The sequence below is a fragment of the Stegostoma tigrinum genome, chromosome 45, assembly GCF_030684315.1.
Source record: "Stegostoma tigrinum isolate sSteTig4 chromosome 45, sSteTig4.hap1, whole genome shotgun sequence".
In the NCBI taxonomy this organism is placed as follows: domain Eukaryota; kingdom Metazoa; phylum Chordata; class Chondrichthyes; order Orectolobiformes; family Stegostomatidae; genus Stegostoma; species Stegostoma tigrinum.
The window spans coordinates 14,239,056-14,527,413 of NC_081398.1; the positions used below are offsets into that span (position 1 = coordinate 14,239,056).

At 45.7% G+C, this 288,358-nt stretch overlaps 7 protein-coding genes across 17 annotated transcripts in view; 4 read left to right on the top strand and 3 right to left on the bottom strand.

Moving 5' to 3' along the window:
- Positions 1-2,124: 2,124 nt before the first annotated feature.
- On the top strand, positions 2,125-12,239 carry LOC125448728 (transmembrane protein 88-like). The gene is made up of 2 exons (XM_048524211.1): positions 2,125-2,568; positions 11,937-12,239. The coding sequence occupies exons 1-2, from the start codon at positions 2,302-2,304 to the stop codon at positions 12,201-12,203; spliced, it is 534 nt and encodes a 177-aa protein (XP_048380168.1). The 5' UTR covers positions 2,125-2,301; the 3' UTR covers positions 12,204-12,239.
- A 7,542-nt stretch (positions 12,240-19,781) lies between these two features.
- On the top strand, positions 19,782-54,837 carry LOC125448726 (pentraxin-related protein PTX3-like). The gene is made up of 3 exons (XM_048524207.2): positions 19,782-20,081; positions 28,610-29,116; positions 51,122-54,837. The coding sequence occupies exons 1-3, from the start codon at positions 19,958-19,960 to the stop codon at positions 51,721-51,723; spliced, it is 1,233 nt and encodes a 410-aa protein (XP_048380164.1). The 5' UTR covers positions 19,782-19,957; the 3' UTR covers positions 51,724-54,837.
- On the bottom strand, positions 53,359-60,620 carry naa38 (N-alpha-acetyltransferase 38, NatC auxiliary subunit). Its single transcript, XM_059642705.1, has 3 exons — positions 60,607-60,620; positions 55,807-55,985; positions 53,359-54,774 (listed from the first exon to the last, which is right to left on the bottom strand). Exons 2-3 carry the CDS (start codon positions 55,976-55,978, stop codon positions 54,662-54,664), a joined length of 285 nt encoding a protein of 94 aa, XP_059498688.1. The 5' UTR covers positions 55,979-55,985; positions 60,607-60,620; the 3' UTR covers positions 53,359-54,661.
- Positions 60,621-60,690: 70 nt separating this feature from the next.
- LOC125448727 (cytochrome b5 domain-containing protein 1) lies at positions 60,691-68,928 on the top strand. 2 transcript variants are annotated; one of them, XM_048524209.2, is made up of 4 exons: positions 60,691-61,124; positions 62,440-62,516; positions 64,579-64,797; positions 67,470-68,928. In XM_048524209.2, exons 1-4 carry the CDS (start codon positions 60,695-60,697, stop codon positions 67,698-67,700), a joined length of 957 nt encoding a protein of 318 aa, XP_048380166.2. In that variant the 5' UTR covers positions 60,691-60,694; the 3' UTR covers positions 67,701-68,928. The 2 variants fall into 2 exon arrangements, with proteins under 2 accessions (XP_048380166.2, XP_048380167.2); XM_048524210.2 differs by having other exon boundaries at positions 67,467-67,581.
- Positions 68,929-74,241: 5,313 nt separating this feature from the next.
- On the top strand, positions 74,242-192,350 carry chd3 (chromodomain helicase DNA binding protein 3). 10 transcript variants are annotated; one of them, XM_048524050.2, is made up of 42 exons: positions 74,243-74,778; positions 76,325-76,449; positions 86,002-86,139; positions 89,499-89,666; positions 94,281-94,402; positions 104,826-105,073; positions 110,776-110,903; positions 111,509-111,647; positions 111,986-112,161; positions 114,447-114,689; positions 119,620-119,823; positions 120,439-120,650; positions 122,161-122,292; positions 122,693-122,798; positions 124,955-125,146; positions 127,442-127,642; positions 127,968-128,105; positions 130,239-130,360; positions 132,507-132,680; positions 133,986-134,127; positions 138,846-138,977; positions 140,321-140,438; positions 140,578-140,702; positions 141,629-141,860; positions 145,541-145,707; positions 159,147-159,324; positions 164,314-164,400; positions 164,810-164,895; positions 167,388-167,521; positions 167,647-167,791; positions 168,987-169,152; positions 169,748-169,857; positions 171,829-171,973; positions 172,477-172,572; positions 172,986-173,117; positions 174,245-174,353; positions 176,138-176,270; positions 177,359-177,554; positions 177,864-178,027; positions 178,894-179,020; positions 180,923-181,087; positions 189,906-192,350. In XM_048524050.2, exons 1-42 carry the CDS (start codon positions 74,682-74,684, stop codon positions 190,007-190,009), a joined length of 6,258 nt encoding a protein of 2,085 aa, XP_048380007.2. In that variant the 5' UTR covers positions 74,243-74,681; the 3' UTR covers positions 190,010-192,350. The 10 variants fall into 10 exon arrangements, with proteins under 10 accessions (XP_048380010.2, XP_048380007.2, XP_048380008.2 ...); XM_048524051.2 differs by having other exon boundaries at positions 89,502-89,666; XM_048524052.2 differs by having other exon boundaries at positions 76,328-76,449.
- A 37,426-nt stretch (positions 192,351-229,776) lies between these two features.
- On the bottom strand, positions 229,777-249,046 carry LOC125448754 (protein mono-ADP-ribosyltransferase TIPARP-like). Its single transcript, XM_048524263.2, has 6 exons — positions 248,850-249,046; positions 245,508-246,222; positions 239,712-239,874; positions 236,213-236,403; positions 235,151-235,417; positions 229,777-230,610 (listed from the first exon to the last, which is right to left on the bottom strand). The coding sequence occupies exons 2-6, from the start codon at positions 246,203-246,205 to the stop codon at positions 230,160-230,162; spliced, it is 1,770 nt and encodes a 589-aa protein (XP_048380220.1). The 5' UTR covers positions 246,206-246,222; positions 248,850-249,046; the 3' UTR covers positions 229,777-230,159.
- A 30,962-nt stretch (positions 249,047-280,008) lies between these two features.
- LOC125448685 (voltage-gated potassium channel subunit beta-2-like) overlaps positions 280,009-288,358 on the bottom strand; it is a 61,653-nt gene continuing 53,303 nt past the window's right edge. The window contains exons 13-14 of the mRNA XM_059642689.1: positions 286,483-286,571; positions 280,009-280,336 (exon numbers count right to left, since the gene is read on the bottom strand). Of these exons, the coding sequence (XP_059498672.1) occupies positions 280,232-280,336; positions 286,483-286,571 (194 nt within the window). The 3' untranslated portion in view covers positions 280,009-280,231. The remainder of the gene's footprint in view (positions 280,337-286,482; positions 286,572-288,358) is intronic.

Sequence of the window (288,358 nt, forward strand, 5' to 3'; positions counted from 1 at the left end):
GAGACATGAAGTTATGCTCCAGCTATACAAAAGCTGGTTTGGCCACATCTGGAGTATTGTGCCCAGTTCTGGTTGCCTCATTACAGGAAAGATGTGGAAGCGTTGGAAAAAATGCAGAGGAGATTTGCCAGGATGTTGCCTGGAATGGAGGGAAGGTCTTATGAGGAAAGGCTGAGAGAGCTAGGGCTTTTCTCTTTAGAACGACAAAGGATGAGAGGCGAGAGAGATAATGGGAACTGCAAATGCAGGATGAACACAGCAGGCCAAGCAGCATCTCAGGAGCAGGAAAGCCGACGCTTCGGGCCTTTTTCTGATGAAGGGTCTAGGCCCAAAGCACGGCATTTGTGCTCCTGAGATGCTGCTTGGCCTGCTGTGTTCGTCCAGCAGTACACTTTGTTTTCAAGGATGAGAGGTGACTTGATAGACGTGTACAGAATGATCAGAAGTCTAGATAGAGTGGATAGCCAGAAACATTTTCCTAGGGTGGAGGTAGCTATTACGAGGGGGGCATAGTTTTAAAGTGAGTGGAGGTAGTTACGGGGAGACATCAGAGGTAGATTCTTTACTCAGAGAGCAGTCGGGGCATGGAATGCATTGCCGGAGAGGGTAGTGGAGTCGGCCTCATTGGGAACGTTTAAATGGCTATTAGATAGGCATGTGGATGATAGTATAAGGTAGGGGTGGAGGTCAGATAGACCTTAGGATTAGGGTAAAAGTTTGGCACAACTTTGTTGGCTGAAGGGCCTGTACTGTTCTATGTTCTAAATGGTGAGGTGCTATATTTTGGAAAGGCAAATCGGGGCAGGACCTATACACGTAATGGAAAGTATGTGGGGAGTGTTGCTGAACAAAGAGACCTTGGGGTGCAGGTTCACAGTTCCTTGAAAGTGGTGTTGCAGGTAGATAGGATGGTGAGGAAGGTGTTTGGTGCGCTTGCCTTTATTGGTCAGAGCATTGAGTATGGGAGTTGGGAGATCATGTTGTGGCTGTACAGGACATTGGTTAGGCAACTATTGGAATACTGTGTTCAGTTCCGGTCTCTCTGCTATAGGAAGGATGTTGTGAAACTTGAAAGGGTTCAGCAAAGATTTACAAAAATGTTGCTGGGGTTGGAGGGTTTGAGCTGTAGGAAGAGGCTGGATAGTCTGGGGCTATTTTCCCTGGAGTGTCAGAGGCTGAGGAGTGACTTTATAGAGGTTTATAAAATCATCAGGGACATGGATAGGGTGAATGGCCACAGGGAAAACACTGAGGTGGGGGGAGTCCAAAACTAGAGGGCCGTGGGTTTAAGGTGAGAGGGGAAAGATTGAAAAGGGACCCAAGGGGCAACATTTTCATGCAGAGGGTGGTGCGTGTATGGAATGAGCTGCCAGAGAAAGTGGTGGAGGCTGGTGCAGTAACAACATTTCGAAGGCATCTAGATGGGTGTATGAATAGGAAGGGTTTAGAAGGATTATGGGCCAAATGCCGGCAAACAGGACAAGATTGATTTAGAATATCTGGGCAGCATGGACGAGTTGGATCGAAGCATCTGTTTCCATGCTGTGCATCTCTTTAACTCTAGAGGACGTTGCTGAGATTTGGTGGATTCCTGGAGAGTTGGAGTATGTTACAGGGAAGTGCAAGGTCAAGGAGGAATTAAAAACAGGAATGGGAATCTAAATTTTTTGGAGAAGAGGTGCAGGTTCTCCCTCAGTGAGCGAAAGGAATGTGCATTTTGTGGGTTGGCGAGGTGTGCGTTGGTATCTGTAGGGGGGGTATGTATCTATCAGTGCCTGTAAGTGGTATTTTTGTCTATTGGTATCTGTAGGTGGGGTATGTGTCTGTGTTTGTGTCACTAGTTGAGCTGTGAGTCTGTAGATGGGGGTTGTGTGTCAGTGTTAGTCGGTGGGTCTGTGTGTCTGCCTCTGTCTGAGGGTATGTGTGTAGGCATGGGCGTGTGTGTGTGTGTATTTGGGAGCCTGAGGCTCCATTGTGTGACACCTTTCTGACAGCGCTGCTTCTCCCACCCCACCCCACCCCCTGACCCTCTCAGTCTCTCGTCATATCACTGAAGGGGCTTAGTTATCTCACATTCCAGGATTAAGTGCTGGGGGCCCTGCTCCTGGTTCCTGCTGGGAGAGAGAGGCCTGGACTCACTCTTCAGCATCTGGTGAGAGAGACAGTGAGAGACTGATCCTCGGAAGGAGCTGTTCTATTGCCGGACTTCACAAACATTTACAGAGCGAATCTGGGATCTGACTCTGCCAGGCACAGGGAGGGGTATTGGTGCTGCTGCCTGGTTTCGGGATTGGCTCCACCATGTCCGATCTTGTGGACGCGTTCGATGCCCTGGCACTGGGCCAACAGAGCGTGGAAGTGCCACCCCAGTACCCGGGTGACCCAGCCTGTCGAGGGGAGGGTCTGGAGCTGCGTAGTGGTCTGGACTGTTGGGCCTGTGCTGTTCTGCTCACTGCCCACAACATCCTGGTCACTCTCCTCAACATCCTGCTCATCACCACCGTCTTTGGAACCATCCTGCTGCCAGCCTCCATCATGGTCACCTTCGGGCTACTCTGCCACTCACAGGTGATGGATGACAGAAACACCCCCTCACCATCACCCCTTCACCTCACCCTCATTCTCACCCACCCCTCACTCTCACCCACCCCTCAGCTATCCCTCACCCTCCCTCATAATCCCCTCACTCTCGCCCACCCCTCACCCTCACTCATAATCCCCTCACTCTCGCCCAGCCCTTACCCTCACTCATAATCCCCTCACTCTCGCCCATCCTTCACCCTCACTCATAATCCCCTCATTCTCGCCCATCCTTCACCCTCACTCATAATCCCCACAGTCTCATCCACCCCTCACCCTCATTCAAAATCCCCTCAGTCTCACCTACTCCTCAACGTCATTGAAAACCCTCTCAGTCTCATCGAACCCTCACCCTACTACTCTCCCGTAACTAAAACCCACAAACCCCACCTTGTTCCCACTCGCCCCTAACCGAAATCCATAAATCAAACCTCGCTCCCATTCGCCTTGCTCTGAAACTCCTCCCTTATCTCTAACGTTCTTTGGCACCAAAGCCCTTCCCTATCACTGTAATCTCTTCCAGCCCCTAAACGCCTCCCTATCTCTGTAACCTCCCCCAGCCCCTACACCCCCTCCCTATCTCTGCAACCACCTCCAGCCCCCTACACCCCCTCCATATCTCTGTAACCCCCTCCATCCCCTACACCCCCTCCCTATCTCTGTAACCTCCTCCAGCCCCTACACCCCCTCCCTATCTCTGTAACTGCCCCCACCCCGTACATCCCCTCCTGACTCTTTAAACTACATGAGTCCCTCTGGGTAGGTTTTCTTCTTTGATAAAGATCTTGTGAAGTGCCTTTGGTGCTATATAAATGCAATTTGTAGTTGCTTCTGATTGAAACATCCCAAGAATGTGAGTGGGAGAGGATTTAGGGATAGGAGCAGATTTGGGGAATGGGAGAGGGGCTGGTAGTTGCTAGCAACAGTCTCTATGTCTTTGTCAGAGTGAATGGTGAGGTTGTGTGTGTTCAATCTCAGCGATTTACCATCCTCACCGACATGTTTGTAAGGGACGCACTGCAGTGTCCCTACTGGTCAAACTGCTGTCCACTTCCAGGTGGGTGTTTGCCTGGGTAAGGTACCTGAGGGGCACCCGAGGTCTGCAGGTGGCCTCTCCACCTCATACGCGGCTGGCATCATCCATAGGTAAGTATGTAGCGTGGGATCTTGTTGTGCATAGACCTGCGCGTCTGCTGCATTACGACAGCAGCTGCTGGCTAAATGCAGATTGTGTGGGAACAGTTCCGGTCTCCACGTTGGGAGAAGGCGGGAGGGGGAGGGGCTGCATGGATGGAGAGAATCCGAATGTTGGGGAAGACTGAATCGGATGGAGCTGTTTCTCTGGTGGTTGGGGGGGTGAGGGATCATTGAGGTCTTTAAAGAGATGTTTTCCACTTGTGGGGAGACCAGAACTCAGGGACACCAACCTCAGGCAGTCCCTAAATAAATCCCATTGGGACTTCAGGAGGACCACTGGAGAGGGAAGGGAATTTGGGCAAGGGGAATAATATCAATCCATTGAAGGGGATCCAGATAAACCACACGAAAGAGAATGAAATAGGAGGATAGACTGAGAGGAGGAGATGAAAAGGGATTGGGGTGCAACTTGTGTGGAGCAGAAATGCCAGCACAGAGCAGACAGGCCGAGTGGTCTCACAGAGGAAACTCCTCCCGCCGGCACTCCTAGGGCAGAGGAGACTCTGAGATGCCAGGGAATTAACACATCCTCCCACCTTGGTTCTTGTGGATTCCAGTCAAGGGAGGAGTGGATAGTGATCAGAGACAGAGCGGGGAGGTCTGGTCTTCATCCAGCCTGTGCTTGAGATAGAATTCCTCACCCTTAAACAGCCAGCCTCTCCCTGCTCTCAGAGAACTGAAGCTGCTCAGGGTTTAGAAAAGACAGGGAAGTGCTCAGATTGGTGTGTTGTTTTCCCGGAGATTTAAGACCCTGGCACCCTATCCACTTCCCTAACAAACAAACTGTTCGCTCCATCCCCGCCCTGGAAGGAAAGGGGGAACCACTCATGACAGAGGGAGAGACCAAACTTCAGCAAGGGAAAGTCTTCGCTTTCCACTTGACTTCGCCTGACAAAACATTGCGCTCCGAAAGCGTGTGTTTTCAAATAAAACTGTTGGACTGTAACCTGGTGTCGTGTGATTTCTGACTTTGGCCACCCCCAGACCAACACCAGCACCTCCATATCATAGCCATGATGACAGTTTGTGACAAACCGCCAGTAATCCTGACATTCTGATCCACCAGGTGAATGGACAATAGAAGCTTCCTCTCTTCAGTCAGCCTTCCTTTATATCTCCCTTCTCTCCTTTTCTCTCTCTCTCTCTCTGTTTTTCCATAAAGTTCCTGTGAAAATTTTCTCAAACAAGTGAGGATTTGGAAACAATCTGAAAACTCCAGGCAGTTTTTGATAGCTGGTGTATAATTACTCTCCCAACCCTCAAAGTCAAAAAATCTTATGTCAGGGAAGCCATTCAAACCACTGTGCTCTTTGCACAGCTATTTCTGTTCTGATTTTGTCATAACTGTGCTGTAATTTCACTATAACTCTAACTCCATTGTACAAGCTTACAAAATTATGAGTGGGGAGTGTGGCCCCTTGAGCTGAATAAATAAGATCATGGCTGATCTAGTTGGGGGTGGGGGCTCATCTCCGCATTCCCTGAGAATATTTGACTCCCTTGTTAGTCAAGAATCTATCTACCTCAGTCCCAAAATATTCAATGAAGCCACCTCTCTGGGAAAGAAATTTCCAGAGATTTATTACCTTTTGTGGGTAAAGATCCTCCTCATCTCCATCCTGAGTGGGAAAACCACTTATTTTTAAAGTTCATCCCCGAGCATTCGTCCTGTTCAGTCCCCTCAGAGATATTTCAATAAGATCATGTCTCACTCTTCCAAACTGCAATGTGTTCTGGACCTGATACGTTAATTCTGAATTTTTCTTCACAGATGCTGCCAGACCTGCTGAGCTTTTCCAGCAACTTTGTTTTTTGCAACGGATACAGCTCAGATTGTCCACATTTCCCCATAAGAACACCACTTCTGCTCCCAGGAATGACCTGAGTGAAATACTCAAATGGTCTTAAATCAGAGCAAAGGAAACTGTGAGCTGATGAGGGTCAAGTTGGATTGAGACAAAAACACTCAAAGTTGATGTTTTATGAGCTATAGCTAATATTTAAAGTGATGTCACAAGGTTCATAACAGATTCTTTTAAGGAACAAACATTCATAGGAAAGGTGAATCAACCCTGGTTAATGAAATATGTGAAAGTTTAATGTGTTAAATCAAACAAGGTGACTCCTATAGCTTCTAAAAAATAATGATAAACCTTGGCATTAGGAACCAGCAAAGGAGGGCAAAGAAACTGATAGGGAAAAGCAAAAAAAAACATGTTCGCAAGCTCATGAGCAACAAAGGCAGATTGTAAGAACTTCTATTGATATGTGAAAGGTAAAGGATTGGCAAGTATAAACACAGCTGCATTACAGGTGGGGACAGGAGAATTTCTTGTGAGAAACAGGGAAGTGGCAGAGAAACTAATCAGTTACTTTGCAGCTGTCTTAATGAAGAAGATACAGATAATCTCTCAGAAATATGAGGTGACCAAGGGATTTGTGATGTGGAGGTGCCAGTGTTCGACTGGGGTGGACAAGGTCAGAAATCACACAACACCAAGTTGTAGTCCAATGGGTTTATTTGAAAACACAAACTTTCGGATCCTCATTCCTCCTTCAGGTGTTAGTGAGAGAGGTGGTATCAGACACAGAATTTATGATCAAAAGTTTACAGGGTCACACCACTGATGAAGATGTATTAAACAAACCGAAGATGCTGCTAATTTTTTAATCAGTTAGAACCTTTTAATTGATTAATATGTATATGTAAATTCCTGAATTCCTTTCAAGTCACTGCTCTGAGAGAACTAAAGGTTTAATTAGCGTAAAGAAGAGGTGACATTTTAGGTCAGATAATGCATGTTAGGTGTGAGACCTTGTTTAGAATTTGTTAGTGTTTTAGTTTGGAGTCTCACTGGTTTTATGCCACTTTGACTGATTGTCCATAAATTGTGTGCTTTTTGAGCAAAATAGAATGTGTCTGCAAATACAAATTCACCCCATAGATTCATGTGTGTCCGTATTTGTGAGAGAGATTGAGTGAGAGTGTATGTGTGGGGGAGGGAAGAAAAAGAGTGGTGTGTACGTGTATGTATGTGTGTGTGTGTGTCTGTGTATGTGTTGGGGTGGGGAAGAGAAAGAGCGGCGGGTATGTGTGAGAGGGAGAGAGTGTGTATGTGTAGAGGGGAGGGGAGAGAGAGAATGGTGTGTGCGTATGTGTGTGTGTATAGATGTGCATGTGTGTGTGAGAGAGACAGACAGAGAGGGAGAGAGAGAGAGAGAAAGAGAGTATGTGTGGGGGTTGAAGAGAGAGAGTGGTGTATATGTGTATGTGTGGGGAGGAGGGAAGAGAGAATGGTGTGTGTGTGTATGTATGTATGTGTGTGTATGAGTGTGTCTGTGTGAGAGAGAGAGTGGTGTGTGTGTGGGGAGGAGGGAAGAGAGGAGATTTATGTAACTAGAAAGTTAAATGCAGTTAACAGTAGTGGAGAGGCAGTGCATGGCAAATGGGCCTGACTGAGGGTTGATAAATCTCTTAACCAAGATGAGCTTCATCCCAGAGTGTTGAAGCAAGTTGTAATGGAGACAGTGGATGCATTGGTAGATATCTTTCAGAATTCTGCAGATTCTGAACAGTTCCTGCTGACTGAAGTCCCACAATTTACAAAGGGAGGATGCTAGAGATTTGCAGACCAGCTAGCTTGATATAGGAGGGAAAATATTACAATCTATTACAAAGGACATGATAACTGGAGAAAAAATGACAGTCAGCATGGATTTATAAAAGAGAAATCACGTTTGACAATCTTGGAATTTTGAGGATGTTACTTGTGGCGTAGACACTGGAGAATCAGTGGATGTGGTGTAACTGGATTTTCAGAAGAGGACATTAGAAAACAAAATTACAGCACGTAGGATTGGGGGAATTTACTAGAATGGATTGAGAGAGATAAAGCAGATTAATCTCAGGATGATGGAAGCAATGGGCCAAAGGATTTTTTTCTGTGCTGTAGATCTCTCTGACTCCATGAAAGCCTGTGACCAGTGGGTTATCATAAGCATCAGCGCTGGGTCTACAACTGTTTGCCATCTGTGTAAATGGTTGGAATGTGGGGACCAACTGTAACATTTTCAACAAAAGCAGAAAATTGCTGGTAAATCTCAGCAGAAGACCCGAAACATTAACTCTGATTTCTCTCCACAGTTGATACTGGACCTGCTGAGAATTTTCCAGCAATTTCTGTCTTTGTTTCAGTTTTCCAGCATCTGCGGTTCTTTTGATTTATTTTTGGAACATTCTGAAAGTTGCTGAAGATACCAAACTGGTAGGAGACCAAAGCTGTGAGTAGGAAGCTCAGGAGGGTTTGGACAGGAAAAGTGAATGGGCTCGAACACGGCAGATGGAACATAACGGGAATAAATGTGAAGTTGCGTGCTTTGTAAGAAAGAAAACAGAAAAGCAGCAGATTTCTTAAGCAATGAGAGGTTTGGAAGCACGGGTGTGCAAAAGTCACTCAAAGTGAACATGCCGGGGCAGCAAGTGAATGGGAGGACAGCTGGTGTGTTGGCTTTCATCACAAGAGGACTTAGGTCTGGGGTAAAGGTGCAAATGTACAGACAGAGCCTTGGTGAGAACGCTCCTGAAATATTGTGTACAATTTGATCTCCTTATCTAAGGAAGTGCAATGGGGATTTGCTAGATTCGTCATGGGGCGATGGGATTGTTTTGTGAGGAAACTGGGGTCAGTATTCACTAGCGTTTCAAAGCAAGTACAGAACCAGAGAACTATTATGATGCAGAGGGAGGCTCAGCTGCCAATCAAACCTCAAAACCTGGAGCTTGAATACCTGCAGCCAATGGCACTTGCTCAAATAGTCATCCAGGCCACCAGGGGCGCTGAGGATTTCCCATAGAGTGCACGATGTGATAATCACAGGCTTTAGCTTCCCAGACATCCCTGAATTAATTAGAATATGAAGCCTTGCACATGGATAGACCAAAAAAACCTATACTTTCTTACAAACTAACTCTTGGAACCCCATAACTCTATGAAGTGAAGGAATGGACTTTAGAAGTTCCAAATTCTCATAGAATCTCCACAGTGTGGAAGGAGGCCTTTTGGCCCTTCAAATCCACACTGAGAATCAAAGAGCATCTCACCCAGACCTACATCCTACCCTATCCTTGTAACCCTGCATTACCCATGGCTAATTCACCCTTACCTGCACATCTTTGGACTGTGGGAGGAAACCCACGCAGACACGGGGAGAATGTGCAAACTCCACACAGTCACCCGAGGGTGGAACTGAACTTAATAGAGGTGTACAAAATGATCAGAGGTATAGATAGTGGACAGCCAGAGATTTTTTCTAGGGCGAAGGAAGTTATTACAAGGGTACATAGTTTTAAAGTGAGTGGAGATAGATAGAGGGGAGACATCAGAGGTAGGCTCTTTACTCAGAGAGTGGTAGGGCGTGGAATGCATTGCTGGAGAGGGTAGTGGAGTTGGCCTCACATTTAAGCAGCAGTTAGATAAGCACATGGATGATAGTATAAGGTAGGGGTAGAGGTTAGATAGACCTTAGGAATAGGGTAAAAGTTTGGCACAACATTGTGGGCCAAAGGGCCTGTACTGTTCCACGTTCTGTGTTCTAACCCAGTTCCCTGATGCTGTGAGGCAGCAATGCTAACCACTGTTACCACCCCTGTACTTAGGATCTTAACTTCAATCCGTGTCTAGTCAAAAGAGACCAGTGAGAGAGACCCACCAATTATCCACCTGCTCTCCTGAGACATCACACGTCAATTTTGTAGAAACAGCTGTGCTCCAAGTCTGCCTGTTATGGGATCTCTCTGCTCTCCCTGCAGCCTTTAATCTCACTGCCCCTGCTGCTGTGTCCCACTCAGGTTTGTTGCTGGTCTGCCTGCTTCCTATCCATCCCATCGATATCTCTTGTAATTTTATTATAAATCTACATGAACTCCTTTATAACAGCTGTAACCTGTCAGTCTTGCACTAATGATGTACCACTTGTGATTCCATTGTAACCCTGTCTCAATTCTATTGTGACTCTGTTTTAATTCTATTGTCACTTTGTTTTAAATTCATTGTAGCTCTGCTACAGTCCTGTTGTTCCTCTGCCCTAGTCCTGCTGTAACTCATAGAAACACACACAAGATTGGAGCTGGTCTGGTCATTCAACCCCTTGAATCTGCTCTGCTATTCTCAAACTCAATACCATAATTCCATATCCCCTTTTCCCTTTAGCCATGTCTGTCTCATAAACGCATCATATTTTGGCTTCAACCATTATCAGTGGTAGCGAATTCCACAGACTCACCACTCTTTATGTGAAGAAATTTCTCCTCATCTCAGTCCTAAAAGTTTTTTCCCTAATTCTTAAAGCTTCCCAAAGTCTGTCTGTCATATACAAGGCACAAGTCAGGAGTGTGATGGAATATCCTTGGGTTGCCTGGCTGGGTGCAGCCCCAACAACACTCCAGAAGCTTTACCCCATCCAAGACAAAGCAGCCGCTTGATTGGCACCACATCCACAAACATCCACTCCCTCCACCCCCAATGCTCAGTAGCAGTAGTGTATACTTAAGGATGTGCTGCAATATTTCACCAATGCTTCTTAGATAGCAGCTTAGAAATCTATCACTATTCCTTCACTGTTGTTGGAACTTCCTCCCAAAGGACATTGTGGGTCAACATACAGTGGTTCACAAAGGCAGCTCACTACCACCTCAAGGGCAACCATGGATGGACAATAAATGCTGGACCAGCCAGACACGACTATGTCCTTATGAGTCAATTTTTAAAAAAGGATTCCTGGTTCTAGACACTCTCACTACTGGGAACATCCTCTATCTAACCTGTCTGGTCCTGTTACAATTTTGTAGGTTTCTATGAATTTCCCCTCATTGTTCTAAACTCCGATGTATACAATCCTAACTGACTTAATCTCTCCTCATACATCAGTCCTACCAGGAATCAATTCAGTAAACCTTCGCTACACTCCCTCTATAGCAAGAGCATCCTCCTTCAGTTAAGGATACAAAAACTGCACAAAATATTCCAATGTAGGAGCAAATTACTGCAGATGCTGAAATCTGTACTGAAAACAGCTCTGATGAAGAGTCATCTAGACTTGAAGGGTTAGCCTGCTCTCTCTCCACATATGCTGCCTGACCCACTGTGATCTCCAGCATCAGAGATAATGGGAACTGCAGGTGCTGGAGAATCCGAGAATACAAAGTGTGGAGCTGGATGAACACAGCAGGCCAAGCAGCATCTTAAGAGCAGGAAAGCTGATGTTTCGCCGAAATGTCAGCTTTTGTGCTCCTAAGATGCTGCTTGGCCTGCTGTGTTCATCCAGCTCCACACTTTGTTATCTTGTGACCTCCAGCATGTTTTGTTTTCAGTACACAATATTCCAAGTGTGGCCTTACTATTGTAACTCTGCTGCAGATTTATTATAATTCAGCTGTAACATTTCTGTAACTATGTGGTGGCTCTGATATATCTCTCCTGTGACACTCTTTTAACCTTGCTGCAAGTCTTTTCTAATTTCATTCTTTCTCTGCCATAAATCTGTTGTGACTCTGCCATTAAGCCATTTTGACTCTGCTCTAACTCCATTGTAACACAGCTATAAGCTCATTTTAACACTGTTATGATTTCCTTATTACTCAGGTTTATATCCATAATAACTTCAATGTACCTCTACTATACCTCTACTGTAACTGTGCGCTAACATCTGTTATAACTCCATTTGAACGCTGTTCTAACTCTATTGTAATTTCATTGTAACTCAGCTGTACCTCTGCTGTAATTCCACAGTAACCCCATTCTAAGCCTAGTACTTCAACTGCAACTCAGCTGTAGCTCTACTGTGACTCTGTTTCTTTTGTGACTTCTGTAACTCTATTGTCACACCACTATACTTCTCTGTACATTATTGTTCCTCCACAGTAACTCTACTGCATCTTTACCATCTCTCTCTAGTACGTCTGCTGTGCCTCAACTGCAATTCTATAACAAGTCTTCTACAACTCCCTTGTAACTCTGCTGTAATTCCACTGTAACTCTATTGTAACTCCACTGGAACCCGAATGTAATTCCACTGTAACACTAACATAACTCTCTTGTAACTCCCTTGTAACTCTGCTGTAACTCCACTGTAACTCTGCTCTCTCTCTCTCTCTCTCATAGGTTCTGAATTCCCAGGCTAGTCACTGCACGGAGATTCTGAGCGATAACAGTTCTACAGCACTGATGGTGGTAGGCTTTGTGTTGGTGACACCATTAGCAGTCCTGGCTCTGGCTGCTTATTGTCGGCTCGCACGGCACCTGCAGCTCGGCCTCTGCTTTATCCCGTACAGCAAGGCTGTGTACCGGAACCTTCCAGCCTCCCGCTACCGCTGGACAGGGATCTGCTGCCTCAGGAAAGGCGAGGCTTCAGCAAAAGTCTGGGTCTAGTGCTGTCTGCGGCCAGTGTGACGGGCCAGAGCAAGTGTGGGGGTTGGGGGGTGGGGGGAGTTGCTGGGGTTAGACCCCTGGGGTTTGTACCATTACTGTTGGGAGGTGGGGGGTTAATGGAGGTCTGGGGTCTGTACCGTTATTGTCAGGGGGAGGATGTAGAAAGGTGGGGCGGGGGGGAGTCCGGCATTACATTGGGTGGGAGGGAATTGGGGTCTGTGGTCTTTACTATTACTGTTGGGGCAGGAAGGGGCCTGGGGTCTGTGCCACTGCTGCTGTGTGTGTGGGGGAAAATGAATCTCTGCGGTCCGTACCATCCCTTCTGCCCCTTTGATTCCGCCCATGAGACATGACTGCCATCTCAGGGGTCCGCCTGCTGTATATTTATCATACCAGAAGCTGACAGCATCCAGGACAAGCTGACTCATTCGATGGTCACCAGGCAGAAGGGAGCCATCTGGCCTTTAGGGGCCAACCTGAGTTACCTGCAAGAGACACCCTACAAGGAGCCCATCAGCAGGTGAACACAGAGTATCTGCATATAAACTTGATGGGCTGAATGGCCTACTCTTGCTCCTATTTAAAAGTATGTGGGTCTGGCTGGAGATCAACAGTGTGGGAGGAGCTGCTTTCTGACTAGTTTTGGGAGTTGGGGAGCATTAAAAATGGCAGCTGAGTGGGTGGGATGGAGAAATGCGGATGTTATGTGTAACCCTTTGCCCCAGTGGGAGGTAGTTCCACAGCAGAGGGGTTGGTTAAAGTGCCTCTTGGTTGAGTGGGTTCTCATTGCTATGGCAACCAATGGTTATCAAAATATGGTGGAAATAAAATGAACTGATTGATAAAAGTTGACAAGTCACGTGTATCGTTGCTCTGCGTGGATGTCAAGGTCAAGGGCACGAAAGGTCAGATCATAGCGGAGTACGGGAGAAGTTGCAGAGGTTATTACATTGCAGGGGAACTTATTTGATGGGATAAAGATGATAGAAAGGTGTGAAAGCATAGATCAAGACGAGCCGTTCCCTGTTGCAGGAGATGGCTTCGGGTGGGGACTACTCTAGAACAATTGGGGAAAAACCTGAGCCAGGGACATCAGGAGGAAAACAGGAAGCATCTCCTCAACCTTAATGGCTTAATGGGAAGTTTCAAAATTTGATTGGCAGGTTTTTGTCAGGTAGGGAAATCTGGATATGGGAGCAAGGCAGTAGATAGACATAAAACATTTTTCAGCCCTGATCGAATTCAATGTCAGAATAGGCTGAAGGAGCAGAATTACCTCTAGGATCTGATATAAATCTCCAAAGGGAACCATTTGTATATTTTAATTCAGTTCAGCAGAAGACTCCTTCAATATTCAGTCAGAAAGATTTCGCGTCCCACTCCACAGACTGTAGAAAATATTTCAGGATTACAATCCCAATGCAGTTCACAGGGACCGCCACACTGTGGGAGGGTCAGTGCTGAGGGAGCGCCGCACCGTTGGAGGGTCAGTGCTGAGGGAGCGCCGCACTGTCGGAGGGTCAGTGCTGAGGGAGCGCCGCACCGTTGGAGGGTCAGTGCTGAGGGAGCGCCGCACTGTCGGAGGGTCAGTGCTGAGGGAGTGCTGCACTGTCGGAGGATCAGTGCTGAGGGAGGGCCACACTGTCAGAGGGACACTGCTGAGGGAGTGCTGCACTGTCAGAAGGTCAGTGCTGAGGGAGTGCCGCACTGTCAGAAGGTCAGTGCTGAGGGAGCGCCGCACTGTCGGAGGGTCAGTGCTGAGGGAGGGCCGCACTGTCGGAGGGTCAGTGCCGAGGGAGTGCTGCACTGTCGGAGGGTCAGTGCTGAGGGGGAGCACCACACTGTCGGAGAGTCAGTGCTAAGGGAGAGACACACTGTCAGAGGGTCAGTGCTGGGGGATTGGGCACTGTTGGAGGGTGAGTACTGTGGGATCATCTGTACACACGTTCGCTTTAACGTTGATTATACTTACAAAACTAATCCGTTTGCTCTGTATTTATATCTCTGTCAATTCTTTGTCTCCCTTTCACCCTTTCCCTCTGTCTCTGTTTCTCTGTACTCTTCTCTCTATCTGTCTCTTTCTTTCTCTGTTCCATCTCTTTGTCTCACTAGCTGTCCCTCTCTCCCTATCACTCCCTCTTTCTCTCTGTTTGCCTCTTTCCCTCGCTGTCTGTCTCTCTCTCTCTGGTGGTGGTGATTTCTTTCTGCCATTACCTGGTGGGTCTATGTTCAGTTTATCTTTCTTAGCCCCCCCATTGCTTTATAAGTGATGCATTTTTCTCTGCCGATATCACTGTGCTAGCTCATGTCACACACACAGTAACTCACTGCACATTCACAGAACCATTTAAAGCCCAAACCTCACCTCAGTTTCTTCCCCCAGTTTTATTCCTGACTTTAAAATTATCATTCTTACTTTTAAATCTTTTCACAGAATTGACCCTCCCTCTGTCACTTCCCCCAGCCTGTACACATTCCAATCTCTATCACCTCCTCATCCATAAAATAGGTGACAACACCAGTACCCCACAAGGCTGTGTACTCAGACCCCTAATGTCCTCGTGATACACTCACAACTGTGCGGCCAAATTTCACTCCAACTCCATTTACAAGTTTGCTGACAACACCACTCTCTGTAGGTTGGATCTCAAACAATGATGAGACAGAGTACAGGAAAGAGATAGAGTGCTGAGCAGTATGGTGTAAAGACAATGATCTCTGTATCAACATCAGCAAGATGAAGGAGCTGGTCATTGACTTCAGGAATCAGAGTAGAATTCATGCCCCTGTCTGCGTCAATGGTGCTGAGGTGGAGATGGCTGAGAGTGATGTTCCTAGCAAGTTTTGAGAAGATTTGGAGCTCAGGTTGAGGTTCTGGATGTGAGTTTGCTCGCTGAGCTAGAAGGTTCGTTTTCAGACGTTTCGTCACCATTCTAGGTAACGTCATCAGTGAGCCTCCGACGAAGCGCTGGTGTTCTGTCCTGCTTTCTATTTATCTGGTTAGGTTTCCTTGGGTTGGTGATGTCATTTCCTGCGTTGGTGATGTCATTTCCTGTTCTTTTTCTCAGGGGATGGTAGATTGGCTCCAAATCAATGTGTTTGTTGATGGAGTTCCGGTTGGAATGCCATGCTTCTAGAAATTCTCGTGCCTGTCTCTGTTTGGCTTGTCCTAGGATGGATGTGTTGTCCCAATCAAAATGGTGTCCTTCCTTATCTGTATGTAAGGGTACGAGTGATAGTGGGTCATGTCGTTTTGTGGCTAGTTGATGTTCATGTATCCTGGTGGCTAGCTTTCTACCAGTTTGTCCAATGTAGTGTTTGTCACAGTTCTTGCAAGGTATTTTGTAGATGACGTTCGTTTTATTTGTTGTCTGTATAGGGTCTTTTAAGTTCATTAGTTGCTGTTTTAGTGTGTTGGTGGGTTTGTGGGCTACCCTGATGCCAAGAGGTCCGAGTAGTCTGGCAGTCATTTCGGAAATGTCTTTGATGTAGGGGAGAGTGGTTATGGTTTCGGAGCCTGTTTTGTCTGTTTGTTTGGGTTTATTGCTGAGGAATCGGCGGACTGTGTTCATAGGGTACCCATTCTTTTTGAATACGCTGTATAGGTGATTTTCCTCTGCTCTGCGTAGTTCGTCTGTGCTGCAGTGTGTGGTGGCTCGTTGGAATAATGTTCTAATGCAGCTTCGTTTGTGGGTGTTGGGATGGTTGCTCACTGATGATGTTACCTAGAATGGTGATGAAACGTCTGAAAATGAACCTTCCAGCTCAACGAGCAAACTCACATCCAGTGATGTTCCTGGCAGTGACGCTCACCAACAATCTGTCCTGGTCCAGCCACATTGACGTGATGGTCAAGAAAGTGCAGCAACATCTCTGTTTCCTTATGAGGCTAAGAAAACACAGCGTGTCCACAAACAGTTTACCATGTTTTATAGATCCAACATAGGAAGCGTTCTATTTGGGATGTATCACAGTGTGGTATGGCAATTGCTCTCCCCAAGGCCAAAAGAAACCTCAGTAAGTTGTGAACCCAGCCCGGTCCACCACCCAAACCAGCCTTCCTTCCACTGACTTCATCTATACTTCCCACTGCCACGGGAAAGCAGCCAACATAATCACAGCTGCGCCTCCCACCCTGGTTATACTCTCTTCTACCTTCTTCTGTTGGACAGAAAATACAAAAGTTTGAAAACATGGAAGAACAGATTCAAGAACAGCTGCTTCCCCACTGTTATCAGACTCTTGAACATTAGGGGCATTTAAACAGTCCTTGGATAAACATATGGATGATGATGGGATAGTGTAGGGGGATGGGCTTAGATTAGTTCACAGGTCAGCGCAACATCGAGGGCCGAAGGGCCTGTTCTGCGCTGTATTGTTCTATGTTCTAACAGACCTCTCAAATGTTAATGTTGATTTTGCTCTCTCTCTGCATCTTTTCTGTGGCTAGAACACTGTATTCGGCACTTGTCTGTTACCCTGATATACTTGTATTGTACGATCTGCCTTTAGAGCACACAAAACAGCACCTTTCACTGTATCTTGTACGTGTGACAACAATAAATCAAACTCCTGAAGACCCTGTAATGCTTCCTCTCTCTAACCATCTATGGGCACTACACCCCTGCAAACATGATGCTGCTCCCTATAACACTCAGATATACCCCACACCTCTCATTCTAACACTTTGATGTACCTCACCCCTCTGTAACTCTATGATATACCCTCACACCCCCTCAGTGCAGCACTCTGATATACACCACACCCCTCACCATAACGCTGATATACTCCACTCTCTTCACTATAGCTCTGATGAAAATCCACACCCCTCGCTGCACCACTCTGATATTTTGCACAGCCCTTACTGTGACTCATTGTTACACTGCACACCCTTCATTGTAACACTCAAATATATTCCACACCACTCATTGTAACATTCTGATATGCCCCATGCTCCTCATTGTAACTCTCTGATAAACATGGCACCCCCGCTCCAATACTCTGATACATCCCACACCTCTCACTGTAACAAACTCTGATATCCTCACACCTGTCACTGTAACACTTTCTGATGTAACCTATATCCTCACTGTAACATTCTGGCATGGCCAAGTTGGATCAAAGGGCCTGTTTCTGTATTGTATACCTCTGTGAGTCTATGACACCCCTCACTGTAACACTTTCTGTTATGAACCAAAGCCCCATATTAACATTCCCTGATATACAACACATTGTTCACTGTAACACTCAGATTAACCCTAAACCCCTCACTGTAACACTTTGATAGACCTCACTGATGCCTAGTTTGGGTTCTGCCAGGGCCACTCAGCTTGTGACCTCCTTACAGCCTTGGTTCAAATATGGATAGAAGAGCTGAATTCCAGAGGTGTGGTGAGAGTGACAGCCCTTGCTATCAAGGTTGCATTCGACCTAGTGTGGCATCAAGAAGCCTGAGCAAAACTAGAATCAGTGGGTATCGGGGGAAAACTCTCTGCTGATTGGAGTCATATCTGACGCATAGGAAGATGGTCATGGTTGTTGGAGGTCAATCATCTCAGCACCTGGACATCCCTGTAGGAGTTCCTCAGCTGTTTCCTCAATGGTCTTCCCTCCATCATGTGGCCAGGAGTGGGGATGTTCGTCCATGATTGTATAATTTTAAGTATCATTCGTGAGTCCTCAGTTTCTGAATCTTGTCAGTGTTCAAATTCAACAAATATCTGGACAATATCCAGGCTTGGGCTGACAAGTGACAAGTAACATTCGCGCTACACATAATGGCAGGCTATGACCATCACCAATAAGAAACAATCTAACCACTGCCCCTTGACGTTCAGTGGTGTTATTATCATCAATTTCCCCACTGTTAACATCCTTGGGATTACCATTGGGCAGGAACCTAACTGGACTCGCCACATAAAACACAGCAGCTATAAGAGCAGATTGCAGGCTAGGAATATTGTGACAAGTAACTTACTTCCTGACTCCCCGTCTACAAGGTACAAGTCAGGAGCGTGATGGAATACTCCCCATTTGCCTGGATGAGCGCAGCTCCAACAACGCTCAAGAAGCTTGACACCATCCAGGACAAAGCAGCCGCTTGATTGGCACCAGTTTCACAAATATTCACTCCCTCCACCATAAACGCTCAGTAGCAGCAGTGTGTACTATCTACAAGATGCACTGCTGAAATTCACCAAAGATCCTCAGATAGCACCTTCCAAACCTACGACCACTTGCACCTAGAATGATAGAGTAGCTGATATTTGGGAATGCAATCTCCTGCAAGTTCCCCTCCGAGCATTTACCACTCGGTGATGGCCTAGTGGTATTATCACTAGACTGTTAATCCAGAGTCCCAGATAATGTTCTGGGGGTAAGTGGTGGAATTTGAATTCAATATAATATCTGGAATTAAGAATCTAATGATAATTATGGGGGGAACCCATCTAATGCCCTTTAGGGAAAGAAATCTGCTGACCTTACCTGGTCTGGCCTACATGTGACTCTAAACCTACAGCAATGTGGTTGATTCTGAACTGCCGTCTAGGCAATTAGTAATGGGCAATAAATGCTGCCTGGTCAGCAACACCCTTATCCCATTAATGAATAAAGGATAAAAAAAATTCCTTCATTGTCGTTGGGTCAGAATCCTGGAATTCCCTCCCTATGGGCATTTTGGGCTAACCTGCAATGTGTGGACTGCAGCAGTTCAAGAAGGTAGCTCACCACCACCTTCCCAAGGATAACAAGGGGCGGCCTATAAATGCTTGCCCAGCCAGCAATCCCCGTCTCTCACAAGTGAATTTAAAAAACCCACACACTTCACCATTGCAACACTGTTTGATTATCCTGCACCTGTCCCTGTAACACACTGATGTAAACTACGCACCCTTATTCTTACACTCTAATATACCCACAACCATCACTGTAACATGTTGACATACCCCACACACCTCATTATAACACACTAATATACTTCACACCCTATCCTGTGACACACTGATACATCCTACACCCCTAATTGATGGAAGCCTTATTGTCAGTATGGGATATATCACTATGCAGACAGTGCTCAATGTCAGTGTGGACAAAAGAATTTTTTGTCACAACGGCAAATAAGTACAGGATGCTTAGTCTGAAAATGTGGAATGAATTATATCATGACCCTTGACTCCAACCTGCACTGACTGTAAGGTCAGTTGAGAACCAGTGTTGGCTTTAGCTCCTGCAATACTGCGAGCAAAGGGTTTTTGTGTGTGTGTGTGTGAGAATGTGTTTGTGTTTGTGTGTGTGTGAGAGAGAGTGTTTGTGTGTATGAGAGTGTGTGTTTGTGTGTGTGTGTTTGAATTATGTCCACTTGAAACTGCTGCAAAGGCAGTAAGAGTACAGTTCAGTGCCATTGTGTGTGAGTAAGTGGTTTTGGTTCAGTGGAGTTGCTCTGATGGGAGAGTTTGAGTCCAGCTCAGTGGTTGGATATCATCCAGGACTGTTTGTCTTTGTTTTCTCATTAAACTCAGAAGCTGGGCTTTTCTGGAAGGGGGCGCCCACTGTCTCCCCTGAGGGGTATGAGAGAAAGTGAGAGCTTGACTTACGTCTTACAATGAGTGTGACTGTGAGGCGGGCTTTTGGTGTCACAGGAAGACTTTATAATGAGATCGGGGAGCGTACACAGCCTGCAGTGAGCTCTGCAGTCACAAAGACAAGGAGCTACTGATAACCCAGCAACTGGAGGGGCACGGCACGCGTTGAATATGTCCCGCTTTTGCCTCCTGCTCCTTGCTGCCACCTTGTGCTGTCTGGCCGGTTATGAATACCAGGGTGATGACAATTTCCTCTTCTACACGGACTCACTTGAGGACAGCCATCAAGCAGAAGGTCAGACCGTGTTGCTCGTCCTCTCCATGATTGTCAATGGTCCTTGGTCAGTAGGGCCAGGGGCACCTGGATGAGGGTTGCAGGGGTCGATTGACACTGAGCAGGGTTCATTAGTGGTGAGGGAGTGGTGACGGGGGTACAGAAAGGCAGCACCAGGCTCATGGTGTCAAAGGCTTTTGCAGACGAAGGAGTGGTGAGTGGGATGGGGGGAATGGCAGTGTTGGTAGGGAGTTCAGGGGCACAAGAGGAGTGGGGATACAGAGTGACACCACAGTGATAATGTGGGAGGAAGTGTTGAGGGGAGCAATGAGTCTGAGGGGGGAATAGGAAAAGGGGAGAGAAAGCAAAAATGAAGTGAGGGTAAGAAGGGTCATAGATAGAGACAGAACAGAGGAACTAGACCCTGTTTCAAACTCAGTCACTCTTTATTCTTTTGTTTGCTTTCATTTTATTTATTTTTCAGAAGGATTAAAGTCATCCACTGTGTAACTGTACAGAGTCAGTGTTTATTGAGCAGGGTAAGGCTCACTCGCTGTGTAACTGTACAGCGTCAGTGTTTATTGAACAGGGTAAGGCTCACTCGCTGTGTAACTGTACAGGGTCAGAGTTTATTCAACAGGGTAAGGGTCACACACTGTGTAACCGTACAGGGTCAGTGTTTAATCAGCAGGGTAAGGGTCACTCGCTGTGTAACCGTGCAGAGTCAGTGTTTAATCAGGTGGGTAAGGGTCACTCGCTGTGTAACTGTACAGAGTCTGTGTTTATTCAGCAGGGTGACTTGGACAGTAGCACCTGTATGCCAGGTCACAAAATGAAAGCTAGTTGCATGGCAAGTGCAGTCTATTGCATCCGCTGGGAAGCTGTCCTGTAATCCATGTCCATATAAGGCATGCAGTACAAAAGAACAATGGATCTTCCAGTGCACAAAATCTGTTTCTTAGCTTGCAGTTAGAAGCCATAACAAGGTACAGCCAAACAGAAGACAGGCACCATAGAAAGGCAGGAAATTCACCCGAGACCTGTGTAAACATAAGCTGACACACAGAGTTATAGTAATACAGACATGAGGCACGACCCAGAGCACAACCCAAAAACCAAGACTGACACACAAGCGAGTGCAAATTTCAGACCAGTCTCAGTTCTGAGGGATGTACCATAATCACTGGAACTCAATGGTCCAGTTGATAACCACTGGATTCAATGCACACCAATTTGGCTAAACCATTGCACTAACAATGCAATGTGGCTAAGGCAGTTTAGCTTGGAAACCACAAGTATTTTACCTGGTGAACATGACCAGGCCAGCAGTGGCAGGGCTGCCCAACTCAACATTGTGACTATTCTCAGATCACCAAGGGACCACTGGCGGCAGAAGAGTCTGAGAGTACTTTTATTGAATCAGTCCACAATTTGTAACAAATGCAATCAGAGAGGGTCAACTTTGCAGGAGGTTCCAAAGGTGATGCGGTATTCCACCTCAGAAGATGCAATACTCTGCACCCAGCCTCCCAGAAGATGCAAGGGTTCACATCTGAGGAAAGCCGAAGGTCGAGTTTATTAAACATGGACCACAATGGCAACGTCCACTTTGTGGTTCATCACACAGTTGCATGGCATTCAGTTCCACATGTGCTAAAGAATGACAGTATAATCAGGGACTGTCTAGGTAAGAGATGTCTAAACCTCCACGAAGAGACTTCCATACGAGATTCCAAATGGAATCCAATGATCAGTTCACACCTTCCCTGAGCTAGATACTAAACATCGATACTGGTTAGTGAACAGAGCAAGGGAGCCTTAGGGAGTCACTAACCTCAGAACACTGTTTGTTGGTTTACCAGTCAGTCCAAATAATGGAGAATGTGTGTGCATTGCTGATGTTATTATGGTAGTGAGCAAAACCAAAGAAGAACATAATCAGATCCTTCACTCACTGATGGCAGCAGCTCACCACAACCGGCTTGTTTTCCACAGTAAGAAGTGAATAGAAGTCAGATGAGTTTTTTGTTTTGATTCCAGTTGCGGAATCTGTCCTGAGCCAGGGAAAGTTGGAAATGTAAGATAACTGGCAGTTACAAAACATGGAATACTAACAGAGATGCCTCGGATTCTTCAACTTCTGGCACCATACTTTTCAAATGTTTCTGACAAAGCATCATCAAGAGAGCTTCTCAAGAGAGACATAACATGCTTGGCAGAAGGACTGTTGACACGTGTTCAAGTATCTCAAGCTGAAATCTGTCCCCTGCAGGATCTGAGGAAAAGACTCGGGTTCAGGGGTGTGTAATAATATGTGTGAACAGGTTGATGACAAAATCTCTTGAAGGCTGTCCTGCCTTGATAAGGGATATTTTCAGATGGCCTTAACGAGGATCTTGATATCTCGAGAGGTAAATCTTTGAAGGAGAGCAAGTTCTTGTTCACCAGGTCATGTTGTCACAGCTACACCAAGGGCCTGGAGCAGACAAAGCAACTGGTGTGTAATTGGCCAGGGGCTAATGATGACATGGAGGATGCATGGGGCATGCCAGAGCCATTAACAGAGAGAACCTTCACACTTGCACAGTTGCCTCGTTGAAAATCATTGCTGATCTATTAACTGTAAATGGAGATGACTTTTACATTAGTGACTGATTATTTTTCCAAATTTCCACCTGTCAACGAGCTCAGGAACACCTCAAGGACATCTCAGCAGACAAAGTGAGTGCCACATTCAGTCAGAGATAGTAAGAACTGCCAATGCTGGTGTCAGAGATAACACAGTGTGGAGCTGGAGGAACACAGCAGGCCACATAGCATCAGAGGAGCAGGAAATGCTTTAAGAAGTGTCCTGACCGGAAACGTCAACTTTCCTACGCCAAATTCAGTCTGCTCAGTGCACCTGGAGAAATCATTTCTCACAATGGGCCACAGATTCCAGGAAGACCCTTCAGCATGACATGTTTCAAATGGAGTGTGAAGCATGTGACATCCTCTCCACATTACCCTAGATCAAAGGGTCCCTCCAAGTGATAGTTCACATTGTTCGGTCACCTGTCCTGAAGTGTAGGACAATGAAACAAGACCCGTATAGACCCTTGTAACATCTTAGAGTTACCCTTCTGGATATGGGGTTACCATCACCAGCAGATATCATCTTTATGAAGCAAGATTTTGCCTAAGTCTATCCAAATTCTGACACACACCCAGATGCCAACAGTGTGACAGAACACCGGAAAAGCAATCAATAAGCTGACAACTTGACTACAGGCCAGGTATAGCAATGGGTGAAATCCATGCTTCCAGAAAATTAGACCATAATGAAACCTAGAAAAGTTGTCAAAATGCTACATATGTTTTTGAGAAAGCATGTTGTGATTTTATTGGGGTATAATCTGGGTCTGTACGTTGTTTAAGTGCAGAGATGGCTTTTTTTCCCGTTGTTCATTCATGGGATGAGGGTGTTGCTGGCTCGGCAGCACTTGTTGCCCATCCCTAATTGCCCCGAGAGCAGTTATGAGTCAGCCACAGTGCTGTGGGTCTGAAGTCAAATGTAGACCAGACTAGGCGAGGATGGCAGTTTCCTTCCCTAAAGGGCATTAGTGAACCCGATGGGTTTTCTGACAATGGATTCAGGGTCATCGTTAGATTCTCAATTCCAGATATTTTATTGAATTCAAATTCCACCATCTGCTGTGACAGGATTCGAACCCAGGTCCCTGGAACGTTATCTGGGTCTCTGGATTAACAGTCCAGCGACAATGCCACGAGGCCATCACTTTCCCTAGAGTGATGTGCTCTTCTTGTTGGATGTGGAAGATTAGGGAGAGTTTCCATGTTCCTGGAAATTATGTCTGCAGGAAGTGTGGTTGGATGAGAATCCTATTGGATCACAAGGATCAGTTAAAACAGCAGTTAGAGGCAATGAGGAATTTACAGGAGCCTGGGAGTGTGACATGTCAGTTTCAGGATGGTAGAATAAATGCAGATACATTCAGGTAGATGAATTCATAGAATCATTAGAATCCCTACAGTGTGGAAGTAGGCCATTCAGGCCATCAAGTCCACACTGACCTCATGAAGAAAATACCACCCAGACCCACACCCTACCCTATCCTTACACCCTAGACACAATAGGCAATTTAGAATAGCCAATCCACCTAACCTGCACATCATTGGACCACTAGGGAAAGTAAGAGAGGTAGGCAGGTAGAGCAGGAGTCTCCTGTGACTATCTCCATTTCAAACAAGTATGCTATTTTGTATATTGTAGGGGGTGATGGCATGTCAGAGCAATATAGCACTGACAGCCAGCTTTCTGGTACAAAAACTGGCTCTACTGTTATGAGGAGTGTGTCAGGTTCACATTTTTGGATCATTGAGCTCTTTTCTGGCGGGACCCAAAGTGAGGAAGGAGATAAATCTGAGGCTGGGACATAAAGAAGGGGAGCAAGTTAAATAGTCAAGGCAGGCAAGATCACGGCAGAGAATGAGGTGAGACTGATAAATTAAACTGCATTTATTTCAATGCAAGAGGCCTGACAGGTAAAACAGACAAACTCAGGGCATGATTGGGAACTTGGGACGGGGAGAGCATAGCTTTTGCAGAAACTTGGCTTAGGGATGGGCAGCAGTGGCAGCCTAATGTTCCAGGGTATAGATACTATAGGAAGGATAGAAAACAGAACAAGAGAGGAAGGGGAGTGGTTTTCTTGTTTTTGAACAACATTATGGCTGGACTTAGAAATAGGAAAAGGATGATCACCTTATTGGGATTGTACTGTAGGCCCACAAGAGTCAGCAGGAAATTGAGAAGCAAATATGTAAGGAAATCTCAGCCAACTGTATTAATAGGGTAGGGGATTTTAACCTTCCAAACATTGATTGGATTAGATTCCGTACAGTGTGGAAACAGGCCCTTTGGCCCAACAAGTCCACACCTCCCTTGAAGCATCCCACCCAGACCCAGATCCATCCCCCTATAACGCACACATCCCTGAACACTATGGGCAATTTAGCATGGCCGATCCACCTAGCCTGCACATCTTTGGACTATGGGAGGAAACCGGAGCACCCGATGGAAACCCATGCAGACTCGGGGAGAATGTGCAAACTCCACACAGACAGTCGCCTGAGGCTGTAATCGAACCCGGGTCCCTGGCACTGTGAGGCTGCAGTGCTAACCACTGAGTCACCATGCCGCCCCCAATAGACTCAGATTGCCATAGGGTTAAGGGCATGAATGGAGAAAAATTTATTAAGTGTGTACAAGAAAATTTTCTTAATCAGTGTGTGATGTACTAACTAGAGAAGGAGCAAAACTTGACCTGCTTGTGGGAAATAAGGTAGTGCAGGTGACTGAGGTGTCAGTTGGGGAGCACTTTAGGGCCAGAGATCATAATTCTATTAGGTTTAAAATAGTTGTGGAAAAGGATAGATCTGACTCAGATATTAAAGTTTTAAATTAGATTAAGGCCAATTTTGACGGTATTAGCCAGAACTTTCAAAAGTTGATTGGGAGAGATTATTTGCAGGTAAAGGGATGGCTGGAAAGTGGGAGGCCTTTAAAAATGAGCTAGTTAGAGTTCAGAGACCGTATGTTCCTAATCGTGCAAAAGGCAAGGTTGGTAGGTGTAGGGAATGCTGAAAGACTAGGGAAATTGAGGCTAAGGTCAAGGAAAGGGAGAAGGCATATGTCAGGTATAGACAGTTGGATTAAAGAATCCCTCAGGGAGTATAAGGGCAGGAGGAGAGTATACTTAAGAGGGAAATCAGGAGGTCAAAAACAGGATATGAGATGTCTTTGGCAAATAGGGTTAAGGAGAATCTAAAGAGATTCTTCAAATATGTTAAGGGACAATGAGTAACCAGAGAGAGAATAAGGCCCCTTAAAGATCAACAAGGGTGCCTGTGTGTGGAACCACAGGAAATGGGTTTTATAATAATTGAGTATATCCTGTCAGTATTCATTGTGGAGAAGGATATGGAAGCTAGAGAACTTGGGGAAATAATTAGTGATATATTGAGAAGTGTCCACATTACGGAAGAGGTGCTAGACATCTGAAAACAAATGAAGATGGATAAATTCCTGGAACTTGATCAGAACTTTGATGGAGGTCAGGGAAGTGATTGCTGGGCTCCTTGCTGAGATATTTGTATCATCAGTAGCCAGGTGCAGGAAGACTGAAAATTGGCTAATGTGGTGCCACCATTTAAGAAAGGTGGTTAGGAAAAGACAGGGAACTGTGGACTGGTGGGCCTGACATCAGTGGTGGGCAAGTTGTTAGAGGGGATTCTGAGGGACAGGATTTAAATGCATTTAGTGAGCTAAGGATGATTAGGGAGAGTCAACATGGCTTTGTGTGTGGGAATCATGTCTCACTAACTTGATTGAGTTTTTTGAAGAAGTGACAACAAAGACAGCTGAATGCAGAGTGGTAAACATCGTCTATATTGATTTCAGCAAGGCATTCTACAATGTTCTACACGGTAAATTTGGTTCACAAAGTTGGATCATTTAGAATGCAGGGAGAGCTAGCTAATTGGATGTGAATATAGACGGTATGGTTAGTAGGTTTGCAGATGACACCAAAATTGCTGATGTAGTAGCCAGTGAAGAAGGATACCTCAGACTACAATAGGACTTTGACCAGTTGGGCCAATGGGCTGAGAAGTAGCAAATGGAGTTTAATTTAGATAAATGTGAAGTGTTGCATTTTAGTAAAGTAAATCATGGCAGGACTTATACACTTAATGGTAGGACCCTGGGGAGTGTTGCTGAACAGAGAGACCTAGGAGTGCAGGTTAATAGTTCGTTGAAAGTAGATAGGATGGTGAAGAATGCATTTGGCACACTTGCCTTTCTTGGCCAGTGCACTGAGTATAGGAGTTGGAAGGCCATGTTGCAGCTGTATAGGACATTAGTTACGCCGCTTTTAGAATGCTGGGTTCAATTCTGGTCTCCCTGCTATATGAAAAGATTCAAAAGAGATTTACAAGGATAGATTTGTAGATTTTATATATATAGATAGATGTCAGAGGCAGGTTCTTTACTCAGAGAGTGGTATGGGCATGGAACGCTCTGCCTGCCAATGTAGTTAACTCAGCCACATTAGGGGCATTTAAACAGTCCTGGGATAAGCATATGGATGATGATGGGATAGTGTAGGAGGATGGGCTTAGATTAGTTCACAGGTGGGCGCAACATCGAGGGCCGAAGGGCCTGTTCTGCGCTGTATTCTTCAATGTTCTATGTGTCCGGGTTGGAGAATTTGAGCTATAGGGAGAAGCTGAATAAGCTGGGGCTAATTTCCCTGGATGGTAAGAGGCTAAGGGGTGATCTTATAGAGGTTTATAAAATCATGAGGGGCATGGATAGGAAAATAGCCTTTGGGAGTTCAAAATTAGAAAGGCATAGGTTTAAGTTGGGAGAGGAAAGATTTAAAAGGGACCTAAGGGGCAAATTTTTCATGTAGAGGGTGGTGCTTGTATGGAACAAGCTACCAGAGGAAGTGATGGAGGCTGGTACAATTACAGCAGATAAAATGCATCTGGATGGTTACGTGAATAGCAAGGGTTTCGAGGGATATGGACCAAATGCTGGCAAATGAGACTGGATCAGTTTAGGGTATCTGGTCAATGTGGAGGAGTTGGATTGAAGGGTCTGTTTCCATGCTGTATGACTACTAGACTTCAGTACTTGGAAAATTTTATGACCCCTTAATTTTTCGGCCGTAACAAGATTATCTAGTTTTCCTTGTAGCATATGATAACTATGTTTGGAAAAAACAGGATGTTGTGATATCAACCTTGGAATGATGTCCCTTTGAGACCATGACGTGAAAATGAGCCACAAAGCTACATGTTATGATATGAGCAGAGGCTTTCTGCACTGTTGTGCTCTAACACACGATGTGCCTGCAGATTACTTTGTACTGGATACCTCAGTTTGGTGGTAAATAAACCCATCATAGAGTCATGGAGCTGCAAAACATGGAAACGGACACCGAGATCCAACTCGCCCATGCCGAGCAGATATCCTATATAAATCTAACCCCCATCTGCCAGCATTTGGCCCATATCCCTCTAAATCCTTCCTATTCGTATACCCACCCAGATGCCATTTACCTGTTATAATTGTACCAGCCTCCACCAATTCCTCTGGCAGCAGAGACATTCAGGTACACAAAATTCACACAGCTGATTTCCATTCTAGTTAGAGGGGACGAGATAATACAGAAAGAGAAAATAAAAGTAAGAGAGTTGAGCAGAGGGAAGAAGGTCAGAGGAGTGGCTAGAGCAGGTGAGAGAAAAATAAAGAGAAAGAAAATAGAGAAACAGCATCAGAAAAAAATGAGGAAAAATTAAAGAGTGATCAATGATGCAAGAACAAATCGAAAGGAGGACATAGGGAGAGGGAAAGAAAGAGAGGGAGTGAGGGATGGGGAACCAGAGCTGTGTTGAGCCTGGGGCCTTTTGGGATGAAATGTTAGTGACACCTTACATGCTCCAGCTCTTGTTTAACCTGCTGTGCCTTCCCAATCCCACAGCTGAGGCTTGTCTGTGTCATAAGGACCTTTCGCGTTTGGACAAGGTATTTGTGATGCTGGAAGACTCCCAAATGCGTCAGAACATGCTCCTGCACTCTGTCGATGAGGTCCTGGCTGCTGAACTGCGTGCGATGCGCTCTGAGGTGCAGCAGGCACTGGCTGAGGGCACTGAGGCCTGTAGGCATGCCCACCATCACCAGAAGGATACAGGGAGTGCCCGGTTTGCCAAGCTGTTGGAACTGGCGCGTGAGGGTGCAGTCAAATGGCAGCTGGAGCACACCAGAAAGCTGCAGGAGGTCTTCCTCTTGGTGATGGGCCTATATGACAGGCTTGGGATGCTAGACAAACACCTGGCGAAGTCAGAAGCCAGCAAGGCAATGTCAGGGGAGCAGAGCATGTGCACATCACTAATCAAGGAGCTGCAGCAAACCAGAGACGGGCTGCTGACCCTGAGAGCTCAGGGGCCTACTCCACACTCAGAGACTCACAGCCAGGAAACTCCAGGAGGTAAGAGGCCATACTGAATGATCTCTGGAATCATAGAATATTACACTGACTCTCACTTTACTATGTTTCAAGTTTACACAGTATTCACCACACAGGAACAGGCTGTTTGGCCCATCTGTTCTGTTCTTACATTTCTACTCCTTATTGAACTCATCCCAACCCCGCTTCCTTTCCCCCTATCAGTCTATCCATAATTCCTGTCTCTCTTGTGTGTTATCCAGTTTCCCCTTCAATGTATCAATTCTATTCCCCTTGCCCACTCCCAATGGGAGCGAGTTCCACATTCTCCCATTCTAGAACATAGAACATTACAGCACAGTACAGGCCCTTCGGCCCTCGATGTTGTGCCGACCTGTCATACCAATCTCAAGCCCATCTAACCTACACTATTCCACGTATGTCCATATGCTTATCCAATGACGACTTAAATGTACCTAAAGTTGCGAATCTACTACCGTTGCAGGCAAAGCGTTCCATTCCCTTACTACTCTCTGAGTAAAGAAACTACCTCTGACATCTGTCCTATATCTTTCACCCCTCAATTTAAAGCTATGCTTCCTCGTGCTCGCCGTCACCATCCTAGGAAAAAGGCTCTCCCTATCCACCCTGTCTAACCCTCTGATTATTTTACATGTTTCAATTAAGTCACCTCTCAACCTTCTTCTCTCTAATGAAAACAGCCTCAAGTCCCTCAGCCTTTCCTCGTAAGACCTTCCCTCCATACCAGGCAACATCCTAGTAAATCTCCCCTGCACCCTTTCCAAAGCTTCCACATCCTTTTTATAATGCGGCGACCAGAACTGTACACAATATTCCAAGTGTGGCCGCACCAGAGTTTTGTACAGCTTCACCACAACCTCTTGGTTCCGGAACTCGATCCCTCTATTAATAAAAGCTAAAACACTGTATGCCTTCTTAACAGCCCTGTCAACCTGGGTGGCAACTTTCAAGGATCTGTGTACATGGACACCGAGATCTCTCTGCTCATCTACACTGCTAAGAATCTTACCATTAGCCCTGTACTTTGCCTTCCGGTTACTCCTACCAAAGTGTATCACCTCACATTTGTCTGCATTAAACTCTATTTGCCACCTCTCAGCCCAGCTCTGCAGCTTATCTATGTCTCTCTGCAACCTACAGCATCCTTCGTCACTATCCACAACTCCACCGACCTTAGTGTCATCTGCAAATTTACTAACCCATCCTTCTACGCCCTCATCCAGGTCATTTAAAAAAATGACAAACAGCAGTGAACCCATCACCAACCCTTGCGGTACACCACTAGTAACTGGTCTCCAGGATGAACGTTTCCCATCAACTACCACCCTCTGTCTTCTTTCAGCAAGCCAATTTCCGATCCAAACTGCTACATCTCCCACGATTCCATTCCTCTGCATTTTGTACAATAGCCTATTGTGGGGAACCTTATCGAACACCTTGCTGAAATCCACATACACCACATCAACCGGTTTACTCTCATCTACCTGTTTGGTCACCTTCTCAAAGAACTCAATAAGGTTTGTGAGGCACGACCTTCCCTTCACAAAACCGTGCTGACTATCCCTAATCAATTTATTCTTTTCTAGATGATTATAAATCCTATCCCTTATAACATTTTCCAACACTTTACCAACAACTGAGGTAAGGCTTACTGGTCTATAATTACCAGGGTTGTCTCTACTCCCCTTCTTGAACAGGGGAACCACATTTGCTATTCTCTGGGTGAAGACATTTCTTCTGATTTCCTGATGGGATTTCTTACAGACTGTCTGAGATTGATGGCCCCAAATTCTTGTTCCCCCCAGATAGAAACATCTTCTCTACGTCCACTCTATCAAAGCCCCTCGATCAGGGCACTCCAATCCTCAGCCTCCTCTTCTCCAGAGGAAGGTTCCTCAAGCTGTTCAGACTCTCCTGATTGTTAACATCCTCTCAGTTCTGCGAATCTGTTTTACCAACAATTTTGGTTAAATTATCAAGTCAATTCATAATGCTAACACAGCATTACTGTGCTCTGATAACACACGTGTGGAGCTGGAGGAACACAGCTGGCCAGGCAGCATCAGAGGAGCAGGAAAGCTGATGATTTGGGTCAGGACCCTTCTTCAGAAATCTGAATTCTGAAGAAGGGTCTTGACCCGAAACATCAACTTTCCTGCTCCTCTGATGCTGCCTGGTCTGCTGTGTTCATCTAGCTCCAAATTGTGTTATCTCTGACTCCAGCATCTGCAGTTCTTACTATCTCTATTACTGCACTGGGTCCTTCTTTTCTGAGGTTGGATATTTCCCGAGTGCAATTATCAATGATGAGGTTTTCACACTTTCAGATTTCCGTCCCTCTAAAGAATGTTGTTCAGCTCTCTATTTAGGTCCCTCCCAATTAGGAACCTCTTTAAGAGAGAAATAATGGCAGCTCAGTAATTCCTCTGTATATACTGATTAATATAGAACAATCCCTCAGCAAGTAACTCACCTTCTGACTCCTCAAAGCCTGTCCAACTTCTACAAGGCACAAGTCAGGAGTGTGATGGAATACTCACCCATCAACACACAAGAAGCTCCATACCATCCAGAGCAAAGTAGCCCGCTTGATTGGCACCACATCCACAAATATCCCTGCAAATTCCCTTCCAAGCCACTCACCATCCTGACTTGGAAATGAATGGCCACTGTCACTGGGCAACATCTTGGAATTTCCTCCCTATCAGTATTGTGAGGGGTCGCTACACCACACATTTGCAGCAGTTCAGGAAGGAAGTCCACGACCATCTTCTCAAGGCAAATAGGGATGGCCAATAAATTCCGGCCCAAGCCAGTGATGCTCCAAAAAACCAATGAATAATGTGGAAAGATTCATGGACAGTTACAGCCATTCAGCCCATTATTCAGAGATAGCTCTATGGAGGGACAACTCAGCTGACACCACTGTGCTGCAGCACTCACAGTGATTTGCACATAATACATTTATTTTTACAATGAGGCCACAGTTGTTAATGTAGAAGGGGTGGGCAATTTATACACAGAAGGATGCCAAAAATAACAAAGTGTAATGACTGGGTAATGTCATCTTCATGGAGGGATAAATATTGCACCCTGAAAACATGCTGAGAAACAGGTCCACTGATAATGCCGCGCACACTCCATACTGCCCCTCCCAGAGGGCAATGTTCACTCCCCACTGGTTTATATGCATTCATAGAATGTGAGCATCATTGGTCAAGCCAGCATTTATTGCCCATCCCTAGCTGCCCAGAGGGAAGTTAAGTGTCAGTCACATTACTGTGGGTCTGGAGTCACATGAAGCCCAGATCAGGGAAGGACTTCAGTTTCCTTCCCCAATGGCATTAGTGCACCAGATGGGTTTTTCTGACAATTGACAATGGATTCATGGTGATCATTAGACTCGTAATTTCAGGTATTTATTGAATTCAAATTCCACCACCTGCTGTGGTAGAATTTGAATCTGGGTCAAACATTGTCAGGGTTTCTGGATTAATAGCCTTAATACCACAAGGCCACTGCTCCCCTGCCTAGATTACAGCAATAATATCACTACACCACTGCCTACCCCTCTGTGTGTGTCTGTCTGGGATATGCCTCCATGTATATCTGTGTATGTAACTGTATTTTCTCCATCTGTCTTTGTTGCTCTGTGTGTAACTTTGTGTGTTTGTAACTGTCTTTGTTGCTGTGTGTACAACTTTGTTGTCCTGTATGTGTATACTGGCAGACCTGTTGAATTTCTCCAGCAATTTCTGTTTTTGTTTCAGATCTCTAGCATCCACAGTTCTGGCATATATGGATGTACATCTGTGAGATAGTCCACGTGTAACAGTGTCTGTTCTTATTGCTTTGTGTGAGTAACCATGTTTGTAACTGTGTATTTGTACCTCTGTGTATTTCATAGAATCCTTACTGTGTGGGAGCAGGCCAATTGGCCCATTGAGTCCATTCTGACCCTCCGAACAGCATTTCACCCAGACCCATTCCCCTACCCTATTCCTGTAACCCTGCATATCCTGTGGCTAGCCTGCATCTCCCTGAACAATATGGGGCAATTTAGCAAGGTCAATCCATCTAGCACATCTTTGGACTGTGGGAGGAAACCAGAGCACCTGGTGGAAACCCACACAGAAATGTGGAGAATGTACAAACTCCACACAGACAGTCGCCCGAGGCTGGAATTGAACCCAGGTTCCTGGCGCTATGAGGCAGCAGTGCTAACCACTGAGCCACCGTGCCAATTCTATTTCTGTATCTGTGTGTGTTTGTGGCTCTGTGTGTAATTGTGTCTGTGTTTGTTGGCCTGTGTATAACTGTGTGTTTATTTGTTTGTGTCTGGGTGTGTATAACTATGTGTTTTTGCTGGTCTGAATGTACAATTATATGTGTGTTTGTTTGGTGCTGTGTGCTTGTTTCTGAGTGTTTGTTGCTTTGTGTGCCTGTGTTTGTGTGTGTGTACATTTGTATGTTGGTTGCTCTGTGTATGTAGCTCTAATACTGAGTCTTTCTCTATCTCTGTCTCTCTTTGATCTCATTGTCTCATTCATCAATTGATGATCGGGGCATATCTATGATATTGCTCTTCCTGAAAGTTCAGGCCTGTTGAGAGAGAGTTAGATAGATGAAGCTACTGCAGGAAACCATCAACATCAGAATGTTGACAAAAGCAGTGATTAAAATATACTGGTTTGATTGTTTCATAAATGTGGCTTGATTCTAATCACAGTATGAGGCCTTAGAAGGCTTTGGTTTGGCACATTCCCATTTGACACAGGAATTCTGTGGGAAGCATGCAGGACCCAGGAATACATTGCAACATTCTATTTATTTCATGGATCGTTCTTTCTTCCATGTCCCCCTGGTTGCTTTTGATATCATCAGTTTTTAAAAGAGCTTATATTTTCCCACACCCAGGCTGTCTCTCACTCCTTCCCTACTGTAACAGATTAATGAAAGAAATCAGTGGCTCTGATTACCAGGAAAAATAAAGCAGATTCCACAAAAGCCTAACAGTCAGACCCTCATTGAAAATACACACACGTAACACACACACACTCACACATAACACACACACACAGACACACACATGCACGCACATACACAAGGGCATACACATGCACACTCAGACACACACATTCGCACACACAAACTCAAACACAACACTCACTCGCATGCACACACACTCACTCACGCACACAAATGCACACATGCATTCACACAACACCCTCACTCGCGCACACACACATACTCACACAGCACACTCATTCGCACACACAAACTCAAACACAACACACTCATTCTGACATGCACACACTCACACGCACACACACACTTGCATGCACACACACTCACACACCTTCCTATAGAAACATACACAGAAATACACTTCAGCTTTAACATGGACTCACATGTAACCAACAATTTATGCAAAAAATAATTTCTGCCATCTCCTTTTGATTTAAAAAAAACTGTCAAAATGGCCATTGGCTAACAGTCGTGGCCAGTAAGTGGAGGAATTTCTGCTCCATGGGATGTATGGGAACCTCCTGACTGGTCACTGAACACTTGCAAACTTTGGCTCATCCTTTATGTTTCCTATGACTATACTGGTGACCCACATGGGTGCTTAGCCTGGTTGCATGTGTGTATAGAAACCTATTGGTTCACTAGTGTCCTACAGGCAAGGAAATCTGATGTCCTTATCTGGTCATGGCCTACATGTGACTCCAGAATCACAACAAAGTGACTGATTCTTAATTACCCTTAGAAATGGCCAAGTGGGCCACAGTTCAGCAGGAACAAATGCTGATCTCACTGACAATGTCCGCATCCGTTACAGGAATAAAAGTTCTGACCGATCTGCTGATCTAGTTATTTGTGGATTTGAATCCCATACAAGTGAATTTGGAATGCAAAGCAGCGACGAACTGGAGTATGATAGGGAGAAACTGATTTGTTAAGTCAGCAGATGAGAACACACTTTTTATTAGCAGGGACTTTGAATAGGGGATTTGGAAAAGGACTCAAAAAGGGAACTTTACTGGAACTAATTGGATAGCTCACTCGCAGAGCTAGCACAGGCACACTGGGCTGAAAGGCCTGTGCCTGGGTTGCAAACTCTAAGACCTCCCTATCTATTTCTGTCTTCTCCCTTACGACACTTTGTAAAAGTGACCAAACTTCTTCTCGACCATCTTTAATCTCTCTTCCTGTTGCTGTGGTCAAATTTCATTCGATAATCTCTCCTGCAAAGGGCCTTGCGATGGCTTTTCATGATAAAGGTGGCTACATAAATATAAGTTGCAGTCAATGCGGTAAGCCACTGTGAAGGGCAGATCATATGGGCATGAGGGAGTGATGTGTTGAGGGGTACGTGTAGATATAGGTGTATGTCCAAGGGTAGGGAGAGGGTAGGGGTAGGGGTGAGGAGGGGCTAGGGTAGAGGTAGATGTAGGGGGAGGGGTAGGTGTAGGGCGAAGGGTAGGGTGAGGGGTGGGGGGGTTGGGGTAAGGGTAGGGGTAGGGCCAAGCGTATGGGGAGGGGTAGGGATAGGATGAAGGGTAGGAGGAGGAGTATGGGTAGGAGTAGGGCTAGGGGAAGGGAGAGGGGTAGTGCGAAGGGTAGGGGGAGGGATGGTGTAGGGGTAGTGCGAAGGGGGGGTAGAGGAGGGGTGGGGTAGGGATAGGGAGAGGGGTAGGGGTAGGACGAGCGTGGGGGAGGGGGAGGTGGTGGGGGGGAGGGGTAGAGGTAAAGGTAGGGGTAGGACTGGAAGAGAGGGAGGGAGAGAGATTGTGAGGGCGGGGTAGATGTACAGGTAGGGCAGGGGGATGGGGAGGGGTAGGGGTAGGGAGCTTCATTCTGAATCTTTATCCAGGGAATCCTCTCTCTGTGGGAAAGTGCACATGAGTAGTTGTAAATTGTAAATTTGGATGTGATGTCCAATAGCCCACATCATGAGTCCAAAGAAAGGCACCTGTTAGGCAGGGCAGTGGAATCTGAGAGAGGTAACAGAAAAGTCCAATGAGGGCAATGCTGTTGATGTGGTGTATTTTGACATCCAGAAGATGTTAGAAACAGTGCCAGATAACAGACTTGAGGCAAGTTATATGCCATGGACCAACAAGGACAGTAGCAGCATGGATGAAAAATTGGCTGATGATGAGAAACAGAGAGTAATGGTCAATGAATATTTTTCAGGCTGGAAGATGGTTTGTAGTGGAGTTCCTCGGGGTCCTGGGAACCCCTTCTTTTCCTGAAATATACCAGTGATCTGGATCTTGGTGTGCAGGAGACAAATTCAAAGTTTCCAGATAACCAAAAAGCTTTGAAGAATTGTAAACTGTGAGGAGGATTGTGTGGAGCTCCAAAGAGACATTGACAAGTTGGTAGAGTGGGCAGATAGGTGGCAGATGAGATTCAATGCAGAGAAGTGAGGTGTTGCACTTTGGTACAGAGAACTTGGAGAGGCAGTAAAAAAAGGGACTAAAATTCCAAATGTGTGCAGGTGCAGCGAGATCTGGATGCTTGTGTGCAGAGATCACTGAAGGTGGCAGGTCAGGTAACAGGGGAATACAGTACAAGAGCAAGGAGGTAATGTTAAACTTGTACAATGACACTTGTAGACCTCTACGTACAGCTGTGGTGCCACATTATTAAAAAGAAGTGAGTTTATTGAAGAGAATGCAGAAGCAATTTACGAGAATGGTTCCAGGAATGAGAAACTTCTGTGATAAGAATAGATTGAAGAAATTGGGACTGTTTTCCTTATAGAGAAGAAGGCTGCGAGGAGATCTGTTGGAGGTTTCTCCCTCAAAGTTGCCACCCAAGTGGATAAGGTTGTTAAGAAAGCATATGGTGTTTTGGCTTTCATTAACAGGGGGATCGAGTTTAAGAGCCGCGAGGTTATGCTGCAGCTGTACAAAACCCTGGTGAGACCACACTTGGAATATTGTGTCCAGTTCTGGTCGCCGTCTTATAGGAAAGATGTGGAGGCTTTGGAGAGGGTGCAAAGGAGGTTTACTAGGATGCTGCCTGGACTGGAGGGCTTGTCTTACGAGGAGAGGTTGACAGAGCTCGGACTTTTCTCTCTGGAGAGAAGGAGGAAGACAGGTGACCTGATTAAGGTGTACAAGGTAATGAGAGGCATGGATAGAGTTGATAGCCAGAGATTTTTCCCCAGGGCAGGATTGACTGCCACGAGGGGTCATAGTTTTAAGGTGTTAGGAGGAAGGTATAGAGGAGACGTCGGAGGAAGTTTCTTCAACCAGAGAGTTGTGAGCGCATGGAATAGTTTGCCAGTGGTAGTCGTGGAAGCAGAGTCATTAGTGACATTTAAGCGACTGCTGGACATGCACATGGACGGCAGTGAATTGAGGGGAATGTGGGTTAGGTTATTTTATTCTTGGATTCGGGTTATTCCACAGCACAACATTGTGGGCCGAAGGGCCTGTACTGTGCTGTACTTTTCTATATTCTATGCTCCATGTTTAAAAGCATGAGTGGATTGGATAATGAAAAGCTGTTACTGCTCAGAAAAGGAACAAGAGCAAAAGGACTGAGATATGAAATTATTTTCAAAAGGAAGCAAGGGTGATATGAGAGAAAACTTTTTAACTCAGTGAGTAGTTAGGGTCTGGATCACACTTCCTTGGAAATATGACAGCAGGTTCAATTGAGGCATTCAAGAGGGTGTTGGATGATTACTTAGATGAAATTAAGGTCAGAAATATGGGGAAAATGGTGGGAGTGTGATGGAATACTCTCCACTTACCTGGATGGGTAACTGCTCCACCAAAACTCAAGAAGCTTGACATCATCCAGGATAAAGCAGCCTTCTGACTGGCACCCTGTCCACAAACATTCACTCCGACCACCATTAACACTCAGTAGCAGCAGTGTGTACCATCCCCAAGATGCACTGCAGAAACTCACCAAAGATTCTCAGACAGCACGTTCCAAACCCACATCCACTTCCATCGAGATGGACAAGGGCAGTAGATACCCATCATCTGCAAGTTCCCCTCTGAGCCACATATCACCTGATTTGGAAATATATCACTGTTTGCTCAGTGTCGCTGGGTCAAATTCCTGGAATTCCCCCCTTAACAGCGTTGTGAGGTTTACTATAGCACATGGGCTGCAGCAGTTCAAAAAGGCCGCTCACCACCACCATCTCTAAGGCATTACAAAGAAACAAAGAAACCTACAGCACAGGAACAGGCCCTTTGGCCCCCCAAGCCTGCAGTGATCAAGATCCACTGTCTAACCTGTCATCTATTTTCTAAGGGTCCGTGTCCACTTGCTCCCTGCCCATCCATGTACCTGTCCAAATATATCTTAAAAGATGCTAACGTGTCTGCGTCTACCACCTCCGCTGGCAACGCGTTCCAGGCACCCACCACCCTCTGTGTAAAGAACTTTCCACGCATATCTCCCTTAAACTTTCCTCCTCTCACTTTGAACTCATGACCCCTAGTAATTGAGTCCCCCACTCTGGGAAAAAGCTTTTTGCTATCCACCCTGTCTATACCCCTCATGATTTTGTAGACCTCAATCAGGTCCCCTCTCAATCTCCATCTTTCTAATGAAAATAATCCTAATCTATTCAACCTCTCTTCATAGCTAGGGAAAATTAATTTTGTCTGGACTGCTCCTGATTCAAAATACCTTGATCCAATCTCCACTCAATGTTCTCACCTCCAAGGAAAACAATCCCAGCTTCACCAATCTATCCAGGTGACTGAAATTCCTGATCCCTCAAGAGTGGGGTCTGGGGGAGTTCTCTCATGGTCTGACACCTTTGTTTATCCAATAAGCAACTCTGCAGGAACAGATGATCAGATCTTGCCATGAGTGGGATCTTGCTGTGCACAGACTGTCTGGCCATGTTTCCTACCTTTCAGCAGTGAATAGAGTGCAGTGGTACTTCATGTCCACTGGTCGGACGTGTGCCAACACTTTCTGGCTTGCCCTCCAGACCTTTTCGCAGTTAATTTTTTGTTTAGTTTTGTTCCCAGTTCCACACAGAAAATATTTTGGACAACAATTGCTTTCTTTATTAATATTGGTCTCTCCCCAGGGAGAGGGACAGTGGTGGGATGGGGGGGCTGTGGGGGCGGGGGCGTTGATGTGCAGGCGATTCTTGTGAAACTGAGAGTTGAATTTAGCTCACAGAGCCCAGGAGATGCGTTAGCGTCAGCTCTCCCATCAACTGAAACCAGATGTGTTTAAACCACTAGATAAGGGCAAAATAAATATCTAAAGTGCTGCCTCAAACATCTCCAGTTTGAACTGGTAAAGTGACCTGTCTAAATATAAAGCTGCTGGATATAAACCAGAGATTGCACTTTCTGATAAATTACAGTGTTGACCTGGTAATAACGTTCTCATTACGATGCAATGTGAGCTCCACAAATGTTGAATGGATCTCTCAGTAGTGCAGCTATTTTATTGTTCATCATTTAGAGTTAATGTGAGCAGAAATTAAAGAATCAGAAACTATAGAAAGACAAAGATGTCCAGATCAACCCCACCACTGCCGTGAGTCTCGAGCTGGGCATACCGATACACAGCTGTCCCTGACCCACCAACACTGTGTTGCTGCCACTGCTGTAACCGCTGCTGCCTGGACCCACCAAGCTCTGTCTCCCTGCCCTTATTCTAACTTGCACCGAGCCATGTTTCTTGAATCATCTCTGCTGTGTTCACTGATCTGCATTGGTTCTTGGTCCCACAGAACCACAATTTAAAAATTCTCAAGCTGCCACTCAATTTCATCCGTGGTTTGTCTGTCTCTATCACCTCGTCCAGCCCTACACCCAGTCCCTATCTCTGTAACCTTCTCATTCCCCGACACCGCATCCCTACCTCCGTATCCTCCTCCAGCCCCTACACCCCCTCCCTATCTCTGTAACCTACCCCAGACTCTACAACCCCTCCCTACCTCTGCAACCTCCTCAATCACCTACACCCCCTCCCTATCTCTGTAACCTCCTCCTGCCCCTACACCCCCTCCCTATCTCTGTAACCTCCTCCAGCCCCTACACCCCCTCCCTATCTCTGTAACATCCTCCAGCCCCTACACCCCCTCCCTATCTCTTTAACCCCCTCTAGCCCCTACACCCCCTCCCTCTCTCTGTAACCTCCTCCTGCCCCTACACCCCCTCCCTATCTCTGTAACCCCCTACACCCCCTCCCTATCTCTGTAACCTCCTCCTGCCCCTACAACCCCTCCCTACCTCTGCAACCTCCTCAATCACCTACACCCCCTCCCTATCTCTGTAACCCCCTCCAGCCCCTACACCCCCTCCGAATCTCTGTAACCCCCTCCAGCCCCTATACTCCTTCCCTATCTCTGTTACCTCCTCCAGCCCCTACATCCCCTCCCTATCTCTATAACCCTCCCCAGCCCCTACCCCCCACACAATCTCTATAATCTTGTCCAGCTCCTACACCCCTCTCCATCTCTGTAACCTCCTCCAGGCCCTACACCCCTCCCGACCTCTGTAACCTCCTCAATCCCCTACACCCCCTCCTGATCTCTGCAACCTCCTCCAGCCTCAGCATACCTCCTCCAGCCCCTGCACCCCTCTCCAGGCCCTCCACACCTCATGAGCTCTGCAACCTCTTCCACTCCCTACTCCCCCCACTATCTCTGTAACCTCCTCCAATCCCTACACCCCTCCCTACCTCTGTAACCTTCTCGAGCCCATACACCCCTCCCATCTTAGTAACCTCCTCCAGCCTCGGCATACATCCTGCAGCCCCTACACCCATCTCCATCTCTGTAACCTTTTCCAGCCCTACACCCCTCCCTAACCCTGTAATCTCCTTCAGCCCCTACAGACTCACTATCTCTGTACCCTCCTTCAGCCTCCAACACCCCTCCCTCGTTCTGCAACCTCCTCAATCCCCTAAACCCCTCCCTATTTCTGCAACCTCCTCCAGCCTCTGCATAACTCCTCCAGCCCCTACACCCCTCCCTATCTCTGTAACCTCCTTCAGCTTCTACAGACTCCCTATCTCTGTACCCTCTTCCAGTGTCCAACACCCTTCCCTATTTCTGCAACCTCATCAATCCCCTATACCCCTCTATCTCTGACACCACCTCCAGCCCCTACACCGTCCCTATCTCTGCAACCTCTTCCAGCCTCTGCAAACCTCCTCCAACCCCTATACACTTCCCAGTCTCTGTAACCAACTCCAGCCCCTACACCCCTCCCTATCTCTGTAACCTCCTCAATCCCCTACACCCCTTCCTATCTGTGTAACCTCCCCCAGGCCCCTACACCCCTCCCTATCCCTACAACCTCCTCAATCTGCTATAGCCCTCCTTATCTCTGTAACCTCCTCCAGTCCCTACACCCCTCCCTATCACTGTACCCTCCTCTGGCCCCTACACCCCCTCCCTATCTCTGTAACCTCCTCCAGTCCCTACACCCCTCCCTATCACTGTACCCTCCTCTGGCCCCTACACCCCCTCCCTATCTCTGTAACCCCCTCCAGCCCCTACACCTCCTTCCTATCTCTGTAACCTCCTCCAGCCCCTACACCTCTCCCTATCTCTGTCACCTCCTCCAGCCCATTCATACCTGCCCATCTCTGCAATCTCATCCAGCCCCTACACCCCTCCCCATTTCTGTCAGTTCCACCAGCCCCTACACCCCTCCCTATAGATGTAACCTTCTCAGCCCCTACTCCTCTCCCTATCTCTGTCCAGTCCCAACACACCCCCATCTCTGTAACCTTCTCCAGCCACTACACTCCTCCCTATCTCTGTAACCTCCTTCAGCCCCTACAGACTGCCTATTTCTGTACCCTCCTCCAGTGTCCAACACTCCTCCCTCTTTCTGCAACCTCGTCAATCCCCTATACCCCTCTCTATCTCTATAACTTCCTCCAGCCCCTACACCCCTCCCTAACTCTGCAACCTCCTCCAGCCTCTGCTTACCTCCTCTAGCTTCTACACCCCTCTCCATTGCTGTAGTCTCCTCCAGCCTCTATACCCCTCCCTATCTCTGTATGCTCCTCGAGCCCCTATCTGCCCCCCTATCTCTGCAACCTCATGCAGCATCTACAAATTCCCTATCTCTGTAACCTCCTCAATCCCCTACACCCCTCCCTATCTCTATAACCTCCTCAATCCGCTATACCCCTCCCTATCTCTGCAACGTCCTCCAGCCCCTACATCCCTCCCTATCGTTGCATACTCGTCCAGCCATAAGACATAGGAGTGTAAATAAGGCCATTCAGCCCATTGAGTCCACTCCGCCATTTAATCAAGGCTGATGGGCATTTCAACTCCACTTCCCTGCACTCTCCCCATAGCCTTAAATTCTTGCGCTCACAAGGAATCTATCAATCTCTGCCTTGAAGACATTTAATGTCCCGGCCTCCACTGAGCTCCGTGGCAATGAATTTTACAGGCCCACCACTCTCTGCCTGAAGAAATGTCTCCTCATTTCCATTTTAAATTTACCCCCTCTAATTCTAAGGCTGTGCCCACGGGTCCTAGTCTCCCTGCCTAATGGAAACAACTTCCCAACGTCCACCCTTTCTAAGCCATACATTATCTTGTAAGTCAGATCTCCCCTCAACCTTCTAAACTCTAATGAATACAATCCCAGGATCCTCAGCCGTTTATCGTATGTTAAACCTACCATTCCAGGGATCATCCGTGTGAATCTCCGCTGGACACGCTCCAGTGCCAGTATGTCCTTCCTGAGGTGTGGCGCAACCTTCTCCAGCCCCCACATTCCTCCCTATCTCTGCAACCTCTCAAACCCCTACACCCCTCCCTATCTCTGTAACCTCCTCCAGCCCCTACACCTCCTCCCTATCTCTGCAACCTCCTACAATCCCTACACCCCTCCCTACCTCTGTAATCACTTCCAGCCCTATACTCTCCCTCATCTCTTTGACTTCCTCCAGCCCCTACTCCCCTCCCTATCTCTGTAACCTCCTCCAGCCCCTATACTCCTCCCTATCTCTGCAACCTCCTGCAGCCCCTACACCCCTCTCTATCCCTGTAACCTCCTCCAGCCCGTACACCCCACCTCATCACTGCAACCTCCTTCAGCCCCTACACTCCTCCCTATCTCTGAAAACTCCTCCAGCCCCCAAAACCCTCCCTATCTCTGTAATGTTGTCTGGCACCTACAACCCTCTCTATCTCTGTAACCTCCTCCAGCTCTCACACACCTCCCTGTCTCTATAACTACTTCCAGCCCCTTTTGTTGGGTTATGATGGTCTTTTGAACAGCTGGTTCAGGCATGATGGGTTGAATGACCTTCTGGTTTAGGGGAGGCAATGGCCTAGTAGCATTATCGCTGGGCTGTTAAATCCAGAGACCGTCTGGGGATCCAGGTTCAAATCCTGCCATGGCAGATGATGGAATTTGAATTCAATAAATATCAAGAATTAAAAATCTAATGAGGACCGCTTATTGATTGTTGGGAAAATCCCATCTGGTTCATTAATGTCCTTTAGGGAAGGAAACTGCCATCCTTACCTGGGCAGGCCTACATATGAGTCCAGACCCACAGCAATGTGGTTGACTCTTAACTGCTCTCTGGGCATTTAGGGGTGTGCAATAAATGCTGTTTAGCCAACAACACCCTCATTCCGTGAATGAATAAAGAAAGAAAGAATAACCCCTGTGATCACACCCCTTCTGCCCACTTTCCCTTTTAATAATGGGTGTAAGGTTTTGTTACATGCAGCTATGAGAGCGAGACTGGATTCTCAGTATAACATCTCATTCCAAATAGGTTACCTGCAACACATTGCTACACTCCTTCAGCACTTACACCCAGAGCAAGAGCTCGGATGACCAGGCTCGAGTCTCTAGAGTGAGCCTTGAGCCGATGGTCGACTGACTCAGAACCTGGGGGAGAGGCAATGGGCTCTGGTTCAAGAAAACACTAACAAGTCCAGAGCTCCTGGAGGAACAAGGCTGGCATTTGAATGGAGATAAAATGCAAACGTGGTCATTTGGTTGGCCTTTGAAGTTGAGAGGAACAGCAGAATAATGAACAAGCATATCTCTGTCTCGTTCTGCTCACGCAGCTGTTTAACATCAAATCCAGCCTCCGATTCATGACCAAGTAACTTTTGTGATTAAAGGTCAGGCAGTTGTGAGCTTTCATTCTCTCTTCAATCTTTTTAACCTTTGTCCTTACTGTGTCTAACAGAACATGTCTGTTGTATTAAATCATGCTACAGTTCTTTCAGTCAGATTAAAGAATGTGTTCAGAGGAATTCTAGTACTTATGTCAGTAATCAACATATCCTCCTAGTCCTGTCTCCCTTGTTTGTTTATCCGACTTTCCCTCTTCAATGTATGAATACTATTCCTCTCACTTACTCCTTGTGGGACCAAGTTCCACATTTTCCCCACTGTCTTGGTGAAGACCTAAATTCCCTGATGAGATTTATTAGGGACTGTCTGAGATCAATGCCCAGGGTTCTGGTCTCCATCACAGCTAATCTGGACATTATCACCTTGCTGTTTGTGAGATCTCACTGTGTACAAATCAGTAACCCCATTGCTTGCATAACAGTAGTGGCTATGCTTCAGACAGAGTTTTACAGAAGGAGGAGCAAATTACTGCAGATGCTGGAATCTGTGGTGAAAACAAAAAGTACTGGAGATCACAGTGGGTCAGACAGCATCCACAGAGAGAGAGGAAGCTAATATTTCAAGTCTAGATGATGCTTCATCAGAGCTGACATCAAGTGTGGAGGGGGCAGCATTTATGCAATATTGGGGGTGTGGAGTGCTGGGGGAGAAAGGGTTTGGATAGTGTAGATTAAGTGATCGGAATGTGAGATTTAAACTACACTATCAACACTCTTTCTCCTTCAGCAGTCTACCCCATCTCCTACTGTTGCATTAATGCTGCCCCCTCCACATTTTATGTCACCTCATGAAGAGTCTTCTAGACTCGCAATATTAATTTGCTCTCTCTCCACGGATGCTGCCTGATTCGCTGTGATTTCCAGCACTTTTTGTTTTTGTTCCGGAAGGAGGCAGTTTGGGCCATCATGTCTACCCTGGCTGAACAATTTGACTTAGCACCAATTTCCTGCACACTTATCCAACAGATAAACATCCAATGCTTCCTTGAATGCCTCAGTAGAACCTGACTCCATCACATTTCCAGGCAATGCTTTCCAAACTCTTTCCAGTTTCTTCCTTTGCAAATTACCTTACATCTACACCCGCTTGTTCACAATTCTTTTACCATCACAGTCTCTCCCTGTTTACTCTGTCCTGACCACTCGTGATTTTGGAAACTTCTATCAAATCTGCCCTCACTCTTCTCCTCTCCACGCAAAACCATAGGGCTGCACGGTGGCTCCGTGGTTAACACTGCTGCCTCACAGTGCCAGGGGCCTGGGTTCGATTCCAACCTTGGGTGACTGTGCAGAGTTTGCACATTCTCCCTATGTCTGCATGGGTTTCCTCTGGGTGCTCCAGTTTCCTCCCACATTCCAAAGATTTGCAGGCTAGGTGGGTTGGCCGTGCCTAAGTTGCCCATAGTGTCCAGAGATGTGTAGATTGGGTGGGATTCTCTAAAGGCTCTCTTTACTCAGAGAGTAGTAAGGGAATGGAACGTTTTGCCTGCAACGGTAGCAGATTCACCAACTTTAGGTACATTTAAGTCGTCATTGGACAAGCTTATGGACGTACATGGAATAGTGTAGGTTAGATGGGCTTGAGATCAGTATGACAGGTCGGCACAACATCGAGGGCCGAAGGGCCTGTACTGTGCTGTAATGTTCTATGTTCTAAGGTAAGTGTGGACTTGTTGGGCCGAAGTCCCTGTTTCCATATTGTAGAGATTCTATGATTCTATGAATCCCAGCATCTCCAATCCATCTCATAACTGGTATCTCATTGCTGGAACCCTTCTTGTAAACTTCTGCACTCTGTCCAATGCATTCATGTCCTTCCCCTACAATGATGCCTGGAAACTGTACACAGTACTCCATCTGAAGGCGAACATGTCATGTACAACTTCAGCATCATTTCCTGGCTTACATACTCTATGTTAATGAAGGGCAAGATGCTGTAAACTTTATTAACAGTTCACTCTATTTGTCCTGCCACCTTTAGTGATTTATGCACATACGCACCAGATCTCTCTGCTCCAATACACCCTTTAGAAAAGTGCCTTTCTCCATGTTCTTTCCACCAAAGTGCATTGTCTGCATTAAACTTCTTTTGACATCCACCTGCCCACTCTAACTTGTCCTTTTGGATATCTACACCATCCTCCTCACACTTTACAATTCTTCCAAGTTTCAGATCGTCTGCAAACTTTGAAATTGTCCCTGTATATTAAGATCTTGATCATTAATATATATCAGAAAAAGCAATGGAACCAATACTGAATCCTGGAGAACTTACTAAAAACCATCTTTCAGCCTGAAAAGTATCCATTGAAAAATGTCCATTCACCATTACTCACTGCTTCCTATTGCTCAGCCAATTTTGTAAGAATGTGCTACTGTCCCTTTTATTCAATGACCTATAACTTTCCTCACAAATCTGTTGTATGGCACTGGATCAATCATATTTAGAAATCCATCAACGGAATTACTTCCATCAGCCTTCCTTGTTATCCCTTCCAAAAACTCCAGCAACTTAATTAAATGCTACTCTCCCTTTTGAAATCCATGCTGGTTCTTCCAAATTAATCCACATCTATCCTTGTGACTATTAACTCATTGCTGAACAATTTTCTGGAAAACTCCCCACCAGTGAAGTGAAACTGGCTGATCTGTAATTGCTGGACCTCTTTCAACATTTTCTGAAGGGCATAATGTTTGCAATTCTCCAGTTTTCTGTCACTCCCCTTGAATCCTGGGAAGACCGAGAGATTGTGGTTGGTGTCTCTGCTTTTTCCCTCTCTCAAATCGTTCAAAATTCTTGAATGCATCTCATCAAGACCTGGATCTTTGTCAACTTTATGTACTGACAGCCTATCCAATATTCTTCCCAATTTTAAACCATTCTAAATGACAGAGTTTTCTTCTCCATCAGCAGAGCCTGGGCAGCATCTCCTTTCTCAGGAAAGGCAGATGCAAATTATTCATTTGACACTTCAGCCATGCCTCTTGCCTCCATGTGTAAACCTACATTTTGGTCCCCAATCAGCTCCTTTTTATTTAACCAACTTTCTGACTAGTTATGTGCCTCTAGAAAATATTGGGACTTCCCTTCAAGTTAACTTCTAATGTCTTTTCATAATCCCTCTTTGCTTCAATTCATTGCTTTTACACCTCCCTTCTGAACTGTCTGTACTCCTCTTGGTTCTCAATGGCATTTTCTACCCCCAACATTGGACATTGTAATCTCTATTTCCTTTCTTATCTGGGAAGGAGAGTCATAGAGATGTACAGCATGGAAACAGACCCTTCGGTCCATCTTGTCCATGACCAGATATCCTAAATTAATCAAGTTCCATTTGCCAGCATTTGGCCCACATCTCTCTAAACCCTTCCTGTTCATGTACCCAGATGCTTTTTAAATGTTACAATTATACCAGCCTCTACCACTTCCTCTTGCAGCACATTCCATACGCACAACACCCTCTGCACAAAAGTTGCCCCTAAGGTCTCTTTTAAATCTTTCCCTTCTCACCATAAACCTATGTTCTCCAGCTCTGGATTTCCCTACCCTGGGGAAAAGACCTTGATTATTCACCCTATCCATGCCCCTCATGACTCCATAAGGTTACCCCTCTGACGTTCTCTAGGTTTGTTTGCCCCATCCTTCCCTTTCGAAGTATTATACTTCACTTATGCCTGAACCATCTCTTAAATGAAAGTAGCCCATTGTTCAGTTACATTTTTTCCAGACATCCCTCAGTTCCAGTCTATCCAGCCTAGGTTTGTTCTTACCCCGTTGACTTTGGCTCTCCACCAGTTGGTTATTCATACCCCGGGTATTTGTTTCCACTATCCTATATATTATAATACAATGATTACTGTCCCCAAATGCTCCCTCACTGACACGTACTCCACCTGGCCCTATTTGTTCCCAAGTTTGCATCCTATTTTGTTGAACTGGGCATATATTGCTATAGGAAATTCTCCTGAACACAATCTAAGAATGCTTGCCCCTTGCTTTTCTTTACAAGACCACTATTCCAGTCTTTATTCAAGGAATTTTTAAAATTCCCCCCTATAATTACTCTGTGATGTTTGTATCTCTCTGTAATTTCCTTGTAGACTCAATATCTTTTCCATTAGTTTGCTGGTTTATAGAGTACACCAAGCAAGTAATTAACTGCATCCTTTATGTTCCTTTGTTCTAACCAAAGCAACACTGATCTTGATCTCTCTGGAACATCCTCTTTCTGGAGTAACTACAGCACTCTTTTTAACCAATGCTTCAGCCCTCCGTTCTTCCATTTCCTGAATACTCTGTAATCAGGAATACATCACACCCATTCCTGCCACATGTCAATAGCTGTGTCTTTTATCATCACATCGTAATCCACATGGCAATCTGTGCCTGAAGTCACTGATCTTATCGACTATACTCTGGTGCATTCACATATGTGCAGTGTATCCTTGATTGAGACTGCAATTCTATCTTCCTTTCTGGAACTTCACCTATTAACATACCATTCTCTATTCCAACACTATCTGATGTATATGTATCTTGTTGGCTACGAGACTTTTCGGGATAACCTGCGATGGTGAAAGGAACTAGAAAAATTCAAATTCTCTTTTCTCTTTTACCCATGTTGGATGGTACGAGAAGAAAATGTTCATCTTTCTATCACTTGCTTTTTGGTTAGTATTATGACCATGCCTGGCCTGCCCACAGAATTGCCCAGGAACTACAAAGTTGTATGTTGCTCCATTTTTAGTTTTATAAGTTTTTAAAAAGTTTTTCTAGAGTTTCAATGTCAAATAATCAGCAGCAAGCTTCCATATAAAACAAGATAAGAGTTAGGATATTGCAAAATACTGAAGTTATTCAAGGGATGAGGATTAGCTAAAAATACATTTACAAAGATTAAAAGTAGGTAAAGATAAAGGATACCTATAAAAGCGAAAGGAATATCAGTCTTTAAGAATTTTGCGAGCATGTTACTTTTTGAAATTTCTTTTTCTGAAATGAAGGCTGAATTTGGATTAAACAGCTCTGTTGGTTTACATTGTTGAATAGTCAGTGGATTTAGCAGGTTAGCAAGATATGAGAGAGAGAGATCCGTTTTCACTGTTCACTAGTTCCGTCGCTATGTCAGGTACAACGTGCCTGGACTGTTTCAACAGTGCAGGTTGCTTCCTGAATGCTGACCATCTTGTGCTCCCTTTGGCTCGATGCCCTCTCCGATAGTGTCTCCCAGAGTTCTTCCTGTGAATTCTGCTTTCGCAACTCTTTATCACAGCACAAATCAAATGGCGGTTATGTTATCTTCAAATGAGCCATTATTTCACTAAGCATTCTCCCAGAAGCTTTGAATTCTCTCATGTTTAGAAAACCCTTTATATGTTGTTTGAGGAATAATCAAATTCTAAAGGGCTTCCTATTGTGACCAATGTTGATCTATCACAGCTGAAAGGCCGTGTAACAGGTATTGTCTGCTATGACTTGCATTTTGAAAGAACTTTTAAAACTTAACAGAGGGTTGTTTATCAAGTTACAGATTATAAAGTGGAAATGTTATTTTAACAAGAGTATTTCCTAACAATCTGCAAAATCATGAATTCACAGTTGTGCTAGCTAACCTAAGACGTTGACACTGGGGCAGTGAACAGAGAGTTCATGTAAACCCAGGGTCTGACATATTCAGGGAAATAAGAATTATTTCTGCATTTGGTTTCTCCAGTGTAGAGTAGGCCAGATCAGGTGCAGCGAATACAATACACAAGATCCTCCTCCAATCTTGTGTATTGTATTTGATGACCCCATCCTTCCCACAGCCAGTCATTTCCACACAGTGTCTTACTTGCATGCCCATATGTCTGTCCTCAGCATGCTGCAGTGTACCAGTGAATCACAACACAAACTGGAGGAACAACATCTCATCTCCACACCAGGCACTTTATAGCTTTCTGGACTTAATATTGAGTTCAACACCTTCAAATTGTGAACCAACTCCCATTTCTTCCTTTTAAGCTTTACTTGTTACATTTTCTGTTATCATGTCCTCTCTCCCATTCTTCCATTCCCCCACCCCAGTGAGACTATCTTCCCTTTCAAGCGTGACAGTTAGACACACCATTGTTCCGCCACTCCCACATTCCCATCACTTAATCTGAACTATCAGCATCTTTCCTCCACCAGCCCCCACCCCCTCGCAACTCTTCCATAATGTGGTCCCCCTCCACACCACCTCAGCCCTTAAAAAGTCATTGAAAGACGTTGGCTTGCTCTCCCTCCATGGATGCTATCTGCATTGCTGTGATCTCCAGCATTTGTTGTTTTCAAATCACTTGTCATAGTTTGTAGGCTCCCTAACAACCACCACATTCTAGGGCAGGTTATATGGGAAGAATAGGGACTTGTGAGGAAGGTACTTCAATAATGACGGGTGATCTTATTCCCAATTTTGGACAAAGATTGGCAAAGCAGTTTGAAAGCAGAGCTCTGGAGTATTTTTGGGATAACTTCTGAACACAGCATTTTCTAGATCCAACCAGACAGCAGATATACTGGATCAAGTGATGGAACAATTAATTATTCATTAATCATTGATTAGTTCGAGTGCCCCCCAGATCAAATTTCATGCTGAGGGAGAAAGACGAGAGTTTTTAAAACGTGAATAAAGACAACTCTAAGGGGAAAGAAAACAGAGCTGACTAAAACAAATCTGCAGAAGTATGGGATAGATCAGTAGAGATAGAGACATATATTTAAGGAGGTATTTCATTACACTGTTTGTCTTGAATGGGTTTAAATGGGCTGAGTGGCCTCCCAGTTACAAGAGGACAGGAACAGATTTTCCCTACATATAACTACTGTATTGTTTTTACAGGGTGCCAAAGGGCATTGACATTTCCTGTTCACATGAAGGGAACACAGGCCAACATTCTCCCTGTGGATAACTGCAACTTCCGGGCCTTCACTGCCTGCATCTGGGCAAATCCAACCAGGGCAATGGAGGAAGCAGTGCTCTTCTCCTACTGCACTGAAGAAAATGGCACCGGATTCCAGCTCTACCTCAGCCGAGGCTCAGTGTGGTTCTCAGTGGACTCTGTGGAAGTGCACACTCAGACAGGCTTTTGGGGAAAGTGGACACACTACTGCGGGATCTGGGATGGTGGCTCTGGGAATATCACACTGGTAGCCAATGGTCAGGTGATGGCTTCCCGCAACCTGACCGCCCAGCTGCGCACAATCCCTGGTGGAGGAGCTGTACAGCTGGGCCATATGAGTGCCAAATGTCAGGTGGGTGAAAACACCAAGGTACCCACTGCATTTAGTGGAAAACTGACCGGCTTTAACCTGTGGGACACAGCCATCACAGAGATGAAGGCCAGCCTTCTGCTGCAAAACAATGGGTGTGACTTTAAAGGGAACATGGTGGGGTGGGATGTTTCTCCAATAACTGTAGGGGCTGGTGTGCTGATCCAGTAGAGAAACATTCCGTTCCACTCCTTAACAGAATTTCATGTCACAGGTTCAGAAAAGGAAATCCCTCCCTTCAAAAGAAAACTGAACGATGTTAATTCCATACAGCAGACATTTTATTAAATGAAAAATGGTCTTGCATCTGGTCAAGCAGCCATTTTGAAAATTCCATTTCATTTGGTGCCTGGCCTATCCTATATTGCAAAACCAGTCATACACCATGCAACAAAAAAAAAGTTTAAACATTAAACAAAGAGGTTTTGAGTCCAGCAGCTGACATGTAGCTAGAAAGGATCACAGATTGCACTTGCTCGGGGTACCATTTTAAATATGACTCCTTCAATGCACCATGTTCCGTCTGGCTACCCAGGGTCTGCAGTGAAATCTATTCATGGACACACTACCCTGTTTGTGAAGATAGAAATTGGAAACGAATGTTTATTGTCCCCCGTCCCAAATGATTTGGTGCCCCCTTCAGGTGAGTAATTTTGATGCAATGGGGATATATATACACACACACCAAATATTCTTACAAACTAGCATAACAAATAAAACATTTTGCTTTTCAATATAACAGGATACAAACAATTCCCACTTTAAAGCTTTGTGTAGTTGAAGTTATGCATGTTTAAGCCTATCTAGATAAATGCATTGTGGATTTTCTGTCAGAAGTGAGATATTACTGCAAGAAGCTGATTTACAAAAACTAGGACCCAATCGATTCATGCCCCTAAATCAATCGATACTACCCCAACTACTTGGAAGAACTTCCATAAGAACTTTAGGGTGGCACGGTGGCTCAGTGGTTAGCACTGCAGCCTCACAGCGCCATGGACCTGGGTTTGATTCCAGCCTCAGGTAACTGTCTGTGCGGAGTTTGCACATTCTCCCTGTGTCTGCGTGGGTTTCCTCTGGGTCCTCCAGTGTCCTCCCACAGTCCAAAGATGTGCAGGCTAGGTGGATTGGCCATGCTAAATTGCCCGTAGTGTTCAGGGGTGTGAAGGTTATAGGGGAATGGGATGCTCCAAGGGGTGGTGTGGACTTGTTGGGCCGAAGGGCCTGTTTCCACACTGTAGGGAATCTAATCTAATCTAATCTCACAGCGAGATGAATTCCTGATGGAATTTCTTAGTGACAATTTTTATCGATTGTCTGAAGCTCTGGTCGCCCCCTTGAGGAAACATCTTCTCTATGTTCATCCTTTGTCACTTTGCTGTCATAATATTTGTCATCTCCAACAGGTCACCCCCTCAGCTACAGAAATAAGCCCCACCATGTCACTTGATCACTCAGTGGTAATGCCAACAGACTAGCAACCCAAAGACAGGCTAATGCTCTAGGGACATGTGTTCAAATCCTACCATGGCATCTGATGGAAGTAAAATTTGATTAAAGAATCTGGAATTAAAAGTTAGTCTCAATAAAGGGACTATGAAAAGATCACCAGTTGCTGCGAGAAACTACCTGGTTCGCCGATGGCCTATAGGGATTGAAACCTACCTTACCAGGTCTGGACCTACATGTGACTTCAAATTGGTGGATTCTGAACTGCCCTCTGAAGTGGCTGATTAAAGCCACTCTGTTCAAAGGGCAATTAGGGCAACAAATGCTAACCGTGCCAGCGATGCCCAAATCCTGTGAAAGAGGAACAAAAACAAAAGGTGATAGCTCAGTCCAGAAAATATTAAGGAGCACAGGTAACCTTTTTGAAGGTTGAACACATTGAGGAACAACACCTCTGGGGTTAAAAAACACGGACAAAATCAAGTGGTAAAACAGAAAAACCTCAGTCCCCAACAACTCGGACGCTCAAGTTTTAAGTTCAGCTGCACATGTTTTATTAAACATTTCAAATAGGCAAAAATAATCAAACTTAAATATATTTGCCAAATGCACATTATTTGAATAAAAAAGGACTGCTCTCACGTTGTGTATATTAATAATGATAGGCACTTTCTGTCTCCGAAGCATCACATCATGCAGTGATCACTGTTCACATTTACTCCCAGGAACAAAACACTGTGCAGGCTTGAAATCTGAAGACAGAAATATCACTTAGGCTCAATGGTGGGGTGGGTGAGAAAGATAGAGAAATCAAAAGAATGAGGGGCGTTAAAGAGCAGGGGTGAAGGAACAGGACAGAACGTGGTGGGGGTGGGCCAGGAGAGAAGCTCGGTATTAGTAAGCCTGCAAAGCATGAGTGAGCTGTTTGAGGCACATGATCGTGACGGGCTATCATAGGGGAGTGAGAGTGAGAGAGACAGAATGCACAGCTATTATGCAGGGAAGACACCTCACTGTGCATGAGAGCAAGGTAAACTTGGCTGCAATGCCTCAGTGGCTGAACAGCTCCCCATTATGTGCTACCCGGGCTGAGGTGAAGAACAAACCAGTTTGTTCTCCAGCGGGAGGGGCTATACATTCATGCACATAAGCCATTGATGATGAACCACGAAGAACAAATCGGACAAATGGTTTCCAAGTTCCCTAAATCAATCTACTTCAAAATAATTCAAAGATGCACTGGGAAAGCAAATCCTCGGAGGCTCAGTTCATGTGCTCGTCTGTTAGCAGTTGCTATTGATAAGTCATTAAATTTATCGATCTTCGCTGGTTTTTGCGGGGTGAGTGCAGGGGAGGTGATGTATTGACCCGAGCATCGTGGGAGGCCTCGTGCATTCTGCTGGAAGAGGGTGGGACCAGAAGAGACATGGAACAGCCAATGGCCTGACTCAGAAGGCACTGTCCAGCTTGTTCCAACATCTCAGTTAACTTCACAAATAATCAAAGAAACAAGCCCCTGCCATCAATGCAAAATGATAAACAAGGCATTGGATGAGTGGAAGCCTGGGCAGGGGGCAGGTAGGCTTACAGTCCTCACGGTGCAATACACATTGACCACGCACTCAGGACCAGGCACAGCTTCAAACAGCCATGCTCTGTCTCACATATATTGTGGGCTTGACACGCTGTCCATTTCAACCTCGATGGAAACGATGTGGTGCCCAGGGATCATGGCCAGACCCAGTACTCGTGGCTCACCATGTGCCAAGGAATCTGCAGTCAAATAAAATACACATCATTCCTCTTGGCCTCACTTTCTGCAGAAACAGATTGCAAGCTTGGAGGAGTCATGTTCAATCTTTGCAATGTCCTTGAAATATGGCTGTGGCCACCACGTACAACATGGAGATATACCATTGGCAGTGTAGGAAAGAGCCGGAAGGCTGGTGATGATTCTCAACAACTTTTGTTGGTCAATATGCCTAGACCCCACATTGTGCTCCTGCAAGATGAGAGTCCAAGAAAGGGTGCGGAAATCAGAGAATCTCTACAGTGTGAAAGCAGGCCAATTCCCCCATTGATTCTGCACCAATCCTCTGAAGAGCCTCATCTCACCCAGATCCATTCTTCCTTGCCCTATCCCCATAACCCTGCATTTACCCTGGCTAACCCACCTAGCCCACACCTTTCTGGACACTTTGGGCAATTTTGCACGGCCAATCCACCTAGCCTGCACATCTTTGGACTGTGCATGTGCTGAGGCAGCTCAGCTAACCACTGAGCCACCGTGCCAAGATTTCTCCCGAATGATTCCAGGGATAAGGAGACTTTAGTGATGAGATTGGGATGGAAAAGCTGGGCTCGTTCTCCTTAGAGCGAAAGAGATGGAGGGGAAATTTGATTGAGATATTTGAGAAAATAGGTGGTTTGAATAAGACAGGCAAAGCAAAGCTACACCCATTCGCTGATTGTCAATGTTCATCGATGTGAGGTTTTGGGACAGAAAAACACCTGAACCAGATGCCTGTTACTGACTCACCCTCACAGGTTCCTGCCATTTACCACCCTCATCTGGCAGGTTCCTGTTCTTTATGCTCCTCCCAACCCGAGGCAGGTTTCTGTCCCTCCCCCCCACCACATACTGCCTGCGTCTGCAGATTGTTATTCTTTACCCTCTACCTGCACTCCTCTTCCACCCACAGGTGCCTGTTATTTATCCTCTTTCCACCCTCCTCATTGGTCTTGTCACTCACTCTGGAACACTTCCCCAAGTCTCTCATCCTCCAGTCACAAGCTACTGTTTACCTGTCGGTTTCAGGTACTCCTGGGCTGAGCCCAAAATGACGTTGCAGTCCCGGTCGGTGCACAGGAAGAGACCAATCAATGTCCTGCCATCAGTCATTTGGATCCTCATGCTTTTGTTCAGTAAGCTCTCTAACATCCGTCTGGAGTTTGAGGCCACGTTGCTGTCTGCCATATCCTGCCTGAAGAAACAGCAGATAAGGTCATCGGGACCTGCAGCGTGCTGACTCTCTGCTCATCACACAAGCTCACAGTAACTCACTGGGTTACCTGAATACATTCACAATACAATAACCCAACAGTCAGCATCTCAGGAAGCCTTGCCTTCCACTCCCTTTGGCCCTTCACAGCCAAAGCTGCTAATGTGAATGCCGATGTGCACATAGTATCATCCCACACCAACCCAAAATCTGTTTCAATGTTACTGACACACGGATAAAGGCAATGACAGGTTGAACGGACATTTCTTGCAGCATTCTCCAGTACAATTGGAATGAACCAATTCACTGTTCAAGACTTGTACACGTACTCAGAAGCACAATAACATGCGTACAGTCATAAGCACATGTACACAATCATAATAATACGCACATACTACCACATCCATGCACACGCTGGTCACAAATGGGGGCACATGGATTCCCTACTCACCTTATGCCCGCAACCTCCACTGATCGCGATCAACACCCCCATCATTTTTCACCTCAATTGCCTCAGCCCTGCACATCTTCACTCTAACAGCCAGTCCTTCACGATAACCCCCTCCCATTTTCCCCACTCAGCAGTTCCCCCAACTCCTGATTCTACCGCACCAGCATTCATTCTCTTTCACCCCACTCCAAGCTGCTTCCTGATATGCAGGTTCTGCTGCTTCCTATGCCCCAGTTTCCCCCACTCCCCTGGCTTCCCCTCTATCCCCAGTTCATTCTCCCAACACATCCACCCCCAGGTTTCTCCCAACCCTCCTTCCAGGTTCTATGCTTGGCGAACACCTCCCCAAACACCAGATTCCACTGCATATCTCCCCACTCAATCCCTCCAACCTCAGTTCCTTCAGCTTTCTCAGCTATCCTCTGGATGCCCCCCCTTCCCACTATAATCCAAATCCATGTTCTCCACCCACCTATCCCATTCCTTCCTACTTTCTCGCCAGTTCACCCTCTTCAACCTCCCCACATTGCCTGGTTTGATACCCCTCCCACTTATGCCCCAATTCCCATCCCCTCTCTATTCCACTAGTTATCTCCTCCAAGCACTGTACATTCCAACCCCAATTTCCCTGTTCATCCCTCCCCTTCATTCCCCAGTTCTAACTCTCCCCACCCTACCACCCATCTCTCTTCCTTTCTCTCCCCAGGCTCCCCCAACCCTACGTCCTTGCCCCATCTCCCAGTTCCCTTTCCTCTCCGCATCCTACCCTTGTCCCCAAATCCTAAATCCCTCCTCCCACTATCCCACAGATCCCCTCCAATCCCAGGTCTCTTCCTTCCTCACCCTGTTCTCCTTCATCTCCCATGCACTCCCTCCCCTCCACTCACACCATTCTGCCAACCCACTCCCATGGTTCCTCCCACACCCCAATTCCTTCCCCCCCTCCTCCTACTCCCAGTGTCGGCTCATCCAGCCCCCTACCTTCTCCCTTGTGCCCTCTTCCTCTTCCTCTTCTTCCCCACGCCTATTCTCACCATCCCTCCTTTCACTCCATTTCCTTTTTACTTCCCACCCCTCCCTCCCTGCCTTCTCCACCATCTTCCAAGGTCCTGCCAACCCGTTCCCACCACCATCTCTCCCAGTTCCCTCCCTCTTCCTGCCCTCTCCAACTCACCCAATCCCTTGGTTTCATCCTGTCCTATTTCCTTCACCTTCTCTCACTCCTTTGCATGTCCAATCATTGCCAGGTCTGCCTCATCATACTCTGGTCCAATTTCCACCTTACCCCGTCCCATCTTCATGATCACACCCCATTACGTCCTTCTGCCCAACTCCCCCATCACATGCCAATGTGATCAATCCCCCTGCCGATCTCCCCAACACAAACCAGAAAGCCCTCCAGCCCATCTCCCCCATTCACACTCCACTACCACTCACCCCCATGCCCCAGTAATTCCATCACACCTCAGTTCCTGCCATCTTTCCATCATCTCTCTCTCCCCTCAGCTTACTGATTTGAATGAGGTCAGCCAGGTGGACCTGATAAAATAGTTCCCTGACTGGGGCTGTTAATGTTGTAGTTGGTTGGCTCGCCGAGCTGGCTCGTTGTTGTTCCGCAGACGTTTCATTACCCTGCTAGGTAATATCGTCGGTGCAGCCTCTAACGAAGCGCCATTGTGATTTCCCGCCTATTATCTAAACTCTGGAGTCTGTTGAGCTGGATTGCCTCACTTCTGGATTTTCTTCACAGTGGTGTGTCTATGGGGTCAAGCTCTATGTGTTTTTTGATGGCTTTCTTCATGGAGTACCAGGCTTCTAGGAATTTCCGTGTTTGTCCCTGCTTTGCTTGTCTCAGGATCTTGATGCTGTCCCAGTCAAATTGGTGGTTCTCCTTATTCATGCGGAGAGAGATAAGTGAGTATTGGTCATGTCCTTTTGTAGCCAATTGGTGTTCATGCACCCAAATTAATTTCCTTCCTGTTTGTCCGACGTAGTGTTTGTCACAGTCTCTGCAGGGAATCTTGTATATGACACTGGTCCTGTCCATTGTGGGTAATGGGTCTTTCGCTCGATTGAGCAATTGTCGTAGAGTTGATGTGGGTTTGTGTGCTACTCTGATGCCCAGTGGTCATTCAGTCTTGTGGTTAGTTCCGATGCGTAAGGTACCGTGACAAGTGTGTCGGAGAGTGTGGGACAAGCAGAGCAGAGACAAGCACGGGAATTCCTAGAAGCCTGGAACTCCACCAAGAAAGTCATCAACAGACACATAGAACTAGATCTCTTCTATACTCCATAGCGAAGGAAAACTCAGAAGTGAGGTAATCCACCTCAGTGGACCCGACAGTTTAAACAACAGGTGGGAAAACACAACTGTGCTTCATTGGATAATAAAATGTGAGGCTGGATGAACACAGCAGGCCAAGCAGCATCTCAGGAGCACAAAAGCTGACGTTTCGGGCCTAGACCCTTCATCAGAGATGCTGCTTGGCCTGCTGTGTTCATCCAGCCTCACATTTTATTATCTTGGAATCTCCAGCATCTGCAGTTCCCATTATCTCTGTGCTTCATTGGAAGCTGCATTTATAATATTACCCAGTAGGGTAATGAAATGTCTGTGGAAAAACAACAAACCAGCTCAGCAAGCCAACCAACCACAGCATCCACAACCCAACCTACAAATCTAATGTAAAACCTTGGCACTGTTAACCTGATCCAATCAAGAGCCTGGATGACAGACATATACAGGAGTGTGAGAGATGCCAGGCAGCAGAAAAGCAGGAAAGTTGATGTTTTGGGTCGGGACCTGGTCATTCTTGGAGCTGGCTTTGAGCACGCTGGGTCAGCGTACAGTGCTGTACACATACATATAAAAAGGGTGACTTGGTGACGGGATATCAGCCTTTATGGAGTTATTTCATTTATCACCTTTGCTGTCTCTCTCCTCTCCCCAAGACGACTCCCCCCACCCCCGCCACCCCATCTCCTTCCTGTCTCCCTGACCACCCCACCACCGTCTCCACGACACCCAACTCCCTCCGCATTTCCCTTACCCCCCCGCAAGAGTCTCTCTGCCCCCTCACCATCTCCATTCCTCCCCCACCGTCTCTCTGTACAACCCCCACCATACTCCCCACCCCATGTCCCCACTGTCTCTGTCGCCACCCACCCTCCCACCCCATCTCTGTCCCCCCCCATTCCCCCCCGCCGTCTGGCCGCCACTCGCCATTCCCGCTTCTCTGCCAAACCCCTCCTCGCCATTCCCCCTTCTATGTCTCTGTACCCCCAACCTCAGCAAACTCCCTCCAGTCTCTCTGTCACCCCCCTCACCATTCCCCCTTCTGCCATCTCTCTGGAACCGCCCCCCGCCTCGCCATTCACCCCCCTCAGTATGTCCCTGTCCCCCCCCTCATCATTTCTCTGTACCCCCCCCTCACCACTGCCCATCACCATCTCTCTGTACACCCCCCCCTCACTATTCCCCCCAATTGTCTCTCTCTGTCCCGCCCTACCCCTACTATCTCTCTAGCCCCCAACCACTCCCCCACACCGTGTCTCTGTGCCCCCTCACGGCTCCACCTCCTTGCCATTCCCCACCACCATCTCTGTCACGCCCTCACCATTCACCCCCCCCAACTGTGTCCACGTTCCCCTCTCACCATTTCTCTATTACCCCCTCACCACCGTCTCCCTGTACACCTCCTCACCATTCCCCCTCCATTGTCTCTCTGTCCCCACCCACCGGGACCATCTTTCTGCACCCGCCCAACAATTCCCCACCCCAACCATCTCTCTGCCCACCCCTCCACCTCCCTCACCATTCCCCCCACCACCCCCTCTCTATTCCCCCCCTCACCATCCCACCCTGTATCTCTGCCCCTGCCAACCATGCCCCTCCCATATCTCTGCCCCCCCCCCCAACCAGGTCCCCCCGGTATCTCTGCCCCCTCAACCATGTCCTTCCCCTCCCCCCCTCATATCCCAGCCCCCTGCAACCATGCCCCCCACCCCGGTACCCCTGCCCCCGGCAACCCATCCCCCGGTCTCTGGGCACCCCAATCACCCCCCCAGGCTCTGGGCACCACAATCACCCCCCCCCCCCCCCCCCCCCCGGCTCTGGGCACCATCCCCCAACCAACACCTCACCTCCCTCACCATTCCCGCGTCCTGTCCCTGTCCCTGTCCCTGTCCCTCCACCCCCTCAAGGCGAGGCCACGCTCAGCTCCGGCCGCCATTTTAAGGCATGTTAAAAGAAAACGATAGAAGTGCACAGATTGCCGCTTTCTCCTGCCTCAAACCGAGCCTCATGCACCGCGCAGTCCCCGCGCTGCAAAATTACTCACGAAAAGCAGCTGTGAAGGAAAAGCTGCAGCGGCGGCGTCGCATTAAAAATCCAGCGGTTTTTTTGGTGAAAAAAAACCCAGCTTTTCCGCTTCCCCCTGGGAGATGTAGTTCCGAGGACCGGAAGTTGTACCCCGAGCCACTTCCTGTTACTATCACCATGGCGACGGAGGAGGCAGCAGTAGCAGGAGGAGCGAAGCACCCCACGACCATGCTGCACTCCCGCTACTACAGCAGTCGGGAAGTGGCTGTCCATAACACCATGAATGATTTGTGGGTCTCCTATTTGGGAAAAGTCTATGACCTGACCCCTTTAGCCGAACAGTTTAAAGGTGAAGAGCTCAGAATCTCTACAGTGTGGAAGCAGGCTATTCGGCCCAACAAGTCCATACCGACCCTCCAAAAAGCATCCCACCCTGTCACTGTAATCCTGCAATACCTGTGGCTAATTCACCCAAATCTGTCCATCTCTGGACACTCTGGGAAATTTAGCACAGCCAATCCACCCTAACCATTGCATCTTTGGACAGTAGGAGGAATCCGGAGCACCCAGAGGGGACCCACAAAGACACAGAGAGAATGTGCAACCTCCACATAGACAGTCACCCGAGGGTGGAATCAAACCTGCATCCCTGGCACTGTGAAGCACCACCTTCATCACTCAGCCCGGCATCAACCTCCACAACGACAACTTGAGCCCTTCTTGTGGTCAAAGGAACAACTTTCAGGCGAGCAATTACTGAACCTATGTGGTTCTATGCCTAAACCACAAGGAAAGATTACAGCCGGTGACCAAAGCCCCGAGAGGATTAAGGAGGGAATGCCACAGTTTGGGGTCCAGTAGCTGAGGGCACAGCCTCCAGTTGTGGAGTACTGGGATTCGGGGGATGCACGAAAGGGTTGTATTGGTTGTTGGAGTGTAGAAATTTTGGACTCGAGGGGGTCACAGAGTTTGGGAGGGAGGTAGGGGCTGGAGGACTTTACAGAGATGGGAAGGGGTGAAGAGAGTGGCAAAGTTACAGAGAAGGCACGAAACCATAAAGGGATTTGAAAACAATGAGTGAGAATTTTAAAATCTGGACCAGCAGGCAGTTTAGGTTAGTGGGTGGTGGGGAAATGGGAGTTGGCCCCATCTGCCCTTGAAAAAGATCCTGTGGCTGCTATTTCAAAGCAGAGCTGTGAGGAGGGGAGGGACGGGACTCTCCCTAGAGACCTGTGGCAAACATTCATTCTCCAGCCAACATAGTTTAAAAAATAATTATCTGGCCATTATCACATTCCTGTCTGTGGAACGTTCTTGTGCACAAATGAGATGACGTGATTCTGGCATAACAACAACAATGTACTGTAAAATATTTTATTGATTGAAAATTACTTTGATCTGCCGGGGGGCTGTACGACCCTGTGACTCCAATGGTCATGAACGGCGCTATGTCAATACAAATCTTCTTTTAGTGATGACCTCGAAATTTTGCATCTTTCCTCCCTGTTGGCCCTGGTTTAATTGGCCATTCGGGGTTCAAAATTGATGGCATGGAAAGCACTTCATTTACATCTGTAGATACCTTTCAGAAGATATAGCTGGCAGACAGTATCTTTTGTGCTATATCCAGGCTGTGCTGATTCTGTATTCTCCCTCTTATCCAGGTGACATTCTACTGAAACCCATTTTAGAAGCAGCTGGACATGATATCAGCCACTGGTTTGATGAGAAGCGTAAAGATGTAAGTATGGAATCTCAGCTGCCAGGGGAAATGAAACTGAAGACAATGAGCATCAACCAAAGCATTTTAGCAACAATTTTAATAATTCACCATCTGACCAGGGACTACAGTACCCAGCATCGCCCTATCCATATTTAACCTGGCGTTTAGCATACTTGGGAAAGTACATTGATTCTCAAAATCCACTACTGCGTTGTTACAGAACTTAATGATTTAATCAAAGCATGCAAATTCCCTGGTTTATCTCTCTGATGGAATCAATCTAACACAAAATGTTGACCAGGTTCCTGTGCTTTAAAAAGAACTGTATAAAACATTGGTAAAGCTAGAGTACTGTGCGAAGCTCTGGAATTTGCTTTACAGAAGAAATATAATAGCACTGGAGAAGGTGAAGAGGAGATTTACCAGGTTGTTGCCTGCGCTGGAGAGTCTCAGTTATGAAGAGAGATTGGACACACTGGGACTATTCTGTTTTGAGCAGAGGAGATTGAGAGGGGACATGATTGAGGTGTATAAAATTATGAGGGGCGTAGATAAGGTAGACAGGAAGAAACTTTTCCCCTTGATGGAGGGATCAATGCCCAGGGAGGATTTAAGGTAAGGGCTTTGATGACATGTAAGGAGAAAGATTTTCACCCACAGAGTGGTGGGAATCTAGAACTCAGTGCTTCTAAAGGTGGTAGAGACAGAAACCATCATTACGTTGAAGAAGTATTTAGATGTGCACCTATTGGGTTGAACATTTTGGGTTGTTGTGAAGTTTGTGCATGGCATCTGACATTCCCAATGAACCCTCTCAGCGTATTAGCGCCTTCCCAACTGAATCTGCCCCATTTCGGTTGGTCGCACGCCAGGTGAAGAAAGGCTATGGTGGAGGGAATGTATAACCACTTTGGGGAGGCTTTGAGGACCACCCTAAAGCATTTCTGCTGCTCCGAATAGTGTAGTGATTTCCAGAGTCAGCTGCCAAAGATATAAATGGCATGTCCTACCTACGGGAGCTGGTTTGGACTAATTAATGCCTCAGTGTGCTGCTGGATTCCCAGTGTCACCACAGGTTTTGGAGACTCTTATGAAGGCCATGCTGGTGGTGCTTCTCCAGTCTTGTGAGGTGCTGGCTGTATGCTGTGCAAGTCGCCAAAGCATATGGGAGCCTGGAGATCATTGCTGCCCAATAAAATTTGACCTTAGTCTGGTTTGAAATTTTAGTCTTTGGATCCTCTTCTCCTCAGTCAGCTGAGGGCCGAGTTTTGGTGTTTTGGAGGCAATGAGGAATTTTCTCATATTCCTTCAATGCAAGGAAATTGTGATAATAACCTGTATGGAACACAACATCAGTCTCAACCAGATTTCAATTCAGGGAGCTGCACTTAAGAAGGATTTAAAGGCTTTAGTGAGAAAGGGCAAAAATGGTTCTAGGAATGAGGAATCTCTGTGACGAAGGGAGATTGGAAAAATATAGAGAAGAAAGGGCTAATAGAAGATTTAATCAAGAGGATAGAGAGAAACTTTTCTCATTGGAGGAGGTATCAATAACAAGAGGGTACAAGTTTCAAGTGGTTGGTGAAAGAAGCAATTGTGACAAGAGGAATACCTTTTCCACACAGTGAGTGGATAGGATTTGAATGTGCTGCCTGACAGTGGTAGAGACAATTTCAGGTGAGGTTTTCGAAAGAAATTTGAAACATTTTCTGAAAAGGAAAGATTTGGACATCTTAGGGTAAAGATAGGGGAGGGGGTCTAGCAGGATTGCTTGTGTAGAAGACCAGCACAGTACAATAAGCTGAATGGCCTTCTGCTGTCACTGTTCTGTAATCCTATAAGTCTCTGTGACCCGATCCTCCTGACAGAAATGAACCCCCCCCCCCCAACCACTACCACCACCCACCACTAAGCCACAGAGCTGGACTAGGAGCATTGAAGGACTCTGGGCACAGATATAACTTAGTCTTGTGTAAAATTGTCAGCTGGAGAGGAGGGGGAACAGGCCACAAAATAGCAAGCAGCACTATGTACCATAATAATGGAGCAATGAACAGGAATCTCTTCATTCCCAACGTAGATTCGCATCAAGATTGACCAGCTCGCCAATTGCCAGAAGTACCATACTCCTCGTGGACGCTTTGCTCACATTCCACCCCTCATGCCAATGAGTGATTGGTCTAATGCCTTTGGGACGCCATGGTGGAAGGATCCAAAGTATGAGGTTGGATATTTAACTGAAAAAACAAGAGATATCCGTATTATCAACACGCTAACAGGTCAAGAACAGGTGATTGAGGTATGCAGCTTCAATTAATCAGAAATTGCTGGAAAAACTCAGCAGGTCTAACAACATTAACTCTGCTTTCTCTCCACAGATGTTGCCAGACCAGCTGAGTTTTTTCAGCAATTTTGTCTTGTTTCTGATTTGCTACATATGCACTTCTTCATTTTTAAAAAATTAACTGGCGTTTGTTTTGAGTTAGGAAGGAATTTGATTGAGATGGAGGGGGGTTGTCACATGACAGGGTTTGCTTTCAGGAAAGCTGAAGTCACTAATGTGTTCTGACAATTGATCAATATTTCAAACCATCTGTTTTCAGGTGACACATAAAATGGTGCAGAGTCTTACATCCAAACATTCAGCAGTTAAACAAAACCCTCCAGAAACATGACTGATTGCAGAGTGAATGACTGAGAGACACCAATCATTGTACGTATAGCTCCCTGAGGGAGAAGCTCTCAGAGACACCGGTCTAGTGTACAGATTTATCCCTGCAAGAAAAAGATTGAGACTGCTAAGTAACTCAGCGAAGGAGGACTTGCTGACCCCAACAGTGTAAGAATACCAAATGGTAGAGGTAAACATAGTTAGAGACAAGAAAAACTGCAGATGCTGGAATCCAGGTAGACCAACAGGAGGCTAGAAGAATGCAGCAGGCCAGGCAGCATCTGGAGGAAAGGAGCAGTCAACGTTTCAGGTAGTACACTTCTTCAGGACTGGATGTGGGGGTGGGGGAGCTGCAGTGTTGACTCTGCTTTCCACCAGATAGAGGTAAACAGTTTTGTTGAAAACTGGCGCTGAACAGCGAGCAGATGGGTTCTGGTGATGTTGGGAGGTAGGGGGAGAGAGAGGGGAAACCTTAAGAGTAGTAGTGGGCTGCGGAAGGGGACAAAGGAGAATACTCTGAGAACAAACACATCAAACTTGGCCAAATAGAAAAGGCAGGAAAATAGGTTGAAGGGGACAACTCATTATTGAAACAGGTCATGGACTGAATGGATTGTAATATACAAAGGTTCAGAGGACCATGAGGAAATTAAAAAGACATTCCTTCCTTGACAGCAATAACCTAGGACCTGGATCTACCTCAATATCCTTTTTCTAAATTAATGATTCTTTCATAGTATCAGCTCTTGCCTCTGAGTTAGGCAGTACAGTGGTATACAGTAAGGAGAGAGTTATCCTGAGAGTCCTTAATATTGACTTCAGACTCCAGGAAGTCCCATGTTTTCAGGTCAAATATGGGTAAGAAAACCTGCAGCTGATTACCACGTATCGTCCTCCCTCAGCTGATGAGTCAGTGCCTCTGTATGTTAAACACCACTTGGAAGAACCATTGAGAGTGGCGAGGGTACAGAATGTACTCTGGGTGGGGGATTTCAATGCCCACCACAGGAGTGGCTTGGCAGCATAATTACTGGTTGAATTGGTTCGGTCCTAAGGGATATTACTGCTGGACTGTGTCCGTGGCAGGCAATGATAGAACCAACAAGAGGGAAAAACATACTTGATTTCATCACCCCCAATCTACTGTTGCATTTATGTATGCATTGATATATTTGTCAGTGACAGCACCAGTAAGAGTCACTACGGTACAGCCATGTCTTCACATTGAGAATACCTTCTAATGCATTATATGTCACTATTACTGTGCTAAATGAGTCAGACTTCAGACAGATCTAACAACTCAAACTGGGCATCTATGAGGCACTGTGATCCAGTATAAGAATTGTACGCTAATACAAGCTGCAACTTCATAGCCCAGGATATTCCCCACTCTACCATCATTGTCAAGCCAGGGGATCCACCCTGGTTCATTGAGAGGGCAGAAGGGCACATACCACAAGACATACCTAAAAATGGTGTCAATCTAGTGAAGCTATAGAACAGGACTACTTGCGTGCCAAGTGGCATTGGCAGAAAGTGATAAACAAGGATTCCTACTGAACAGCTTCCAAACCTAAAATCATTTCCATCTAGAAGGATAAGGGCAGCATATACATGGGAACACCATCACCTGCAAGTTCCCCTCCAAGCCACTCACCATCCTGACTTGAAACTATATTACCGTTCCTCCCGTGTTGCTGAGTCAAAATCCTGAATTGCCCTCCCTAACAGCATTGTGAGTCAACCTACAACACACGAACTGCAGTGACTCAAGAAGGCAGTTCACCACTGCTTCTCAACTGGACTGGTCAATAAATGCTGGTCCAACCAACAACACCCATATCCTGTGAATGAATAAAGCAAAAGATTGTAGATTCAAGACTCACTCCTGCACTTCAATACAAAAAACAATTTTGACACTCCAGTGCAACACTGAGGTAGTTCAGCACCATTGTGGTGTTGTCACTGAAGTGAGGCATTAAACCAAGCTCAATGATATGTTTGGGTAGATGTGAAAAATCTCACAGCCACTGAAAGGAAGAAGAGCAAGGTGGATGGGTGTCTTTTACCTGATGTCTGGGGTCTGACGTTGACCTGTCAGTAAACATTGCAAAAATACACTGTCTGCTCTTTAGTGCATTACTGTTTGCAGGATACTGATGTGTACAAATTGGCTGCTGTGTTTCTTATATAACAACAGCGATCTCACTTTACAAAATAAAACACCTTCAACTAAAGCTGAGCAATGAAAACATTTCATATTTTTGTTTTGTTCAATGTGTGTTTTCCTCTCTAAGTAGGTGTGCAGTGAGGAGACAGTGAATGACATTCTTGAGAGGTACCTGGAGTATAATGCACATGCAGCCAGCTACACATGGAAATACGATGGGGTACCTCTGAAGATGGACAAGACGCTAGAGGAGAATGGGATTGTGGATGAGGATGAAATATTCTATGATCTGCAGATGGAGCCGGATGACTATCGCCAGTCCATTTTGCTCTACTTCAATGATGACCTAACAGTGCTGTAGAGAGTTCTGACTTCACCAGAGGGAAAGTCTGCAGTATCTCCAACAAATGCTGACACTCACCCATGACCCTGCTGCCTGTAATCAGAACATATTCAAGTTCACAATAAAATCAGCTTTTATTAAATGACTATTTGATTGAATTAGCAGGTGAGGTCCGTCCATCAGTTTCCTGCTGATAACGCGATCCCCTCATCCTTCTGAGTTCTTGTTTTCTCAATAGATTTATTGGATGTGGTGTCACTGGCTAGGCCAAGATTTATTGCCCAAATTTCAAAGAACAAAGAAAATTACAGCACGGGAACAGGCACTTTGGGCCTCCAAGCCTGCGCCAATCGGGATCCACTGTCTAAACCTGTCACCTATTTTCTAAGGGTCTGTATCCCTTGGCTCCATGCCCATACATGTATCTGTCCAGATATAATCTTAAAAGACACTAACGTGTCTGCGTCTACCACCTCTGCTGGCAATGCACTCACCACCCTCTGCGTAAAGAACTTTCTACACATATCCCTCCTAAACTTCCCTCCTCTCACTTTGAACTCATGACCCTTAGTAAATGAGTCCCTCACTCTGGGAGAAAGCTTCTTGCTATCCACCTTGTCTATACCCATCATAATTTTATAGACCTTAATCAGGTCCCCCCTCAATCTCCGTCTTTCTAATGAAAATAATCCTAATCTACTCAACCTTTCTTCATAGCTAGCGCCCTCCATATCAGGCAACATCCTGGTGAACCTCCTCTGCATCCTCTCCAAAGCGTCCACATCCTTTTGTGAATGTGGTGACCAGAACTGTGCACAGTACTCTAAATGTGGCCGAACCAAAGTCTTATACAACTGTAATATGACCTGCCAATTCTTGTACTCAATACCCTGTCCGATGAAGGAAAGCATGCTGTATGCCTTCTTGACCCCTCTACTGACCTGTGTTGCCACCTTCAGGGAACAATGAACCTGAACACCCAGATCTCTTTGAACATCAATTTTCCCCAGGACTTTTCCATTTACTGTACAATTTGCTTGTGAATTAGATCTTCCAAAATGCATCACCCCACATTTGCCTGGATTGAACTCCATCTGTCATTTATCTGCCCAACTCTCCAATCTATCTATATTCTGCTGTAATCTCTGACAGTCCCCTTCAATATCTGCTACTCCACCAATCTTCAGTTATTGAACATTGAATATCCTTTATTGTCACATACATTCAAAATAAAATGCAGTGCAAAATATGCACCATCGCTCATATGTAAGCGCCATTCACAGAATAAAATAAAGAAAGATAACTTAAAGAGAGTCCAGGTTTCTTTCTTCACTGCTATACCACCACCAGAGACCTCCTCCAGGCTTTCCGGCCCCTGCTATGCTGCCGAGAGTGTCCTGCTCTGCGCTACAACAGTCCACGCCATGCCACTGTCAGAGGACTACTCCACATGGAGAAGAAGATGCATGCTCCAGGCCTCACCAGCCAACCAATCGACTCAGCTGCCGCCGCTCTGTGGCCCAGCGAAGCTGCCTCCTGCCAAAGAGATCTCCCTTCTCTTGGCCACTGTTGCTCTGGGACTTGGCCCCAGCTATGCAGCTTCACCTCTGGGGACTTGGCCCCTCCAGGACTCGCTCCAACCCGTGTCCGCTCTGCTGACTTCGTTCTGACCCATGCTCACTCCACTACGGTGTGCTCAGCTCCCGCCCAGTCACCGGAGGGATTCCTTTCTTCAGGTTAGAGTTAAATAGTTGAAGTTAAAAATAGTTAAATTTTGGGGGGGGTTGAGGGGGTGGGGAATACTGCAAAGGGGAGAGGGAGATAAAAAGAAAAGAAAAAAGAAAAGGAACTGGTGAGGAGAGGAACTCCAGCAGAGGAGTGTCTTAGCCTGCCACCATCTTGACCTGGTAAAGAGTCAACCACATGGTTGGAATCACATGTAGGCCAGGCAAGGTAAGGATACCAGATGTTCTTCAGGGTATTAGTGAATTATGGTGATTTTAATGACAATTGATAGTTGTTATACACAGCAAGCCTTTTATTCCGGACCATACTTCGCTATCTGCCATGTCCCAGAACATTTTCCCAGAGTTCTGCATTAGCCAAGTGAAATTATCAATATGCCATCACAACCCGCCCAAAAAAAGTGGATACCTGCAGACGGCAGAGATGTCTTTACTTGGGGAATCTCAAAGAACTTGTGAAGGAGAAAACATAAGGATGCACTGTTAGGACGAGATAAGGAAGGGGTGCGAGGAGTCTTGTGTAAGCAGAAAAACATGCACATGTCTAGTTGTCTAGTTTGGGGCTGAGAAGCCTGTTTCTTGTGCTGGAAATTCCATGTAATTCTGCTTTCTCCTTTTTAACTTGCTGAGGGTACTGGCTCCAGATGGAATCCAAACTCGCCATGGAATCAGTGACCTGACTGGGTTGCACACCTGTCACTGAGCCAGTTGTAGGTTGGTGGGTTCAAATCCAGCTCCCCAAGTTATGAGCACAAACAGTTGAGGCCAAATCCTTAGAGAGCACCAGTCGTGTCAGTAAGTGTTAGCGTGCTAGGTCTTTTGGTCTAGGCCTGTCAGAATAATCACACACTCTCTCTCTGTCGGCACTGATAGAATTAAAGGCCAGTAAACGCAAAAGTAGTCCTTGTAGCTCATCAGATCTGTTCATGTTGCACATTTGGTTTAAAAACAAAAGCAAATGTGTTGCTTGATCCTGACTTTTGCTATTGTTGGGAAGAGATGTATTTACTCGCAAGTTTCTAACTGTTAACTGTCTCAGCTGAACTCAAGATATTTTTAAGTGCACAGGCCACTTTAACAGCAATACCTCACATTCATGTTTAACGTTCCAAGGCGCTTCACAGGACTGTTATGAGATGGAATTTTGACATTATAACTTGTAAAGAGATGTTGTGGTGGGTCGAACAAGAACTTAGTCAGTGTTTTAAGAAGCATCTTAAAGAAGCAAAATGAGAGGCAGAAAGGTTTAGGAAGGGATTTCCAGAGCCTGGGGCACAGAGAGGAAGGCTTGATTGTCACTGGCTGAACTATGGGAATTGATCATCTTCAAGAGACTGCAATTAGAGAAGTGCAGAGATCTTGAAGGGTTGGAGGACGTTGTAGAGGCAGGGAGAAATAAGGCCTTAGAAGCATTTGAAGACATGGATGCAAGTTTTAAAATCAAGGTGTAGCTGGACCTGGGAACAAGTTAGCTCAGCAAGCACAGAGGATGATGGGAAAGCCTTAAAAGAAGCTTATTGGTTTTTGAAGCTTGGAGGTTAATGCCCAATTGTGAGCACGTAACCCAGACTAACATTCCCAATGCAGTCCTGACAGAGTGCTCTGCTGTCAGGTGTTCCTTTATTTGAATAAGATGCCTTCTTCTTATGATGATGCAAATCATCTCATGATGTAATTAGGAAAGGGCAGCATGTTCTCTTCTTTCTCTAGGCTGACATTATCTCCATACCTAATGCCACCCAACAGATTATTTAGTTATTTATTAATATGTTTTTGGAGTCTTGTTGTGTGCTATTTTAGTTTTACATGATGCATTGTCAGTATTTGGAACACGCTGCCTGACAGTATGGTGGATAAAACTTGTAGCCTCCGCAATGAAAATGGATAAGTCAAAGGAGGAAAATAGCAGAGGTGTAGGAGGAAAGGGGTGTAGCAGGAGGGTGAAGGACCATTGAGATCGCTCATGAAGCATCCAGCAGAGACCTAATAGGGTGAGTGCCTTCTTCCATGCTGCATCATTCCATGATTCATCCTGTTGATTTTGCCACATCATTAAACCATCATGTTAATACTGTTAAACTGCATATTACAAAATGAATGTAGAAGCGTTGAAGAATGTACATTAAAAATTCATGGAGCTGATGGAAGACCTGAAAGGTTGAGGCTATCACTCAAAGCTAAATAGGCTGAATTTATTTTCTCTGATAACAGTACTGAGGATTTTAAAATTAGACAGGAATTTGGTAGAGTAGATGTAGAAAAGATGCTTGTGGGTGAGGCCAGAAATTAGGGCCATCTATATCAGACAACGAAAATAAATCAGGAATTTAGAAGAAACATCTTTACCCAGAGAGTGAGGAGGATGTGGAACTCACTCCCACAGGGAGCAGTCAAGGGGAATAGTATTAATAAATTGAAGAGGGGAATATGCTGATAGGGAGAGATGAAGAGGGGTTGGGAGGAGGCTTGTATGGAGCAGATATACAGATAGGCCAAGTAGATTGCTTCTGTCTTGCAAAGATGGGTTAATAGGGAAGAATATAAAAACAGTAAAAATATGTTGAAGAATCAAGAGGGGTGGGACTCAGTGATATTTTGACACGAATTAAAAATTAGAAAAGTCATTTACTTGTTGCCAAAGAATATATGTAGCTTTATGACTTGCTAAACACAGACTTAATTTCATTTCCGAATGAGATTTTCACAAAATTGGTTAGTTTCTAAATGATATTTTCACAGAATTGGATGTCATCCTGAATTCTCTAGTGACATCTCCAGATACTCCAGATAGCACTTATTTACAGAGTCCTTGTTGTTGTCAATTTGCTATAACAACACACAAATGCACTACCTAAAATCTGGATGTCAAAATCCAAGATTATGCATTTCAATCCCGAAATGGCGAAAAGAAAAAAAAGTACACATTTTCTTGGCACAAGCATTTTATTAATAAAGTATTCATAGATTATGGTACCTTAGTACCTGTTGGAATTAGTGTCACTTCTAAGTGAACAGGAGCCATGTTGCACTTGAAATGTTAACTCTCTTCCTGTCTTCACAAATGCTACCAGATTAGTTGAATTTCTCCAGCATTTGTAGTCTTTATTTTATATTAGTATCATTTGGTCGCATTCTCAGCTCCAAGTCAGTACGCCATGAGTTCAAATCTCACTTCAGGATTTGAACACGTAATCCATGTCAATACTAGAGCAAGGCATCAGGTGAGTGTTGAACTAATGGAGGGGTCATCTCTTGGATGATGCATTGCGATGTTAACTAATTATTTAAGTCAATGCAAATTATTCCCTCGCCATGATTTGAAGATGTGGGGGCTTTTCCTCAATGTCCATGCCAATACATTGTCCTCAACTAAAAGTACAAAAACCTGAGAAGTGGTTAATAAAGGAATTTCAGACATTTCTTTCTGGAACCTTTTGAATATGATCAAATTATACAAAAAAAGAAACTTTCTGGCTAAGAGTTGTATAATCCTGCAATTACATAACAAAGGTCAAAATTGTTTTGACAAAAACAAATTCGAAGTAATCTCTTCATGCAAAGCCTTAAACACTGAAACCATCTGCAAGGTAAAGAGAAATTGCTAGAAGTATGCAAACTTTGCTAATATTTTTGCTGTATGTCTTATCTTTTAGGATTGTCTTTTGAATGTCTGGGATTTTTTTAAATGTTGGGTATCTCTCCAGAGATGCACATACACAGGCAGACATTCCCACCTTCCATGTCGATGAAGATTCAGGCAAGTGCCAAAGCTTCTGGGTGCAGCCGAGTTAATGGAGCACTTTCACCAAAAAAGTGCATTTATATCATGCCCTTCACAACTTCAGAAGGGTACAAAGCTTTAGATAAATTTGAAGTGCAGTCACTGCTGCAACATAGGAAACACCACAGTAAATTGATGTAAGATAAGGTCCTGCAAACAGCAACGTGCTATTGACCAGATAATCTGGGGATAATTTTTGTTTGAGGGATAAATATTAGCTGGAGCTAATGAAGAGAACTCCCCTGCCCTTCTTTGAAACAGAGGTCATGGGATATTTTACGTCCCACTGAAGAGGTAGACGGTGTCATATTTTAATATAACATCTGAAAGATGGTACTTCTGACGAGGCAGTGCTTCCTCTGAAGCGCTGAGAAAGTCGGCTAGAATGTAGCGCTCAAATCTCTGCCAAGGGAATATAAAGTCACAGCCTGAGTGCTACTCACTGAGCCACCAGACATGAATCCCTTGGGAGCAATGTTGCACCAAATATATTGTTTCTGCTGCTTTAATACAGTGTCCAACAAATTGGGGCCATCAGTTTTTTTAGGTTTGAAGTGGAAAATAACATTGCCAGTGGGACTTTTTAAAAAAAAATGCTGTTTCTTTTGGTTCGCGGGAAAATTTTGGAGATGAGATAGGGGACAATTTTTTTTAACAAGTTGCTGTGAGGACCCAGGGACATTGAGGAGAGGAAAGAAGCGGGCATCTTTCTTCGAACTGGGTAGGAAATGTTTGAGCATGAAAAGAAGAAGGAAGATGCTCATGTTTGACCGAGCAGAGAGGACCAAAATATAAGTTGAAAGTTGACCTTGAAGGTGTTTATCATGATGTTAATGAATCAGGAGCAATAGGGCCAAAAGGAGGCTGACCACCCTCACCAACTTGACTGAAAAATGGCAATTGCTGGACATCCCCTGGTTACTTGGTTAAAGACCCACGTGAGTCAGTCCTAACTAGTTAAACTGGTGCTATTATGGGATGCAGGGTGCCCATAGCAACGGGAGGGGGTGACGTCAATCTGAGCATGAGCACTGATTAATTTTCCACCTTTTTTCTCTTCAAATTCCCCCCCCACCAAATTTCATAATGGGGGGGTGGAAAATATTTTGGACGCCATCTTTTCTTCCCCTTGTATATTAAAACATTTTTGAGGGGGTTTGGTTAAGTAGCTTGGAACTTTTTCCTTAAGAAAGGGAAGGGGGGGTCTTTAAATTGAAAACTAGCGAAGGAGAGAGATCTGATCTTTACAGGAAACCCTCACACAAAAACAAAAGTCTGTAGGATAACTTTTGTTTGTGTGTATAGGGGAAAAAATAGAAACCGTTGGGGGGGGGGGGTGTTCCCGAAGAAAGACTGGCGTAGCTTTCGTTATTTTGTGTACATATATGAAAAGGGAAGGGGGGAGAGGAAAGAGAGTGAGGAAATATATTTTTATTGAGTGAGTAGGGAGGGGTGGGCGAAATTCCTGAGGCCATGGCATCTCCAGTGAGGCACCCAGAAGAGGAGGAGGATGAGGAGGACATGGACGAACGCAGCGGCGCCGGTTTGCAGCTTTTCCCGCCAGCGGCAGGTTAGCGCGCGCGCCGCTTTCCCCGGGGCCGCTTCTAAAAGCTATTTTTCTCCCAACCCCAAAATTGCAAAAACCTTTCGACATTAAGTGCTCGGGTAGAATGCACGAGGGGCGGAGGGCTGCAATGGCAATATGGCATCTCTTCCCTTCACCCCCACGAATTATTTTTTTCCACACCCACAGCCCCCCTCCCCGTGCAGTCGTTTGTGTTTTTTTTCTCATCTCTCAATATTTGGTTGGTGTCCTCTCCGACGCCGGCGTTTTATTTTTCTTTCGGTTTGGCCGGCTGCACGCGTTAAAGCTATTTTTCTTTTGGGAATGTTCCCCCCCCCCCCGGATTGTTGGCTTGCAGCGGCCGTAAAGTTCATTCTCTTTCTCGCGCCGTTTAAACCCTCACTCCTCCTCCCGCTCCCTGTGCCCTCAGACGCGGCTCCTGCTGCAAGTGGAAGCCCGAGCCCCGGGGGCCGCGCGCTCCTTGTGCTAACGGCCGCGCCTGTCAATCAAACGCTGCTGCTACAACAACAACCCGCCGAGGGGGCGAGTGACAGACAAGACACAGAGAGAGAGAAGCACGATCTCCCGGCGAAACAAACCTTCCTTTTTCCGACCCCCACCCTCGACAATATCTGTGTAAATACCCCCCCACCCGGGGCGGACTTTAAATTTTCTCTTTGTGTGCTCCTCTTGTGAGCTCCACGGATGTTTTCATCTGAGGTAATAAACCCCCCCCCTTCACCATAGGTGCGATTTATATCTTTGTGATATCCTCAATTGCTCGTTGTTTGCCCTGTCTTCCTCTTCCTCCTCCCCCCACAATAAGATCGGCTGCCAGTTTGTTTAGTTGCCCATTTATCCTTCTTTTCTCCTCCTTTCGCGCCCCCCCCAAAAAAAAACAAAGCCGGCGGCCGCCATTTTCTCGCTCGGCGGCGGCTCCCTTTAACTCTTTCACTGCCCCGACACCAGCCTTCCTCCACGTACAGCATCTGCTCTCCCCAACTGATCCGCCTCAGAGGCATGTGGAGCTGAGACACACCTTCTCCCCCGCCAAACGGTAACTTTTTGAACAGTGGAATATCTTGGAATGTCCCGATGGCCAGCTCCTGTTCCAAGACCCTGAACTCACCATCCTCACCCTCTCTTCCTTAACCCAGTACATCCTTCTCCACGCTTTTCCGTTATTCCTGATTTTTTTTAAAATTTCTGTGTGCCCCTATTCTACCGCTGCAGCAGCTGCGTTGGTTTTCTAATGGTCCCCAGTGCTGGCTGATCCCTGGATGCTTTCTATCGAAGCATAATTCATATATTAAAAGAACACTTAAGTAGAGAACAGGGTGCCGAGCTGGATGAACACAGCAGGCCGGGCAGCATCACAGAAGCAGGAAAGCTGACATTTCGGGTCTGGACCCTTCTTCAGAAAATTGCATTAATTGGCTGTGATCTGGTTGAAGGGCAGAGCAGGCTCTAAGCCGAATGGCAACCTCTAAGTACTTAAGGCCTTGGTGTTTAATGCTGCCGAATTGAAACAGTTGCACATTTCTTGTTTCAGCAGAAGATGTGGAAGAGGAGGACGAAGAGATTTCAGACAGTGAAAGTACCAAAAAGAAGAAGAAGAAATTCCTGAAAAAACAAAAGGAAAATAAACCAACTAAGCTGAAGAAGCGGAAGAAATTGGTGAGTAGCAGCAAGTTCTCTGGTTATTCACCCTGCAGCTAGATATTTTCCAGTTGACCTGTTCAGTCATATTATGATGTACCTCTGGAGCAGTTGGTATTTGCTCCAAATGGTATTTGTTCCTTCTGACCCAGAGATACCAGTGAACCCCAATGGCCCTTCCCATTAGAAAACGTATGCTGCAGGACTAAAAAATGGATCTTCCATGTAGCCTATTCTGCCACCTTGCCACCGCACCACCTCCTTTTGAGGACGAAGCTGGATGGAAAAAAGAATCGCCGTGTGCTCCATTAGCCATGCAGGGGATGATGGAGTAGACAAACTGAAACCCTAACCCATTAAAAATCCATTGACTTTCCATATTAGCAGATGTTCACCTGCACATCTGCCAATGTGGTATACTGTATCCACTGCACCCGGTGTGGCTACCTCTACATTGGGGAAACCAAGCGGAGGCTTGGGGACCACTTTGCTGAACACCTCTGCTCAGTTTGCAATAAACAACTGCACCTCCCAGTCACGAACCATTTTAACTCTCTCTTCTCCCCCCCCCCCCCTTCCTCAGACGACATGTCCATCGTGGGCCTCCTGCAGTGCCACAATGATGCCACCTGAAGGTTGCAGGAACAGCAACTCATATTCCGCTTGGGAACCCTGCAGCCCAATGGTATCAATGTGGACTTCATAAGCTTCAAAATCTCCCCTCCACCCACTGCATCCCAAAACCAGCCCAGCTCGTCCCCGCCTCCCTAACCTGTTCTTCCTGTCACCTATCCCTTCCTCCCTCCTCAAGCCACACCTCCATTTCCTACCTACTAACCTCATCCCGCCTCCTTGATCTGTCTGTCTTCCCTGGACTGACCTATCCCCTCGCTACCTCCCCACCTATACTCTCCTCTCCACCTATCTTGTTTTCTCTCCATCTTCGGTCCGCCTCCCCCTCTCTCCCTATTTATTCCAGAACCCTCTCCCCATCCACTCTCTGATGAAGGGTTTAGGCCCGAAACATCAGCTTTTGTGCTCCTGAGATGGCAGCTGGGCCTGCTGTGTTCATCCAGCTCCACACTTTATTATCTCCCATTAAAAATCCATTGATTTGATTTGAAATTTCCAACTGGACCCAACATCCAGTGCTAACTAGGGTGGCTAGATTCTTACTCACTTTTGTGTGAGAAGTGCTTCCTGATGCCATCTCTGAATGGCTGGGCTCAAATTTGAAGTTTCTGTTACCTGGTTGAGAACTTCCAGTCTCCTAACATCGGGAGTGGTGCTTACCTGTTGTGGTGTTGAAGATACCTCTGAAATATGGCTGAAAATAATCATTGGGAAGTTATTTGAAATGTTTTATACCTCTGGGCAATGGCTATAAATCTAGCATGCCTGGAGTTTCATTTAGCCCATCTTTTCTGTTTTGCTGTTTCTGCTCTGCGCAAGCTGTGTCCACACCTTTTCTCATCCCATCAGCCAATATCGGCCAGTCCTTCTATTCCTTTCACTGGCTTGTTTATCCAGCTTCCTCCTTCAATGTATTCGTATGATTGGTTTTGACTGTTAGTTGTGGGAGCGGGTTCCACATTTACCCACTGTCTGGGTGGTGGCATTTTTCCTGAACTCCCAGTTGGATTCATTACTGACTGTATTGTCTTGATGGCTGGAAGTTCTGTTCTCTGCCACAAGTGGAAATCCCAATTTTTTTTCTTTTTTGAACCCTGACTGATCTGGTTACCCTGTCTTCTGTGTTCAATTTTTCACCTGTTCAGGGTGTAATTCAACAAAAGTTGAATTATCTTACGAGACAGAATATGAAGGAAAGAAAAAGCATGAGTAGTCTGGCAACTAGTTAACGAGATTGGTGGCTATTTGATATCTTGGGTAACATGTATTTTAAAAAAAAAGTTCTGTACCTGTCCAGGGAGGTATGGGTTTTCCAAATCTTTTGCTATTGCTGTCAGTGATGCTTATGTTGAGAGTGCGAGGACTATGTGTTGCTGGTAGCAAATATGTGGAAGAGTGCTGACATTTTAATTGTCTTTATGTTGGTGACTGTGATAGTTCAAGATAAAGAAATAATGAAATAATAATCATTAAGAGGGCTAAAAGGGGTTATGGAATATCTCAGACAGGGTTAAGGAAAATCCCAAAGCCGCCTATTCATACGTAAGGAGCAAGAGGGTAACTAGAGAAAGGGTTGGCCCACACAGGGACAAAGGAGGGAAGTTTTGTGAGGAGTCAGAGAATGAGTGAGATTCTTAATGAGTACTTTGCGTCAGTTTTAACTGAGGAGCGGGACATGACGGATGTTGAGGTTAGGGATAGATGTTTGTTTACTCTAGGTCAAGACAGCGTAAGGGGTTGGGGGGGGTGGGGGGAGTGAAGTGTTAGGTATTCTAAATGGTATTAGGGTGGTCAAGTCGCTAGGTCCAAATGGGATCTATCCCAGGTTACTGAGGGAAATGAGACAGGAAATAGCTGGGGCCTTAACAACAGATATCTTGCAGCATTCTTGAGCACGGGTGAGGTCCCGGAGGACTGGAGAATTGCTAATGTTGTCCCCTTCAAGTAGGGTAGCAAGGATAATCCAGGAAATTATAGATTGGTGAGCCTGACGTCAGCAGTGGGGAAGCTGCTGGAGAAGATACTGAGAGATAGAATCTATTTACGTTTGGAAGAAAATGGGCTTATTAGTGATAGGCAGCATGGTTTTGTGCAGGGAAGGTCATGTCTTACTAACTTGATAGAATTGTTTGAGGAAGTGACAAAGTTGATAGATGAGGGAAGAGCTGTAGATGTCATATACATGGACTTCAGTAAGACTTTTGATAAGGTTCCCTATGCTAGGCTGCTGGAGAAAGTGAAGTTGCATGGGGTCCAGGGTGTACTAGCTAGATGGATAGAGAATTGGCTGGGCAGCAGGAGACAGAGTTGTAGTGGAAGGGAGTTTCTCAAATTGGAGACCTGTGACCAGTGGTGTTCCGCAGGGATCCATGTTGGGACCACTTGTTTTGTGATATACATAAATGATCTGGAGGAAAGTATAGATGGTCTGATTTAGCAAGTTTGCAGATGACACTAAGATTGGTGGAGTAGCAGATAGTGATGGAGATGGTCAGAGAACGCAGCAGAATATAGATAGATAGATTGGAGAGTTGGGCGGAAAATGATAGCTGGAGTTCAATCCAAGCAAATGCGAGGTGATACATTTTGGAAGATCCAGTTCAAGAGCGAACTATATATGGTAAATGGAAAAGCCCTGGGGAAATTTGCACAAAGAGATCTGGGTGTTCGGGTCCATTGCACCCTGAAGACAGCAAAGCAGGTGGATAGAGTGGTCAAGAACGCATACAGCATGCTTTCGTTCATCGGACAGAGTGTTGAGTACAAGAGTTGGCAGGTCATGTTACAGTTGTATAAGACTTTGGCTCGGCCACATTTAGAGTACTGCGTACAGTTCTGGTCACCACAATACCAAAAGGATGTGGTTGCTTTGGAGAGGATGCAGAGGAGGTTCACCAGGATGTTACCTGGTATGGCGGGCATTAGGTATGAAGAGAGGTTGAGTAGATTAGGACTATTTACATTAGAAAGATGGAGGTTCAGGGGGGATCTGATTGAGGTTTACAAAATCACGACATATCGACAGAGTAGATAGCAAAAACTTTTTCCAGGAGTGGGGCTCAGTTACTAAGAGTCACGATTTCAAGGTGAGAGGGGAAAAGTTTTTAAGGGAGAAATGCATAGAAAGCTCTTTACGCAGAGGGTTATGGGTGTCTGTAACGTCTAGCCAGCGGAGGTAGTAGAGACAGGCACAATAGCATCATTTAAGATGTACCTAGACAGATACTTGAATGCGCAGGAAGCAGAGGGATACAGATCCTTGGAAAATAGGCGACAGGTTTAGATAGAGAGAATCTGGATCGGCACAGACTTGAAGGGCCTGTTCCTGTGCTGTAATTTTCTTTGTACTCAGCCCTTCAGTTTGACTAAACAGATTGGAGTGTTGCTTGTTTTTCGTCACAAATATTTGGATGTTTGATTACATACTGTCAGCCATCATTGTATTCTCATGTTGCGTGCTTTCTCTTATGTTCCCATGGCTCTGCCATGGATAATCTTTGTTTATTACTTTAAAACTACTGGTGGTTATATTGCAATTGTTAATCCTAACAGCTGGTAGAAAGCTGCAAGTTTAAACAATATCAAGAATGAAACAGGCTAAGCAGCATCAGAGGAGCAGGAAAGCTGGTGTTTCAGGTCTCGGAGTTGTAGTGGAAGGGAGTTTCTCAATGGAGAACTGGACCAGTGGTGTTCTACAGGGATCTGTGTCGGGACCACTGTTTGTGATATACATAAGTGATATGGAAAAAGGTATAGGAAAATACCTACACCTTGTTATCTTAGATTCTCCAGCATCGGCAGTTCCTACTGTCTCAAGAATAAAACCCTTGTCCTCCTTATCTGTAGAGAGTATGTCTGAGGAAGCCAGGTGTTGGTTACAGACTGGAATCTCGCAAGGCGGTAGAGAACCATCAGTATCCAGCTTAATCTAATCTTCAATGGACACTTTGAGGTGCGAGTTACAGACTGGAATCTAGATATCTATTGTTGTTCAGCACATACACCTGAAGCCCCGCAATTAGATTCCAGTATTTCACTTGCTGCTGACAACCATATCCTTAAGCTAAGCATGGAGGACAGATGAGTCTGAATTCCAAGGCTCATGGCTGATTTGCGTGACCACTGTTATGACTAATTCTCATTCTTGAGAATTTCATACTTGTGATGCTGTAATAGTTGTAGACACACGATATGCAAACCTACAAACAAATAACAATAGGCCATTTGGTCGTTTGAGCCTGCTTCACCGTTCAGTAAGATGGGTGTACTTATTTTTACCATCCGGTCTACATGCCTGCGTATCCCTGATTTTAATCTTTCATCCCCACGCTAATCAAGAACCTCCCTACGCTGCCTTAAAATATGTAAACGTTCTAAATTTACACCTGCCTGAGTAAGGAAATTCCAAACACATTCAAGCCTCTTAAAAAGAAAGCAAAAGTATTCCTTGGTAGTGGGGTTAAAATTGTTACAGAGGAAGTAGGAACTGCCGATGATGGAGAATCTGAGATAACAAGGTGTGGAGCTGGATGAACACCGCAGGCCAAGCAGCATCAGAGAAGCAGGAAAGCTGACGTTTTGGGTATAGACCCTTCTTCAGAAATGGGGGAGGGGAAGGGCATTCTGAAATAAATAGGGTGAAAGGGGGAGGCAGATAGAAGAATGATAAAGGAGAAGGTTGGAGACTGGCTGTAGGCCTCATGAGATGATGAGGTTATTGGTGGTCTGGGAGATGATGGCTTGGTGTTCAGGGTTGGGGTCATAATTGAGGGGATGGTAGGAGGGGGTGTTGGAGAGTTGATGTCTGGACTCATGATTGTAGAAGTCAGTATGCCATACTACCAATGCACCCCCTTATCAGCATGTTTAATGGTGAGGTTGGGTTTGGAGTGGAGGGCTCTGTGTTCCAATGGGGAGAGGTTGGAGTAGGTGAGGGGATGCAGAGATTGAGGCGATCGATGCTCTGATGACAGTTGGAGATGCAAAGGTCAGGGGAGGGTGGTGTCCAGGAGGATGAGGTTTGTCAGAGATAGGAGTCTGCAGAGGGTGTGCTGGAACCCCGTTTGAAGAAATAGGCGCGGAAGCAACGTTTTTTTAAAAGTTCAATCTCAAGGAGTGCATGGAATTCATTGATGCGTGGGTGTACGGAAATGAAGGTACGTTCTCCTGCAAAGGGCTGATGGTTCATCTTCAGTGTGGGAGTAGGGTTCAGGGCTGGGGCTTAGTGTTAGACTGGAGCTGGGGGTGGAGGCTCCCTCTGGAGAAGGTGCATGTATGACAACCGTCACATGGGCAGAAGTGCCTCCCAGGCGACTGTGGTTAATGGCACTGGTCAGATTTAGAGATGGGGTTGGGGGTCCATGGTAATTGAGGGGAGTCTGTTTGGAGGTAATATGAGTGAGTTTGGTGTACTTGCAGTCATCGTTGCCTGATAGGGTAGGGATAAACACTTGAGTGTGTGAATCCTGCACAGAAAGAAAAACATTCGAGGTGCTTTGCAGATCTGGGAAAGGGAAGCTAAGCTTGGGATCAGGCTGACTGCTGAGAGAAGATGGGCACGCAGCTGCGAGTGTGGAGCTGAGGATCCGTAGGCAGAAGAGTTTCTGGAGGTACTGTAGATAAATTGTTAGGGTTTGGTCCAAACTGGGATGGTCGGAACGTTTGGAGGTCATGGGTGATAAATCAGTTGAGTAGGCAGTTACTAAGACAGGAGACATGGCTTTAGTAACATGTTTTGTTTCAGGATGTGGTCAACGAGCTTGCGGGCAGAGGAAATCATTGAAGATTGCAGTGGGAGAGAGACCCTCAGATCTTTTCAGAGGGAGGAAGACCATTTTTCCAAAGTATGCATCATTAAAAACTGGTTTGCAAAGTCTCTTCCAGTGACTAGGAGATAGCTAGAACTACAGATGCTGAAAGTCAGTCGATGCAGTGTGTAGCTGGAGGAACACAGCAGGTCAGTCTGCTTCAGAGGAGCAGGAAAGTCAACGTTTTGGGTTGGAACCCTTCATGAGGACCATGCACCCTGACCACTTGTGTTCCTCCAGCTCTATGCTGTATTGACTCTGAATCTGCAGTTCTTGCAATCTCCTAAGTGTTCTTGTTACCCTTGTATTCCAGGGATGAGTGCAATGCTAGGGAAATGACATTTGCTATGGACCTGTTATGCCGGTACGCAAATTGCCCGGGATCAAGGCAGGCTGGGATGCTTAAATTAGCGTGGGCCGTAATCAGCCTTTCGAAGCACTTCACGATTATGGATGTCCAAACCATTGGGTAATGGTCATTCTGGCATGTTACACATGTTTTCTTTTGGTACTGGGATGACAGTGGACTTCTTGAAGCAGGTGGGATCTTTGGCTTGTAGCAAGGAGAGGCTGAAGATATCAACGAATACCTCTGCCACATGGTCCACACAGGATTTAAGTGCATGGCTGGGGACGCTATCTGGGCTTGTCATTTTCATTGGGTTGACTCTCGGGAAGACAGATCTGATGTCTGGAGTGATGGAGGGAACAGGTGCATCCAAGGCAAATGGTGCAGGTGACGCCATGCCACTGGCATTCTGTTGAACCGTGCACAGAAAGCATTGAGTGCATCAGGAATGGTTTTTGTTTTTGTTTTTGTCTGCTGTCCTGCTTCATTTTGAATCCTGTTATGTTGTGTAGACATTGGTTGGACCTGTAACTGGTCTGGTACTGCCCTCTTGGCATCTCTGGCTTTGCGGAAATCGTATGTGGATTTTCTGTACAAGTGTGTGTCATCTAAATTGAATGCCGCATGCCTGGTCTTCAGTTGGCAGTGTATTTCCCGGTTCACCCCAGGTTTCTGCCTGGGGAATACACAGATTGCCTTCTTTGGCACGCAGACCTCCATGCACTTGCTAATGAAGTCCATGACGGTGATGACGTACTTGTCTAGGTTGTCAGCTGAGTTCTTGGAATCAACATAACTGGACCATATTCGAGGAGTCCTGAAGAATCACTTCAGCCTCAGACCAACATTGTACCACTTTATGAAGATGGCTCCTGCTTCAGCTTCTGCTTGTAAGCTGAGAGGAGGAACACAGCGTTGTGATTTGATTTCCCAAAGTGTGGGCAGGCTCTAGGGTCATATGTGTTTTTGATTGTGTAACAGAGATCAAGGATGTGCAGGCCTCTAGCGGGGCAGGAGACATGTTGGTGGCATTTTTGGTTGCACCCTCTTGACGTTGGTCTAGTTGAAGCCGTCAGCCATGATGAATAAGGCCTTGGGGAATTTTGTCTCCAGAGCATTTGTAGCCGTGTAAAATTCATCCAGAGCACTTTTCACTTCCACTTGGGGTGGTACGTAGACTGCTGTCAGGATGGCGGATGTGAACTTGCATGGCAGCATTTCATCATTTAGGTATTCTAGGTCTGAAGACTACTGGTTTCCTAGGGTTGCCATGTACGAGCACCAGGAGATGTTGATTAGAATGAAAACACCTCTGTCTGTTGCCTTACCCAAGGATGGCATGCAGTCCGTGTGATGTATGGCGAGCCCCACAGTTGGGTATATTGCAAGAGTGGGCCGCCTTTCCATAGAGCAGAACATGATAGTATCTCTTGTACATTTTGTATGTCAATTGGCAGCAAATGAAGTTTTTTTTTTCCCTTCTCTCCACTTTGCCCTATGGACCCCTTCAGCCTCCTTCTGGTGTATTTTGATCTGCAGAAGAGTGCTGCATGAGGATGGTGGGAAAGGCTGAAAGTGACCAGAGCTGTCGCAGGGCTCCGAGGAAGGAGGAGTGGCTGATCTGGGAACTGAGAGGTGGATATGGTACGACAGTGGAATTTATCTGCCAGACCCAAGGATACAACAGCATATGATGAAAGTATCAGATTGAAGAAAAATTTTCCAGGTCTGAAGTGTTCCTGAACTTGTAGCAACCTGTTCCAGACACCTATGGAGGCCATGTAGTTCCATCCTGATAACCTCCTCCAGCCATATATGTGAAGTCATAAGAGTCTGAGAATCTGTACATTGTGGAAGCAGACCATTTGGCCCATTGAGTCACACTGATCCTCTAAACAGTATTCCACCCAGATTCACCCCTGTAACCCTGCATTTTCCATGGCTAATCCACTTAGCTTGCACATCTTATTCTCGACTGAGGGAGGAAACTGGAGCACCCAGAAGATACCCACACAGACACAGGGAGAATGTGTGTGTGTGTAGTTTGCACAGTCACCTAAAACTGGAATCAAACCTGGATCCCTGGTGCTGTGAGGCAGCGGAGCTAACCACTGAGTCCGATGTGTCTCTTCTTTTTATTTAAAACGTGCTTTGGTATCTCCCTGTATCTCCTCCTCCACTTCGCCATTGAACTTTGAGCTTTCAACTCAGTTCTACACTGTGGATTCCTGAAGTGGAGCCTCTGCTCCTTACATTTCACTGATTTTAACTTACCTATGATTTGCGTAGCTTGGTGTCAGGTATCATTTGAGCCCGTGCAATGCATTGAGGCAGTCTATGTTTCTCCCTTTCCCTAGCAGGGAAATTGAGCTGTCATTTAATGCAGTATTTCAGAAGTCTGCACTGCTGCACTCCCTCAGTACTGCAGTGAACCTGTCCAGGCTTGATAAAGTGCAGGACTATCGTAAGACGTGGCTAGGACTTTCAGGCTTTAAGGTTGGTGTTTGCGGACGAGACATGGCATCAGTTTTTAAAGATACTGTGTACCCCAGGTGATTTGCTGACTGGTGCTTTCCCTGGTAGGGAGCCTGTCCGAGACTGATTTTAAATAAGTGTGTTGTGAAAAATAACTTTTTCTTGTAAAGAATAAACTTAATTTCAACATCTGGCATGGTTTTAATTTTGGCTGGTTGCCTTTTGTTTTGTATTTATTTGAAACGGGTTTGCTAATGCTCTCATCCCCAATTTGTGCCCCCCTTTTTGTTATTTGTCTCCTCACAGGAACAGCTCACCTCCACACAACCCTCAGCAACCGTGAGGGCGGGATGGTCTGAGCCCCAGACTTTGCGACGTTCGCGGTCAGCCCCACTCCATGACCAGCCTTTTGGAGGAACCCACGCACTGGCACGGACCCAAGCAGTCAGTATTTCACTAACATCCCCCATTCAGGTGTAGAGCTAGTTCTTGTGGCTGTCCGTTTCCTCCCCCCTTGAGCTGCCTGGTCAAGGTTTCCTCTTGGCCTTGTCCCAGCTATGCAAGTTGTTTTTCTCTCTTTTTCAGTTCTTTATCTAATTCGTTTTGTCTAGTGAATAAGTTTGTCTCCAGCATACTACTTAAGCAAGAAATGCCTCCATGCCTTGCAGCTCTCCGACTCTTTGATACCAGACTATTCTTCTGGCTGGCTTCCCATTTTCCACCGTCTGTAAATTTTGAGTTTTGCTATCTGTGGCCTCACTTGCATCCTTTGCAATCACTTCATTCCAACGCTATGCTCACTGACCTAACTCCTGATGCACATGAGTCTTTTAAAATCCTCCTAGCCCTGTCTAATTTATTTCCACAGGCTTGATGTAAACTCCTCCAATCCAACTACCATGAGGCTCTCTCTCTGACCCTGTTCAATTGTGACCTCTTGCTTACCTCAGCCCTTCATCACATTGTATTAATTCTTGAGCTGTCTAAAACCCAAGGTTTAAAATTTCATTTGTAAAACACTCTGGCTTCTGACTGCATCTAAATTGACCTTTTCTTAACAATTTTTTGGATCACCCGTCCTGATGTCATCTCATGTGAGATGGCAGATTGTGTTGGACTGTTGCTTCTGTGAAGTGCCTGGAGCCATTAGGATTAGAAATAGAATTTGCTGTTTTTTCTTAAAACAGCTGATTGTGGTTTACCGTCCAGTGTGTTGCCAATTTCTGTGCCCCCCCCGCCGCATTAGATGTGCAGATTTCCGAATCCTTGTTAAGCTTTGGTCGCAACTTCCATTGTGTTAGAAACTGCCACTCCTTCAAATGCAATAGGAAAGTATATTGTAAATGACTGGGCCTTTAGAAGCATTGATGGAGGGATCTTGGGGTTCATGTATGTAGCTTCCTGAAATACTAAGCAAATGGATAAGGTGGTAAAGAAGGCACAGGGCGTGCTTGCATTCATTGGTTAGGGCATTGAGTATACAGGTTGGCAAGTCATGCTGCAACTGTATAAGACTTTGATTTGGCCACACTTGGAGTACTTTGTGCACTTCGTTCATTGTGCTATAGAAGGACGTGGATAATTTGGAGGGGGTGCAGGAAAAGTTTACCAGGATGTTGCCTGGATAGAAGTGTATTAGTTATGAGGGCAAGTTAGACAAACTTGGATTGTTTTTGCTACAGTGTGGGATGCTGAGGGATGATCTGATAAGTATACAAACTTAAGAAAAGCATGGATAAGGTGAATAGCCAGGAGTTTCATTTCTCAGCATGGAAATGTCAAGTATAATGGGGTGTGTTTAAAGGAGATGTGTGAGCAATTTTATTTTGAAGAGGGTAGCATTTGTCTGGAATTTGCTGGGGAGATGGTAGAAGCAGATGTGGAAGCAGATATGAAAACAAATTTTAGGGGCATTTAAGCAGATATATTAATAGGCAAAGAATGGAGGGATGTGATATGTATCATATGCAGGTAGATAGGTTAGTTTTAGAATAGTATGGACAGCACAGACATGACGAGCTGACTGGACTGCAGTTGTGCTGTGCTGTGCTGTTTTGTAACTTTGGATAGCTATACTGCCTTTGCATCTACTGACCTCTGTAGGTTCTCTCTGTCTCACCTGTTCTAATCCTGGGGTACTAGCCCTTTACTGGGTTTCAGGCATGTGGAAAAAGACTGACATTCTTTCTCTCTCTGCTATTTTAAATAGTTTAAATCTCCTTTAAATCTCATCGTGGATGCTGAAAGGATATTTCCCCTTCTGGGAACTAGGGAGTTGGGTATAAATGTCTCCTGTTTTAAGACTGAGATAACAACAAGATGTAGAGCTGGATGAACACAGCAGGCCAAGCAGCATCAGAGGAGCAGGAAAGCTGACGTCGTGGTCCTAGATCCTCCTCAAGACTGACATTTTGACTCTTCTGTCTTGGTATCATTGGTCTGTGGATGTCTTTTCCACAGTAAATGGTGCATGAGTGGTGGTAAATTGTTGTCTTACCAGGGAATTGATAAAAATTGTGGATAGTCAGGAAAATAGAGTTCAGATCAGGTCAGCAGTGGTTTAGATTGAATAGTGAAAACATGTTCAAGGGGCCGAACAAACTTGCCAGTTTCCAGTTTTTGAGTTTAGAGTGATTTTTTTTTTGTGCCATACTACTAATGGAGGCATTGGATAAGTGTGATTACTGATGCATTTGAAAGAAGGGACTTCTGTTTCTATTGTAGCTTTCATAAATTCAAGGATTTCCCACAGGTCTTTAGCACCAGTGGAGTAGGTTTAAACTGTGGTTACGTTGAAAGCACTGTGTGCTTTGATATCCAGCAAATGTTCTGTGGTATATTTTATTGTGGGGTACTGTTGTAGGGAATATATTTCCCAGAAGTAGGTGTGACTTACAAGCTTGTTCCAGGCTTTTTGAACTGGGAATTCATCAGCCTGTTTGATGTTGCTTCTTGAAAAGAGAAGGTTGATGTCCTGATTGACCTTTTTAAATTTTATTGAAGAGCAGCTTGGTGGCTCAGAGATTAGCACTACTGCTTCAGCACCAGCAACCCCAGGTTCAATTCCACCATCTGGTGGTTGTGCAAACTCCTCAAAGACATTCACACAAAGGAGGTGACGGTGAGCTGCCTACTTGAACTGAGTTGGTTAATGTTGTGGAGGCTGACCTGTTTGGGTCAAAATTCATGGAATTCCTTCCCCATGCTGATGAAGGAAATCCAAGTTGGGTTGGTCGTTTTTTCAGTGGACTGGTTGTCCAGTTTCTTTTAGGTGGTGCAGGTCATGTGTTTTGGAAGGTGCTATCTGAGGAGTCTTGTCAATGATGCGCACTGCTGGCACTGCATCAGTGAAAGGAGTAAACGTCAAAGGTGGTGGTTGGCGAGTCGCTGGAGTGGATGACCTATCCTGGATTCTGTCAAGCTGCTTGAATGTTGTTGAAGCTGCACCCATCAAGGAAGATTTCTGGGGAGATACAAGAACCATGCCCATCAACATCATAAATTCAATTGGGAACTTGGGGGAAAAGCTGCTTTCCCCAGAGAGTTGGGAGAATGTGGAACCTGGTCCCTATGCAAGTGGGTGCGATGAATTGAATAGAGAATGGAGAAACTAGATAAGTGCAGAAGGATTTAAAGTTGAGTGATTAGATAATGGGTAGAATCAAGTTATGGTGGGAGATGCACAAACACTTGGACCATCCAGTCCAACTGATCAGTATGTTTCTAGGCTACATTTTACTTTTCAAGCAATTCCTGCAGGGGAGAAATGTTAATATCCACTTTGACCTCTGCTTTGTTCAAAGCAGGAAAGTGAAGATGAAATCGCCTCTGATCTGGAGGAGCTCAAGGAGAAATCAGACAGTGGTGGCAGTGATTTTGGGAAGAAAAAGAGAAAGAAACGAAAGGAGAAGAAAGAGAAGAAAATTAAGCGAAGGAAAAAGGAGCAGGGTGAGGAGGAGGAAGGTCGTAAGGTAACTGTTCCACTCTTGTACTTTTTAAGATGGCCCAATCAGCAAGGGCACCTCCTTGTTCCAGGTCAGTTATCTTGATGTCTCTGTCCCCCTTTTTAAAAAAAAATCTCTCTTTCCCCCCCACCCGGCCATTCAGCACTGCAGCTTTCTTTGATCCTTCTGGACTGTTCTTAACTCTTGCTGTGTTTTCCCTGACATAATGAAAATCAGTGGATCCAAATTTTGAGAGCTCCAGTTGTTCTGACAGTGTCAACAGCTACTGCTGGGGAGTAGAGGTGAGGGGGTTCTGTTCCTGCCATGTGACAGAATGGTTCACCTTTTATCACCTGTGAACTTCCTGACTTGAACGTTAACATTCTACTTCCTTGTTTTAGCCTCTGCCAACAAACCAGAGGAAATATATGCAATCTTCATCCTCTTTGAGCTGATCGGAATAATTAAGACTCGAACAGGTCACTGTCTCCCACATGCAAAAATATTATACACTAATTTTCTGCAATCTGTTGTAAAAATAAACCCATTTAAATTTTTGCCCTTTTTTGTACAAGGACTTGAAATGCAGAGCCACCTGGCATCACTTGTGGCTAAAGTTTTCTTCCCTGACAGCCATGAATAATGGATGCAAGCTGTGGGTCAATGCATAGTGAGTGCTAATTTGGCTGAGGGTGTTTGCCTATCCCTGTTTACTTGAATTGGGAGAAACAAAATCTAAAGGATAGGTCGGATATATGATACTTTACTTCTGAAAATGAGAGGGAGCATGGTGTTCAATTCATGGTGTTTTAAACTTTAGTTGAGTTGAGAATTCAAATACCAGGCAGCCCCTGGTCTTCTAAATCTGGGATGTTGGAGAGAGGCCTGTGCGGGACTTCATGAGCTTGATCGGCTGCAGAACATTCTGAAGGGGGAGGGCGAACAGCCAGTTGTCGTGGTGCGTATCGGCACCAACGATATAGGCAGAAAACAGGATGAGGTCCTGCAAGCAGAATTTAGGGAGTTAGGAGCCAAGTTTAAAAAGTAGGACCTCAAAGGTAGTAATCTCAGGATTGCTACCAGTGCCACGTGCTAGTCGGTGCAGAATGTAAGAATAGCTGGATGAATGCGTGGCTTGAGAGATGGTGTAGGAGGGAGGGGTTCAGATTTTGGGGACATGGAACTGGTTCTGGGGAAGGTGGGACTATCTCAAATTGGGTGGTCTACACCTGAACCGGACTGGAACCAATGTCCTTGGGGGTGCTTTTGCTAATGCTTTGGGGGAGGGTTTAAACTAATGTGGCAGGGGGATGGAAACCAAATATTGGACAGAAAAGAGGTAGAAATGAAAGCCTGTAGGGAACTAGATAATGGAGTCAGTGTGACTGAAGGGAATAGTAGTCGGGGAGCAGATGATGAACACAAAGGGACAGGTAGTCTGAGGCACATTTGTTTTAAGCGAGAAGTGTAGTAGACAAGGCAGATGAGCTTGGGGCTTGGATCGGGAACCTGGAGGTATGATGTTATTGCTATTACTGAGACTTGGTTGAGGGAAGGGCGTGATTGGCAGCTAGTTGTCCCAGGATATTGATGCTTCACGCGGGATAGAGAGGGAGGTAAAAGGGTGGAGGAGTTGCAGTAATGGTCAAAGAAGATATCACAGCCGCACTGAAGGAGAGTCCCATATAGGACTCAAACAGTGAGGCAATATGGGTAGAGCTCAGAAATAGGAAGGATGCAGTAACAATGCTGGGGCTGTACTACAGGCCTCCCAACAGCGAGCGTGAGATAGAGGTACAAATATGTAAACAGATAATGGAAAGGTGTAGGAGAAACAGAGTGGTGGTGATGGGAGATTTTAATTTTCCCAACATTGACTGGGATTCACTTAGTGTTAGGGGTCAAGATGGAGCAGAATTTGTAAGGTGTGCCCAGGAGGGTTTTCTAGAGCAGTATGTATGTCGTCCAACTCGGGAAAGGGCCATACTGGACCTGGTGCTGGGGAATGAACCCTGCCAGGTGGTTGATATTACAGTAGGGAACTAATTTGGAAATAGCGACCACAATTCCGTAAATTTTACAATACTCACGGACAAGGATAGGAGTGGTCCTAAAGGAAGAGTACTAAACTGGAGAAAGGCTGACTAAACCAAGATTCGGCAGGATCTGAAGAATGTAGATTGGGAGGAACTGTTTGAAAGTAAATCCACATTTGATATGTGGGAGGTTTTTAAGGAGAGGTTGATTAGCGTGCAGGAGAGACAAGTTCCTGTGAAAATGAGGAACAGAAATGGCAAGATTAGGGAGCCATGGATGACAGGCGAAATTGTGAGACTAGCCAAGAGAAAAAAGGAAGCATACATGAGGTCTAGGCGACTGAAGACAGGCGAAGCTTTGCAAGAATATCGGGAATGTAGACCGAATCTGGAAGAAAGGGATTAAGAGGGCTAAGAGCGGACATGAGATATTGCTGGCAAACAAGGTTAAGGAAAATCCCAAAGCCTTTTATTCATATAAGAGCAAGAGGGTAACGAGAGAAAGGATTGGCCCACTTAAGGACAAAGAAGGAAAGTTATGCACTGAGTCAGAGAAAATGGGTGACATTCTTAACGAGTACTTTGCATCAGTATTCACCGAGGAGAGGGACATGATGGATGTTGAGGTTAAGGATAGATGTTTGCTTAGTCTAGGTCAAGTTGACATAAGAAAGGAGGAAGTGTTAGGGATCCTAAAAGACATTAAGGTGGACAAGTCCCCAGGTCTGGATGGGATCAATCCCAGGTTACTGAGGGAAGCGAGAGAGGAAATAGCCGGGGCCCTAACCGATATCTTTGTAGTGTCCTTAGACACGGGTGAGGTCCCAGAGGACTGGAGACTTGCTAATGTTGTCCCCTTGTTTAAGAAGGGCAGCGAGGATAATCCAGGTAATTATCGACCGGTGAGCCTGACATCAGTGGTAGGGAGGTTACTGGAGAAGATACTGAGGGATAGGATCTAGTCCCATTTGGAAGAAAATGGGCTTATCAGTGATAGGCAACATGGTTTTGTACAGGGAAGGTCATGTCTTACCAACATAATAGAATTCTTTGAGGACATGACAAAGTTGATTGAGGGAAAGGCTGTAGATGTCATATACATGGACTTCAGTAAGGTGTTTGATAAGGTTCCTCATGGCAGGCTGATGGAGAAAGTGAAGTCATACGGGGTCCAGAGTGTGCTAGCTAGATGGATAAAAAACTGGCTGGGCAACAGGAGACAGAGGGTGGTGGTAGTAGTAGAAGGGAGTTTCTCTAATTGGAGACCTGTAACCAGTGGTGTTCCACAGGGATCTGTGCTGGGACCACTGTTGTTTGTGATATATGTAAATGATCTGGAGGAAGGTTTAGGTGGTCTGATCAGCAAGTTTGCTGATGACACTAAGATTGGTGGAGGAGCATATAGTGAAGGGGACTGTCAGAGATTACAGCAGAATATAGATAGACTGGAGAGTTGGGCAGATAAATGGCAGATGGAGTTCAATCCGGGCAAATGCGAGGTGATGCATTTTGGAAGATCAAATTCAAGGGCGAGCTATACAGTGAATGGCAAAGTCCTTGGGAAAATTGATGAACAGAGATCTGGGTGTTCAGGTCCATTGTTCCCTGAAGGTGACAACGCAGATCAATAGGGTGGTCAAGAAGGCATATGGCATGCTTTCCTTCATTGTGCGGGGTATTGAGTACAAGAGTTGGCAGGTCATGTTACAGTTGTATAGGACTTTGGTTCGGCCACATTTGAAGTACTGTGTACAGTTCTGGTTGCCACATTACCAAAAGGATGTGGATGCTTTGTAGAGGGTGCAGAGGAGGTTCACCAGGATGTTGCCTGGTATGGAGGGTGCTAGCTATGAAGAGAGGTTGAATAGGCTAGAATTATTTTCATTAGAAAGACGGAGATTGAGGGGGGGACCTGATTGAGGTCTACAAAGTCGTGAGGGGTATAGAGAGGGTGGATAGCAAAAAGCTTTTTCCCAGAGTGGGGGACTCAATTACTAGGGGTCATGAGTTCAAAGCGAGAGGAGGAAAGTTAAAGGGAGATATGCGTGGAAAGTTCTTTACACAAGAGGGTGGTGGGCGTCTGGAACGCGTTGCCAGCGGAGGTGGTAGACGCAGACACGTTAGCGTCTTTTAAGATATATTTGGACAGGTACATGGATGGGCAGGGAGCAAATGGACACGGACCCTTAGAAAATAGATGACAGGTTAGACAGAGGATCTTGATCGGCGCAGGCTTGGAGGGCCTGTTCCTGTGCTGTAGGTTTCTTTGTTTCTTCTGGGTATTGATGGATCTGCGAGATGGTTTCAGTAGAGTGGCCATAGGGCATAGATTGGTAAAGGAGCCAGAGGTAGAGATAACAAGTCACTATGTAAGACAAAAGGATTCTTTGTCTTCGATATACTATCTGAAAGGGCAGTGAAAGCAGTTTGAATAATAACATTTAAAGGTGAAATGTTTTGCAGGAATATGGGGAATGGTCTAACTGCTGTTTCAAAGCTGGGCGTGGTCTCTGCAATAGTATCAGCTGATGTTGTGTATATTTTTAAAATCTTTTTCCCCCTCCTCTCCTCCCAAACATCCCTTCCTGTCTGAACCCACTGCCAGGCTGAACCGAAGAGCTCTGCTCGCCTACTGGAGGACTGGGGCCTGGAAGATGTCGATCATGTCTTCACTGAAGATGACTATCGCACTTTAACTAACTATAAGGCCTTCAGCCAGTTTATGAGGTAAGCTTGGAGAGAGCCGTCCTAGACTACCTTTATCAAAAGGCCAGTGAAGGAAATGTACACTTTTATATCTCAAACGCCATTGAATGATTAACAATGTGGCCTGAGATTTTGGAACACTTATTTTGCAGCTTGTTCTCTTTCTTGTACATAGTCTCATTTTCATCATCATTTCAGCCATCTTTGCCCTCGTCTTCTTTACTATCACTTCTCCTGTTCCTAATTTAAAACAAAAATTCAAAATCTCCGAATTAGCTACTTTCTGGATGAAGTAATATGCTGAAGTCTGTAGGTTTATCCTGCCCTTTTAATGGTATAATTTTATTTATAGCAGTCACACTCTGTATTGATTGCTCTTTTGAAAATTATTTGGACACTTGTCCAAGTTTTACCTCTGATTTAGTTTTAGTATGTGGTCAGTTTTTCACACAATAACCAATGTTTCTGTTTTTAAAACCATGAATTATCCAAAAGGGTTTTATATGAGCAGTGTTAAGTAAAATTTGCTTTCAGCCCAATGTGCTTGTACCAGATCATTGAAAGGAATAAGGGACTACTCATTTGAGACTAAGACGAGGAGAATTTCTCCTGAGGGTATAGTGAATCTGTGGAATTCTTCACTTAAGAAGGCTGTAGAGTCTAGTGGTTAAATATATTTAAGGCTGAGGTTGGTTGAATTTTTTTTTTCTCCATCAGGAAGTGTACCAAGGGATAAAGTAGTGAAGCAAAGTTGAGATTTCAGTTCTTGTTGCATGGCTAAATGGCTAATTTCTGCTCTAGCACCTTTTTATGGTCTTCTCCTTCCTACAACTTGATATGTGAGACTGAATTTTTCGAGCAGATGCAGATAGTTGCTGGCTGAGTTGAAGTGATCCAGATTCTAAGTACTCTCCTAAACCTCGCCCCTCCTCGGAGGCGGAAATAGGAATAGGGTGCACTTTACGCTTGCTATTTTACTGGATTTTTTGATTTGATTTATTGTCACCATGTACCCAAGTACAATGAAAAACTTTGTTTCCAAGCAGTACAGACAGATCGTCGTAAGCAAGGACATACAGATCATAGTGTGAGAAAAGACTTGGACAGGGGCATACAGGTTACATCACACTGTGTGTGCGCTAGTTGTGATCAAGATTAGCATTATTTGAAGTTACACAGTCTGTTCATCAGTCTAATACAGTGTTGTAAGCCTGAGGTGGTGGTTGTAGAGTTAGAGCTACACATCTTATTTCATAACTTCCTAATTTTATAGCGGGACGCCTGTCAGTTCAGATTGATGACTCCAATAGCTAGCAATCAAAGTCCTTTGACGTGGGATTGTAATTACAAATGCCTGTTGTTGATAAAGATTATTTCTTTTGGATATCTATTGATGAGTTGGTTCTGATAACCTCAGCATAGCTCCCATGATGGATACTAGAGGAATTGCCAGGTGTAAGGGCAATGGATGAGGGACAGGGGTAGGCACAAGATGGCACTAAAGTGTCATGGGACTAGTTAGAAAGGAATTGGGTGGCATGGATAGGAATGTTGAGGGTTGAAAAACTTGTTCTTTTTCATTTTCATAGTTGCAGCAAAGTGCCAGAGCGCCAAGGCCAGCCTTCTCTACAGCCTATATCTGCACCTGAATGTGCTTATAACTTGGTGGCGCTGGGCAAAAGAACAATGTTGTTGAGGAGAATACTGAGGTACAGGCTATTAGACTAGACGGATTGAGGTTCATAAGGAGGAGGTGTTAGCAATTCTAGAAAGTGTGAAAATGGATAAGTCCCCTGGACTGAATGGGGATTTATCCTAGGATTCTCTGGGAAGCTAGGGAGGAGATTGCAGAGCCTTTGGCTTTGATCTTTATGCCGTTATTGTCTACAGGAATAGTGCCAGAAGAGGGAGGATAGCAAATGTCCTCCTCTTCAAGAAGGGGAGTAGAGATAACCCTGGTAATTATAGACCGGTCAGCCTTACTTCGATTGTGGGTAAAGTGTTGGAAAGGATTATAAGAGATAGGAGTTGTAATCATCTGGAAAGGAATAATTTGATCAGGCATAGTCAGCACGGTTTTGTGAAGGATAGGTTGTGCCTCAAAACCCTTATTGAGTTCTTTGAGAAGGTGACCAAACAGGTGGATGAGGGTAAAGCATATGATGTGGTGTATATGGATTTCAGTAAAGCATTTGATAAGTTCTTCACGCTAGGCTATTGCAGAAAATACGGATGCATGGGATCACGGGTGATTTAGTGGCTTGGATCAGAAATTGGCTAGCTGTAAGAAGACAGAGGGTGGTGGTTGATGGGAAATGTTCATCCTGTATTTCAGTTGCTAGTGGTGTACCGCAAGGATCTGTTTTGGGGCCACTGCTGTTTGTTATTTTTTAACGATGACCTGGATGAGGGCATAGAAGGATGGGCTAGTAAATTTGCTGATGACACTAAAGTTGGTGGAGTTTGGATTGTGTGGAAGGATGTTGCAGGTTACAGAGACGTAGATAAGCTGCAGAGATGGGTGACTAGGTGGCACAAGGAGTTTAATGCGGAAAAGTGAGGTGATTCACTTTGGAAGGAGTAACAGGAATACAGACTACTGGGCTAATGGTAAGATTCTTGGCAGTGTGGATGAGCAGAGAGATTTCTGGTGTCCTTGTGCATAGATTGCTGAAAGTTGCCACCCAGGTTGATAGGCTTGTTAAGAAGGCGTACGGTGTGTTAGGTTTTATTGGTAGAGGGATTGAGTTTCAGAGCCATGAAGTAATGTTGCAGCTGTATAAAATTGGTGCAGCCGCACTTGGAGTATTGCGTACAGTTCTGGTTGCCGCATTATAGGAAGGATGTGGAAGCATTGGAAAGGGTGCAGAGGAGATTTACCAGGATGTTGCGTGGTAAGGTCTTATGAGGAAAGGCTGAGGGACTTGAGGCTGTTTTTGTTAGAGAGAAGGAGGTTAAGAGGTACTTGAAAGAGACAAACGATGATCAGAGAATTAGATGGGGTGGACATTGAGAGCCTTTTTCCTCAAATGGTGATGGCTAGCACAAGGGGACATAGCTTTAAATTGAGGCGTAATAGATATAGGACAGATGTCAGAGGTAGGTTCTTCGCTGACAGTAGTAAGGGCGTGGAATGCCCTGCCTGCAACAGTAGTAGACTCGCCAAGTTTAAGGGCTTTTAAATGGTCATTGGCTAAACATATGGATGATAATGGAATTGTGTAGATTAGATGGGCTTCAGATCGGTGTCACAGGTCGGCGCAACATCGAGGGTCAAAGGGCCTGTACTACACTGTTATGTTCCGCATAAAATTTGAAAGTGGTTTGAACATATTTTCTTCCTTGAGTTATTTGTCCAATTGCTTTGAGTGTTCATATTGAAGTTAGTCAGGCAGTGCCATCCACACTACTTTTAACAAAAAAAAAATTAAGAAAATTCTACTCCTTTCCCTCCTGGCTATTTTTGCAGATTCTTTTAAATTTTGTTTTAACATGTTAGTGTAGTCTCCTTGTGGATGCATTTGACAGGTAGGCTGGATAAACACATGAAATATGAAAGAATAGACAGGTCTACTTTCTTGATTTTATTGTCATGTGCTGGAGTACAAGGAAAAGCTTTGTTTACAAATGGTACAGGCAGATCACTGTAAGCAAGGATGTACAGATCAAAGGTTCTAAAAAAAATCTTAGAGGCATACAAGTTACATTGCTCTAGGTGTACACTAGGTGAGATCAATGTTAGCAAGGTCAGCATTATTTGAAGTTAGGGAGTCCACTCGTCAGTCTAATAACAGCTGGGAAGAAGTTGTTCCTGAACCTGCTGGTGTGTGTTCAAGCTTCTGCCTCACCTGGGTGATGGAAGAGGTTGTAGGAGATCATTACAGGGGTGTGATGGGTCTTTGGCAGCCTTTCTGTGGCAACAAGCCATGCAACAGAGATAAGACACATGAGTTGAGGGAATGGATTGACAAATGGAGCTTTGATGTTGTTACTATTATGGATGTGATTGAGCAATGTGTAAGACTGACAACTTAATATTCCAAAGTATAGAGATAGTAAGAACTGCGGATGCTAGAGTTGGAGACAACACTGTGGAGCTGGAGGAATACTGAAGGCCAGGCAGCATCAGAGGACCAGGAAAGTTGATGTTTCGGTTTAGGACCCTTAAGAAATGTCAACTTTCCTGCTCCTCTGATACTGCCTGACTTTGTGTTCCTCCAGCTCCATTCCGAGATATAGGATTTTCAGGTAGAACGAGGGAGGCTACAAAAGTCAACTTGAGAAGCCAGTCAGTGCGATATCTTGGCAGCTTTCCCAAATGAGGGTTTGTGGGTAGAACTTGAGAATAAAAATGGGGCAGTCACTCTGTGGGCCTAAAAGATTCCTCTTACAGTCGGTGGCAATGAGGAGCAGATCTGTAATAAATTCACTAAGGTGTGTTTAAAAACAATAATGGAGTAACTTGGGGAATTTGACTGCTTTTCATGGTAAAGTGGAATAATCCACTGTGTCGGGGGTTTACAGGGGAAAATTTCTTAATGTAGACAGAAGAACTGTGTGTCAATCTGTAGATGGCCTTACAAGGGATGATGCGGTGCTGAGCCTAATGAAATTGTGCGGGTGTTTGAGGTGATAGTGGGGAAACATTTTGATTGCAACCACAACCCCATTTGAGATTATTGTGGCTCCTTGGCAAAGGCCTTCCATAGAGGCTAAATAAAATAAGAGCCCATGGCATCACGGTCAAGATACTGACATAGACTCAACTACAACCACTGAGACACCAACAAAGCAGAATTCTTAGCCACACTGAAGACCAATAGCATCAATGAAGAAACACAACAAGCTATAAGACAGAGTGATCCCGACACAGACCAGAAAGAACGAACTCGGCATTCTCAACGCATCTGAAAGGAAGGTCCTCGAAGGACTGGAAAAGGACAAGAACATCACAATACTATCAGCAATCAAAAGGTGCATGATGCTAATACTAAATAAATGGAACTACGTCTCTAACGCACAAACATTACTAGCTGATGAGAACACATACCGGCGAGTGCAGACAAACCTGATGCCACCATTGGGCAACAAGATTCTCAACACTAAAGAGACTCAAACAGACTGCTTAAGAATGAAACCTGAGGTAACAAACACCTCCCACCGAAGATACACAAACCGGAAGTACTCCTCAGACTCAAAGTATCCCTGCCAGGCATGCCATCACACAGATTGGCCAGGGAGCTGCAAGGAGTCTAAGGTGCCTTGTCAGCTAATCACCCCACTCGATCCACTCAGCCCAGAAGTTCTTCAATTCCATCGAGGACATAAATGACGAAGAGACCATGGTATCATTTGACATTACTGCCCTATTCGCATCGATAGACATACCACTAACAAGAGAAGCACTGACAGCAGTATTAAAGCAAGAACAAGACCCCAGTGACACCATGTCCACAGACAGTATGCTGAAGCTACTGGACCTATGCCTCACCACCCACTTCACCTTTAACAGCCAAAAATATGAACAGATTTAGCAGACACTCGTGGGACCACCTATCTCCATACTAATAACTGAAGCAGTGATGAGAGACTTGAAAGCGTGGCCTTTCTGCTAATCCAACCAAAACTATGGATACGCTACGTGGATGACACCTTTGTCATTATTAAACGGAGAAAGCTAGAGGAGACACGTGAACTAATAAACCACACCCTCACTAGGATCAGATTCCCTAGATAGGAGAAGAACAAGCAGCTCCCATTCCTGGATGTAGTGATGGAACGCAAGATCAATGGGGACTTCCTAACAAAGGTACACAGGAAAGCCACAAGCACTGACCAAGTACTGAATTTCAACACCAACCACCGTAACGTGTGTACAAAGTTGCGTGAGAACATTTAAATAAATGGGCAACAACACATTGCAGCGGCACAGAACTATGCCAAGTAGTCAAAGACAGTGGATACCCAACAATCTGGGTCAGAAGATGCCTATTACACGAGCTACACCAGGAGGATACTACACTCCCTGACACATTTATCTTGCTACCTTACATTAGGAACACATCTGAACTGATCACTACTCCTGTGACTACCTGGGCATCAGAGTAACACACAAACCCAATGGTATCAATGTGGACTTCACCAGCTTCAAAATCTCCCCTTCCTCCACCGCATCCCAAAACCAGCCCAGTTCGTCCCCCTTCTCCCCCCCCCCCCCCCCACCACCACCACCACACAACCAGCCCAGCTCTTCCCCTCCACCCACTGCATCCCAAAAACAGTCCAACCTGTCTCTGCCTCCTTAACCTGTTCTTCCTCTCACCCATCCCTTCCTCCCACCCCAAGCCGCACCTCCATCTCCTACCTACCAACCTCATCCCACCTCCTTGACCTGTCCATCTTCCCTGGACTGACCTATCCCCTCCCTACCTCCCCTCCTATACTCTCCTCTCCACCTATCTTCTTTTCTCTCCATCTTTGGTCTGCCTCTCACCCCCCGCCCTCCCTATTTATTCCAGAACCCACACCCCATCCCCCTCTCTGATGAAGGGTCTAGGCCCGAAACGTCAGCTTTTGTGCTCCTGAGATGCTGCTGTGCCTGCTGTGTTCATCCAGCCTTACATTTCATTATCTTCAACCCTATGCCAACTGCTCACCCGGACCAAAAACCCACTACCCATTATGGACAGGACCAACGTCGTGTACAAGATTTCCCGTAGAAACTGCAACAAACATTACATTGGACAACAGATGTTATACCCTAGTTGTTAATTTCCTAACATCAATTGGCAACAAAAAGACACCGGCCAATACTCACTCATCTCCATCCACGTGGATGAGGGAATCCACCAATTTGATTGGGACAACACCAGGATCCTGGGACAGGCAAAGCAGAGACCAGCACGGGAGTTCCTCGAAGCCTGATGCTCCACTAAGAAAGCCATTAACAAACACAGAGCTCGAACCTACATACACCTCAGTATGCAGGAAAACCAGAAGTGAGGTAATCCATTTCAGTGGACTCGAGTTTAGATGACAGGTGGGGAAAACACAATGGTGCTTCACCAGAGGCTACACTGATGTTACCCAGCAGGATAGTGAAACATCTGTGGAACAACGAACCAGTTGATCGAGCCAACCAACCACATCCAAAAAAATCCATCTTGTTCATTCATGCCCCTTTAGGGGAGGAAACTGCCATTCTTACCTGGTCTGGCCTACACTGACCGCAGACCTCCTTGGTTGAATTGTTCAGCTGCCCTTTAGGCAATTAGTGATGGTTAATAAATGTTGGCCTAGCCAGTGTCATCCTCATCCTCTGAATCAATTTTCTTTTTAAAGCCAGACTATTTTCTGCATGGGGAAGGGTTTTGGAGCACACAAAGGTTTGGCTGGCAGTAAGGAAGGCACATGCACTGTTGGCATTTACTTCAAGAGGACTGCAATGCAAGAGTAGACATATGCAGTCTCAGGTGTGTAAGACTCTCATCAGACCTCATTTGAAATATTGTGTGCAGTTTTTAAAGCCCCCATTCCAAGGATGTGCTGTGGTTGGCAAGGTCCACAGAAGGTTTACAAGAATGAACCTGAGAATGAAGGGCTTGTCATATGACGAGTGGTTGAGGTCTCTGCTTGATGCAATTCAGAAAGTTGAGAAATGGATCTGACTGAAAGTTACATAATACTGAGAGACCTGGATAGAGTAGATGTGGAGATGTTTCCACTAGTAGGAGAGGCTGGGAGCCAAGGGCACATCCTTCAGAGTGAAGGGGTGACCCTTTAGAACTGAAATGAGGAATCTCTTCAGCCAGGGGATGGTTATTTTGATGGAACTCATTGCAGAACACGAAGTCAAATCAGTGTATTTAAGGCAGCAATATGATTTTGGTTAAAGGAATCGAGGGTTATGGAGGAATGCAGAAGAATGGGAATTGAGAAACATATTAGCTATGTTCAAATGGTGGTAGACTCACTGGGCTGAATAGCATAATTCTGCTCTTGTATGTTATGGCCTTATTTGGAGATCAGCTTTCTCTTTCCATGAGATTAGATTCAGGTAAGGTGGATTTTACTAAAATAAGGCAAGTGGTCAAAGTAGACTGGGAACAGGTACTTGAGAGTGAAACTACAACAGAACCGTGTAAGAGATTCAGAAAGGTATTGGGGAAATACAAGTGCAACATGTTTTTAGAGTGAAATGTAGTAGCAACAAGCCCTGGGAACCACTGATGTCTAGAATATTCCGGACTGGATTAAAAAAAGGATGAGTATGAAGGAGGCCTTCAAAACAACAGAGGCCCTAGAAGAGTATAATAAATGCTCGGGAAAGCAAAGTTGGAGTGTGAAGAAATAATGTCATTATAAGATTAGTGAGAATTCCTAGTTATTCTACAAGTCTGTCAAGGGGAAAAATATAAACCAGAAAAGGCCAAGCTTTATTGGGGACAAAGGGGCCAACCTCTGCATGATGCTGGAGCACATTTAGTAGTGTGTTAAGGGAGTATGCCACACCTGCTTTTACTCTGCAAGTATAAACTTCAAAATGATTGGTCATGAGTTTCTTGAACAGGTTAATACAAGACGTAAGGAGGTATTGGAGATTTTGGATTTAAATTTGAAGGACAAATCCCCAGGTCCAGATTAGGTGTATCCTGGGCTGCTGGGGGACATGAGGGAGGAAATTATAGGGCCCCTGCCCCAAATTTTCAAATCAGTCTTTGGCTCCAAGAGAGGTACTGGAGGACAGAAGGTTGTAGAGACTAGAAAGCTATGGCCCAGTGACTCTAACATTTAGTGATAGGGAAACTATTGGAGAAAGTAGTAAAGTAGGAAATTAATCTCCATTTGGAGAGATAAGGTTTGTTCAGGGATAGTCAGCATAACTTTATCAGAGGGTGGTTATGCCTAATAAATACACCTAATAAATCTAGTGGAATTCCTCAAAGACAGTTTTTAGATTGAGGGTAGGGCTGTTGGTGTAATTTTGTACAGATTTGAAAGGCCTTTGACAAGGTCACACATGGGAAAGAAACAGGGTTTAAAAAGTCACAGGATCCAGGGTAACTTGGCAAGCTGAATCCAAATTGGCTGTGACAGAAAAAACCTGGTGGTAGTAGCAGGCTGTTTGTATGTAGTGGCGTATGCAAGTCAGTGTTGGGTCCTTGCTTGTGATATTCACAAATGATGTAGATGAGAATGTGGGGGAAGGTATGTTTGCGATTGCCACAAAGATTGGCCTAATGATTGGTGAGGAGGAAAGTGTTAGGTTACAGGAGGATGTACACAATTAGTCAGATTGAGAGATCAGTGGCAGATGGAGTTTAACTCTGTTAATTGTGATGTCTTGTTCCTTCTAAAGTACAAGGGGGTTTGCGATGAATGCCAGGACATTGGGAAACTTGGACAGCAGGATTTTGGCACACCTGCCCTCAGATCCTTGAAGGTGATAAGAAAGGTTAGGGTAGTTAAGGCAGATGGGATGGTTTCCTTTTCAGTTGTGGCATGTATTATAAAAGTTGGGGGGGGGTCAGAACTTTCGTTAGGCCACAGCTGGAGTACTGTGCACTGCTGCCCACCACACTGTAGGAAGGACATGACTGCACTAGAGGGGATACAAGATGGTGGTGCATGGACAGGGCAAATGAAAGCCGCTGTTCTCCTGAGTTGAAGGGTCAGTAACAAAGGAGCATAGCGTTAAGGTGAAAGCCATGTGGTATTTGAGGAAAGATGTTTTCACCCACAGGGTGATGACCGTGTGGAATGTGCTGCTTGGGAGGGTGGTTGAGGTGGGAAACCTCTCCAACCTTTTTCAAAAAAATACTTGAACAAATACTTGATGTTGTAACATTCAAGGCTATGGGCCTCGTGTTGGAAAGTGGGTCTGGTGTAGGTACTAGTATATTTTTGGCAGTACAGACTCTGGACTTCAGGGCTGCTTCTTTACTATGTTACTATGTTTCTATGTTGATTGAGTGAAATGAGGTGAGAGGAGTGAAGAATTGACAATGCCTGAATGGCCTGATTCTGTGTCATTTATGTGCCAGCTGAAACTTTTGAACTGTCAGAATGCTTCACTCTGGAGATGTGAGCACCTGCTGACTGTGTCCATCTGCTGCTTGCTATGAAGATGCTAGCTTTTGAATGAAGCGTTAAACAGGTCCTGTTTGCCTTCAGGTGGACCCAAAAGATCTTTCTGCAATGCATGGGACAAGACCCTATGTCCAACCTTTGACCAACATCCGAGAAAATATGTAGCAAGTATTACATTTACTATCTGTGGGAGCTTGCTGTGTGTAAACTTGCAACCACATTTCCACCGTTGACTACTGATTCATGAGTAGTGATAGACTGTTGAATACTTTTGAGATATCCTGAATTGTGATTTTGTGTATTGTAATTTTTTTAACAGACTGTGCATTCATGCAAATGTGTTTTGAAACTCTAGGCCACTCATTGCCAAGAAGAACCCGAAGATTCCAATGTCCAAGATGATGACAATCCTTGGTGCCAAGTGGCGAGAGTTCAGCGCCAACAGTCCGTTCAAGGGGTCGGCAGCTGCGGTGGCAGCAGCTGCTGCAGCAGCAGCAGTTGCAGCTGTGGTGGAACAGGTGTCCACTGCTGGTGCCTCATCAGGGAGCCTTCCTGTGGCACCAGTGCTCCCCATCCGCAAAGCCAAGACCAAAGAGGGCAAAGGTTAGTAAAATTGCATGGGCCAGTAAATAGTAAGACATCCCAAGGGAGGCTAAAACCTTGTATGCTGCAAAGCCTCACTGGGGTAGCATATTAGAAGTCTTTCCCTATTCCCTGAGATGTCACTTAAGTCCACTGTACAGAATCATCGGATAGAACCAGGTTAATAGAAAACACAGCCTAGGTTCTTCTACTTAACGAGAATTGCTGTATTTGTTATAAATGAATAAATTCTACTCACAAGTAAACAGCAGTGAACTATTGATGCATGCCTCTACTATTTAAAACTGTAACTAGTTCTAAAAATCTCTGACAAAACACAGCAGTGTTTATAGGAGGGGTGGGAAGTGTTCGATTGCTGAGGGGGAAGTGTTCAATTTTAGCAACGGTCCTCTGAATTTAATGGAGTGTTTCTTTTTGTATCCTGAATCATTCAGTTCCCTGATCTTTGCACTAGCCAGACCACAGTTGGAATACGGTGAACTGTTTTGGGCCCCTTCTCAAAGGAGAGATACACTAGCATTTGAGGCAGTCTAGAGAAGGTTCACTAAGCTGGTCCTGAGTATGGATGAACAGTCTTGTTTAGGGAAGGTGAGCCTGTTCTTCACTTGAATTTAGGAGAATGAAAAATGCACACTTCTTAAGAAATTTTATATTAGAAGTGGAGAAGTTGTTTCTCCTTGTGGTCTATGAACAGTGGGTGTGGTCTCACGATAAGGGGCTGCTCATTTAAAACAGATGAACTGTTTATTTCGAGGGGTAATAATCTGTGGATTTCTTTCCCGCACAAGGCTGTCGAGACAGAGAGGTGTTCTAGTCAGTAAGGGAATCAAGGGTTTTTGGGGGATAAAGTAAGAAACTGAGGTTAAGGTTTATCAGATCAGCCAGAATCTAATCAAATTACGGAGCACACTCAGTAGGGTAAATGGCTTACTATTGCTTCTACATCATTTGGTTTCACAGACTTCAAATTCCTCACTGCTTCACAGTCACAAAGACTGGTTCATAAATTATAAAGTCTGAGTTGGTTTAAAATAAACCCATTTACAGCAACTGGTAGGAGAAAATAAGCTGGCTTTCTTCACATCATGACTGACAGTTATGGAGTAATACAGCATTGGAAATACGCCTTTTGACCCAAACTGTGTTTGGTCTGCATCCTTCTAAACCCTTCTCATCCGTTTACCTAATTAAGTGACTTTTTTTTTAAAAAAAGAGTTGGTATTGTACCTGCCTCAACCACTTTTTTTTCCCCTCTGGCAGCCTATTCCATATACATACCAATCTTCGCATGAAGAAGTTGCCCCTCAGGCCCTTCTTAAATCTATGCCCTCATGTCTTCAATTCTCCAACCCTGGGGGAAAGACTATATGCATTCATCCTATCTATGCTCCTCATGCTTTTCTACACCTCAAAGTCACCCCTCATTCTCCTGCGTTCCAAGGAATAAAGCCCTATCCTGGCCAACCTCTATAACTCGGGCTGACTAGTCCTGCAGCGTCCTTGTAAATCTTTGCGTGCTTTCCGGTTTAACTAGTCTTTCTGATAACACTGTGCCCAGTACTGTACACAGTACTCCAAGTGCGGCTTCACCAATTACTTTTACACAACTATAACATAACATCCCCACTCTGTACTCACCGTCTCGACTGATTGAAGGCCAGCATGCTAAATGCCTTCACCACCCTGTCCATCTGTGACGCCACTTTCAACAAACTACGTATTTGTATTCCTAGGTTCCTCTATTCCACAACACAGCTTACCATTAACTGTGCAAATTCTACCTTGGTTTAACTTTCCAAAGTACAACACCTCACACTTGTCTATTGAATTGCATTTTCCAGTCCTCAGCCCTCTTTCTCATTGATCAAGATCCCTCTGCAATTTTTGATAGCCTTCTTTGCTAAAAACAATGCCTCCTAATTGTGTATAATCTGCAAGCTTATTAATTGTGCCTTGTATATTCACATCCAGATTGTTTATAGAAAAAAAGCAAAGAACAAAGGTCCCAGCACTGACCCCTGTGGCACAACACTAGTCACAGGCCTCCAGTCTGAGAAACAACCCCCAACCATCACCCTGTGCTTCCTACTATTGAGCCAATTTTGAATTCAATTAGTTTGCTCTCCCTGGATTCCATGCAACTTAACTTTGACTAATCTGCTGTGCAGGACTTGTCAGTGGCCTTACTAAAGTTGATATAGACAACATCCAATGCCCTACCCTCACCCATTGTCTTGGTTACCTGTTTGGAAAACTCGGGGAAAAATTTGTCCGACATGAATTTCCATACACAAATCCATGCTGACTATCCCTATTCAGACCGTGACTATCCAAATGTTGGTTGATCCTGTCTCTCAGTACCCTGTCCAATAACTTGCCTACCACTGATGTCAGGCTCACTGGGTTGAAGTTCTTTGACTTGTATTTGCTACCTTTCTTAAACAATAGAAGAACATTAGCCATCTTCTAGTCTTCCGGAACTTCTCCAGTAGCTAAAGATGAACCAATGTATCTACAAGGACCTCTGCAGCTTCTTCCCTAGCCTCCCTCAACATCTGACAATGGACATAGAACATAGAACATTACAGCACAGTACAGGCCCTTCGGCCCTCAATGTTGTACCGACCTTTCATACCAATCTCAAGCCCATCTAACCTACACTATTCCATGTTCGTCCATATGCTTATCCAATGACGCCTTAAATGTACCCAAAGTTGGTGAATCTACCACCGTTGCAGGCAAAGCGTTCCATTCCCTTACTACTGAGTAAAGAAACTACCTCTGACATCTGTCCTATATCTTTCGCCCCTCAATTTAAAGCTATGCCCCCTCGTGCTCGCCGTCACCATCCTAGGAAAAAGGCTCTCCCTATCTAACCCTCTGATTATTTTATATGTTTCTATTAAGTCACCTCTCCAACCTTCTTCTCTCTAATGAAAACAGTGTCAAGTCCCTCAGCCTTTCCTCGTAAGACCTTCCCTCCATACCAGGCAACATCCTGGTAAATCTCCTCTGCACCCTTTCCAAAGCTTCCACATCCTTCTTATAATGCGGTGACCAGAACCGTACACAATACTCCAAGTGTGGCCACACCAGAATTTTGTACAGCTTCACCATAACCTCTTGGTTCCGGAACTCGATCCTTCTATTAATAAAAGCTAAAACACTGTATGCCTTCTTAACAGCCCTGTCAACTTGATCAGGCCCAGGGAATTTATCTGGCTTAATGCACTTTACGGCTGCAAACGCCTCTCTGGTAATGCATTTGCAGTCCAAAACGTCCTCTCTTGTTTCCTTACTTTCTTAGCATCCATGATTCCTTCCTCAGTAAACGGACGAGAAATATTCATTAAGAAATCTTCCCCCCCATCTCCTGTGGCTCCAGATGTAGATCACCATGCTTATCTTTAAGGGGACCTACTCTCTCCCTAGCCACCCTTTTACTGTTTTACAAAGCTATATATGTATAGGAACAGGCAGGGAATAGAAGAATGCAGACAGCACAGATGTGAAAATTTTTTTTTTGTTTGGAAAGGCATCATGTGTCTGTGGCCTTTGATGGACTGAAGGATCCGTTCCTGTATTGTTCTTTGTTCAGACTTTTAGGTATTTTCCTGCAGAGATGCTCATTATTTGCCTTTTCAGCATTCTGAAGGCTTCTGCCAGTGCTCGCCCACAAGCTGTTCAGCTGCCGACAGCCATTCAGATAGGGTTATTGTGAGGGTGGTTCCCTTCCGCATCACAACTCAACAATCCCTCTTAATACGCACCTTGATGCCACACCCCCAACCACATTCCCAAACTAGCAGTGTAAACATGACCCACAATGAACCTCAGTAACCATATTTCAAAACTTCAACAATTCCTCCTGCAATCTTAACACAGTCCTGTTTTTCCATTTCCATCTGCAGTCAAAAGTATAGAATGATATCTTCTTTACAACAGAAGACCACCCTGTGTGGGCTGCTCTGACTAGAAGTGTTACAATGAGCCTGCTTCCCTGTCCCAAGAGCACCCTACCTCACCAAACAATTAAAAGGTTTGCATACTAAGCTTGTGTTAAACTTCTTATTTTTGACCATGCAGTTTTGTTTCCCATATGGTAAACAGGATTTAGAGACACTGGCGAGGGTGCAGAGAAGAATTGTAAAGATAATGCCAAATTTGTGTGGGTTTACTTTCTGGGAAAGGATCAGTAGGCTATTTCTGTCTATCCTGGGTGGGTGCAGATATTGGATATCCTGGCAGTAATTTTCAAATCCTCTCTGGTCATTGGGGGACGGGCGGGGTGGTGTTGCCACACAGCTGAACGGTTGCTAAGATAGCCCTGATTAAAAATGGGAGGCACGGCTGGACCAGTCATTTCAAACTGTGGTAGCGAAGTTAATAGAATTCCGAAGAACAGAATACGTCTACTCTTGGAAAGACATTGGTTAATCTGTTATAGTTGGCATGGATTTGTTAAAGGAAGATTATACCTGACAAATTTAGATGAGTATTTTGTTGAGGTGGTAACCAGGAATGTTATGAGGCTATGCACTTGGTACAGCCCATACAGATGACCTAGAGGTAATTTTTGATTAGGTCCTTCTTGGCAGAGTGGTCCAGAAACTGAGCCTGAGGGATACAAATCAGGGGCACAATGGATCCAAAACTGGGGCAGGAAGTAGTAGATGATGGTAAACAGATGATTCTGTGACTGGAAGTCTTGTTTTCAGTGGAAGTTTGCAGCACTCTGAACTGGGGGGGCCTTGCTGTTTTGGCGTATGTACTGATTTGAACTTTATTACAGTGGCCTGTGATGAAGTTTGCAGATGACCTGAAAATCTCTTGGATTGTCGCAAACTGGTCAGTGTGGCAAAGTTTTATAGGCAAATGGCGTTCAACCCAGAAAAATGTTAGGTAACGCACTTGGGGAGGGCTGACAAGGCAAAGGTTACACACTGAATGGTAGGGCCCTGAGAGGGACCTTCATGTTCATATCTGTGCATCCCTGGTAGATAAAGTGGTTAAGACGTTATGTGGAAAACTTGCCTTTATTAGCTGAGGCATAGAATAACTGAGTAGGGGCGTTTATGCTGGAACTGTGCAAAACAGCAGTTAGGTCACGACTGGAGCACTGCTTGCTTTATCTGGTCACTATAGGAAAAAATGTGATTGCAGTGTAGGGAGTGCAGAAGAGGTGCCAGGATGTTTCCTGAGGGATTAATCTAGAATGCCTGAGCTATTAGTAATGATTGATGACTGATGACTGGATAGGCTGTAGTTATTTTCCTTTTAGGAGCAAAGTAGGTGGAGGATTGAGCCAACAGAGGTGTATAAGATTGAGGGGCATAGATCGGATGGATAGGCATGTTTCCATTAATAGATGGATGAATGACCAGGAGGCGCAGATTTTTAAGGTAGAAGGCTGAGGAGCGAGAGGTTAGGAAATTCTATAAGAGTGAAGGGAGTAGAGTTAGGAAATCCGATAAGGACAGGTGGATGTAAGCTCAAACGTAGTATAAGCATTGGCATAGCCTGATTCTGAGCTCTGTATTGTGTGTATTGCCTTTCACCAGGACCTCATCCTGTTCTCATAAGGTAGGAAATGCAGGAATTTGTGCCGTGCAAATTCCCACAAACAATGATAGCCCAAACTGCCAGTTTGTTGAAGGAGAAGCAGCCACCCCGGTTTAAATAGGTTTTTTTTGTGGTTGCAGGTCCTGGTGCGAAGAAACGGAGCAAGAGCCCGAGGGTTCCAGATGAAAAGAAGAAAAAGAGGAAGAAGATGATTCCCTTGAAAATTAAACTGGGTATAATGGGGTCAAAGAGGAAGAAAAGCTCCTCGGTAAGTGACCCTGTCTACTCGCCACCTCCAAGGCAGTGAAATAATTGGCCTTTTGCACAAATTATCCCGCGTTGCAGTCAAGAATGTGCAACTGGGAGGGTCTAGAGAGGATAGTAGGATGGTAGTTATACACATAGTTATGGACTGGTGGGGTCTGTTTTTGTCACTATAACACCAGAGAGCAGTCCTGGTTTGGAAGGCTTCTCGCTGTATGATATTGCATTATAAGTTTAAGCCTATATGGTATTGGTGGGTGTTTTCATTTTTAAGACACTTTCGTATTTTGTGTTGCTAAGGATGTGCACGAACCATGTGGGATTGTAATTTGGTTATACAAGGGTTCTGCAGAATCCTTTGAACTGGAATCTGTTGACTTGTGATTTCCTGTTGCAGCGTAGTTAATATGTGAGGTCTTAGAGCCCTCCTGATGACGGGCTTTGCTTGGGTTTCAAATGTTGTGTTGCAGTTAAACTGATTCTAAAACAAAGGGGACCTTTTGTATGCAATTGTGGCTATCTTCTCATACACCGAGTCTTGATGTAAGGCTTAATTTTGTCACGACTGCATAGCCGTCATTTTCATGCAGTGCTTTTGTGCTTTTTCAGAGTGATGAGGCAGACTTGGATGCAGAGTCAGATTTTGATGATGCCAGTGTGCACAGCTCATCAATTCGATCTGACAGCTCTGTTGCACCCCTGAAAAAAGCAAAGCTGAAAGCTAAGGTTGGCCGTAAGAAGAGGAAGGGTAAGTGTTGGATTGTGGTTGAGAGTGACATAAGGGCAGTAGTTATACTGTCCTTTCTCTGGTGACTAAAAATATTCCATTTCGCTGTTGTGAAGACAAGCAGTTAGTTCTCTGTGGTATCTTGGGGAAAATATTTATCTCTATTAATTGGAAATATTGTAACAGATATCTGGTGGTGGGATTTGCTATACGTAAATCCAGAGCTGTGTTTCCTAAATAGTAAAGTGGCTATATATTAAGTTATTCAAGTGGTTCTAAACCACAGTGTGAGGTTCTGAAAGACTGTACATAAATGCAAGTATATTTTAATTGTCATCCTTTGACCTGCTGGTTTATAGTTGCTGGTGAAGAGGAGGCTGATGGGTATGAGACTGATCACCAAGATTACTGCGAGGTATGTCAGCAGGGAGGAGAGATCATCTTGTGTGACACCTGTCCTAGAGCCTACCACTTGGTTTGCCTGGATCCAGAGCTAGACAAAGCACCAGAAGGGAAGTGGAGTTGCCCCCACTGTGTGAGTACAGCTTTCTCATTTAGCAAGTCTCGGCCTTGCTGAACAAGCCAGTTTGGCAGCCACCACGAAGTGAAGAAATTTAGTTTGAATTAATCAGTGCCATTTGAAAGGATAATTTAACATTTGTACAATGTGTGAAGGCGCCATTCAAGTTGAGAAGGTTTTTTTTAAGGAAAAGATACTTGGGACTCTTTGGTTTTACACACATGGTTCGAGTATAAAAGTGGGGAGGTTATTGCTAACCCTTTCTAAAACACTGCTTTAGTGTATCAATTTCTGGGCATTTACATTTTCCTAGACATACTTGTTTGTGATGGGAATAGCGACAGGAGACTCCTGCACTACCTGTCTACCCCGCGTACCTTTTCCTAGAGGTCACCCATCTGCCTGACTGTATCTGCAGTTTATCTCCCTCCTTGCAACTGCCACCCATCAAAGCCCTAACTCCTGTAAATTCCTCATTGCCTCTAACTGCTGCTCCAATAGGATTCTCAAACACACTTCCTGTAGCCATATCTCCAAGGCTCTGTAGATATGAAAGCACAAGCCCCATTACGTCTTTTTAACTATCTTATACATGTGCTGACAACAACTTGTGAATAATTAAGTAAGATCCTTCTGTTCCACTGAACTATCCAGTGTCCTGCCATGCACTAAATACTCCATAATTTTGTTTCTTCTTCTGAAGTGTGAGGTGATGCTCTTGGCAGGCTTGGGAACTTTGGCTCATGATGTTGTGCTGAACTTGATGCTAAATTAAACTAATCCCTTCTGCCTGCTGTTGGTCCCTATCCCACCATTCCTTGAATATTCATGTGCTTTTCAAAAAGCCCCAATTGTATCTGCCTCCAGCACATTCCAGATTCTTACCATATCATCTCTCTTGGAGGCGGGGGGGGGGAAACTTGCCCCTAACATCTCCTTTGAATGTGCCCTCTCTCACTTTAAATGCGTGCCCCGTAGTATTAGACATTTCAACTTTTTTGGGGTCGGGGGTAGGTGGCGGTCAGAGTCTATCCAGACATCTCATAATTTTATCGACTTCTGTCGTGTTGCTCCAAAGAAAACAACCTAAGTTTTTCAGCCTCCCCTTTTTTTTAATAGCTCTTACCCTCTCATCCAGACAGCGTCCCGGTAAACCTCTTCTGCACCCTCTCCAAAGCCTCCATATCCTTCCTGTAATGTGGTGACAAAAATTGAATGCGGTACTCTTAAGTGCAGCCTAACCAAAGTCTTATAAAGCTGCAACGTGACATCCTGACTCTTGAACTCAGTTCCCTGACCAGTAAAGGCAAGTATGCCAAAAAAATGCCTTTATCACCTTATTCACTTGCATGGCTACTTTCAGGGAGCTGTGGACTTGAACCCCAAGATCGCTCTGTACATCAGTGCTGTTCAGGGTCTTGCCATTAACTGTACACTTTTCCTAAACATTTGATTTCCCAAAGTGCAGTATTTCATACCTAGCCAGATTAAACTCCATCTGCCATTTCTCAGCCCAGAACTTCAATAATCTATATCCCACTGTATCCTTTTGACAACCTTCTACACTATCTACAGCTCTACTGATGTTTGCGTTGTCTGCAAACTTACTAACCCACCTATCTACACTCATCGAAGTAATTTATATATTTTAGAAACAAGACGTCTCAATGTGGATCACTCTCAGCCTAGGACCTCTAGCCAGAAAAAGCAACCTTCCACCACTACCCTCTGACTTCTATAGGCAAATCAGTCTAAATCCACATAGCCACATCACCGTAAATCCCAAGCATCTTAATCATATGGATGAGCCTACTATGAGGGACCTTGTCAAAAGCCTTACTAAAGTCCATGTAGACGACATCGACTAATCTCTTGTCATTGATCACCTTTTGTCCTCAAAATTCAATCAAGTTATCATTTCCCATTGCTAATTGTGATGCTGTCAGGATAGCCCTGCCCTCCCAAATAAACTCAAATGTAAAAATTGAGAACATTGGCACAACCTGCCAGTGAATTAAAAGTCTTTGACTTTTGGAGTTTTTTAATCTTGACTCCTGATTGGAAATCAGGCTCACTGTTTCAACGGTGCAGTGACATCAGGCTAACGTGTGTGTGCAAAATTCCTTTCAGCCACTTGCTACATTTTGGTGGAAATTCTTCAGTCCTAGTTGACTTTTAGCAGTCAGTGTGCAGTTGTTTAATAGTGGACCTCAGCTCCTGTTTTCTGTAGGTTACATAAGGTGTACATCCAAAAATGTGGAAGCTCTAACTCGCTGTCACTTCCTGTTGTCTTTCCTTAGGAAAAAGAAGGTATTCAATGGGAGGCAAAGGACGAGGAGGAAGAAGAGGAGGATGAAGACGAGGAGGTGGAGTTAGGAGGCGAGCGGGAGGAAGAGGATGATCACATGGAATACTGTAGAGTCTGTAAAGACGGTGGGGAGCTACTGTGCTGCGATGCTTGTCCGTCCTCCTACCATATTCACTGTCTCAATCCGCCACTTCCAGAAATTCCCAATGGCGAGTGGTTGTGCCCCCGCTGTACAGTGAGTGCCTTCCTCATTCAGTGCAATGTTTACTTAAGGGTAAGGGGGAGCTTGTATAGGGTATAGTTACAGCTATTTCTACTAAACATTTTTGGGATATGAGCATTGTTGACAGGCCTATGAGGTGATAAAGAACACAATTAAACTGTTGCAATCTTATTTTGGGGAAACTGTCCCTGGAAATGCTGGATGGGTGGGAGCTTCTAGAGTCTGATGTATTGGTGCTGACTTGGAGCTGGCTTCAGTGATGGTTCCCTACTGCCCTGTGCAAAGCCTTCTGTATTCAGCTTCTGGTGGCACTAGTAATTTCCAGACCAGTTTTGGAATAGCTCTAAAGATAGGTGAAATCCAGCCCCTGACCCTGGCCAAAAGCTGACCTTTTCAGGGAGTTCAGTGATCAACTTGTCAACCTGGCAGCTGCTGCTGCTACAGTGACATCTTATATTGTGTGCTCATCTGTTTTTGGCCAGGGCTTTCCAAGATCTTATCAGAATCAGGATTCCTGACACTACCCAGTGCCCATCCCAGCCAGTAATGTGAATGGTGGTCAAGTGTGGAAAATATCTATCTTGGCTGTTGTTCTGTCTTCAATCTGTTTGAGTGCATGGAGTAATTAGAATGCGGTGACACTCCTTGACCGTACTAATCCAGCAAGGTACTTATCTCTGCTGAAGAGGAGGCCAGAAAGTGGGAAGTGCTAATGTCTCTTGAATCATAGAAATTCAGTTCTGAAGGAGGCTACCTGACGCACCGTGTCTGTACCACCACCTGAAAGAAGTACCCAGCTAGTTCCAGCCATATCTCCGTAGTCCTCTAAATTCATTACTTTCAATATATATCCAGTGCTCTTTTGAAACCTCCTATAAAATCTGTCTTTCCCACTCTCCCAGGCAGCATATTCTAAATCCTAGCAACTCTGAAAAGAAGTTTCTGTAGCTGCTTTTTGATCCCAAGAAACATATCTACCTTCTTGAAGATGTTCAATATTTTGGCCTTGACCACTTTCTTTGGAAGAGAATTCAAAAAAGCTCAGCAGTCTCTGGGTGAAGAAATTTCTCAATTCATTCTTAAATGGCTGCTCTTCGTCAGACTGTGATCCCTAGTTTTAGATTCTCTGATCATCCAAAATAGTTCCTAGTCCCACTCCCACTCTTCTCAATTGCACTGAATCGATTTAGGACTATATTCAATCTCCCTTCATTTTTTTTTCTTCTTTATTTGATAACGGGATGAGGACGTTGCTGGCTAGGCAGCATTTATTGTCCATCCCTAAGTGCCCAGAGGGCATTTAAGAGTCAACCACATTGCTGTGGGCCTGGAGTTACATGTAGGCCAGACCAGGTAAGGATGGAAGTTTCCTTCCCTAAAGGACATTAGTGAACCAGATGGGTTTTCCTGACCATGGATTCATGGTCATCATTAGACTCTTTAATTCCAAGAGATTTATTGAATTTAAATTCCACCATCTGATGTGGCGGGATTTGAACCCGGGTCCCCAAAATGTTACCTGGGTTTCTGGATTAACAGTCCAGTGATAATACCACTAGGCCATTGCCTCCCCTATAATGCCATTATGCAGTCCTGCCATCCCAGGAATCAGTTTGGTATCTTCCTTAATCTCCAAGTTAAAACATTCATGTTTTACAATAGCCTGATTTTCTGAGGTTGTTGACTTGCGAATCAACAACCTCCGTCACAATCCAAGCTACGGACCTTTGCTAAAACTTTAACCCTGATTCTTTGTGTTAGTAGTGTGGTCATCCAGCTTAGAGGTGGGAATGTAACCTCTCAAGTGCATGTTTGAGTGAAAAGTTCTGACTTTTTTTGTTCAAGAATTGGGGTAAAGCTAGTAAGGCTGTTGAAGGGTCTAGGCTCGAAACATCAGCTTTTGTGCTCCTGAGATGCTGCTGGGCCTGCTGTGTTCATCCAGCCTCACATTTTATTATCAAGGCTGTTTTTAATATCAGTTTCAGGGCAAGACATATATAGTTAATGGTATGCCCTTCTGGAAGCGTTGCCAAACTAAGGGATGCAGGTACGTAGTTTGTTGAAAGTGCAGTCACAGTGTGGTGAAGGTGCTCGACAGACTTGCCTTCATTGGTCAGAACATTGAGTATAGGGTTTGGGATGTTATGTCGCTGTTGGCTGAGGGATTTATAAAATCATGAAGGGCACAGATAGGGTGGGGGAGTCCAAAACTAGAAGACATAGGATTAAGGTAAGAAGGGAAGGATTTAAGAAGGACCTGAGAGATAACTTGTTGATGCAGGCAATGGTATGTGTATGGAACGAGCTGCCAGAGGAAGTGGTGGAGGTGGATACAATTGAAACATTTTAAAAGGCAACTGGATGGGTATATGAATAGATAGGATTTGGAGAGATTTGGGCCAAACGTTTGCAAATTGGGACTAGGTCAGATTGGGATTGTCTGGTTGATGTGGACAAATTGGACTGAAGGGTCTGTTTCCATGCTCTGACTTTTGCTGAACACAGTCTTGAAATTGTGAACCCCCTAGTTATGGATATGTCAAACTATTAGAACAGACTATCCTTCTTTACGTTGTCAACATTGTCCACAATTTTGAACTCATTAAGGTCACCTCTTACTCTTTTTTTGCTCCAAGGAGAATGAACCCAAATTTCTTTCGTCTTTCACAAACAAAAACAGAAGTTGCTGGAAAAGCTCAGCAGGTCTGGTAGTATTTGTGCAGAACAAAATAAGTTAACGTTTTGGGTTTGTTGAACTTCTCTAATCTTTCCTTGTATCTAAAATCTCCCATTCCTGTTCTCATTGTTTTGACCTCAGTCTCCACAACGTTGACATCCTCCCTTAAGTAAGGAGCCCAGGACTGAAAACCGTATTCCACATGTGGTCTAGCCAATGATTTGTGGGGGTGTACGTCCTTTGTTTTATACCCTATGCTTCTATTTATAAAAGCTTTATAATCAGCCTTTAACAACTGTTTCAGCGTGCCTGGCCCCCTTCGGAGAATCACACGTGAACCCTGCGGTTCCTGTGCTCCTATACTGCTCTCAAACTGCATCATTTGAGCTCCTATTTTGTCAGAATATTTCTTATATCAAAATACATTGCCTCAAATATCTCTACATTTGAATTTCATCTGGCAGGTGTCTGCCTATTTGGCCAACTTCTCAATGTTCCTCTGAAATAACAAGGTGTAGAGCTGGATGAACACAGCAGGATCAGAGGAGCAGGAGGGCTGTCGTTTTCGGGCCTAGACCTCAGCATCATGCTAACAATTTACTAAACTCGCAATATATTTAGAGATTTCGACCTTGACATCCATTTCTAAATCATCTATATAAACCAGAAAAAGCAAGCATCTCAACACCGATCCCCGGGGAACACCACTTTCAACTTGTCTCCAATCTGAGAAATGCCCGTGTATACCTACCCTCTTGTTCTTATCTTTTAGTCAACTTCTAATCTATGCTGCCCAGGGCCCATCAATCCCAAACACTTCTAATTTGCTAACCAACCTGTTGTGTGGCACCATATCAAATGATTTTTGAAAAACCCTCCTCTGCCTAAGTCACCTTGATAAATAACAAATTCGACAGCCATGACCTGCTCCTGACGAAGCCACATTGAGTGCCTAGCATTAATCCTATATATCTTTGTGTATGTTTACTTTATCACGTATTATGGTCTCCAACTTTCCAACTGATGTAAAGCTGACAAGTTTGTAGTTTCCTGAGTTATCTTTTGCCCCTCCCTTAAACAGTAGTATGACATTTGCAATCCTCCAGTCCTCTGAGACGAAGTCTGTGTTTGAAGTGTGCTTGTTTTAACACATCCTTTCCTCATGCTTCCTCTTATTCCTCCATTGCAGGCATTGCCTCTCTCCTGTATTTGAGATGCTTTGCCTGACTTCTGGTGTGCATCATATGCCTCCTTTTTTTTTCAATATCCTTATTCAAGCAGGGTATTCTAGCTTTGGATACCCCACATTTATTTCTCAAGGATATGTACTTAGTTTGTGTTCTATTCATGTCTCGTTTGAATTTCTTCCATTTCTCACTCAGTTTTCTCCACAAAATGCATTTTCAATGAACTTTTTAGACACCTAAAATCTGCCTTTTTCCAGTTTGGAATCTTAATTATTGAAGTTTTGAAAATTTTAATCCTTTTTTTCCAGTTTAATATTGAACCTTTTTATATTATGTTCAGTATTTTCCAAATGCTTTCCCGTTGTGATGTTCTACTTTTTGGCCTGCCTCGTTTCCTAGATCCAGTGCTACTCCTTCCCTAGTAGCCCTGTTCTTTGCCACTGTGTCATATCCCCTAGAGCAAATTCTGCTTCCAGTTTTGTTCATGATTCTCTGCATTTATGCAGACAATTTAACCCTGTCCTTATCCCAATGGAAGGCAACCATTTAATTGTTCACTATCAGCCCTCATACCTTTTTATCCCTTCCATGATGATCATCTATCTTTGCCCTCGTCGTTACTTTCAAAGCTAGGTCAATTAGTCTGCCGACTCCCACTGCTTTACAAGTATTTAACTCCACCCCCACTACATTTCAGATTAATTCCGTATCTGTTCCGATGAAGCCCTTCTCATCTGAACAGCCTTTTCTCTTTCCCAGAAGTAATTCGTGTCCCAAACATCTAAACCCTCCTTTCCAACCTATCCCTCAAAAGACAGAAAATCTAAATCTCGATCTGCATATGTAACCCACCCAGTGCCTGGACCTATATTCGTAAAACAGATAACTTGGTTTTTGCTGTGTCTGTGATTGCTCTGCAAATTGCCTCATTGCATATATTGTAACTGTGACACCACTTCAAAAGTATTTAATTTGCTGTAATCTAGTTGTGAAAGTTGCAAAGCAATGCAAGTCTTCCAGCCTTTCTGCCGTGTAACAGTAAGGATTCACCCTCTTCCTTAATATTTTCTCTCTTCAGTGTCCTCTGTTGAAAGGCAGAGTCCAGAAGATTCTTCATTGGAGGTGGGGTGAACCACCAATACCAGTCCCTGTGCCCAGACCACCTGATGCCAATCCTGAGGATTCTCCACCGAAACCACTGCATGGGCGCCCTGAACGGGAGTTTTTTGTTAAGTGGGCTGGCTTATCATATTGGCACTGCTCCTGGGTCACTGAGCTGCAGGTGAGAATTGCTAATTTTTCCTGTTCTATCAGAGCCAGAAATGTGAGGGAGAAACAGAATAAGGTTAGGTACAGAGTAAAACTTTCTCTTTATCCCCGTCAAACACTCCCAAGAGGGTCTAGCACAGATTGGGATCCCAGAAGTGGCTCAGTGGCTAGTTCTGTTGTCTTGTGGCCAGGGACCAGGTTTAGTCCCATCCTCGGGTGACTATGTGGAGTCTGCACAAACTCCCCATTTGTGAGTTTCCTCCAAGTGTTAATTTCCTCCCACAGTCAAGAGATGTGCACGTTAAATGGATTGGTCATGCTAAATTGGCTATAGTGACCAGGATGTGCAGACGAGGTGGATTAGCTGTAGGAAATGCGATGTTACGGGGATGGGATGGGGTGGGGGGGTTGGATCTGGGTGAGATGCTGTTTAGAGAGTTGATGGGCTGAACGGCCTGCATCCACGCTGCAAGGATTCCGAGAAGTGATCCAGTGTGAATGCGTGCTGGGAATTATTTTCAAGTTCCTGGGTTAATATGTGCACGGTGAAGATTTAGGTTACTCAATACCTCTGCTCTGCAAATTATTCACAATTGGTGCAACTCATGGCTTTGCTGGCTTCCCACAGCTGGAGATTTATCACTCGGTGATGTTCCGGAATTACCAGCGAAAGACTGACATGGACGAGCCACCTCCATTTGATTACTGCTCTGGGGATGATGACACCAAGAGTGAAAAGAGGAAAGCCCAGGACCCGCAGTATGCTGCAATGGAAGAGAAGTTTTACCGCTATGGGATAAAGTCTGAGTGGATGACCATCCATCGTATCCTGCAGCACAGGTTGGACAGCTGCCAGTGAAGAATCATCAGTTTGTCTGTAGTATCAGGGATAGGGTGCCCATCAGACCCTCCAGCCTGATCCACCATTCGTTGTGACCTGTGACGAATGTCCACTTATCATCTTGATTCTGAATTCTGAACATAATTTCTGAGCATAGACTGTATCACTAGTAGACATGAAAAGTTTGAAGTGACTCCCAAAACCCAAAGTGTTTTTAGGGGGCATGAAGGTCCACTGATTCCAACTATAGAAGTAGAATTCATGACACAAACAGTCCATTCTGCCCAACTGTTTCATGCTGGTGTTCTTGCTCTCCTAATCTTTTTACGTAAGTCTCCAACTGCATTTGTAATCTTCCTGATCAAGCTGTTCAGAAGTGTTGTGATTCACATCTGGAACAGGTGGGATTTGAACCTGGATCTCATATCTCAGAGGTGGGGTTATCAGCATCACACCACAAGAGGTCTCATTTGACAGCATTTATATTCCTTTGAGTATAGACGATCTAATCATGGTGTTTAAATCAGTATAGTTATTAAGATTTAACAAGTAAGATATATGCAGTTAAGATACAGCTCAGCTCTGACCTACCTTTATTGTAAAGTTTTGGCTTGCCCCTGTGTCTTCCTTTTTATCCTTATGTGCTTCCTTATCTCCCATTTCTTTAAATATAAACTGATGGTTGTCTCAGCTACTGCCAATGGTAATGTGGTATGCATTCTCGTCCCTTCCTGAATGCAGAATTTCCTTGTGGCATTTTAGGCATTGTCTGGTATTCTAACCCTAGTTTTGAACTCTTCCATAGGCAGAAGATTCCCACCCTAACCTGACTGAGTGCAATCATAATCATGCTTTCTGCTGACCAGATCAGAGTAGTCTGCTTAAACGCGTTAAAGCACAAACTTTTTTACTTAATAAGCTGCCTTTTAATCTTGGCAGGGAAGTAATTAGATTAGATTCCCTACAGTGTGGAAACAGGCCCTTTGGCCCAGCAAGCCCACACCACTCCTTGGAGCATCCCACCTAGACCCATCCCCGTGTAACCCATGCACCCCTGAACACTATGGACAACCTCGCATGGCCAATCCACCTACCCTGCACATCTTTGGACTGTGGGAGGAAACCGAACCCCCCGGAGGAAACCCACACAGACACGGGAAGAATGTGCAAACTCTGCACAGAAAGTTACCCGAGGCTGGAATCGAACCCGGGTCCCTGGCGCTGTGAGGCTGCAGTGCTAACCACTGAGCCACCTTGCCTGCCCCAAATAGAGTTTCTAATTTAATTTTAATTTTTTTTCTTGTTATCCTGCCCATTATCCATTTTGGGTGTTGGCCAAGAACTGCCATCTGATCCAATGGCCTCTGCTTGCTTTGTTTTTTTTGTGCTTGCCCTGTTGAGTTGTGAATGAGTCAGTTGTGGGGTCGAGTGATCGGCAATGTCCTGCTTGTGCCAGTGTGCTCTTCCCAAGTGTCTCCACTCAAACTTCCATCACATTCCTTTCTGCAGTATTGACAGGAAGGGAAACTACCACTACTTGGTGAAGTGGAGAGATCTGCCATACGACCAGGCCACTTGGGAGAAGGATGAGCTGGAAATACCGGATTATGATTCGCTCAAAGTTGCATACTGGAATCACAGGTCAGTGAGGCCAGGAGTTTGTCATTGTCATTGTCATTTTCATATGGCGAAGTGTTAGCTGTGGGAAATCTCCAGGAGTCAGTGTGGCTTCAGTTATTACCATACTCAGAAATTTCTTCTCAGACAGAGAGATGAGGGCATTCGGTCATTTGAATAGGTTTAAGGCTGGATTTTAGATATTGAGAGAATGGGAGTGATATGAAAAGTTGAGAAAGTGAGACAGATCAGCCTTGTTATTGTCAAATGGAAGAGCAGGCATGAGGACATATGTTCAGCTTCTGTTTTCGTGAACTTAAATGTTGCCACTTCTTTACCAGCTAAGAAGGCTCAATGTACTCGCCCAATGAGTGTGAGATGCCTGCTGACATTCAGTTTTAACCTCGTGCTGTTTATGGTGCAGGGAGATGATCATGGGGGAGGATCCCACCAGGCCAAAGAAAACAAAGAAGTTCAAGAAAATCAAGGAGTTCTTGGCTGACAAGCCTCCTGGCTCGCCTGCTATAGAGGTGAGTGGGGAATGGAAGCATGGAACTGTCCAGTGCCTGTAGCCTGGACTGGGCTTGTGATTTTAAATCTCTTAAGAACAGAGAGTAGAAAAGGGTAATCATTCTACCTCTGTTTAATTATGTTAGAATTTGCAGTGACATGGAGCAGTATATTGGGATGTGAAAGGTTGAGGGGTGATCAGTGAATTGTTACAGTTTTAAGCAATAAAGAAACTTGACCCCAGTAATCATCCTTCAATGTGTGGGATACACATTCAAAGTTCAAAGGTGACTAGCCAACCAATGACCGCACAGTGTGAGTGGAGAGAAGAGTATAACAACAGTACATTAAATGAAGAAACTAAAGCAATCCTTGTTTGCATGTGGTATATAAGAGACTGATCAGATAAACTGGCTGGTCTCTGCCAGCTATTGTGATTTGACTTGTAAAAGATTTTGCAGCTCGCTTTATTTCAGTGTGATAGATGAGGTCACGTATAATGAATATAGGAATTGTAGAAGAATCTTAACTCCCTTCTAAAGGTGGGGGGCGGGGGTGAAGCAAAGTGTTTTTGCCACTTGATGCCAATGTTGGGGATTATCCTGCACTCTTTGGAGTTGTGTGGCACTATAATGTAACACCTGAATATCTTAAGCCTGGTACCAGTACTACACTGTCAGACTTGAGGTTTGTGTTTGTAGCTTCTGATTTCAAGGCAACATGCCAGCAGATGAACTGAGCCTTCTACATTTACCATATTGTATTCCACTGTTATTTCCAGAACTACACGCAAGTGTCTTTTCAGTCCATCTTGCTACTGAATTTAACAGCCTTCCCTGATAATTGATGCCCACCATAGCTGTGACTTTTACCATTCACTTGTTATTTTGTGATTTGCTATTTGAAGTAGGACTCCCCAAAGTTGTTCTTAAAACTTCTCTGGCAACTTCTGTCATTCTTGTTCATATGCTGAAATGCCACTATGATCATATTCTCAGCAAGCTGCAACAATCCAATTTTCCTAAATTTTTTTTTTTCTTATTTCCTGACCACTTGGGCTGGTATGTTCCTCAGTTTGTTGATTCAAGTTTCACTCCAAAGACTTAAGCACAAAAACAAACTACACTGCTTCTAATGTTGTACTGAGGAAGTTGTACTCTGTTAAATTGAGACTGCAATCATCCTCTTGGAACATAAATTTTGTTTTAGAGAGTATGAAGTTTCCCCAGTGTCCTGCCAAAATGGATCTTTTCAGCAACACCAGCAAAATATGAACCTGTTTGAGATCTTACTTGCAAAAATTGACTGCACTGCATTTCTCTTGTATTTTCACTTATTGGATAAGTACATCTCTAGCTGGACCAGCTTTTTGTTTGGCCATCTCTAATTACCCTTGAAGGCGGTGGCGCTTCCACCAGCTCTTCTGGTAGTGCTTTCAGGTTGCTAAACAAGACTTTTTTTTTGTTTTGCTCCCTAAAAGGACATTAGTGAAAGATCACGTTTTCTTCTCTCTACAGCCTTGCAGTTACTGACCTTTTGATTCTTAATGATATTAGTACAAGTCTCCCTCTCTCCCTCCCTCTCTTTCTCTCTCCAGGGTGCTACCACTCTCTGCATGGAAAATCTTACCTTACATATCTCCCTTATACTTGCCCCCTCTGACTTTGAACCTGTGCCACCTTGTAATTGAAACTTCAGCTTGTAAGATTAACAGCTTTTTGGTGTAGGTATACCCTCATTATTGTTAGGAACAGAATTCTAGGATTTTGACTCAGTCGCTGAAGGAATGGTGATATAGTTTCAAATTAGGATGGTGAGTAGTTTGGAGAGGAACTTGCAGGGCCTGGTGTTCCCAATTATCTGTTGCCCTTCTCTTTCTAAATAGAAGTGTTCGTGGGTTGGAAGAAGCTGTCTAACTCGCCTTAGAGTAGTAGCAGTGGCCATGCTTCAAAAGTAATTCATTGACTGTAAAGCATTTTGGGATTTCTGAGGTTATGACAGGTTAAAATTAATTATTTCTAAAAGGCAAATTTCCAACATTCTTATTTTGTTAGCTCGACCTTCCAACAAAAGCCATTTATCATTCTAGCTCTGTGATTTTTGTTTTTATCTGAAGGTTGCGTCATTCGTTTCTCTCTCTCTCTCTTTTTGTTTTTTTTTGTCTTTTTCTCTGCAGCCAACAATTAAATACGAAGTACAGCCAGACTTCATTACTGTCACTGGTGGAACTTTGCACATGTACCAGTTGGAGGGGCTAAACTGGCTGCGCTTCTCCTGGGCGCAGGGCACTGATACCATCCTCGCTGATGAGATGGGGCTAGGAAAGACCATCCAGACCATTGTCTTCTTGTACTCTCTGTACAAAGAGGTAAAGTGCAACTTAAACTCAGTAAGTCTAGCTATGTTGTGGCAGGAGTAATGTGTGGTAATGTATTTTGAGAAGCGTGAACGTGCTGTACAGAGACTTGTACTAATCATTTGGAGAAGTATCTTAAAAGAATCATCATAGACCAGTAACTGCAAAACTGTAGAGGGAAGAACATGTGATCTTTCACTCACGTCCTTTTTAGGGAGCAAAACAAAAATATTAGTCATCCGGACCTGTACAAGTCCAGCCTCATTCTGACGTGGTTGACTTTTCAACCTCTTACAGATGTGGCCCTGTGAGCTACTCCATTGCCACCGCTTTCCTGTTGGGAACTAAGGATGCCAGCATCCCCAGAATTGTATTTGTGCTTAAGAGTTAGTGTTTTGAGCTAGCAAGGCATTAGAGAGCGACCTGCATTGCAATTGTGAGATTAACAGCTTTTTACAATTTATGTTCTCATTCAATATGGACATTACTGGGTAAGGTGTTCTGTTCATTTTGTCTAAATGTCATCAATAATGACCAGATGGATTTGTTGTCCATCCACAGTTTCCTTTGAACACTTGGGTTGCTGGGTGATTTTGGAGGGCAGGTGAGAGTAGTCAAGTTGCGGAGGGGGGAGGGGGTCAAGTAGACAGATTAGAGATTACAGCACAGGGGGACAGGCCCTTCAACCCTCCAGGCCTGTGCTGATCATCATGCCCTGATTAATCCAGAAATGAACCTGCCATTTTTCGATCCATATCCCTGTATTTCCTCCCTATTCATGTACCCATCTAGGTGGTTATTAAATGTCTTCACTGTGCCTGCTTTCACCACCTCTTCTTCTGGTAGTGCATTCCAGGCTGTGTGGGAAAACTTCCCTTGCACATCTCCCTTAAACTTTCCCCCTCTGACCTTTTAACCTGTGCCCTTTTGTAATTGAAACTTCAACCCTGGGGAGAAACCTCTGACTATCCACCCTATCTATGCCTCTCAGAATTTTGTAGAGTTCTATCAGGTCTCCTCTCGGCTACCATCTTTCCAGTGAAACCAGATGGAGAGGAAATCCGTTTTGTCTAAATGTCATTAATAATGACCAGATGGATTTTTAAGACAGTTGATAATTTTATGGTCAATGTTTGAGACTGCCTTTTACATTCCAGATTTGTTAATTGAATCCCATGGTGGGTTTTGACTTGTGTCCCCAAATCATTAGCTTGGTCCTGTGGAATGCTAGCCTAGTGAATTACCACTATGCTGTGTTTCTGTCTCTCTTTAGATTCACACTTGACCTCTTCATTTTGAAACTCGCAGTTCAGCTGGTCCTGAGAACCCTCAGTCTGAGCATCAAACTTTGTCTGATGGTGCCTTTAAGGAGTTTTTCATACTGAAGGGCTATGTAATTTTGAGTTTAGTTGCTTGTTACTGCAGGGATTTTTCAGATTGCTGGACACTTGGAAATTCCAGTTCTGTGTTGGGAAATGGTGAATTTTCCTACTGTGTCTCCATTGAGCATTCTGGGTTTTGCCAAAACGTGCCAACTTGATTGATTTAGTCTTATATTTGAGTATGATTGGATTGTTCCCTTGCTTCTCAGGATTGTGGGGATTTGGCTTTGAAATGATCTCCTATGGGATCATTGCATCTCCATGGCAGCAAACTGAATATCTACTTCATGTAAAATAGGGATAGCAAGGCAGCAGCCCAGAATTACACATGCCCACAATTCTACATCTGTTCATAAAATCTAACTTTTAAATTGTAAGTGACAAGTCAGTCTAGTGTGAATTCCAGAAGTGATGGTGTGAATGCAGTAGGATACTTGTCAGACAGCTTCTTTGTGCTTCTGCTGGAAGAGTATGGGTTTGAAATCATTTAGCCTGTCTTCAGGCATCCTGTCATCTACCGTCTGTAAAATTTTCAGCTTATCCAAAATTCTGCCCTGTATCCTATTTCACACCCAGTTCCTTTTGCCAGTCACTTGGCTCCTGATCTGTTAACGCCCTAATTAGAGAACCAAATCCTTCCTAGGCCTTGTCATCCCCTCCCCCTATAATCTCTTCCAGTTCTGTGCCACAGTCCTTGTCCCCCTCATACTACTCTGCTCCTTAAATTTTGGCCTGTTCCTGTTTCTGTCATTCCACCGTTGATTACCATGCTTGGGCTCTGAGCTTAGAATTCCTCCCAGTTGATTTGTGTCTCTCTTTTTTTCAGCGTGCAGCCCTGGCAATTGGCCACTGTTACTCATATATAATTGTGCTGTATGAATACAAGCTGTTTATTTGTACAATTGATCATCTTTTGTCGCCTCAGGGACATTCAAGTGGCCCCTTCCTGGTCAGTGCACCTTTGTCTACCATCATAAACTGGGAGCGTGAGTTTGAGATGTGGGCACCAGATTTCTATGTGGTGACATACACTGGAGACAAAGACAGCCGCGCTGTCATCCGGGAAAACGAGTTTTGTTTTGATGACAATGCAGTCAAAGTCAGCAAGCGAGCTGTCAAAATCAGGGTAAGCCTTCAACATTTAGAAATTTTGAGGGCTGGATGGCCCAGGGATAGGTACTGATATTGAATTTGTGTGTCCAGTGACAGTGAATTCTTCCTGCATTTTAATGTGATCCCTAAATGAAGAAGCTTTCATTTTAATTGAGCCTTTTAATTCTGGCAGTCACCACCCTGGCTCAACACTGGAGATTTAATTGGGATCACTTGACATTGTGTTGTATGCTGTCACTGGAGTGTAACCAGAAAAGAATCTTAAACTGGAAAAGGGGGAGAAGAGAAAGTTATTCTGTCAATCCTAAGCTGTTCTAACTAATGTTTTCTTTTTGTAGAGTCAGGCACAAGTGAAGTTCCATGTTTTGTTGACCTCCTATGAGTTGGTTACCATTGACCAGGCAGCACTGAGCTCCATTAAATGGGCCTGTCTAGTAGTAGATGAAGCACACAGACTGAAGAACAACCAATCCAAGGTGAGGTCTAGTGGGCATCCTCTATCCTATTCTGTCAACTTCTGATGTCTTCACATCATTCACATTTCCTAGCAGCTCTTGTGTACCTTATTTCATATTGATTACTGACTGTGTCTTAAAAATTCTTTCTGCATTTTAATGTGATCCCTAAATGAAGAAGCTTTCATTTTAATTGAGCCCTTTAATTCTGGCAGTCACCACCCTGGCTCAACACCTCATTCTGTGGTTGTGGGCATTGCTGACAAGGCTGACATTTATTCCTCTTGAGTTATGCTGGTGAGTTGGGAACTGAGTGTCCTGCTTCACCACCATTTCAGACTGTTGTTAAGTCATCTGTGTCAGTGTGAATCTCGTGTCATGTACAGGTCCAGATGTATTGTGACCTCCCACGAAGACTGCTAACCTCTTAAGACTGAGATCCCAGTCACCAGTGCAAAAGAGTGCAGTGGAGGATCATAGAAATCATAGAATCCCTTCAGTGTGGAAAAAGACGAAGTGGCTCATTGACACCCCCCCCCCCCCCCCCCCCCCATGTCCTAATAATTGTGTATGTCTCATGGTTAATCCACCTAGCTTGGATAATATGGGCAATTTAGTATGGCCAATCCACCTAACCTGCACATGCTTGGACTGTGGGAGGAAAATGCACCCAGAGGCAACCCACATAGACATTGGGAGAATGTACAGACTCCACACAGACAGTCGCCCAAAGATGGAATTGAACTCACGTCCCTGGTGCTGTGAGGCAGCAGTGCTGCTTGTCAAGGTTACATATTTTGAGATTTGTACTCTCTTTAACAAAATTTGATTTTGTAAAATCTAACTTATGAGCACGATCTCATACTGGAATACAATTTTAAAGCCCTGACACATGAATCTTTCCTGTACTTACTAACAGTTCCTTTATGTTGCCCTGCATTGTGTTCTGACTAGTGTACATGCCGATTTGCAGATGCTGTCCAGAACAGAACCTGTTTGCAGTCTGGGGGCTACCTGTAACTCCTAAGCCTTCATCAGGATCCCTTCTTGTTTCACTTAAGTTGGAAAGCTTAGTGCCTGTTGAAAGCTGTTTCCCTCAGACTTATGAGCGTAACCAACTTCTAGTAGCTAGACCCACTCTCTTAATGATTCTTCTCAGCGTCCTCCAATTCTCTTTCACAGATGTCTTTGTTTGTTTTTTGTCTCCAGTGACAATGAGCACCTGCCACATCCTGCATGGTGACTAGTAGAGGGCAATCTTGCTCTGCTATTCATATATCTGTCTATTCCCTCCTCCCTACTCTCTCCCAACATTAAAAATTGGGAATGAACAATATGCTGATGGCTGCATCCCTTGAAAGAATAAAAGGAGATGGTTTAAAAAACTAACCACTGTACGAACCTGTCACTCTTCTGACAAATGTTAGTGAACCAGTTCAGATTTTTGCAGTAATCCAGTAGTTTCGTGGTTTCTTTTTTTCAGTTGATTATTTTCAAATGTTTAGAAAAGCATGGAATATGAATTCTCAGGCTGTTACAGAGGACCTTGAACTTGAATTCTCAGTTTTACCTCCAAACCTCTGGATTGTGTTAGACTGCTAATGTAACCTACATAACTCTGTGGGGATGTGAGTGATGCTTCGAGGGTATATTTATTGTTCATCCATAGTTTCTAACAGCAGCTTGGTGAGTCACCTGAAAATCTGTAAGGGTCAGAAGGTGACTGATCACTAGAGTTTGTGTACTACCTGTCACAGTCAGTGACCCCGGGTTGGTGTGTAGGTTTGTACAGAAGTCAGTCTTAGAACTGTATTCACTGTGGAGGTTGTGAACACCAGACTCCCAGAAAAAGTTGTATTCTGATGACTAGACAGTCCAGTCCAATCCAGTGATGTCAGCTGAGTGATCTGTATTGGCCAGATGGCTGGGGTGATACCTCCTGGGAGAATGGACTTGGATTGTTTGCTAGCCTCTGGAGTTAGAATTGAATCCACAACCTTTTTGATTCAGGGGACCCTGATCAAGTCAACTTTGGGGCTTGCCCGTTATAAGTTGCTTTCTGTGCCCCTTAGGGACATGTACTGAGCTCTGAGAACATGCGAATGGAGGAAATATGGAAATCCTGATGGCCATACTGACCTGATAATGATTCAGTTTTTCAGAGTGTTGAATGCTTACAAGATTGACTGGAAGCTGTTGCTGACAGGAACACCACTGCAAAACAACCTAGAAGAACTCTTCCATTTGCTTAACTTTCTCACGCCTGACCGTTTCAAGTAAGTACCATTTTCACGACCTTGAGACCTTTCAAAGGGAAACTTCATTGGCTATAAAGTGTAGTCCTGTTGTGATCCTAGGAAAAGCTGCTACAAACAGCTATGTGATATTAACCAAATTCTATGCTAGTGATTTTTGTTTTGCAAAAATCCTGACATTGGTGTGTGTTCTGTTCCTTTCCACTTAGGTTTGTGTGGTGATGTCTGTTGAGGCTCCATTCTTTTTAATTCATTTAAAAGAGAAAGGCATTGTAATATTTCTGGCCTATAAAGCTGTGTTTAAAATAAAATTGGTTGAGGTTAAACCTTCAAAAACCTGTTGATATTCAGAAGCATTGGAAACATGATATTGGCTGTGTTTCTCTACTTGAGAGGGCAGATGGGACATTGTCTTGACTGTAATTCCAAATTAGCCTCTTGAGTCGGTATTAGTGAGGTTTCACACAGGATACTGCTAAGTAAGATCAGGGCAAGATACTGGCATGAATAGATTGGCTGCCTGGCTCCAGGCAGAGAATGGGGATGCAGGAGTCTTTCAGGATGGCAGCCAGTGACAAATAGAGTTCCACAGGCACTACAGCTGTTCACATTATACAATAATGATCTGGACAGAAGAACTGAAGGCATTGTTTCTAAGTTTACAGGTGATGCAAGATAGGTGGCTGGACAGGTAGTTTGAGGAAGTCGGGAGGCTGTAGAAGAACTTTGACTGGCTAGGGAAGTTTGCAGAATAAATGACAGATGGCATACAATGTGGGAGAGATTACTTTATGTACTTGAGGAAGAATAAATAGGGAAAGGCTTTGGAAATTTGAAGCACAAAAGAACTTGGAAGGCCAAATTCAGGATTCTCGGATGGTTGATGTGCTGATTTAGTTGGCAGTTAGGAAGACAAATGCAGTGCTGGCATTCGTTTTAAGGGGGCCAGAATGCAAGAGCAGATATGTACTCCTAAGGCTCTCATCAGACTGCATTTGGAATATCGTGTGCAGTTTTGACCCCTGTTTCTAAGGAAGGATCTGTTGTTGAGTGGTTCAGGACTCTGGATCTGTAATGGGTGGAGTTTTAGAAGGATGAGAGGGGATCTCATTGAAATTAGCAGAACACTGAGAGGCTTGGATAGAGCGGACTTGGAGATGTTTTTTTTTGGTAGTAGAATAAACTAGGACCTGAGAGCATGGCCTCAGAGTGAAGGGAGAACCTGTTTAGAACTGAGATGAGGAACTTCTTCAGTCAGAGATTGCAGCAATAAGGTGCATAGATTCAGAAGGCTTTACCTCCATTCTCTGCCTTCAGTCGGACAACCATTCTATCCATGTTAGTACCTTGCCCCGATCTTATTTAGCAGCCTGCTGTGTGGCACCTTGTCATTGTATTTAAGAACAAGATAGAAAAATTCTTGATTTGGTAAGAGTTGTGAGGAGAAGGCAGGCGAATGGCATTGAGAAACAAACTATTTGTTGCGGTTTCTAAAATAAAACCCCTGTTGACTGTGAATGTTACTGCATACAATGGGACCCCAATGCGAGCTTCAAATAGCCTCTTTCATTATATCAATTTATGGGGAAAATGTCACTCAGCTAAAAGATGTGCAAAGTTTTTCTTCGTAGTTTCCTTTAAATAGCTGACTGCAGCACTCCCTCAGCACTGTGCTGGGGCTGCATCAGTCTAAATCTGCATCTCATACTTTTTGGATTTTTTGCCTACAGTTGAGTGCTAGTCATTTGAAGTACATCGTTTCAGGAGATTCTGGTTTAAATGAAGGTCTGTGCTTGTTCTCGCTCACGCTCCCTCTCTCTTCTCTCCTCTCCCCACCCCCAACCATTAGCAACTCTGGTCTCTAGCCCAAAATGAGCATTCACCACCACTGTCAGTTAAATGGGCCCTAAACACTGCAATTCCCTCCATAAACCCATCTCCAATAAGCTACACCTTGACTGCCACCACTTTGATCATGCTTTAAGTCACCTATCTTCATTTCACTAAATGAAACTTAGAAACTCAAAAAATAAGTTTGAAACTGTGAAGTCCTTTTTTGGGAAGCCTTGTGACTTAATATTGTCATTGGTGCAACAGCCAGAGAGGATTCAATGTTTGAGTGACCACCCAGAGCCTGACTCTCTCTCTCTCTCTCTCTCTTTTTCAGTAACTTAGAGGGCTTCCTTGAAGAGTTTGCTGACATCTCAAAAGAGGATCAGATCAAGAAGCTCCATGATCTTCTTGGTCCCCACATGCTTCGACGCCTTAAGACTGATGTTTTCAAGAACATGCCCTCCAAGACGGAACTGATTGTGCGTGTGGAGTTGAGTGCAATGCAGAAGTACGTAATCATTAGCTAGGTCTATTTCCACCCCACACGCACCTCACCATTCTGGAGTGTGAAACTCATTCAACTCATCCAGTCACTCCCTATGCAGGGACTGCATTTAGTCCATCATGGACGCTCTTACCACACATTGTGGTGTTTCTATTAGCAATGTGCAGTAGCATGCCTTTGCATTGATGCTAAACTTGTGCTGTAAGTGCATCCTGAATCTGGAAGTCTGCCCCTCCTGAAGCTGGATTGGAGGCTTCCTTGAGGAGGTGAATTCACTCCACTTGGCTTTCCAATCAGGTTTGGGCCTTCATGTTCAGTTTTTAGTGCATCATCAGACATTGCGGTTTCAACTTCACTTCAAAGCTAGCCTTGTGAAGTGTGAATGCATATTGAAGGAGATAATTTGGCCCATTGGGTCTGTTGAGATGCCGTCTTGAAAATAACTCGTCACTTATTTTCTGCTTTCAGCCTGGGAAATGTTGCTCTTTCAAGTATTTGAAAGTTACTTTTAAATCTGTTTCCACTGCCCTTTGTAGCAGCTGGTTCAATTTTTTTTTTGTTTTGTTTTTTTCTTTTTGTTGTTTTGTAAGTGTTGCCGTATTTTTAATTGATATCCTCCCAGGTATCAGCCTTCCTGCCTGTGGAAATCATTTCTACTTTACATTATCAGAAATCATCATCATTTTGAACATCTTTTTAGATATTCCTTTACTGCTGTGTGGAAGATAGCACTATCTTCTCCATTCTGTCCACATTTAAGTGAAGTCTGTCTTTCCAGACACACTCACTTGTTCTAAACAAGCAATGACTTTGATGTCAATGAAGTCTTGGATGTGGCCGAATATTGTTTTTTGTTTTTTTTGATAGCATTAACTGAGGGGTTCCTGTGCTGAAGGTTGGGTTCAAGCACCACCACCACCACCCCCCGCCCCCCACACCGCACACCAGTGATATGTAATAAAATCTCTGAACAAGTTGATTAGTGATCACTCAATCAGTTAGATATTTCCTAGTGAGTTCTGTTTCACTAGTTTGTGATGGAGAGTGAGGAGCAGTTTTTTAATTCTTAGCTTTGGTGAGGCACTGTGGCTTTCGCACTTGTCCTCTCACTCCTGTACTGCACCACTCCGAAATAATTGTATCCTGGATCCTTGTTTGGTGCAACCTCTACTCAACATCTTGAAAAGCAATGTACTCCAATTCCTTTTAGCTGTTGGCTGTTTTAAAATCTCCTGGGGAGGGGATGGCGAGGTAATGGGGAGTAGGAAGAAGTGATGTCTTATCTGTAACCTGTTTACTATTTTTCAGAAAGTACTATAAATTTATTCTGACAAGAAACTTCGATGCACTGAACTCCAAAGGTGGTGGAAATCAGGTGTCATTGCTGAATATTATGATGGATCTGAAGAAATGTTGTAATCATCCTTATCTCTTCCCAGTGGCTGCCATGGTAGGTGATCATTCTGGTATGTTTCTGTCTAAGTCTTGTCTTGGTGGCCCTCATTCCACTGCTTAGGATCTTGAGGATTACAGCCAGTAATGAGAGGCTTATAATTTTGGGTGTAAACCATCCTGTGGTTCAAAGCAATTGTCACAATTTTAACTGAGGCTCTTTTAAAAGCATTGAGTGGGATGAATATTAATGGAATGCTGTCTTTTAATACCAGAGACATTGACCGTAGCTGAAGTATAACAGCATCCCTACTTTTATATAGGGCCTTGGTACCAGATGATTGGAGGGTGGCAAATGTCATTCCCTTAAGAAAGAGAGTAGGGATAATAGGAATTAGTCTTACTGCTATGGTGGGCAAATTATTGGAGAGGATTCTGAGATATTAGTTACGATTATTTGGAAAAGCACAGTTTGAATAGAAATAGTCAGCTTGACTTTGTGAGGGACAGGTCATGCCTCACAAGCCTAATTGAATTCTTGAGGATTTGACAAAACACATTGAAGGCAGAGCAGTAAATGTGGTGTATGTGAATTTTAACAAGACATTTGATAAGGTTCCCCATGATAGGCTCATTAAGAAAGTAAGGAGGCATGGGATTCAGTGATATTTGACTATCTGCATACAGAATTGGCTGCCCAATAGACGACACGGTTGTAGATCGAAAGTATTCAGCCTGGAACTCGGTAACCAGTGGTGTTTTGCAGGGATCTGTTCTGGGACTTCTGTTTGTGCTCTTTATAAATGACTTGGATGAGGAAGTGGAATGGTGGGTTAGTAAGTTTGCTGATGACACGAAGGTCGGTGGAGTAGATAATGTGGTGGGCCGTTGTATGTTGCAACGGGACATTGACAAGATGCAGAGCTAGGCAAAGACATGTCAGATGGAAGTCCGCCGATTCCTCAGCAATAAACCCAAACAGACAAAACGGGCTCCCAAACCATAACCACTCTCCCCTACATCAAAGACATTTCCGAAATGACTGCCAGACTACTCGGACCTCTTGGCATCAGGGTAGCCCACAAACCCACCAACACACTAAAACAGCAACTAATGAACTTAAAAGACCCTATACAGACAACAAATAAAACGAACGTCATCTACAAAATACCTTGCAAGAACTGTGACAAACACTACATTGGACAAACTGGCAGAAAGCTAGCCACCAGGATACATGAACATCAACTAGCCACAAAACGACATGACCCACTATCACTAGTATCCTTACATACAGATAAGGAAGGACGCCACTTTGATTGGGACAACACATCCATCCTAGGACAAGCCAAACAGATACATGCACGAGAATTCCTAGAAGCATGGCATTCCAACCAGAACTCCATCGACAAACACATTGATTTGGAGCCAATCTACCATCCCCTGAGAAAAAGAACAGGAAACGACATCACCAACACAGGAAATGACATCACCAACCCAAGGAAACCTAACCAGATAAATAGAAAGCGGGACAGAACACCAGTGCTTCGTCGGAGGCTCACTGATGATGTTACCTAGAATGGTGACGAAACGTCTGAAAACGAACCTTCCAGCTCAGCGAGCAAACTCACGTCCAGAACCTCAACCTGAGCTACAAATCTTCTCAAAACTCGCTAGATGGAAATCAACCCACAAAAGCGTGAAGTCATTCATTTTAGAAGGTCGATTTTAAATGCAGTATACAGGGTTAATGGCAGGAGTCTTGGCAGTGTGGAGGACCAGAGGGATCTTGGGGTCCACGTCCATAGATCCCTCAAAGTTGTTACCCAAGTCCATTGGGTGGTTAGGAAGGCTTATGGTGTGTTGGCTTTCATTGGCAGTGGAATTGAGATTAAGAGCTGTGAGGTTATGCTCACAGGTTAGACCACACTTGGAATATTGTGTTCAGTTCTGGTCGCCTCATTATAGGAAGGAGATGGAAGCTTGAGAGTGGGTGCAGAGAAGATTTACTAGGATGCTGCCTGGACTGGAGGACAGGCCTTATGAGGAAAGGTTGAGGGAGCTAGGGCTTTTTTCATTGGAGTAAGAAGGATAAGAGCTGACTTGATAGAGGTATATAAGATGGAGAGGCATAGATAGTGGATAGCAAGAGACTTTGCCAGGATGGAAATGACTTATGAGGGGGGCATAATTTTAAGGTGATCGGAGGAAGGCATAGGGGAGATATTGGAGGTAGATTCTTTACACAGTGGGCATATGGAATGCGCTGCTGGCAGTGATAGTGATACCTTAGACTTTTAAGTGACTCTTGGATAGGTACATGGATGATAGTGTAATGTAGGGTATGGAGGGTAGTTTGATCTTAGTAGAATAATGGGTCGACGCAACATTGTGGGCCGAAGGGCCTGTACTGTTCTATGTTCTTGGTTAAATGGCACCTTGAATACTTTGTGCAGTTTTGATCTCCTTATTTAAGGAACAACAAATTTCCCCCATGTAATTACAGAGGAGGATTACTGATTGATACTGGAATAAGCAGGCTATTTTGAGGAAAGGTTGGTGCAAAAGGAGGCTATTTGGACTATAGTTCCTGCACCAATTCTCTTATCTAGTGCTAGTCTCTTGTTTGTTCTTTGAATTCCTTGCACCATTTAATATCTGAAAAGACCATGCAATGCTATCTCTTGAATGCCTCCATTGAACTTCCCACCCAACTTTTCCAGGTTGTGCATTTCATACCTTAAGTCACTGTATGGGAAGGGGGCTTAGCGGGGAGAATGTTTCCTCACACTAATCTTGCTTTTGTTTGCGCATCACTTTAAATCTGTTCCCTCTCATTCCTTTTACAAGAGGAAATAGCTTCTTCATATCCACTCTGTCTAGCTCACGTGATTTTGGAAATCTCAGTAAGATTGCCTCTGCCTCTGCCTCTGAATCATCTTTTTTCAGGAAGAACAGCTCCAACTTCTTCAATCTAGCTCCATAGCTGAAGTTTCTCCTTACCTGGAGTGATTTTCCAGTAAATCAGTTCTGCGTAAACTCTCCAAAGTATTCACATCTTTCTATGTTGTGGTGCCCACAACTGTACACAGCATGCTAGCTGAGGCCTGACAGGTGTCTTTGTACAAGTTCAACATTGCATCGTTGCGCTTTTAGAGTGGTACCATTTTACTTTGTGTTGTCTTTGTCTTTTTTGACTAAAATTTATCACCCCTCACTTCCCCAAATTAATCTCATCTACCTGTTCACCTATTCCTGCAACATGTTAATGTCTCACGCTGGGTTTATTTCCACTTGACCCTGAGTAAGAAATGCCTTTATTGAAGTGTATAAGATCCTGAATTGTGGCATTGAGTTAATGTGGTCAAGGATGTTTCCATATATGGATGAGTTCAAAACTCATGGGCACGGTTTCAAAATTAAGGGTCATCCTTTCAAGACAGTGATGAAGGTAACTTTTTGTTTGAAGGCTGTGGGACTTTGAAATTCTGTGCCTCCAGGAGATGGTGGATGTCGTTGTCTTAGAAGTGCTTGAGGTTAGTACAAAGGCAATGTTACTATAGTTCTAGAGAGCCACAGGGCTGCGCTTTCATTGGAGAAAATTGATTGGTAGTGGCATAACCCTGGGGGTCACCACACCTTGGGTGAAGGGAGAGTTTGAGGAGGGACCTTTGTGGTCACCTCAGCTAATATGGGAGTTGAACCCATGCTGTTGGCAGAGGTAGTTAGATTCAGCCTAGATAAGGGGATCAAAGTTGTTGAAGGTAAACGGGAATGTAGAATTCAAAACACAAATAGATTAGCAATGATTTTATTCAAAGGGCTCAGTGGCCTACCTATGCTATTATTTCCTATCATCCCATTGTATCAACAGTGTTTTGGGTCAAGGAGTTCTAGAGTTCTGCTTTGCTTTGTGACATCACCCCTCAACAGCTTGGCTTAAAGTCTAAAGTTCTGCCCCTTGTTCTAGATGCTGTCACCTTCCCCCACCTCAGTTGTTCATAGAGAAAAGCTATTAAATGTATGGAGTCATTTTTATTCTCTCAAATATTTTGAGTAGATCACCCCTTTAATTTTCTATTCTCAGTGGAGCATAGTCCAGGTTGTATCACTGTGTTGAATCTTTGCCTCGTCTACTCCTCGCCATTGTCTTTCCTGAGCTGTGTTTTCTATAGAAATGAACACTTGACACATCTGGAGTACTGTGAACAATCCTGAATTGTCACTAATGAGTAGAGCAGATGGACCGGAACACTGATGAACGTGAGCTGACAGAGGGAGAATGTATAGGCCTGGGATTGGGTCAGGAGTGTAGGTGGTTGGTATCCACAGCTGGTGCATTGTCATTGGGAAGTTGATACAATTTAGCCACAACAGAAGTTTGGTGCAGTGTTACGTGAGGAGTAGAAATTCAAATAGCAGTGTGGAGTGCCTCAATAGCAAGCTTATAATGACCAGATGATTATGATATTAATGGTGGTAGGTAGAGGGGAACACTGTCGGTTGCGGTACCCTCTCCACTCTCCCATGCTGACCATCCAGCCCATTTGTGTTGCCCAGGCCCTCGGGCGAGATATCAGAATACATGCTGTTTGGGAGCAGGGTGGTGGGAGAAAGAGGAAGAAGAAAATATATGGTGCCTGGGAGCCTTTTTACTAAAAGGATAAAGAAAGATGATAAGGTGTGGTGAGCATTCACAATTCTGCTAATTTTGTTGCTGCTGTTGTATTCCGGTATTGATAAGATTACAGGCCTGTTTTGTCTCTCTCTTGGCTGCAGGAATCTGCCAAGTTACCAAATGGTGCATATGAAGGCAGTGGGCTAATCAAGTCATCGGGGAAGTTAACACTGCTGCAGAAGATGCTGAAGAAGCTGAAAGCTCAGAGCCACAGGGTGTTGATATTTTCTCAGGTACAGCAACCTTCAAGCTTGGGATGCTCAGATTTTTTTGTTTTGAGACGACTTGTACTATCGGTGCTAACTTTTCATACTAATAGTCAAACCTTCCCAGTTGTTCCTCCAATTCTACTGGCATGTGGGTAATGGTTAATTTCTGTGTTCCTGCTAAGCTATTCACTTTCCAACTTTGCGGTGCAACACCACATCAATGAAAGATGGGGTGGGATAATCTTGTTCAGAATATGACTTGTTGGACATGCTTGAAGTCTGTCTTAACTTTATCTGACTTTGGTGTATGTCACTGCTCTCTGTCTTGGAACTTAGCACACCACATTGCAGTGCTGGACTGTTCAGTGTCTGAATTAAATTGGCAAATTGGGATGGATGAGGGAGGTAGTGGATGAGTGAAAAATCTTGATTGCAGAATTGATCTGGTCAACATTTCTATTGGGACAATAACCTCATAAAAATTATGACTTGGCTGGAAATGATTGAAAAAAGATCTTCCTAGAGTTTGATAATTAAGCTAATAACATGTCAGAAGAAAATCCTGCTTAACATGTAAGGCCTCACTGGAGTAGTGTGCTGGAAGTCAAGGCCCACTGTTTCTAGAGCTGCCACAACAGTTAATTTTATAGAAGTAGTCAAAGTCTCTAATTTACCTGACTGAGACACTCTGAGCAGACAACACAGACCTGCACTTGACGAGTTTCTGTACTAAATGAGAAGTATATATTGCAAATAAATAGGTGCTAACCATAATTAAACACTGTGGACTGCTGACATAAAGCTCTAATTGTGAAAACTTTAGTTCGCCCCTTTTTTAAAAAAAAACCCCTTATGCATGTAGCAGACAAAAAGAACTAGCATTTTAATGGAGGAGCAACAGTTGAATTGTCAGTCTTCAGGGTTCAGAGGAGTTCCTTTTTTGTTTCAGAACACTGGCTTTGTTCTTCTGTCCTTTAAAATAAAAAATACAGGAGATACAAAGATTGTGAATGGTTATATCACTGACCTTGCATAGAATGGATGGGCTGAATGGCCTTGATCAGAATCAGAATGACTGACACACTGAAGGGACACATCTTGCACCTGCCAACATCATTAGCTATGTGCGGTGTGAACACGCCACAATGTGTCGTGGTGTGCATATAAATGCCACATGTCTTTGCCACGCAAACATTATGCACGCAACATGGAATGTATTATGTTAATACCAAATTAAACTGTGAATTAACTGATAGCATCCTGATATTTACAGTGATCATGGTCTTTCAAGCTTTTTTAAACTGGACTTTGTTCGGGAAGTTTTCACATTACCTGTACCACCAGCCTTACATGCTGACTTTCCTTAGATGACTAAAATGTTGGACCTATTGGAAGACTTCATGGACTATGAAGGCTACAAGTATGAAAGGATTGATGGGAGTGTCACTGGTGCAATGAGGCAGGAAGCTATTGACCGATTCAATGGTGAGTCTAGCAGAGACAGCGTTTGAAGATTTTCAAGGCTTCTTTTTCCAAATTCAGTAAACTTTTTTTTTCTCTTTCCCCCCCTCCCTATATTCCTTCTCTTGATTAATGCTAATCACTTGTGTTTTTTTTCTGTCAGCTCCAGGAGCTCTACAGTTTTGCTTTCTGTTGTCGACTAGGGCTGGGGGGCTTGGAATTAACTTGGCCACAGCCGACACAGTTATAATCTTTGATTCGGACTGGAACCCCCACAATGACATCCAGGTGAGGGGCAAGAATAGTATCAATGGTGGGATGTGTGGTTGAGGGCAGGTGGAGGGTGGCTGTTGCAAGCAAATCACTCTAGGCATGTAGGGATAACAACATGTAGAGCTGGATGAACACAGCAGGCCGAGCAGGAAAGCTGACATTTAGGCCCAAAACGTCAGCTTTCCTGCTAATATGCTGCTTGGCCTGTTGCGTTCATCCAGCTCTACACGTTGTTATCTCGGATTCTCCAGCAGCTGCAGTTCCTATTATCTCTGATACAATCTAGGCATGTAGTCTAGTTTCATTTTTTTCTATTGTGCCATGGGACAGTAGGAGAGATCTGGGCAGATCAATCCTGTGCTGAGATTGTGGGCACTCAAAAGTAGCCTCTATGGACACTGAACCTGTCATTTGAACACAAGGGTACTGTGTGGAATAGACGTTTGAATATAAAAGATTAATGGATGGTTGCAATTGAGTTATCTAGGTGTTTAGATATGTTGATAGGGCCTTCTGGAATAGAGAGGAGTCCAGACCAAGGGGACAAAACATTTGAGCCAGTCCATTTCCGGGGTGTTGTTAGAAGTACTTGGTAACAGAAGGAAGCAGAAACCTGAATCCTCCTCCCTCCCTCCCGATTTGGGAGTGTTAATTGAATATTTCAAGACATTGGATAAATGTGTGAATTTGAGGAGCCAAACACGTAAATAGGGTAAATTTGCATCCAATCTTCTAGTTGGTGCAGTGGGCTGACTGCCAGCCCACCCAATTGGAAGATTGGGGTTTTGAGCATATTTTATTCAGTTCTGATGCTCCTCAGTCACATTCTCCTGCCTCGTCATTTTCCCTCTCTTCTCTCCCCACCCACCACCACCACCACCACCACCACACCCCCCCCCCCCCCGCCAACCTTCCCAATTTCTGTATTCATACTTCTTCAGGCCTTTAGCAGAGCTCACCGCATTGGTCAGGCAAACAAAGTGATGATCTACCGCTTTGTCACTCGGGCCTCTGTCGAGGAACGAATCACACAAGTGGCTAAACGTAAAATGATGCTGACACACCTGGTCGTTCGCCCTGGCCTGGGCTCCAAGACTGGTAGCATGACCAAACAGGAGTTGGACGATATCCTCAAGTTCGGTACAGAAGAACTCTTCAAAGGAGATATTGAAGGTAAGCGGATCGCACAGGAAATCTAACGTTAAGCATAGCAGTGGAGTTCGTTCTTCAGTGGAGAAGGAAGAAACTGAACTGATATTCTCATATCTCCTCTTGAGGAGGGTGGTTGAGATAAAGTGCTAATTTATTTAGTGTTGAAGTTGAATAAGCGTAAAGAAGAAAGTAACAAAAGGGTATGTTGATGACATGAAGAGATGTGGAAGATATCTTGTGCTGTAGGATTCAATGCAGTGGGAGCTGAAAAACCAAGAAATGGCAAGGACTAGGGAGAAGAGGAGGTGCTTTGTGGTTACTTTGTTTCCTTCATGCAAAATCCGCAGTAGCTGTTGTGACCAAGTTAGGGATGAATCGATCCTTCCCTTGACGCTCTCCACTGATCCCAGCTGTTTCTTTTTTAAAAAAAATTTGTTGCATTTCATTAATAGGATATAGGCTTTGCTGGCTGGGCCCACTGCCACTCGGCAGACAGTTACAGGATTTTGACCCAGTGACATTGAAAGAAAGGCATTTCCAAGTAAGGATAGCAAGTGACTTAGAGGGGAGCTTGCAGGGTGTGTTATTCCCGTGTGTCTATTGCCTTTATTCTTCTAGATGATAGTGATTGTGCGTTTGGAAGGTACTGTCTAAGGATCCATGGTGAATATCTCCAGTGCATCTTATAAATAGATAGACACTGCTGCTGCTGACCCTCAGTGGTGGTGGGAGTAGACGTTTATGAAAGTGGTGACAATCTTGTCCGGCCTGCTTTGTCCTGGATGGTGTCAAGCTTCTTGAGCACTGTTGGAGCTGCACCCATCCAGGCAAGTGGGGAATATTACATCACACTCCTGACTTGTGCCTGCTGGATGGTAGACCAGGCTTTGGGGAGTCAGGATATGAGTTAGTTGCTGCATGATTCCTAGCCTCAGACCTGTTCTAATAACCAGTATTTGTATAGCTAGCCTAGTTCAGTTTCTAGTCAATGATATTCTTCCAGGATGTTGATGGTGGGGATTCAGTGATGGTGAAGCCATTGAACACAGAGGGGCAATGGTTAGATTCCCTCTTGTTGGGGATATCATTGCCTAGTACCTTGTATGGCACAAATGGTACTTTCCACTCGTCAACCCAAACGTGGATATTGTCTAAGTCTTGTGCATTTGGGCATTGATAGCTTCGGTATTGGAGCATGGTGCCAAACATTGTGCAATCATCAGTGAAGGTCCACAACTTCTGATGTTATGATGGCGGGAAGGTTGTTGCTGATGCAGCAGAAGATAGTCAAATCGACAAAAAGAAAAATAATACTGCCGAACTTTACATACACAGCTCATCATTAGAAATATATAGTAAGTCAGCCAAGTTCCTTTTCGTAACAAGTAACTAGTTCATTGCAAACAACTTGCACCAGTAAAGATTATTAACAAATAATTTAAACTGTGCAGTTATACAACTGCCCTTTTTCTTTCAGTTTGGGGGGGCATATACACGACCCACCCCCACATCCTCACCCTTCCATTCTGAGGAAATAATAACAAAATCTGCTGGATTTTATCTCAAAAGTACTTTGGCCAAATAACAGTTAAATTCATTTTTTTAAAAAAAATTATTCACATTGTCCCAAATGCTGGTCTGCAGTTGAAATTGATTTAAAATGAGCTTTTGATATTGGGATTTCCTCTTGGACCAATTGTGGATGGCCAAAGCTGCTTCTCTGGACACTGCAGTGTAGATTTTGAATTTTTGTTTATGAACATTCAGCAAGTGATGTTATTTCTCAATGGGTTTTAAATTTTTGCGATGAGGTGTTTTGGAGAAAGAGGGGACAAAGTTCCATGCCAATAACTTTGTTCTACAGACTGGGACATATAGCCTCAGCGTATTTTAGACCAAGTGTGTCTCTTGTTGAGAAAACTATCCTTTGCAAATGCATTCCCTGCTGCAGCCTTTGCAAGTATGTGTCCAGTCAGCGCTATTCTAGATAACACACGACCCTACTATCTTAGCACCTTATCACCCGAGTCACCTGGAATAAATAAAGTTTCATTTTTACGTGGCACCATTTATTAAATGACATCCTTGATGTTCTTGAACATAGAACATTACAGCACAGTACAGGCCCGTCGGCCCCTGATGTTGTGCTGATCTGAAGCCCATCTAACCTACACTATTCCATGTATGTCCGTAAGTTTGTCCAATGATGACTTGATGTACTTAAAGTTGGCGAATCTACTACTGTTGCAGGCAAAGCGTTCCATTCCCTTACTACTCTCTGAGTAAAGAAACTAACTCTGACATCTGTCCTGTATCTTTCACCCGTCGATTTAAAGCTATGCCCCCTCGTGCTCGCTGTCACCATCCTCGGAAAAAGGCTCTCCCTATCCATGCTATCTAACCCTCTGATTATTTGTATATGTGTCAATTAAGTCACCTCTCAACCTGGTTCTCTCTAACGAAAACAGCCTCAGGTCCCTCAGCCTTTCCTCGTAAGACCTTCCCTCCATACCAGGCAACATCCTAGTAAATCTCCTCTGCACCCTTTCCAGAGTTTCCACATCCTTCTTATAATGCGGTGACCAGAACTGTATGCAATACTCCAAGTGCGGCCGCACCAGAGTTTTGTACAACTGCAGCATAACCTCTTGGTTCCGGAACTCGATCCCTCTATTAATAAAAGCTAAAACACTGTATGCCTTAACAACCCTGTCAACCTGGGTGGCAACTTTCAAGGATCTGTGTACATGGACACCGAGATCTCTCTGCTCATCTACACTGCTGAGAATCTTTCCATTAGCCCAGTACTCTTCATTCCGGTTACTCCTCCCAAAGTGCATCACCTCACACTTGTCTGCATTAAAATCCATTTGCCACCTCTCAGCCCAGCTCTGCAGCTCATCTATGTCTCTCTGCAACCGACAGCATCCTTCGTCACTATCCACAACTCCACCGACCTTAGTGTCGTCTGCAAATTTACTAACCCATCCTTCTACGCCCTCATCCAGGTCACTTATAAAAATGACAAACAGCAGTGGACCCAACACCGACCCTTGCAGTACACCACTAGTAACTGGTCTCCAGGATGAACATTTCCCATCAACTACTACCCTCTGTCTTCTTTCAGCAAGCCAATTTCCGATCCAAACTGCTATATCTCCCACAATTCCATTCCTCTGCATTTTGTATAATAGCCTATTGTGGGGAACCTTATCGAACGCCTTGCTGCAATCCATATACACCACATCAACCGGTTTACTCTCATCTACCTGTTTGGTCACCTTCTCAAAGAACTCAATAAGGTTTGTGAGGCACGACCTTCCCTTCACAAAGCCGTGCTGACTATCCCTAATCGATTTTATTCTTTTCCTAGATGATTATAAATCCTATCCCTTAACTTTTTCCAACACTTACCAACAACTGAGGTAAGGCTCACTGGCCTATAATTACCAGGGTTGTCTCTACTCCCCTTCTTGAACAGGGGAGCCACATTTGCTATCCTCCAGTCGTCTGGCACTATTCCTTGCTGCCAGTGTAGGCTAGGAATCTGACCTGGCTTATCCTAGTGTGTATAAATCAATAATTTTGTTTCCACTTTGGCTCCTCTGCAGTGTCCATTGTTGTTATCATCATCTCTGAAAGTGTAAAGTCTTGGGTGTTTTTTTTTGTTTTCCCTCCCCCCTCATTCTATGTGTTTGCAGGTGATAATAAGGATGAAGACAGCAGTGTTATCCACTATGATGGGGCTGCTATTGATCGACTGTTGGATAGGAACCAAGATGCAACGGAAGACACAGATATACAAAGTATGAATGAGTACCTCACCTCCTTCAAAGTGGCTCAATATGTTGTCCGGGAGGAGGCCAAGGTAAACAAGGCTGACTGAATTGGGAGTTGGGTTAGAAAGTGTGTGTGTAGTGTATGGTACAAAGCAATATACCACTAGTGATGCACCTCTGTAACTCAGTCAGTCTGTCAGATGTACTGCCTCACTGTGCGATAACAATACTTCCTCCTTATCCATCTGAAAGTCATGCTGCTGAATTATGTCAAATGACTTCCCTGAACTAAATATATCCTATAACGAATGTGACATGATCAAACAAAATGATTATACAAAAGCAAAATCTAACAGATTAGAGAAGTGTGAAACTAAAATAGTAAATATTGGAAGGAATCAGTTAGACGGCAGATTTTTTTTTAGATACAAATGGCTGTAATGCCTCAAGTCAAAGACCAAAGGCTTGAGATGCCAGAAACAGGTGGCATTCATCAAGATTATTGCAAACCATCTCACCTCGACTTCCTGCATTATTACTATATATCTCCAATACCGTATTCCAGAATATAGGACTTCATGCAAGATGGGGAAAGAGGTTTTTAAAAAATAAATGGTGGAGGTATTGCAGTTTTGATTAGGGAATCTATTACAACATAAGGAGGCCTGACATATTAGAAGGATCCTCAAATGAACTCCTGTGAGTAAACCAAAAAGGAGCAAACAAATTATGTTTAATTTGGGATTATCAAGCACTAGGAAAGAAATTGAAGTACAGGTCCTCAAGGGTCATAATCTCCGGATTACTGCCTGAGCCACGTGCCAATTGGTATGGGGAAAAGAAAGTTAGGGAAGTAAACCCGTGGCTAAGGGGTTGGTGTGGGAGAGAGGGATTCCATTTCGTGGGGCATTGGCATCAGTTTTGGAACCAGGGGGATCTGTACTGATGGGACGGTCTCCATCCAAACCGATCTGGAACCAGTGTTCTCGCAAAATGGATAAATAGGGTGATCAGTAGGACTTCAAACTTCTGAGTCGGGGGGGGGGGGAAGCGAAAGTGCCAGGGAGTATGAAGTTAAATGGAAAGATAAGCAACAGGATAGCATGTGTACAGGTGGGTTTAAGCTCGAGGTAGTCTAGGAATACAGCAAAAAGGAATGATAACTTAAGGCATCTTAGGATTTCCAATATCTCTAATAATGATAAGAAAGTTAGCATTAAGGCACTTTACCTAAATGCTCGTAGTATTCGCATCAAAGTAGATGAATTAACAGCACAAATCGTCTTGAATGATTATGATGTGGTAGGCATCACAGACGTGGTTGCAGGGAGTTCCGGACTGGCAGTTAAACATCCAAGGATTCACACTAATTGAAAAGACAGGGAGGTGGGCAGAGGGGGCGGGGTTGCCTTGATAGTTAACGAAATTAAATCTACAGCATTGAATGACATAGGGCCAGAAGATGTGGAGTCTGTGTGGGTGGAGTTGAGGAACCAAAAAGGCAAAAAAAACCATAATGGGAGTTATATACAGACCTCCTAACAGTGGTCAGGACCAGGGGTGCAAGATGCATTGGGGAAATAGATAGGGCGTGTCAGAAAGGCAAGGTCACAGTGATCATGGGGGACTTCAATCTGCAGGTGGACTGGGTGAATAATGTTGCTGGTGGATCCAAAGAAAGGGAATTCATGGAATGGTTGCAGGATGGCTTTTTGGAACAGCGTGTTGGAGTCCACAAGGGAACAGGCTATTCTGGACTTGCTGTGTAATGAGCCTGACTTTACAAAAGATCTTAAAGTAAGGGAATACTTAAGAGGAAGCAATCATAATATGGTAGAGTTCAGTCTGCAGTTTGAATGAGAGAAGGCAAAATCGGATGTAATGGTGTTACAGTTAAATAAAGGTGGGCACGAAAATTGACTGGCAGTAGAGCCTAGCAGGGAAAAGAGTAGAGCAACAGTGGCAGGAGTTTCTGGGTGTAATTGAGGACACAGTACAGAGGTTCATCCCAAAGAAAAGAGAGATTATCTGGGGTGGGATTAGACAGCCATGGTTGACAAAGGAAGTCCGGAAATGTATCAAAGAAAAAGAGAGTGCCTGTAAAGTGGCCAAGAGCACTGGGAAATCAGAAGATTGGGAAGGCTACAAAAACAAACAGAGGATAACAAAGAGAAATAAGGAAGGAGAGGATCAAATATGAAGGTAGGCTAGCTAGTAATATTAGAAATGATAGTAAAAGTTTCTTTCAATACATAAGAAACAAACGAGAGGCGAAAGTAGAATTTGGGCCGCTCCAAATTGATGCTGGAAGGCTAGTGATGGGAGACAAGGAAATAGCTGAAGAACTTACGAAGTACTTTGCATCAGTTTTCACAGTGGAAGACATGAGTAGTATCCCAACGATTAGGGAGAGCCGGGGGCAGAGTTGAGTACGGTAGGCATTACAAAAGAGAGAGTGCTAGGAAAGCCACAAGGTCTAAAAATTGATAAATCTCCTGGCCCCGATGGGCTACATCCTGGAGTTCTGAGGGAGGTGGCTGAGCAAATAGCGGATGCTTTGGTTGTGATCGTTCAAAAGTCACGAGTTTGGGAAAGTCCCAGATGATGGGAAAATTGCTATAGTAACCCCCTTGTTTAAGAAAGGATCAAGGCAAAAGATGGAAAGTTTATAGGCCAATTAGCCTAACCTCGGTTGTTGATAAAATTTTAAGAATCCGTTGTTAAGGATGAGATTTCTAAATTCCTGGAAGTGCAGGGTCCGATTAGAACAAGTCAGCATGATTTAGTAAGGGGATGTCATGCCTGACAAAGCTGTTGGAATTCTTTTTGAAGAGGTAACAAGTATGTTAGACCAGGGGAAACCCGGTGGATGTTATCTATCTAGACTTCCAAAAGGCTTTTTGGATAAGGTGCCTCACAGGAGGCTGCTGAGCAAGGTGAGGGCCCATGGTGTTCGAGTTGGGCTACTGGCTTGGATTGAGTATTGGCTGTCTGACAAGGCAGAGAGTTGGGACAAAAGGCTCTTTCGGAATGGCAACCAGTGACGAGTGGTGTCCTGCAGGGTTTAGTGTTGGGGCCGCAGCTGTTCACTTTATAAATGAATGATCTGGATGAAGGGACAGGGGGACATTCTGGCGCAGTTTGCCGATGATATGAAGATAGGTGGACAGGCAGGTAGTACTGAGGAGGTGGGGAGGCTGCAGAAAGATGTAGACAGTTGTAGGAGAGTGGCCCAGGAAATGGCTGATGAAATTCAACGTGAGCAAATGCGAGGTTTTGCACTTTTGGAAATAAGAATACAGGCATGGACTATTTTCTAAGTGGTAAGAAAATTCATAAAGCAGAAGTACAAAGGGATCTGGGAGTGTTGGTCCAGGATTCTGTAAAAGTTAACATGCAGGTAGAGCCCGTGATTAAGAAAGCGAATGCAATGTTGTCGTTTATCTCAAGCGTTGGAATGTAAAAGCAGTGATGTTCTTCCGAGACTTTATAAAGCTCTAGTTAGGCCCCATTTAGAATACTGTGTCCAGTTTTGGGCCCCACATCTCAGGAAGGACATACTGGCCCTGGAGCGTGTCCAACGGAGATTCACACGGATGATCCCTGGAATGGTAGGTTTAACGTACGATGAACAACTAAGGATCCTGGGATTGTATTCATTAGAGTTTAGAAGGTTGAGGGCAGATCTAATAGAAACTCAAGATAATGTATGGCTTAGAAAGGGTGGACGCTGGGAAGTTGTTTCCGTTAGGCGGGGAGAATTAGAGGGGGTAAATTTAAAACGGAAATGAGGAGACGTTTCCTCAGCCAGAGAGCGGTGGGTTTGTGGAATTCATTGCCACAGTGCAGCGGAGGCCAGGACGTTAGATGCCTTCAAGGCAGAGATCGATTTAAATTCTTGATCTCAGAAGGCATCAAGGGCTATGGGGAGAGTGCAGAGAAGTGGAGTTGAAATGCCCATCGGCAATGATTTAAATGGTGGAGTGGAGTCGATGGGCCGAATGGCCTTGCTTCCACTCCTATGTCTTGTGGTCTTGTGTCTTATAGATAACAAGATGTAGAGCTGGATGAACACAGCAGGCCAAGCAGCACCAGAGGAGCAGGAATGCTGATTCAGAAAAGTTAGAAAAATTACAGATGGTGTTTCTCAGATTGGAGAAGAGTTGAAAGTGGTGTTCCTCAGGGATTGGAATGAAGACTTTTTATGTAAACAAGTTGGCGATGGGTGTTGCAGATATTAAGCTAGGGAACATAGTGAATTATAAGGATGATATTGAGCAACTTCAGACAGGCATTGATAAGTTGGGAAAATGGGTAAGTAGCAGATGAAATTCATTGCAGGGAAATGAGGTAATTTTGGTAAAAGAAACCGAGACAATAACAGGCTTAATTGTGCAACTTTGAGGGAGTACTGGAACATTGGGACCTCAGTTCCTGTGCATGAATCTCTGAAGGTGGCGAGGCAAGTTGGAAGAATTAAGTTTAATCGGATCTTTTGGATTTATAAATAGAGTCATAGAATACAAAAACAAGGAAGATTAGAGAAATTGAATTTATCGGAGCAGAGAAGATTAAGAGGTCACCTTATTGAAGTGTTCAAAATTACGAACAATTTTGACAGGTTAAAGACAGATATTTGGCTTTTAAATAGTTGATATCTCAGAACTAGGGTCGTGAATTTCAAGATGCTCAGCAAGAGCGCTAGGAGTGAGATGAGAGAAACTTAAAGTAATTAGGAATGAGTTGCCTGGGAGAGTGGTGAAGGGAGATTCCATAGGTGATTTCAAAAGTGAACTAAATATGTATTTGAAAGTGATGAGTTTAGAGGGCTATAGAAATGGGCTGGAGAGTGAGATTACCTGGAACCTCTTTTGGGAGCCTGTGTAGACATGATGGTTTGAATTACTTTCTTCTGTACTGTATAGAATTACAGGACTTTAGTCACATGCTGACTAACTTGAGTGTTCTGAGAACGTTTTTTTTAAAAAAAATACACCGTCTAAACAGTACTTAACAAATATAGAAGTTCAGGGTCTAATGTAAAGATGATTTAAAGGATTTGATAGGATCAGTATAGAGAATCTGTTTCTCCTGGTTGGGGTTGGGAGGGCAGTCCAGAACAAGGAAACATCTTCAGAGACGGTCTGTTTGGGCTTAATGTCAGGAAGCAGGCCTTCACACAAAGGGCAATGAAAATCTGCGTCTGTTCTTGCACCAAGCTAACTGGTGAAGGGTAATACTAGAGCTGATCTTTGCAAATAAATTTAAGGCTTGGCAAAGTGAAGCATTGCAGTCGCAGCATGTTATGTCCAAGTAGGAGGTTATTGGCCTTTTTTTTTGTCATTTGAGTTTACCTCGCAACTCAATCATAGCAAAGCTACTGTCTATACATGTGGCCATGTTAAAAACCCAGTTAATTCCAAAGATATTCTTAGGCACTCTGGCATTGTGTGTAATGCAACCCAAGAAGATAGGTGTAATTAAAATGTAGATCAGCCATGGTCTAGTTGAATGCCGCAAAAGCTTTGAGGAGCTGAATGGCCTCTTCCTAATACTTATTTTATTAGAAAAAAGACATTGAATAGAAACTGTAGAAGTACTTTTTAACGCTTTTAAGGCCACTTTTGGCATTCATCAAGACTATTGCAAACCATCTCAACTCCACTTCCTGCATTATCACTATATATCTCCAATTCTATATTCCAGAATATAAGACCTTCATTCAAGATGGGGAAAGAGGTTTTTCAGAAATGGTGGAGGTGTCGCAGTTTTCATTTGGGAATCTATTATAGCATAAGGAGGCCTGATATGTTGGAAGGAACCTCAAATGAACTCTTATGAGTAATCTTAAAAACTAAAAAGGAGCAAACACCTTAATGATAATGATAATAATGATAATGTGTGAAGCTGGATGAACACAGCAGGCCAAGCAGCATCTCAGGAGCACAAAAGCTGACTGTTTGGGCCTAGACCCTCCTTCAGAAAGGGGGATGGGGTGAGGGTTCTGGAATAAATAGGGAGAGAGGGGGAGGCGGACCAAAGATGGAGAGAAAAGAAGATAGGTGGAGAGTAGGGTATAGGTAGGGAGGGGGATAGGTCAGTCCAGGGAAGATGGACAGGTCAAGGAGGTGGGTTGAGGTTAGGTAGGAAATGGAGGTGCGGCTTGAGGTGGGAGGAAGGAATGGGTGAGAGGAAGAACAGGTTAGGGAGGCAGAGACAGGCTGGGCTGGTTTTGGGATGCAGTGGGGGGAGGGGAGATTTTGAAGCTGGTGAAGTCCACATTGATACCATTGGGCTGCAGGGTTCCCAAGCAGAATGAGTTGCTGTTCCTGCAACCTTCGGGTGGCATCGTTGTGGCGCTGCAGGAGGCCCATGATGGACATCTCATCTAAAGAATGGGAGGGGGAGTTGAAATGGTTCGCGACTGGGAGGTGCAGTTGTTTATTGCGAACTGAGCGGAGGTGTTCTGCAAAGCGGTACCCAAGCCTCCGCTTGGTTTCCCCAATGTAGAGGAAGCCACACCGGGTACAATGGATACAGTATACCACATTGGCAGATGTGCAGGTGAACCTCTGCTTAATGTGGAAAGTCATCTTGGGGCCTGGGATAGGGGTGAGGGTGGTGGTGTGGGGGCAAGTGTAGCACTTCCTGTGGTTGCAGGGGAAGGTGCCGGGTGTGGTGGGGTTGGACGGCAGTGTGGAGCGAACAAGGGAGTCATCGAGAGAGTGGTCTCTCCGGAAAGCAGACAAGGGTGGGGATGGAAAAATGTCTTGGGTGGTGGGTCGGATTGTAGATGACGGATGTGTTGGAGGATGATGCGTTGTATCTGGAGGTTGGTGGGGTGGTGTGTGAGAACGAGGGGGATCCTCTTTGGGCGGTTGTGGCGGGGGCGGGGTGTGAGGGATGTGTGGCGGGAAATTTGGGTGACGCAGTCAAGGGCGTCCTCGATCACTGTGGGGAGAAAGTTGCAGTCCTTGAAGAATTTGGACATCTGGGATGTGCGGGAGTGGAATGCCTCATTGTGGGAGCAGATGCGGCGGAGGCGGAGGAATTGGGAATAGGGGAAGGAATTTTTGCAGGAGGGTGGGTGGGAGGAGGTGGGCTTGAAATGGACATCAGTTACAAGCTGGTTGCCTGAGATGGAGACTGAGAGGTCCAGGAAGGTGAGGGATATGCTGGAGATGGCCCAGGTGAACTGAAGGTTGGGGTGGAAGGTGTTGGTGAAGTGGATGAACTGTTCGAGTTCCTCCGGGGAGCAAGACGCGCCACTGATACAGTCGTCAATGTAACGGAGGAAGAGGTGGGGTTTGGGGGCCTGTGTAGGCGCGGAAGAGGGACTGTTCCACATAACGTACAAAGAGGCAGGCACAGCTGGGGCCCATGCGGGTGCCCATGGCCACCCCCTTAGTCTGTAGGAAGTGGGAGGAATCCAAAGAGAAGTTGTTGAGGGTGAGGACGAGTTCGGCTAGGCGGATGACGGTGTTGGTGGAGGGGGACTGGTCGGGCCTGCAGGACAGTTAGAAGCGGAGGGCCTTGAGGCCATCTGCTTGCGGAATACAGGTGTTTGGGACTGGATGTCCATGGTGAAAATGAGGTGTTGGGGGCCAGGGAATTGGAAGTTCTGGAGGAGGTGGAGGGCGTGGGTGGTGTCACGGACGTAGATAGGGAGTTCCTGGACCAAAGGGGAGAAAACGGAGTCCAGATAGGTGGAGATGATTTCGGTGGGGCAGGAACAGGCTGAGACAATGGGTCGACCAGGGCAGGCAGGTTTGTGGATTTTGGGAAGGAGATAGAAACGGGCGGTGGGGGGTTGGGGAACAATGAGGTTGGAGGCTGTGGGTGGGAAGTCCCCTGAGGTGATGAGGTCACGAATGGTGTTGGAGATGATGGTTTGGTGCTCAGGGAGCACGAACAGAGGAGCTCGAACAGTTCATCCACTTCACCAACACCTTCCACCCCAACCTTCAGTTCACCTGGGCCATCTCCAGCACATCCCTCACCTTCCTGGACCTCTCAGTCTCCATCTCAGGCAAACAGCTTGCAACTGATGTCCATTTCAAGTCCACCGACTCCCACAGCTACCTAGAATACACCACCTCCCACCCACCCTCCTGCAAAAATTCCATCCCCTATTCCCAATTCCTCCGCCTCCGCCGCATCTGCTCCCACAATGAGGCATTCCACTCCCGCACATCCCAGATGTCCAAGTTCTTCAAGGACCGCAACTTTCTCCCCACAGTGGTCGAGAGCGCCCTTGACCGCGTCTCCCACTATACATCCCTCACACCCCGCCCTCGCCATAACCGCCCAAGGAGGATCCCCCTCGTTCTCACACACCACCCCACCAACCTCCAGATACATCGCATCATCCTCCGACATGTCCGCCATCTACAATCCGACCCACCACCCAAGACATTTTTCCATCCCCACACTTGTGTGCTTTCCGGAGAGACCACTCTCTCCATGGCTCCCTTGTTCACTCCACACTGCCCTCCAACCCCACCACACCCGGCACCTTCCCCTGCAACCGCAGGAAGTGTTACACTTGCCCCCACACCAGCTCCCTTACCCCTATCCCAGGTCCCAAGATGACTTTCCATATTAGGCAGAGGTTCTCCTGCACATCTGCCAATGTGGTATAATGTATCCATTGTACCCGGTGTGGCTACCTCTACATTGGGGAAACCAAGCGGAGGCTTGGGGACCGCTTTGCAGAACATCTCCGCTCAGTTCGCAATAAACAACTGCACCTCCCAGTCGCAAACCATTTCCACTCCCCCTCCCATTCTTTAGATGAGATGTCCATCATGGGCCTCCTGCAGCGCCACAACGATGCCACCCGAAGGTTGCAGGAACAGCAACTCATATTCTGCTTGGGAATCCTGCAGCCCAATGGTATCAATGTGGACTTCACCAGCTTCAAAATCTCCCCTTCCCCCACCGTATCCCAAAACCAGCCCAGCCTGTCTCTGCCTCCCTAACCTGCTCTTCCTCTCGCCCATCCCTTCCTCCCACCCCAAGCCGCACCTCCATTTCCTACCTACTGACCTCATCCCACCTCCTTGACCTGTCCGTCTTCCCTGGACTGACCTATCCCCTCCCTACCTCCCCACCTACACTCTACTCTCCACCTATCTTCTTTTCTTTCCATCTTGGGTCCGCCTCCCCCTCCCCCTCTCTCCTATTTATTCCAGAACCCTCACCCCATCCCCCTCTCTGAAGGGTCTAGGCCCGAAACGTCAGCTTTTGTGCTCCTGAGATGCTGCTTGGCCTGCTGTGTTCATCCAGCTTCACACTTTATTATCTTGGATTCTCCAGCATCTGCAGTTCCCATTATCACAGGAGCAAACACCTTATAGGGCCCCAGCAATCTGACAGAAATGGAAGAACAGATTTGCAGGCAAGTTTGAGAAGAGTAAAAGTAATACACTAATTGTAGGATATTTCAACTTACCCAGCATTAGCTGGGATAGTTATAGTGTGCGAAGTTTAGAGTGAGTGGAATCCTTAATGCATCCAGAGCAGCTTTTAAGCCAGTGTGTAGAATGTCATACCAGAGGGCATGGTCTTGGACTGATCAAATTCGCAGATAATACTAAAACTGATGAAATGATAAGTAGTGAGGAGGATTGCCTTGGGTTACAGAATAGGCTAATCAGTGGCAAATGGAATTCAATCCAGATAAATGAGGTGACATGCTTTGGTGTGATGAACAAGGCAATGGAATGCATAATAAACTGTAGGGCTGTGGTGTGCACCAAGAATCAGAGGGACCTTGGTGTGCTTGTCTACTGGTCCCTTAATGAATCATGATGGATGGATAAATGGGGTAGGAAGGCATATGGGATATTTACCTATGGTTCTGACATAAAGTTTATGAACAGCAGTGTTATGCTGGACCTGTATAAGATGTTGGTTGGGCCCAGCTTCGAGTACTGTATGCAGTTCTGGAAAGCACACTAGAGAAGGAATGTGATTTGCAGTGTAGAGACCGTGGAGATTTTCATTGACGTTGCCTGGACGCGAAAGTTTGGTTATGGAGAGAGATTGAACAGACTGGAGTTGTCGTCCTTGGAGCAGAGGAGATTGACGGGTTATGATTTGAGAAGAGAAAATTTGAGGGTCAAAAATAGGGCAGGTGAAAAACATTTTTCTGCTTTAGAAGGGATCACTAACAAGGGAGCATAGATTTAAGGGACAGATGGTGTAGTGAAGGTGTAACCAAAAATACACTTTCATCCAGCGGGTTTGTGGGAGTCTGGAAGGCCGTATCTGTCGGGATGGTCAAGGCAGAAACCTTCATAACATTGAAAACATTTTTAGATGTGCACTTGCAATGCCAAGGCATACAAGGCTATGGGCCACATGGTGGAAAATGGGCTAGTGGAGACAAAGGGCCTTTCTAGGTACGGTAGATTTCTGACTCCATTCCTCCTACCAATTTGCACTGCCTCGTGTTGGTTCATGCTTGCACAATGGTTTCTTTAAGTTTACTAATGTCTTACATTTTGCCCTCTATTAAGTATGCATCAGGTTGGTTTGCTCAGTTGGCTGGTTTACAGTGTAGGGTGACGGTTAACAGTGGGTGTTCAATTCCAGTATAGCTGAGATTACCATCAAAATTCTGCCTTCTCAACCTATCACCTTACTTGAAGTATTGTGCTCCGCAGGTAAAAAGCACTACCAGGCATCTCTGAGAGCAGCCCTCTTGGCCCACTGTGGGGCTGCAATGACTTTTCTTTTAAGTGTGCTCCAAAAATAGTGGAGTCTGCAAATTTTGTTGACAGAAATTGTCTTTATTTTTTTTCTCTCCTCTAGTTGGCTGGAATGTTGGGAAGCTTTTGCCTTTCTGTAGGAAATGGCTTGTCTTCAGCCTCTATGGGGAGGTGATGGCCTATGGTGTTATTGCTGGACTGTTGATCCAGAGAGCCAGATGATGATCTGTGGACCCAGGTTTGAAACCCGCGATAGCAGATGGTGAAATTTCAATTCACTTTTTTTTAAAATCTGGAATTAAGACTAATGATGACCATGAAGTCATTGCCAATTGTCAAAAAAACACATCTGGCTCACTTGGAGACAATCAGGACTGCAGATGCTTGAGCTTAAACAAAAATGTGGTGCTGGAAAAGCACAGCAAGTCAGATGGTATCTGAGGAGCAGCGAAGTCAATGTTTCGGGCCAAAACCCTTCGTTGGGGCTCCCAAAGGGTTTTGGCTCAAAATGTTGACTTGCCCTGCTCCTCGGATGCTGTCTGACTTGCTGTCTTTTTCCAACTCCACATTAGTGAACCAGATGGAGTCAATAAATGTCCTTTATGCACTTTGGGAGTAACCAGAAGGCAAAGTACAGGGCTAATGGTAAGATTCTTAGTAGTGTAGATGAGCAGAGATATCTCGGTGTCCATGCACACAGATCCTTGAAAGTTGCCACCCAGGTTGACAGGGCTGTTAAGAAGGCATACAGTGTTTTAGCTTTTATTAATAGAGGGATCCAGTTCTGGAACCAAGAGGTTATGGTGAAGCTGTACAAAACTCTGGTGCGGCTGCACTTGGAGTATTGTGTACGGTTCTGGTCACCGCATTATAAGAAGGATGTGGAAGCTTTGGAAAGGGTGCAGAGGAGATTTACTAGGATGTTGCCTGTTATGGAGGGAAGGCCTTACGAGGAAAGGCCGAGGGACTTGAGGCTGTTTTCGTTAGAGCGAAGGTGGTTGAGAGGTGACTTAATAGAAACATATAAGATAATCAGAGGGTTAGATAGGGTGGATAGGGAGAGCCTTTTTCCTAGGATGGTGACGGTGAGCACGAGGGGGCACAGTTTTAAATTGAGGGGTGAAAGATATAGGACAGATGTCAGAGGTAGTTTCTTTACTCAGCAGTAAGGGAATGGAATGCTTTGCCTGCAACGGTAGTAGATTCGCCAACTTTAGGTACATTTAAGTCGTCATTGGATAGGCATGTGGACATGGAATAGTGTAAGTTAGATGGGCTTGATCGGTATGACAGGTCGGTACAACATCGAGGGCCGAAGGGCCTGTACTGTGCTATAATGTGTTTAGGGAAGGAAATCTGCCATTATTACCTGGTTTGCCCTACATGTGACTTCAGATCCACCATAAGGGCGGCATGGTGGCTCAGTGGTTAGCACTGCAGCCTCACGGCGCCAGGGACCAGAGTTCGATTCTAGCCTCTGGTAACTGTCTGTGTGGAGTTTGCACATTTTCCCCGTGTCTGCGTGGGTTTCCTCTGGGTGCTTTGGTTTCCTCCCACAGTCCAAAGATGTGCAGGCTGGGTGGATTGGCCATGCTAAATTGCCCATAGTGTTCAGGGGTGTGTGGGTTTTAGGGTGATGGGGTCTGGATGGGATGCTCCAAGGGGTGGTGTGGACTTGTTGGGCTGAAGAGCCTGTTTCCACACTGTAGGGAATCTAATAACATGGTTGACTCTTAACTACCCTCTCAACAATCGAGGATGGACAATAAATATTTGTCTAACCAGTGATGATCTCGTCCTGTGAATGAATTTAAAATAAAACACCCATGATATGCTGGATTTTCTGGGGGTTAATGGTTCAATCTGGTTTGTTTGTTTGTTTGTGCCCTTGTAGCTAATAAATACAGGACAGCTACCCAAGATAGCCGAGTGTACAATTCCTGTCCCTTCCTGTACACCAGTTCCCTCAAGGCCACTTTTTAGTTTATGCTGAAGGCTTGTTGCCATTCCTTTCCAAAAACTTAGCGTTAAACAGAATTTGAACTAGGAGCAGGAGAAGGGAATTCTGCACCTTGAGCCTACTGTGCCAATTAATATGATCGTGGCTGATCTCAACTGAGCCTTGACTCCATCCTCCAGCATGTTCCCAATTAACCTGTTACTACCTAAAAATACCTGTGTTTGCATTAAAAGTATTGTGCCCCAGTGTCTACTGCACTCTTAGTTCCACAAACTTACAAGCCTTTGAGAAATGTGTATTACCCCAACCCCTATCACCATTTTAGCCTAATACAAGAGAAAATATAGTAAGTGGAAACTATCTGCTGTGCATCGATTTTGGTAGTCCCATTATGATCGTAAGAAATAGGAACAAAGAGTGACAAGCGTTGAACCTCTCCACCATTCATGATGATCGTGGTTGATCCAACATCCCACACATCATCTTTCCTACATGTTCTCTGCACTCTTGTCTGCGACTGTTTAAGAATTGATCTGTCGCCAGCTTAAGTATGTACAAGGACACTGCTGCTGCCCCTACAACTTTAGTGTCTTGTACACATCAATTAGATGTCACCTCAGGTACACAGGATACCAGAAGACTGTCAGTTCAGGAAAGTAATGACCTTAGCATTGGAGTGAGCTTTGTCTCTCCCTTGAATTGATCCCTGTTTGACTACTAGGGAGGTAAGAAAAATCAGTGCTGTGCAAACTACGGAAACTCATATTTAAGGGTCCTTATTTCTTAAACTTGGAGTTGATTAACTGTGATACTTGTTCACTTGGAAATGGTGTTTTAATTTTTGTGACTGCAGGAAGAGGAGATCGAGAGGGAGATCATCAAGCAAGAGGAGAATGTGGATCCTGATTACTGGGAGAAGTTGTTGCGGCACCACTATGAGCAGCAGCAGGAGGATCTGGCAAGAAACCTGGGCAAGGGCAAACGGGTCCGCAAGCAGGTCAACTACAATGATGCTGCCCAGGAAGATCAAGGTCAACAGCAATGCCATACTTTCCTAATCAACCTTGGGTTGAGCACACCAGGTTCAGGGCCAGTAGCAGCAGATGGAAATGTTGGGCTGGGAGGTTTGGTAGTTACTGGCTAGCTGGGAGCTTGGCATTGAAATCCACATGTGCTTAGTTCTTTCCAGCATCTCACTGCCCTGCCCCATCTTGTTGATTTAGTAATGAGTTTTACAATGCAAAGGGAAGAGCCTGTTATAGCCTGTTTTGAAGGAGCTGCTTCCCCTACCGTTGCCATTCTAGATTCTGTTTTCAGCACATGGAATTCCATGTCCTTACACTTGTACGCTTTAAAGACAATCTCCTTGTCTACTACAATGTTCCTTTGTTGAATATCTTACATTAATACCATTGCTATTGAATTGACAACTGAAAGCAGTTATTTCTGGTTCACATTTTTGCCTGAAATCTAACTCTTGCCATTGGATGTCTCTTAACTTTCCAATGAAGTAAAACCAAATGTTGGTAATTTGAAAGAAAAGAGAAAATGTTGGAGAAATCTGGAGAAACTCAGCAGATCTGGCAGCACCTGTGGAGGGTGAAACTGTTAATGTTTTGAGGCTGGATGACTACCTAAAGTTAGACCCTATGTATTTTTGCTTCCTGCCTGACCACCTTTTAACAGAGCAAAATCACCCCAGCTTTGTTGGATTTTGGTAAAATTCATTGAAAATTACTGGCTTGTTTTTCCATATTGCTTGAGCATGCATCACAGTTTGTTTCTTCTCTGGGCTGGGCTGTCAGCTGAGTACTCCCTCAGTCTGATATGTGACAAACCCCACAATGGCTGTGATGCTGACGACTCTCCCTGTGCTTAATAGGTTTTGAGTTGTACCTTTTGCCTGTCTTCAGAGGTAGTAGAATAATAGCAAGTTTTGAGAAGATTTATAGCTCAGGTTGAGGTTCTGGATGTGAGTTTGCCTGCTGAGCTGGAAGGTTCGTTTTCAGACGTTTCGTCACCATACTAGGTAACATCATCAGTGAGCCTCCGACGACGCGCTGGTGTTATGTCCCGCTTTCTATTCATTAGATAGAATAAATAGAAAGCGGGACATAACACCAGCGCGTCGTCGGAGGCTCACTGATGATGTTACCTAGAATGGTGACGAAACGTCTGAAAACGAACCTTCCAGCTCAGCAAACAAACTCATATCCAGTAGTAGAATAATGGCATTGCCTGGAGTACAGAATGAGGCCATTCAGCCTGTTGGATTAATACCAGCTACTTTTCCCATAGCACTGCAAACTTGTTTATTTTTAGATATTTGTCTTGTTCTGTTTTTTTTTCAAAGCCATGTCTTCAGTGTTAGTCCTTTCCAGTCCCTTTGCACTTGCTGTTTTTCCTCATGTTGCTGTTTGTTCTTTTTGCCAGTCATCTATAAATCTGTCCTCCTATTCTCAATTCTTCCACCAGTTAAAGCAGTCTCTTCCCAATTTCTCATGATTTTGAAAACCATCTCTTGGCGGTGTCTGAGAAAGCAAGAACTGCAGGTGCTAGAGTCAGAGGCAGCTGGAGGAACCAAGGTAAAGCAGCATCCGAGGAGCAGGAGAGTTGATGTTTTGGGTCGGGACCCTTCAGAGACGGGGAAGGGGAAGGCAGCTGGGAAATTAGAGAGCGAGGAGAGGACGGTTGGGGCTGGAGAAGGTAGGTGGGATGGTGATAGGTGAGTGCACGTAAGTAGTGATGGGTGTTGTGGATTGATGAGAGAGGGCATGGACAGGTTGTGTCAGGTCAATGAGGAGGGAGGGTTGGACATGGATGAGGCCAGGGGTGGGGAGATTTTTAAAACTTGTGAATTCCATGTTTAGGCCATTGGGCTGTAGGCTCCCGAGTCAGAATAGTTTTCCCCACCAGTTTGTGGCTGGTGTTATTGTGATACTGGAGGAGGCCCAGGATGGGCATGTTTCCCAGGGAGTGGGAGTCTCTCAAACTGGAGGAGCAATACCTCATATTCCATCTTGGGAGCCTACAGCCCCCATGGTCTAAACATGAAATTTTATTTTATTTTTTTTAAACCTTCCCACCCCTGGCTTCAACCCATGCCCCATCCTCCCCCTCATCCCTGCCTCTTTAACCCAACACAACTTGTCCATCTTCTCATCCACCTATCTGCACCACCCGCCCCGCTGACCAATCCCCACCACTCCCTACCTGTACTCACCTTATCTCCATCCCACCTACTTCCCACAGCCCCAGCCCTCCTCTGTATTTATTTTCTAGCTTCCTTCCCCCTCCCCCATTTGTGAAGAAGGGTCCCGACCCAAAATATTAACACTCTTGCTCTGATGCTGCCTGGCCTGCTTAGTTCTTCCAGCTCCAAACTCTGTCTTTTTGCGTTCTTCATCCTTTTGAGAGCTTGGGACGTCTGAAAGTACTCTGCGCCTAATGAAGTGTAGTTCCTGTGTAGATAAATAATCAGTTTTGCACAGTGAAATCCCAGCTGCAGCGCTTTGATAAATGGGTTGCTGAAAGTGCAATAGTGTATTGTTTGGTTGGTCAGTAGCTGAACCCCAGTGGTCCCTGCCCTGCTAAGGCTGCACTGGGCACTAGGTGAACCTTAGTCTTTCGTGGGAAAGATGGAAAGATACTGGTTCATCACAGTTTGATTTTTAACAAAACAGCCCTAAATAGGATATGACTGACTAGCTACAATTGTGTATGCATGTTTAGTTATCTTCCTTAATTCATTGTTGTGTGAATAAAGTAGTGCACTTTGAGGTAATTGTTTTTGAAAGAGCCAGTAAATAGATGCCCCATTTGCCTTTTGATGTTAAAGGAAAATATCCGTGGCTACTATTGGAAGAAACGTTGAGGAGTTTACCTGATTTCTTCCTGCCTCATGCATTTCTTGACTAGTCATATTGTCATAGTTTCTGTTATTGTATTGCAATTTGTCGGAGCTTGCTATGCACTAACTGATTCCTGCATCCCAACTCTGATTGTACTTCAAAAGTAGTTTCCTGTAACTAGCTTTGGCACATCATAGGTGCTACATAAATGCAAGCTTCTGTTTCTGATACTTGATGGACCAAGGTGAGACACACGTTGCAGAGTGGGTAACTCCACTGTTCCCTGTAGGATCCATCTCCAGCCAAATGTTCCAGCAAAAGTGCTGCTGGATTTGGGTCACTAATGTTCCTGCTCTAGACCCTTCATGGTTTAAGTTGATCTCCCACTTGTCTGGACCCCAGTTCACAGCAGGCTCTTTGCAGAGTGAGACAAGAGACCCAATAGTGCTGATACAAGAGTTCACTTTACATGTGGTTGGTCTGAGCAAGGCTCTGTACCTGTATCAGTGTCTGAAAGTTCTTCTTAAAGGAAAAATAATTTGGTAAAAGTTTGGCCCAACATCATGGGCCGAAGGGCCTGTACTAGAACATAGAAAAGTACAGCATAGTACAGGCCCTTTGGCCCACGATGTTGTGCTGTGGAATAATCCTAATCCAAAAATAAAACAACCTAACCTACATTCCCCTCAATTCACTGCTGTCCATGTGCATGTCCAGCAGTGGCACAAATGTCACTAATGACTCTGCTTCCACGACTACCACTGGCAAAGCATTCCAGGTGTGCTGAACTCTCTGGGTGAAGAACCTCCCTCTGACATCTCCTGTATACCTTCCTCCTAACACCTTTAAAACTATGACCCCTCGTGGCAGTCACTCCTGCCCTGGGGAAAAATCTCTGGCTATTGACTCTATCCATGCCTCTCGTTACCTTGTACACCTCGATCAGGTCACCTGTCTTCCTCCTCCTCTCCAGTGAGAAAAGTCTGAGCTCAGTCAACCTCTCCTTGTAAGACAAGCCCTCCAGTCCAGGCAGCATCCTAGTAAACCACCTTTGCACCCTCTCCAAAGCCTCCTCATCTTTCCTATAATAGGGCGACCAGAACTGGACACAATATTCCAAGTGTGGCCTCACCAGGGTTTTGAAGAGCTGCAGCAAAACCTCCACAGCTCCTAAACTCGATCCCCCTGTTAATGAAAGCTGAAACACCATATGCTTTCTTAACAACCTTACCCACTTGGGTGGCAAGTGGATACTGTGCTGTACTGTTCTATGTTCTCTGATACGGTGGTGCTACAACAAGCTGAGAGTGTTAGACAAGTAAAAGAACTTGTGCAGGTGTGAACGTGATGAACTAAATGATGAGCTTCTGATATGTGATCTTCTTGAGTTAGAGAAGGAGGTGAAAGCATACACTCTCATCTCGGTTCCAAAATCTCAGTTAAGACTTTTTCACCCCTACAAGAAAACAACAAAAAGTTGCTGGACAAGCTCAGCAGGTCTGGCAGCAGAAGAAGGGTCACCGGACCTGAAATGTTAATTCTGTTTTTCCCCTTTGCAGATACTGCATCTGTGAAGGGAAAAAGAGTTAACATTTCGGGTCCAGTGACTGTTCCTCTGCTGCCAGACCTGTTGAACTTCTCCAGCAGCTTTGTTTTTGTTCCTGATTTACAGCATCCGCAGTTCTTTTGGTTTTCTGTAGGGTTGGGCTGGTGCCAGTGGAGCAGGAGCTGAAGTAATGTGTAAGTGACTTTTTTTGTAAAGTTTAGCTGGCAACAGGAAGAACTGGGGCTTTGTGTTCAATTCACTTTGCTCCCTAGAATGTTGGCAAGTGTCCCATTAGGCAGCTCTCCATGGCAGGCACTGGATATTGAAATTCCTTTGCTCTCTTTGTCAGATCCTGGTCAATGTTAGCTCCTGGGCACTTGCATCAATCACACTTTTTAAAATATAAAAACAGTTTGCGATGCACTCTTTCCAGTAGTCTCCTTAATTGACCAGCTTGGAAACTTAAAGTTCAACTTGAAGGAGACTTATTGGTAAGAGAACCCTAAATCTAAAATAACCTTACTAAATCTGTGATAGCACACGGAATCGATGTATTTATCTTTTTTTGAAGTTGCATGTTACAAAGATAAATAATGGTCTTTTGTTTCTTTCTAATGGTGCAGAATGGCAGGATGATGTTTCAGACAACCAATCCGAATATTCAGTTGGTTCTGAGGAAGAAGATGAAGACTTTGATGAACGGCCAGAAGGTCATTTTAAAATTTTCATTCACTTTGATTACATTCATCAGATGGCATTTTGAATATTTTCTTATTGCTTAAAGTACTTCTGCCTGTGGGACTGCTGGGGGAGGATGTGGGCCCACCACATCACAATGGAACTGTTTGGAGAGAATGGATTTAGCACTCTTCGGAAAGACTGTGTGGAGAGGACCTGACACCTTGCAGTGTGTGGAGTGTGGAATTTGACCCCCTGCAATGGGACTGTCCATAGGTAGAATATCAAACCGAGCATGGATGTGACACACTGCAGCAGGCATGTTTGTAGTGAGAGAGTGTGAACCTGATGTCCTGCAGCAGAACTTTTATGAGCTTTACTTGTCCTCGCTGACAAATTCATAAATATTTGTGATCTAAAACTTTTCCTTTATCTCTGAAGGTCGTCGCCAATCCAAGCGTCAACTCCGTGGTGAGAAGGATAAACCGCTTCCACCTTTGCTGGCTCGAGTTGGTGGAAACATTGAGGTAACTGGCAGAAGTCATAGATTGTGACTAGCTATAGTAACTTTACACTGGATTAGCGAACCGTCTGTGATATGATAAACTGTTCATTCAGCCTGAGTGCTGTAAATTCCAATGGTTAGAGCCACAATGGTGTGATCATGTGATGACTTGTGAAGAGAATTGCCTTTCTGTAAGGGGAATGGGTCACAGGTACTGACCAGATCCTAACTTTATCCATTTTTGCTGCTAATCTTACTTTCTCTGTATAAACATTCTGCAAGTCAGCTTGTTCATGGGGCATTTGCTTGTTTACCTAGTCAGAAAAGTGGTTACAGTTTAATTGGCAGTGTTTATGCTTTCCTTCATAATGGAACTTTGCTGAGTCATTTGAACCTATGTTTCCAGAAATAGGCCCCTTGAATCTGCTCTGCTAATCAGTCAGGTTATAGCTGATCTGATCACACCATACTCCTGTCTACCCTCAATAACCTTTCACAACTTGCTTGTCAAGAATCTAGTCAGAAATACTGCTTTCACTTTTTTTTTTTGGGAAAGAGCATTCCAAAGATGATGACCCCACTCCCGCTGTCGGGAAAAGGGGGGATAAAAGCAACTGCTTCTCTTGTGTTTGTTAAGTGGGTGATCCCTTTATTTCTAAACAGTGATACCTGGTTCTGGATTCTCCCCCGGGGGAGTTGTCCCTTCCACATCTGCCATGTCAAGATGTATCAGGATCTTGTGTCCCAATCGGTTGGCTCTTACCCTTCCTCAAAACTCCGTGCGTGCACTCCTAGCCTGGCCAACCTTTCCTCATAGATGGCAACAATAACACTTTTTTTTTTCTTACCCCCAAAACTCCAAGTATCAATTCCTTGGCTGATAGGACTGATGTATGACGTGAAACTGGATCAGTCAAGAATACATTCACTAGAGTAGAGAAGAATGCTGGGAGAGAAGGGGTTAAAATCTTGAACAATAAAATTCAAACAGGGTTACATGGGAAAGATGCAAGGGATTATGATGCTGGAGTCTGAGACAACAGTGTACAGCTGGCAGAACACAACAGGTCAGGCAGCAGAGAAGTAGGAAAGCCAACGCTTCGGGTCGGGCCCGACCCGACCCTAAACAGTCTTTCCTACTCCTCTGATGCTGCCCAACCTACTGTGTTCCTTCAGCTCCACACTGTTGTCTCAAGATGCAAGGACGTTCCTGATGACCAGGTAGTCCAGAACCCGGTGTCGCACTTAAAGCATAAGAAGTTCGGCCATTTAGGAGTTAGATGAGAAATTACCCAAACAGTGGTGAACTTGTGGAATTCTCCACTATAGAGTGTTTGAGGACAAAGCGTTGAGTATTTTCAAGGTGTGGGTATAGTTCTTCAGGCTGAGGAGATTCAAGATTATGGGGAGAAAGCAGGAACGTTGTACTGAGTAATACAATCAGCTGTGATTTGTATTGAATCACAAAGCAGGTTGAAAGGGCCGAAAGCCCCCTTTTTTTTCTTCGCTCCTATTTCATATGCTTTTGTTAATTTATTGCAAAGAAAAAGAATGATTATATTTTTGCTTTATATTACTTGCTGAACCTGCATTCTAACATTTTGTAATTCCTGTGCTGAGACACCTGGAACCTTCTACATCCTGGAGCTGTATTCCATTTCAATCTAGGTTCCTAATCTGTAGCCTGAAGGGCAGTTGATCCCTGACTTGCCTCACTTAATTTATTAACTGGCAAGGCCTGTCATACTCTTCCTCCTATTTTGAAACACAGATTAACTGGGAGCAATGCCTCATGAGGTATGTAGTATTCCCCGGACCCTTTTTTTTTAATCAATGGATTCTATCCATGATGAAAACAAAATGTTCTTCTTCTGGAATATCCTCAATTCATAGATTTTTTTTTTGGTTTCTGGGAATAACTGGCAATAGGGGTGCTGGTAAGGCAGATGAGGGCATTTTGGGATGGTGTGGGAGAATGCAGGAGAGCAGAGGCTCTAATCATGATTGCCAAGTGATGATAGCCTTACTCATGTGAATTGTCACTGACTGATATTGACTGTCTTGGTTTCCTAGAGGGGGTCTTGAGATCTGGCTCCTTCCCTCATGCAGGACAGACATTCAAACTGTGTAATGGACTTCCGCAGGCAGACTGAAGAGACTCTGCCCTGCAAACCAATACAATACAGTCACTGCAACCTCTGGTGTAGTGGCAGGAGGTGGGTGGGGGAGGGAAGAAATTAGACTGAAGTCAGTGACTACATAATGACCACCTTTTGGCTTTACTGATGGCAAAAATCCTATATTCAGTGAAATAAAAGCATTATGTGGAGTATTGGAGGACTAATGACTATGGTGTGTGCTTCCCTGGTCTGCATCAGGAAAGCACCAGTTTTGGTTACCACACTCTCTCTCCTGGGTTGGCATTGGGCACAATTGGCCTAAATCAAGCAGGTGAGTGTCCTTCCCTAAGCTGAAATCCCTCCTGTCAAATGTTTCCTCTGTCCCCTTTCACAGGTTTTAGGATTTAACACTCGGCAGAGGAAAGCATTCCTCAATGCAGTGATGAGGTGGGGGATGCCTCCTCAGGATGCTTTCAACTCCCAGTGGCTGGTCAGGGATCTGCGAGGCAAGAGCGAGAAGGAATTCAAGTAAGTCTGCCCTCCTGTTTCATATTGGAACCCTTGCCTCTGATAGAGAAACACTATTTTCTTGTTGTTTTTCTTTGAACCACTTTTTTCAGTGAATGCTGTCAGGTTGGTCTGTTTGATTATAGGGCTTACGTGTCCCTTTTCATGAGACACCTGTGTGAACCTGGGGCTGATGGTGCAGAAACGTTTGCAGATGGGGTGCCTCGAGAGGGTCTGTCTCGGCAGCAAGTCCTGACAAGGATAGGAGTCATGTCTCTGGTGAAGAAAAAAGTTAGTGTCAGATTGTTCTGAAATTGCTTATGAGTGAACGGTATAGCTGCATAGCGGGTACGATACTTTGGTATAAAGGTGTCTGGATGTCGTCTACCCTGAATGGTGACATTTAAAGAATATTTTTGAGCTCCGAACGCATTTCAAACGGATTTTCCTGTACATGAGCTTGCCATGCTGATAACGTTCAGCAGTCTCTGAAGTGAAAACATGGATTCATATTGAAGAGAAACTTGTCAGCAGTACTGAGATAACAAGACGTAGAGCTGGATGAACACAGCAGGCCAGGCAGCGTCACAGGAGCAGGAAAGCTGATGCTTTGGGTCTGGACCCTTCAGGGGGAAAAATAAATTCTGAAGAAGGGTCCAGACCTGAAACATTAGCTTTCCTGCTCCTCTGATGCTGCTTGGCCTGCTGTGTTCATCCAGCTCTACATCTTGTTATCTCGGATTCTCCAGCATCAATCCTACTATCTCCGTTGGCAGTACTGCTGGCTAGTTTTAGTGCCTGGAGCCTGCGGTACTCTAATGGCTGAGGCGGTCAAACATGTTTTGTATACCACCATTAGTAGTTAGTTGTGAAAGTGAATTTAATAAATCTTGTTAGTTGTGTGCTAATGCTGGGACCGGAGTGATGGTGGATTGTTATAAACAAGTCCCAAAGGGAGAAAAAGATGCCATCTTGGCTGCATTACTGGGTGTTTCTGGTTTCACAAACAGTGGCTTACCCTTAGAGGGCAGGTGGCATGCAAAGCTGGGCAGTAAGCACTTCCTTGTCAGATAAATTCTCAGAAGAACCCCTTTCACATACAACTGTGCCTGCATCCCTGTGTTCAAGTCAATTAGTTATTTCCAGGGACCAGTGAATCCACTATTCTTCCTGTATCAGAGATAATAGGAACTGTAGATGCTGGAGAATCTGAGATAACAACAAGGTGTCGAGCTGGGCGAACACAGCAGGCCAAGCAGCATCTTAGGAGCAGGCAAGCTGATGTTTTGGAAGATGCTGCTTGGCCTGCTGTGTTCCTCCAGCTCTACACCTTGTTACCACCATTCTTTTTGTCCTTGCTGCTTTGCAGGCATGGTCCTGTCATGTCCTGAATGCTCATGATGTCTGTGCTGTATAATCACTGTGGCCAGCATTGCGAGTCAATGAATCAATCACTTAGTTCCTGTCTGTCCTCTCTTGGTGTCAGGTGCAGGAATTTGAACACATCAATGGAAAATGGAGCATGCCAGAGCTTATCCCAGAGGTCACTGCAGATTCTAAGAAATCATCCAGAGCCTCGTCCCCTGTAGTGAAGACAGCAACAACAACCCCAGAGCCCAGCTGTAGCAACACGCCCTGCACTTCGAAGCCAGGTACAGGGAGGAACTGAGAAACACTCTGCAGTAACCAATCCCCTCGCCCCCTGCACAAAACAGATGCACAGCTCACTTCCCTGTGTATATAGCAATACTGCTCCAGGATCAGGTATCATAGCCTAAGGATACTGGTTAGACCAATTGGGACTGACATGCGGAGAAATGTCTTCATCCAAAGGATGATGAATCTGAGAGATTCTCTCCCACAAAGCAGTGAGGCTAAAGATTGAATAACTTACTTGGGGAAGGAGTTTGCAGTTCTTGGGGCTGAAGGGATCAAGGAGTATGGGGAGAAAGCGGGAACAGAGTAATGAGATGGATGTTCAGCCATGGCCCTATTGAATGGTGAAGCAGGATTGAAGGGCTGAATAACCTTTTGCTATTTTCTGTTTCTATGTAGACAGCAGTTTCTGCGCTCTCTCATGCCATAGTGTGTGCTCTGCACATCACATACCAGATACACAGGAGAGAAATTTTTCCCGATGTGTACCCTCTGTGGTTGTTATAGAAGCAAACTATTGGCCCTCACAACATTCACTGCTAGACGCAGGCATGTACCTGATAGATGTTTTCTTGAATTTTGACTATCCAGCAACTCCTGCTCCAAGTGATAAAGTGGAGGGAAGTGGAAATCCTGCTGAAAAGGAGATGCCGGATGCCAAGGATGAAGAGGCAAATGGTGGCGAGAAATTGGAACTAGAGGTAGTATGTTCTACATAAACAATGCATAGGCTGGGGATTTTGTACAATTTTGGATGGGAAGGGAAATGTTATTGGAGACTGTGTTCTTATGTGCAGTCTATTCTATAAAATAGTAGTACTCAGCCTGAAATGTCACAGACTTATTAACAATTCACTCTAATAGAACCCATGTAACAGTTCTGCAAGCTTTAGCTGGCTAATTCAAATGTGCTACGGTGTGCCCATATTACAGACAAGTTAAGCAGATCAAAACCTGTTTCAAGTTCTTTATACCCCTTCCACATGACAACTTTGCACAGTTCATACGATTCACCGGAATGAACTGATGTGATCATACCCTGGTCTAGCAGCCGTAGATTTGGAACTTTAACTTGACTGCTGTCTATACTTCCACAGATCTATGACAAAAGGGGTTTGTCTGTCTCTAATCATTTGTTAGAGATCTACAGTACAGAAAAAAGGCCCTTTTGGCCCATCACATCCATGCTAGTCAAAACCAACTACCTAACTATTTTAATCCCATTTTCTAGCACATGGCCTGCAGCCTCATATGCCTTGGCATCGCACGTACACATTTAAATGTTATGAAGGTTTCTGCCACCACAATCCTTGCAGGCAGTGAGTTCCAGATTCCCACCACCCTCTGGTTGAAACTTACTTTCCTCTCATATCCTGTAGACCTCCTGTCCCTTAGCTTATATCTATGCCCCTGATTGTTGATTCCTCCACCAGAGGGACAGATGTTTTCCTGTCTTCCCCCTTCTGTGCACCACATAATTTTATATATCTCAATCATGTCCCCTCTTAACTGCCCTCCTGCTTAAAGGAAAACCACCCCAATCTATGCATAACTGAAGCTGTCAAGCCCAGGCAACGTCTTGATGAATCTTCACTGCATCCTTTCCAGCCCTGTCACATGTCTTCTCTAATGTGGATTCTAGAACTGCGCATAATACGGTACTCTAGCTGTGGTCTAACCACTGTTTTTGTACAGTTCCAACATAAATTCATCTGTCCTGATACCTCCAGAGACTGGTATACACATGCATCAAAGTTCCTCTGTTCTTCAGTGCTTCCCAGGGATCCTACCATTCATCGTTTATTCCCTTGCCTTGTTTGTCTTCCCCAAGTGCTTTGCCTCACCTGTTCTCACTTCTGTAGAATTTGCCACCAACTAATGAAAACTGAGACATATACACCAGAATGTCTTCCAGTTGGGCTTCTTGCTTAAGCTGACCATTGCTTTTGATTTCTTTCAGTGATCATTGCATCTAAATTGACTTTTTGGCAGGCAAAAGGTTATTATTCCACAATGTCATACGATCTGACAGCATTGGAGGAGGTCATTCAAACCGTTATACCTGTTTTTTTTTGCCTCTTTCAAAGAGCAATCCAGTTGTGTTCCTGCTCTCTCCTATGGCCCAGCAAATTTTTGCTTTTCCAGTATTTTTCCACTCCTGTTAAATTCCTAGTGAATTGCTGCCACTTTGCTTTCAGACAGTGCATTCTGGATCACAACTTGCGATGTAAAATGAGATACAAGAATTGCAGATGCTGAGCCTGAGATAATAGTGTGGAGCTGGGATAACGCAGCAGGCCAGAGAGCAGGAAAGCTGATGTTTTGGGTCAGGACCCTTCTTCACCGTCAGCTCTCCTGTTCCTCTGATGCTGCCTGGCCTGCTGTGTCCCTCTACCTCCATACTTTTTGTTATCGTGGTGTAAGATAATGTTTTAATATCTCCATTTCCGTTTGCCTCTGATTCTTTTGCTGGTTCCTGAGTCTGGAACCTGTGGATCCAAAACCATCATCTGTTCATGTGGAGGTATTATGGATTAAAAATGGTCATAGAAAATTCAGTAGTGAGATCATGCCAAATCTGTAGTTCAATGCTGTCTTTATAGATTTCTTTCCTTTTAAAGTTTCTCCTTTATTCTGCATGGCAGTAGTGTATGTTGATGTTTCTCTTTTAGACTCCGAGTACAGAGGAAGATCCTGTGACCTTTGAAAAAGCTGAGACCCAGCCACTAGCTAGTGAAGATAAAGAGCTGCCAGAAGAGGAGAAGCAGTGTGCTGGACTAGAAGGGCAAGATACAATGTCCAAAGAGGAAAAGCAAGGTAACAGATTGGATCAGAAATCAAAGGGTGAAGGATTCTGTAGGGGAAACAGGATTGGTGAATGCTGATTGAAGGAGGAAACTGATTGTTGATATTGAAGGATATGCTGTTTGATCTACAGTGTAGGAGTGGATGATCAGGGAATAATAGTCTCTGTTCCTATTCCCTATTAGCAAGGCAGCAATCTGGGAGGGGGTGTGTCAAGATAAGTGGACCAAAAATAGCAAACCGGAGTTTAAGTTGCACCTCAACCACAATTGAATAGCATAACAGGGTCAAGGCGATGGATAATAAACCTCTGTATGTTCCTGTATACAAATGACATCATTTACAGTATGATAGGGCTGAGCCCTGACAGTGTTCTCTCTCCTGTGGCTCCAGCAGGATTGGGCCTAGCTGCGGGACAATTTGTTCATGTTTAATAGAGATGTAACAGTAGGAGTTATCTGCAAACTCTGCATTTCAGTGCAGCTGTAACTGAACTGCTGTCACTTTAACTGTAGAGACTGAAAGGAGTGGCAGGGAAACAACAGTCGAAAAAACTGATGTGACCTCGGAGGTGAAAGAAAAGGTCGACCCCGAGACTGCTGGCATTAAAGGTAATGACAGCACTGACACTCCACTGTAGGGATCCCTAAGAAGCACAGTGTGAAAGGTAACTGGCGCACTGTCTGACACAGTCTCCATCAGCCTGGCTTCAACAAACAAGCTGAAAAGTCTGTTTCCGTGCAGTATGCCTGTATAACTCTTCAGGACTGAAATGAGAGATATATTCACTGTAATGGTGAGCCTGTGGATTTTAATACACGATGAAAACATTGTATGATTTTTTTTTCAAACGTTTGGATATAGCACTTGGTGCTGTGGGGGCAGGGGTAAAGCGGGAGCAGGCAATTGAGTTCGGTCAGCCTTCATAATGGTGATTGGTGGAGCAGGTTCAAAGGGGCTGAATGGCCTTATGCTTCTATTTCCTATGTTTACTATATAATGTTTTCTACTTTTGCAAGTACAGAGGAGACTAAAACAGAGAAGGATTTACGATCTAGTAATGTCAAAGATGAAAGCAAGAACAACGGAAAGAGGGAGGAGGACCGGACAGAGAAGTGCAAGTTCATGTTTAATATTGCAGATGGAGGCTTCACAGGTGACATTTGGTTGTGTGTGTGTGTGTGTGTGTGTGTGTGTGTGTGTAGGGACTCTGGGGAAAGGACTTGGAACTAATACCATCTCGCAGGCTGTTATCCAGTCAATCTCCGTGACGTCATGGAAGGACATCTTTTGGCCCATTGTGTTTCTATTAACTGTAGGAGCAAATATCTCCCACTGTCTTGCTTGTCTCCCTGTACATTCTGCTGAATCTTGCCTTGTTACTTGGTGGCCAGATGAATATAGGAAGCACTTAAAGTCTAACATTTACTTTTTTTAATTTTTAACACTATACTTTTAAGGCAGTATTCTGACATGTTTTAGTGTCTGTGCCGAGAGTAGAACCATTTCTTTTTACAGTAGCACCCTCCATGTTGTTAACTGATCTAAATGAGATACTGAAAGGGAACTTGCCTGCTAATGTGTAGGGGTTGTATAGAACTCGAGCTGAGACTCGACCAGGAACACACTTCCATTTCTAGCACTGCACCTTGGGGAGGATACATAGACCTTGAACAGGATGCAGTGCACATTCACCACAACTCATGAGGATGGGTTGCTTGGACTAAGTTGATTTTGCAATGATCTTACTGAGGCATTTAAGGTGATTAAAGAATTTGATGAGGTCAGTAGAAACTTAGCTTTTGAAAGAATGGTGACAAAGCCAATGGAACAGAACCCTGAATTTCAAGTCTGGGTCATTCAGGGTAATTTAAAGAAGTACTTTTTCCACATGAAGTAATGTGAAAAGTCTGGACATCTTTCCCCTAAAAATACTGCAAGACTGGGAATTCAATCAAACATTTCAAATTGTACAGTTAGTTTTTATGACTACCTGAAATGAACTGGGACAGTTGGAATTAAAATATAGATCAACCAGAATGTAATTGAATATTGGATCAGATTGGATTACCCAAATGATTGTCTCTTGATTGTGGTGTTAACAGAGTACAGCAATATGGCTACTGGGTTGACCTCCCTATCCTAAGGTTGAGGAGAACTGAAACGAACCAGGGCTTGGGATGAAACCTGAGATGAAGTCGCCTGTCTCCTGGCTGGCAATGAGATACTGATGAATTAACAACAATTTTGGGTGGATGCTAACAGTAGTGCTTCTTTTAACAGAGCTGCATACACTGTGGCAGAATGAGGAACGGGCTGCAATATCCTCTGGGAAAGTATCTGAAATTTGGCACCGACGACATGACTTCTGGCTACTCTCTGGGATTGTTGTGTATCCTTTCTATTGCTACTGTTAGATGAGCCACTCTGTGCCAGGTCAACACAAAGTTTTAGTTTTTTTTAAATTTGAGCATAATGTCATACGTTTAAATCCTGGAGTAAAGCACCCTTTACGCTGTCTCATTGGGTCTGGTATGTAATGAGTCCTTGTTATAAATTGTTGGTGTGCTGAAACTGTTTATGCACAGCAATTGGTTTTCAGTGTGAAGCTCCTTTTGGTTGAATGCATTGCCAGCGATTGCTGTTGAGATTGGCCTGGAAGATGACTGGTGCTTTGGCTGTGAAACTGGAGGACAGCAAGCCCTGCTGGGATGGATCCCAGTTAGGGTTTGAGTGGTGTAGGAAGTACGAGGAAGGAGAATGGGGAATGACTGATCATCATCCTTATCAAGGCCGCCTTGTTTTTTGGCTTGGTTTGTTGCTTGTGCATGATGCTGCAATCCCCCAAGAATTTCTATGATTCAAAGTTTTTTTTTCTATGCTGGAGATAGACATGAGGTGGGCACTCGAATCAGCACTGACTCCCTTAAAGTATCCCACCTTATCCCCATAAGCCAACATTTTACGATAAATAACCCACTTGGTCCACACCTTTTGGACTATACAAGGAAACCCACCAAGACTAGGGGAGAACATGCAGATTCCACATAGATAATCACCAAAACTGGAACCAAACCTAGTTCTCCAGCACTGAGGCTTCAGTGCTAACCACTGAGACACTGTGCTGCTCTTGTAAAAACTTGTAAGAAGAAATTTGAATTCTCAGTGACCAGTTTGAATAAAACAATTTTAAGTATTGGACTGAAACACAAATTCAAAGTTGCATTAACTAAATGCTTTATTTCAAGTAGATGACTGGTAGTGTAAACTTCAGAAGAAATTCTCAATGCAATACTTAAAACAGCCAAAACTTCCACTCTGCAGCTATAGTTAAATCTGTCCCTTTAGAAGACACGAATCCTAAATCCTGCCATGACGGATGGTGGAATTTGAATTCAATAAATATCTGGGCCTGAGAGTCTAATGATGAACCATGAATCCATTGTTGATTATTGGAAAAACCCATCTAGTTCAGTAATGTCCTTTTAGGGAAAGAAATCTGCTGTCCTTACCTGGTCTGGCCTAGGTGACTCCAGACCCACAGCAATGTGGTTGACTCTGAACTGCCCTGTGGGCAATTAGGGTTGGGCAATAAATGCTGCCTAGCCAGCAATATCCTCATCCTATAAATAAATAAAGGAAAAAAACATTATATTCTTTTGCAATGGTCTGAAATTATTCTTGGCTCTCGAGACCTCGCTGTCCTTTTTTTTTCTTTTCTAGCTTTCTAATCCCTTAACAGGGTTTTATAGTAAGAATTAGTTTGAAGCCTCCTTCTAGCCACGGCCAGGTGCAATGTCTAACCTCATTTAAACCTTCGAAATGAGCTTGGTGTTTTTAGCGTGAGGGTGAGCTTGCGCCCACATTCTCGTGTAATGGTTGAGACTAACCTGTCTCTAATTTGTATTTCTTTCACCCAGCAAAGCTGTCCTATGACAGCTACCCCCCTCAAACGTATTACCACAGTACCTGCTGTCACATGCTTTGCGTTCAGGTTGAGATGCTGGCTAGCAGCGTTTTTAATCCAATTTCATTCTATCTTGGAACTCTTCAAGTATAACTATTTACAAAACATGACATTCTTAAAATACTTGGGACATTTTAAAGACAAAGTTGTAACAATGTAAATTGTTGGACTGTACCTTTTAAAAGGATTTGCACCTTAACCCCCAGCAGTTATGGATATGCACGGTGGCAGGACATTCAGAATGATGCCAGGTTTGCCATTATCAATGAACCCTTCAAGTTGGAAGTGAACAAAGGAAACTTCTTAGAGATGAAGAACAAGTTTCTTGCTCGAAGGTTTAAGGTGAGTAACCTAGAAAATTGAATATGGGGATTAAAAGTTGTTTTAATTAATATGACCTGAAAGAGGTTGCAGAGATGGAGAAGGTTAGAGGAGACTCTAAATTGACAGGATTCTGGCGTTACGAGATAGGCCAACATTTGTTCCCCATCCCTTGGAGAGGTGATGGTGAGTTGCATTCTGAAACAGGCTCAGCCCTTGGAGTTGGGGGGGGACACTTGCGCACAGTGCTATTAGGAAGGAGTTACCTGGATTTTGGTCCAAGTGACAGTGTTGCATTTAAGTTGGAATAGGAAAATGTATGACTTGGAGGGGAAACTGCAGGTGGTGGTATTCCATATATCTCCTGCCCTTCTAAATGAAAGAGATTTCAGGTTTGGGAGGTGATGATCTTGCAGATAATACACTGCTGCAATGTGTCAGAAGGAGGGAGTGAATGTTGAAGGCACTTAGATGGAGTGGTCAATAAAGCAGGCTGCTTTGTCCTGGAATGTAATGAACGTGCTTTGTTGGAGCTGCAGTCATCTGATTTAAGTGGTGAATATTCTATCGGACTCCTGATCTACATCTTGTAGATTGTGGACAGGCACTGGGGATTTGGAGCAGGAGTTATTTGTGCAGAAATCCCAGCCTTTTGTGGTCATATTATTAATACAACTGATCCACTTCAGTTTTTGATCAACAGTATTTCCCAGGATTGTTAGGGGTACAGTCAGTAATGCTAATACCATTGAAGATGGTGGGTGATAGTTGGATTCTCTTGTTGGAAATGGTCATTGTCTGACACTGTTCTGTGTGGAGGAGATATTACTTGCCATTAACCAACACAAACCTGAATGTTGTCCGTATTGCAGTGATAGAGAGCGCTGGTGGCAGGGAGTGGGTTGTTACGGCCAGAAGTTGCAGATGGAGGGCTTGTAGGGTCTGGAGGGGACTACACTGAGTTAAGGTGCAAATCACCGGTGATTTATACCAGTGAACCATTGCCCTTTGCCACATGCTATGTGTGCCTGTTTTAATACAGTAGCCCTGTGAATTATTAAGTCCTCTTGCACACAGATTTAATGCACCTCTTTCTCTGTGGCGGTTAGCTTCTGGAGCAAGCATTGGTAATCGAGGAGCAGCTGCGGAGGGCAGCCTACCTGAACATGACACAAGATGCCAGTCACCCAGCTATGGCACTCAATACCCGCTTTGCAGAAGTGGAATGCCTGGCTGAGAGCCACCAGCACCTGTCTAAAGAGTCACTAGCTGGGAACAAGCCTGCCAATGCCGTCCTGCACAAAGGTGAGTCTGCCAAGCATGATCCTGTGGCACTTTTTTTTTTAAAAAGCCCGACCAGCATTTCTGCAATTTTCACAACCTGAGGATATCTGTACGCACTTTTTCCTTACCAAGATGAGGTATACCTGTAGGAAGGACGACAGCAATTTGGACAGAGCAAGATCCCAAAATAGCGATGCTAAAGTGAGCAGATTGTCTTTGTCTTTGTTCCCTTGCTATCAAAGATATCGGATTTGCAAAATTTGGTGCTGAAGAATTGGCTGTCTTAATGAGACGTGTTTGATTTTTCTCTGTTTGCCTCTCTCACCCTAGTTTTGAACCAACTGGAGGAGCTGCTGAGTGACATGAAGGCAGATGTGACCCGACTCCCCTCTACATTGTCACGGGTCCCACCAATAGCTGCTCGTCTCCAGATGTCAGAACGCAGCATCCTCAGCCGATTGGCGAACAAAGGAAGTGAGGCTGCAAATACTCCAGTAAGTTAAATCCTTGCCTGCTGTTTATCAATCAAACTGTACAGTTCAACACCGTCTCTACACCTAGCTTGTTTTGGCAAGGTTTAGAAATGTCAGTTCCGTAACCTGTTTTCACAGTATAGCTGTAGGTGAAGGGAATATTCAACTCGGGAGGAGAGATGAAGAATGTAGGTCAAAGACCCTAGAATTTTTTCAGTGTTATTAGTAATTTGCACTCTTTTTTTCCTGACCCTTGGGTTGTTCCACCTGAAAACTGCAGTCTCTCTTTAAATTGTTCCAATTCTCACCACAGTGAACCTCCCTCTCAGTTTTTAATGACATGGATGTTGATTATCACTCCTAAATTGGTGGCTTCTCACCTTTCTCCTTTTGATATTTATTTCTCAAACCATTTTTATTAATTCTAAAAACTGCAGTTAACTTGCCAGAATGGTCTCTGCTGAAATCTCTTGATTCAACAACTTGGTGAATTTGAAGGGATCCAACTCCATGTTGTTCCTGTCCTGGGAGTGTCTAATGAGGACATTATAGAGGAAGGTTTTCTTTCAGTTTGAATCATGGAAAGCTTAGTCTTCACATCAGTAGTGGGAATTTTCATATTTGAAGTTTTGTAAGTTTGATCTTGGTTTCTAATTAATTCTGAATTAGTTGCTGAATGGACATATTGTAATTGTTTCAGTCCTCCCCAGATGATCTTGTTTGTGGTTGTGAGATTGGTGCTTCTGCAGTTATGGACATTGAGCGAATTGTGCTTGACCTTTTGGTGTGCTCTTATAAAATGATGGAATTTTATGATGGAAGTCTGACCTTTTAATCAAATTATAACTGGCAGTTATTTAAATCTGAAGTTTGCTTTTGCTTCCCAGGCTTTCCCACCAGGTCCATATACAACATCTCAAGCATATGGTGGCTCTTTTGGGCCACCTGTTCCTGTCAGCACACCTGGAGGCCCAATGAATTTCAGTCAGGTGCCAGGTGGCTCCTTTGTAACAGGTTAGTGATGTGTATTTTGTGAGCTCTGATTTGAATAACCATATTGTGGATGGGAATGTGATGGGTAAGCAAAGGGGACCATAACAGGTGCTTTTTCTCATGTCTCCACTGCTACCTCTAGGAATAAGCTAAAAACATTGAAATATAAAAGATCACAAGTGGCCCTACTCTAGATGAAATCATCCTGAATCTAGCCTGCAGTAGCTATGTTTCAATAATGCTGGACGGCTCCCATAACCGTGCACTGGGGGGGGGCTGATAATTATGTCACTGGGTATTGGGCTAGAATCACACGCCAGAGAGAAACTGGGACCATTCACTAGAAAATTGGAAGAGTGCTTGGACTAGTCATCTTCTGACCCAAAGCCAAGAATGTTGTTACTGCAAATATTGGGGAGGGGAGGGTCACTGTTGACTGGCCAGTGATAGCCATGAGGAGTGAACCACAATCCTTAAAGTACAATAGGGAAATGAAGTAACATCACCACAGGTAGTCTGCCCTTCATTATGCTAGTGTGAAGAATCCGTGGTGTAAATATCAGTCAGTGAAGGGAGCATCATAAACAGCTAGCCAGCTTGGCTGCAACTATGCTGACATACTGTTGGTGAACCTGACATAATTGATTTTGGGCAGGCTGAGGGTACAGCCCCTCTTCCTGTGAAATCACCTTTTGGGTTTCCTGTTCCATGTAGAAAACATAGAAATGATATAGCACAGAAGAGGCCATTTGTCCAGAGGCAACATGATCAGAAATCTCTCTTCCACATGTAAACCAGCTGTCTTATCAAATGAGGGAATAGCCCCCTGTAATGTTTCAGTTCTGCTCCTCCCCCAGTCTCCAAGTTGTTCATCCCTGCTTTCTTGGATGAATTAACTGGAAGGTCACACAGTTCCCTGAATGAAGAGATTGAGGAGCAAATAAAAAAAATACTGGAGAACCTCAGCAGGTTTGGCAGCATTTTGTGGAGAGGAGATTAGTCAAAGTTTTGAGTTTAAATTTTTTGGGAAGTTTTTAATATATTGTTTGACAGTGACAGTAGTGAAGGGGTAAAGGAGAACAAATGGTATAGAGCCTGTTTAAGAGGCTGTCAATTGTAGTGGAAAAAAAAAACGAGGTGTAAAAACTTAAATACACGCGCTCTCTGGTATTCTCGTTCACCAGCCTGTCTCCTGCCTGCTCGCCTGCCCTACCTTGCCCTTGGGTACGGTATTGTCCTTTTTTGAGCAGTGCACACAGATAGGTACTCCAGACCTCAAGGTCTTTGTGGTGTATCCCTTTTCGTGTTCTATCATCTTTCAGTCTGCCAATACAAAGCTGTTACGTTAATTGCCTGATTGACTGACTGTAACACACTTTCTAACTCTGCCCAAAGACAACATGAATAGCAAGATTTTGCTCTTAGGAAATGAAGGAATAGCATTAGTTTCAGTCCTGCATATTGAAGCCAGACAAGCATTTCCTGACCACTAGTTGTTGTGTACTATAGCGATCTCACCTGGGGACGGCCAGGGAGATTTTTGTTTTTGGAGGAGGTGGGGGTGGCATGTAGAGATCCCAATGCCCCAGCCCTGCGCTGAAAGGAAAATGAGTGGAGTGCATGGGTGCTGCTCTCCATACCAAAGTCCAGCTGTTGTTTATTGAACCACACCACAATGGACATTTCTTTCAGGGAGTGGTGAAGAGAGAGGAATTCTGATGCCAAATAAACTGCATCCTGTGTGTTTAAATAAATATTTAGCGTTTGTCTCCCATCAGCTTGGTATTTGCACTAACGAAAGGGTTGTTGTTCCTTTTTTTTGTTTCCTTTTCTCTCCTGTCCTGCCCACCCTGCTTCCAATCCTCCTCCTCCCCTTCCCATCCCTCCTGCCTCTCATGTCCCCTTCTTTCTATTCTGTACAAGATCCTGTACAGCTCCCCCCACCAGTGAGCATTCAACATCCCGTTTCTGGAGCACTCACAAGCCAGGGCCACCTCATCCTCCTACAGCCTTTTCTGCAGCCTCCCACCCAGAGGCCCATCTCTTTCAGTAACGACCAGCTTCCTTCTAACACGCTGGGAGCCACAGGTGCAACATCAACTATCATCCCACTCAATTTATGTCTTATTCCTTGTGAAGACTGATGCTTCAATGCTGTATCTGTGTCTTGTCTCGTCTGTTGTGCATGTTCAGAAGCTCTGAATGGAAAGACTTTCACCATCAGGATCTCTTTGGTTGATTGTGACTTTTCTCTCAACCACTCGGATGGGTAAATGGGTAAATATTGTGTATCAACAAAGTCCTACTTTGAGACTTTGCCCCAGCATGCTCAAACTTGACATTGGTTGGTTAACCAATTGTTAGCTGAAATGGTAGTATTTTGGGGTCTCCATAATGTAACTCTAAGTCCCTTGGTTTGGCAAGGCCACAGCCTAATCTCTAAAGTCTGATTTGTCCTTTTGGATGCTCCCCCATACAGAACAGCCTGACTACTACTTCCTCAGTCCTGGTCTCAAGTACCACGGTAAACTTGCCAGTGCCTGTTTTTCAAGGGAGAAGAAATTTGACCAACTCCAGAGTTCCCACCTCACTCCTGTGCACCTGCCCCTATGCCATTCTCTTTAATTCTTTCTTTCCCTTCAGCTGTACCATACAATGGAACAACATCTGAGAGGAAACACAGACAAATGTCGCAGACCTTTCTTAGTCTTTTGTTTGTGTGTTGCCCATAAATGGAGCCAACTTTGTGCTTGGAACCTCTATTAGCCATAGTCGAGCGTTTCCTGCAAAGATTTGCAGTTTCCCTACTGAGTACTTTGGCTTTTTTTTTCAGTACTGCTTTCCCCAAAATATTAAATTCTCTCAATCTGTGGAATCAAATTGTCATTGCCATTTGCCTGTGATAGCATGAGTAGAGGATGGTTTCTTGGGTTAACTTGTACCTCTTAGCATTCAGTGATCTTCTTTGTGACCAGGAGTTGTGTAATTGTTTTCCAGTGCAGAATTTATTAAAACTATGCCCATTTTGGGTTGAAATTTCTGTTTAAGTTATCCAAACCACATTAATTTTCATGACTTCCTTCATGAGTTCTGCTGGTGAGAGTTCTATCCATTTTGCCTTGTTTGCAGTCTATCTCTTGTCTGTGGGGCAGCTTTTGAGCCTGCTTCTCCATATGCATGTCCCAGATTTAGTAACTCTGGAGGTATCTTCATTCATCAACTTTGCATGCTTTCTGCCATACCTTTCACAGCACTGAAGCAGAATTGTGAACGGTTTCACACCATGTGTTAAAACTAGTGATTATTAACTCTTAAGATTTTTTAGGTTTGAAATTAAATTGTCCATCATGTGTTTGGGGGACTTGTCCACTATTAAACCAGTGCCTTTCTTTAAAGAGTTAAGGGAACATCCTCAACATGAGGGTTATTGTGAATTTTTGCAATATTAATCGCTAACTACCTTTTTGTGTGTGTTTAGCAATGGTATTTCGTTTAAGTCAACATTTCACACACTGGATTGTATAAAGTTTAAATGACTTGTTAACTGTTTTATTATGGGCATATTTGGATAATTAAGAATCTTGCAGGCACTTTCTACTCGTCTTTGACAATTAAAGTTCAGTTGTAATGTTAAGATAACAGTGTGGAGCTGGAGGAGCACAGCAGGCCAGGCAGCATCAGAGGATCAGGAAAGCTGACGTTTCAGGTCGGGACCAAAATGTCAGCTTTCTTGCTCCTCTGCTGCCTGGCCTGCTGTGTTCCTCCAGCTCCACACTGTTATCTCAGACTCCAGCTTCAGCAGTTGTTACTGTCTCCCAATTGTAACATTAAGTTGTGTCTCTACAAAGATAGTTTGGCATGGGCACCAGGGCAGTTTATTCCTGGAGTCAAAAATAAATTACCAGGCTTCCCACTCTTCTTTTGTTCACTGTCTTTTTGCTGGTAGGTCAGAATAGTGATGTCCTGTAAGATTCAATAACCTTTTATGTCTCAGTTTTGGAGAAGAGCCACAACTTCTGTTGGTGCCAGTAAAGCTTTCCTGTCGATGTAGATATGGAGGGAAGTGCTGAGGAAACTGTTGGCGCCTCACCTAATGGTCCATCAAGGGAATGGATTAAATTTGACCTTGCTTTTCAGGGCATTTTCAAACATTGAGGTGGCATTGGAGATGGAAACTAGCTCACCGCCAGTCTAATACCATTCACTGGAACCACCAGTCAGTTGATTAACATGAGCAAGAATGAATACTAGGTTGTCATTAAGTTCAGCTTTGCCGAACTAGCTCACTCCATTCCTACTAATTGTCACTAGAGGCTGCAAGTGAGCTGGGAATGCGACAGAATTGCTAGTAGAGCCACTGATAGCACAGAAACAGTAATCTGTACTTTGAACTCTGATTTCTATCTCTGCCTCATCCTGTTCTCAGTAAAATGCTGTTCACAAGTACCTGCATAGATACACAGGTAGACATTTCAGCTGGGTAAGCAGGTCAGGAGAAATCCCACCAGCCATTGTCATCACCTTGGTTCTAAAGCATTGGAACCATGTGCAGCAGCTTTCATACTCTTACTGCTGGAGGCCATTACCAGGGACACTTCATTGTGAAAAGAGCCAGCTGGGGAGAGGTTTATTGGTCTATCAGGAAAGATGGGTGTGTGGGAGCAGGACCTAGTTGGATAGGTTGCTCACAAAAATGGCACAGTGGGTTGAATGGCCTGCATCTTTGTGTTATTTTTATTGGAACTGTAATGTGGTATCATATCTGTTGTCATAATGGTGAGGTGCATAATTGAGTGTTCAGTCGGAGCTTTTAGTATTGACAGATGGCTGATTCACGAAAGGATTGAGCAGATTATAAAGACAAATATTGATTTCAATAACAGGTGTGAAAATACAATCAGAGCTCTAATTTTATGTCGGTGAAGATCATAGACTTTATTCACCCTTAGTAAATCAAAGTCTTTAAAGGAGATCGAGAATCCCAAGGTGGCCACAGGAATGTTAGAAGACAGAAGCTTGGCACAGGGACACGGGACCTAGAAGTCATCTTGGGGCCCTTTTCAGCCTGCCTAGCCATTCAAAAAAAAAGGGTGATGTGGTCGTGGTTTCGATCCCATTTTCTGGGGTTCTGCCCCAAAGCAATGTGCTCAACTCCCTTGTATGTGTGTTCAGTAGAAGAGTTATATCTGTTATATAACAGGGATGTTATATTAAGGCTGTACAGGACATTGGTTAGGCCACTTTTGGAATACTGCATTCCATTCTGGCCTCCCTGTTACAGGAAAGATGTTAAACTTGAAAGGGTTCAGAGAAGATTTATAAGGATATTGTTTCAGAGATAGGAGGAACTGCAGATGCTGGAGAATCTGAGATAACGAAGTGTAGGGCTGGATGAACACAGCAGGCCAAACAGCATCGGAGGAGCAGGAAGTCTGACGTTTTGGGCCTAGACCCTCCATTAGAAAATTTTCTGAAGAAGGGTCTAGGCACGAAATGTCAGCCTTCCTGCTCCTCCGATGCTGCTTGGCCTGCTGTGTTCATCCAGCCCTACATCTTGTTATCTCTTTATTTAAGGATATTGCTGGGTTTGGAGGATTTGAGGTATAGAGAGAGGATAACTGGGCTACCCTCCCTGGAGTGTTGTGGGCTGAGAGGTGGTGTTGTAGAGGTTTATAAAATCATGAGGTGCAAGGATAAGATGAATAGTCAAGGTCTCTTCCCTGGGTAGAGGAGCTCAAAAATAGAAGGCAGATGTTTAAAGTGAGAGGGGAAAGATTTAAGGATTTAAAAGGAAAGTTTTTCATGCAGAGTTGGTGTGTGTGGAATAGACTGCCAGATGAGATGATGGAGGATGGTACAGTTGCAATATTGGATAAAGGCCTATGGGTGGGTATATGAGTAGGAAGAGTGTAAAGGTATATGGGCCAAATGCTGGCAAATGGGGCTAGATCAATTTAGGATATCTAGTTGGCATGGATCCTGTACGACTCTTGACTTTAATTTACCTAACTCTGTCGAATAAATCTTAAAGATCATGCCTCAACAATTTTCTGGGGAAGAGAATTCTGTAGATTGACACCCCTGCAAAATGAGCCATGCAATAACTCATTTAAGGAGATGTCTTCTAAGGAGCCTCTGAGCAAAGGAGATGAATACAGATGTCAAGGTTTAGGGAAGAAAGTAGAGTTTACAGTCAAGGCAGCTGAGCAGTGGATCATAGGAAGTCAAGGATGTACAAGAATTCAAAATTGAAGAAAGTTGTTTGGTAGAATAGAGTTTGAGTACAGCTTGAGAAAAAGATGCTTTGTGAGCTTAGATGATTGATTTTGGGTCAGGCAATGGATGTTGTTTGCATGAATTTTACTAATCCTTTGACAAGGTCTTTCATAGGCTGGTTCAGAGATTAAGTTGCATGAAATCCATGATGAATCAGTAAATTGGAAACAAAGTTGGATCGGTCATAGAACACAAAGGGTAGTCACCTTTTCCACCTTGGAGATCTGTGATCTTCCACAAGGATCAGTGCTAGGATCTATTAATATATGCAAATGATTTGGAGAAAAATTTTAACTGGTCTGATTATAGACAACCTGAAAGTTGATGAAGTCATGAATATTGAGGAATGTCGTCAAATGACACAGCAGAATATAGATCAGTTGGAAAGTTGGGTGGTGAAATGGCAGGTGGAGTTTGAGGTTTTGCATTTTGGGTGATGTAAGAGGAAAGCATACAGTAATTGGCAGCACTCTTAGGAGTTTGAATCTACAGATCTTGAGGTCCATTGTCACCTTATCCACTTTTAAAGGAACAATGAAGGTGTACAGCACGCTTGACTTCATTGACCAGAGCATTGAGTATAAAAGTTGACTCCTGTTGCAACTGCATGAGTTTTAGACAACGACTTGAATAGTATGTGCCATTCTGATCAGAGACTCTGTAGGCTTTGGAGACCGTACAGAAGAGATTTACCAAGGTGTTATGTGGATTGGATTGTATTATAACTTGGATTGCTTTTGCCAAAGCATCAGTGGCTGAGGGGTGACCTGATGAATGTATATAAAATTATGATGGGTTATGTTGGAGTCTCTTTCCCAGGGTAGGAATCTCAAATACTATGGGGCATAAAGAGGGAGAATGTTTAAAGGAGATGTGAGCAGTTGTCTTTTTTTTTTGTTTTACTCCAAGGGTGGTAGGTGCCTGGGACACAGCCATTGGAGGTAGTAGAAGCAAAGTTTAAACCTACATTTAGACACCTAAACAGGCGGAGAACAGAGGGATACGTGCTCTGTGCAGGCAGATGGAATTAGTTTTAGAATGACATCATAGTGGGTGCTGACATGGTGCTGTTGGACCTGATCTGTGCTTAACAAGGGCCATAAAATCCTGAGCACTTGGCTGAAACTGGTGCAAGAATTTTTAAATAAGACAGTTGGAAAATAATGGCCTAGTTTGCTGTAGTAATGTTAACCTGATACATGTACACCTCATGGAAGTAATTTTGTTACAAGAATATGCTTTAATTAAATACAAAAACTGTGGATGCTGTAAATCAGAGACAAAATCAAATTGCTGGAAAAGCTCAGCAGGTCTGGCAGCGTCTGTGGAGAGAAATCAGAGTTAATGTTTTGGGTGGAGTGACCCTTCAGAACTGGTTGTTTCCTTTTGAAATGTAGTATTTTTGTGATTCTGCCCTGATAATCAACATATGTCAGCAGATGGTTTTTGTTTCAAAAACTTACTCCAGTTCTTTACAACCTAGCAACTGTTAGCATAACGCAGCCTTAAACTCCAATTGCCCATGCAATACTGAATAATAACACTATTTGGAGGAGAGAAGTATCGGTATGATAACTAAAGAAGACTGCAACAAAATAATGATATTAATGAACATAGAGAATTTTGTGTAAATGGCTAGGTCAGTAGGTGCTGATTCATTCTACAAAGAATAGGAAGGCCACATATTCATTGGAAAATGAAGTTGTGGGCCAGAGGACCAGGCTGTAAGGGTGCAGATTCTCATTTATAATGCAAGAGGAATAGAATTTAAAAACTGGGAAATTGATATAATTTTCATGTTGCAGTTTCTGATTGCACTTGAGTCTTTTCTAATCATCGCATGATTTAGAAGGTTATGAAGACATTCTAGGTTTTTCCTTTGCATTTTCTGCAGCAAGAACACAAGAACTGAGGGATTGCAGTAGTCAGGAAAGTCTGACCAGTAGGAAGTGCACTCCTGTAGGAAATAGAGGGATGGCCTAATGGAAAGCAGAAGAATTGCTGATGTTGTAAATCAGGGACAAAAACGGAAATTGGTGGAAATGCTCAGCAGGTTCTAAGGGAGGGTCACTGAACCTGAAACATTAACTGATTTTGGTTTTCCTTCACCGGTGTTGCCAGACCTGCTGAGGTTTTCCAGCAACATCTGTTTTTGTCCCTGATGATGTAATAGAGACCTTTGTAAATGATGGGTGGGTTTTGATAGTCTGGAGTTAGTGAAAATGTTTCACCTTTTGAGGGTAGTCCAGAACTGGGGTCATTAACATCAAACTGAATAAATCCAGTCAGGAATTCTGGAGAGCAGGTGAAGTGAATGTGAAAGTAGTTCCCACAGGGAATGGCTGAAGTGAACATTATTGGATACATTGAAGGGGAAGCTGGTTAAACAAAAAGGCAAAAGGAATAAAAGGATTTGCTGATTGGAGAAACTGAGTCGGTGGGAAGAGACTCCTGTGGAGCAGATATATCAGATGGGCTGATTGACCTGTTTTCCGTGCTGTAATTCAATTTCTCACGCAGTTTAACGTATGTAATGTTGCAAAGTTTTTCGGCTGTTTAAGTCCATCAACTTGTTTTAACTGGTTTGTGTGCTGGAGTATCTTCCGTTCACCATTATTCATTGTATTGGCAAGGACAGAAAACTGGTTGTTTTCAGTCACTTTATTTATCAATAGTAAGTCTTCCACCTCCTTATTTTCTCTCTGGACTGAGCATCCATCAGTGAAAGCTAAGCAGAAGAGTCACCGGGCTTTTCCAGTCTGAGCATGGTGACAACATTGCTTTGGAAGCCTCTGTGGTCTTGTGATGTGGTCATTATGACCAGAGCACCAGCTTTGCGATCTGTCTCAGGACTATTGTCTACTTTAAATACTAAGAAGGACGATGACCAATTCCACAGACTTACCAAGAGAATGAAGGCATAAAGTTTTTTTTGTGGCTTTCAACAAATAAGACTTTACATGTTAGAGCAGTATATATTTGTAATCATTTTCCAACTTACTTATAATGCTGTGAATTAACGTGGTGTGAATGGATAGTATAGATATACAGCACAGAAATGACCCTTCGGTCCAACTTGTTGGTCAAGTTATGATCTAACCTGTGTCCTTAATAGTAGTAATTTGACGGGGAATCCCATCTCCTGGCTCATACTGTGGTAAAATAGCCTACTATGCACTTTTCAATAGTAAATGTAATCAAGACCAATCCCACAACACCACCCTGCTGCCCTGCCCCAGACAATAATGGCATCAAATCTCATCAAACTTCAGGGGAATTCAGTTCTTTTATCTGCCTTGAATCCTCCTTTCGAAAACTACAATTTCTGTTGTGGTCAGTCGCCCTCCTTGCTTGAGTCCATGCGCACCTGGACTCCAAAAAAATGCAATCGGGTACTTATCCAGAGTCACAACTCCTCCAGCTTTTGCCAGCAGCTGGCTTCACCAGGCCAAATCTGGCCTTGTGCAGTCTCATCTTGCTCACTTCTATCAAACGGACATTGCTTGTGACTTTCGGCCTCCGCGCTGTGCTGTACTGACCCATTTGGGTACCCAATCTCGTGTGCGCTGCCATAACTTCCAGGACTTTTCCTTAGCCCTGAGTGCAACACCAAGTTGACGAACTGCCAAAACTTTGGCCAGAGTTCTAACAGGGTAGCATTATCAAACTGTTCTTGGGCTGTAACTCATTAGCCTGCACAGTTCAACTGCCTTCCCTGCAATACGGCTTAAAAAGTCACCACTTCTAACGTGGGGTCTACTCGCTCTCTCAGACTTGCCGGTTTTCAGTCTCTATCTCTATTCTTTGCACTGCTGAGTGTAAGCCTCGCAATGGCCCCTTCCTTCGTTCTGTTGCTATCTAACAAAATTTAGAACCTGCTCCATGGTTGCCATAAATGGCTGACTTGTTCTGTACATACAAAGTAGCTGCAGCAGATTTTGTCACAGAACCAACAATTCTAGATTACCCCATTGAAATACCGTTGAATGTTCCAAATTTCCACATCCCCTGCCCAGTAAGGAAGGCATCCTGAAGTTGCCTTTCGAACAACCTCTCATTTAGGGGTTCTGGACCACCCCACCTCCAGAGGAAGTAGCATCTCTTATCAAATCCTTTAATCATGAGAGTATATACTTAATTTGTGCAACTCCTTTGCTAATTGCACAGGTATAGGTTTACCAGAGAAACTACAGGTCAAGAAGTCAACTCATCACCACCATCTTGATGACACTTGGAGGGTGGTAATGAGCACTGACCATGTCAAAGTGCTCATATCCCATTTATTTTTATTTTTCTAAAAAAGCTGTCTTCTCAATTTTTTAAAGACTAAGTTCCTGTATAACTTTCTGAATCTGTTCTCCTCCTCCCAGATCAAAGCAGCCTAGCTGAGGTGGGCAGGCCTGGAACTGAACCCAGTTGGAGATGAATCAGAACTCTAAAGGAACAGGGAATCGCATTAAACGGCAGGGTTTAAAATAAGGATGTGGAAGCTAGTGAGGGTATCTGGGCAGTTGATGCCATTGGAAATTGCCTGCTGGAGAACAGCAGCAACTCTTCAGAAATATCCTGTCAATCAGATATGACTAGTTACAGCTTGAATGATCTGTCATCTTCCCTCTCTCTTTTTCAGCATCCAATGGTCCTTCTGTCTTAGAGAAAAAGGAAAGCGGCAAGGATGGAGTGAACGTGGAAAAGAAAGAGAAGAGCGGGGAAATAATATGCATAGATGATTGAACTCTCCCAACCCTCATCCTTGCCTGTCCCTGCCCTCCATGCTGGTTATGTTTTATATTTTTATTTTGAGAGGAAACACAGGTTGATGTGGTCGTTTTGTGTGTTTAATGCCCTAGAAGGTGTGAGCGAATGGGAGAGTTTATAACTATTTTTGAAGATCTCTTTTTAACTCTCCACTAGCTCACTCCCAATCTCCAGAGGACGCCATGGTTTGGATTTGGACATTGGTGGGAATGTCACTGTTGATGTGCATTGGTGATCTTAGCTCACAGTAGTTTTAGATATTGATGCAAGGCATCATCAATTTTTTTTTCCTCCTCTTCCTCTCGTTGTCGGAAATTCTGAGTGGATGAGCTGGGGAAGCTCCAGCTCCAAATATCACCCCTAATGCTGGAAAATGTGATGTTATTTGAGCACCTCTGCCTTGACTTACTAATGAGAGTATGTTTGGCCTTTGAGACTCAAATCTGAGTTATCCGCAAAAACAAACCAGTTGAAATTGACTCCACATATTCGCCGCAAGTAACTGGGGGCTGCAGCAGAAATGTCACCCAGTAAAAGTCTAGATGAATGAGTACAGCAGTTTTGCACGATGTAGTTGTAGCTGTTCGAGATGTACTGGGCTCTGCAGCACTCCAGCCTCCTTGAGACCTGTTGTAGGTTGTATATTGGATGTGAGAAGTGATGGACTGGGTCATTCTTGCTACATTGATAGCTTTTAAAAGGTATTGCACCTCTCGATCCTTATGGGTTGATAACTACATCACTACTAGAACAACCCATTTTCATTGGATAATAGAGGTGTATGGTGTAATTGTATGGTTTGATTCCACGCCTAGATCTCAGCAGGCACACCTGTTTCCAAAATAATCTTTCCAGCTTGATCGCTCTTGGTCTAGCCTCTTGGACAGTTGTTTTAGATTTAGGGTATCCATTTTGGTAGCAAGGCACCAAATTACTTGTCAATCCCAATTTGTTTCTATATCAATCTATTTATTTGCTTCCCTGAAAGGAGTGTCAGAAACGCTGCGTTGAGGGAGGGTGGAGGCGATTGAAAAGCCTAGCTACTGGAAATTGGCATTCTGCTAAATTTTCTTCCTTTGCCCATATGTTCATTCATATGTCAAGTGTTCTATTTTATGACACTTTTTTCTTAACTATTGGGATGAAAATTTCTGCGAATCTGGAGACATTGAAATTTAAAATGGAGAACACTTGGCAATGGACAAAAGGGGAATTCAGCGTTGTGAGAAGAGGAATTAGAATATTTTCTAGTAAGGTTTTTGTTGCAGTGAACCTGGGCACAATCTTGAACTCTACTTTCTCTGTCCCATGCTGGCTTGTTGACTTTCTGTGCTTATTTTTACATTCAAAAGGATATGTTAAGCATTAGAATTTAAAGTTTTATTTTCTTTTGTTGAAATTTCTGCAGCCTCTTCTTGTAATCTGTCCCTTGCCATGAACTGTGTTGGGCCTTAGCTTCGTCCAGTGAGGAGGCTAATGGAATGGATGTGCTCAGGAATATGGGTTAAGTGTGTATGGAGGGAGCAGAATGCCAAGCTCTTAGGTGAACCATCCTGCTTTTCCTGTATCACTTGTGCAGATCAAGCAAAAGCTCAAATTTATCTATCACGTCTGCGTGCATCCCAGTACTGTTCAAAAAGGAAATACCTTCATGCTTTCTTGAATGAGATACTGCTCCTTTGACTTCTCCTCCAACCCCCGTCTTCTCTCTTCACATTCTGAATGAGGATGCAAATACGAGTGGCCTTTGGCCTTGCTACTTTGGGATGAGTGGATGGATGAATGTTTCCTACTTGCTGTCTGGTTTTGAGAGAATAAGCATGTCTCGTTCCCTGGTATGTGACATTGCTACAGGGCAGAACAGTTTTCCAGCACTCTATCCCTGTACTTGTGGTCCCTGCCAGGTTGTGACTGCTTTGAAATGTGTGGGATAAGGGCTAATGGGAGTGGGAGATTGGAAGAAATGTTTACGCCAGCAGAAGTGGAGAAGGGTTTGGGTAGGGAAAAAGCTCAAACTGATGTGCCATATGCTTTGAGCAGAGATCTTCTGTTCGTCGAGCTCAGGACTCCGTAGCTGTGAAGATCTGTGGCGTTCTGTCCCACCTCAACCCAAGGGAACGCATTGACCAGCTTGGCATTTGTAGTGAGCAGGCACAGGGGCAAAAACTGCTTCGGAAAGGAAACTTAAAATGTGTACTTTAAATTATGTCTGCGTAATAATCTGTTTCAGCTGACATCTATTATTACTTAATATCCTTTGTTTTAAAAGAATATTTTGAAAAAATTTTTCATTAAAGTTTTTTTTTTGTTACATGTTTGATATTGCCACCCTTGTATGTTCTTGTTGTCTGTAGCCATGTGGCCTGTGCAATGATCAGGTATATGCTTTATTCCCCTCTACCCCCATTGGATAATGAGTTGCACAGGGGTCCAAGGGTAAATCTGTAAATCTTGGGCTGCCTTCAATCATTTGGTTACTAAGTGAGCAAAATCGATAGCAACTCATTTGTACACAGCAAGATGACACTGCAAAGCCTCCTGAACAACATTGCTTGATGAGATAGATGGTGATTATGGAATGTTGCTGTGCCAGAGGTGACCTCTTTTTAGATTGCATTACGTCATTTGCCCCTTAAGTGGATCTAAAAGGTCCTGTGGCACCTCTTTTAAAGTAGAACAAGGGAGCTGTCTTGGGAGAGACTGCAAAGTGCTTTGATAGTATCCTGTGTTATGAAACATAATATAGAAATAAATGTGCTTTCTTTGCAGTTGATGGCAGAAGAGGGGGAGAGGAGTCTGATGGTGTGCAGGGGCGGGGCTGTTAAAATAGCGCAGTGTTATACTGGCACTAGCAGCTTTTTTACTCTTCTCAGAATTCAGCCTGAGAAGTGAACACCACTTCCTGTTTTTCTGTCAAGTTTTTGTTACAAACTGAGAGATTGGTTTTGGTATGAGGCACATTCAGCCCTGCCCAGTGTGAAACCCAGGAAGTGGAGGAGCTCATTCAGGCTCTTGAACCTGTTTTGTTATTCACATAGATCGTGGCTGATCTGCAGCTTTAAAATTTTCTTGGTTTCTCCAACCTTAATACCTTTTTAATCTAACAAAAATCCTTTGATCGCTCATACAGTTTCCAATTGATTCCCAGCCTCTTATGGTTTTTTTTCTGTTTCAGATCTTCTTTCCCGCCACCCGCTGTACCCCTGTGTGAAAGTGTTTCCTGATGTCACCTCTGTTTAGACAATCTCCTTTTCAAATTCTATCCCCTCATCCTGGGTATGGGTCCCTAGCACTTCTCTCTAGTTACCACTAGACAAAATAGGATGGAAAGAAAGCAAGCTATTGAATCATTTTAATGACCTTTTTAAAAACTACCTCAATTGGATCAGTACTTTATGCTCTTGAGGGAAGACAGGACGAATGCATGCAAAAAATCAAAAGAACTGCAGATGCTGGAAATCTGAAACAAAAACAAATTGCTAGAAAATCTGGCAGCATCTGTGGAGAGAAACTAGAGTTAATATTTTGGGTGCGAGACCCTTAAGAACTGATTAGCTAGGAAAAAGATGCTTTTTAAATAAATGTACATAATATATGCAACCTGTCCAGTGTATTACAACAGAAGAGGTATCAGCTGATGTTGCAACGTGTGAATCTGCCAATCACTGAAAGATGTAGGGGAAACTTACCAACGATCTGTTGGCATGTGAAACATTTAATTCACAAGTTCTCTTTGAGATGTGTTGCATATGCTGAATGTTTCCAGTTTATTAATGTGTGTTACATAGAATTAGTGTTACAGAAGGATGTTGAGTCCATTTGTTTGGGCTGCAGTTTCTGCTCTACTTAATCCTCCCACCCAAGCTTCTCACTCTACCTGTAAATCTTTCTATTTCTTTGCCCCTCGTGTTTCAGTCTGTTCATACTATTCACCTTGAGCGTTGCCTGTGAGAGCAATTTCCATGTTTTCCCCCATCTTTGGTGGAGAAGTCCTTTTAACAGTCCTTCATAGCAATAGTTTGAGGGTCAGATTAGGGGACTAGGGACAGCCAACAAAAGCTTTTTCGAAAACTGGTTTTACTGAGAATCCACTGGAGTTTGGGATGATTAAGATTTTTTGGGCTTCCTCCCTTTCGCTTCTGTTTTACCCCAGTCTGCTATTTCAAACTTGGTTTTAATGTTTTAAAATTGAGCCTCAAAATATGAATGTCAAGATTGCATCTAAGGCATATCATGTGTAAGCTAGCAATGATGCCCTGGAGAGAGATTTAAGGCCCCCTGAGGTAGTAGAAGGGATTGGCAGAAATTGTGACTGGTTTTTCTGGTATGCAAATATTTTGCACCTCAAATGTAGACAACAGAAGCATGAGTGTAGGCCATTTAGCCCTTTTGAGCCAGCTTCCATTATACGTGACCATAGCTGATAAGTCAATTCATAGCTTATAGAATCCCAACAGTTTGGGAACAGGTCGTTCAGCCCCACACCAACCTACAGAGCATCCCACCCAGATGCATCCCCCTACTCTACATATCCCTGAACACTACGGGCGATTTAGTACAGCCAACCTAACCTGCACATCTTTGGATGGTGGGAGGAAACTGGAGCACCCAGAAGAAACCCATGCATACACGGAGAATGAGGGCAGAATCGAACTGGGTCCCTGGTGCTGTGAGGCAGCAGTGCTAACCATTGAGCCACCGTGCTACTGCAATAAAGTCATCACAGTTCTGTTGGATCATAGGGCTGCTCTGTCATTAGACAGAGATGACTGATGGTGAGGTTTAACCTGAGGGTCACCAGTTTCGGGCAAGGGATAAGGCTGAGAAGGTGGGACCTTCAGGAAAACCTCAGCTAATGTAGGAATTGAACCTGCAATGTTGGCGAGTGTCCAAACACACCAATTAGCCAACTGAGCTGACCAACAACCACAAATTCTGAAACTGCTTTCTATCTGAATATAACTCCACAAAGGCCAGTATCCTGTCACCAAGTCACCCTTTTATTTGCACACACTACACAAGGTGGCACAATGCTGCTCCCAGCGCCAGGGATCCAGGTTCAGTTCCACCCTCTGAGTGTGCAAGTTTCACATTGATGTTCTCTCCGTGTGTGTGTGTGGGTTTCCTCCTACAGGCTGAAGATGGCCATGCTAAACTGCCCATTGTGCCCAGGGATGTGTAGGCTGGGTAGATTAGTTATGCAAGGGATAGGGATGCTCTTCAGAGGGTCAATTTTGACTCAATAGGCTGAATGGCCTGCTTCCACAATTTTGGGGTTCTGAGGTAGATGACACTGACCTAGCTAGCTCTGAACTGGCTCCTAGAGTGAACAGAACCCCCCAACACGCCTATTTATGAGACTCCTTGTTTGGACCAGGTTAACAACTCCAATTGGGGACCTCATTCCAGTCGTTACATCCCTCCCCTTCAAAGTCCTGGGATGTAGACTCATTCATTTTGTAGCATCTCCTGGAGTGGTTTTGCACCAGGTCTGTTTGCTCCAACTCTGCCTCGGATATATTTGGTGTGTATAGGACCTTAGCCTGTCTCTTGTGTCCAGAGCATCTTGGACAAAATTCATCTTTAGGCAGTAGCAGTGTTCAGGCTGTGATATCTGCAGTGTCCATCTCATCCTTAGAGACTTCTTCAACACTTTGGAGGGGGAGAACCCAAAGGTTCTGTCAACTTTGCTGGATGTTCTGAAGGGACAGGTATGTTTTGATCCTATGCCATTTGCGAATTTGCACCTTCATGTGATCAATATGCTTGTTAAGGACTACCTCACCTGCCTGAACTTGATATATTGCATCAACCATGCCTCTTGCCCATGCTGGGCTGTTTCATGTCAGCACCACATCGGAATCCTAGTGTGCCAACACCTTAAATGACAACTGCTCCTTCACTTCTCTAAAGGCTAGCTGTTGGCTGAGAGACTTTCCAAGGCTAACCCTTATTTTTTTAAACAACAAATCTATGGGTGCCAGGAAAGAAGCCAGGTTACATATGAATTTTCCATAATTCATCAACCCAAGGCAAGACCTAAGCTCTGGTACAAGATGTGGGGTTTGGGACCGCTTTTGATCACCCATCATGTTATCTTCCAATGTGTAACCCAGTTATGTCAACTGTGTAGCTCAGGTAGGTCAATTAGGGTGCCAAGAACACACATTACCCCTCCTGAGGTGAGCACCTGGCTTGGAGAAATGTTGAAGAGTGATGTCCTAGTTCTCTTAAATGCTGTCTACTAGTCTTGCCAGTTATTATCAGGTCATCCAATGATGACCCAGGGTAGGCTTTGCGAAATATTCACCATTGTCTGCTAGAAAGTGGTGCACTCCGAAAGTACTGCAAAAGGCAGTCTTGAATATGGGTCAAACCCCATGATATTAATTGTAGTATACTTCTGGAAATTCTTATCTAATTGCAATTGCAGGTATGCATAACTCATGCCCCGCTTCGTGAGGGGCAGCATCCGTCCTACTAGTTTTGAATGTAAATTCTCTAAGGGTATTTATCCAGCCGCAATAAGTGGTTTATCACTTGTTTGAATCCCCAAAAAGGCAAACCAACTTGTCCGGCTACGTAGTCAGTATGACTGCTGCCCATTCCCCAAACTACTGATGATTCCTTTGCTATTAAGCCTCCAGATTTCTGCCTGTACTTCCATACATAAGGCAAATGGCATCTTTGGAATTGCTTGGTCAACATGTAAGGTGGTTTTGGCCCTTTTGATAGTCCCTAGACCTTCCTTAAAATTCTTCCAAGTACTTAATTAGACTTTACACAAGCAACCGTTTTCTATTGAAAATGTTGAGCCATCAAGTTGAATCTTTCTTTCTCAACCAATTTTACTCCACCAAGCTTGGGCCAAGTCTTTTTACTACAATAACTGAACCATCTGTTTCTCAAGTGGAATTGAAGTTGTACTCTTAATCTGTAGGGCTTCTTTGGTATAGGTTGGAACTTAAAGTATAGCTCAGGAATGGTCTTTTCAGCCTGTGGTGTTGTGCCAAACATGACGTCAAACTAAACTAATCTCTTCTGCCTGACCTTAGGCTATATCCCTCCATTCCTTTATACTTTCTACTCTATCCATGCCATTCACAATCTTTTAAATTTCTATCAGAGCGCCCCTCAAGCTTTTGCAAATCCAGTCTATGCAACCTTGCTTCTTGGCTAAAATTCCCCATCTTGGTAAATCTTTTCTGTTCCCGCTTCAAAGTATCCATATCTTTCAGCTAGTGTGGAGAGCTGGAACTGTGTTCAATATTCCAAGTGTGGCCTAAATAAAGTTCAGTAAAGCTGCAGCATAACTCGCCTATCCTTATGCGCAATGGTCCTTCAATGAAGGCAAGTATGCCATCCTTAGTGCTCCTGGAACCTGCATGCACAGATCCCTCTAAATATCGATACTCCTAAGAGTTCTGCCACTTGCTGTATAATTTCCATCTGTACTTTAGGTAAAGTGCATCACATTTGTCCAGATTAAATTCTATCTGCCATTATTCTGTCTCCAAATAATCTATATTCTTTTGTATCCGCTTGCACTCCTCACTATATGCAATTCCACCAATCTTTGTGTCATCTGCAAATTTAGTAATTAGACCAACCATGTTTTCCTCCAAATCATTTATAATCCAAATCCCATTATATGCTTTGATAGCCTTCTACATTATCAGCAGCTCCACTGATCTTTGTGTGGTGTGCAAACTTGCTAACCCATCCATCTACATTTTCATCCAGAGAGAATGGGAACTGCAGATGCTGGAGAATTCCAAGATAATAAAATGTGAGGCTGGATGAACACAGCAGGCCAAGCAGCATCTCGGGAGCACAAAAGCTGAAGTTTCGGGCCTAGACCCTTCGTCAGAGAGGGGGATGGGGAGAGGGAACTGGAATAAATAGGGAGAGAGGGGGAGGCGGACCGAAGATGGAGAGTAAAGAAGATAGGTGGAGAGAGTATAGGTGGGGAGGTAGGGAGGGGATAGGTCAGTCCAGGGAAGATGGACAGGTCAAGGAGGTGGGATGAGGTTAGTAGGTAGATGGGGGTGCAGCTTGGGGTGGGAGGAAGGGATGGGTGAGAGGAAGAACCGGTTAGGGAGGCAGTGACAGGTTGGACTGGTTTTGGGATGCAGTGGGTGGGGGGGGGGGGGGGGGGAAGAGCTGGGCTGGTTGTGTGGTGCAGTGGGGGGAGGGGACGAACTGGGCTGGTTTTGGGATGCGGTGGGGGAAGGGGAGATTTTGAAGCTGGTGAAGCCCACATTGATACCATTGGGCTGCAGGGTTCCCAAGCGGAATATGAGTTGCTGTTGAAAGGTCCCTATTTATTCCAGTTCCCTCTCCCCATCACCCTCTCTGATGAAGGGTCTAGGCCCGAAACATCAGCTTTTGTGCTCCTGAGATGCTGCTGGGCCTGCTGTGTTCATCCAGCCTCTCATTTTATTATCTTGGATTCTCCAGCATCTGCAGTTCCCATTATCACTTCCACCATTATCTTCTGTTTCCTATGGGCAAGCCAATTCTGAATCCAAGCGCCTAAATCACCATGCGTCCTAAGTATCTTACTTCTCTGGGTGAGCCAACCATGAGTGAAAGCCTTACTAAAATCCATCCACTGCTCTAACTCATTGATAATCTTCATCAGTTCCTTGAAAAATTGCAGGTTCTCAACCTGGCTGAGGTCTTATGCAAACTAAAGAATTGGAATCTAGAGCAAATTTTGGTAAAGACTGGTTCCCCAATCTCTCCCCAATCTCTCAGTTCCAATATGGCCATACTGGTCTTGACCTGCATTAGAACTGTGCCCATTTAACTATACATGTATTTTGAGTGGTTCTGATCTGGATGTTACTAAATCAGCTGTAGGTGAACCACCAGGATGTGTACTCCTAGATACTGGCCTGAGAGTTCTTACACAACTCAGGTCCACATACCAACAGCAGCTGTGATGGTTGGCTGACCTGGACATTCAAGAAAATTTAACCCTTCGGCTGAGGCTTGGCTTTGGTTTGTGGTTTTGCTGTGGGCAGACCTAGAGTCGTCCTGTTCAGGATGTGTCCTAACTGAGGCTATGCAATTGCATTCACCCAGACTGTTCCCCAAGCTCTCTTTGCCAGATGAGGTGTCCATTTCCATTGGAATACCCTGTAACTCATAAGCTCCACTTGCTACACTTTCTAACGATAAAGCTATTTGTAGCGCATGTTTTGAAGTCCAGTTAGACTTCAGCTAGTAGGTGCTTTTGTGTGGTTGTCCAATGAATCCCACATACCAGAAGGGGTTTCAGCAACTCACTTAAGGTTAAACCAAAATTTCATGCCTCTGCCAGTTGTCCTAACATTTTGAGATCAGGAGACTAACACTGTGGATCCACAAGCTGTCAGGAGAATTACTCATTGCTTTTTGTCCCAATATCATTTGTCTGAAAGAAATAAAACATTCTTTCCACGTACTGGGCCCTGCCTGTGACAGGATCAAACTGGTCAAGCTTCCCAAATAGCGGGACGATGCAGGAAATGCTTACTCCAAATCGGAGACGATTGTTGCAAGTGAATCTCTTCAGGCACGTGTTTATCTCTCACTGCCACTGAAATAACTCTGTGAAGGCTGGTATCCTGACACCAATTCACCCTTTTGTTTTACACATGCAGAGTACAGGACATGAACCCAGCTTGCTCAGAGCTGGCTCTTAGAGTGAACAGAACCCTGACATGCCTGTTTATTTTTTTTTTAAAAGAGATTCTGAATCTCCTGTTTTTTCTTTCATTCCTCACCTTACCACTATACAGCTGTAGTGCTTGTTTTTACCCCACAGCACCAATGGTTGTGTGTACGTGCAGTGACTCAGTAAAAAGACACTATTGTGCATTAAACTTTGTACTTTCTATCACCAGGAAATCGTCCCTGTGGGTCAGGGAACCATTAACCAGCAAAGCCTACGTGAAGAAAGTGAAGGGGAGAGTAGGGATTAAATCAAAATAGAAGAGGAAGTATAGCACTCCATCGGCCCCCACTCCCAACAATGGACGCTCCTATTTTTTTTGTTGGTCTAATCTCCTGTTTATATATTTTTTTGTTGCTCCCCTACAATATTATCCTTAAGCAGTAGTGCTCATTTTCACCAGCAGCCTTGCATGTGTGTGCAGACGTGAGACACAGTTTTAAACAAAACCCACCAGATGTGCAAATAACTTCATTAACATAACACCATCAGGAAAATCACCTATGTGACCAAAGCATCAGTGTCAAGCAGAGACCCTGTAACTCCTGTTTATACCTGTCAGCCAGGCCTCCCTGATTGGCCCAGGTTAACAGCCCTACTCAGGGAACTCATATTCTGAGCTCCATCTGACTGACCTTGTTCCAATCACTGCTCCTCCTACATTTGATTTCTTTATGCCGAAGAACTATATCTGACTCCTTGAAAGCATTCAATGTTTTGACCGCAACTGTTTTCTGTGGCTGGGAACTTCACGGGCTCACCATTCTGAGTGAAGAAATTTTTCCTCATCTCAGTCCTAAATGGCCTACCCTTGTCATTAAACTGTGATTCCCAGGTTCTGGACTGCCTGGTCACATTTATCTTGTCTAGCCCTGTTAAAATTTCATTGAATTCAGTGAGGTTCCCCTCGTTCCTTTAAACTCATGTGAACATAGTCCTAACCAATCTAGTCACTCTTTATACATGGGTCAGATAAATCATTTCTTCCGTAGTTGGAACATCCTTCCTCTGATAAGGAGACCTGAACTCAGTGCATTACTTCAAGTGTGGTCTCATCAAGGCTCATTTGCCACAAGACATCCCTGTTTCTGTAGTCTAATCCTCTCACTACGAATGCTCCGTACCATTTGCCTTCTTTATCACCTACCTGTTTATTTTCAGTCAATAGTGTACAAAGAGACCCAGGTCTCATTGCACTTACCCCTTTCCCAATCAATTGTTCAAATAATAACCAGCAATGCTGTTTTGCTACCAGATTCTATAACCCTGCATTTTATATGTACAATACTTCAATCTGCAGTGCATTTTGCTCACTTACTCAACCTGTCCAAATCACACTGAAGCATCTTTGCATTCATCTGATGTTCACTGCCCTGTCTAGCTTTGTGCTATTGGTAAACATGCAAATATTACACTTAGCTCCCTCATGTAAATCACTAATATACATTGTGAATAGCTGGGTTCCAAGCATTGATCCCTGCAATATTCCATTAGTCACTGCCTGCCACTCAGAATAGATCAATTTATTCCTACTCTTTTCTGTTTGCCAACCTTTTTATTTGTCCATGTTGGTACACTAATCCCATTCCCATTTGCTTTAATTTTACTTGCTAATCTTTTACGTGGGACGTTATCAAAACTCTCTGGATGTCCACATAAACCACGTTCACTGTTTTTCCTTTATCAACTGTCAAAGTAGATTTGTCAAGCAGAATTTCACATTTGTAAATCTGTGTAGACTCTGTCCAAGCCTGTCACTTTTCCAAGTGCGCTGCTATTAAATCTTTTATAATGAACTCTGACAGGGGTGAAAATGCTAATATTGGCCTAATCAATCTGTAATTTTGTTTTCTCTCTACCTTTTTAAAGAAGTGGGATTACTTTAGCAACCCTCCAATATACAGAAATTGCTCCAATGTCTATGGAGTCTTAGTAAATAGCCATTTTTCATTTCTAAACCACATTCCTGAGTACCCTGGGGTACACATTATCAGGTCTTGAGGATGATTTATTGGCCTTTAATCTCATCAATTTCCCCAACATAATTTTCCAACTAATTCTAGTTTCCTTCAGCTCTCTCTCTAACTAGATCCTGTGTTCCCCAACATATCTGGAATGTTATTTTGGTTCTTTTTGCATTAATATGTATTTAATTGGTCTGCCATCTTTATTCTTCAGCTTGCTATGTTTCTGATATAGGGATTTACACTTTTTAAAAAATCTTGTTGCATACCTGTAGAAGCTTTTATGGTCAGTTTTTTATGTTCCCAGCAGTTTATTCTACTGTGTTCTAATGGAGAATGGAGGGAATTGCATGCCCTGGATCAGAGCAGCAAGTTAAAAGGAAAGAATGTATTCTTATCCTAAGTGGTAGGAGCCAGACCTATGCAGACTGAGGCAAAGAATCTTGCTTGAAGTTACATCATGGTGACCTGGCAGAACTGAATTCTGTTAAGAACATTACCTATAGTACAGAGCTCTGGTGTAGCCCAGGGCCCCTATAACCCTCAGCTTGTGGGACATTAGGCAAGAACTGATAATGGCACAGTGGTAACATCACTGGGCTAGTAATCCAGAGGTCCAGCCTAATGTTTTGCAGATGTGAGTTCAAATCCCACCATGACAGCTCATCTCATTTAAACTCCATTAATAAAACTTGTAATATATAAAGCTAGCCCTGCTGACGGTCACATAAAATTGCTGATTATTACCCAAGTTTATCTGCTTCACTGGTGTATTTTATGAAATGAATTCTGCTGTCCTTGACAGCATATGTGACTCCAGACCTGCAGCAACATGACTGCCTCTCAACAGAACTCTGTATTGACCTTGGCAAGCAAATTAGACAATGCTTATGTCCTAGGAAAGTGGGAATATGCTGCTGAGCTGTTTTTAACCACAGAACTGTCGTCAAATCAGTTGAATTCAAATTTTTGGCACTATCTACCTAGCACAAAGTAGATGTGGGTTTTGTTGACACCTGGCCCTTGTCCTAGAAAGTTATGATAACATTGGTGAATGCTTTTAAATATAGGGATGTGGCAAGTGAGAGGGAAACTGGAGTTGAAAATTGTATTGAATGGTGGAGGTTGCTGATTATCACTAACCTTATGTGTATCATTTAGGCAGAGTGCCTTGAGTGAATCTGTGACAAAAGAAGTAATTTTCAACCATCGTTCACCTTGCACTATATGATGATTAATGTGAAAACAACAATTCCATAAACAGCTGATTTTTTGAATAAATAGCAGCTCAGAGATCTCTCCTTTATTAGCATGAGGATCTTTTACCCTTTCCCATGAGAAGGCAGATTGACCAATCAGTTTAATATCCCAATTTAAAGGCAGCAGTTTTGACAATGCTGCACATGCACTGGAAGTGTTGGCCAGATCACTCTGCTTGCATTACTGCAGTGGCACTTGGGAACATAAATGTTCACAATACAGTAAATAGCCTTTCACGCATGTGCTTGCCCTTTGAACAATACAATTAGATCTACTCCCCAACTTTTGCACCAGAGCTCTGAAGGGTGATCTCATCAATTTAACTGCCTAATTACCTCTTAAGATTCTATGGGAACTAATTCATTCCGTCTTTGGGTAGTGTATTGTAGATCACAACTTATCATGCAACATATTCATCTTGTTTCAAGCTCTGGTTTGGTGGTTGTTGTAAAGATGTGTTTTAATTATTGAACCTCATGTCAGTGAAAATAGTTGCAGTTTCTTGAAACTTAATCTGTCAAAACCACTCAACTTTGAACACCTCCACTGAATGTTATCTTGACATTAGCTGTGAGGAGACAAGACAACAAAATGTGAGGCTGGATGAACACAGCAGGCCAAGCAGCATCTCAGGAGCACAAAAGCTGACGTTTCGGGCCTAGACCCTTCATCAGAGAGGCGGATGGGGTGAGGGTTCTGGAATAAATAGGGAGAGAGGGGGAGGCGGACCGAAGATGGAGAGAAAAGAAGAAAGGTGGAGAGAGTATAGGTGGGGAGGTAGGGAGGGGATAGGTCAGTCCAGGGAAGATGGACAGGTCAAGGAGGTGGGATGAGGTTAGTAGGTAGATGGGGGTGCGGCTTGGGGTGGGAGGAAGGGATGGGTGAGAGGAAGAACAGGTTAGGGAGGCGGAGACAGGTTGGACTGGTTTTGGGATGCAGTGGGTAGAGGGGAAGAGCTGGGCTGGTTGTGTGGTGCAGTGGGGGGAGGGGACGAACTGGGCTGTTTTAGGGATGCAGTGGGGGAAGGGGAGATTTTGAAACTGGTGAAGTCCACATTGATACCATTAGGCTGCAGGGTTCCCAGGCGGAATATGAGTTGCTGTTCCTGCAACCTTCAGGTGGCATCTTTGTGGCACTGCAGGAGGCCCATGATGGACATGTTATCTAAAGAATGGGAGGGGGAGTGGAAATGGTTTGCGACTGGGAGGTGCAGTAGTTTGTTGCGAACTGAGCGGAGCTGTTCCACCTATCTGGACTCCATTTTCTCCCCCTTGGTCCAGGAACCCCCCACCTACGTCCGTGACACCACCCACGCCCTCCACCTCCTCCAGGACTTCCAATTCCCTGGCCCCCAACACCTCATCTTCACAATGGACGTCCAGTCCCTATACACCTGCATTCCGCATGCAGATGGCCTCAAGGCCCTCCGCTTCTTCCTGTCCCGCAGGCCCGACCAGTCCCCCTCCACCGACACCCTCATCCGCCTAGCCGAACTCGTCCTCACCCTCAACAACTTCTCTTTTGACTCCTCCCACTTCCTACAGACTAAGGGGGTGGCCATGGGCACCCGCATGGGCCCCAGCTATGCCTGCCTCTTTGTAGGTTACGTGGAACAGTCCCTCATCCGCACCTACACGGGCCCCAAACCCCACCTCTTCCTCCAGTACATTGATGACTGTATCAGTGCCGCCTCTTGCTCCCCAGAGGAGCTCGAACAGTTCATCCACTTCACCAACACCTTCCACCCCAACCTTCAGTTCACCTGGGCCATCTCCAGCACATCCCTCACCTTCCTGGACCTCTCAGTCTCCATCTCAGGCAAACAACTTGTAACTGATGTCCATTTCAAGCCCACCGACTCCCACAGCTACCTAGAATACACCTCCTCCCACCCACCCTCCTGCAAAAATTCCATCCCCTATTCCCAATTCCTCCGCCGCATCTGCTCCCACGACAAGACGTTCCACTCCCACACATCCCAGATGTCCAAATTCTTCAAGGACCGCAACTTTCCCCCCACAGTGATCGAGAACGCCCTCGACCGCGTCTCCCGTATTTCCCGCAACACGTCTCTTACACCCCGCCCCCGCCACAACCGCCCAAAGAGGATCCCCCTCGTTCTCACACACCACCCCACCAACCTCCGGATACAACGCATCCTCCTCCGACACTTCCGCCATTTACAATCCGACCCCACCACCCAAGACATTTTTCCATCCCCACCCCTGTCTGCTTTCCGGAGAGACCACTCTCTCCGTGACTCCCTTGTTCGCTCCACACTGCCCTCCAACCCCACCACAGCCGGCACCTTCCCCTGCAACCACAGGAAATGCTACACTTGCCCCCACACCTCCCCCCTCACCCCTATCCCAGGCCCCAAGATGACATTCCACATTGGCAGATGTGCAGGTGAACCTCTGCTTAATGTGATATACTGCATCCACTGTACCCGGTGTGGCTCCCTCTACATTGGGGAAACCAAGCGGAGGCTTGGAGACCGCTTTGCAGAACACCTCCGCTCAGTTCGCAACAAACTACTGCACCTCCCAGTCGCAAACCATTTCCACTCCCCCTCCCATTCTTTAGATGACATGTCCATCATGGGCCTCCTGCAGTGCCACAATGATGCCACCTGAAGGTTGCAGGAACAGCAACTCATATTCCGCCTGGGAACCCTGCAGCCTAATGGTATCAATGTGGACTTCACCAGTTTCAAAATCTCCCCTTCCCCCACTGCATCCCAAAACCAGCCCAGTTCTTCCCCTCCCCCCCACTGCACCACACAACCAGCCCAGCTCCTCCACTCCACCCACTGCATCCCAAAACCAGTCCAACCTGTCTCCGCCTCCCTAACCTGTTCTTCCTCTCACCCATCCCTTCCTCCCACCCCAAGCTGCACCCCCATCTACCTACTAACCTCATCCCACCTCCTTGACCTGTCCATCTTCCCTGGACTGACCTATCCCCTCCCCACCTCCCCACCTATACTCTCTCCACCTATCTTCTTTTCTCTCCATCTTGGGTCCGCCTCCCCCTCTCTCCCTATTTATTCCAGAACCCTCACCCCATCCGCCTCTCTGATGAAGGGTCTAGGCCCGAAACGTCAGCTTTTGTGCTCCTGAGATGCTGCTTGGCCTGCTGTGTTCATCCAGCCTCACATTTTGTTGTCTTGGATTCTCCAGCATCTGCAGTTCTCATTAGCTGTGAGGAGAACAACTTTGCTTTCCCCAGTCTCGCCCCACATCCCCCCCCATGACTGAAGTCAATTGTTCCATTATAAACAAAAAGCAAAGTACTGCAAATACTGGAGATCTGGATGCAAACAAAGTGATGGAGGCGCTCAGCAGGTTGGGTAGAGTCAGTGGAAAGAAAAACCAAGTTAATATTTCGGATCAGTTCTGATGGAAGTTCACAATTAATGGTTAATCTCACCATTGACTGCTTCACCTGGTATGCATTTGCAATGTAACATATTTTTATTACATTCTGGTGAATCTCTACAACCTCCCCATGTTGGCCCTAAGTTTAGGATGAGTGCCTGTGACCTGTGGCTCTCATGAGAGTGTTACCTGCTGAGCTGCAGCTGACAGTAAGAAGAGGGTGTGACACTCAGCATTCCTGAATTGACAGTCTGCAACACCTGGGCTATTTAGCAGGTTGTTTTAGGTTTCTGCAACAATGCCTCCACCCTATTCACCTTTACACTTCTGACTATTTTTTGACGTGTGTACATGTATCTCATCAACAAACATCTCTTATCCTGAAGGTGTTGAGTTCTGCTGCAGTATGATCCTGTAGTAGCCAGTCACAGTCTGATTGCTGCCTCTCTGATCAAAATTGGAGGTGTTGTGTGGAGTTATTATGCATGAGATAGGTGGTGGCCTAGTGCTGCTATCATTAGACAATTTGTCCAGAGACTGAGGTTCAAATCCTGGCATTGCAGTTGGAATTTGAATTCCGTAAAAGCCTGGGATTAAAAGTCTAATGATGAAACCTAACTTGTTCACACCCTTCCTTTAGGGAAGGAAATCTACCATCCTTGCCTAGTTTGGTTTACACGTGAGTTCAGGCTTCTAGGGATGGGCAATGTCCTGTGAATTATTTTCTTGTTTTTGATTTTTGCTGATCTGGAGTGAGAGTTGGTCACCTGATTTCACTTTGTGTTTCCTCCAAGTCCAAAAGCTCCCCTCTTTCCCTGCAGCCTCCTTGGAACTCTGTCCATGCAAAGTTGCTGAGCTGGCCAGGATCATCTAATACATTATAGGTTCAGCTGCCATGGCTGTGGGGTTGAGGTATGGTTGAAGGATGATCACCCTGATTATCTTGGAGAGGGATGAGGAAGTTTAGAACATAGAACATAGAACAGTACAGCACAGAACAGGCCCTTCAGCCCACAATGTTGTGCCAACCATTGATCCTCATGTATGCACCCTCAAATTTCTGTGACCATATACATGTCCAGCAGTCTCTTAAATGACCCCAATGACCTTGCTTCCACAACTGCTGCTGGCAACGCATTCCATGCTCTCACAACTCTCTGCGTAAAGAACCTGCCTCTGACATCCCCTCTATACTTTCCACCAACCAGCTTAAAACTATGACCCCTCGTGCTAGCCATTTCTGCCCTGGGAAATAGTCTCTGGCTATCAACTCTATCTATGCCTCTCATTATCTTGTATACCTCAATTAGGTCCCCTCTCCTCCTCCTTTTCTCCAATGAAAAGAGACCGAGCTCAGTCAACCTCTCTTCATAAGATAAGCCCTCCAGTCCAGGCAGCATCCTGGTAAACCTCCTCTGAACCCTCTCCAAAGCATCCACATCTTTCCTATAATAGGGTGCCCAGAACTGGACGCAGTATTCCAAGTGCGGTCTAACCAAAGTTTTATGGAGCTGCAACAAGATCTCACGACTCTTAAACTCGATCCCCCTGTTAATGAAAGCCAAAACACCATATGCTTTCTTAACAACCCTGTCCACTTGGGTGGCCATTTTAAGGGATCTATGTATCTGCACACCAAGATCCCTCTGTTCCTCCACGCTGCCAAGAATCCTATCCTTAATCCTGTACTCAGCTTTCAAATTCGACCTTCCAAACTGCATCACCTCGCATTTATCCAGGTTGAACTCCATCTGCCACCTCTCAGCCCATCTCTGCCTCCTGTCAATGTCCCACTGCAGCCTACAACAGCCCTCTACACTGTCAACGACACCTCCGACCTTTGTGTCATCTGCAAACTTGCTGACCCATCCTTCAATTCCCTCGTCCAAGTCATTAATAAAAATTACAAACAGTAGAGGCCCAAGGACAGAGCCCTGTGGAACTCCACTCACCACTGACTTCCAGGCAGAATATTTTCCTTCTACTACCACTTGCTGTCTTCTGTTGGCCAGCCAATTCTGTATCCAAGCAGCTAAGTTCCCCTGTATCCCATTCCTCCTGGCCTTCTGAATGAGCCTACCATGGGGAACCTTATCAAATGCCTTACTGAAGTCCATATACACCACATCCACAGCTCGACCCTCATCAACCTTTCTAGTCACATCCTCAAAAAACTCGATAAGGTTTGTAAGGCATGACCTACCCCTCACAAAGCCGTGTTGACTGTATTTGATCAAGCCATGCTCTTCCCGATGGTCATAAATCTTATCCCTCAGAATCCTTTCTAACACCTTGCAGACGACAGACGTGAGACTTACCGGTCTATAATTGCCGGGGATTTCCCTATTTCCTTTCTTGAAGAGAGGAATTACATTTGCCTCTCTCCAGTCCTCAGGTACGACTCCAGTGGAGAGCGAGGATGCAAAGATCTTCGCAAGTGGCGAAGCAATTGCATTTCTCGCTTCCCAAAGCAGCCGAGGACAAATCTGATCCGGGCCTGGCGACTTGTCAATCTTAATGTTTGACAAAATTTTCAGTACATCAGCTTCCTCTATCTCTATCCATTCCAGCATGCACACCTGCTCTTCAAAGGTTTCATTCACTACAAAGTTTGTTTCTTTCGTAAAGACAGAAGCAAAAAACTCATTTAGGGCTTCCCCTACCTCCTCAGGCTCCACACACAAGTTCCCTATGCTATCCCTGATCGGCCCTACTCTTTCTTTGACCATTCTCTTATTCCTCACGTAAGTGTAAAATGCCTTTGTTTTCCCGGATTCCTTCTGCCAAGCCTTTCTCGTGCCCCCTCCTGGCTCTCCTCAGACCATTTTTGAGCTCCTTCCTTGCCTGCAAGTAATCCTCTCTAGCTGAACTTGACCCTAGCTTCCTCCATCTTATGTAAGCTACCTTCTTCCTTTTCACTAGAAGCTCCACCGCTCTCATCATCCAAGATTCCTTAATCTTACCCCTTCTTGCCTGTCTCAGAGGGACATATTTACTCATCACTCCCAACAACTGTTCCTTAAACCGTCTCCACATGTCTATAGTTCCCTTACCATGGAACAACTGCTCCCAGTCCATGCTTCCTAACTCATGTCTAATCGCATCATAGTTTCCTCTTCCCCAATTAAATATCCTCCCATTCTGCCTAATCCTCTCCTTCTCCACAGCTATGTAGAATGTGAGGCAGTTATGGTCACTATCACCAAAATGCTCTCCCACCACAAGATCTGATACCTGCCCCGGCTCGTTTCCGAGCACCAAGTCTAGAATGGCCTCTCCCCTCGTCGGCCTGTCAACGTACTGCGTTAGGAAACCCTCCTGAACACACCTTACAAAAACAGCTCCATTCAAATCTTCTGCTCGAAGGAGGTTCCAATCAATATTAGGAAAGTTAAAGTCACCCATTACAACAACCCTACTTGTGTGCACACTTTTCCAAAATCTGTCGACCTATGCTTTCTTCAATCTCCCTGCTGCTATTGGGGGGCCTGTAGTAAACCCCTAACGAGGTGACTACTCCCTTGCTGTTCCTAATTTCCACCCATACTGACTCAGTAGGCAGATCTTCCTCGACAATGGAAGCTTCTGTAGCTGTGATGCCCTCTCTGATTAGTAGTGCTACACCCCCTCCTCTTTTTCCCCCCTCCCTATTCTTTTTAAATGTTCTAAACCCTGGAAGATCCAGCAACCATTCCTGCCCATGAGAAACCCATGTCTCTGTTATGGCCACAACATCATAGCACCAGGTACTGATCCATGCTCTGAGTTCATCACTTTTATTCCTGATACTCCTTGCATTAAAGCAAACACACTTTAACCGATCCCTTGGTTCCTTCCCAGGAAAATCCTTCCCACTAGCTGGTCTACCTCTTGCTACTGCCTCACCTGCATCAACGCTCACCTCTGGTATACAGCTCAGGTTCCCACCCCCCTGCCATACTAGTTTAAACCCTCTCGAACTACTCGAGCAAACCTTCCACCCAGGACATTGGTCCCCTTCCAGTTCAGATGCAACCCGTCCTTCTTGTACAGGTCCCACCTTCCCCAGAAGGCATCCCAATTATCAACATATCTGAAGCCCTCCCTCCTACACCAGCTGCGTAGCCACGTGTTCAGCTGCGCCCGCTCCCTGTTCCTCACCTCGCTATCTCGTGGCACCGGTAGTAAACCAGAGAACCCTACTCTGTTCGTCCTGCTCTGCAGCTTCCATCCTAACTCCCTGAAATCACTTTTTATATCCTCAAACCTATTTCTGGCTATATGAGTGTTTATCCAGAACCTTCAATCTAGCCTTCCTTTGGGTGGCTGGAGTGCAATATAGCTATGTACCATAGGAAAGCAAAGCAGGCTTAAACTTATGCACAGCAGGGTCCCACAAGGAACATGACTACTGGATATTCTGTTTTAGGTGCTATGAGTAAAGTATTAATGTCTCGCCCTTTAAAAGAGCTGTCACTGTTATAATAAAACTTATTTATCTTTTCCACCTCTTGACTATTTCTTTTGAAGAGAAAGAAGGGAAGGCTGTCATTTAAAGCTGATTTCTTCCCTGAAGGTGGGTGACTGAAATTATGAAAGGCCATCAACCTACAGAAACTAAACAGGGCGACTGTCTTCCAGCTGACCTGTATTTCCTGCATCTGCATGTGAGGAGACAGCCAGTAAAAGAAGAAACTCCAACTCTTTGATGCAGTAATACTGCAATTGTGAGCAATTCTATGGAAGGTTGGTTTGGGCCTTCAAAATATAGTGAGCTCTTCGCTCCTGGAAACTGTACTTTAGCTAGCCAGTCACTCACTCTCCTTGTCCCAAAAACGGCTGCTAGCAGCAGCTAAGCTTAAATCTGTGACCTGCTAGCAACCTCTTTGAGTGTCTATTGCCCACTCCCTCTGGTTTCATCATTTTTGAAAGCCACAGCTGATGTGTTTCCTGTTTCTCAGTTGACCACAGCTTCCTTCTCAGAAGTCTTGGTCTCACCGCTATAGCGTAAGAGGCCAAGTCTCCTCCCCTGCTACACTGCTCTTTGGGGTTGATATGAAAGAAGATGATGGGAAGCCTTGCAAGAGCCTAGGTGATATCTGGCACCTCATTTTCTGTAAGAGTAGAAGTGCTAAGGCAAACAAGCCCATAGATCAAGTGGTAGAAAATTAGATCAGAATAGTAAGGTAGTTGTTTTCAACTGGCATCTTTTCTTTATGACAATACCAACCCACTTCCTCCTCCATCCTAGCCCTCAGTCTGGTCTCTGTGTGGCACCCTTGCCTCTGACTTCGATCATTGTAGATTTGAATCCCACTCCAAGGACCTAAGCACATAAAATCCATTCTGTCACTTCCTGTGTTAGGGAGTGTCCCACTGTCAGTGGTGTCAATTTTCAGATAAACATTGTTCTGAGGTCCATGTCTGCCTTGCTGAGCAGTCATTCTTTTGTATTAGAGCAGGGAGGGGGAGTTCGCCCTGCTCAGTGCCTGAGGTTCCCTTGATTGACATAGCCATGAAGCAGGTGACCCAGGTATTGATAAGTAAAACATTGCTGTGCTCAGTTGGCCATGATGTTTGCCCCATTCTGCACCTGGAAAAGAGTGGGCAGCACTGCAGTTGTAGACTGAGCCACTGGAGCTGTTAAGGTACTTGCTGGATTGTCATGAGTGAGAAGCTGCCTGATGCCAAACATTACCTTCACCCAGGACAAATCCAGCCAATCGCAAGGCTCCCAGACAGGAGCTGGCAGTGCTCCTAGCTTCCTGCAGTGACTAACTGCTAAACCCTGCTTACGCAGAGCTGGAGTTTCAGAACCTGTGTTGGGATAAAGATCCACAAATGTTCTACGTTATCCACCGCTCCTGACACTTCAGTCCTGACAGCTGCAGCCCAGAGCAAAACACATCCATCTCAGAATCAGAGATAACTGCAGATGCTGGAGAATCCAAGATAATAAAATGTGAGGCTGGATGAATACAGCAGGCCAAGCAGCATCTCAGGAGCACAAAAGCTGATGTTTCGGGCCTAGACCCTTCATCAAAGAGGGGGATGGGGTGAGGGTTCTGGAATAAATAGGGAGAGAGGGGGAGGCGGACCGAAGATGGAGAGAAAAGAAGATAGGTGGAGAGGAGAGTATAGGTGGGGAGGTAGGGAGGGGATAGGTCAGTCCAGGGAAGACGGACAGGTCAAGGAGGTGGGATGAGGTTAGTAGGTAGATGGGGGTGCGGCTTGGGGTGGGAGGAAGGGATGGGTGAGAGGACCAGTCCAACCTGTCTCTGCCTCCCTAACCTGTTCTTCCTCTCACCCATCCCTTCCTCCCACCCCAAGCCGCATCCCCATCTACCTACTAACCTCATCCCACCTCCTCGACCTGTCCCCTCCCTACCTCCCCACCTATACTCTCTCCACCTATCTTCTTTTCTCTCCATCTTCGGTCTGCCTCCCCCTCTCTCCCTATTTATTCCAGAACCCTCACCCCATCCCCCTCTCTGATGAAGGGTCTAGGCCCGAAAGGTCAGCTTTTGTGCTCCTGAGATGCTGCTGGGCCTGCTGTGTTCATCCAGCCTCACATTTTATTATCCGTCTCAGAATCAGAAGGTTATTGATGCATACCTCACACCAGCGATTCAAACACAAAGATCCAGACTGACATACCCAGTATTAATGCTGAGGCAAAAAACCAAAAGAACTGCGGATGCTGTAAATCAGGAACAAAAACAGAAGTTGCTGGAAAAGCTCAGTTGGTCTGACAGCATCTGTGAAGGAAGAAACAGAACTAACGTTTCAGGTCCAGTGACCCTTCCACAGAGCTAACCAGTCATGAGGAAGGGTCACTGGACCTGAATTGTTAACTCTTTTTTTCCTTCACAGATGCTGCCAGACCGACTGAGCTATTACTGGTGAGGTGCTGCAACACTGTAGGTGACTCATTCCTCAGGGATCTCCATACTGTCGGAGGGTCAGTGCTGAGGGAGCGCCGCACTGTCGGAGGGTCAGTGCTGAGGGAGTGCCGCACTGTCGGTGGGTCAGTGCTGAGGGAGCACCACACTGTGGGAGGGTCAGCGCTGAGGGAGCGCCGCACTGTGGGAGGGTCAGCGCTGAGGGAGCGCTGCACTGTCGGAGGATTAGCGCTGAGGGAGCGCCGCACTGTCGGAGGATCAGCGCTGAGAGAGCGCCGCACTGTCGGAGGATCAGCGCTGAGGGAGCGCCGCACTGTCGGAGGGTCAGCGCTGAGGGATCATTTGAATGATTCCCCTCAAAGAACAGGAATAAAACTCATCCTTTACTTTACATTATTAAAGGATTTGATGGGGTGACAGAAACTTATTGCTCTGGGGGCAGAGGGGCGATAGCAGGGTGTCCAAATTGATCGGGGAGAACTTTAAAATACAAGCCAGGCTGTTCAGGGCTAATGTCAGGATGCAGTCCTTCACACAGAGGGGAGCAGAAATGTAGAACTCCAGAAAGTACTGTTGAAGCTAGATGCCAATTGACAATTTGAAAACAGCGATTGGTAAGGTATTGCAGGTTAAGGGGGATTAAGGGTTACTGAACCAAAACAGGAAGAGTGGATTTAAGATACAGATCAACCATGATGTAATTGAAAGGCAGAACAAGCTCTCAAGGGGCTGAAGGGACCTCTTCCTGTTCCTGAGTGACAGGCTGAGGAAGGGATTGATTGACCTCTTGTTCTCATATAACCAGCTTGGAATGGCCGTGAATGGCGTCCTGCTGTTCTCCTATTACAGACACAAGAGCTGAATCGCCTCCTGCTTTTCCTTAGTGGTAGGCTTGAGTGACAGGACTGATTGGCCTCCTGATCCTCCTGTCTAACTAGTTTGAGGGGTTGAATGTCCTCCTGCAGTTCCTGTGTAATTTTCTTGAAGGGCTGAAGGCCTCCTCTTCTTCCTGAGTGACAGATGTAAGGAGGGACCTGAATGGCCTTCTGATATTTGTAACAGGCTTGACGAGGGGCTGAATGGCCTCCTGTTCCTCTTTATCAGATTGCAGGAAGGAGGCTGAATGGCCCCCTTCAGTTGCTGTGTTTTGAGCTGATGGTTGGGGGAGTGGAAGTTGCAGGGAGGCTGAGCGTATGTAAACAAGAGTTCATCCAATAATTACTCGCTAAACAAGTCACAGCAGTTTCAGCTTTGAATCTGCAAGGGAGCGGATTAGTGCAGCAGGCTGTAAACACAATGAGGAAGATGTCAACCACTGCATTCCGCTGGCTTCCTCCCTGCCTTGTGAGGCTGACTCTCAGTGCTGTCACGGTAACAGACAATGGAGGGCTTTCCAATGTGAGGTTGAGGAGGGAGGAGGCTCGTGGTAAAGTACTGTATGGTAAACAATGTCATTATGCCAAATCACACATTGTGTCATTGTGCTGTTGTGAATAGCAGTTCCCTTGAAACCAGTTTGTACCTGAAAGTCAGCAGGCTATCCTTGTTTGGCATTCTGTTAGCTGTGCAGAATTCAGGAAATTTGTCTCAGGATACTTTTAGTTGGTTAAGCATGTTCCAACTGCTGCCAAAAAAAATCACTTTCGTTTTCCTTCCCCAAGGCTGGTTAATGGGCACATGTTGGAACAGCCTGGATCCTTTCAGAGCTGGGAGGTCACAGGTTCAGGTCACCACTCCAGGAGACTTTGCCCCATTAATCCAGGGAGTGCCATGCTGTTGGAGGGTCCACACTGGGGGAGTGCCGCACTGTCAGAGGGTAAATACTGAGGGAGTGCTGCACTGTCAGAGGGTCAGTACTGAGGAAGTGCCACACTGTCGGAGGGTCAGTACTGAGGGAGTGCCACAATATCAGAGGGTCAGTACTGAGGAAGTGCCACGCTGTCAGAGGGTCAGTACTGAGAAAGTGCCACGCCGTCAGAGAGTCAGTACTGAGGGAGCACTGTGATGTCAGTGGGTCAGTACTGAAAGAGTGCCACTATGTTAGAGGGTCAGTGCTCAGGGAGCATTATCCTGTTGCAGTGTCAGTGCTGGAGGATTGCTGCACTTAGAGGTGCCCCTTCAAGTGGATCTAAATGTCCCATGGTTTCTGTTGGAAGAATAGCAGAGGTGAGGAAATGTTCCTGAGGTGTAACTGTCACACTGGTTCAGACATGATTAGAATAAACACTGGTATTGCTGTAAGATTATAATATTCTCAAGATAACTTTATTAAGCAATTTCTCAGAGTCATAACATATATGTAAGAGGAGGCAATGGCCTAGTGGTATAATAGCTGGACTGTTAATCCAGAGACCCAGATAATGTTCTGGGGACCCAGGTTTGAATCCCACCAGGGCAGATGGTGGAATTTGAATTCAATAAAATATCTGGACTTAAGAGTCTAAGTATGACCATGAATCCATTGCTGATTGTTGGGAAAAACCCATCTGGTTCACTGACCTCCTTTAGGGAGGGAAACTGCCATCCTACATGTGACAATGTAGTTGACTCTTGACTACCCTCTAGGCAATTAGAGGTGGGAAATAAATGCTGCGTAGCCAATGATGCCCTTATCCTGTGAATTATTTTTTAGAAAACGGGCACTCAGTGCTAATAAACAGGTGAGTAATACCTTGCAGGGGCCATGAATGAGAAACAACTCTCCAACTCAATTCCATTTCATCTTCATTGTACTAAGCACCTCCCACTGAAACTAAATCCTTGCAATGCAGCTTATAGTTTCCCAGGCAGTTCTGTCTAGTCCTAGTTTACTCCAACAGCATTGCTCAGGAGAAAAGGTGTAGCTTCTAACCTATATCAGCTGAATAATGAGAAACAAAGGAAGACTTTGCCTGTTTTCCACCCCTCTGTACATGGCCCAGCAAAGGTAGGTTACTCCCTTCGTGGTCAACTCTGTGACTGAGCAAAAGTGATGTGACCCTCATGGACAGAGTTTCAAAGTGCAGCTTTTGACTGTTGCATTGGATCTCAATTTATTGCCACTTACATTTAAAAACACAGCAAAACGTGTTCTTTTGTATGCAAAATGCAAAGTGTCACATGCTCTGCACCACCTTGAAATACTGAATGTAATGCAAGATTTTACTGTAACAGAGTCCTAATCATAGAGATGTACAGCACAGAAAAAAACACTTCAGCTCAACTCATCAATGCCGACTAGATATCCTCAATTAATCTAGTCCCATGTACCAGCACTTGGTCCGTATCTCTCTAAACCCTTCCTATTCAGATGCCTTTTAAATGTTGTAATTGTACCAGTCTCCACCACTCCCCTGGCAGCTCCTTGCATACACTCACCGACCTCTACATGAAAACATTGCCCCTTCGGCCCCATTTAAATCTTTCCCCTCTCACCTTAAACCTAGTTTTGGTCACTCCTATCCTGGGAAAAAGACCTTGGCTATTCACCTTATCCATGCTCCTCATGATTTTATAAGCCCTTACAATGTCACCCCTCAGCCTCCGATGCTCCAGGGAAAATAGCCCCAGCCTATTCAGCCTTTCTCTGTAGCTCAAGCCCTCCAACCCTGGCAACATCGTCAAATCTTTTCGTTTTCAGGTTTAACAACATCTTTCCGATAGCAGGGACAACGTAATTGAACACAGTTGAATGAGAAGGTGACAACCCAGTGGTGTTATCGGTGGACTGTTAATCCAGAGAACTAGATAATGTTCTGGGGACCCAGGTTCAAATCCTGCCATGGCAGATTGTGGAATTTGAATTCAATAAATATCTGGAATTAAGAATCTAAAGATGACCATAAATCCATTGTCGATTGTTGGAAAAACCCATCTGGTTCACTAATGTCCTTTAGGGAAGCAAACTGCCATCCTTACCTGGTCTGGCCTCTACATGTAACTCCAGACCCACAGCAATGTGGTTGACTTGTAATTGCCCTCTGGGCAATTAGAGATGGGCAATAAATGCTGCCTGACCAGTGATTCCCTCATCTCATGACTGAACAAAGAAAAAACAAGTGTTCCAAAAGCAGCCTAAACAACATCCTGGACAGCTGCAACATGACTCCCCAACTCCAATACTCAATGCACAGAGTTCATCTCACCCCCTTGTTACCCTCCACCACTCCTCTGCCCGCTGCTCAACATCAGCCAACATCTCTGTAACTGGCTCCGGGGTCTTGCAGGCTCAAGGCATGAGCATTCCATGTCCATGGTGCTCGTTCTTTGCCTGCAATGATGGCCATATGACATCAGAAAAAGTTCCAGGACTGTTTTCATACCATACTTCCTGCGACTGTGTTGTTAATTATAGCTGGTTTTCCCATTGGAATGTCCCCGGCCTCTTACTGCAGGCTTTATTGCCTACATGCTGCTTGAGGAACAAATTTCTGTTTAGGTTCTCCCTCGCACTGGTGAACCAGCTATCAATATTTTCCATTCACTTAACCTTTGTGTTTTCACAAAAGTGAGGATAGTAAATATAGTAGAGACTAACCAGGTATGACAAGTCACGCTTCATGTACAGTTTCACTGTGTAACTCACACAATCAGTCTAAAAATACAGCCAAGAATGAATACGTTCCACCATTAGTTCAGAGTTTTTATCCTGCTTACTTACAGATTTAGAAAGAGTTGTAGACACTGCAGGAGGGTGTGGAGATTTGTGGGTTACATGGGGCAGGTGAAGGTTAGATAAAGTTAGGGAACGCGAAAGGGGCTGGAGGAGTTAAAGAAATAGGGAAGAGAGTAGGGCTGGAGGACATCACAGAGATAGGGAGGGGGTGTCGGGGCTGGAGGAGGTTACAGTGACAGAGAGGGGTGTACAGTTGGAAGAGGTTACAGAAATAGGGAGGGGTATGGGGCTGAAGGAGGTTACAGTGATATGTAGAAGTGAAGGGGCTGGAGGAGGTTACAGAGACAGGGAGGGGTCTAGGGGTGGAGGGGGTTACAGTCTTAGGAAGGAGTGAAGGAGATTACAGGCATATGGAGGGATTGGTAAGGTTACCGACATAGGTGGGGTGTAGGGGCTGGAGAAGGGTACAGACATAGGTGGGGTGTAGGGACTGGAGAAGGGTACAGACATAGGTGGGTTGTAGGGACTGGAGAAGGGCACAGACATAGGTAGGGACTGGAGAAGGGCACAGGCATAGGTAGGGGTGTAGGGACTGGAGAAGGGCACAGGCATAGGTAGGGGTGTAGGGACTGGAGAAGGGCACAGGCATAGGTAGGGGCGTAGGGTTTGGAGAAGGGCACAGACATAGGTAGGGGTGTAGGGACTGGAGAAGGGCACAGGCATAGGTAGGGACGTAGGGACTGGAGAAGGGCACAGGCATAGGTAGGGTTGTAGGGGCTGGAGAAGGGTACAGGCATAGGTAGGGGCTGGAGAAGGGTACAGACATAGGTAGGGGTGTAGGGACTGGAGAAGGGTACAGACATAGGTAGGGGTGTAGGGACTGGAGAAGGGTACAGATATAGGTAGGGGCGTAGGGACTGGAGAAGGGTACAGACATAGGTAGGGGTGTAGGGACTGGAGAAGGGTACAGACATAGGGGTGTAGGGACTGGAGAGGGGTACAGACATAGGTAGGGGTGTAGAGACTGGAGAACGGCACAGGCATAGGTAGGGGCGTAGGGGCTGCGAGAGGTTATAGAGATAGGAAGGGAGATAGGTGGCCTTTTGTTTCGATGAAGGTGTTTGAACTGTCCAAATCCAACCCTCCCCTCCCTCAAACTGTCCTCAGCCCTCCTCGCCATCAAACCCTCCTTAGCCTCACTCTCCCAACCCCACTCAGCTTCATTTCAAAATCACTTTGTGTGTAGTTACCATGAGATGCACAATCCAAGGCCTGATATGAGTCAGTTTAAGCAACACTATGACTAAACAACTAACCAGAGAGAGAAAGGAGAGGAAAGTACAAAATAAAAGGGAACAGTGTGAGAGAGAATTACAGGAATAGAACATGAAAGAGGTGAGATGCAAGATAGAGTATGACAGTGAAGAGGCAGCCAGTGACCAAATATGAGGGAGAACATGATGAGGTGGATGGAAAATGTCTTCCTACATTTTTTTGTTTTGTCCAGCGACACTTTTGCACTGACTGAAGGCAGCCTATTCCATGATAGTGTTGGCTAAATCAATTAGGAATGTCTCTCGAGCAATTAGCCATGTCACAATCTCACTTCTGGCTAATGCAAGTGGAATGTTCTCAGAAGGTGTCTGCCAATAGGGTAGGGACGTGGGGGAGGCCCTGTGAGAGTGAACACTTAGCCCATAGCAAACAGTTCAGAGCGAAACTCTCCCTCGCAGGATGATGTGTTTTTTCTTTCCCCTCATAACCACACAGATTAGATCAAGTCCAATTTTGTTACTGTGGGAATTGATTCCACCAGAAGAAATAGTAAATGTATTGGGAAATTTACAGCAGTAGGACAGAGGAACATTTTCGCACAAAGTGGTGATGATCTGGAGTAGCTGCTCAGGTTGTGAGTGTTGGGTGATCAATGAATTTCGAAAGATGTTGGATGGGCACTTGAGGGGATAGACTTTAAGGCCACTAGAGGGAGGGATCATTCTCCAGAGAACTGGAAGGGCCTTGTGCCATGCCATAATTATTCCCTAAGCATCTTAGCCCCAACATTCCAGACATGAATAGCCTTCTGTAAAGAGGCCCATCATGTATTTGTAGAAATTCTCTGTCCCTCGAGGCAGAAATAGGGAGGGTTGGCTTTGGACATTCAACCCTGGCCATGAGCTTCTGACTGTGCGGCACTGAACCTCCGACAGTGCAGCACTTCCTAAAAAACTGACACTGGGCGTGTCAGGGAGGATTTGAACCCACAATCCTGTGATTCAGAAGCAAGGATGTTATTGAATCAGGCTGTACTGACTGCATCTCATCAGCTGCTTTTGGTCCCCTGATAGTGAGGTTTCAGCAAACATTCAGGCACTGACTTGGCAGGGTTTCACCGTCAGTGCCACAACTGATAGAAGGGAAGTGTCAGCATTTGGGAATGTGCAAGGGAGACTTGCACGTCATCCTCAGAGAAAAAAGCATGCAAATCGTGACAACTGGCCTGAGCAATTAGAGACACTCCCAGATAAGTTCACAGTAGGATCGACAGGCGCTCTGACCTTGTCCTGTCCCTGACTTCTGGCAGAGTTCTCACACAGATTTCAACCCCCACAAAATTGGTTACAGCTAAGGAGCCTGACAACTGGAATTTGTGGCGTTCCTGTTTTAAGCTGATTAAAAGTTGCACCCGTGAGTTTTTTGAGAAACCAGACAGAAACAAATACATGAACGCACACACACCCACACCAATATACAAACGCACTCTTCCAAACTCATGCTCTCAAACACGTGCATAGTCACACTTTCAAATTCACACACTCACACAAGCTCACACTCAAATTCCCATATAAGCACTCCTGCACGAATTCACACAAACACATATTCATATATGCACACACACACAAAGTCAAATACAAGTACACACCGAGGCATACAACCTCAGAAACACACAAATACAATCACACATTCACCATCCACACATGCCCCACACATGTTGGAAGAACAGAGGTCTCCCCCCCCCCCCACCCCACCCCACCCAAAGTGTTCTGAGGTCAATATTTATCCTTAAACTAACACAGTTTGAAAGGAACATGTTATCATGATTTGTTTCTGGAATTTTGCTGTGTGCAATCAATGGCAGACATTGAAGGGAATATTTCAGATTAGAATAGATATCTTGCAGATCCCACCAATCATAAATAGCTAAAATGTTAAAAATAGTATCAAATTTAAAGAAAAAGCAAATGATTACACAAAGTTGGACAGAATATGAAAAAAGGTTAAAATTCAAAAGGATTAGGATATTTGAATACAAAAGAACCAAAAATGTGCAGGTTAGGTGGATTGGCCATGCTAAATTGCTCGTAATATCAAAGGATGTGCAGGCTAAGTGGGTTAGCCATGGAAAGAGTGGGGTTACAGGAACTGGGTGGGGGTGTGTAGGTCTGGGTGGGATGCTGTTTGGAGGATCAGTGAGGACTTGATGGGCTGAACGGCCTCTTTCAGCACTGTAGGGATTCGGTGATTCTATGATAGGCCCAAAGAAATGATACATCACAGAAGGGGGCCATTCTGCCCACCTTGTCCATGCCAACCCAAAGACACCCAGATGCCCTTTCTGATTCCATCTTCCTGCACGTGGCCCACAGTCCTGAAGCTTACGGCACTTAAGATGCAGATCCAAGTACTTTTTGAAAAGAGTTTAGGGTCTCTGTCTCCCACACCAACTCGGGCAACAAATTCCAGACACCCACCACCCTCTGCATAAAAGTTTTTCCTCGTCCCCTCTAATTCTCCTGTCACTTAACTTGAATCTATGACCCTGGTCTTTGAACTTTCTGGCAAGGGAAGTAGGTTCCTCCTGTACCCCGTGGAGTTACTTTCTTGGCTTCCATGTGGAACCTTGTAAAATGCCTTTTTAAAGTCCACTGCACCACCCTCATTGAGCCTCCTTGCCACTTCCTCAAAGACTTCAATCAAATTTGAAAGGCATGTACGTCCCTTAACAAAAGGGAATTTGGTATGTCCACAATGATTCTTACCAATTTTCATAGATGCACCATAGAAGCAACTGTTCTGCCCAAAACCACAGAAATTACAGAGTTGTGAATGCAGCCCAGTCCATCACATAAATCATTCTGCATCATTGACTCTGCATATACCTCTTGTTGTCTCAGGAAACCAGCCAATATACCAAAGACTTCTCCACCCCTGGCTATACTTTCTTCGATCCTCTTCCATTGGGCAGATGATACAAAAGCTTGAAAACATGTACCAAAGGATTCAGGAACAACTTCTTCCCTGCTGTTATCGGATTTATGAATGGACCCCTCATACATTAGAGTTGATCTTTCTCTGCATCTTCTCTGTAGCTGTAACACTATATCCTGCATGCTGCTCTATTACCCTGATGTACTTATGTAAAGTGTGATTTGCCCAATAGGATGCAAGGCTGTGCTTTCCACTGTATCTTGGTACATGTGACAATAATAATGATCAAGTCAAATCAAAGCTGACTATCCCTGACCAGTCCATGCCTTTCTAAGTGAGTTTATCCAGTCTCTCAGGATTGGATCTAACAATTTGCCCACCACTGAAGTAACACTGACTGGCCTATAATTGCTCAGCATTTATTTTGTATCTTTTTTAAACAATGGAACCACATTTGCATTCCTCGTTCTCCAGCACCTTGCCTGTGCCTAGTGAAGTTTGGGGGTGAGGTGGGAAGATGGTATTCAGATCAGCTATGACCTTATTGAACAGCAGAGCAGGCTTGAGGGGCTGAATGGCTTCCTCTTGCTCCTAATTCCCACGTTTGAATTTCCTATAATGGGATACCTTTTATATATTTTTACCAACACACATGCAGATACACACACTCTCAGTATACACATGTTTAGACCATGCTCACATACACCAGGGTTACACTCACATCAGTGAGTAGGAGCTCACGTTTCCATGCCCCTTGATGTTCTTCAATGCCTTAAGAGAAAATCAGAAGGAGTGACCAGATGATAGCTAGTAAACGTCATCCTGACAGTAGCAGCCTCATTTCAAGTGTGAATTGTATTAAATGTATTCAAACTAATAAATTTATTGGACCCCTCTGATGTGCATCTTACACTCTCTATGTGAAGGCCCTCTGGAATCCAATTGTTTGGGCTTCCCATCCCGAGAATGACCTCAAATGTGTTGTTGTTTGCCATGAGCAAAGTCACCATAGTGTCGCAAAGCAGTTTACAGTCCACAAAAACCCCTTTTTGTTTAAATATAGCTCCTGTCCTTAGGCAGAAAACATGGCAGCCAACGTAGTCACAGCAAAATCCCACGAACAATGTGATCATGTCCTGATAACTTGCCTACTTTGCAATGAAATTGATTGAAGGATAAAGCCTCAGGAAGGCAGGGTGAGAACTCCATTCTGTTCCCTCCTCAAAACAGTAGCTTTGACCCAAAAGGGCAGACCAGATCACGGTCTGACAGTTCATTGGAACCTCCAACAGTACAGCACACCCTCGATACTGGGATTTCTGAATGGATTATGGACTTGGGTCTTTGGAGGGAACTCACAGGCTCCAAGGTGAGAATATGTTCCCCCTGCACCCCCGCTCCCCCCCAACTACAGCTAGCCATTGTGAACAAGTTGGGCAATTACAGCTGCATTTGGGATAATTGTGCTCAGCAGGGTCCCATACAGTGACGTCCCTTGCCTCAGTGAATCCAAGTGACATTTGAACCAGGCTATATGATCTGAAAGGTCAGGTTCTATGCCACTCTAACCCCTGGCATGGGGATTTCTGCCCATATGCTGGGGTTTCTAATGCTAAGTGGCAAGCATCAATGTTTTGGAAGGGAAGGACTTGTCTCCTGCTTGAAGATGTTGGGAACTCAAATTCTGATTAAGATATCCCAGGACTGATCATCCAGGCATTGCAAAAAAAATTGTCAAGGTCTTGCATTGGGCCTGGAGAGCTGGAATTTGACATTGAAACCATGTAACACCCACTTTAGTCAATCAAACAGAGCTTTATTTACAACGCTGTTTTTAAAAAAATTGCTTTGGATTTCTTGCATTATTTTGTTTTATGAACAAAGACCCAAGAATAAATAAAATCTAAATGCTTGCGTGTATTCAGTACCACACCTACAACTGGTAGCTCTGATCAAAGCAAGAGTGACCTTCGCCAAAGATCTTGCACAGGCTTTACAGACTGAATGGCCTCCTTCTACCTTCAATGATTCCTTGCCCAGTTACTGCAGACTTATTATAGAAAGCAGGTTTAACCCCTTCAGTTGCATCAAGAATCTTCCAAAGTGACGTCTCCTTACATGTGCCTCTGATGATAGTGCATCAGGAGAGTGATGGACTTCAACAGGAAATAGATGGGCACGTTTGCATCTAATGGGGTGGGAGGTGGGATTGACTGGATTCTGTACAGAGAGCCAGAATGACTGCAACTGTCCAATAGGCCTCCACCTGAGCAGAATGTCACTTGGACTCTAACCACGCTGTCAGCCCAGTATTCACAGGTGGAAATGTCCGGACGTTTTTGCACCATCACAGGCATAGAAACTTTCGCAGATCAAAAACCCCTCACTTACAGTGAGAATTAATCCTGCAGGTGCATACTCAGGTCCTGGCAAAAGATTTGGACCCACCAGCTGTGCACAACTTGCTCTCAAGATTTCCATCGACACTTGCTGCAGAAAGGGGATTATCCAGCTCTGTGCTTCGTAGGAACAGATTTAACCAGCCCTCAGTCTGTATCCATCTGTGTCAGTCTCTCATGCATCTCTTTTTCTCTATCTCAGTGCCTTGTGCCTATCTCTCTGTATCATAGTGATCCTGTGATTCTCTCCAGCTATCTGCTTTATCTCTGTGATTTCTTCCCTGCGGAGCTGGGGGAAGTGATGGGTGCTGGCTATCTCTTGCTCTCTTTGCATCTGTTTTTCTTGCCCTCTGTTATCTTTCTCTCTCTGCCTTGCTTCTTCTGTCTCTCCCTGCTTGCTCGACCTCTCCCCCACTTCCTCCCTTGAACTGGATTGTGAGCTGTACACTGGTTTGTATCTAGGCTATCTTTGAAACATTCACCTCACACAGAGGAAGCACGTTCAACAGGAGCTTTCAAAAAGGCGGCGGGGGGGGGGGTTGGTGGTGGGGAATGTTGGAGAAATGAAGGCACGGTTGTGGGGAAAGCATGGTGTAAAAGTTGGGAGTGATCAGAAAGCTCTTTAGCAAAGACCTGACAAAGGCTTGATGATCAGAATGGCCTCCTTCTATAAGACTCAGTAATTGCTGTGACAGATGGATTACTGGAATAGCCAAAGAAAACACATCTTCCTCAAGAACAAGAGATAATGGGAACTGCAGATGCTGGAGAATCCAAGATAATAAAGTGTGAAGCTGGATGAACACAGCAGGCCAAGCAGCATCCCAGGAGCACAAAAGCTGACGTTTCGGGCCTAGACCCTTCATCAGAGAGCTCTGATGAAGGGTCTAGGCCCGAAACGTCAGCTTTTGTGCTCCTGAGATGCTGCTTGGCCTGCTGTATTCATCCAGCTTCACACTTTATTATCTTGGATTGCTCAAGAATAAGACCTCCTGCTCTGAAAGGCCCTGACTCCAAATGGGATTTTGACCCCAAACAGGGAATATCCAGTGAGACGCTCTGATCAACAGCGGGGATAGCTGGTCCGATCCCTGTCCTGGAAATGGAAATCACCACAGCTGCCGGTTTCTCACCTGAGGGAAGTTGCCAACGGGTCCCACGGAAGGACAACTCCAGAACGGGCCTGCCCTAGGATCTTACTGTGCAGAAATCGGCTCTGTAGGTGATCCTGCTGCCAGGTCTGGGGCGGGGTGGAGGTTATAAGGGGGTTCACTGTGTTTTGGGGGTGGAAGGAGACATTGTGCAAGTCCAGAAAGCACAGACACTGGCCTCCCGCACCTCTCTGCACTGTATTGGCCAAACCTGCTTTGACAACGGAGCAATGGAGACAGCATTTCAGCCTCATGGCACAGAGCCAGTGTGTCTCAGCTGCAGAATGATGAAACACGGAGTTCAATTTACTTTCTGATGGGAGGCTAACTGTCCAATCAATCCAAACGGCAAGCCTGTTAAGGGGAAACAGTATTCCTTCAACCAAAACAACGTTGGGTGATTGTAATGGTGGACATGTTTGAGATGCAATGTAGTGACAATGGCCTATTTCAGAGGGAATAGCTCACCCTCTGTCACTGGGGGTTTCCTCACCTCTAGCCTGGTTCTGTTGTCACCTCTGATCAAGAGAGGATCACAGGAAAGAGGAATAGGCCATCAACCCCATCAAGCTTGCTCTGCTATTCAACACAGTTATGGCTGACCTTCCTCAGCACCATTTTCTTGCAGTATCCCTTGATAGCCATGATATCTAGAAAGCTATCAGGGGCAATATTAGGGGCAATAGGGTGGCACGGTGGCTCAGTGGTTAGCACTGCAGCCTCACAGCGCCAGGGACCCGGGTTCAATTCTAGCCTCTGGTAACTGTCTGTGCAGAGTTTGCACATTCTCTCCACGTCTGCGTGGGTTTCCTCAGGGTGCTCCGGTTTCCTCCCACAGTCCAAAGGTGTGCAGGCTAGGTGGGTTGGCCATGCTAAATTGCCCATAGTCTTCAGGGGTGTGTGGGTTATAGGGGGATGGGTCTGGGTTGGATGCTTTAAGGGCGGTGTGGATTTGTTGGGCCGCAAGGCCTGTTTCCACACTGTAGGGAATCTAATCTATTTGGAACATTCTCAATGATGGAGCCTCTGCATCTGAAGTGGAGAATTCCTAAGATTTATCACCTGAATAACGAGATTCCTACTCAGCTCAGTCATTTATTGAGAGGCTGGGTCCTCTGCTCCAAAACCCTCCCGCAATCCCTCTTCCCATCTTGGGGAAACATCCTTCCTGCATTAATTGATCACTGCAATTGGTTTATTGTAACTCCTGTGATAATTGACTATCAGGGTGTTGAATGACCACACAGTCAATCTAGATCTTTGCTGTTGATACTTGTGTTGCTATGATGGAGTATTAGATCAATTGCAACAGATCAAGTGATCAAAACAGCAGATCAGCTCATGATCCCGTGGATTTAGGGGCAAGCCTCAAGCGGCTGAATTACTTCCTCCCATTCCCAAAGACATTGAAAGAGCAGGAAAGCTGGAGACAAAAAGACCCCAAACAAACAAAACACTTAGTCACGGTCGGACATAGAGCAGTTTTTCCGCCGTCTTCGCCTCCACGCCTACTTCTTCAACCGGGAACCCAACCCTCCTTCCACTGACCCCTTCACCCGCTTCCAACACAAGTCCTCCTCCTGGACACCACCCCCAGGCCTCCTACCCTCCCTCGACCTCTTCATCTCCAACTGCCGTCGAGACATTAACCGCCTCAACCTCTCCACCCCTCTCACCCACCCCAACCTCTCCCCCGCAGAACGGGCAGCCCTCCGCTCCCTCCGCTCCAACCCCAACCTCACCATCAAACCCGCAGACAAGGGTGGCGCAGTGGTAGTATGGCGCACTGACCTCTACATCGCCGAGGCCAGACGCAAACTCTCCGACACCACCTCCTACCGCCCCCTCGATCATGACCCCACACCCGAGCACCAAACCATCATCTCCAACACCATTCTCGACCTCATCACCTCAGGGGACCTCCCACCCACAGCCTCCAACCTCATTGTTCCCCAACCCCGCACGGCCCGTTTCTATCTCCTTCCCAAAATCCACAAACCAGCCTGCCCTGGTCGACCCATCGTCTCAGCCTGCTCCTGCCCCACCGAACTCATCTCCACCTATCTGGACTCCATTTTCTCCCCTTTGGTCCAGGAACTCCCCACCTACGTCCGTGACACCACCCACGCCCTCCACCTCCTCCAGGACTTCCAATTCCCTGGCCCCCAACACCTCATATTCACCATGGACGTCCAGTCCCTGTACACCTGCATTCCGCATGGAGATGGCCTCAAGGCCCTCCGCTTCTTCCTGTCCCGCAGGCCCGACCAGGCCCCCTCCACCGACACTCTCATCCGCCTAGCTGAACTCATCCTCACGCTCAACAACTTCTCTTTTGACTCCTCCCACTTCCTACAGACTAAAGGGGTGGCCATGGGCACCCGCATGGGCCCCAGCTATGCCTGCCTCTTTGTAGGTTACGTGGAACAGTCCCTCTTCCGCACCTACACAGGCCCCAAACCCCACCTCTTCCTCCGGTACATTGATGACTGTATCGGCGCCGCCTCTTGCTCCCCAGAGGAGCTCGAACAGTTCATCCACTTCACCAACACCTTCCACCCCAACCTTCAGTTCACCTGGGCCATCTCCAGCACATCCCTCACCTTCCTGGACCTCTCAGTCTCCATCTCAAGCAACCAGCTTGTAACTGATGTCCATTTCAAGCCCACCGACTCCCACAGCTACCTAGAATACACCACCTCCCACCCACCCTCCTGCAAAAATTCCATCCCCTATTCCCAATTCCTCCGCCTCCGCCGCATCTGCTCCCACGATAAGACATTCCACTCCCGCACATCCCAGATGTCCAAGTTCTTTAAGGACCGCAACTTTCCCCCCACGGTGATCGAAGACGCCCTTGACCACGTCTCCCGCATTTCCCGCGACACATCCCTCACACCCCGCCCCCGCCACAACCGCCCCAAGAGGATCCCCCTCGTTCTCACACACCACCCTACCAACCTCCGGATACAACGCATTATCCTCCGACACTTCCGCCATTTACAATCCGACCCCACCACCCAAGACATTTTTCCATCCCCTCCCCTGTCTGCTTTCCAGAGAGACCACTCTCTCCGTGACTCCCTTGTTCGCTCCACACTGCCCTCCAACCCCACCACACCGGGCACCTTCCCCTGCAACCGCAGGAAATGCTACACTTGCCCCCACACCTCCTCCCTCACCCCTATCCCAGGCCCCAAGATGACTTTCCACATTAAGCAGAGGTTCACCTGCACATCTGCCAAAGTGGTATACTGTATCCATTGTACCCGGTGTGGCTTCCTCTACATTGGGGAAACCAAGCGCAGGCTTGGAGACCGCTTTGCAGAACACCTTCGCTCGGTTCGCAACAAACAACTGCATCTCCCAGTCGCAAACCATTTCCACTCCCCCTCCCATTCTTTTGATGACATGTCCATCATGGGCCTCCTGCACTGCCACAATGATGCCACCCGAAGGTTGCAGGAACAGCAACTCATATTCCGCCTGGGAACCCTGCAGCCATATGGTATCAATGTGGACTTCACCAGTTTCAAAATCTCCCCTTCCCCTACTGCATCCCTAAACCAGCCCAGCTCTCCCCCCCCCACCCACTGCATCCCAAAACCAGTCCAACCTGTCTCTGCCTCCCGAACCGGTTCTTCCTCTCACCCATCCCTTCCTCCCACACCAAGCCGCACCCCCAGCTACCTACTAACCTCATCCCACATCCTTGACCTGTCCGTCTTCCCTGGACTGACCTATCCCCTCCCTACCTCCCCACCTACACTCTTTCCACCTATCTTCTTTACTCTCCATCTTCGTTCCGCCTCCCCCTCTCTCCCTATTTATTCCAGTTCCCTCTCCCCATCCCCCTCTCTGATGAAGGGTCTAGGCCCGAAACGTCAGCTTTTGTGCTCCTGAGATGCTGCTTGGCCTGCTGTGTTCATCCAGCCTCACATCTTATTATCCACTTCTTATGTTGGTTGGGGCAAGACTTCAAGAAGAGCAAGAAACTGAACAGGATTCTGGGGTGGCCAGGGTCAGGGGTAAAGGGGCAGCAACAAAGGATCAAAGTAGAGGAAGTCAGGCCCAGGAGGTGGGACGGGATTGGGAACAAAACTATAGTGAGTGTACATCAGAATCCAGAGGGAGCACTGCCTCAACACTTTGTTCATCTCCATTGTCACAGACACAGTTCCTCATCACCGAGCCCTCTTTTTATTTTTAAACATGATCGATATTCACAGGACATGTGTGTCACTGGCTGGCTAGCATTTATTGTTCATCTTTGTTGCCTTGGAGAAGATGGCTCTCTGCTTCCATCTTATACTGCTGCAGTCCGTGTAGTGTAGGGACACCCCATCGAATCACCATGGAGGGAGTTCCAGGATTCTGACCCGGCGACACTGACGGATGTACATCCAAGTCAGGATGGCGAGTGGCTCAGAGGAGAACTTGCAGGGTCTGGCGCTTCCACGTATCTGCTTGTCGCTGTCCTCCACATGGTCAAGATGGCAGGTCTGAGGGATGCTATTAGCGTCTGTTACTGGCATCATTGCAGAAAAGGGACGGAGGTGACTGCCCGTCATCTAACGATGATGCTGTCACCCACTTCTTTGTACTTTACCACAAAGTAAGGAAAACATTGGTCATTGTCGAACAGGACAAAAATCTGGGGGTCATAAATGCTGTCCACGCAGGAGTTGAAGAGGTCACTGCTGGGGTCATTGGGGATGACAGCTGGAGGCCTCCGCATTGCCGGCTTGCCAACAGTGTGCCTGCCAACCAGAACCTTGGATAGAAACATGTAATGGACTCCTTCCTCGGAACGCTGGGCATATCTGTGGGAATAGCTGGACTTCCGGGCAAAGTAACTGCCCTGGCCGTAGAGAGTAGCATGTCGTCCAGATACCCGTGGATCAAAGTTGTGCTTGCAGATGCCATCGATAGAGAGTTGTGAGGTCCCGTGGAACAAATGCTTCTCGTTCAGCATCCTCTCCCGTTCCGACATCTTGCGAGCCATGTACTGCTTCTTCCTGTCGGGGTGGGGCAGGGGTTGGGAGGAAAGGAGATGGTCAAGAGAAAGGCAATGCCTCATTTCCCACAGCAACCCCACACCATTCCCCACTGATATGCTTTCACCCAGAGACTGGGGACAACATGGGGTTCACTCTCACAGGGGAATAGTCCCGTACATTAAGGGGGATAAATACATGAGGCAGACAACAAAAGAAGGATAATGGTGAAGGTGGGGGAGAAAGAGCAGTTTCTGGGGGTGGATTGTGCAGTCCAGAAACACCAGAATGGAGCAGATGGGCTAAGCAGTCTGTTTCCATGCTGGAAATTCTTCTTTATTCAGATTCTAATATGCAGCTTCCCTCTCTTTAACCGTATCCTATTACTATACTCAGCACCTTCCCTATCAAAGAAACATTGACAATACAGCAGGTGGCCCTTCAGCCCATCATTATTTGTGAATGCTAATCCCTTCCTAATATCAGAGGCCCCTTCAGTGCATGCCACTCTTACAATAAGGTTTGGGTTAGGGTTAGGGATAGAGCATAGGACATAGAATGCGACAGCACAGGAACAGGCCCTTCAGCCCACCATGTCTGTGCTGACCATGATGTCCTTCCAAACTAATCCCATCTGCCTGCACATGTTCTCTGCCTGTTCATGTATCTGTCTAAATGCCTCTTGAACATTGGTATTGTATCTGCTTTAATGCCTCCAGTGGCAGCAGGTCCCAAGAATTTCTTATGGACGGAAGTTCTGGCAAACCAGGCCATGTTAAAGAAATTGAAGATTGTATTTTTATTTCTTCGTTTGTAGGATGTGGGTATCTCATTTCTTGCCCGACCCCTGTTGCCCTTGAGAAGGTGGTGGTGATCTGCCTTCTTGAACCGCTGCAGCCCTGACCCTATGATGGAAGGAAGATGGCATAGAGAGCCCTGTTGAAGATATTCAGTGAGTGTGAGGTAACACAGGTTTAGTCACAGGGTTTTGAGGTCATTCTTGCCACCCTGGGACAATTTCGTCCACTCCATTTCCCCCATTTCTTTCGAGACTCTGCCACACATACAGAAGAGACCAGGCCTAAGTGGGCCTTCACCAACCAAAGGCTTTCACAACTGGATTCCAAGGCCGCACTTCACAGCAAAGTCACCGAGAAGCGTAGGTCTGAGTGCTCCTACTCCAACTAGGTCTCAGAGGGGGTCATATTCACTCACCGCAACCGAGAGTCATGCAGTTAAAATCCTACGCCACACTCTTGAGCATATAATTGAGGTCGACTCTTCGCAGCACCCACATTGAGGAAGTGCTATATTCTCTGGGTCACTGTCTTTTTGATGAGAGAGATTAAGGCCTTATCCAGCCTCATGTGGGGCCTGACTAATGAGCTGGGCAGAGGCTTAGTGGTGTCAGCATTTATCCCTGGGCCAGTACGTGACCATTATCCATTTGTGGATTGATTGATAATTTTGTACACAAGAGGTTTCTACTTCACAACAAGGTCATGCTCCAAAAACTATTAAGTTAGCTGTGAAATGCTTTGGGAAGTCCCAGGAAAGTGAAGCAGTGAGTATCTATAAACAACAATATGAAAACAAACAGAGCAGCTGTTTCTGATGAGACTGCATCCAGAATGGATAATGGCCCAGGATAGTTTGGGTGGGGTGGGGGCGTTGTGTGTTGGGTACAGTTTACCATGATAATCCCACGGATGAAGGGCTTGTCATGTGTGGAGTGGTCGAGGAATCTTGGGCCTGTAGCTGTTGGAGTTTGGAATGATAATGGAGGATCCGTTTGAAGGTTATGGAATACTGAGAGGACTGAATAGAATGGACGTGGACAAGTAGTAGGACAGACTAGGACCTGAGGGTACAGCTTCAGAGTGAAGGGATGACCCTTTAGAACCGAGATGAGGAGGAATTTCTTCAGCCGGAGGGTGGCTAATATGTGGAACCCATTGCCACAGAACGTTATGGAGACCAAGTCATTGAGCCTATGTAAGAAAGAGACAGATAGGTTCTTGCCTAGTAAGGGGATCCAGGGCTGTAGGGAGAACGCAGGAGAATTGGGGTAAGAAACATATCAGCCATGATTCAGTGACAGTGCAGATTCAATAGGCCAAAGGATCTAATTTCTGCTCCTTTATCTTAGTGCAGACCCTCTGACAGTGCAGCACTCCCTCAGTACCGCACTGGGATTGTCAACCTGTATTTTGGGCTCAAAAGCTATGAAGTGGGACGTGAAAACACAACTGTGGAGCTGAGAGATCACTCCAGTCAGAGAAAGCGCTAGTCTGGATCGGGTATGTAAAACAATGGTAACCCTGTCCTGCCTGTTGTGTTTCAACTTTCCATCAATACCGACCCAACGGTGACAGCCTTCCTGTACATAATCGCTTTTCATATAGTTATGCATCACAAGATGCTTCAGAGGAATGTTCTCAAGACAAGGTACAACGCAGAGCCACATAGGAGATATCCAATAAGATAATTGCAAGTTGGTTTTAAGGAGCATCTTAAAGGATGAGAAAGAGAGAGAGAGAGTGAGGTCCAGGTAGGGAAATCCAGAGCTTGGGACCCAGGCAGGGGAATGCTCAAGAAGCCGAATTGGAGGAGGACAGACATAGGGAGGTGTTTGGGGGATGGAGGTGGATTACAAAGTTAGGGAGAGATGTAGGGGCTGCAACAGGTTACAGAGATAGGGAGGGGGTGTAGGGGCTGGAGGGAGTTACAGAGAGAGAGGAAGGGGGTGTAGGGGCTGTAGGGGGTTACAGAGATAGGGAGGGGGTGCAGGGGCTGCAGGAGGTTACAGAGATACTGGAAGAGATTACAGAGATGGGGAGGGGGTGTAGGGGCTGGAGGAGGTGGCAGATACAGGGAGGGGGTGTAGGGGCTGGGGGAGGTTACAGAGATATGGAGGGGGTGTAGGGGCTGAAGGGGGTTACAGAGATAGGGAGGGGGTGTAGGGGCTGCAGGAGGTTACAGAGATACTGGAAGAGACTACAGAGATGGGGAGGGGGTGTAGGGGCTGGAGGAGGTGGCAGATACAGGGAGGGGGTGTAGGGGCTGGGGGAGGTTACAGAGATATGGAGGGGGTGTAGGGGCTGAAGGGGGCTACAGAGATACTGGAGGAGATAACAGAGATAGGGAGGGGGTGTAGGGGCTGTAGGGGGTTACAGAGATAGGGAGGGGGTGCAGGGGCTGGAGGGGGTTACAGAGATAGGGAGGGGGTGTAGGGGCTGCAGGAGGTTACAGAGATACTGGAGGAGATTACAGAGATAGGGAGGGGATGTAGGGGCTGGAAGAGGTGACAGATAGGGAGGGGGTATAGGGGCTGGAGGGGGTTACAGAGATAGGGAGGGGGTGTAGGGGCTGCAGGAGGTTACAGAGATAGGGAGGGGGTGCAGGGGCTGTAGGGGGTTACAGAGATAGGGAGGGGGTGCAGGGCCTGCAGGAGGTTACAGAGATACTGGAAGAGATTACAGAGATGGGGAGGGGGTGTAGGGGCTGGAGGAGGTGGCAGATACAGGGAGGGGGTGTAGGGGCTGGGGGAGGTTACAGAGATATGGAGGGGGTGTAGGGGCTGAAGGGGGTTACAGAGATAGGGAGGGGGTGTAGGGGCTGCAGGAGGTTACAGAGATACTGGAGGAGATTACAGAGATAGGGAGGGGGTGTAGGGGCTGTAGGGGGTTACAGAGATAGGGAGGGGGTGCAGGGGCTGGAGGGGGTTACAGAGATAGGGAGGGGGTGTAGGGGCTGCAGGAGGTTACAGAGATACTGGAGGAGATTACAGAGATGGGGAGGGGGTGTAGGGGCTGGGGGAGGTTACAGAGATATGGAGGGGGTGTAGGGGCTGAAGGGGGTTACAGAGATAGGGAGGGGGTGTAGGGGCTGCAGGAGGTTACAGAGATACTGGAGGAGAATACAGAGATATGGAGGGGGTGTAGGGGCTGAAGGGGGTTACAGAGATAGGGAGGGGGTGTAGGGGCTGCAGGAGGTTACAGAGATACTGGAGGAGATTACAGAGATAGGGAGGGGATGTAGGGGCTGGAAGAGGTGACAGATAGGGAGGGGGTATAGGGGCTGGAGGGGGTTACAGAGATAGGGAGGGGGTGTAGGGGCTGCAGGAGGTTACAGAGATAGGGAGGGGGTGCAGGGGCTGGAGGGGGTTACAGAGATACTGGAGGAGATTACAGATATAGGGAGAGGGTGTAGGGGCTGGAGGGGGTTACAGAGATAGGGAGGGGGTGTAGGGCCTGGAGGGGGTTACAGAGATAGGGAGGGGGTGTAGGGGCTGGAGGAGGTTACAGAGATAGGGAGGGGGTGTAGAGGCTGGAGGGGGTTACAGAGATAGGGAGGGGGTGTAGGGGCTGGAGGGGGTTACAGAGATAGGGAGGGGGTGTAGGGGCTGGAGGAGGTTACAGAGATAGGGAGGGGGTGTAGGGGCTGGAGGAGGTTACAGAGATAGGGAGGGTGTGTAGGGGCTGGAGGGGGTTACAGAGGTAGGGAAGGATTTGAAAATTTGGTTGTGAAGTTTGAATGATTAAAAATAAACATTGCTCACCTGATGTACTTGTCCCAAAGGAACTGGTTTTGCACCCGTAATATGCTCAAGATGACGAATTTAGTCTCCAGCATGGTCTTGTGGAATAGGTTGTAGACCACCCTGTACGCTTTGTCATCCACTGACATGGGCACTTTGATAAAGTCCACATTGGGATCCATGGGGATCCAGGTCTCTGGGTACATATGCTCACAGTCAGGACTGGCAGTAGCTGGCGAGGGGCTCTCAGGCACAGAGGGGCATGTCTCAAATGACCCAGACAATGTCCTGCAAACACAATTTCCCATTAGCACATGGTCAAACATTGATGCTTGCAATTTCTTCATCCTCCCAGTGATGGGATTAATGGAATTCCAAATAGCGCATCCTTCCAAAACTCCCACTGTGTCTCTGTGACATTGTCCATCTCCCACATTAGGATACACTGTCTATGGGACATGTGTAAACTTCATACAAAGTGAAAGTATTTTTAACATTTATTATCTTGTTGGATGTGGGCAGCATTGGTGAGGCTAATATTTGTTGCTCTTTTACTAATTTCCCCTTGAGCTAGATCGCTCATTTAGTCATTTCAGAGGTCAATTAAGAGTCACATGTAGGCCAGACCAGGTAAGGATGGCAGATTTCCTTCTCTAAAGGATATTAGTGAACCAGATGGGATTTTGTGACAACAAATGATGGTTGTCACGGTCACCATTACCAAGACTAGATTCAATTCCAGGTTTATTAATCAAAATCAAAACCAGTTGTACTGGTGGGATTCGAGCCTGTGCTCCCAGAGTGTTCCTCTGGAGCCTCTAGATTTCCAGCCTGGTGACGTCACTGCTTGCATATTTGTGATGTCTAGTTTTGATTCTTCTTCATCTCCCCAACTGGGAACACCCTCAGGTATCCTCATGAACCCCATTCCTAACCTCGATCAGGTCACCCCTCAGCTTTTTTATCCATATAAAAAGTTCCATTCAACTGTTCCAATCAACAGAGAAATGTACAGCACTTCCTTACAAATGGAACATCATCAACGGAAGGTCACTGATGCCAACACTGGCCCAAGGCACTCACTTGAGGTAGGGCAGGAGCGTGACGATTGATTGGAAGAGGGGTCGCTTCCGGATGGTTCTCTTTGTGCCTGAGGTGATGTTCTGCTGGTATCTGGCATTGAGATCCACCTTGTATCGCTGATTCTGGTTAATCATGAAGTACCTCACCACAAAGCCTTGTCGGAGGGCTTCCTCGAAATACTGGGCGAGTGACTGCAAGGACAACATTCAGAGATTGAGGAGTTTGGAGGGAGAGAAGGTTACAAAAGAAAAAGTACAAGCTCCTGAGCGCAAGCATTAGAAACACAGTCCTCCTCATAAAGACTGTCTTCCCAACTGCATTCCCTTAATTATTCTAATTAAAAGGCCAACAATAAGTGACACAGTTTTTGCCCTTATGTTCACAGCCTTGAACTCACTGTGGAGTTAACACCAGAGAAAGAGAGATACTGTCTCATGCAAACCTGTCTTCATTTTGTGTGGAACTCTTACAGGGCTATGGCCTCACCAAGACTATCCAACAAGGCAAAAGCTAACCACTGTCCCTTGATGTTCACTCATGGGCCTTTACAGCACAGAAACAGCATTCGTCCTATCATTGCAGTGACAGTCAACAAAGATCTGACTGCACAAATTCAATTTTTCCACCTTTGGCCCTTAGCACCACAGACCAAGGCAACACAAGGGAATGTCTAAAAACAGTTTAAATGTGACAAAAGTTTCTTATTCAACCACTCTTTCAGGCAGTGAGTGACTCCCACCACCCTCTGGGTAAAAAAATTGCTCCTCAACTTCCCTCTTCATTTTCTATACCTCAACTCTGTGCTGCCTGGTTATTGACCCCAACACGAATGGGAAAAGGCCCCTCAAATCCTGTACACCTCTGTTAGTTCCCCTTTCAATCTTCTCCACTCTAAAGAAAAGAACCCCAACTTATCCATTACTTATTCAGTGCTCAGACCCTCTAGCCTAGGCAACATCATGGTAAATCTCCTCTGTACCCTCTATAAAGCAATCACATTCTTCCTATAACATGGTGACCAGAACCCCACACAGTACTCCAGTTGTGACCTAACCAGCGATTTATTCAGGTCACACTTAACGTCCTTGCTCTTGTATCCTATGCCTCAGCTAATGAAAGCAAGTATCCGATTTTCCTTCTTAACCACCTTAACTACTGGTCCTGCTATCCTCAGGGAGATTCTCCAGCATCTGTGTTTCCTACTATCTGTGGATATACACATCAAGGTCCCTTTAATCTTCAGGGTCGTGCCATTCACAGTTGTAATCCATTGTTAGCCCTTTCCCCAAGTGTATTACCTCATAGCTTGCCCCTTTAGAACCCCACAGGAAACATACTTTCAGTTACAGAAACATCCCTGTACTATCACCCTCTTCTCCCTGCCTCTCAGCCAGTTTTGCATCCAATGTGCCACTTTGCTTTAGATCCCAGGATCTTAATTTCTTACTTTCTTGACCAGTCTGACATGACCTTTTCAAAAGAGTTGCTAAAGTCCACATAGACTCATCCGGTGCACAAGCGTCAATCCTTCTGGTTACGTCCTCAAATCCTTACGCCATTAAATTTATCAAACTTTTCTTCAGAATGGCAATGTTCAATAGTATTAGATTTACTGAAACCCCCTTGTCCTAGGAGTTACCATTGACCACAAACTGAATTGGACTAGCCGTGTAAATAAAAATGGTTACTAGAGCAGGTCAGAGGCTAGGAATCCTGCAGCAAGTAGCCAACCCCCTAACTACCCTGAGCCTGTCCATCATCTACAAGGCACAAGTTGGGAATGTGATGGAATACACCCCACTTGCCTGGATGGTGTAGCTCCAACAACACATCCACATCCACCACCTTCAACATTTATTCCCTTCATCACTGACTCATAGTTGTAACCGTGTATATCATTTACAAGAAGCACAGTAGCAATTAATCAAGGCTCTTTAGACAGCACTCTACAAGTCCATGATCTCTACCATACAGAATATGAGAGCTGCAAATACATTGGAATATCATCCCCTGTAATGTCCCAACAGAACCATACACGATCCAGACTTGGAAATACATCGACATTTCTTCAGTGGGTCAAAATCTTGGAACTCCCTCCCTACTGGCATTGTGGGTATGTCCCCACATCCTGAGACCTGCAGCAGTTCAAGAAGGCAGCTCACCACTACAATTAGGGGTGGGCAATAAATGCTGGCCCAGTACCTAAATCCAGTAAGAAAAACAAATAGAACTGTGAGCTGTCTGGTTGGCCACTGGTTTTGCTAGACTGTCTATGAATTGCCAGGCTATTGTTTAAAATGCATTTCTGGGGTGTGTGTATCATTTTGTTGTCAATGTGCATTGCTAAAATGTCACAGCATTGTCCCTGACGTAGCCTAATATTGGTAGTAAGGAACCTCGGCTGGTTAACCGTATGGCTGCCTTGTGAACTCTCCCTCCACATGTACAGGAATACAATTCACTGGGGTGGGTACTCTGACATAAAGGGAGGGACACAGTCCTCCCCATACCACGCAATTGACTTATCCCCAGTGCAGGGTTTGAACCTTGTACTGTCTGACTCAGGGACAGGAACGCTATAAGGTGAAACATATTAGTATCCCCTGACACACCCACAGTTAGAATTGTCCTGGCGTTTCCTGGGATGAATGATGTACAAAATGATCAGAGGTACAGACAGAGTAGACAGCCAGAGACTTCTTCCTAGGGTGGAGGTAGCTTTTACAAGGCGACATAGTTTTAAAGTGAGTGGAGGTAGGTGTCAGGGAGACGTCAGAGGTAGGTTCTTTACTCAGAGTGGTTGGGGTGTGGAATGCATTGCCGGAGAGAGTAGTGGAGTCAGCCTCTTTAGGGGCATTTAAGCAGCCATTAGAAAGACATATGGATGATAGTATAAGGTAGCAGTGGAGGTCAGATAGACCTTAGGTTTCGGGTAAAAGTTCGGCACAGCACCGTGGGCCGAAGGGCCTGTACTGTGCTGCACTGTTCGATGTTCGATGTTCTACGAATGCAAATTCCACTCTGCACTCATTCCCACAACCATGACATTTTTCAGACATCCCCCGTCCAACATTTCAAATAAAAGAATAGGTTGCCTCTTTACACTGAGTGGAAGGGGCACTGCATTTTAAACCTTCACTTTACCAGTGGGAATAGGTTGGAGCAGACAGGACAACATTTTGCTGGCATAATTCCCCAGGGAGGCATCCATATTTAATCCAAATTACTGCATATGTTTATGACACAGTTTATTCCTCTGAGGAGGTGATGTGAAAGTGTGACATCTCCCTCTCTTTTATACCAATTGGAAAAGTATATTTAAGACCTGACCAAGGTCTTGTTCACTTGATTTCCAGACAGCTCTGTTAAATCTCTCCTGAACCTTCTCTGCTGTAAGGGCCAGCTCACTCCCAGTGCAGTGCTCTGACCCTCTTCAAGACCAGTTTGACCTTTGACAGCAATTCCCACCTTCCGACCTGGTAATGCCGTATAGCGCTACCTGGGGGTATTCCTTCCACTCGAACGTGTCCCTCCAGTAGTATCTCCAGGTCGTGCGGAAGATGTCAGAGGGATCAATGTCCGAGGTGCTGAGCCGCCTTAACTGGTCAAACGTCTCATTCTGAATGGTCATTTGGTCAAAGTCTGCAGTGAAACTCCGATCCCTGAGGTGGAAAGCAAAGTGACCATGAAGCCAGACTCCACCCACAATTTCTTAGGCCTTATCAACCCTGTAAGCAGGCCTTAACTCTATGGACGAGTCATATTAATCCAATAGACAGGCCTTAGGCAATATTAACCGTATAGACGAGGCAGATGTAGACCGCCTCTACACGTAGAAATGGACAAGCCTTATTAAACCTATAGGCTGCCCTTAAACCATTTATACCCTATAGACAAGACTTATAAACCCTCGAGATGGGCTTTATTAGCCATATACACAAGACTTATCAAACATGAGCCAGCCTTATTAGCCCCATGTTTAGAAAAGCGTTATTAACCCTATAGACAGCTTTTATTAATTATATACACAATATTTACTAAACCTGGATAGGCCTTATTTAGTGTATTGACAATACATATTAACGCTTTTTAAAGGCTTTAAGTAACTAAGTTCGCAAGACTTATCAAACATGGATAGGCCTTATAGCCCTACAGACAAGTTTTAATAAGTCTTGTTTGCAGGTTTAATAAGATAAGTTTTAATTGTATAGATAGACCTTATTGAACTTGCTGCTACCTTTAGGTCACACACCCTTTTCCTGTATCCCTGAAGTCTAACTCAGGACACCAACACGAGTTTGTTAGATATGACTATTGGTCCTTCATTGCCACTGTATTCATTGCGGTCATATTCAAATTCCTAAAAACTCTTCAGCATACAGCACAGGACACCCAACAACACCACACAGACCACAGTCATTCACTTTAGTACCTCCAAAATACAAAAGGGATAGACAAGGTAAATGCAGGCAAAATGTTTCCCTTGGTCTGAACAGGGGGCACCACTTAAAATTAAGGGGACATCGTTTAGGAGTGAGACAAGGAGAATTTGTTTTTACTCAGAGGGTTGGGAATCTTTGGAATTCTCTACTGCTGAAGCTTTGTGGAAGCTCAGTCTTTGAATGAGTTTAAGGTAGAGGTTGAAAGATTTCTGATACCCAGGGGCGTACAGGGTTGTGGGGATGGGGTAAGTAATTGTTCAATCAGCCATGATCGTATTGAATAACAGAGCAGGTTTGATGGCCTGAATGGCCTACTCCTGTCCCTATACTCCTGCTAGGATGACTGGTTTCTCTATGCTTTTGTGTTTTCTCTAGCAGAGATTCTTCCCACCATGACGTTGAGTCTGATTATTCCAGAATTCCCTTGATACTTTTATTTAAGAAGGGAGACAGAAAGTATCAGATTAGTATGTAACAGTGTTCTGGAAACACGCCTTTTTCTAAAAAATTATTAAACAGTGCCTCCACTGCTTGGTTTTTAAAATTTTAATATTCCTGTTTTATTTTTAAATGCAATTATATAATTTCTAAGCTCACCTTCTAGTGAGAAGTCCACCTCATCTCTCTCCTCTGGTAGATATTGAAGCAAAAGCTATTTTGCCACCTCACTATCACAGTCCCATGACTGTATCTGTCCATTCCTGACTGGCCCACCTTCCCTGTCAATTTTCCAATTTCTTTATGAATTGATATGTGATGAGATTGAAGATCTGCCGTGATCCAATTGAATGGAGAAGTAAGGAATGAGGGCCGAATGGCCTACTCCTAGTGTTGGCCTCCTGTCATGGTCCAAAGCTAGAATGAAGGAGTCAAATGGCCTGTCTAGCTCTTGGCCTTATTGTCCACCCTGAGCAGGGATTTATGATTGAATGTCCTGCTCTTAAGTCTGGCCTTTTGGTAAGGTCTCCTACTACATCGAAGAATAAGAAGGATTGGCAATAAATGCTGGCCTCATTAGCAATCCACATCCCAAAATAGTACCTTTCCTTAAAACAACAGTAGCATGACAATTGCTTGCTAGAAAGGGACTGAGGTGGTGAGAAGAAGGGTCAATTCCTTGTTTGCATTGATTAGTCACCACCTCAAACTGTTTACTGTGATTGACCCTGTCTCTGGAACTCCTACAGGGCCATGCCACTGGAGGCCAAATGGCCAGAACATTGAAAGGTAGCAGGACATTGCAGGTTGTCAGGAACTAGCTGCAATCCTTCACCATATGAACAGAGTACAAAAGAAACAGGAGGTTACTGCAAACTCTTGAGAAAACACTTAGCTCAGTGTCACCTGGAGGACTGGGGCCAATTGAAGGGCCTGCACTTCATAGAGAGCGATCTGGCCCTGGAGCGCGTGAGGGGGAGCATTTAACAGAATGGGACTGGGCAAAGAAATGGAGGCTGGGCTGAAAAATATACAAGACTAATCGGACCTTCCTTCAGAAATGAGGGAGGGGAAGAGAACTCAAATAAAGACAGACAGGGGGAGGCGATGATGGAAGGTGGATAGAGGAGCAGATAGGTGGAGAGAAGATGGACTTTGTATCCGGCTGCCTGTATAGCATGAAAAGAACACTTTTCACTGTATCCTGGTACACATGACCATAATAAAATCGATCAATAATTGGGAGCATTCAGTCACATAAATTGAGAGAAACTACTGCCCTCCAACGGGAGAGTAATGTGGATGCTGAATATCTGAAATACAAACAGGAAGTGCTGGAGAAACTCAGCAAGCCTGACCATGTCTATGGAGAGATGAGAGTTCTGAGTCTGATATGTCTCTTCTTTAGAACTGTTGATGTTGGCAGTGTCAGAGTCCAAAGGCAGGGGGTCAGTCATCAGGGGGAGACAGATTGGGAAGAAACCAGGAGGTGGGTAGAGAGAGCAAGAGATCAGGAGATATTTTATTCACACAGAGTTGTTGTGATCTGGAACATGCTGTCTGAATGGGTGATGGAAGTAGATTTAATGGGAACTTTCAGAAAGGAATTGGAGAAATAATTGAAAGGGAGGAATGTGCAGGGCTGTGCAGATAGCGCAAGTTGGTGATGGGTGGGAATGGGACTAATTGAAAGTCATTTCAACTCCACCCTTCCCACCACACCCAAACAAATTAGCCTCTAATGTCAATGAAGCATAAAGTCCCAGCAGCATGGCCATGGCACAGAACCAATTAATACCACTAAAATAGACAATCACTGAAATCTCTGTGCAACCTTGAACCTAGAAATGATCTGCTGCTTTTCCTACCGCACTGACTACACATCCATTAGCTGTGAAGTGGGTTGAATTGTCCTCAGGTGCTACAGAAACGTACCTCCTTCCAGTATCTGTATTACCATGAATGGCCAAGAATTCCCAGCATCCAGGTGCTAGTGGCCTTCCGACCCTCTTCACTGGCACCTCCAACTTCCCTCTCTTCCCAGCAATCAACCAGTGGCAGGCTTAGAAAAGAGTTCCACAGAGGCTAGCATCCCATCACCAAGTCAAGCTTTATTTCCACGTGGCCAGACCTTGACACTAATCCAGCTCCGTCAGAGCCAGCTCTCAGAGCGAGCAGAACCCCTGACTCTCCTGTTTATATCTGTCATTCAGGGCTCCGTGACTGGACCATATTCTATGAGGTCCACCAGGCTGACCTCATTACAATCACTACATCCCTCCCCCTCTGAGTCTGAGGACATAAAACATAGAACACTACAGGCCATTCAGCCCATGATGTTGTGCCAACCTATTATCCTACCAAGATCAATCTACCCTGCATACCTTATATTTTACAATCCTCCATGTGCCTGTCCAAGAATCGCTTAAATGTCCCTAAAGTATCTGACTCCCCTACCACTGCCGGCAGCACATTCCACACGCCCACCACTCTCTGTGTGAAGAACCTACCTCTGACATCTCCCCTATGGCTTCCTCCAATCACCTTAAAATTACGCCTCCTCATAGTAATCATTTCCACCCCGGGAAAAAGTCTCTGACTATCCACTTTATCTATGCCTCTCATGATCTTGTAAACCTCTATCAAGTCATGTCTCATCCTTCTTCGTTCCAATGAGAAAAGCCCTAGCTCCCTCAACCTTTCCTCATAAGACCTGTCCTCCAGTCCAGGAAACATCCTGGTAAATCTCCTCTGCACCCTCTCTAAAGCTTCCACATCTTTCCAATATGGAGGTGACCAGAACTGAACACAATATTCCCAGAGTGGTCTAATCAGAGTTCCATACAGCTGCAAAAATTGGCTGCTTTTTCTTTTGTAGCTCTTCCAGGGGCATTTTAGCACCAGATTATGTTCCTCCAAACTCTACCTCTGGTACAGACGGTGTGTAATACACAGTAGCTGGTCTCTTGCACCCGGAGTATCTCGGAAGAAATTCATTCTCCTCTTCTGCCGGCAAAGGCATCAAGGCGATGTCATCCGCTGTGTCCCACACAGATTCTAAGCTATGTTCAATGCTTGACGGAGACAGGGAACCCACAGGAACCCAGACAGTTTGGTACTTAGTGAAGTTGTAGGCTGTTTCCTTAAGCCTTCAAAGTTTGGACTGCTCTTTCTGCCAGATCATTGTATAATGGATGGTGTGGAGCTGTCCTTATATGATGAATAACATTCAACTTCAGGAAATACTCAAAGTCCCTGCTGGTAAATGATAGCCCATTATCTGTGACCAACATGTCTGGGAATCCATGTATTGCAAAATATACGTGCAGATTTTCTATTGTCACCCCCATGTTTGACGAACGGATGCTATGCATTTCCAGCTGTTTTGAGTGATGACCAAGAACTTCAGTGGTGAATCTGTGGAACTCATTGCTATGGAGGATTGTGGAGGCCAAGTCATTGAGTGTATTTAAGACAGAAACAGACATGTTCCTGATTAGTAAGGGGATCAAAGGTTACAGAGACAAGGCAGGAGTTTAGGGTTGAAAAACATACCAACCATGACCGAACGGCAGAGAAGACTTGATGGGCCAAATTCTACACCTATCTCCTATATTTACACATTGAGGCAGGCACATGGACACAAGTGTGTTCATTCAGACACATCCAGAGTGAGAATGCTGCCCATTCCCTTGTCCCACTACCACTAATCCCAGAAATGCCTTGAAGGAGTCTGCACAGATTGAAAGCACAAGTTTAACTGGATATGGGATCCTGGCTTTCGTAGATAGGGAATCCTGACTTTCGTAGATAGGGAATCCTGGCTTTCGTAGATAGGGAAGGAGTGCAACAGCAAGAATTGATAATGAACTTTTGTCAAACAAAGGCCCAGTCTCAACTGCAGCACTGTGCCCAGTTCTGGGAGCCACATTTTAGGAAGGGTGTGAAAGTATAAGTGAGGGAGTAGAAAATATTTAAGAGAATGGTGCAGGGGAAAGGAGCTTCAGTGATGTGAATAGATATGAGAAGCTGGGACTGTTCTCCTTAGTGAAGAGAAGGTGGAGAGGAGACATCATCAATAGGATTAATATCAGGAGGAGTCTGGACAGAGCTGCAAGGGAGACAGTCTTCCCATTGGAGGGTGGATTGAAAATGAGAGGAACATAGAGTTAAAAGGGTTTGGTAAAAGGAGCAACAGCAACACAGTAACAAATCTCATACAGTCAGTGTTCAGGATCTGGAGTGAGCTGCCTGTGAGCACAGTAAAAGAGAGGATTCAGTTGGGGAAGAGGAGACTGAAGAGGAACAGAGTGATGCAGGCAAGTTGGCAAGCCAATCTGACAAGCCAGCACGGTGGTGACAGACCAAATGGCCTCTACTTGTGCTTGGGATAGCCCAGTGTCTGAAAGACTCACCTGTAGCGAAGGGTGACCTTCTCTTTGTCAGGGTCACAGTACAGCCTTTCCAGCATCTCCTGAGCTTCCTCCTGTACAGTCTCCCAATGCTGGGTGGCTGCCCTCCTCATCTGCCAGTGATAGGGGAGGGCTGTGTGGTGGTAAGGACAGCAGTCACCTTCGAGGCAACAGCCAACCAAGAAGCGGGAGCAGATGGACACTCCATTTTCCTGGCGCGTGTGGTACTGTAGCTGGGTCAGGACGTCCAGAAGATGGTCCAGGCTCATCTCATCCTCTGGGAAAGCTGGGGCCTCACAGCTTGGAGTTCTCCATCCCAGCGACTCGGCCTCCCTCAGTTCCATCTCCACAGCCTCGGTGGACGGGAGCTCCCAGCCGGGAGACACAGCTGAGGCCTGCCCCAGGAGGTTGGTGGCGGCCTGCAGGTCCAGCGGCTTAGCGGCTGCAGCCAGGCTGTCCAAACTTGCTAGGCCTGGTGGAGAACCAGTCCTGGTCACCAAGGGAGACGGCTGCACCACGCTCACTCGCTCCTTCTTGATCAGGTGCTTGAGAGTTCGAAGAAGTCTCTCTCTGTCCTTCTTTCTCCTCAGACGGTCCATCGGGTGCGCCTTGACCAGTGAGATCTTGAGCAGGGGATCAACATGAGCCGGATCAGCAGTGGGCGATGGATCACTGGCCACTGTCCCTGTGTGTCCTGCCATAGCCTCGTGGAAATACCCTTTGAATGAAACACAAACAAAAAAACTCAATAAACAGCAATAATCTGCATTTAAATAGTATCTTTCATGTAGTAAAACGCCCCAAGGATACCCATAAAACTCCCATGGCTTTCTGCAAATATATACTTCATATAATTCAGCAAATGTTACAGTGACTCAGTGGTTAGCACTGCTGCCATACGGTAGCCAGGACCTGGGTTCGATTCCACCTTTGGGCGACTGTCTGTGTGGAGTTTGCACATTCTCCCCGTGTCTGCATGGGTTTCCCCGGGTGCTCTGGTTTCCTCCCACAGTCCAAAGACGTGCAGGTGAAGGTGGATTGGCCATGCTAAATTGCCTGTAGTGTCCAGGGATGTGCAGGATAGGTAGGTTAGCCATGGGAAATACAGGGTTACAGGGATAGGATGGAGGGTGGGTCTGGGTGGGATGCTCTTCAGAGGTTCAGTGTGGACTTGATGGGCCAAGGTCCAGGCCCGAAACGTCAGCTTTTGTGTTCCTGAGATGCTGCTTGGCCTGCTGTGTTCATCCAGCCTCACATTTTATTATCTTGGAATTCTCCAGCATCTGCAGTTCCCATTATCTCTGTTTCCACACTGTAGGGTTTCCATGAAACATGAATTTCTTCTTATAAAACCATCGAAAATTTAAACGGGGACAGGCCATTCATACCATTCTGGTATGAACTCATCGAGATCACGGCTGATCCTCCATTTTGACACTGTACACTTGCTTTCCCCATAATCCTCGATACCATTAACTCCCAGAAATCTATCTCTTTCTTAAATATATTCAGTGGCTTGGCCTCCACAGCTTTCTGTGGTCATGAATACCACAGGTTCACCCTCTCTGAGTGAAGACATTCCTCCCTATCTCAGTCTGAAACGGCTGACTGTGTATCCTGAATAAGTGTTCTGGATACTTCCCCCCACCCTCCCCCAGCCTGAGGGAAACATCATCCTCATGTCCAATCTGTCCAGCCCCGTCAGAATCTTAAACCTTTCAATGAGATTCCCTCTCACTCTACTAAATTAATTCATCAATTTGTCTTTGGAATTTAGAGAAGGAATGTTAGCAATTCCCTAATTTTCTGCACCCAGTAGCACAGTGCTGCTGCTGACCTAGCCCTGATTCAAAACTGAGCCTGGGATCTATCCTGCCCTGGGATCTCTCCCGCCCTGTTTTAATCCAGTCACCTTCCACTTATTGTCAGTGAAACCCTTTGAAATAACATGCCATTTGGAGCAGCCTCGCCCTCTCTCGATAACTGCATCCTAATAACATCAGCCAACTCACAAGAACCAAACCTGTTTAGCAGTGACCTCACTACAAACTAATTACAGATAGAGAGAGAGAGAGAGAGAGAGAGTGAGAGAGAGAGAGAGAAGAAAGGAAACTATTGAAGGTGTGATTCGTGCCCAAAGTGAGGTTTCTCTTATGCAACACCATGCCATTGGGGTCTGTCTGCAGTCTGGGAGTCAAAACACTTTTCTCCCTCACCCCCCCAAAACATATGCCTGTCAAACCCCTCCCGGGTAATCACACTTAACAAAGCCTCTCCTTGACAGTTTCGCCAATTCACCCCCGACAGTGTGCCTTCCATTACTCCCTCTCAGATTATAGACCTCCTAACACCTCTTTTAGGTAACATACCTCCCAATACCCCTCTTAGACAGGGGTCTCCCAATAAGTTGGCAGATGATCACAGAATCACACAGTACAGAGAAGACACTTCAGTCCATTAAAAGCATGCTATTACCTCCACTAGTCCCACTTTCCCACACTAGGCCCATAGCCTTGAACTTCTTGACACTCCAAGAGTTCATCCAAGTACTTTATATAAAGATTGTGAGGTTTTTCTGCTTCCACTACCCTTCTAGTCCCCAGATCCCAGGTGTTCCAGATCCCCACCAGCTTCTGGGTCAAAAAGTTTTCCTCAAATCCCCTCCAAACCACCTGCCTTTCACCTTAAAATCATGACCCCTTGTTACTGACCTTTTGACGGAAGGGAACTACTGCTTTCTATTCGCTCTGCCCTCAGCACACACAATAACCCTCCCAGTGCTCGTCTTAAATAACACCCCTCCCAAACAACTGCCCCAGCTCTGGACCTGCCTCTCTCGGGGGAGAGTGTCATGTTGTATCATTCTAAAGAGAACGGCATCCAGTTTTGTTTCGATTGAGGAAATCCTGTTAGACAGAGAATCTAACAAGAATGATGACTCAGAGAGTGGAGTTCAGTGAATCAGCAGAGAGCTGGGATATACAGGGGTCAAACATAGTCTTCAATCCTCCCTTCTGATAACCCGTAGTGACCTTCCAAATAAACCCCTATGTCTCTCTCCTCCCCGTCTCTACCTCTCTGTCTGTCTTCCTCTCTGTCTCTTGTCTATCTTTCTGCTTTTCTTTGTGTCTCTCTCCTTCCCTCTGTCGCTCTCTCTCGCCCCATTTCCTTCACCCCTTCCTCAAGTTGCCGTCCTCCACTAATACTCTCACCTTTTCTCTTCTGATGTGGTCTCATCACCCAACCACCCCCCACTCTCTCACTATCAAAATTCTCCCTCTCCCTCCGTCCCTCTCCCCTTCTCTCTCTCTCTCTCTCTCTCCTTTGTTCCTTTCTGCCTCTCACCTGACTTGCTGTCTGCCTCCGATCTCCAGGTGAACAGGGACAGGGACAGTCTCAGTCTCAGTCTGTGGGAGCCGGGCTCGGCTTCCTCCTCGCGGGATCCTGCTCCGTGCCTCTTGCTGGGTTCCCGGGGAAGATCAGCCTTTTCCTGGAGCCTTGGTCTCGGCCTCCGAGCGGTTTTATATCGAGACGAAACAGAGTCTCCGCCTCCTGGAGATTTCACAGTGAAACCGAGAGCGGCTCCGCACACTTACACCCCCCCCCTCCCCCGGGCAGTTTACCCCCTCACAGATACCCCTCACAGACAGCACAGCTCCCACTTACCCCCCCCCCCCGGGCAGTTTACCCCCTCACAGATACCCCTCACTGACAGCACAGCTCCCACTTACCCCCCCCGGGCAGTTTACCCCCTCACAGATGCCCCTCACAGACAGCACAGCTCCCACTTACCCCCCCCCGGGCAGTTTACCCCCTCACAGATACCCCTCACTGACAGCACAGCTCCCACTTACCCCCCCCAGGCAGTTTACCCCCTCACAGATACCCCTCACTGACAGCACAGCTCCCACTTACCCCCCCCCCGGGTAGTTTACCCCCTCACAGATGCCCCTCACAGACAGCACAGCTCCCACTTACCCCCCCCCCGGGCAGTTTACCCCCTCACAGATACCCCTCACTGACAGCACAGCTCCCACTTACCCCCCCCCGGGCAGTTTACCCCCTCACAGATACCCCTCACTGACAGCACAGCTCCCACTTACCCCCCCCCCGGGTAGTTTACCCCCTCACAGATGCCCCTCACAGACAGCACAGCTCCCACTTACCCCCCCCCCCGGGCAGTTTACCCCCTCACAGATACCCCTCACTGACAGCACAGCTCCCACTTACCCCCCCCCCAGGCAGTTTACCCCCTCACAGATATCCCTCACAGACAGCACAGCTCCCACTTACCCCCCCCCGGGCAGTTTACCCCCTCACAGATACCCCTCACTGATAGCACAGCTCCCACTTACCCCCCCCGGGCAGTTTACCCCCTCACAGATACCCCTCACTGACAGCACAGCTCCCACTTACCCCCCCCGGGCAGTTTACCCCCTCACAGATACCCCTCACTGACAGCACAGCTCCCACTTACCCCCCCCCCGGGCAGTTTACCCCCTCACAGATACCCCTCACTGACAGCACAGCTCCCACTTACCCCCCCCGGGCAGTTTACCCCCTCACAGATACCCCTCACTGACAGCACAGCTCCCACTTACCCCCCCCCGGGCAGTTTACCCCCTCACAGATACCCCTCACTGACAGCACAGCTCCCACTTACCCCCCCCCCGGGCAGTTTACCCCCTCACAGATACCCCTCACTGACAGCACAGCTCCCACTTACCCCCCCCCGGGCAGTTTACCCCCTCACAGATACCCCTCACTGACAGCACAGCTCCCACTTACCCCCCCCCGGGCAGTTTACCCCCTCACAGATACCCCTCACTGACAGCACAGCTCCCACTTACCCCCCCCCCCCCGGGCAGTTTACCCCCTCACTGACAGCCCAGCTCTCACAGATACCCCTGGGCAGATTACCCCTTCACAGATACCCCCCCGGGCAGTTTAGCCCTTCAGAGATATCCCTCCCTGATATTCCCCACATCTGACAGAACATTCCAGAGAGATATCCCTTACAGATGCCTCCTGGATAGATACCCCTCCTAGACATATATCCTGTACAAATAGCCCTTACCTCCCTATCTAACTCTCATTGTACCCCCTAGACTGTTCACACCTCACAGAGGGTGGGTTGATGGCCTCGTGGTATTATCCCTACTCTGTTAATCCAGAGAGTCAGGTACTGTTCTGGGGCTCGGGTTCGAATCCTGCCACGGTAGGATGGTGGAATTTGAATTCAATAAAAATCCGGAATCAAGAATCTAATCCATTGCCAAATATTGGGGAAAACTCATCTGGTTCACTAATGTCCTTCAGGGAAGGAAACTGCCATCCTTACCTGGTCTGGCCTACATGTGACCTACCGTCATGTGGTTGCTCTTAACTACCCTCTGGCCAATTAGGAAGGGGCAATAAATGCTGCCTGGTCAGCAATGCCCAGATCCCATGAATAAACTAACAAAAGAATTGCCTCCTTATCATTGTAACCTCCTGATGCCAAACAATTTTGGAGGGTGTATGGTGAGATTGTGCTCCATTGTTATACGGTCAATACAGAGCAAGTGCTGCACTGTTGGAGGGTCAGTACTGACGGAGCGTTAGACTGGCTGAGGGTCAGTAGCGAGGCAGTGATGCTCTGTCAGGGGATCAGTGCGGGGGGTGTGCCTTACTGTCCCGGGTCAACATTGAGGGAGTACCACGCCGTCACACAGTCAGTACTAACAGTGTGCTGCTGGATCTGTGTCAAACACCAGTTAAGTCGCAACTGGATGCATGCTGTATCTGGTCACCACATTAAAGAAAGAATGGAGGGGTGCACAGAGGATTTATCGGGATGCTGCCTACAGTGGGGTGCTCTGAGCTAGGCGGAACGACAAATGGCCACCCCCAGCAATGGTTGCACGTTAGAGAAACTGTAGCCATGTAGGAATGGCCAGGGACCAGGAGGTGAATGGACAGTGAATGGAAACCATTGTTAATCACTGGTTCAACCCAAGCCAAAGACTATGTACCTGGACGGGGGTATTACCTAACAGCCGCAGTGGAAGTGGATTCAATTCAATCATAACTGCAGAGGAAGTGGTGGGAGATCCCTGTGGAAATAATAAGGAGGGGAGTTAGGCCTAATTGGATCGCACTGTTCAGAGAGCCAGCACTGCTACCACAGGCAGAATGGCCTCCTGCTGTTCAGGGAGATTTGAAGCAACAAGGCACTGATTAAAAACTAATATGGAATAGCATCAAAACAGATGATTCAGAACCTGAAAGGGATCTCCAGGAAGTTTCACATGTCTTTTTAACCACTCACAGCCAAGGGTCAGTCCTGTTTATGGTTCTGACATACTTTCAGTTTTGTGTGAGCTCACATCAAAAAGAAACTTGCCAAACTGCGATAGAAAATGCCCTTGCTCAGTGTGCAGTTCCTAGTGGCAGGTAGATTGGACCAGCTAGTCAGCTAGAAAAGCCATCATGCTCGCAGCCAGCTCTACCCTCACTGGCTCCAGAGGCAGCAGGGTGACTTCTCTCGGGGAGAAGCTTGGGGGCGCACATGTCTCTTGAGGGACAATGATGCAAAATACAGTTCCAGCTCAACCCCCAAACTTCTCCCACCAAAACTGCAGAAAACCATCAGAAAAAAAAGCACAGACTGGACTCAAACATTTTTGTGTCTCTGAGGACAACTGCAGACTATCTATTGGTATCACAGAACATTCTGCCAGCTTTGGGAGAGTTTGATAGGAGGATGGTGTAGAGGGAGCCTTACTCTGTATCTAATCCTGAGCTATCCCTGTCCTGGAGTGTCTGATAGAGTCTGTGAGTAACTATGACCCACCCTGCCATCCTGAGTGAACCCACACAGGTCAGTGATATTGGTGTGTGGTCTATTTTGATGCCTCAGTGAAAGGGTTGGCCGCTGGTCCTGGGACAGGAGTAGAAAGGGGAGGAATGCTTCCCACAATTACTTGTCCTGGGGCATTGACTTCACCCTGAGACAGTTCCCCCAATGGTAGTCTGCCGATTTGTGGGGAAGCTGCAAGTTATTTTGGTCGGGGGGGGGGGTGGGAATTGAAAGTGAGAAGTTGGGGGGGTGGTGGTAGTGCGCGGAATAAGAGGGGCGTCTCCAAAGGAGAAGATCGCTCCCCCGGAACCTCTCAATTGCAAGCCCGAGCACTCAGCGCTTGAATGAACAACCGACGCGTGTGGAGCGCCTTGCCTCCGGGACCATCTGCCGGCCTCACACAGTTGGGTAAATCAAACCGAGGTGACGGTGAGGTAACCAGGAAGCTTGTGGGATTTAAAAGGCAGAGGGAGGTGGCGTAGTTTCGGGTGAAGGGATGAGAGTTCAGGGACACTATCCACTGAACCAAGTGGCAGAGCAATAGAAACAGAGGCAGCGATATCGCCTGGGATTCTCACAGCCAGCTTTTAGCTTCCTCTATCATACAGGCCATAAACAAATCTCTCTGAGTGAGAGAGAAACTGAAATGATATATTTTCGATCCCTGCGCTTTCTAAGTTCCCGGGCGGGGTGCCCTGCAGATCGATCTGGTGTAGATTCCGGGATCTGTCGGGCTACCGGAGACAAACACTGTTCCCTTCTCGGGAATTGGCTGGTCTGGAGGAGCAGGGCGGGGAGAACTGATCTGAAACTGGTCGGTTTTGAAATCAAAACTGTTTTAGTGCGAGAAAGCAGACAGATGCCAAGTTTGAATGGAATTTATGGGACTATGCGTCACACACACACACAGACACACAGACAGACACAGACACACAGACACAGACACACACACACACACACAGACACACACACAGACACAGACACACACACACAGACACACAGACACACACACACAGACACACACACAGACACAGACACACACACAGACAGACACACACACACAGACACACAGACACACACACACACAGACACACACACAGACACAGACACACACACAGACAGACACACACACACAGACACACAGACACACACACACACAGACACACACACAGACACAGACACACACACAGACAGACACACACACAGACACACACAGACACACACACACAGACACACACACACAGACACACAGACACACACACAGACACACACACAAACACACACACAGACACACACACACACAGACACACACACAGACACACACACACAGACACACACACACACACACACAGACACACACACAGACACACACACACACACACACAGACACACACACACGGACACACACATAGAGACACACACACAGACACACACACACAGACACACACACACACAGACACACACACAGTACACACACACATACACACACTGTATACAAACACACACAGTACACAAACACACACACATACTGTACACACTGTACACACCACACAAACATACACACATACTGTACACACTACACACACACACTGTACACACTACACAAACACACACTGCACACACTCTGTACACACTATACACACACACTGCACACACTGTTCACACTGTACACACATACAGCACACACTGTACACACACAGCACACACTGTACACAAACAAACACACAGTACACACTACACACACACACTGCACACACTGTACACAAACACACATACACTGTACACAGTGTACACACACACAGTACAGACTGTACACACTACACGCACACTGTACACACTGTACACACTCATACTGCACATTGTACACACTGTACACACACTGTACACACACAGTACACACACAGTACACACATACTGTACACACACACTGCACACACTGTACATACACACTGCACACACTACACACACTACACACACACTGTACACAAACACACACACAGTACACACTACACACACACTGTACACACTCATACTGCACATTGTACACACTGTACACACACACTGTACACATTGTACACACACTCTACACACACTGTACACACACATTGTACACACACAGTACACACACACAGTGTACACACACACTGTATACACACACAATACACACACTGTACACACTGTACACACACACTGCACACACTGTACACACACACACTGCACACACTGTACACAAACACACACACAGTGCACACTACACACACACACTGCACACAAACACACACACACTGTACACAGTGTACACACACACACTACACGCACACTGTACACTCTCATACTGCACATTGTACACACTGTACACACACACTACACACACAGTACACACATACTGTACACACACACTGCACACACTATACACACACACTGCACATACTGTACACAAACACAATCACACTGTACACACTACACACACACTGTACACACTCATACTGCACATTATACACACTGTACACACACACACTGTACACACTACACACACACTGTACATACACATACTGCACACACTGTACACACACAGTGTACACACACACTGTACACATACACACTGCACACACTGTACGCACACTGTACACACACACTGTACACACGCTGTATGCACACAGTGTACACACACTGTATGCACTGTACACACACTGTCTGCACTGTACATACTGTACACACACATACTGCACACACTGTACACACACACTGTACACACACACAGACACTGTACACACACACTGCACACACTGTACACACACATACTGCACACACTGTACACACAGTACACACACACTGTCTGCACTGTACATACTGTACACACACATACTGCACACACTGTGCACACACTGTACACACTACACACACACACTGTACACACACACACAGACACTGTACACACACTGCACACACTGTACACACACTGCACATACTGTACACAAACACACTCACACTGTACACACTACACACACACTGTACACACTCATACTGCACATTATACACACTGTACACACACACACTGTACACACTCATACTGCACATTATACACACTGTACACACACACACTGTACACACTACACACACTATACATACACATACTGCGCACACTGTACACACACAGTGTACACACACACTGTACACACTCATACTGCACATTATACACACTGTACACACACACACTGTACACACTACACACACTATACATACACATACTGCACACACTGTACACACACAGTGTACACACACTCTGTACACACACACACTGCACACAATGTACACACACTGTACACACACTCACTGTACACATGGTGTATGCACACACTGTACACACTGTACACACACTGTATGCACTGTACACACACACTGTCTGCACTGTACATACTGTACACACACACTGCACACACTGTACACACACATACTGCACACACTGTACAAACACACTGCACACACTGTACACACAGTACACACACTGTACACACACACCGTACATACTGTACATACACATACTGCACACACTGTACACACACACTGCACACACTGTACACACACACTGTGCACACACACACTGCACACACTGTACACACACTGCACATACTGTACACAAACACACTCACACTGTACACACTACACACACACTGTACACACTCATACTGCACATTATACACACTGTACACACACACACTGTACACACTCATACTGCACATTATACACACTGTACACACACACACTGTACACACTACACACACTATACATACACATACTGCGCACACTGTACACACACAGTGTACACACACACTGTACACACTCATACTGCACATTATACACACTGTACACACACACACTGTACACACTACACACACTATACATACACATACTGCACACACTGTACACACACAGTGTACACACACTCTGTACACACACACACTGCACACAATGTACACACGGTGTATGCACACACTGTACACACTGTACACACACTGTATGCACTGTACACACACACTGTCTGCACTGTACATACTGTACACACACATACTGCACACACTGTACACACACACTGTACACACTACACACACACACTGGACATACTACACACACACTGTACACACACACACAGACACTGTACACACACACTGTACACACTCATACTGCACATTGTACACACACACACTGTACACACTACACACACACTACACACACACTGTACACAACATACTGCACACACTGTACACACACAGTGTACACACACACTGCACACACTGTACACACTGTACACACACTGTATGCATACACTGTACACACACTCTGTCTGCACTGTACATACTGTACACACACATACTGCACACACTGTACACACACACACTGTACACACTACACACACACACTGGACATACTACACAGACACTGTACACACACACACACACACACACACACACACACACACACACACACACACACAGACACTGTACACACACACTGCACACACTGTACACACACATACCGCACACACTGTACACACACACTGCACACACTGTACACACACATACCGCACACACTGTGCACACACACTGCACACACTCATACCGCACACACTGTACACACACACTGTACACACAGTACACACACTGTACACACAGTACGCACTGTACATACTGTACACACACACTGTACACACACTGCACACACTGTACACACACACTGTACATACTGTACACACACATACTGCACACACACTGTACACACTGTACATACTGTACACACACATACTGCACACACTGTACACACACACTGTATACACACACTGCACACACTGAACACACACATACTGCACACACTGTACACACACACTGTACACATACTGTAAACACTGTATACAAACACACACACTGTACACACATACTGCACACACTGTACACACACAGTGTACACACACAAACTGTACACACACACTGCACACACTGTACACACACACTGCACACACTGTACACACAGTACACACACTGTACACACACACTGTACACACTGTACATACTGTACACACAGACTGCACACACTGTACACACACACTGTACACACACACTGCACACACACACTGCACACACTGTACACACACACTGTACATACTGTACACACACATACTGCACACACACACTGCACACACTGTACACACTGTACATACTGTACACACACATACTGCACACACTGTACACACACACACTGAACAGACACACTGCACACACTGAACACACACATACTGCACACACTGTACACACACACTGTACACATACTGTAAACACTGTACACAAACACACAGACTGTACACACACAGTGTACACACTGTACACACACACACTGCACACACTGTACACACACACTGCACACACTGTACACACAGTACACACACACTGTACACACTGTACATACTGTACACACACAGACTGCGCACACTGTACACACACACTGTACACACACACTGCACACACACACTGCACACACGTACACACGCACTGTACATACTGTACACACACATACTGCACACACACTGCACACACTGTACACACTGTACATACTGTACACACACATACTGCACACACTGTACACACACACACACTGAACACACACACTGCACACACTGAACCCACACATACTGCACACACTGTACACATACACTGTACACATACTGTACACACTGTACACAAACACACACACTGTATACACACTGTATGCACACACTTTACACACACACACACACACTCTGTCTGCACTGTACATACTGTACACACACATACTGCACACACTGTACACACAAACACTGTACACACTACACACACACACTGGACATACTACACACACACTGTACACACACACAGACACTGTACACACACACTGCACACACTGTACACACACACTGCACACACTGTATACACAGTACACACACTGTACACACACTGTACACACTGTACATACTGTACACACACAGACTGCACACACTGTACACACACACACTGTACACACACACTGCAGGCACACACTGCACACACTGTACACACTGTACACACCCTGTACATACTGTACACACACATACTGCACACACACTGTACATACTGTACACACACATACTGCACACACTGTACACACACACACTGTACACACACACTGAACACACACATATTGCACACACTGTACACACACGCTGTACACATACTGTACACACATTACACAAACACATACACTGTACACACACTGTACACCAACACACAGTACACACTGTACACACACACACTGCACACAAACACACACACACTGTACACACACAGTACACACACTGTACACACTGTACATACTACACACACTGTACACACTACACACACACACACTGCACACACTGTGCACACTCACACTGCACATATTGCACACATACTGCACACACTGTACACACACACTGTACACACTGTACACACACTGTACACACACACTGTACACACACACTGTGCACACACACACTGCACCTACTGCACACACTGTACACACACACACATACAGACACACACACACTGCACACACTGTTCACACTGTACACACACACTGCACATACTGCACACACACTGTGCACACACACACTGCACATACTGCACACACTGTACACACACATTGTACACACACACTACACACACAGTACACACATACTGTACACACACACACTGCACACACTGTACATACACACTGCACACACTGTACACACACACTGTACACACTGTACACACACAAACTGCACATACTGTACACAAACACACACACTGTACACACTACACACACACTGTACACACTCATACTGCACATTGTGCACACTGTACACACACTGTACACACACGCTACACACACACTGTACACACACACTGCACACACTGCACACACACACTGCACACACTGTACACACACACACTGCACACACTGTACACACACACACACTGCACACACTGTTCACACTGTACACACACACTGCACATACTGCACACACACTGTGCACACACACACTGCACATACTGCACACACTATACACACACACTGCACACACCGCACACACTGTACACACACACACATACAGACACACACACACTGTTCACACACACTGCACATACTGCACACACACTGTGCACACACACACTGCACATACTGCACACACTGTACGCACACACAGACACACACACACTGCACACACTGTACACGCTCACACTGTACAAACTGTACACACTGTACACACAAACATTGCACATACTGCACACACACACACACTGCACACACTGTACACACACACTCCACATATTGCACACACTGTACACACACACACTGCACACACTGTATACACACACACAGTACACACAGTACACACACACACACTGCACACACTGTATACACACACACACTGCACACACACACAGTACACAGTGTACACATTGTACACACACTCTGCCTACACTGTATACACACACACACTGTACACGCACACACTGCACACACTGTACACACACACTGTACACACACACACTGCACACACTGTACACACACACACACACTGCACACACTGTATACACAAACACACACGCACACACACACACCACACAAAGTGCGCACACACACACTGCACACACACACACAGTACACACACTCACTGCACACACAGACACACACACTGCACACACTGTACACACACACAATGCACACACTTCACACACTCTACACACACACTGTACACACACACTGTACACACACTGCACACACACGCACACACACTGTACACACACACTGCACATACTGCACACACCGTACACACACTGCATTCACACACACTGTACACAGTGTACACACTGTATACACACACACACTGCACACACACAACACACTGTGCACACACACACTGCACACACACACTGGACATACTGCACACGCTGTACACACATACACACACACACACACACACACACACACACACTACACATACTGCACACACTACACACACACACATACTGCACACACTGTACACACATGCTGCACATACTGCACACACTGTATACACACACACACATATTGCACACACTGTACACACACACTGCATACACACACAGTACACAGTGTACGCACTGTACACACACACTGCACACACTGTATACACACACTGACTGTACACACACACACTGCACACACACACACACTACACACTGTACACACACACACACATACTGCACATACTGTACACACACACTGTATAAACACACATTGTACACACACACACTGCACACACACACACTGCACACACTGTACACACACACACTGTACACACACACACTACACACTGTACACACACACACATACTGCACATACTGTACACACACACTGTATAAACACACATTGTACACACACACACTGCACACACTGTACACACACACTGCACATGCACACTGCACACACACTGTACACACACACACACAGTACACACACACATTGTACACACACACTGCACACACTGTACACACACACTGCACACACACACTGCACATACTGCATGCACTGTACACACACTGCACACACTGTAGACACACAACACACACTGTACACACACACTGCACACACTGTACACACACACAGTGCACACACTACACAGACACACTGTACACACACACGCACACACATACAGAGCACACACTGTACACACACACATACTGCACACACACACACACACACACACACACACACACACACACACACACACACTGCACACACTGTACACACACACTCCACATATTGCACACACTGTACACACACACTGCACACACTGTATACACACACACAGTACACACTGTATACACACACACACACACACTGCACACACACACAGTACACGGTGTACACATTGTACACACACTCTGCCTACACTGTATACACACACACATTGTACACGCACACACTGCACACACTGTACACACACACTGCACACACTGTACACACACACACACTGCACACACTGTATACACACACACACGCACACACTGCACACACACACACTGCACAAAGTGCACACACACACACTGCACACACTGTACACACACACAGTACACACACACACTGCACACACAGACACACACTGCACACACTGTACACACACACAATGCACACATTTCACACACTGTAGACACACACTGTAGACACACACTGTACACACACACTGTACACACACTACACACTGTGCACACACACTGTACACACACAGCACACACACACACTGCACACACACGCACACACACTGCACATACTGCACACACCGTACACACACTGCATTCACACACACTGTACACAGTGTACACACTGTATACACACACATGCACTGCACACACACAACACACTGTGCACACACACACTGCACACACACACTGCACATACTGCACACATTGTACACACACACACACACACACACTGCACATACTGCACACACTACACACACACACATACTGCACACACTGTACACACACACCGCACATATTGCACACACTGTACACACACACTGCACATACTGCACACACTGCATACACACACACACTGTACACACACACTACACACAGTACACACATACTGTACACACTGTACACACACAAACTGCACATACTGTACACAAACACACACACTGTGCACACTACACACACACTGTACACACTCATACTGCACATTGTGCACACTGTACACACACACTGTACACACTGTACACACACACTGTACACACTGTATACACACACTACACACACTGTACACACACACTGTACACACATACTGCACACACTGTACACACACTGTACACACACACTGTACACACACACTGCACACACTGTACACACACACTGCACACACTGTTCACACTGTATACACACACACTGCACATACTGCATGCACTGTACACACACTGCACACACTGTACACACACAGCACACACTGTACACACACAACACACACTGTACACACACACTGCACACACTGTACACACACACAGTGCACACACACACTGCACACACACGCACACACACACAGAGCACACACTGTACACACACACATACTGCACACACACACAGCACACACTGTACACACACACTCCACATATTGCACACACTGTACACACACTCTGCCTACACTGTATACACACACACATTGTACATGTACACACTGCACACACTGTACACACACACTGCACACACTGTACACACACATACTGCACACACTGTATACACAAACACACGCACACACACACACTACACAAAGTGCACACACACACTGCACACACTGTACACACACACAGTACACACACACACTGCACACACAGACACACACTGCACACACACACAATGCACACATTTCACACACTGTAGACACACACTGCACACACTGTACACACACACTGTACACACACTACACACTGTGCACACACACTGTACACACACTGCACACACATGCACACACACTGCACATACTGCACACACTGTACACACACTGCATTCACACACACTGTACACAGTGTACACACTGTATACACACACACTGCACACACACAACACACTGTGCACACACACACTGCACACACACACTGCACATACTGCACACGCTGTACACACACAGACACACACACACACACTGCACATACTGCACACACTACACACACACATACTGCACACACTGTACACACACACCGCACATACTGCACACACTGTACACACACACACATATTGCACACACTGTACACACATACTGCACACACTGCATACACACACACTGTACACACACAGTACACACATACTGTACACACTGTACACACACAAACTGCACATACTGTACACAAACACACACACTGTGCACACTACACACACACTGTACACACTCATACTGCACATTGTGCACACTGTACACACACACTGTACACACTGTACACACACACTACACACACTGTACACACATACTGTACACACACTGCACACACTGTACACACACACTGTACACACTGTACACACACACACTGCACACACTGTACACACACACACACTGCACACACTGTTCACACTGTACACACACACACTGCACATACTGCACACGCACTGTGCACACACACACCGCACATACTGCACACACTGTACACACACACTGCACATACCGCACACACTGTACACACACACACATACACACACACACACACTGTTCACACTGTACACACACACACTGCACATACTGCACACACACTGTGCTCACACACACTGCACATACTGCACACACTGTACACACACACACAGACACACACACACTGCACACACTGTACACACTCACACTGTACAAACTGTACACTCTGTACACACAAACATTGCACATACTGCACACGCACACACTGCACACACTGTACACACACACTCCACATACTGCACACACTGTACACACACACAGTACACAGTGTACACATTGTACACACACTCTGCCTACACTGTATACACACACACACACTGTACACGCACGCACTGCATACACTGTATACACACACACTGCACACACTGTACACACACATACTGCACACACTGTATACACACACACACGCACACACTGCACACACACACACTACACAAAGTGCACACACACACACTGCACACACTGTACACACACAGTACACACACACACTGCACACACAGACACACACACTGCACATACTGTACACACACAATGCACACACTTCACACACTGTACACACACATTGCACACACTGTACACACACTACACAATGTGCACACACACTGTACACACACAGCACACACACACTGCACACACACGCACACACACTGTACACACACACTGCACATACTGCACACACCGTACACACACTGCATTCACACACACTGTACACAGTGTACACACTGTATACACACACACACACAACACACTGTGCACACACACACTGCACACACACACTGCACATACTGCACATGCTATACACACACACACACACACACACACACACACACACACACACACACACACACACACACTGCACATACTGCACACACTACACACACACACATACTGCACACACTGTACACACACACTGCACATACTGCACACACTGTACACACACACATATTGCACACACTGTACACACACACTGCACATACTGCACACACTGCATACACACACACACTGTACACAGTGTACGCACTGTACACACACACTGCACACACTGTATACACACACTGACTGTACACACACACACTGCACACACTGTACACACACACACACACACACTGCACACACTGTACACACACACACACACACATACTGCACATACTGTACACACACACACTGTATAAACACACATTGTACACACACACACTGCACACACACACACTGCACACACTGTACATACACACTGCACACGCACACTGCACACACACTGTATACACACACACACACAGTACACACACACATTGTACACACACACTGCGCACACTGTACACACACACTGCACACACACACTGCACACACTGTACACACACAGCACACACTGTACACACACAACACACACTGTACACACACACTGTACACACACACAGTGCACACACTACACACACAAACACACTGTACACACTGTACACACACACACACAGAGCACACACTGTACACACACACATACTGCACACACTGTAAACACACACACGCACACACTGCGCGCGCGCACACACACACTGCACACAGTGTACACACACACACTGCACACACTGTACACACACACAGTGCACACACTACACACACAAACACACTGTATACACTGTACACACACACGCACACACACACAGAGCACACACTGTACACACACACATACTGCACACACTGTACACACACACACGCACACACTGCGCGCGCGCACACACACTGCACACACACACTGCACACAGTGTACACACACACTGTACACACACTGCACACACTGTACACACACACACTGCACACACTGTACACACACACTGCACATACTGCACACACACACTGTACACACACACACACTGCACACACTGTACACACACACACTGCACACACTGTACACACACACTGCACATACTGCACACACTGTACACACACACTGCACATACTGCACACACACACTGTACACACACACTGCACACACTGTACACACACACACTGCACATACTGTATACACACACTGCACACACTGTACACACACACTGCACACACTGTACACACCCACACACTGCACAACTGTCCACACACACTGCACACACTGTACACACACACACAGCACATACTGTACACACACTGCACACACTGTACACACACACACTGCACACACTGTACACACACACTGCACATACTGCACACACACACTGCACACACACACTGTACACACATACACTGCACACACTGTGCACACACTGTGCACACACACTGCACACACACACAGCACATACACACTGCGCACACACACAGCACATACACACTGCACACACACACTGCACACACACTGCATTCGCTAATCTGCACAGCAGCTAATCCTGGCCAGTAAACACCAACGCAGAAGCTTTAGAAAAGTGGGAGTGTTGTCAAATTGACTTGGAAATAGAGTCATACAGCGCCGAGGCAAGCCTTTTGGCCCTAACTGGTTCATGCCGACCAAAATATAACTAACACATTAAATCCACACTAACCCCACTTCCCTGTACTTGGCCCATATCCTCCCAAACCTTTCCTGTCCATGAATTAATCCAAATGCCTTTTAAATGTTGTTAATGTTCCTGCCTCAACCACTTCCGCTGGAAGCTCATTCCATATGCGTACCACCCTCTGTGTAAAATGGTTGTCCCTCAGGTTCCCATGTATTCTTTCCCCTCTTACCTTAAACTGATGTCCTCTAGTCCTCGATTCCCCAGCCCTGGGAAGAAGACTGAGTGCACTCACCCTCTCCATGCATCCCATGATCTTATGCACTTCTATAAGATCTCACCTACACCACCCCCCCCCCCCCACCCCACCCTCAGCCTCCTACACTCTAAAGAAAATAGTCCTGGCTTGTTCAATCTCTCCCTATAACTCAGTCCCATGAGTCCTGGCAACATCCTTTTAAACTTCTTCTGCACTCTTTTCAGTTTAATAACATCCTTCCTACAGGAAGGTGACCAAAACTGAACACAATACTCCAAGTGCGGCTTCACCAACTGAACCATAACTTCCAAATTTCTATACTCTGTGCCCTGACTGATGAAGGCCAGCGTGCCACAATCCTTCTTCACTGCCCTGTGAACCTGTGACTCCACTGTCAGAGAACTGTGCACCTGAACCCCAAGGTCCCTCTGTTCCACAACACTTCTTAAGGCTCTAACATTCATCATGAAACTCTACCTTGATTTGACTTTCCATAAGGCAACACCTCACACTTATCTATATTAAACTCCATTTGCCATTTCTTGGCCCACTTGCCTAGCTGATCAAGATCCTGCTGCAATTTCTGATAACCTTCCTCACTGTCCACGATACTGCCTATTCCCGTGTCATCCACAGTCTTACTAATCACGCCTTGTACATTCTCATCCAAATCATTGATAGAGATAACAAACAGCAATGGGCCCATGACTGACCCCTGAGGCACACCACTAGTCATAGGCCTCCAGTCTGACAAGCATCTTTCCACTATTACCCTCTACTTCCTAGCATCAAAGTCAATTGTCTATCCAATTTGCCAACTCTACCTGGATTCCACGCTTTCTAACCTTCTACAGCAGCCTACTACATGGAACCTTATCAAAGGCCTTACTGAAATCCATACAGACATCTACCCTCTCTGCCCTCATCACCTTCCTGGTCACTTCATCAAAGAACTCTAACAGATTTGTGAGGCATGATCTCACACACATGAAGCTATGTTGACTACTCCTAATCAAATCTTATCTCTCAGAATCATCTCAAGTAACTTCCCTACCACAGAATTTAAGCTTACTCGTCTATAATTCCCAGGTTTTTCTTTGCAGCCTTTCTTGAAAAAGAGGGCAACATTCGCTCCCCTCCAGTCTTCCAGGATCTCACTTCTGGCTAACGATGATGCAAATATATCAGCCAGACCCCCCACAATTTCTTCTCTAGCCTCTTGCAGCGTTCTTGGATATATCTGATCAGGACCAAGTGATTTATTCACCTTCATACATCCTAATACTTCCAACATCTCCTCTACTGTGATATGGACTTTACCCAAGATATTGCCGCTAACTTCCCCAAGTTCCCAAGTCTTCACGTCTTTCTCCACAGTAAACACAGAGGATAAACACAGATTGATTGAGGATCTTGTGTGTCTCCTGTGATTCCACACATACATGACCACTTTTGTCCTCGAGGGGTCCTATTCTCTCTCTAGTTATTCTTTTTCCTTTAATATACTTAAAGAGTCTCTTTGGATTCACACTAATCTCTCAGCCATAGCTATCTTGTGCTCCCTTTTCGCCCTCCTGATTTCCTTCTTCAGTGAACTCCTCTATCCCCTAATACCTCCAGGGGTTCCCTTAATCCCGGCTGCTTGTTCCTGAGCCATGTCTCCTCATTTTTCCTGATCAAAGCCTCAATATCTCTTATCATCCATGGTTCCCTATTCCTGCCATCTTTCCTTTCGCCCTCACAGGAACATATGGACCTTGAATCCAAGCTATGAAACTTTTAAAGGCCGCCCACATGCCACAGGTCCCTTTGCCTGCAAACAAACTACTCCGATCAATCCTTGCAAGCTCCTGTCTAATTCCATCAAAATTCGCCTTGCCCCAATTTAAAACTTCAACTTGTGTACCTGTTTTGTCCTTCTCCATAACTGTTTTAAAATGAATAGAACTGTGGTCACTGGTTCCAATGTGTTCCCCCACTGACACCCCAATCACCTGTCCTGCCCTATTTCCCAAGAGTACACTGGGTTTTGCCCCTCCCCGAGTAGGGCACTCTGTAGGCTTCTTGAGAAAATGTTCCTGAACACATTTAACAAATTCCACCCCATCTAAGCCCTTAACTCTATGGCAGTCCCAGTCTATGTTAGGAAAATTAAAATCCCCCACTGTGACAACCCTATTTCTCCTGTATATCTCCGTAACCTCCCTGCATATGTGTTCCTGTAATTCCCAGGGACTATCTGGGGGCCTGTAGTACAACCCCATTAACGTCACCAACCCCTTCTTATTTCTTAGCTTCACCCACAAATGCTCACTGGATTATTTCATCTCTGGCTATTGCTGTGATACTCCCCCTAGCCAAAAATGCAACTCCCCTTTCCCTCTCACCTCTACTTCTGCCTCAACCACAACACCCCTACCCTGGCACATTAAGCTGCCAGTCTTGTCCAGTCCTTTAGCCATGTTTCTGTAACTGCCTCTGACTTTCCTGGTGGTCCCCCAGCTACTCTCCGCCTGCACCTCACTAAAACTCTTATCTATGATGTATTCAGCATCTTGGATGATCCTGAGTACAAGCAGCTCCAGCTCTCGCTCCCTAACACTGTCTCCCAGGAGCTGCAGCTGAGTGCACTTCCCACAAGTGCAGTCATCAGTGACGATGGAAATACCCCTGAGCTCCCGCATCCTGTCGCAGAATCACATGCTCTAAGATCAAATAGGAAAATTAAAAGGACTTTACCTGAGCTTACCTGTACTTTTTGCTGAGTGTCTGCTCACTAAAGTGTCTTGAGCCAATGCCTTACCTTTCACGCTGCTACCAACAAATTTTCAATAGCATGTCTCTCTCCCTTATTTTTATTTTGGTTAGAGGAGCAGGGAGGGAGGGAAACACTGGAGTGATGTAATGTTTGGGGCTTAAGTACTCCTTGATGCCAGCCCCACGATAATCCGCTCCTCAGTGCAGGTGACTCCTTCCAGGCTCTAATGTCGAAATAGAAGTGGGAGAGCCGTGAAATCAGGGTGTGACCACCTTCAGACCTATTTGCGGCTTGACAGGCTATTGTCAATACTGCACAGGCCCCCACAACACCCACCCACACCCCTGCACATGTATAGATGGACCTCCCACTGCCCACCCTGGCCGACTCTGCACCCTATGTCCTGGCTCTTACAAAGTCCCCAGAACTCTGTCAACAGAGGTGTAGGGGCTGGAGGAGGTCACAGAGAGAGGGAGGAGTGTAAGGCCTGGAGGAGGTTACAGAGAGAGGGAAGGGTGTTGGGGGTTTGAGGAGGTTTTGGAGATTGGGAGCAGTTGATCAGTTACTGTACAGAGGCCTGGCTGGGGAGATCGGGGGGGTGGGATGACAGGGTCAGGAGTCTCATGGCTTGTGAAGGCCTGGTCCCAATTATATAGTCATAGAGCCATACAGACCCTTCAGTCCCACATGCTGAACATAATCTAACACTAAACTAGTTCCACCGATCCCTCTCAACCTTTCCCATTCATGTACTTAATGAAGTGCCTATTAACTGTGCCCACACCCACCACGTCCTCAGGAAGTTCATTCCACACGTGAACCATCCTCTGTGTAAAAAAAATTTGCCCCTTGTGTGTCCTCTCACCTTAAAAATCTGCCCCCTAGTCTTGAAATCCCCCATCCTAGGGAAAGGGCATTTACTACTGACCTTCTCTGTACCCCTAGTGATTTTATAACCTGGGCTTGGAGCTGTTTATGCTGGGAAGGGCATGGTGACAGATTCTATTCCCTGAAAGGACCTTTGGGGAAGCAGCCAGGATTTTAGTTCAACAAATATTTCGGAAACTTCCAGATTGTTTTCTCCGTCCTTTCCGAGGCCTACCCTGCAAATGAGAGGGTGAACTGGACTTGGCCTAACCAAATTTGAAGTCTGGTTTCTGAAGTTTGCCCCTGGGGAAGGGCAAATGCTGGATGGGGGTGGGATCCAAACCAGCCTCCCGTACACTCGAGGCTGTCCTGCGGCTGCAGCTGGCCAGGATACAGTGAGGTGGAGTGTTGTTGTGTTTCTGTTTTCACAAAACTGAAACAGAAACTGAACCAGGGAGAGGCCAAGGGATTATCTGCCAGAAAAACAGCTTGTGATTTAGCTTTCTGCAGTGTCTGAGTAACAAGTCAGGGCAGGCACACTATATCCAAACGTCTCGCAACATCGAAAACAGATAATTCTAAAGGGTGTGCAGGTGCTAAGGGACGATGTACAAAACTTGCTAGAGGTTGCAGGACAAATACAGAGGCCGATAAGTAATGCACAGTATTGTTATCTTTATTAATAGAAGTGTGGAGTACAAGAGCAGGGAGGTGATGTTGAACATATGCAAAACTTTTGTTGGGCTGCAGCTGGAGTATTGTTGTGGGAGCCACGTTATAGGAAAGATGTAAATGCACTGGAAAGAGTGCAGAAGCAGTTCACAAGAATGGTTTCAGGGATGAGAAATTTCAGTGATAAAGATGGATCAAAGAAGTTAGGATTGTTCTCCTTGGAGAGAAAAGGACTGAGAGAAGATTTCATTGAGGTTTTCAAAATCATGAGAGAGCTGGACAGAGTCAATAGGGAGAAACTGTTCCCACTCATAAAAGGAACGGGAACGAGATTTAAAGTGATGCGCAAGAGAAGCAGGAGGAACTTTTTGAGACCATTGCATGATTACTTAAATGCAATAACGTGCAGGGTTATCATAGAATTCCTACAGTGTGGACACAGGCCATTCAGCCCATCAAGTTCACAATGACCTGCTGAATAGCATCCATACCCCTGCATACCTTATAGTTAACCCTATCACTGCATGTCTTATATTAACCCACTAAGCCTGCACATCCCTGGGCAATGTGGGCAATTTAGCATGGCCAATCCACCCAGCCTGCACATCTTTGGACTGTGGGAGGAAACCGGAGCACCTGGAGGAAACCCACGCAGACACGGAGGGAGAATGTGCAAACTCCACACGGTTATCTGAGGGTGGAATCGAACTTGGGCAGCAATGTTAACCACTGAGCCACTGTGCTGCCCGTTATGGGGAAAGGCTGGAGATTGACACCAGTCAAAACAATCACAGAGCCTATGCAGACACAGGGCCGAACAGCCTCCTGCACTGCAACTATTCTATGATTCTGTGAGCTTAGAGATTGTGTCTGAGACTAGGGCTGGGGCACAGAGTTTAAAAATAAGGGATCTCCCCTCTCAGATGGAAACGAGTGGAAAGGTCTCCCTTCAGAGACGGGTCTCTTAGTCTTGTGCACAATCTTGAAAATCACAGAATCATTGAATGGTTACTGTCCAGGAGGCCACTCAGCCCTGTGCCTATACAGGCTGTTAGCCCTGTGCTTGTACAGGCTCTCTACTATTTTGTCTGGTCATGGGTCTGTGGAAAGCAGTGGAGATGGGTGATTGAATAATTTTAAGGCAGAGGTAGACAGATTTCTGACTGACAAGGGAATCAGAGTATTTTGATCGTCGGTGGGAGAGCGGAGTTAATTCTACAATCAGATCAGCCACATGAGAAGAATCACAATGGAGATGATGTGGAAAATGGCCATTCAGCCCATCATGTCTGCACAGCCTCTTAGAGTCAAAGAGTAACACAGCATGGAAACATGCCTTTCAGTTCAAACTGGTCCATGCTGACCACGGTGCCTCTGAGCCAATTGTAATTGCCCACTTTCGGCCCAAATCCCACTAATCCTTTCCCAACTGTGTCTTTCCTGTAACAGGGTGACAAAAACTGTACGCAATACTCCAAGTGTGGCAACACCAAAGACTTATACAACTATAACATAAAGTCCCAATTCCTGTACTCACTGTCTTGCCCGCTGAAGCCAGCATGCTAAATGCCCTCTTCACCACCCTGCCCACCTGTGACACCGCTTTCAATGAACTATGTACTTGTACTCCTAGGTCCCTCTGTTCCACAACACTCCTCAGGATCTTACCATTTACTGTATAAGTCCAACTTTGGTTTGACTTTCCAAAGTGTAACATCTCACACTTATCTATTGAATTGCATTTTCGATTCCTCATCCCACTTCCCCATCTAACCTAGATCCCTCTGTAATTTTTGATAACCTTCTTCGCTATCAGCAATACCTCCTAATTTTGCATCATCCACAAACTTACGAATCATGCTTCATACATTCACATCCAGATTGTTTATGGAAAAAAGCAAAGAACAAAGGTCCCAGCACTGACCCCTGTGGAACACCACTAGTCACAGGCTTCCAGACCGAGAAACAACCTTCAACCATCACCCTCTGTTTCCTACCATCAAGTCAATTGTGAATCCAATTAGCTAGCTCTGCCTGGATCCCATGCGACCTAACCTTCATGACTAGCCTGCCATGCGGGACCTTGTCAAAGGCCTTACTAAAGTCCATATAGACAAAATCCACATCCCTCATCCATCCTCTTGGGAAAAACACTAAGATTTGTCAGGCATGAGTTCCCATGCACAAATCCATGCTGACTATCCCTAATCAGACTATGACTATCCAAATGTTGGTTGATCCTGTCCCTCAGTGTTCTCTCCAATAACTTGCCTACCACTAATGTCAGGCCCACTGGCCTGTAGTTCTCTGGCTTGTCTTTGCTTCCTTTCTTTAACAATGGAACAACATTAGCCACGCTCCAGTCTTCTGGAATTTCACCAGTGGATAAAGATGAAGGAAAAAAGTCTCTGCACGGGCCTCTGCAATTTCTTTCCTAGCTTCCCACAACATCTGGCAATAGATTTGATCAGACCCAGGGGATTTATCCAACTTAATGCGCTTTAAGGTTGCATACACCTCCTCTCTGGTAATATGTATGCTGTCCAAAACATTCCCACCAGCTTTCCCTTATTTCCTCAGCATCCATGATTCTCCCCTCCGTAAACACTGTGGAGAAATATTTATTAAAAATCTCTGCGACCTCCACACACAGATGATCATGCTGATCTTTAAGGGCACCTATTCTCTCCCTAGTCACCCTTTTACTCTTGATGTAGCTATAGAACCTCTTGGGATTATCTTTAACCTTATCTGCCACATCTATCTCAAACCCTCTGATTTCTCTCCTCTTATGTGTGCTCTTACACTTTTTATAGTCATCTAAGCCCAATAGCTTAAACCCAGTGTAAGCTTCTTCTTTTTCCTGACCAGAGCCTCCATATTCCCTCATCAGCCGCGGACCCCTGAACCTGACAGCTTTTCCCTTCACCCTCACAGGGAGACTCAAAGTGTTTTCCAGCTGACGCTTCAGTCACTTAGCCAACCTCGTTTCCCAAGAGGAGTCCAGTGTTGCACCCTCCCAAATTGGGACATCTACAAATCGATTTAGGAAACTTTCTTTGACACTTTCGACAAATTCCACCTGACTGGGCCTTTTACATTCTGGGTATCCCACTCAACAAAGGGGAAATTAAACTGTCCAACCAATACTAATGCGTTGTTCCAGGTACCTGCAATCTCCCCTCACATCGGCTGCTCTAGTACCCGCTGGCCACTTGGGGTGTCTATAATAGAGTCCCAACAGAATGGCAATCCCCTTCTTGTTTCTAAGTTCTCTCCACTACAACATTTTGCAGCAGTACCATTCTCCTGACTTATCCCAGGATCTTGCATGTTGTTTCTATTCAAGTAATCATCTAACATCCTCATGATTGTCTCACAATCATATCTGATGAAATCCAAGAGCGCGGTGCTGACCCTCCAACAGTGCGGCGCTCCCTCAGCACTGACAGTGTGGCATTAGCCTGAGGCTGGAGGAAGTCACAGTTTCAGGGAAGGTTGGGACCAGGGAGGGATTTTAAAACAATGGTGATATTTTAAAATGGAGACATTGCAAGACTGGGAACCAATGTGGACCAGCGAGTGCTGGAGCAAGAGTGAGGTTCATGTTGAATTGGTGAAGGTCACCCTCAGCAGTGACTGACTTAGCCAGAACAGTCTCACCCAGAGGAAACTAGGATCCACTGTGTCAGCAATGGCAAATTGCCATCATCATAAATAAAGAATCAGGGTTCCTTGTTAGAATAGGTGTTCAATTTTATTGCAATTTATGTGTACATTCACTGACAGTCCCACAGAGTGGAGGAAACAGATACTCAAATAAGCTTGAACACTGAGTTCTAATGAGATGTAAGACAGGTGAATACATGGAAAAGTGCATGTTATTTCAGACACTTACAGTCCCCATCAAACACTCCCAGGACAGGTACAGCACAGTGTTACATACTGAGTGAATTTTCCTCTACACTGACCACATCAAAAACACTCCCAAGTCAGGGACAACACGGTGTTAGATACAGAGTAAAGGTCCCTCTACACTGAACATATCAAACAGTCACAAGTCAGGGACAGCACAAGGTTAGATAGAGAGGAAAGATTTCTCTACACTGAACAAACTAAACACTCCCTGGATAGAGACAGCTTAGTGTTAGATAGAGAGCAAAGGTCCCTCTACACTGAACACATCAAACACTCCCAGCTCAGGGACAACGTGTTAAATACAAAGTAAATGTCCTTCTACGCTAAACATATCACACACTTCTGGGACAGGGACAGCACGGCATAGATATAAAACTCCCTCTATTCTCACCATTGAAACTTCCTGTAAGTTATCACTGACCAGATACTGAACTGGACTAGCCATATAAATGCAGTCGTTACAATTCCAGGTCAGAAGCTGGGAATCCAGCAGTGAGTAACTCACCCCCGACTCCTCACGTAAGTCAGGATTATGATGGAATACTCCCCACTTGCCTGGATGGGTGCAGTTCCAAGAACACTCAAGAAGTTTGATATCCAGGACAAGGTAGCTCGCTTGATTGGCGCTACATCCAAAAACACCCAGTTCCTCCATCACTGATGCTCAGTTGTATTGGTGTATATCATCTATAGGATGCCCTGCAGATATTTACCAAACCCACCAGCTTTCAAACTCCCAACCATTACCATCCAGAAGGACAAGGGCAGCAGATACATGGGAACACCATCCCCTGCAAATTCCCCTCCAAGCCACTCACCATCTTGATTTGGAAATAGATCGCTGTTCTTTAGTGTCACTGGGTCAAAATCCTGGAATTATCTCCCAAATGGCATTATGGATCTACTTACAGCACACGGACTATAGCGGTTTAAGCAGGCAGCTCACCACGACCTTCTCTATGTGTCAGAAAGCCTGGGGGCTGTTTACCTTCATTAGCCACAGCGCAGAACATAGGGGCAAAGAAATCTTATTACAAATTTCTAAATCATTGGTTAGGCCACAGATGGAATATTGTGTGCAGGTCTGTTTGCTACACTATTGGGAGGACATGACTGTACTGGAGAGGGTGCAGGGGGGCAGAATTCACCTGGATGTTGCCCAGGATGGAAAGTTTCGTTATGAGGAGAAGCTGGATGGGCTGTGTTTGTTTTCCCTGGAGCAGAGGAGGCTGAGGCCTACCAAATTATGAGAGGTGTGGACACGATAGATTGTGAAAGTCTCTTCTCCATGGCAGCTGTGTCTAAGACCAGAGACATAGTCTGAAGTTGAGGAGTAAGTGGTTTCGAGGGGAGCAGAGAAAAATACCTTTCACCCAAAGGGTGATAGAAAGATGGGATGTGCTGCCCGAGAGGGTGGTGGAGGCATAACATTTAAGAAGCATCTGAATGAGCATTTAAAATTCAGGGCATAGTAGGCTATGGACCACATGCAGGTGAATGGGTTTCGTGCAGTTTGGTTGTCTGTATGTTGGCATCGACATGATGGGCCGAAGGGCCTGTTTCTGTGCTGTATGGCTCAATGAACATCTCACGGGGCAGTTAGAGATGGGCAATGAATACAAGCCCTGTCAGCTCCCCTCTCAGACTGAGGTCAAATTTATAACAGTGAGGAAAGCTGGGCATTTGGCACTGAAGCTTTGAGCATGACACACTGCTCAATACCACCACCTGCTGGCACAGGCTGAGTTCTGCGCAGGCACCCACACACTCAGCCCACTGCGTCTGTGACAGCAGACCTATTGAACCAGTTCCACTTCCTGCCTTGTGTCCGCCCTTCCAGTATTTGTCCAATTCCTTCTTTTTTGGAAGTTCCTCTTGAATCTGCTTCCACCAAGCTCTTGGGCAGCACGTTCCTGATCATAACAATTCACTGGATCAAAAGCACATTCTCCTCATTCCCCACGATGCCAGGTTTTCTTGCTATTTCTGTGCCCTTTTGGTTCCCAGTTCTGCCACCAGAGGGAAGTACCAACACGGAAATGTCTGCCCCAATATTCAACCATTGTTGGTGTAAGTATTTCTGCTGCTAAATACCAGTCTTTAAAAGTCTGACCTCTATTGCATGACAGAGCTGATCACTGCTAGCTAGATATAACTGAGCTGCAGGGGAATGGTAGTCACATCACTGAGGCTCAAAGATCACACAGTGTACTGCAATTCGCACCTGATTCAAAGGGCATGACGCACAAGAGAGAGGGTGGAAGTGACTCTTACTGGAATGTGAGAACTGAAGCGTCATTAACTATCATGGGAGACTGAACTGGCTGGAGACAGCAGCTTGATAGGAGGCTGAGGGGAGTGGGACCGGAACATGGTCTTTCAATAAGGTGGACATGGAGAGGATGTTTCCACTTGTGGGGAAGACCAGAGCTCCGGGCCATCCATCTCAAACTGTTTCTAATAAATCCCATCAGGAATTTCAGGAGAAACATCTTCATCCAGAGAGTGGGGAGAATGTGGAACTCACTCCCACAGGGAGTGGATGAAGGGAATGGTGTTGACACATTGAAGGGGGAAGCTGGATAAACACACATGGGAGACAGGAATAGGAAGATATACAGGTCAGGGGAGAGGAAGACGGGTTGTGAGAGGGGTTTTGTGGGGCAGATTGGGCTCTGTGTTGCAACATCATGCTCAATTTTACACGCAAGATTACATCATCAGCTTTTACAAGGTGTTGCGGAGAGATAAATGTTGGCTGACAGGTAAAACAAGACCAACTGTGGAGGAGAGAGAGAGAGAGAGAGAGAGATAACGGGAACTGCAGATGCTGGAGAATCCCAAGATAATAAAATGTGAAGCTGGATGAACACAGCAGGGCAAGCAGCATCTCAGGAGCACAAAAGCTGATGTTTCGGGCCTAGACCCTTCATCAGAAAAGGGGGATGGGGAGAGGGAACTGGAATAAATATTTATTTATTCCAGAACCCTCTCCCCATCCCCCTCTCTGATGAAGGGTCTAGGCCCGAAACGTCAGCTTTTGTGCTCCTGAGATGCTGCTTGCCCTGCTGTGTTCATCCAGCCTCACATTTTATTACCAACTGTGGAGTGTGACATTAGAGAAGGTAGGAGTCTGGTGAAACAAGTGAGCTACCAGTGGCTGGAGGACACCATGGGGAGGGTTTACAAATTCTCAACCCTCTGTTTACTGGGGATGGATTTGTATGTGTGTGTACTTGTGGGCGTGTGGGGAGCTGCAAGGGGGAATAATCTAAACTGATGAACAGATTGGGTGTGGATATTACAGATAAATTGAAGTGGTTCCACAAAGTGATCACCTAGAAGCTGATTAGAGCCTTGGAACCAGGCAGGACGGCCGACCAGCTCCAGGCCCACATATATGTAGGCACCATAACTGTACTTTTAACCTCCCAAAGTACATCATAGAGGCATTACAGACAAAAATGTACACACTGACATATATCAGTCAGGCCTGGGATCAGGTAGGAGAGTGAAAGGCGGAGAGGGAATTCCAGAGCTCGGGATGCAGGCAGCTGAAGACACCACCACCAATGATGGCGCGACAGGGATCAGGGGATGGTCAATCGGAGGAGGCTACAGAGCAGTGAAGGAGCTGCAGGAGGTTAAGAGATACAGGGAGGGGGGTAGGGGCTGGAGGAGGTTACAGAGACAGGGAGGGGGTGTAGGGGCTGGAGGAGGTTACAGAGATAGGGAGGGGGTGTAGGGGCTGGAGGGGGTGACAGAGATAGGGAGGGGGTGTAGGGACTGGAGGAGGTTACAGAGATAGGGAGGGGGTGTAGGGGCTGGAGGGGGTTACAGAGATAGGGAGGGGGTGTAGGGACTGGAGGAGGTTACAGAGACAGGGAGGGGGTGTAGGGACTGGAGGGGGTTACAGAGATAGGGAGGGGGTGTAGGGGCTGGAGGGGTTACAGAGATAGAGGGAGGGGGTGTAGGGGCTGGAGGGGGTTACAGAGATAGGGAGGGGTTGTAGGGGCTGGAGGAGGTTACAGAGATAGGGAGGGGATTTAGGGTCTGGAGGGGGTTACAGAGATAGGGAGGGGGTGTAGGGGCTGGAGGGGTTACAGAGATAGAGGGAGGGGGTGTAGGGGCTGGAGGGGGTTACAGAGATAGGGAGGGGGTGTAGGGGCTGGAGGAGGTTACAGAGATAGGGAGGGGATTTAGGGTCTGGAGGGGGTTACAGAGATAGGGAGGGGTGTAGGGGCTGGAGGGGTTACAGAGATAGAGGGAGGGGGTGTAGGGGCTGGAGGAGGTTACAGAGATAGGGAGGGGGTGTAGGGGCTGGAGGAGGTTACAGAGATAGGGAGGGGGTGTAGGGGCTGGAGGAGGTTACAGAGATAGGGAGGGGGTGTAGGGGCTGGAGGAGGTTACAGAGATAGGGAGGGGGTGTAGGGGTTGGAGGAGGTTACAGAGACAGGGAGGGAGGTAGGAACTGGAGGAGGTTACAGAGACAGGGAGGGGGTGTAGGGGCTGGAGGAGGTTACAGAGATAGGGAGGGAGGTAGGAACTGGAGGAGGTTACAGAGATAGGGAGGGAGGTAGGAACTGGAGGAGGTTACAGAGACAGGGAGGGGGTGTAGGGGCTGGAGGAGGTTACAGAGATAGGGAGGGGGTGTAGGGGCTGGAGGAGGTTACAGAGATAGGGAGGGGGTGTAGGGGCTGGAGGAGGTTACAGAGATAGGGAGGGGGTGTAGGGGCTGGAGGAGGTTACAGAGATAGGGAGGGAGCCAGGGGCTGGAGGAGGTTACAGAGATAGGGAGGGAGGTAGGGGCTGGAGTAGGTTACAGAGATAGGGAGGGAGTTAGGGGCTGGAGGAGGTTACAGAGATAGGGAGGGGGTGTAGGGGCTGGACGGGGTTACAGAGATAGAGGGAGGGGGTGTAGGGGCTGGAGGGGGTTACAGAGATAGGGAGGGGTGTAGGGGCTGGAGGGGTTACAGAGATAGAGGGAGGGGGTGTAGGGGCTGGAGGGGGTTACAGAGATAGGGAGGGGTTGTAGGGGCTGGAGGGGGTTACAGAGATAGGGAGGGGTTGTAGGGGCTGGAGGAGGTTACAGAGATAGGGAGGGGGTGTAGGGGCTGGAGGAGGTTACAGAGATAGGGAGGGGGTGTAGGGGCTGGAGGGGGTTACAGAGATAGGGAGGGGTGTAGGGGCTGGAGGGGGTTACAGAGATAGAGGGAGGGAGGTAGGGGCTGGAGGGGGTTACAGAGATAGGGAGGGGTGTAGGGGCTGGAGGAGAATACAGAGAGAGGGAGGGGTGTAGGGGCTGGAGAAGGTTGCACAGATAGGGACAGATCTGGGCCACTGTGGAGGCAGAAAGAAGGGTGGGAATTGTACAACATGGACATTCGACATTGATCATTGGCCCTCCAATAATGACCCTTCTCGAAACCACAGTTCCCATTGTATTTCCCACAGCGATACTGCAGCCTGTGCCTATGTGCATGATGGTGAGGAGTCAGAAGAAGCATATTTTCTTCTTTTTATGACTGGAATATTACAATGGGCATCGGTAGCACAGCCACGCGATCAGAATGCCCACCTGGTATGGGGGTCTATGGATGTTCAGGGCTACCACAGGACTAGGACGGCAACTAGAAAAGAGGTAGAGACCAGAGAAGAATCTCACAGAAGATGAAATAGAGCTCCTGGAATTTATGTTTTGTGTCTCTCGGCCTTGGAGTCGCTTCTGGTGCTGGGTTTATTTGTCAAGATAGCTTCGATATCACTGAGATTCTGTGGAGTCAGCTCAGGAAGGATCTGGCCAGAGAAAACATCAGAAATATGAGAAGATACTCTGCAGTGACAACATTAACAGGACCTTCCCAATAAAGCAACAGTCTACAGTAAAATAAGAATTCTCTACAAAAATCCAATACACAGCTAAATCTTTCTCAATGATTTTGAAGGGAGGTGTTAATAGGGATGAAAATTATTTGGATTTCAAGCATGTAATCACTTAAACACTCCGAGGAAAAGGACAGCACGGGAGGTTAGCTACAGAGTAAAGCTCCCTCTACACTGTCCCCCATCAAACACTCCCAGGACAGGGGCAGCACAGAGTTAGATACAGAGTGAAACTCCCTCTACACTGTATCCCATCAAACACTCCCAGGACAGGGACAGCACGGGGTTAGATACAGAGTGAAACTCCCTCTACACTGTATCCCATCAAACACTCCCAGGACAGGGACAGCACGGGGTTAGATACAGAGTGAAACTCCCTCTACACTGTCCCCCAACAAAGACTCCCAGGACAGGGACAGCACAGGGTTAGATACAGAGGGAAACTCCCTCTACACTGTCACCCATCAAACACTCCCAGGACAGGGACAGCACAGAGTTACATACAGAGTAAAACACCCTCTACACTGTCCCCCAACAAAGACTCCCAGGACAGGGACAGCACAGAGTTAGATACAGTGTGAAAGTCCCTCTACACTGTACCCCATCAAACACTCCCAGGACAGGGACAGCACGGAGTTAGATACAGAGTGAAACTCCCTCTACACTGTCCCCCAACAAAGACTTCCAGGACAGGGACAGCACGGGGTTAGATACAGAGGGAAACTTCCTCTACACTGTACCCCATCAAACACTCCCAGGACAGGGACAGCACGGGGTTAGATACAGAGTGAAACTCCCTCTACACTGTACCCCATCAAACACTCCCAGGACAGGGACAGCACGGGGTTAGATACAGTGTGAAACTCCCTCTACACTGTACCCTATCAAACACTCCCAGGACAGGGACAGCACAGATAGATACAGAGTGAAACTCCCTCTACACTGTACCCCATCAAACACTCCCAGGACAGGGACAGCACGGGCTTAGATACAGAGTGAAACTCCCTCTACACTGTCCCCTATCAAACATTCCCAGGAGAGGGACAGCACGGGGTTAGATACAGAGTAAAACTCCCTCTACATTGTCCCTCAAACACTCTCAGGACAGGGACAGCACGGGGTTAGATACAGAGTGAAACTCCCTCTACACTGTCCCCCATCAAACACTCCCAGGACAGGGACAGCACGGGGTTAGATACAGTGTGAAACTCCCTCTACACTGTCACCCATCAAACACTCCCAGGACGGGGACAGCACGGGGTTAGATACAGTGTGAAACTCCCTCTACACTGTACCCCATCAAACACTCCCAGGACAGGGACATCACGGGGTTAGATACAGAGTGAAACTCCCTCTACACTGTCCCCCAACAAAGACTCCCAGGACAGGGACAGCACGGGGTTAGATACAGAGGGAAACTCCCTCTACACTGTACCCCATCAAACACTTCCAGGACAGGGACAGCACAGAGTTAGATACAGAGGGAAACTCCCTCTACACTGTCCCCTATCAAACATTTTCAGAACATGGACAGCACGGTGTTAGTTACAGAGTGAAACTCCCTCTACACTGTCCCCTATCAAACATTTTCAGAACAGGGACAGCATGGGGTTAGATACAGAGTAAAACTCCCTCTACAGTGTCCCTCAAACACTCCCAGGACAGGGACAGCACGGGGTTAGATACAGAGTGAAACTCCCTCTACACTGTCCCCTATCAAACATTCCCAGGACAGGGAGAGCACGGGGTTAGATACAGAGTTAAACTCCCTCTACACTGTCCCCTATATACAGAGTGAAACTCTCTCTACACTGTCCCCCATCAAACACTCCCAGGACAGGGGCAGCACAGAGTTAGATACAGAGCGAAACTCCCTCTACACTGTCCCCTATCAAACACTCCCAGGACAGGGACAGTACGGGGTTAGATACAGAGTGAAACTCCCTCTACACTGTCCCCCATCAGACACTCCCAGGGCAGGGACAGCACGGGGTTAGATACAGAGTGAAACTCCCTCTACATTGTCCCCCATCAGACACTCCCAGGGCAGGGACACATGGGGTTTATGAGGTTAGATACAGAGTAAAGCTCCCTCTACACTTTCAAACTAAAGTGAAGCTCCTCCACACAGTCCACATCAAACACTGTCAGGTCAGGCACAACAGAAGGTCAGATACAGAGTAAAGCTTCCTCGACACTGTACCCCATCAAACAGTCCCAGGACATTTCTGGGATCAGTTATCCAGCGTCTCTGGTTGGGGCTGACAGATAAAATATTAACTGGAAGATATCACCCTACTTCTGATTTTTCTAATTATAACAGCTTTTCTCTTACAAAGCAAGGTATCAGCAATTTTACCAGAGACGCTGGATGGGAATTAATTTGCCTTTTGACCGCAGAAGATATTCGTACGAGTGATATATTCACAATTTCAGTGAAAAAGGTTGAAGGAGAACCTAAGAGGAGGAGAATGATAGAGGGACAAGGTGGAGACATATAGAGGGGTGTAAGGGCTGGAGGGGGTTACAGAGATAGAGAGGGGGTGTAGGGGCTGGAGGGGGTTACAGAGATAGAGAGGGGGTGTAGGGGCTGGAGGGGGTTACAGAGATAGGGAGGGGGTGTAAGGGCTGGAGGGGGTTACAGAGATAGGGAGGGGGTAAGGGGCTGGAGGGGGTTGCAGAGATAGGGAGGCGGGGTAGGGCGGTGGAGGGGATGACAAAGATAGGGAGGGGCTGTAGGGGCTAGGGGAGGTTACAGAGATAGGGAGAGGGTGTAGGGGCTGGGGGAGGTTACAGAGATAGGGAGGGGGTGTAGGGGGTGGAGGAGATTACAGAGATAGGGAGGGGGTGTAGGGGCTGGAGGTGGTCACAGAGATAGGGAGGGGGTGTAGAGGCTGGAGGGAGTTACAGAGATAGAGAGGGGGTGTAGGGGCTGGAGGAGGTGACAGAGATAGGGAGTGGGTGTAGGGGCTGGAGGGGGTGACAGAGATAGGGAGCGGGTGTAGGGGCTGGACGGGATAACAGAGATAGGGAGGGGGTTTAGGGGCTGGAGAAGGTTACTGAGATAGGGAGGGGTGTATGGGCTGGAGGGGGTTACAGAGATTGGGAGGGGGTGTAGGAGCTTGAGGAGGTTACAGAGATCGGGAGGGGATGTAGGGGCTGGGGAGGTTACAGAGATAGGGAGGGGGTGTAGGGGCTGGAGGGGGTTACAGAGATAGGGAGAGGGTATCGGGGCTGGAGGGTGTTACAGAGATAGGGAGGGGTGAAGGGGGTGGAGGGGGTTACAGAGATAGGGAGGGGGTGTAGGGGCTGGAGGGGGTTATAGAGATAGGGAGGGGGTGTAGGGGCTGGAGGGGATTACAGAGATAGGGTGGGGGTGTAGGTGCTGGACGGGGTTACAGAGATAGGGAGTGTGTGTAGGGGCTGGAGGAGATTGCAGAGATAGGGAGGGGTTGCAGGGGCTGGTGTAGGTTAAAGAGATCGGGAGGGGTGTAGGGGCTGGGGGTGTTACAGAGATAGGGAGGGGGTGTAGGGGCTGGGGAGGATACAGAGATGTGGAGGGGGTGTAGGGGCTGGAGGGGGTTACAGAGATCGGGAGGCGGGGTAGGGCGGTGGAGGGGGTGACAGAGATAGGGAGGGGGTGTAGGGGCTGGGGGAGGTTACAGAGATAGGGAGGGGCTCTAGGGCCTGGAGGGAGTGAAAGAGATAGGGTGCGGGTGTCAGGGCTGGAGGAGATAACAGAGATAGGGAGGGGGTTTAGGGGCTGGAGGAGGTTACAGAGATCGGGAGGGGGTGTAGGGGCTGGAGGGGGTTACAAAGATATGGAGGGTGTGTAGGGGCTGGAGGGGGTTACAGAGATAGGGAGGGGTGTAGGGGCTGGAGGTGGTTACAGAGATAGGGAGGGGGTGTAGGGGCTGGGGAGGTTACAGAGATAGGGAGAGGGTGTAGGGTCTGGAGGGGGTTACAGAGATAGTGAGGGGATGTAGGGGCTGGGGGAGGTTACAGAGATAGGGTGGTGGTGTAGGGGCTGGAGGCGGTTAGAGAGATTGGGAGCGGGTGTAGGGGCTGGAGGGGGTTACAGAGATAGGGAGGGGGTGTAGGGGCTGGAGGGGGTTACAGAGATAGGGAGGGGGTGTAGGGGGATGGAGGTGGTTACAGAGATAGGGAGGGGGTGTAGGGGGATGAAGGAGGTTACAGAGATAGGGAGGGTGTGTAGGGGCTGGAGGCTTTACAGACATAGAGAGGTGCTGTAGGGGGTGGAGGGGGTGACAGAGATAGGGAGGGGGTGGAGGGGCTGGAGGAGGTTACAGAGATAGGGAGTGGGTGTAGGGGCTGGAGTGGGTTACAGAGATAGGGAGGGAGTGTAGGGGCTGGAGGAAGTTACAGAGATAGGGAGGGGGTATAGGGGTTACAGATATAGGGAGGGGGTGCAGGGGGTGGAGGGGGTTACAGAGATTGGGAGGGAGTGTAGGGGCTGGAGGAGGTTGCAGAGATAGGGAGGGTGTGTAGTGGCTGGAAGGGTTTACAGAGATAGGGAGGGGGCGTAGGGGCTGGAGCAGTTTACAGAGATAGGGAGGGGGTGTAGGGGGTTAGAGATATAGGGAGGGGGTGCAGTGGGTGGAGGGGGTTACAGAGATAGGGAGGGGGTGTAGGGGCTGGAGGCGGTTACAGAGATAGGGAGGGGGTGTAGGGGCTTGAGGAGGTTACAGAGATCGGGAGGGGATTTAGGGTCTGGAGAGGTTACAGAGATAGGGAGGAGTGTAGGGGCTGGACGGGGTGACAGAGATAGGGAGGGGGTGTAGCGGCTGCAGGAGGTTACAGAGGTAGGGAGAGGGTGTAGGGGCTGCAGGAGGTTACAGAGATAGGGAGGGGGTGTAGCGGCTGCAGGAGGTTACAGAGGTAGGGAGAGGGTGTAGGGGCTGCAGGAGGTTACAGAGATAGGGAGGAGGTGTAGGGGCTGGGGAGGTTACAGAGATAGGGAGGGTCTGTAGGGGTTGGAGGGGGTTACAGAGATAGGGAGGGGGTGTAGGGGCTGGAGGGGGTTCCTGAGAAAGAGAGGGAGTGCAGGGGCTGGAGGGGGTTACAGAGATAGGGAGGGGGTGTAGGGGCTGGAGGAGGTTACAGAGATAGGGAGGGGGAGTAGGGGCTGGAGGAGATTAAAGAGATCGGGAGGGGTGTAGGGGCTGGGGGGGTTACAGAGATAGGGAGGTGGTGTAGGGGCTGGAGGGTGTTACAGAGATAGGGAGGTGGTGTAGGGGCTGGAGGGTGTTACAGAGATAGGGAGGTGGTGTAGGGGGTGGAGGGGTTTACAGAGACAGGGAGGGGGTGTGGGGGCTGGAGGGGGTTACAGAGATAGGGAGGTGGTGTAGGGGGTGGAGGGGTTTACAGAGACAGGGAGGGGGTGTGGGGGCTGGAGGGGGTTACAGAGATAGGGAGGTGGTGTAGGGGGTGGAGGGGTTTACAGAGACAGGGAGGGGGTGTAGGGGCTGGAGGGAGTTACAGAGATAGGGAGGGGGTGTAGGGGCTGGAGGGGGTTACAGAGATAGGGAGGGGGTGTAGGGGCTGGAGGGGGTTACAGAGATAGGGAGGGGGTGTAGGGGCTGGAGGGGGTTACAGAGATAGGGAGGGGGTGTAGGGGCTGGAGGGTGTTACAGAGATAGTGAGGGGGTGTAGGGGCTGGGGGGGTTACAGAGATAGGGAGGGGGTGTAGGGGCTGGAGGAGGTTACAGAGATAGGGAGGATCTGTAGGGCCTGCAGGAGTTTAAGAAACGCATTGCCAAATAGGGAGATGTGTCGAAGGATGAGATCTAATGGAAGCTTCTCTGAACTGACCATCACTTGATGTTTGTAAGAAATAGAAGGCAGTTGGTGAGTGCGATCATATCCTGTTTATATCTTAGAGCGATTGTCAATGACTCTTGCATCCAGCTTTAGCTTCTGTTCTTTATTGCTGTTCAGTAACCTCACTGCGCCTTGTTGGACATTGGACCCAATCTCCCTAAACTCTCAAAACCATTGTCATGTTTTCAGCAATTTTGTGTTGTGCTAGGGAGTCATACCTGAATGGCACCAAGGTTTTCACGCAGTTGCCCAACATCTGATACTCCGAGCAGGACTGAACAAACTGCCTCATTGCGCAGACACCAGGCTGTTGGAGAGACACAAGGGCGGAATATCTCAGTGTTCAGGAGCAATAAAATTCTCCGTCTACATCCACAATCTCTCTCTGTTCAGAGAGTCCAAAAGGACCATGTATCCAATCAGAACTGACTAATATACAGAATCCCAATCGATACAAGTTTCCTACCATTTACTCCTATTGCACAAAATCTCAATGGGACCAAACCCCTTCCCAGTCACTCCATTGTCCACAATCCCAATGTCCAGTCACTCCATTGTAATCAATCCCAATGACCATTCATTCCATTGTACACAATCCCAATGTCCAGTCACTCCATTGTACGCAATCCCAATGACCATTCATTCCATTGTACACAATCCCAATGACCACTCACTCCATTGTACACAATCCCAATGTCCAGTCACTCCATTGTACACAATCCCAATGACCAGTCACTCCATTGTACACAATCCCAATGTCCATTCACTCCATTGTACACAATCCCAATGACCAGTCACTCCATTGTACACAATCCCAATGTCCAGTCATTCCAATGTACACAATCCCAATGTCCAGTCACTCCATTGTACACAATCCTAATGGCCAGTCACTCCTTTGTACACAATCCCAATGTCCATTCATTCCATTGTACACAATCCCAATGTCCAGTCACTCCATTGTACACAATCCCAACAGCCAGTCACTCCATTGTATACAATCCCAACATCCAGTCACTCCATTGTACACAATCCAAATGACCATTCACTCCATTGTATACAATCCCAATGACCAGTCACTCCATTGTACACAATCCCAATGACCAGTCACTCCATTGTATACAATCCCAATGTCCAGTCACTCCATTGTACACAATCCCAATGACCAGTCACTCCATTGTATACAATCTCACTCCATTGTATACAATCCCAATGTCCAGTCACTCCAATGTACACAATCCCAATGACCAGTCACTCCATTGTACACAATCTCACTCCATTGTATACAATCCCAATGACCAGTCACTCCATTGTATACAATCCCAATGGAGCCAAAACCCTTCCCTTTCACCCCATTCTGTACAATTTCAATGGGACCAAACCCTTTCCCATTCATTCCCATTGTACTCAATCCCAATGGATACAACCCCCTTTCCATTCACTCCCAAGTAGGGTCTTGGTTAGTCCAGTTGGCTGGATAGTTAGTAGTGATGCCGAATGATACCATAAGCATGGGTTTAATTCCTGCACTGGCAGAGGTCACCACAAACGTCCTGCCTTCTCAACCTTACCCCTCACCAAAGGTTAAAGCTGCCACCAGTTTTCTCTCTTTCTAATTTAAAAGGATTGAAATTAGCCAATGATGTTTGGCCAAGAGCCCAGTGTCATCAAACTGGGTAATGAGTCTTTTTTGCTTTCTGATTGGTGCAGGTGGGCAGACCATCTTTAGGAAGAATGACTTGACTCACTAATGGCAGAAGCATGGGGCACATCATGAAATATAATCATAGAATCCCTACAGTGTGGAAGCAGGCCATTAAGCCCATCACGTCCACATCAACCCTACAAACAGCATCCCTCATCCTACCCTATCCCTGTAACCCCGCATTTCCTATGGCTAACCTACCTAGCCTGCACACCTCTGAACACTACAGGCAATTTAGCATGGCCAATCCACCTAAGCAGTACATCTTTGGACTGTGGGAGGAAACTGGAGCACCTGGAGGAAACCCACACAGACATGGGGAGAAAGTGCAAACTCCACACAGACAGTCACCAGACTCTGGCACTGAGAGGCAGCAGTGCTAACCCAGAGCC

Coding starts and splice junctions, on each gene's coding strand:
- LOC125448754 (XM_048524263.2), bottom strand. CDS start 246,205: ATGGCAGGACACACAGGGACAGTGGCCAGTGATCCATCGCCCACTGCT. Junction 236,404..239,711: donor AGTGGAAGGAATACCCCCAG/GTAGCGCTATAC, acceptor TTGTCCTTGCAG/TCACTCGCCCAGTATTTCGA. Junction 230,611..235,150: donor CTTTGGGACAAGTACATCAG/GTGAGCAATGTT, acceptor CCACCCCGACAG/GAAGAAGCAGTACATGGCTC.
- chd3 (XM_048524050.2), top strand. CDS start 74,682: ATGGCATCTCCAGTGAGGCACCCAGAAGAGGAGGAGGATGAGGAGGAC. Junction 128,106..130,238: donor TGAAGAACAACCAATCCAAG/GTGAGGTCTAGT, acceptor ATAATGATTCAG/TTTTTCAGAGTGTTGAATGC. Junction 178,028..178,893: donor GTGAGGCTGCAAATACTCCA/GTAAGTTAAATC, acceptor TTTGCTTCCCAG/GCTTTCCCACCAGGTCCATA.
- LOC125448727 (XM_048524209.2), top strand. CDS start 60,695: ATGTTAAAAGAAAACGATAGAAGTGCACAGATTGCCGCTTTCTCCTGC. Junction 62,517..64,578: donor TTGATGAGAAGCGTAAAGAT/GTAAGTATGGAA, acceptor TTCCCAACGTAG/ATTCGCATCAAGATTGACCA. Junction 64,798..67,469: donor GTCAAGAACAGGTGATTGAG/GTATGCAGCTTC, acceptor CTCTCTAAGTAG/GTGTGCAGTGAGGAGACAGT.
- LOC125448726 (XM_048524207.2), top strand. CDS start 19,958: ATGTCCCGCTTTTGCCTCCTGCTCCTTGCTGCCACCTTGTGCTGTCTG. Junction 20,082..28,609: donor GGACAGCCATCAAGCAGAAG/GTCAGACCGTGT, acceptor CCAATCCCACAG/CTGAGGCTTGTCTGTGTCAT. Junction 29,117..51,121: donor CAGCCAGGAAACTCCAGGAG/GTAAGAGGCCAT, acceptor TTGTTTTTACAG/GGTGCCAAAGGGCATTGACA.
- LOC125448728 (XM_048524211.1), top strand. CDS start 2,302: ATGTCCGATCTTGTGGACGCGTTCGATGCCCTGGCACTGGGCCAACAG. Junction 2,569..11,936: donor GGCTACTCTGCCACTCACAG/GTGATGGATGAC, acceptor TCTCTCTCATAG/GTTCTGAATTCCCAGGCTAG.
- naa38 (XM_059642705.1), bottom strand. CDS start 55,978: ATGGCAGACAGCAACGTGGCCTCAAACTCCAGACGGATGTTAGAGAGC. Junction 54,775..55,806: donor GGAGTACCTGAAACCGACAG/GTAAACAGTAGC, acceptor ATTTGACTGCAG/ATTCCTTGGCACATGGTGAG.